Genomic DNA, 288,358 nt, shown 5'->3' on the forward strand with positions numbered 1-288,358 from the left:
AGGAAGATCCCCTGGAAAAGGGAATGGCAACCCACTCCAGTACTCTTGTCTGGAAAATTCCATGGATGGAAGGAGCCTGGTAGGCTACAGTCCATGGTGTCGCAAAAAATCGGACACGGCTGAGCAACTTTACATTTACCTATATTTATCTATGTTATTTGATTTCTTTATTTCTATAACTCTAAATACTTGTTAATATTTAATATATAATTTTGTTTGTATGTGCTTCCAGGCTTCCTTTTTATAATGGGATGAAACCTCAGTTTTATATAATTATCTGGCATCATCTTTTTAAATTAGTAAATTAAATTATGAATAAATTAAATATGCTGAGTATTTTTTAAAATAATAAATTTATTTATTTTAATTGGAGGTTAATTACTTTACAATATTGTATTGGTTTTGTCATACATCAACATGAATCCCCCACAGGTATACACATGTTCCCCATCCTGAACCCCCCTCCCACCTCCCTCCCCATACCATCCCTCTGGATCGTATGCTGAGTATTTTAAGCATGATATTCAACTTTAAATTTTAGATTTCTCATTTGTAAAATGTGAATAACAGTACTCTATGTTTGAGGATATATTATGGTTAAAAGTAGTAATGAGTGCAGAATACTTGCCGCATCTTCTGTTAACTATCCTAGGAGATAAGCATCCAAAACCAAATTTTCTCTGTAGAAACTAGAGACATCTTGAATTTTATCACATTTTCATAGGCATGATCATGTAAAGGCACTAATAATTTGCCTTATCTTAAAATATCTGTACGTACTTAAATAACAACAAATGAAATAAATAAGATTTTTAAAAACTAAAGTAAAAAGCAAAGGAGTCATTTAAATATAAGATACTTTGAGATCTTGAAGGCCTATATTAGCCTTTTTCTGAATTGCCCCAGTTAATGTCACAATAGCCCCTGGAATAATAGGTTACTTGTCCCACAGTATTTACTAAAGGAAAGAATTATTCAGGCCTGCTGATTTACCCACAGAAATATTCCGCAGAAAAAAGATGAGTTCTGTACCAATTTTAAGCTGTCAACATCTGAAAGAGTGTGCCCAAAGGAAAGCACAAAAGCTTAACACCTGAAAATTCTCAAAGTTTTCCTGTTTTTAATTAAAGTAATAGCAATGGTGATGTGTAAATTTTCCTCACAATGATTTTTTAACTTCAGTTTTAAGTAAAAGAATACCAAGTAGACAAGAGTCAGGATATGTTCTTTAAAGGGGTATCTAAATAGGTCAATCATTTAAATTATGAAAAGAGGAACTAACGTGTTCATAGTAACTCTGGCCTTGAGGATTAGATTGAAGAACAGACAGATCACATGTTGTCATGGAGATTAGAGTGTTACAGGAAATACTGGCATTAAACCAAATGGCAAAAAATATAAAGATGAATATAGATTTAAAAGCATTATAGGCTAGGGAGAGACAATAGCAACATTTAGATTCCACCAGGAAAAAAAAAAAAAAAAAAGGCAATCCTGCAGAATTTAAATTGTAATGAGATCAGCTTTCTTTGAAGGAGTGAAATTTTAGCCAAGTGAAAGCTACCATTCAGTCATGACAGACTCTTTGTGACTCCATTGACTGTAGCCCGCCAGGCTCCTCTGTCCATGGGATTTTCCAGACAAGAATAATGGAGTGGGTAGCCATTCCCTTCCCCAGGGGATCTTACTAACCCAGGGCTCGAACTCTGGTCTCCTGCATTGCAGCCATCTGAGCCACCAGGGAAGCCCTTGAAATTTGGGTAAAGACATACAGATTTGGTTGGAGATAGCCAGGAAATGTGAGGGAGCTTTGAGAATGAACTTATGTTCAAAAGAAACAAGATACACATGCTCCTGACAGAAGATCTTATCAGACGTATTTGACTGAGAAACTGATCTGAAGTGGGCAGTAGACAAGGACCAGGCTTGTTAACGTGCTAATGGTCTTTCTTTAGAAATCTATCAATTCATTAGGTTAGAGGTGAATTTGCTTCTACTAGGGTAGAGAAGGCAGTGGCACCCCACACCAGTACTCTTGCCTGGAAAATCCCATGGACGGAGGAGCCTGGTAGGCTGCAGTCCATGGGGTCGCTGAGGGTCAGACAAGACTGGGCGACTTCACTTTCACTTTTCACTTTCATGCACTGGAGAAGGAAATGGCAACCCACTCCAGTGTTCTTGCCTGGAGAATCCCAGGGACTGGGGAGCCTGGTGGGCTGCTGTCTATGGGGTTGCACAGAGTCGGACACGACTGAAGTGACTTAGCAGGGTAGTCATCCAAGGGATAGAATTGTATAGACTGGAGATTTAGAGTTGGCAATGGCAGAATGTGAAGGATAAGAAAAATGAATCAAAAAGCATTTAAATGTATTTACTTGGAAATATGTATAGTGGAGACTCTTGTGGGTATCTATGAGACCACCTCTTCTCTATAAACACAATCCAAGACTCTAATTTGGATCAAGAACCAATATCATTGCAGCTTTTCCAACAGACTTTAATAGTAATAATAATAATATATAATTGTTTGCATGTTATATTGGACTATAGGTCCTGCTTCTTAGCCATTGTCTCCCTTATCCTTTAAAATAGTACTTTGGAAGAATTATCATTATGTCCACAAGTTTATGGTGGAGAGTGGATCTTAGAGAGGTCACTAAACTTGTTAATGTGGCTGAATCTTCACCCTAAACCATGCTTGTCTGATTCAAAAGCCACTATGACACTAGCTTTCAATGCTAAATCAACATATATGTCACCTAAAGTGCTAGATAAAATACATATTCTGAGATCTCAAACTCAGTTTTCTGATTCTATAGGTCTGAGTTTGGGTCTAGGATTTTTTTGCTTTTAATATACACACCAATGGAGAAGGAAATGGCAACCCACTCCAGTACTCTTGCCTAGAGAATTCTGTGAACATAGGAGCTTGGTGGGCTGCTGTCCATGGGGTCACACAGAGTCGGACACGACTGAAGCAACTTAGCAGCAGTATACACACCAAAAGGAATCTGATGAAGACCATATTTTCATAACAGATATTCGGGGAACAAGTGGGCATATAAGGTAAAACATTGCAAGCCTACATTTCTGTAGCACTCTAAATTCGAATTGGAAAGCTGCCTGCATTTTACCTTGTTTTAGGAAACTACTCCAGCCTGTAAAACTTGTCTTCCAATGCTGTAATCTGTAGAAGTATATTAGTGTCCAGGCATCTGGGAAGTACAGAGGTAAAAGTTTCAATGTTCAGTTTACTCTCATTGATTTTCTTAGAGGATATTTTGTCTCCTGAGAGAGCAAGTTTAAAAGCAATGGGAAGAAGGAAAAATGGATTCATCACTGTGTTAGAAAGAATACCTTTCAAATAATCAATAGTTACATGGAGTAGACACAGAATATAAATTCTGTCTTGTATTACTGTTAGCACATTCTTTTGCTCTTTGATGTACCTTCATTCTCACATCCAGAGGTTGTCTGTGCTGTAAACTGGGATAGAATCTAGAGGTATTGTAGTGTACATTCATGTCAACAGCTTCTCAATTAGATGAAGCTTTCTATTTATTTGACACATTGGTAATATAAATTGTTGCAAGTAATAATAAATGATGTATAAAGTGTTTTTGCTCTGAACAAATGCAATCAGTAATATTCCAGAATATTGCTTTCTCAGATGACAAGCCAATTCTTATTTTGTGCTTGAATTCAATAACTCAATCATCATTTTAAACCACTAATACATTCTAGAAGTACAGGGCAAGAAGACAGGATAAGAAGAGAGGACAAGAAGACAGGATTTAGAAAGAAGACAGCTTTCGAAAACATTAATGTTTAAACAAAATTTTTCAATATCTGAGCTTGTTCAAACTCATGCATGTGATTTTTTTCTACTTTGTATCATCATATGATAGCAAAGGAATACTACTACTACTACAAATAATACAATTAAAAATAATAATGGTAATATTCATGCATATATTCCTACAGCCATCGGTTATCTTCCTGAGAATGGAAACAGTACACAATGATGAACAAAAAGGAATACTGAATTAGTATAAATTTTAAAACACTCAATTTCAAAGAAATAATTGTGAAATTAAATAAGATTCAACTGGGCCATTGTTACCAGAAAGTAAGACCTGTCTTCTTTGAAAGACTACAAAGACACTGATAACTGTAGATAACTGTTATCAGGATATAGAGGATGACCATAGAAACACAGTCACCAAAGGGGTTAAGATAAGTGTGTGTTTATCCATTCACTTATTTTAGAGTTGAGGCCTATGGTGATGATTGGGAGGCCTAACCTATCTCTGCTCTCTGAGTCATTCACCCATGTACATATTTTCTGCTTGTTAGGTTTGCTAAGCAAAATATTAACCCCAATTTAGTCCTCACTGAGAAATAATTGTGACATGAATACAAGCATTTTGAAATGAGCATTTGACTTAGAAAATTTGAAAAAAAAATGGGGAAATTAATTTTACTAACATAAAAGCATTATAAAAGACTTCCCTGGTGACTCAGAAGGTAAAGAATCTGCCTGCAATACAGGAGATCCAAGTTCAATATTTGGATTGGGAAGATCCCCTTGAGAAGGGAATGGCTACCCACTCTGGTATTCTTGCCTGGAGACTTCCATGCACATAGGAGTCTGATGGGCTACACTCCATAGGGTCACAAAGAGTCGGACACTACTGAGTGACTTTCACTTCTTTTTTTTTCCAAAAGCATTATAAAAGCACTAAGAACATGACAACAACTTTATGGTAATTTTACTACAGAAAAAAAAAAAGTAACTCACTCTAGAGTAAATTCTAATGCCTTTTAGAATGTCCCTGATATTATTCCTCTCTTAGGACTTCATCAAAATTATTAATAATGAAAATTAAGCAAACTCTATAACATTATATGAATGTGTAATAATTTTATTTATTTATATTCAGAAATCGTTTGGAGCCTACTACCATTTTGATGTATAATTATCAGGGCAGCCCAATCATATACAACAGTCGAAATGGGCAAAGACATTGCAACCTATAGGTCAATGAGTGCAGTGCAGTTCAGTCATTCAGTCATGTCTGACTTTTGCAACCCTATCGACTACAGCACACCAGGCTTCCCTGTCCATCACCAACTCCTGGAGCTTGCTCAAACTCAGGTCCCTCGAGTCAGTGATGCCATTCAACCGTCTCATACTCTGTCATACTCTGTTGTCCCCTTCTCCTCCAGCCTTCAATTTTCCCAGCATTAGCATCTTTTCTGAGTAGTATGGGAGCTTCAGCTTCAGCATCAGTTCTTCTATTAAACAGTCAGGACTGATTTCCTTTAGGGTTGACTTATTTGACCTCCTTGCAGTCCAAGGGAATCCCAAGAGTCTTCTCCAACACCACAGTTCAAAAACATCAATTTTTCAGTTCTCAGCTTTCTTTCTTTATAGTGCAACTCTCACATCCATCCATGACCACTGGAGAAAACCATAGCTTTGACTAGATGGAGCTTTGTTGGCAAAGTAATGTCTCTGCTTTTTAATATGCTGTCTAGGTTGGTCATAGCTTTTCTTCCAAGGGGCAAGCATCTTTTAATTTCATGGCTGCAAGTCACCATCTGCAGTGATTTTGGAGCCCAAAAATAGAAAGTCTCTCAATGTTTCCATTGTTTCCCCATCTATTTTCCATGAAGTGAAGGACTGGATGCCATGATCTTAGTTTTTTGAATGTTGAGGTTTTTTTTTTTTTGCTGGAGAAGACTCTCTATTATATTAGTATTATTTTAGCTAATTTATTTTTATGAAGAATATTTGCTTTACAGAATTTTGTTGTTTCTGTCAAACCTCAGTATGAATCAGGCATAGGTATACATATATCCCCTCCCTTTTGAACCTCCCCATCTGACCCCTCTAGTTTGATACAGAGCCCCTGTTTGAGTTTCCTGAGCCATACCACAAATTCCCATTGGCTTTCTATTCTACATATGGTAATGTAAGTTTCCCTGTTACTCTTTCCATACATCTCACCTTCTCCTCCCCTCTCCCCATGCCCATAAGTCTATTCTTTATGTCTGTTTCTCTATTGCTACTACTGTTACTGCTACTGCTAAGTTGCTTCAGTCATGTCTGACTCTGTGTGACCCAGTGGATGGCAGCCCACCAGGCTCCCCCGTCCCTGGGATTCTCCAGGTAAGAACACTGGAGTGGGTTGCCATTTCCTTCTCCAATGCATGAAAGTGAAAAGTGAAAGTGAAGTCGCTCAGTCGTGTCCGACTCTTTGCGACCCCATGGATTGCAGCCTACAAGGCTCCTCTGTCCATGTGATTTTCCAGGCAAGAGTACTGGAGTGGGGTGTCATTGCCTTCTCCGTAAATAGAACCTATTGCTACCCTGTAAATAAATTCTTCAGTATCATTGTTATAGATTCCACATACATGCTTTAAAATATGATATTTATCTTTCTCTTTCTGACTTACTTCACTCTGCATAATAGGTTCTAGGTTCATCCACCTCATCAGAACTGACTCAAATGCATTCCTTTTTATGGATGAATAATATTCCATTGTGTATATGTACCACTACCTCTTTATCCATTCATCTATTGAAAACATCTAGGTTGCTTCCATATTCTAACTATTATAAATAGTGCTTCAATGAACAGTCGGATACATGTGTGTCTTTCAATTTTGGTTTCCTCAGGGTATATGCCTAGGAGAGGGATTGCTGGATCATATGGTAGTATTATTCCTACTTTTTAAGGAATCTTTATACTGTCTTCCATAGTGACTGGGTTAATTTACATTCCCACCAACAGTGCAAGAGTGTTCCCTTTTCTCCACACCCTCACCAAATTTTATTGTTTGTAGACTTTTTGATGATGGCCATTCTGAATGGTGTGGGGTGATATCTCATTGGTGTTTTGATTTGCATTTCTCTAATAATGAGCAATGTTGATGATTTTCTCATGTGTTTGTTAGCCATCTGTATCTCTTCTTTGGAGAAATGTTTGTTTAGGTCTTATTCCCAGTTTTTTACAGAGTTGTTTGTTTTTCTGGTATTAAGTTGTATGAGCTGTTTGTATATTTTGGAAACTCATCCTTTGTCAGTTGTTTCATCTGCTATTATTTTCTGCCATTCTGAGGGTTGTCTTTTCAAATTACTTATAGTTCTTTGTTGTGCAAAAGCTCTTAAGTTTAATCAGGTCCCACTTGTTTACTTTTTTTATTTCCATTATTCTAGGAGGTGGGTCATAGAGGATCTTGCTTTGATTTATGTCATCGAGTGTTCTGCCTATGTTTTCCTCTAAGAGTTTTATAGTTTCTGGTCTTACATTTAGGTCTTTAACCAATTTTGAGTTTATCTTTGCATATGGTGTTAGGAAGTGTTCTATTTTACATGTAGCTGTACAGTTTTCCTAAAACCATTTATTGAAGAAGCTGTCTTTGCCCCATTGTATATTTTTGCCTCTTTTGTCAAAACTAAGGTACCCATAGATGTATGGGTTTTTTGCTGGGCTTTCTATCTTATTCCATTGGTTAATATTTCTGTTTTTGTGCCAGTACCATACTGTCTTGATGATTGCAACTTTGTAGTATAATCTGAAGTCAGGAAGGTTGATTCCTCCAGCTCCATTCTTATTTCTCAAAACCACTTTCTCTATTTGGGGTCTTTTGTGTTTCCATATGAATTGTGAAATTTTTTATTCTCATTCTGTGAAAAATGACACTGGTGATTTGATAAGGATCACATTGAATCTGTTGATTCACTTTGTAGAATATTCACTTTCACAATATTGATTCTTCCTACCCGAATGTCTCTCCATCTGTTTATGTCATCTTTGATTTCTTTCATTAGCATCTTATAATTTTCTGTGTACAGTATTTTTGTCTCTTTAGGTAAGTTTATTCATATATATTTGATTATTTTTGTTGCGATGGTGAATGAGATTGATTCCTTAATTTCTCTTTCTGATGTTTCATTGTTAGTATATAGAAAGACAAGTGATTTCTGTGTATTGATTTAGTACCCTGCAACATTGCTAAATTCACAGATTAGTTCTAGTCATTTTCTAATACTATCTTTATGGTTTTCTATGTAAAATGTTGAGTTTTAAGCCAAAATTTTCACTCTCTTCTTTCACTTTTATCAAAAGGGTTTTTATTTCTTCATTGCTGTCTGCCCTAAGAGTGGTGTCATTTGCATTATCTGTGGTTATTGATATTTCTCCCAGCAATCTTGATTTCAGCTTGTGCTTCATTGAGCCCAGTATTTTGCATAATGTACTCTGCATATAAGTTAAATAAGCAGGATGACAATATACAGCCTTTTCTTACTCCTTTACAGATTTGGAAGCAGCCTGTTATTCAAATGTCCAGTTGTAACTATTTCATCTTGATCTGTATACAGATTTCTCAGGAGGCAGGTAAGGTGGTCTGGTATTCCCATTTGAAGGATTTTCCACAGTTTTTTTGTGATACACAGTTAAAGGCTTTGGGGTAGTCAATAAAGCAGAAGTAGATGTTTTTCTGGAATTATCTTGCTTCTTCGATGATCCAATGGATGATGGCAATTTAATCTTTGGTTCCTCTGCCTTTTCTAAATCCAGCTTGACTATCTGGAATTTCACAGTTTGTATAATGTGGAAGCCTGGCTTGGAGAATTTTTAGCATTACGTTGCTAGCGTGTCAGTGAGTGACACATGAGTGAAAATGTGTGGTAGCTGACCATTCTTTAGCATGGCCTTTCTTTGAGATTGGAATGAAAAATGACTTTTTCCTGTCCTGTGGCCACTCATGAGTTTTCAAAATTCATTCAAAATGCTATCATATTGAGTGCAGCACTTTAACAGAATAACCTTTTAAGATTTAACATAGCTCAGCTGGAATTCCATCACCTCCACTAGCTTTGTTCATAGTTATGCTTCCTAAGGCCCACTTGACTTTGCATTCCAGGATGTTGGGCTCTAAGTGAGGTATCACACCATTGTGGCTATCTGGGTCATAAAGATCTTTCTTGTATAGTTCTTCTGTGTATTCCTGCCACCTCTTCTTAATATCTTCTTCTGTTACTTCTATAGTGTCTCTGTCCTTTATTGTGCCCACCTTTGCATAAATGTTCCCTCGCAATCTTTATTTTTCTTGATGAGATCTTTAGTCTTTCTCATTCTATTGTTTTGCTCTATTTCTTTGCATTGATCACTGAAGAAGGCTTTCTTGTCGCTCTTTGCTATTCTTTGGAACTCTACATTCAAATGGATATATCCTTCCTTTTCTCCTTTGCCTTTTGTGTCTCTTCTTTTCTCAGCTATGTGTAAGACCTCCTCAGACAAACATTTTTTCCTTTTTGTATTTCTTTTTCTTGTGGATGGTCTTGCTCACTGCCTTCTATACAATGTCATGAACCTTCATCCGTAGTTCTTCAGGCCATCTGTCTCTCAGAGGTAATGTCTTGAATCTATTTGTTACTTCCACTGTATAATCATAAGGGACTTGATTTAGGTCATACAAGAATGGTCTAGTGATTTCCCCTACTTTCTTCAATTTAAGTCTGATTTTTGCAATAAAGAGCTTATGGTCTGATCTACAGTCATATTCTGGTCTTATTTTTGCTGACTGTATAGAGCTTCTCCATCTTTGGCTGCAAATAATAGATCAATCTGATTTCAGTATTAACCTTCAGGTGATGTCCATGTGTAGATTCTTATCTTGAGTTGTTGGAAGAGGGTGTTTGCTATGATATGACCAGTGCATTCTTGTGGCAAAACTCTGTTAGCCTTTGTCTTGCTTCATTTTGTACTCCAAGGCCAAATTTGCCTGTTACTCCTTGTATCTCTTGACTTCCTACTTTTGCACTCCAGTCCCTTATGATGAATATGGCATGTTTTGGGGGTGTTTAGTTCTAGAAGGTCTTGTAGGTCTTCATAGAACCATTCAGCCTCAGCTTCTTCAGCATACTGGTTAGAGCATAGATCTGGATTACTATGACATCGAATCATTTGCCTTGGAAAGAAACAGTTATCATTCTGTAGTTTTTGAAATTCCCCCCAAACACAGTATTTTGAGCACTTTTATTGACTATGAGGGCTACTCCATTCCTTCTGAGGATTCTTGCCCACAGTAGTAGATACAGTTGTCATCTGAATTAAATTCACCTATTCCAGTCCATTTTAGTTCATAGATCTATATTTGACAGGAAAAATTTTCAAGAAAACTTCCCTTTGTATGAAACTAGAGGAAGTATTTCTTGAGAGGGATGAAAAGAATACCTGTGCCTACCGTCAATTTTGCTATCTAAAAGTCCCATAATGCTGATAAAAGTTCTTGCCTACAAGACAAACACTAGGAATATTGTTATCAGAAGACCAAGATAAACAGGCCAACCTACACATTCAGAAACAGTGCTATAGAACAATTGTGTCTGTCTCAGTTCTGCATGACTATCTTGGAAGTTGTCAACAGCCTTTGAAAGACTCACTGCAAACACTCCTGGGATATGAAGCACACATTTGTGGACAGTGCCCTTCAACAGAGAATGACACTTGATGTAACCCAAAAACTGATCTTCCCAGGTGGCACTAGTAGTTGAAAACTCACCTGCCAATGCAGGAGATACAGGAGACATAAGAGATGCTGGTTTGATCCCTGGGTTGTGAAGATCCTCTAGAGGAAGGCATGACAACCCACTCCAGTATTCCTGCCTGGAGAATCCCATGGACAGAGTAACCTGGAGAGCTATCATCACAATAAGTTGGACATGACTGAAGTTACTTAGCTTGCTTGCACAACCCACAAATCTAAATGCAAACATATCTTGAACTTTTGTACAACTCCGCAGAATTTTAAGATGGGTATGCACTACTTATTGTTGTGGCTCACTTTTCTATGGTTAGGAAAAGTACAAAAAAATCTCCTAATCAGTATGAGTTTAAGATGGCTAAGCTTGTTAAAATATATATATATATATATATATATTATTATGAGAGAAAAGGTCACTGGTTTTCTAAACACAGAAACTTAGCCCCACCATAAAAATGAATTTATTTTATTAAGTGAATGATGAGCCAAGAATGTTACAGTGTCTTGAAAATCACAACAGCAAGCCATGAATTTATAAATCTTGGAAGAGCTATCATTCAAGAGGCCCAGGATTATTATACAGTTTGGTAAAGTGCAAATGAGTAATAGCAGGCCATGAGCTTATAAATCTTAGAAGAACTTTCATTCAAGAGGCCCAGGATTATTATACAGTTTGGTATTTACAAGTCTGGCAACGAAGCAGGGAGTCTAAGATGGCAGAGTAGAAGGGTGTGTGCTCATCTTCTCCTGTAAGAACTCCAAAACTGCAACTCACTGCTGAACAACTATCCATAGGAGAAAGTTGGATCCCACTAGAAAAGATACCAAGGGTAGGAGGGGCAAAATCACGTTTAGAATTAAACTCCATACCCACCAGAGATGCTCAGAGGGCTCAAACAAAACCTTGTGCACACCAGGACCCAGAGACCTCACAGAGACTGAGTCAAACCTGACTTTGAGCGTTTGAATCTCTCCTGCAGAGGCATGGATCAGCAGTAGTCTGCCACTGGCACAGGCGCTCTGGCTTCAGCAGACTTGGGAGAAACAGTATGGGTCATAAGTCTTCTTAGAGGAGGTCACCATTAGACCCACCATACAGCTACTGAGCAGATGACCCATAAACTGGAGAACAATCATACCCAAGAAGTTCTTGCACTGTTTAGAAAGTTCTAGGACCCACAACAGATTTCCCAACCTGGGGATCTGGCAAAAATAATAAGAACATTGAGGGACTTTGACTTTGAAGGCTAGAGGATTTGATTACAGAACTTCCACAGGACTGGGAAACAGACTTTTGGAAGCCACACACAAAATGTTGTATGGACTAAAGACTTTTCCTTTTAAATCAGTTAGCACTGATTGAACATTCTTCATGTAACAGGTACTTAACAAACTGATTCCCAAACAGTTTAGCATTTCATTCTTAAAATAACCATGGGTTTTTTTATTTTATTTTTTCCATTAGTATCCCTATTTTAATTATTAGGAAGTTAAGATTTAAAGAATAGAGTTGATAGAGTTGTAGAAGTTAGAGATAGTAGGTAACTTCCCTAGGGTCTCATCATCTGGGAAGTCAGGAGACTTCACACAACAGCCTGATTTCAGAGTTTGTAGCCTTAACAATTACCCTATGATATCTCTCATGGAGACTATTTTCCTTGATTCATGGACCTGACATTCCAGGTTCCTATGCAATATTGCTCTTTACAGCATCAGACCTTGCTTCTATCACCACTCACATCCACAGCTGGGTATTCTTTTTGCTTTGGCTCCAACCCTTCATTCTTTCTGGAGTTATTTCCCCACAGACCTCCAGTAGCATATTGGGCACCTACTGACCTGGGGAGTTTCACTTTCAGTATCCTATCATTTTGCCTTTTCATACTGTTCATGGGGTTCTCAAGGCAAGAATACCGAAGTGGTTTGCCATTCCCTTCTCCAGTGGACCACATTCTGTCAGATCTCTCCACCATGACCCCCTCATCTTGGGTTGCCCCACGGGCATGGCTTAGTTTCATTGAGTTAGACAAAGCTGTGATCCTAGTGTGATTAGATTGACTAGTTTTCTGTGAGTATGGTTTCAGTGTGTTTGCCCTCTGATGCCCTCTTGCAACACCTACTGTCTTACTTGGATTTCTCTTACCTTGGGCGTGGGGTATCTCTTCATGGGTGCTCCAGCAAAGTGCAGCCATTGCTCCTTACCTTGGACGAGGGGTATCTCCTCACCACTGCCCTTCCTGACCTTCAACGTGGGATAGCTCCTCTAGGCCCTCCTGCGCCCGTGCAGCCATGGCTCCTTGGACATGGGGTTGGTCCTCCCAGCCACCGCCCCTGGCCTCAGGCGTGGGTTGCTCCTCCCGGATGCTACCCCTGGCCTAGGACTTAGGGGCATGGGGTAGTTCCTTCCGGTCGCAGCCCCTGACCTCGGACGCAGGGTATCTCCTCTCGGCCGCCCCCCCGAACCTCAGACGTGGGGTAGCTTCTCTCAGCCATTCCTGCGCCCTCGCAGTCTGGTACTCTTGGCTGCTGCCCCTGACCTCAGACGTGGGGTAACTCCTCTTGGCTGCCGCCCTTCAGGCATAGGGTCCTCCTGGCTTCTGACCCTGACCTCGGATGTGGGGTGGCTCCTCTCAGTCGTGCTTAGAGCGCTGGTCGCAGCCACCTGCGCTTTTAGAACTAACACCCAAAAAAGATGTCCTTTTCATTATAGGGGACTGGAATGCAAAAGTAAGAAGTCAAGAAACACCTAGAGTAACAGGTAAATTTGGCCTTGGAATATGGGATGAAGCAGGGCAAAGACTAATAGAGTTTTGCCAAGAAAATGCACTGGTCATAACAAACACCCTCTTCCAACAACACAAGAGAAGACTCTATATATGGACATCATCAGATGGTCAACATTGAAATCAGATTGATTATAGTCTTTGCAGCCAAAAATGGAGAAGCTCTATACAGTGAGCAAAAACAAGACCAGGAGCTGACTGTGGCTCAGACCATGAACTCCTTATTGCCAAATTCAGACTTAAATTGAAGAAAGTAGGGAAAACCACTAGACCATTCAAGTATGACCTAAATCAAATCCCTTATGATTAGACAGTGGAAGTGAGAAATAGATTTAAGGGCCTAGATCTGATAGATAGAGTGCCTGATGAACTATGGAATGAGGTTCGTGACACTGTACAGGAGACAGGGATCAAGACCATCCCCATGGAAAAGAAATGCAAGAAAGCAAAATGACTGTCTGGGGAGCCTTACAAATAGCTGTGAAAAGAAGAGAAGTGAAAAGCAAAGGAGAAAAGGAAAGATATAGACATCTGAATGCAGAGTTCCAAAGAATAGCAAGAAGAGATAAGAAAGTCTTCCTCAACGATCAATGCAAAGAAATAGAGGAAAACAACAGAATGGGAAAGAATAGGGATCTCTTCAAGAAAATCAGAGATACCAAAGGAACATTTCATGCAAAGATGGGCTCGATAAAGGACAGAAATTGTATGGATCTAACAGAAGCAGAAGCTATTAAGAAGAGATGGCAAGAATACACAGAAGAACTGTACAAAAAAGATCTTCATGACCCAGATAATCATGATGGTGTAATCACTGACCTAGAGCCAGACATCCTGGAATGTGAAGTCAAGTGGGTCTTAGAAAGCATCACTATGAACAAAGCTAGTGGAGGTGATAGAATTCCACTTGAGCTATTCCAAATCCTGAAAGATGATGCTGTGAAAGTGCTGCACTCAATATGCCAGCAAATTTGGAAAACTCAGCAGTGGCCACAGGACTGGAAAAGGTCAGTTTTCGTTCCAATCCCAAAGAAAGGCAATGCCAAAGAATGCTCAAACTACCACACAATTGCACTCATCTCACACAGTAGTAAAGTAATGCTCAAAATTCTCCAAGCCAGGCTTCAGCAGTATGCGAACTGTGAACTTCTTGATGTTAAAGCTGGTTTTAGAAAAGGCAAAGGAGCCAAAGATCAAATTGCCAACATCCGCTGGATCATGGAAAAAGCAGGAGAGTTCCAGAAAAATATCTATTTCTGCTTTACTGACTATGCCAAAGCTTTTGACTGTGTGGATCACATTAAACTGTGGAAAATTCTGAAAGAGATGGGAATACCAGACCACCTGATCTGCCTCTTGAGAAATTTGTATGCAGATCAGGAAGCAACAGTTAGAACTGAACATGGAACAACAGACTAGTTCCAAATAGGAAAAGGAGTATGTCAAGACTGTATATTGTCACCCTGTTTATTTAACTTATATGCAGAGCACATCATGAGAAACGCTGGACTGGAAGAAACACAGGCGGAATCAAGATTGCCAGGAGAAATATCCATAAATTCAGATATGCAGATGACACCACCCTTATGGCAGAAAGTGAAGAGGAACTAAAAAGCCTCTTAATGAAAGTGAAAGAGGAGAGTGAAAAAGTTGGCTTAAAGCTCAACATTCAGAAAACGAAGATCATGGCATCTGGTCCCATCACTTCATGGGAAATAGATGGGCAGACAGTGGAAACAGTGTCAGACTTTATTTTTCTGGGCTCCAAAATCACTGCAGATGGTGACTGCAGCCATGAAATTAAAAGACGCTTACTCCTTGGAAGGAAAGTTATGACCAACCTAGATAGCATATTCAAAAGCAGAGACATTACTTTGCCAACAAAGGTCCGTCTAGTCAAGGCTATGGTTTTTCCAGTGGTCATGTATGGATGTGAGAGTTGGACTGTGAAGAAGGCTGAGCACCGAAGAATTGATGCTTTTGAACTGTGGTGTTGGAGAAGAGTCTTGAGAGTCCCTTGGACTGCAAGGAGATCCAACCCGTCCATTCTGAAAGAGATCAGCCCTGGGATTTCTTTGGAAGGAATGATGCTAAAGCTGAAACTCCAGTACTTTGGTCACCTCATGCAAAGAGTTGACTCATTGGAAAAGACTCTGATGCTGGGAGGGATTGGGGGCAGGCGGAGAAGGGGACGACAGAGGATGAGATGGCTGGATGGCATCACTGACTCGATGGACGTGAGTCTGAGTGAAGTCCGGAATTTGGTGATGGACAGGGAGGCCTTGCATGCTGCGATTCATGGGGTCACAAAGAGTCGGACACTACTGAGCAATTGATCTGATCTGATCTGATGGAGACTATATAAAATCAAGACCAAAATAAAACTAGCAAATTAAGATGAAAGAATGGTAAATGTTGTTCCTACCACGGAAATGTCTAGCAACACCAGTGGATAAAATATAACTTTGAAGAAAAATACCTATATCTATTTTAATATGTATGCACTATTTCAGGAACACTTTAAATGAAAATTGTCTGACACATTTGAAAGGCAAATTCTGAGAAAGAAAATGAAATGATAACTTATTCTTAAAAATCTATTAAGCAAAGATTTTTTGTATATTGATAAGGTGTTCTTATTGTGTAAGAAAATACATTATTCAAATTTGCAAATATGAGCATTGAATATGACAGATTCTAGGACTTTCCAAGGGACAGAATGAACAGCTGATAACACTGAATAAAATACAACCTCTCGTGTCTTCTCTATTTCTGTAGGACTTTTGCTTCTAAAATATTGCTCTCTTTCTAAACTCAATAGAGATTTCATCCTTTACTGAGAAAAATAAAATCTTGAGGATTATAAATGGACCTTGATTTTTTTTTTTTAAACAATGGCACTTTTATTTCACTGTTGGTCTTAAAACATGCATGATTCATAATCCTGTGAAACAAGCCTCAACGGGCATTTTAGTAGTCAAGAATCACTCCCTTTGTATTTACTGTAATTGATTAAAATATTCACTTTTGTAATTGAAGGGGGTGCCTTATTCTATATTTTAAAATTCTTCTTTCTGGGCTTTTCTGGTGGCCCCAATGGTTAAGAATCCACCTACCAATTCAGGGTACATGGGTTTGAACCCTGCTCCAGGAAGATACCACATGCTGCTTGGCAACTGAGCTTCTGCACCACAACTTCTGAGCCCAGGTTCTAGAGTCCACAAGGCACAACTACTGAGCCCACGCACAGCAACTATGAGAGCCTGAATGCTTAGAGCCCCGTTCTCGGCAACAAGAGAAGCCACTGCAATGAGAAGCCTGAGCACCACCACAAAGAGTAGCCACCAGCTCGCTGCAACTATAGAAAGCTCACATGCAGCAGCAAAGACCCAGAACAGCCATAAATAAATACAGCTTTTTAAAAAGTTATTCTTCCTCCAATAAAAATAAATACCTTTCATGAATAGCAAAATATAAGCCCACAGTAACGTTTCATTTAAAAGCAAACATACTATAAGGCCTGTGTTATAAACTGATTCACTTACAGAACAGTGAAGCTGATCCACAGAAGGGCTTTGCTGTCCTAATTAGGAGAAACTGATGAAATATTTCAGGGCTTCCCAGGTGGCTAACTGGAAGAAGCCACCTGCCAATGTATGAGGTACAAGAGACACTGGTTTGATTCCTGGGTGGGGAAGATCCCCTGGAGGAGTAAATGGTCATTCACTCCAGTATTCTTGCCTATAGAATTCCATGGACAGAGGAGTCTGATGGGCCCCAGTCTAGGATGTCACGAGAAGTCAGACATAACTAAGCTTGCACAAACACATGATGAAATATTTCAGGTTTCCTTACAGCCTAGCCTTTCTCAGGGCCTAGAATGTTCTTTATGTAATCTGTTTGCATCTTTCATGTGTTTGTTCAGGTCTTTTAATATAATTTCATAGAATAAGTTTACATTTTAAAAATTGCATTTGAATTTAAATTTTTAGCTTCCCCCAAAACTCTTAAGAATATATATTCTTCATTTGAGTAGTCCCAATACAACTCAATACTACTTTCACTAGAGGCCCTAAGCTTAAGAATGCCCTTTACCAGTCTACCAGTGTAAAAAATGCAGTCTGACTTGTGTTCATTGGAAATGTCCCATTGTAGAATCTGAGCACAAGCTGCTATGTACCTAACACGTTTATGGATCCACTTTACAATTCCTTTGCTACAGATTTACTTCTAGATTACCTACTCTAATACATTCCAAACACTTTTCTAAGAGCATGGAGGATTCAGTAGGGTTAAAAGCAGAGAAACATTCCTGTCTTCACAGCTTTATTTAGTATAAGATCTTATTAAGTTATTTTGTACATGGAATGCTACCAAATAATCTGTATTTTGAAAGTCATTTCTGTTAAAGTTATAAAACAATACTATTTATTGCTCTTTTCAGAAAGTGAGATTCAACCATTTAAACATATACTTATGATGTGAAAGGACTTCCCTGGTGGCAAAAGAATGAAAATGTAAGTTATTTATTTATTTTTTTTTAATCTGTATCTTCCTCAGATATTTTTACATCTTCTGTAGATCATTTGACTGGTGCTGTTTGGAAATAGGAAATTAAAATACTTGTTTTTTCCAAATTTCCTTTACTTTATCCTTGTAAAGTTAAAGCATGTAAAAATCATATAACCTTAGGCAATCTTTAGGATAAATAAAGAAATGCAGAAACGAAAAAATTAAAATCAGGAAATAAAGAATTCCATAGCAATCAGCATTTGACAACTTTTTGTGTATAGAAGTGTGGGCAAAATAAAATAGCTACAACAGATGTTTAAAAAGTCATGAATTCATTAAATGAGGATTTATCCAAATTTGTGTTTTAAATTTCTACAGATTATTACCAGACATTGTCATAATGAATTCAACCTGAAACACACCATCACCCTCACGTTGATCGAAAATTAACAGAAATAGACAAACATTAGTGAGGCAAATCATGTTATCAGGCTGGTGGTTTACAGACAGTATCATGATGATGGCATACAGGCCACTTCTGTCAGAAGGCAAACTGCACAATAATTAGATTCTGTGTCTCACAGGAGAATATAGAAAGTGTCCACAGGACAGTCATTTTTTTCATCTACTCTTCTGTCAGAGAATAAAAAGTGACTTTTATAAAAGGAAGCTATATTAGAGATATAAAAAATTATCTTTAAGTTTTGATTTTTAAAGTAAGTATTCACAACTAATCATCTAATAATTACATGGTCTATACTAACTAAACGCAAAACATTTATTTGGTGTACAGACCCAGAACTTGAAAACATGAATTCTAAGGAGAATGAAACCACAAAGACTAATCTGTTAGTGCATTATCCATCTAAATCTGTATGACAATGACTTGAGTTAGCTAAATAAGTTGATTCACATGTATATTGTTCCTATAATTGTTGCAATATTGTCTTTTTGGAAAAAAAATAAGAATATTGTACTTGATTGCAGAAAGTAAACATACCCCTACATTAATAGAGACCACTTTTATTATGTAAAAATGAAATCATTTACATATTCTGAAAGTGCATGAAAACGTAAAGATTGGGAATTTAATTTTGGTCTCTGACTCCGAATTGAATGGGCACTCAGAATCTTCAATCTTCTCATTTGAATTCAATTTACATAATTATACTTCTTTCTAATTACAGTCTATGGGATATGGCCTAGTTATAACTCTTCTCATAATAACAAGTTTCCTGAATTAACCTTTACCATCTATGTCTTTTAAACCTGTTTTAGATGACACAGGAGAATCACTTTAAAACTTTTGATTCAAAATCATGGGAGAATGGCATTGAAACACGTGTAATATCATATATGAAATGAGTCGCCAGTCCAGGTTCAAAGCACGATACTGGATGCTTGGGGCTGGTGCACTGGGACAACCCAGATGGATGGTATGGGGAGGGAGGAGGGAGGAGGGTTCAGGATGGGGAACATGTGTATACCTGTGGCAGAATCATGTTGATACATGGCAAAACCAATACAATATTGTAAAGTTAAAAAATAAAATAAAATAAAAAATAACAACAACAAAAAAACCCAAAATCATGTCTTTTTCACATTAGAAATGAAAACCTGAAGGAATATCACAAATGTATATAAAAATCTTTCAGCTATAATATACAGAGTGTATACATTTACTTATGCAAACATCTATAGTGAATGTTCTTGTCCTATTTATTTTATTATTTTGAATATATGGCATGCTGTTCTTGGGAACCTTGACATCAGCATAAATATTAACTAAACTACCTAACCTTACATGTTTCTTTTATCAGCACAATCCTGTTTCTTATTACAGAGTGGTGTGGAGGCTTAGTTCAATTTTACAGAGAGGTGACTTTTTCTATCAATCTACTTGTGCTTTTTTTTTTCAAGTGATTATTTTGCTATAATTTTACTATGAAAGCTGAGGTTAAGTAGATTATATAACTTTCCTTAAATATAAAGCATTTTATAAAGAAGTGTGTCCAATAGAAAAAATAGAAATAATTTACTAGATTTTGTATAAAATTAACATTCAAATAGATCAAATTAGTATATAATTTAAAATGGTTAAACTTGTGTTCTAAACAAAAAAGATATATGTGTGTGTGTGTTACTTTATATAACCCAGTTAATAGAATATACTCACATACTAGTTAAGGGTAATAATTATACAATAATGCAAATCATAACATTAGCTATTTATTGGGATAAAATTTCATGATAAGTAATTGATATGTGATAATTCTAATTCTCATAATAAGCATGCAAGTTAGGTATTTTTTTCTCCACTTTGCAGTTAAGAAAATTATAAGCTAAAGATTTTAACTCACTAACTGAATTTTAAGTGATGGATGAATAGCATAATACAATCTTATATTTTGTGGATGGATAAATTGCAAACACCAGAGTAAATATATGTTCATTTGTTTCTTTACTTGTCTATTTGGTTTGCTCCATGTACTATTTTAAGCATCTTATAATATGAATCTATGACAACAGTATCTAGGCTTAATCAGATAAGATATTGTATATCTATGTAGTAGATGATATAAATGCTTTTCATTCATAATCACATGTAATTGTGAGTTTATAAAATATCTTGCTCTGATTATTAATGCATAATGTGTTAGCTTTGATCCATATTTTTCAGCAAATTCTTGACTATTGTCAGGTTAGTTGCTTAATTTAACTTTCAAAGTTTATATGGACTCTATTGTAAGGCAAAAACTTTAATGTCAAATTTTTTATCATATTATTATACAGGTTAAAATTATATTTTTTAAAGCAGCCTATCAGAGTACACACAAGTCATGTGCACATGTAGAATTGATAACTCAGTGAAAGATAAGCCTCAGCAGAATATTTCATAAGAATATTTTTTAATCATTGGATTTTTTCTATGTTATCATTTATTACATTCTTTAATAAAATGTTACACTTAAAGCATGGGCTTCTCTGATGCTCAGATGGTAAAGAACCTACCTGCAATGCAGGAGACCTAGGTCTGATCCTCGGTTGGGAAAATCCACTGAAGAAGGGAATGCAACCCACTCCAGTATTCCTGCCTGGAAAATTCCATGGACAGAGTAGCCAGGTGTTCTATAGTCCATGGGGTCACAATGAATTGGACATGACTGAGTGACTAACACTTCCACTTTCAAGGTAGGTTACTTAGATTTTCTAGATCAGTCTAGAGGCAATATTGTTTATTTAATCCATTCATTTAGTATTTTGTTTTTTTGGAAATAAGAGTATTCATGTAAGTCAATTATAAAAAAAGAACATGTAGATGCCCTTTCAAGTAGCATTATTAATACAGTATTCCTCATTTGTATATTATTGCATTGTCATATAACTTTGTAATTGTAGTATAGGTTAAGCAAATCAAAAGATAAAAAGGATATCTTAGTGATTTTTAATTATGATTTGGTGTGAATATGTTTGAGAAAAATAAAATTGCTATTTTATTAAATAATGATAAAAGAGATCTTTCTTGGTGTAATATCCTGTGTTTATAATGAATCAGAGATAGTCAAGATGACAATTCACAGAATGAAAACAGTCTCTCTTAATATCATTGGGTTCCTTTCCCAGATATCCATAGAATATCAATATATATTGGTGAAATAATTAATTTCCTATTAGTTTCAGTTTCATAAATTATAACATCATTATTTTAGTCTGTGAAAACCATAAGCCTCCATAACAATATGGTACACATATTATCAGAATCAACAAGATGTAATAGAAGGATGTGGAGCTCACCTCCCTTAAAAATACAATAAAATTATATTGACATGGGGAAAAATTGTCACTGAAAACTATCCAGAAACTGGCAGAAAGACTCCTGCACAATCAAGGCTGTAAAAATCATCCACACAAAATTGGATAGAAAGGGAAGAAAAATTATCAGATTGGAACCTGTGACTCTGGGAGGGGACTAGGTGGAAAAGGAAGATACAGGGCAGAGGAACACCCTGGAGAGTAAGTGATTTGAACCACAAATTCTGAGCCCCAGTCATAGGGTCCAGCTTGAGCCCTGTAGGCTGGATGGAGGGCCAGTTAGACTAACAGAGTGCTGTGGGAACCTGGAGCCTGGCAGTGAGTATATGCTTGCTGCTGCTGCTGCTAACTTGCTTCAGTCATGTTCGACTCTGTGCGACCCCATAGAAGGCAGCCCACCAGGCTCCCCTGTCCCTGGGATTCTCCAGGCAAGAACACTGGAGTGGGTTGCCATTTCCTTTTCCAATGCAGGAAAGTGAAAAGTGAAAGTGAAGTCACTCAGTTGTGCCCAACTCTTAGCAACCCCATGGACTGCAGCCTACCAGGCTCCTCCATCCATGGGATTTTCCAGGCAAGAGTACTGGAGTGGGTTGCCATTGTCTTCTCCGGAGTACATGCTTACTTGCTCACAAAGTGGGGAGAAGAGGTAGATTGGCAACTGCACCAGTGGCTACCCAGTTTCCCATGAACCATTCGAGACCAGAATGAGCTAAGAAAATACTCTACTCCCATTTGCTTCATGATGCTTCATGATGCCTCCACACTAGGGCCTGGGCTCAGCTATGTGACACAGATAGCCCAGACCTGAAGCAGCCTCCAAGCAGGGAGTCCCCACTGACACATAAATAGGCAGTTCATCAAACACCTTCTGGGTACTGCACTCCAGCTGGACAACCATAGCCTGTGCCCTGATTCAGGCCAAGTACCCACACCAGCTCTTCTTGATCCAGGACCTCTCCCCTGTGGGATAAGAGTGATGGTGCTAGGAGAGTGAGAGAGCATACATTCAGAGGAAAGGAGCCAACATAGACTTGACCCTTAGGATTTCTACTCCAGCAACTTGGGGTCAAATCTCACCTATAATAAGGCAGTGACAGTCACTGAGCAGAGGGCCAGCCCCGTCTGCTACTTAGCTCTGTCCCTAGCTCTTCCATCTCCAGCCCCACCTCCTACTAAGGTGATAGCTGTCTGCACACCCTGAGAAAGGAAGTAATGCATTTATGTCAAATCCAGCATTCCCACCAAAGCCATTGGGCACCAGCATACTGTAAAGGGACACTCCCACACAAGGACATCTCATTAAGAGTGCAATAAGTTACTGCCATATTTTAGAATAATAAAGTCCATTTTTGACAGACAGTTAACTACTCAAAGTGAAAGCTGAAAGATTTTCCTTTAAAATCAGAAACAAGATTAAAGATGCTCACTCTTACCACTTTCATTCTATATAATATTGGAGTCTTAGTCACAGCAATTGGAGAATAAAAAGAAATTAATGACAGTCAAAATGGAAGGGGAGAAAAAAAACTGTCACTATGAGCAGATGACATGATACTATATACTGAAAAACCTAGTTTTATAACTAATAAATGAAGTCAATGTAGTTTCAGGATACAAGATTACTATATAGAAATCTGTTATTTTCAATATGCTAATAACAAACTCTTAGAGAATGCAAGAACAGAGTCCCATTTAAACCCACAGCAAAAAGAATAAAATAACTGAAAATAAACATAATCAAGGAGGTGAAAGACCTATTCATTAAAAATGATAAAATATTGGTGAAGGAATTTGAAAATGAAACAAATAAATGGAAATACATCCCATATTATTGGATTGGAAGAATTAATTGCTGAAATTTCTATACTATTCAAAGCAACTTATAGATTTAATGTAATCCTTATCAAAATACTTATTTGATATCAAAATACATTTTTCATAGAATCAAAACAAATAATTCTAAGATTATATGAAATCACAAAAGACCTTGCTAGCCAAAGCTATCTTGAGACAAAAGAATAACGCTGGAGGTATTGTGTTACCAGACTTCAGGTAATGTAATATAGCTCAGGTAATGTAATATATTACAAAACTACAGCAATTAAAACAGCATGGCATTGGCCCCCATAACAGACACATGGATCTAAACAGAAAAGACTAGAGAGCCCACAATAAGTTCATGCACCAATGGCGATGAAACCATAGACAAAATGGAAAAACAATCTACTGAATAAGAGAAAATGCTTGCACATGATATGACTGATAAAGGGTTAATATCCAAAATGTATACAGGGCTCATGCAACTTAATAACAAAAATACAAGCAATCAAATTTTAAACATGTGTAGAAGACCTGAAGAATTTTTTTTTTCCCCAAGAAGACATGTAGAGGGCTAGCAGGCTATGCTGATCACATTAACCATCAGAGAATGCAAATAAAAACCTCAGTGAGATGTCACCTCACACCTGTCAGAATTGTAATCATCAAAATGACTGCAAACAACAAATGTTAGTGACAATATGCAGAAAAAGGGAACAGAAATGTAATTTGGTTTATCAACCATGGAAAACACTATGAAGGAAACCCAAGTGCCTATCAACAACAGATAGGGTTATGAAGATGCTATTTTTATCTATCTATCTATCATCTATCATACACACACAATGGACTATTACTCAGCCATAAAAAATAATGAAAATCTTTCATTTTTAACAATGTAGATAGACCTAGAGAGTATTAGGCTTAATGAAATAAGTCTGAGAAAGATATTCTCTGTTATCATGATATGTGATATTTAAGCAACAAAAGAAATGAAAGTATATAACAAAATGGAAACAGATTCACTGATTGTTAATAGAGAAAGAAAAGAAGGGAGAAGTGCAAAATAAGGGTAGGGGATTAAGAGAAACAAACCACTATGTATAAAATAAATATGCAGCAAGCATATATTTTGCAGTATAAGGGATTGTAGCCTTTATCTTTAATAAATTTAATGAATATAATATGTAAAATGCTGAATCACTATATTGTACATCTTCATTTTATAATACTGTAAATCAATATTATAATCAAAAAATAAAAAAAATGATATGCATGGACTTATCCATGAGGACCTAAATTGCATTTAGATCCATATGTACATTGGCTCATTTTTGAAAGAAAGAGGAAGAATCCTTATTAATAAAATATGACATTATTATGTTAAATGCAATGTGTGTGTGTGTGTGTATAAAACAATGCTATATATACATATGTGAGAGAGAGAGTCTTCTTTTGTATGTATTAATATTCATCAAATTTATATTTAAAATATTTTTAATCTGAAGTGAGCATATATTAAAGGCAACATCATTAGGTCCAGTTTAAGATAAAAATATGGAAGTATAATGCAGAAAGATTAAGAGAAATAAACCAATTCAGGACAAAGTCTGATTCAGCTTGCCCATATCTCATCAACTATTTTGAGTCTTCACATACTCAAGCACTAAAACTAACTATACATGAAGATTTACTATTTGAAAAAGAAAAACAAAACAACATATGAGTTTTAGATGGTTTCTCCAAGAATTCTTATAAACTTTGCCATTGTCTTCAAATCTCTATGATCACTTAATTGATTTTTTTTTTTTTCCTTCTCTGAATCAAATTTCATTTACTGTCAGTATCTTTCATTTCACAACTCAGATCCCCTGGAAGACTAGAGTGTAGGAAAAGCAGCAACAACTTGGGAATCCTGACAGTATGATTGGTCTGATGTGTGAGCTTGGACTTGTTACTAGACTTCCTGAGAGGAGTTCAAAGGGTATTGATAGGGCATGAAGACGGGTTTGGTGAGAAGCAGCCTCACCCAGCGAGAGGGAGCAGATGGAAGTGAAGAGGAACTAAAAAGCCTCTGGATGAAAGTGAAAGTGGAGAGTGAAAAAGTTGGCTTAAAGCTCAACATTCAGAAAACAAAGATCATGGCATCTGGTCCCATCACTTCATGGCAAATAGATGGGGAAACAGTGGAAACAGTGTCAGACTTTATTTTTCTGGTCTCCATAATCACTACAGATGGTGGCTGCAGCCATGAAATTAAAAGACGCTTACTCCTTGGAAGGCAAGTTATGACCAACCTAGATAGCATATTCAAAAGCAGAGACATTACTTTGCCAACAAAGGTTCATCTAGTCAAGGCTATGGTTTTTCCTGTGGTCATGTATGGATGCGAGAGTTGGACTGTGAAGAAAGCTGAGCACTGAAGAATTGATGCTTCTGAACTGTGGTGTTGGAGAAGAGTCTTGAGAGTCCTTTGGACTGGAAGGAGATCCAACCCATCCATTCTGAAGGAGATCAGCCCTGGGATTTCTTTGGAAGGAGTGATGCTAAAGCTGAAACTCCAGTACTTTGGCCACCTCATGCAAAGAGTTGACTCATTGGAAAAGATTCTGATGCTGGGAGGGTTTGGGGGCAAGAGGAGAAGGGGACGACAGAGGATGAGACGGCTGGATGGCATCACTGACTTGATGGACATGAGTCTGAGTGAACTCCGGGAGTTGGTGATGGACAGGGAGGCCTGGCGTGCTGCTATTCACAGGGTCTCAAAGAGTCGGACACGACTGAGCAACTGATCTGATCTAGAGTCAGGTAGGGTTTGCCTGACTTATCACATTTCCCCCCCCCAATTATTTCATCTGTAAAAGAGATGTTTTCTCCAATTCTTTCATCTGTGATTAGTATTATTAAATTCTCACAGGTTTGTTTTGAGAATTATATGTGTGGTTTCAGTGTTTCCAATCACTGCTATTACATATCTCATTCATGTTTCTTTTATATGATGCTATGTACTCATATTTACATCCTATATCTTACATTATTTGAATTATGACTTTTAATGTAATCCTAAACTGGATCCATTTGGCCTCCATCACATATTTCTAAGTAGGATATTGTTTAGTAGCTAAGATGTGTCTGAGCCTTTTGCAACCTCATGGACTATAGCAAGCCAGGCTTCTCTGCGGTGGGATTTTCCAGGCAAGAATACTGGAGTGGGCTGCCAATTCCTTCTCTAGGGGATCTTCCCAACCCAGGGATCAAACTTGTATCTCTTCCTTGACAGGTGGATTCTTTACCACTGAGCTACCAGGGAAGCCCAGATAGGAGATAACATTTGTCCAAAAGCAGAAAATACCTGGTGGTATATATTATTCCAGGTAAAAGTCAGTAGGTAGTGAGAAAATAATTAAAGCAGAGAAGTGAATAACAGTGTTGCCTAATTTTAAACAAAGATAGTCCAAAATATAGTCTTCCCAGTTGGCTTGGATGGCAAAGAATCTGCCTGCAATGAAGGCCTAGGTTCAAACCCTTGCTAAATTTGATCTATCAAAGAAATCTTCAGAGTTTTTTCAGGAAATTTCTCAATTCCTCTCTTAGTTATAGTCTAGCCTTTAGATGCAAGACACATCACCTACCTTAAAGTAGGACTCACCTCTGCAAAAATAGGCAATATATCTCCCATTACTTAAAGAACAGTCTAATTTATAGCAGAAAAGTTAACTGGACCCCACATGACCTGAGAAGGCTGTCAAGTATTAGTAAGATTGGGACCATGATTTATTAGAATCCCAGACATTAAAAAATAAAAAAAGGAAAGAAAAAAACACAGAAGAAAGTCGTTTAAAAGCCACATATTATAGATGATAGTGAAGGATAATCAGGAATATTGGATATGGACCAAAAGTTAGATCAAAACTTTACAAATAAATGACAGCCAGTAATAAAAATAGTTTGATACAGGGTAGAGGATTATGATATTCTGAATTATGGTAAGCAATTTTATTAGCATATAATTGATATTTTCTTAAAATTTTGCTAATTTAAGAATGGTATCACTAACACTTGACTGTAAACTTCTAAGTTGATTTCATCTTTAATTTCATTCTTAATTTCAACATTTTGTTACTGACATCTATATTTGACAAAGAAAAAGCTCTAATCATTAGCATGAACAGACAAGCAATAAAAATTTTAAAACTTTGGACAGTGCATGTCATATCAGTCTTTCCGTTACTAGAGTATCAGGAAGGTGCCTTTACACAATGTTTCCTGTGTTAAAATTATTTGGTAATAACCTTAGGTGTTTCAGCTGAATGTAAATACTGCTTTTGGAATCTGCATACCCCCTGGTATTAAGAGAAATTGAGATTCAAATGCATTTTCTGTTGAGATTCTAAACAAATTCACCTGTGACTTTTCTTTTGTAGTATCATCTTCAAGAAAGAGAGGAAATGCTAACATAACATTCAATTGATAATGTTTTATACTAAGTACTAGCAACAGGAAACAAATGTTAACTTGTGCTATTTTAAAGTTTTTGTATATTTTATGATCTAAATCACAAATTCTATAAGCTTGAAGTGAAAATTAGCTTACTTCAGAAGAAAGAGTAAAGAAAAAATATTGCAGATATGCAAGTCTAAAGGATCAGAAAAGATAGCCCAGTAAATGCCTTGGAGACAACAGTCTGTGGATTGGTTCTCAGTGTAAGGCATTTTCTCCAATGAGACTGAACTCGTCTCACTGTGGTCCTTAAATAATTCAGCTGAAGCTTCTAGCCATCTTCTTGACAGAATTTATAACGTGTCTGCAACTTATGTAAGAAAAATCTTAGGCTTTTTTTCTTCTGAGATAAGATTTCAGTTGAATTATACTGTTTAAAATGCCTTATAAACATTACAAAGTAATTAAGAGTAATGTCTTTGTCATTTTTCCTTTTTTTTTTTCCTTTTTTTGGTTTCTCCTTTTCTGCTTACTCCTACTTTCCTTGCTCTGTTTCTCTCTCTCCTGTGCTCCCCCCACTCTTTTCCTTTCCCTCTTTCCTTCTACTTTATTACATGGGTACACTGTTGCTCAAGACCACACAATGTAGTGTTGAATAAAATCTTTGACAAGCTTTTGGGGGGCACTTAAAATCTGGGCTTCTTCTGATATGAACCTCATCTTCTGGGAGCCATAACCTATTCAAGAATTTCTTCAGTGCCTGGGTCTTTAAAATGTCATAGGGATAAATATGGCTGATACACCAAAGAACCAATCATCATGATTTTGGCCTATCTGTCCCTTTCTGGTCTCTATCCTGCCATCTCTGTGGGCCCTACCATGAAGACACAGGTCCCCACCTTGCATTGCACTTCCTGACTGTGTGCCCACGAGAAGTAGCTGGCTCCATGTGTCCTAAAGGACAGTGTAAGATCATATTTTCCATATGAAGAACTGACCTCCCTCATAGCAATGAAAATTTAGTTACTTGATGTCTTCCCTGCAGTTATCAGAATCTAGAATTTATTTTAAGAAATGGAATTTAAACAGTTATAAATAGTCCAAAATAAATATTTCATATAGCATCCACTACATGTTATAGATATAAGGTGCATCATTTTAAAAAGAAGATCTTCAGGTCTTTGGTTTTCCACCGGGTGCAAGCACCTGTACATTTTCACCACTCCAAGTATCTCATTTCAGGGAAAAATTGGTGAAATTTTTAAGCAGTTGAACTTCTCTGGAAAACTTGTTTAAATAAAGAACTGGGAAAATTGTCTAGATGAATCAGTTAGCAATCTAATTTTAGTTGATTACTTTCATGGTAGGAGCTTTTATGCATAGTGGGGTAGCTTTTTCTCAATGCCTTTCCTGTATCTGTGTTCTTTGATAGAGCCCTCTCATATTATCCAGGGCATGACTGACTTTGTCAAATGGTACAACAGTTACTGTGACATGTGCAGAAGCCTACAATGGTATACATTTTCTAGAGTTTACCCTCTCCTTTGTTATTTGAAGCCCTTCCAGCATTAAGACTAAGTAGCTTGCTAGACCTGGAGAAGGAAATGTCAACACATTCCAATATTCTTGCCTGGAGAATTCCATGGACAGAGCCGCCTGGCAGGCTACAGCCCATGGAGTCACCAAAAGTTGGACATGACTGAATTGACTTTTCACAGCACAGCCTGCTAGATGTCCCTGGTAGCTCAGTTGGTAAAGAAACTGCCTGCAATACAGGAGACCAGGGTTCAATCCCTGGATCAGGAAGATCCCCTAGAGAAGGAAATTGCAACCTACTCCAGTGTTCTTGCCTGGAAAATCTCATGGATAGAGGAGCCTGGCTGACTACAGTTCATAAGATCACAAGGGTCGGAGACAACTTAGCACTAAATTCCTACAGCCTGCAAGACAGAAGACTACAAAGAACAGAAATCAATCTGTCTCAGCTTAGAACTTCTACAGTCTTTTTGACCTTTTATCCCTAAAGAACCATGCTCTAATGCTTTAGGGTATCCAGCATGACTGATGTAATGAATTATATCTTTCACATGCAACTAAAATAATATCAATTGCATACTACCTTTGGAATAATTTTAAAGTTGGAACACAAATAGTACTCTGTTCTAAGGTCGAGATGAGAAATTTTAGTTGACAAATATCATTCCTTAGGCAACCTGGTTCAGTTTAGTTCAGTTGCTCAGTTTAGTTATGTATGACTCTTTGTAATCCTGTGGACTGCAGCACGCCAGGCTTCTCTGTCAATCACCAACTCCCAAAGCCTACTCAAACTCATGCCCATCAAGTAGGTGATGTCATCCAACTATCTCATCTTCTGTCATCCCCTTCTCGTGCCTTCAATCTTTCCCAGAATCAGGGTCTTTTCAAATGAATCAGCCCTTTGTATCAGGTGGCCAAAGTATTGGAGTTTCAGCTTCAGCATCAGTCCTTCCAATGAATATTTGGGACTGATTTCCTTTAGGGTGGACTGGTTGGATCTCCTTGCAGTCCAAGGGGCTCTCCAGAGTCTTCTCCAAAACCACAGTTCAAAAGCATCAATTCTTCAGTACTCAGCTTTCTTTATGGTCCAACTCTCACATCCATATATGACTAACAGAAAAACCATAGCTTTGACTTTATGGACCTTTGTTGGCAAAGTAATGTCTCTGCTTTTTAATATGCAGTCTAGGTTGGTCATAGCTTTTCGTTCAAGGAACAAGCTTCTTTTAATTTCATGGCTGCAATCACCATGGGATTCTCCAGGCAAGAATACTGGAATGGGTAGCTTTTCCAGGGGATCTTCACAACCCAGGGATTGAACCCAGGTTTCCCATATTGCAAGAGGATTCTTTACCAGATGAGCCACAAGGGAAGCAGGCAACCTGGTACCTGATTGCAAATACATGAATGATCTCAGCTGAGACTATATGAAGTGCTCTACAAAACTATGGTTAGCTCACCACCCCTCAGAATCATAACTTAATTCTTTGTCATAAATTATTTTGTTTTGTTTAGAGGTGTTTCTTCTTGCAGTATTAGATAACCAATACAATCAAGAATTTTCAAAGGTTAGTTACTGATGACAATGAATCCAACAGCTTGTGCCATAGATAAAACCACACTTTCAAAATTATCTTATTTTTATCATGACTTAATATTAAATAATATTACATAGCATACATTGGGCAATTGATCTAATAGGATTTCCAAATCATATTTCCACATATGCATTTCTTTTGAACTCCTCCTCATTCAAACTTTTTCTTTGTTTCATTTCATTACCATTATATAAAATTTATTATGATTTTTTTTATTTTCGCTAAAAGGAATATTTTTATTTATTTTTATATTTTTTATTTTTTAAATTTAAATTTATTTATTTTAATTGGAGGCTAATTACAATATTGTATTGTCTTTGCCATATTTCAACAGGAATCTGCCACGGGTGTACACGTGTTCCCCATCCTGAACCCTCCTCCCACCTCCCTCCCTGTACCAAAGAGACACAGATGTATAGAACAGTCTTTTGAAAATTTTTAAATAAAATATTAGCTAAATTAAAGAAAGTTAAAATATGACAGGTATGTGCATAAATAGAAACTTGTTCATAAAAATAATATTCAAAATATAAATATTATATGGAATAGCCCTACAGATTCTAGAGTAGAGCATATATTTAAAATATGTTTCTGAAAAATAGTTATGAATAAAACTAAGTTAAATCACATTATCTTTTATAAAATTTTTAATCAAATTCAGCATTTACTTTTTTCATGCTTTATATTTTATTTTTCTTAATATACTTATAGTTGTATAACATAAAGACAATATAAATTTTGAATAAAAGCTGAATACAGTTAAGGTACCCAACATGATGTTTTGATGTCCACATGCACAATGAGTGGAATGATTATTACAGTCAAGGTAATTAACTCATCCATTTCCTGTCTCAGTTCTCCTTTGTGTGTGTGCTGTGAGAGCACCTGGAATCTACTCAGGGTAATGGCCATGGTTAACAGTACAGTATTATATATTGAAAATTTGCAATAATGATCTTGGTCTTGAGAGCAATAGTAAGAAAAATGCAGATATGTCATTTTCATTTAACTTTATGCATTAATTACAGGGTTTCTGTGAATAAATTATTTACAAAGCTGGAAGTAATTCAGTGCTCTGTCTTGAAGGTTAAGTATATAACAATACAGAATTTGTCTGGGTTTATTTGGGCGAGAAAAAAATGTATATTCCTGTAGGGTAAGAATCTGAACTAATTTGTTTAGTACCTATTTAGAATTTTCTTTATGATGTAACTATTTAAGTTATAATTAAATGTAGCCTACCGTGTTTGCCAATTTAATACATAGAAATAAATTGAAATAAGGAAAAAAAATGGCTAGAAAGACTGATAAGAAAAGCTACTGGAATTTTTAAGATGATAACTAAAATCAAACTAATTAAGAAACCAAGATTGTTCTCTGGGAGGCAAGATGATGATAGATTCAATTGAGGAAAAAATAAAAGTGGGAAAACTAGGTCAACAGTGGGTTTGCCATCTGTCTTGTTCTAAGTCATTTTGGTTAAACACTTTATTCTTTCCATTTTCCCCTTTTTAAAATTCTCTTACAGTAATCTCCTTTTGATTCTTCAACATACTGTTTTATCATTTTTTAAATAACTTGATAGGCCAAAATAACCATAAAAATAATAAAATTTGAAGAAGCAAAATTAGTTACAAGAACTAGATATATTTATTAAACTTCTGCTCTGTGTGCCAAGGAATATACTGATTAGGACAGGTGTACCAGGCCTGGTTCCTATCCTTGAGAAAAACCTAGCAAAAGTTGGTAAGCCTTGGAATTGTAATGCTACATTATATGTTGTTCACTTATTTCCCATCACCTTCGAACATTTTATTAGCTAATGCACCAAAAAAGTCAAAGAATTATTTGATGTTTTATTATATGGATTTCAAGGAAACTAATGCAAAGTTTAAAGTAATATGGAATAAAAGAATGTGGTTGGAAGTATATATTGGCCTAGAAAAAAAGAACCAGTGAATACAACAGGAATAAAACTTTATTAAAAATATATCTAGGAATTATGATGAAGGCAAAATAGAAAGGAAAGCAGAAAACTGAAATTTTAAAATTTATGCACTGTCTGGGTAGCTTTCAGACACTCCGTGGGTGATGCAGTATAGCAAATTATTATATGTCTCAATACAAGGCTTAGAAAAGTGCATAAAAAGAAGCACATGCCTGGGGCTTTCTGGAAGAAATTAATGGAAATGCTCAAGTACTTAGTGAGAGAGATATTTAAGTGACAATTGGTTCTAAGAACTGAGGACTGGAAATATATTAACATTTTCCCCTAAAAGGACATTGTGCTGAGTGAGAGAGAAAGGAATTAAGCAACTGAATTTAGAGATGAAGCAAAGAGGGAGCACCATAATGTTCTCCACTGTTCTCTGATCTCGATAAACTGATGATCAATATGCTTGAGTCTAGCCAGTATAGCCTGAAAATTATTAGCTAAAATTATATTTGTTAATTAGGTCTATTATATGTATGCATTTCATATTTCTAGATAATTTAGACAATTGTTCATGAGATGGCTAAATAGTTCATGGCACTCTTCACTAATCCACATGTGTAAGCTGATTTATCAAAGTTTACTTGCCATCATAAAGCAGGAGAGAGGGAAGGAGACACAGAGAAAAGCCATTTATTTTGACTCAAAGGACAGAGAAGAAGTGGTGGTGACACTATGCCCTTACTAGCACTGAAACTTTTGTTTCCAAAGCAGTCCTTTCTCAAGGACCATATGATCTCCCTTCATCTAGGACAGGTTGCCAGTGGATGCCATGTGAGTAATTCCTCTTAGACAAAGACATAACATAATGAACCCCCATCTTCAGTTCCTTGTAGGACAAAGTAAATGAAATGAGCCATGTCTTTCTCCCATATCTAGGGATTAGCTGTCTCCTGGATTACTTGCACCTGTACCACCTCCTTCTCATCAACAGGAAGGACCTGCACATACAGTGGAGTTCATCTCTTCCGGAGTGTTTATAAAGCTGGAGCCTAGGTAATTTTTAGCTTTGTCACCCCACTCCAGTACTCTTGCCTGGAAAATCCCATGGACGGAGGAGCCTAGTAGGCTGCAGTCCATGGGGTCGCTAGGAGTTGGACACGACTAAGCGACTTCACTTTCACTTTTCACTTTCATGCATTGCAGAAGGAAATGGCAACCCACTCCAGTGTTTGTGCCTGGAGAATCCCAGGGACGGAGGAGCCTGGTGGGCTGCCATCTATGTGGTCACACAGAGTCGGACACGACTGAAGTGACTTAGCAGCAGCAGTAGCAGCTGTATCTTACCAGGCAGTTGAGTAACACTAAGAATTTAACAATTCTGTAGCTAGGTTAGAGATAGACATTGCAAAATTATTGTTTTATTTTCTCATTTGATCATAATGAATAAGTAGCTTGACCTTAACTTGACTTGCTTTCTTTATGTTTAAAATGAGGTTTACGATAGTAGCAACTTTATAAGTTGCTATATTTAAATGGGTTAGTGCATGTAAAATGCTTATAAACTTATCTCAACAAAGTGTAAGTACTGACTATTTTTATCATTACTACTTTCCTGGAGAATCCCATGGACAGAGAAGCCTGGCAGGCTACAGTCCATGGGGTTGCAAGAGTCGGACAGGACTTGGCGACTAAATCACCACCACCACCCTTATATAGTATGCTTCTACCAGCCCTAATCACAAAGTTCCTAAAGTTGGGACCTCAACTCCGGGAACTCTAGATCTCTTTAGACTTTGTTCAGGACCTACTACTATTCTTGCAGAGATGAGGTGGACAGCCAGAGACTCCAAGAACACAGGTGTTGGGCCTTGTAACCATGATGGCTTGCAAAGTGTCGGTTTACCACAGTGACATCAATGGGTCAATTTTCTGAAACACAGTTGGATCTCAGAAAATTGGAGGAGGATGGGTCAATACAGTCTTAATCCTTTTAGTTTACAAAGAAATTTTATTAAAGTATAAAAGGAACACAACGCTGTAAATCACCTATTTCATTGTTCAGTCACAAAGAGTTGGACACAACATAGTGACTGAATGACAGCAAAAAAATTGATTTTCAGTGTTGTGCTACTTTCAGTTGTACAGCAAAGTGAATCAGTTATACATGTATCTATATCCACTCTTTTTAGATTATTTTCCCATATAGCTTATTATAAAGTATTGAGTATAGTTCGCTGTGCTATACAAGGGGTCCTTGTTGGTTATTCATCTTACATATAGTAGTGTGTATATGTCAGTCTGAATCTCCCAATTTATCCCTCTCACACATTCCCACCTGGTAACCATAAATTCATTATCTACATCTTTGACTCTATTTATATTTTATAAAAAGTTCATTTGTACTATTTTTTATATTCCTCATATGTGATATCATATATATTTGTCTTTCTTTGTCTCCTTTTACTTTTTTTATTTTCATGTTTTATTTGTTCCCATTTACTTGTTTATAATTTATCTCCTTTTAAGAAAATCTCATAATTCTTTAAACATTTAAAAAAATTTTCTATAATTTCAGTATTCTATATTGTTTTTTTATTATTATTATTTGCTTTTATATGTTATCTTATAGCTTAATATTTATTTCACTACTTGCTAAAGACCATGGTCAAGAGACAGTAGTAACAAATAAACCCATACAAGAAAAATAAGAATTTGAAAGTCTTCTGTCCTGATCTATGCTGAGAAAGACCCTTCCAGATTCTGTTTGCTCTTCCAGGACTTTTCTTCTCTGAAGTGGAACCCATGATTCTACAATATTGGTAAGTACTGTGGTGATCCTGATGCAGGATATATGCAGACTCTGCCCTCAGAAAAGCATTTGCGAGTCACTCATGGAGCCAATTGTTCATTTACTCATTTATTAATTTATTCACTCTTGGTCATATGTTTTACTGCTATAATTTCATAATTTATATATATCCTCTCTATATTTTCAAAAAATACATTTATCACTTATTGCCCACTACTTTTTCTAGTATACTGCAGCATCATTTTTGGATACTCATAAGGAAATAATGATGTACTAGATTTGGTGTCTCAGGCCGTAAAGAATCTGCCTGCAATACAAGAAACCCAGGTTCAATCCCTGAACTGGAAAATCCCCTGGAGAACTGAATGGCTACTCATTCCATTATTCTTAGCTGGAGAATTCCATGGATGGAGGAGCCTGGCAGGCTATAGTCCACAGAGTTACAAAGAGTTGGACACGACTGAGCAGCTAACACTTTCTCTTAACACAGTGTGCATCATATTTCTATAATATTCATGATGGATTCAGTATTCATTTTTCCAGTATTATGTAATATCTTTATGTATTTTTTGACTTTCCCTTTTAAATATCTCAGTAATGTTTTGAAGTTTTCTAAATATAGTTCATTCACAATTCTGTTCAAAGTTATTTCTAGGCAATTTTTGTTGAAACCATTTTTGAGATATAGCAAACATAATGCAGGTTTAGATATAAAAGTAAGATGAACAAGGTGTTACTTTACTTCCTGCTTCATATAAAAACAATTAACTTTATTGTATGTTTTTTAGGGTACTGAAAATGAGAAGTTTCATGACTATATAAGAGAATTGGAATATTAGCATAAAAAGAAACAAGCTAATTGTGATACTCAATGACTTTCATACAGTCTTTATTATTGATTTTTTTTTTTTGAAGCTTTTACATTCTCACCAATTCAGGAGAGCTTTTGAGCACTTATGGTTTCTTTATTTTTTTGTTTTTTAATTTTATTATATTTTTAAACTTTACAAAATTGTATTAGTTTTGCCAAATATAAAAATGAATCTGCCACAGGTATACATGTGTTCCCCATCCTGAACCCTCCTCCCTCCTCCCTCCCCGTACCATCCCTCTGGGTCGTCCCAGTGCACTAGCCCCAAGCATCCAGTATCGTGCATCGAACCTGGACTGGCCACTTGTTTCATACATGATATTATACATGTTTCAATGCCATTCTCCCAAATCTTCCCACCCTCTCCCTCTCCTTCTCCCACAGAGTCCATAAGACTGTTCTATACATCAGTGTCTCTTTTGCTGTCTCATACACAGGGTTATTGTTACCATCTTTCTAAATTCCATATATATGCATTAGTATACTGTATTGGTGTTTTTCTTTCTGGCTTACTTCACTCTGTATAATAGGCTCCAGTTTCCTCCACCTCATTAGAACTGATTCAAATGTATTCTTTTTAATGGCTGAGTAATACTCCATTGTGTATATGTACCACTGCTTTCTTATCCATTCATCTGCTGATGGACATCTAGGTTGCTTCCATGTCCTGGCTATTATAAACAGTGCTGCGATGAACATTGGGGTACACGTGTCTCTTTCCCTTCTGGTTTCCTCAGTGTGTATGCCCAGCAGTGGGATTGCTGGATCATAAGGCAGTTCTATTAACAGTTTTTTAAGGAATCTCCACACTGTTCTTCATAGTGGCTGTACTAGTTTGCATTCCCACCAACAGTGTAAGAGGGTTCCCTTTTCTCCACACCCTCTCCAGCATTTATTGCTTGTAGACTTATGGATCGCAGCCATTCTGACTGGTGTGAAATGGTACCTCATAGTGGTTTTGATATGGTTTCTTGAGGAACAAAACAGACTGTCTTTAACATCCTGTCTCTAAAACTCGGGTTGAAAGTTTCAATTCTATTCCATTGCAACAATGCCTCCACCATAGACACATACTTATATCCTGACAATATGAGGAATGTTGTTAAAGCATCTAGTGTAATTATCAAAAGGTTATTCAGACAATGGATAGATTTATCCTAACAAATCCTGTCTGTTGTGGAAGAGACACAAAAGAAAAGAAATAACGTATCCACCATGTGGTGAAAAAATAATATGTAAGAGTCAATGAATGATTTTGATCTTCATTTTTTCTTTTAGGAATTACACCAGCTTGCTATAAATCAACTTTCATTAGTAAATATGTACTGTTCCTAAAATGTTTTTGTAGGAAAAAAAACTAGAGGCCTTGAGAGCATGATCATTTCTGTGGTTCTAGGGGTTGTAAAACATCCATACCCAATGTAATCTTTTATTATTATTTTTTTTAAGTGGAAAAAAACAAAAAGACTCTCCTGAATTGGAGATTAATAGTCTTTACTTGCTACTTACATGAGTTTCTAAAACATACATTTATTCTTTTATCAGAAAATATTTTTTGCTTATTTTCCTAATGCCAATCATCCTGATAAATTCATTTGTGTGACAGACTGAAGGATACCAGAGGGACAAGTTCCATTAATTTATTTGATAGCGCACAGTATTAGGAACTTCTTAGTGATGTATGTATTTTTGTCTGAAATTGTTAATTAAAAATTGAAACTGGTTTTCTGAAGCTTAAGGAAAATTGGACAAAAGAAAATGAGTTTTGGGCTATCCAAGATCCAAGTGCTTTCCATCACTTATTACTTTTCCTTTTTCTGATAGGCCTATTTTTTTTTAATAAATATTATTTAATCTTTAAAATTTCAACACATCTTCTAATCAGAGCACACAGCATATTGATGTCATTCCATTTGAAGTACTTCAGCAGTTAACTTTGTACTCAATAACTTAGTATACTTATTTACTGTTTTTTTTTTTTTTATCCAATATTGTTTTCTGGTTTGTCTGAAAGTACTTAAGAAAGATTCTGGCAAAATCTGTTACACTTTCTTTGCCAGTTCTCAGAAGCTGTTTGATCTTGAATGATTTTAAAGATATAAAAACAATCATGTATCTGAGCTATTCATTTTACAATAGATGAAACTAAACTTGAGAGTAATTACTGACTGGTTTGCTTGCAATAAAACTGATTCTAAAATCTGAGTCTTCTAATTCTGATAATTTTTCCTTATTTAAGCACAATCTTTTTTTTAAAGCTCTCTAGCCTCTAAAATGTAATAATTTTCTATTATATGTGTCTTTAGTGTTGTCTGTAATTGAATATTTTGTAATTATTTTCATTGAAATATATTTGACTCACAATGTTACATTAGTTTCAGGTACTCAGAGTGTTTCATTATTTTTATAGATTACTCCAGTAAAAGTTATTATAAGATAATTATAATAATTCTCCATGTTATATATTATATCCTTGTTGATTATCTATTTTCTATATACTAGTTTTATCTCTTAACTCCATACATGCAATTTGTCCTTTTCCCTTCTTTCTCCCCTTCAATAAACACAAGTTTGTTTTCTACACCTATGAGTGTATTTCTGTTTATTCAGTTATATTACTTTTTAGATTCCACATAGAAGTATTATTATACAGCATTTGTCTTTGACTTATTTCACTAAGCATAATGTTCCCTAGGGCCATCTTTGTTGCTGCAAACAGCAGAATTTCTGATTAGATAGTTTTCTAAAAAAGACATACAGGTGGCTAACGTAAGAAGATGTTCTTATGTTAAGAAGATATTCAACATAAGATGATCAACACGTAAGATGTTCGACACCATTAACAGAGAAATGCAAATGAAAACTACGATGAGATATCACCTCACTCTTGTTAGAAAGGCCATCATCAAACAGTTACAAATAACAAATGTTGGAGAGGATGTGGAGAAAAGGAAATCCTTCTAAACTGTGAGAATGTAAATTTGCATGGCCAATATGGAAAACTACATGGTTTTGCAAGAAAAAACTAAAAACAAAACTATCATATAATCCAGCAATTCCATTAATGGATAAAATTCTGGATAAAGTGAAGACATTAATTTTAAAAGACATCTGCATCCCAAAGTTCATAGCAGTGCTGTTTACAATAAGCAAGATAGGGAGGCAACCTTAAACACCCATCAACTAATTAGTAAATATTTTATAGTTATTTAATTGTGCACCTAATTTTCAGTGACTAAAAATACAGCTCAAATATTATTGAGAAAATAAATATGTTGCAATTGATTTGTTAATCAATTGGTTATGTAGTTTTATTATTTTTAACCAAGGATTGAGTAAGTCAGGGGCTTCCCAGGTGGTGCAAGTGGTACAGCACCTGCCTGCCAGTGGAGGAGAGAAGAGATATAAGAGATGCAGGTTTGATTCCTGGGTCAGAAGTGTCCCTGGAGAAGGGCTTGGCAATTCAGTCCAGTATTCTTGCCTGGAGAATCCCATGGACAGAGGAGCCTGGTGGGCTATAGTCCACAGGGTCACAGAGTAGGATACAACTGAAGCGACTTAGTGTGGGTTAAGTCAGAATCATGAAGTCATGTAATCTTCTTACACTCTCTTCCCCATGCTATCTATTCATTCAATACGTCTCAATAAATATTGATTAGCTCCACTGCATGAGGCACTTTGGAAACAAATGGTAATAAAAAATAAATATTTATAAACACTGCTTTCACCTTAATGGAATGTACAGTCTTTCAAAATAGACTTCAGTCAAATAAACAAGTTCAGTTCCACCTGCACACACATGCATGCAAACACAGACACACTTACACACATTTTAACAGACAATATTTAACCAGGTCAAGTGCAGAAAAGAACACACATACAGTGGATCAGTGAATATATATACCTAGGAGTTGACAGCATGAAGAAAAAGAGTAAGATGACTTTTGAATAGATTCTAGTGGTCATTTCTAAGGGATGTAGAGAAGCTATTTTGGTTCTATTCACGGAAGTAGAGTGCTCTGGAAGGGAATCAGATTAGGCAGAGTTGGCTTAAATTCTATTTTCTTATTTTGCCATAAGATATAGTGCCAAATTTTCTGTAATTGTGGTTTTCGTTCTGTCTCCCTTCTGATGGATAAGGATAAAAGGCTTGCGGAAGCTTCCTGATGAGAGGGAATGGCTATGGGGGAGTCTTGGACTTGCTCTGATGGGCAGGGCCATGCTCAGTATATCTTCAATTCAACTTTCTCTTGATGGGTGGGGCTATGTCCCCTCCCTGTAGTTTGCCCTGAGGTGACCTTCTTCAAAAGGACTTATGCCAGCAATCTGGGGATCCTAGGACTGTTGTATTTAGTGCTCATGACCTCACAGCAGGCCACTGTCAACTCACAGCTCTGCCAGAGAATCCTGGACACTCACAGGCAAGTGTGGCTCAGTCTCTTGAGGGGTCACTGCTCCTCTTTCCTGGGTCTTGGTGCCCACAAGCTTTTGTTTGTGCCCTGCAAGAGTCTGTTTTCCCAGTCCTGTGGAAATTCTCTAATCAAATCCCACTGGCCTTGAAAGTCAAATTCCCTGGGGCTTCTCAGTCTTTTTGCCAGATCCCCAGGTTGGGAAATCTGTTGTGAATCTTAGAACTTTCACAACACTGTGAGAACTTCTTCAGTATAATCATTCTCCAGTTTGTGGGTCGTCTGCTCAGTGGCTTTATGGTGAGACAAATGGCGACCTCCTCCAAGACTTATGTCACACACCACGCCTTCCAAGTCTGCTGAAGTCAGAGTCCCTGTCCCTGCAGCAGGCCACTGCTGACCTGTGCCTCCACAGGAGACACTCTAACACTCAAAGGCTCGGTTTCAGTGGGCTCTCTGGGTCCTGGTGTGCACAAGGTTTTGTTTGAGCCTTCTGAGCATCTCTGTGGGGTCTGATTCTACACGTGACTTTGTCCTCCCTCCTACCATCTTGTTGGGCTTCTCCTTTGCCCTTGGATGTAGGGTATCTTTTTTTTTTTTTTTTGGTGGGATTCAACATTTTCCTGTCAATGGTGGTTTAGCTGTGAATTGGAATTTTGGAATTCTCACAGGAGAAGATGAATGTATGTCCTTCTACCATGCCATCTGGTTTGTTCCCCTTATATTTCAGTAATGAAAGCAGTGCCTGGACTCAAACACCAATTTTCATTTAATTGCTTGTAACTTTGACAACATCTTTGAACATGTTTAACCACAGCTTCCTCACCTGACCCAATGTCAAGGACTTCCCTGGTGGCTAAGTTGGTAAAATGTCTGCCTACAATGCAGAAGAGCTGGGTTCAATCTTTGGGTCAAGAAGAGCCCCTATTGCAAGTTGGGCACAGGTGGTGATGAAGGACGTGGGCCTCTGCTGTGGAAGGCCTCATTTGATTGATGTGTGGCTTAACTTTGGTCTCAGGGGCAGGCATCTGATTTGCCACACATGCTGGGGACAGTTGGGGTGCTCCTCCAGAGAGAGACTGGCAGGTGCTACCACTAGATGTCTTTGCCCTTCCCCAGCCCTGGCACCATCTTCTCTCCCTCGGACATGTAGGGTGCTCCCTGCCTCCCCAAGAGGGAGGCTGGCAGGCGCCACCACTAAGCTGCCTCTTCCCTGACCCAGTTCTGGCTTCATCTTAATCCCTCTTCTCTCTTCATTGTTGAACTCAATTAAACTATAAGCCATGCCGTGTAGGGCCACCCAAGATGGACGGGTCTCAGTGGAGAGCCCTGACAAAATGCAGTCCACTGAAGAAGGGAATGGCAAACCACTTCAGTATTCTTGGCTTGAGAACCCCATGAACTGTATGAAAAGACAAACAAATATGACACTGAAAGATGAACTCTCTAGGTCAGTAGTTGCCCTATACGCTACTGGAGAAGAGTGGAGAAATAACACCAGAAAGAATGGAGAGACAGAGCCAAAACAAAAACACCACCAGTTGTGGATGTGACTGGTGATGAAAGTAAAGTCCAATTCTGTAAAGAGCAATATTTCAAAGGAACCTGGAATGTTAGGTCCATGAATCAAGGTAAATCGGAAGTGATCAAACAGTTGATGGCGAGTGAACATCAACATTTTAGGAATCAGTGAACTAAAATGGAATGGGCAAATTTAATTCAAATGACCATTATATCTACTACTGTGGCCAAAATCCCCTTAAAAGAAATGAAGCAGCCCACATAGTCAACAAAAAAGTCTGAAATGCAGTACTTGGGTGCAATCTCAAAAACAACAGAATTATCTCTGTTTGTTTCCAAGGCAAAGCATTCAATATCACAGTAATCCAAGTCTATGCCCCAAACACTGATGTTGAAGAAGCTGAAGTTAATGGTTCAATGAAGACCTACAAAACCTTCTAGAACACCAAAAAAAAGAAAGAAAGAAAGATGTCCTTTTCATCATAGGGGACTAGAATGCAAATGTAGGAAATCAAGAGATACCTGGAGTAATAGGCAAGTTCGGCCTTGCAGGACAAAATTAAGAAGGGCAAAGGCTAACAGAGTTTTACTCTATTAATAATACTTTATCAACACTGATACTTGTTTTCAGCACCTCTGATTACTCAGCCCCTGGTAGTTTTAAATATAGGGATTTGTGTTTCTTACTTCAATAGATTATTGAAGGCATTTTTTTTAATTGAAAATTTGATCCAGGGTGTAGCTTTCCACATTATTTTACTGCAGGGTGAAATGCCTTTGAATTTTCTTAATCTGAACTCCCAGCTCCACTGTCGACTCAGTGCTTTGGAAAGTTTAGTGACTCTTCAAATCATCCAGGCAGCCATTAGTTACATTTCTGCAGAATTTTCATGTCTCCCTTAAGATTTTATGTGTCCTTAAGACTTGCTTTTAATTGTGAAGTAGTTTGCTACTGATTACTTCAATGCATTATCTGCTGGGAAGACTCACATATGACCAGCATGAATTTAATTTTAAATTTACATCACCACCCCATGTGACAGTTTTGTATGAGTCACTTCTCACTCAAGAACCACATGCTATAGCAGAATATATTAAATTGAGTTTGAAATTCTTTTGAGCCAAGTGATTAGACATATGGGTCTGGAGTTCAGAGGAGACATCTGTGCTAAAGATATAAATGGTAGTTATCCAAGTGTGGCTGATTCCTGAAGGCCTGCTTGTGAATGAGATTATTTATGGTGACAATATAAACTGAAAGACAGGGGCTAGAACTGACCTGGAAGAACTCCACCCATTTATAAACATGATCTTGAGCAGGAAATAGAAAATGGGTGGGCTGAACATCTTAGGGAAAGCAGGACAATGAATTCCAGCATCTGTGGGAAGAGGAAAGATCACAGTTCAAATATTCTCACTTCATCATCCCCTTTTATATCATGTCAAAAATACTAATTCCAAATTACATAAAATTAAAGCTACCTAAGAAAATAGCACTTATGTACTAGGGTGCTTATCAAATCTATTCATACTGACTTATTTAAAAATTTCAGTGTACATGGTTATTCCTCCTGTGTGTACATGCATTTTTATGTAAAGTTATAAGCATATCCTTGTGTGTTTTTTTTTTTTTTTCTTTTAGTCTCCCGGACAAGGTAATAAATAAATGACACAAGTGAGAGCTGTTAGAGACACTATGTGGAAGTGCTAAATTTGTACCCTTCAAAAAGAGCAGAGAAGAATTTTTACAAAAGATTATATAGACATAAAAATCCCACAGATATGCCAAAGAAAAATGACATCTATACCTTGGCTGACAATGATACATGATATATCAGTAACTGCTCAAAAGCTTGTGCAGGTATTCTAAGACATGGAATTCTGCTAGAAGCCAGGAGCCACTACTGAGGAAAACAGACCCTGGCATTAGGAGATGCAGAGATGATAAATTATGACTTGAACCAAAACTGGGTACACTGGGAAACTTTATGCTAAAATAGGAACATACAGTGAAAAGCAAAAAAAAAAAAAAAGAGAGATATTTTTAAGAGTTTCTGTTAAAATGCATTTTGAATAGTAGAAATAACTAAAAGTACAGTGAATGACAATTCTAAACTTAAAAGAAGATACTGGAATCAGATTTAGAATCAGATCTTTGAAAATCAACTGTATGATTCCCAGAGACTGCAATTTTAGTATAGTTTTACAGGTCTCAGCTTTTAGAACTGAAACCAGCATAAATCCTGTGTGATTATGAACTGAAGGGAGTTTTCCTCTCTTTTTCATGTTGCTCTCTACTCTCACCCTTAAGAGTAATGTGAAAGCCTCTTAACACCAACCTGCTCAGGGTTTTGTGTAAATAGATGGAAGAATGAAAGGCAGTGAGGATGAGCAAATGTTCTTGCTCCTGCTTCAGAAGCCCTCCCAGCCCATTTAAAAAATTGACTCCATGGTATTTACAAATTTATATTCCCATGCCTTCTCTCCATAACACCCATCATCAGTACAGTCTATGCTTGTGTCCACATTTGAATGTGTACATTTTTTAACTTTCTTTTTCTAAAATTCTTCTATAAGAAACAGTATAACTTAAGTAATTTGAATTATAGCATGGTCTATAATGCGAGACCATTATATGGTATCCTGTGGGGTCAGGTTGCTTATTAAGTAAAATAGCTTCATCAGAACGTTTCTACTTGTTTTCTATTCATAATGAAACTTCTAAATGGATTGGATTCAACAGACTGCAATGCAGAAAAAGGTTTTTATTTATTTATTTTTATTTTGTTTTATATTAGAATAAAATTGTTTTACAATGCTGTGTTAGTTTCAGGTGTACAGCTAAGTGCCTAATTCATGCATATACATGTATCTATTCTTTTTCATATTCTTTCCCATTTAGGTTATTACAGAATATTGAGTAGAGTTCCCTGTGCTCTACAGTAGGCCCTTGTTCATTATCTATTTTATATATAATAATGTTTTTTGTTAATCCCAAGCCCCCAATTTATTCCTCCCTTCCCTGCTACTTTTCCCCTTTGATAACCATGTTTGTTTTCAAAATCTGTGAATCCATTTGTGTTTTGCAAATAAGTTCATTTGTATGTTTTTCTTTACTTTTAGGTATAAAGAAGAAATTTCATTTTTATATAATTTCAACTACTCTACATCTCATTTAAATTACTGTTCCCCTCCACACTCACACAATCTCAGGCCTGACTCATACTTTGCAGATAACAATGTGGAGAGGAACATAGGAATTAAAGAAAAAATGGCAAAGTTGTATACAGCTGATGATATATTACTCTAGCTCCTGGAAACTCTTTTGGCAGAATTCTATAGACTGCCTCAAACACACCAGGTACTTCGGTTGGTGCTTTATAGGTGAATGACTTCCAACATTGCACAGTTCTAGAAATGGGCTATGGGTCATGGTGGGGCATTCTGAAAAGATTCTTAATGTTGGAGTCTCCTCACTCAGAACAGCAGTGCTCAGGGCATGTTCCTGTCAAGATGACTCTCCTTCTTAAGTGCAAGGATTATACTTATTTTCAGCTAAGCTCCTCAAACTGCACTTGCCATTTAATTGACGTCAGAGGTAGAGTAAGAGCTTCCCCCACATGCCCACATCCTAGTCCTTGAAAGTGAAAGTGTTAATAGCTCAGTAGGGTCCGACTCTTTGCGACCCCATGGACTGTAGCCCACCGGGGTCCTCTGTCCGTGGAATTCTGCAGACAAGAATACTGGAGTGGGTTTCCATGCCCTTCTCCAGAGGATCTTCTCAACTCAGAGACTGAATCCAAGTCTCCTGCATTGCAGGCAGATTCTTTACCGCTGAGCCACCAGGGAAGCCCCTATCATAGTCCTTGGAACCCGTGAGGATGTTGGGTTCCATGGAGAAGAGCAATTAAAGTTGAAGATGCAATTATGGTTGCAAATTCCTTATCAGCTGTCCTTGAGAAGGGGGAACTACTGGACTTTGTAATCCATGTGTAATTACAAAAATCCTTGTAAATGGAAGAGGGAGGCAGAAGATCAGAATCAGAGAGGGATTTGAACACAGAGTTGGCTTTGAAGATGGAAAGAGATCATAAGCCAAGGAATGCAGATGGCCTCTAGAAGCTGGAAAAGGCCACAAAATGAATTCTCCCCTAGAGCTTCTAAAAGGAAACACAGCCCTGTTGACACCCTGATATTAGCCCAGTGAAACCCATTTAGGACTTCTGATCTCTTCTGAACTTCTTTAATATAATAAATTTCTGTTAAGTCAAAACAAAACAAAAAACATGTCTCTCCAACCCAAATCCTTATCAGGCATACATACAACCCAGCTAGTCTAGGAGTGTGAATGGCTCATAGTTCCAACATCAGAGACAGATGCAGAGACTATATTCTTACCTTTAGATTTTCACTGGAGAGCCAGACACCAGTTTTTTTTTTTTTTGTTTTGTTTTTAATTTTATTTTTAAACTTTACAATATTGTGTTAGTTTTGCCAAATATCGAAATGAATCCACCACAGGTATACATGTGTTCCCCATCAAGACCAGGAGACTCAATAAGAATGGAGTAGGTCTCTTCAAGTCAGTCAACTTGAAATTATCTTGAGCAAGATGAGTGAAGAACACAGTACACAGACAACTCCCTTCAGATAATCAACTAATGATTCCTTTCTCAAATTGGTTTCCTGGTTTTCCCTATATATCACCTGGGTTGGGAATAAACTAAATTTCATTCCTGTGGCAAGACTTCTGTTTGACGTTTGGAGAATATTTGCAACTCTTCTTCCTAAATTTGGATTTTCATCCAAATTAAGACAAAAGGAAGTTTATTTAACATCCCATTATATTTCTAATGATCATTTCTTAGGCATTTGAATCAGGAAGTGCTGAGAGGTACAGTATGAGTTATTAAAAAAAGCAGAATATACAGGTAGCTGTGATTTGAGTGGCATAAAGTTTATTAGTTGGAAGAATTATTGTTTACAGGTAAAATTAAATGATTTGATTATTTACAGATCACCTGGATACTCAGAGACATACTTTTTAACTTATTAATCAGAAGAAAAATACTTTAAGAATTAAAATTTTAAAAAGGCTAGATTTTTTAAATTTCAATAGATAATTCATGTTAAATATTTGCTTAATATTTAGTATTAATATAGCTTTGTGTTATTAAAAGATGTGGCTATAAATATTGTTCAAGTGTTTGATGTTAAAAACATTGTCTTCCTTAGTGGTGATTAAGAAATATAATATTCTTTAAGTTCTATGAAACAATGGTTCTAGTTAGAATGTTCTTTGTATGCAGGAAAATAATGTGCTCTTTCAAAGAAAGAAAATGGGCATTTAACAACCAGTGAAGTTGTATAAGATACTATATTTCTGATACAAAATAACACATACAGTTTGATATTTTAGAACTGACACAACATCAGTTCATCATCCTGCAAAAGTTATTCAGGGATCCAAGTACTTCATATTTTATTCTTTGTAAAACTATATATTTGGTAGCTATTTGTGCTGGGTAATGCAAGCTCTATTTCACCTTCAAATCTGGATTATCTCATTTAGAGTAAAGAGTAGAAATTCTACTCCACAAATATGTTAATATCAGAAGTGAAATAAGAAGAAATATGGATACAAATGATCTACCACAAACTAAATAAAGATTAAGAATAATAATATAGCATAATTAGAAGGAAAGATAATTATAATTGTGGAGAACAATCCATTTAAATAATCTCTTTTAAAATATTATTATTATTTATTTTATTTTTTAACTTTACAATATTGTATTGGTTTTGCCATATATCAACATGAATCCACCACATGTATACACGTGTTCCCCATCCTGAACCCTCCTCCCTCCCCATACCATCCTTCTGGGTCATCCCAGTGCACCAGCCCCAAGCATCCAGTATCATGCATCGAACCTGGACTGGTGACTCGTTTCATATATGGTATTATACATGTTTCAATGTCATTCTTCCAAATCATCCCACCCTCTCCCTCTTCCACAGAGTCCAAAAGACTGTTCTATACATCAGTGTCTCTTTTGCTGTCTCATATACAGGGTTATTGTTACCATCTTTCTAAAATCCATATATATGCATTGCTGCTGCTGCTAAGTCACTTCAGTCATGTTCGATTCTGTGTGACCCCATAGACGGCAGCCCACCAGGCTCCCCCGTCCCTGGGATTCTCCAGGCCAGAGTACTGGAGTGGGTTGCCATTTCCTTCTCCAATGCATGAAAGTGAAAAGTGAAAGTGAAGTCGCTCAGTCGTGCCTGACTCTTAGTGACCCCATGGACCGCGGCCCACCAGGGTCCTCCGTCCATGGGATTTTCCAGGCAAGAGTACTGGAGTGGGCTGCCATTGCCTTCTCTGATATATGCGTTAGTATACTGTATTGGTGTTTTTCTTTCTGGCTTACTTCACTTTGTATAATAGGCTCCAGTTTCATCCACCTCATTAAAACTGATTCAAATGTATTCTTTGTAAGGGCTGAGTAATACTCCACTGTGTATATGTACCACAGCTTTCTTAAGGAATCTCCACACTGTTTTCCACAGTGGCTGTACTAGTTCGCATTCCCACCAACAGTGTAAAAGGGTTCCCTTTTCTCCACACCCTCTCCAGCATTTATTGCTTGTAGACTTTTGTATCACAGCCATTCTGACTGGCATGAAATGGTTTTGATTTGCATTTCTCTGATAATGAGTGATGTTGAGCATCTTAAAACTTTATCACATGCAAAGTGAAAGAACAAATGAGGTTACCTGGGCAGGTATTTGGGAAATATATGTATTCTCAAGAAGAAGCATTCTCAGTATCAACAACAATACCCAATATCAAAACAGTTCATAACTATTTTTTAATTTTATCTTATTTTTATAGCTATGGATGAACTTATTATTTTTTGATGGAACCATTCAACATGTACAAAGTAGGTAAAAATTTCCTAGAGTGTCAGACAGTTTTTAGGCAATTGCTAGACAATTGCCTTTAGGTTTAATTTCCAACTTTGGGAGAGGGAAAGGGAGGAAATACATTTAAACATATTGTTAGTGACTTGGAAATTTCTGAAGGATTAATTTTGATTGATCATTTATTTTTATATATAATTTGTATGTTCATAAGATTATGCCAGCTCTTAGAGATTAGGAGGAAAATGTCTGAGTTGATGCCCTCAGAACATTTCCAGTCTTTGTATTGTTAGTTGTATCTATTCTCACTCATGATCACTAAATCATCTTCAGTTGTAAATCCCTGGTAGTTGGTAGGCAGCAGTATTCTTATTGCTTTATCTATTGGAGGGATTTATTGCATATAATATTCTAGTCTGATATATATTTGATTGAAAATTCAACTCTGGACCTCAAACTTCATTTATATATTGCACTACTGTAGTAAATAGGGAAAAAAACAAAACAAAACATAAGCATTATCAATGATTACCAACACTTATCCCAAGAGCTCAGTGAAACAGTCCTAAGAAGCTTGCTCTCTTTACAAGCTGACCCCTGTCCTTACCTTGATATTTGAATTTTAAGGAGGAAATTGGCTCCCAAATGTGTGTCTGCATCCCAAGTTATATATAGAAGATAGAAGCATGCAAGAGAAGTAATATAGATAAGACAAGTAGATGTCTTGTCCAGTTGTTTTACAGATCAAAATTCCAGTACCAGGACAGTGGACTAAAAGCATGTCACAGAAGACATAATTTTGTTGCAGATTCATAGCAGAAGTCTCCTCCTAGGGTTGGGACAGGAAAGAGTATCTGTGAGTTTTCTCTAGAACAGTGATTTTATACCTTTTCTGGATAACATTCTGTTAAAATGAAAATGATGAACTCATTCTGATTAAAAAGAAAAAATAAAAAGTCAAGAATATAACCTCTGCAAAACTGTACAGTAGAGCTAACACAACATTGTAAAGCAACTATATGCCAACAAAAATTTTAAAAAATAAGTAAATAATAACAGGGGAGTAAGGAAGGAGGAGTGTTTCCCTGATGGCTCAGTAAGGAAAGAATCTGCCTGCAATTCAGGAGACACAGGAGGTGCAGTTTCAATCCCTGGACCAAGAAGATTCCATGGAAAAGGAAACAGCAACCTGCTCCAGTATTCTTGCCTGAAAAATCCCATGGATGGAGGAGCCTGGTATGCTACAGTCTGAAGGGTCACAAAGAGTCAGTCATGATTGAGTGACTAAGCATGCATGCAAGCAAGGAAAGAGGACTTGAGAGATGATCCCATATGCATTTACTTTATCATATTCAGGAAGCTCTGCATTTGTGTCTGGTGAAATTTCTGAATTTCTATTTTTCCCAACAAGATAATTAAAAAAGAAAAAACCTATTCTATTAAAAAGAAAGAAAGAAAAAAAATCACAAATACATATATCCAAACAAGAGAATTCTTCTCAGTAATAACCAGGAAAGAATAATTAATAAACAATATAATTGAATCTCAAAAACTTTATGCTGAGTAAAAGAAACTAGATATAAAAGAATACATACTGTTATGATTCTAATTCCATGAAAAAGGCAAACCTAACCTATAATGACAGACTGAAATGATTACAAGGAAGTGAAGGAAATTTCTGGAATGTTGAAATGTTCTTTATATAATTTGGTAGTAATTACACAATGTGAATTTTTGTTTTGTCAAACCTCATATTAATACATATGAATTAAAGCTCAATAAATTTATTATAAAAATAGTCACATATCTCAAAATGGTATATTGAGACCATACAGGGATAACACAGACCCTATGGACTCCTTCAACATATCTCCTAAGTATCTTTGAATCCAAGTCTGAGTAATAAAATATAGTAGAAATTACAGTAATAAACAATGGAACTAGATTATGAAGGGTCACAGTAAATTAATATTACTTCTGAAGGAGTGAAGAAACATAAACAATTTATACTGAATCCAAATGTACACACAAAATTGTGTGTTTATTTCATGTGTTGACTTGGGTCCAGATAAAAAATAATTCTGGAGTTCTAAAAAGTATAAACAAAATGAGCAACAGATCTTTTGCATATATTCTCTAATATTCTTATAAGTCCTGAAAAAAAAAAGATATTATTTATACATACTCACAGGCACTTACAAACACATTGTAATAAGTGAAAGTTGGGAACAAACAAGTGGATTTCGATGTGCTGGTAAGAAGTGTTGAAGTTGAGGGGAGTTAACTACATCCTCTGCTTTGCTCTGGAAACTAAGACATGAAGAATTCTATTGTTCAAGGCAGAATATAGAGAATGAGCTTGAGGAGAGTAATAGAGGTTAGAGTAGGTGCTCCAGGGCTCAGAGGGGAGTGATGGAAAAACAAACAAGCAAAGGAATGGTGTGCAGAATGACAAAGACAATCATCATAAGTTGGAATCAAAGAAGTTACATGGCTTTTTTTTTTTTTTTCTTCCAATGTGCTTAGTAGCCTAGATGGTGAGAAGACCTACAGCTGGATTGAGACAGAGATGGAAGTTTGAAGGTCAGTGTGTTAGAAGGATGAGAAGCTATCACTGCTTTGTGAGTGTAATCAAGGCTCTGGAACTTCAGATCCATACTGAACTTGAAGGAAAACAAATCAGAAGCAGAGGGCTGGTAAACTGGGGAGAGGGTGAGTGAGAGACTGGTTAAGACACAGGTATCCTGAGAAGGCAAAGACAAGTATGTAAGACCTCTGAACAGGGGGAGAAGATGCTGCAGGCAAAGTGTAGTGTAGTTGGTCTTTAAAATTTCAGAGGTACAGCTGTGTACTCTTAGATAGCTGGGCTTTATCATCTTCAGATGCAGAGAATGAGCCTTAGGGCTTTCAATGGAATCTGAAATGGAATTTGAGGAAGCGACCTACTTACTAACTCACCAGACAGAGATATAGAACTTGACAGAAAAAAAAAAAAAAAAAAAAGAAAAACTCATCTAGAAAATTTGCTTTATCAAGATTAGCTAACAACAGAATGTAAGAGATAGAAAGAGTAGGGGAGGAATGACTGCATTGAATAAAGATCAGTGATTATGCTTTGCTTTGGGGGGCATCTAATTTACTATCTTGCTGCCATTTCTATTCAAAATTCTAGCTACCTTAGTCTCTATCAAAAGGGCAAGGAAAGTGGGGCTGCTTCCAAATGGCTGATTAAGTCACTGCTGTAAGTAAAGTTAAATTTGCTGCCTAAAGCCACATACTGGTTGTGATATAGGGATTTTCTCAGTGAAAACTCTGAGCACGTTTCCCACCAGCTTGTGTTTCAAGAGTGAAGGTGTGTGAATTTATAATAACTAAAGAAACTCTGCTCATCTTAATCCTGATTCACCTGGTTAGGTTTATTTCATTAACACCAGTGTTGGCCAAAGAAAAGAAGCAGAGTACAGGTACTCCTTCACAGTCAGTTTCCTGGAGACTCAGGGATTTTATTTTTGTGTTATATAAATTACAGTCCCTAAATAAAGTGTAATTATGGATTCATATATCTAGTTCAAAGAATTTTCATTTGTGTTATTAAAAAAAATAAATCTAATGAAAGGCACTCAGTCTGGAAAATGCATTTTCATATATACCAGTCAAACTCTGCTCCAAATTGAAGGGAAAGTTCAACAGGAGGCACACAATACACAATAATACCACGTGTTTCCACAGCATTTTATCCAAAAAGTGCTTTCTAGCTCATCAGTTGATCCTAACTAAATATTGTGAGGTAAGAAGTATTCCCATTTTAAAACATGGAAAACTCAGTTTAGATTAAATTACATGTTAAAAGTCACAAGGACACTAAATTTCAGAGAATGAATTATCCATGAAAATATGCTATCTTTTGAGAAAATTTCTGAACCCAAGTTTACAAAAACCCAGTTGTGGAGAATAACAAGGAACTCATCATGGTAAAAGATTTTTGTTCCTTTAACATTTTACTATTGAGGGTCTGTAGGGTGAAGGTGCTGCTTGAAGAACTGGGATTGCAAAGTCAATGTGGCAGCTTTGGCTTCATAAAGCTCTCATTGCAGTAATATTTACATATTAAAGCAGTGTGAGTTATATAAATAAATGTTAAGGAGCAATTAGAAAAGATAGCGTGAGTTGTGAAGCAACTATTTTGAGAGTCAGGCATAACAGAGCACACACACATAAAAATATTTTGAATTTCAGTAGAGGCATGCCTATTTTTGCAGAAATAGTCATATACGGTATACAGTAAAGGTGGTTCTGAACAATCATCATAATGAACAGGGGAGACAGAACCAAGTAAACCCTAGATTTGAGGGTGATTCAACTTGGACAAACTCTGGGAGATGGTGAGAGACAGGGAAGACTGATGTGCTGCAGTCCAGGGGTTCTCGAAGAGTTGGACAGGGTTTGGTGACTGAACAATGACAGCTTCCTGGCTATTTCCTAAAGGTCAGGAGAATTTAAAGACAGAGTATGACAAGGAAAGAATCAAAGCATGAAGTCAGGTCTGTGAGGGGCAATAGAGACTAATGGAGAATCCAAAACTGTAGGACCCTACAGCATCCAGGTAGATCCAACTTTATATGAAGAAAAAAGGGTGATGGACTGGTTGATGGGAGCCATGGCAAACTGGAAAGCATGTAAGATACTCTGGAAAATGATCACTAGTCAGCCTAATTCTTTATACCTGATTATTCTCAGATATTTAATTACTCAAGAAAGTGTTGGAGATGTGATTACCTAATGATCTGGGCAGTAGAGGCTTCTTATCTCCTTTGCTGTCTTGGGAATGTATGCTTTGCCCACAGTTCCCACAGCCAAGCCATTATCAACTTTGAGAACTGGTCTGAACTGTGTTAGCCAGGAGATCTAATCATCTGTGGCTGCCTGAAATAAGCCTCTTTCTGAAATGAGGCTTATCTACCAGCAGTCTGAAATGATCAGCCTCTTTCTTCCATCCCTCTTTGTCCTCCATGTTCAGGGGCCAATTTCAGATTTCACCAAATTTTTGAACCAATAGAGTTTTTGAACCAACAGAGAGGAATGAAATTAAGGTTTTTAGGTGAAATATCTGAGTTGCTAAATTTTTCACATAATTTAAAGGTGTGTACTAAAATTGTGTGAATGCGGGAGCCAGATGTCTGTTTTATGCTTTCTGTTCTGAAGGAAAGGAAAATACTTTCATTGGAGTAGGTATTAGAAGTTTCAGTACCTCCCCTAGTGCCTCTGGCTTGCTGTATGATACAAAACAGTAACTTAAAGGCTCTTTGCTTCTGTTGTCAAATTCAAGTTTGTATGCTTGATGTACAGTAAGGCCAAACAAATAAAAATTTTGGACTTTGGAGAGGAGAAATGTTCATTGCAGGGCAAGGCAAGGAGAACAGGATGTTTGTGTTCAAAGACCCTAAACCCTTAGATGGGTTTCAGGGAAGAGTTTTTAAAAGCAAATTTGAAGGCAGGGCTCCATTGTGCACAACTTTCTTCTGATTGACTGGAGGTGAGGTAATAAAGCTGAATCTTGCTTCTGTACCCTGACACTGAATTAAATCTCATAGAGAGAAAGCTTTGGGTGAAGTGAAAAAGAACATGTTTCTTGCTTTGGCAGAGAAAGTGGGCCACTGCAGGCTAATGCTCTCAAAGTTGTGTGTCTTCAATTTTATAGTAATGGTTCATAGAGGGCATGATCAGCTTGTGGACATTTTGATTGGTTGGTAATGAGGTAAAGGGGAGTCAGTATCACCAACTTTCTTGTTGGAACTGGTTTGGAATCTCTGTTGAAACTGGAATCTGAGTTCTTATTCAGAGAGCAAAAGAATGAACTTCACGAACATGCAAACATGGAAGCAAGTGAATAAGACTTATTAAAGAAAAGGGAAATACAAAGCTCTCAGCATAGATACTGAAAGAGGGTAAACAGCTCCCTAAAGGCAGGGCTTACAGTAGTTTGTATGCTTACCAGTATTAAACTGCACATTTTTAGTTGGCTCCCATTCCTAAAATATGTCATTTGTAACCAATCAGCTTAAAAGTCAAAATGTTAAACTTAACATCTTTATGGCTTCTTTTAATCCTTGGATCAAGTCATCGTCCTTTTTTATACCCCTGTCCATTTACAATGGGTCAGCTATATGGGCTAAAGATTAATGATCACTAGTTGTTTTTCCCTCGGGCATCCTGGATCTGAATGCTGATAATTTATCAGACCAAGGACACATTCCAGGACAAAGGATATAGCTTTAGGTTAATGGATCAACATGTCTATTGGAAACAAGACCGAGGTCTCAGAGTCCTACACTGACAGCCTAGCAATTTCTAACTCACTATGTTTGTGGGTAACATACAGTTAACTTCTCCCACTTGGTAGAGGTTTCAGTACTTGTGAAAAGGCTCAAAGATACTGTTATGTGTATCCCTTGACCAGGACCTTGCCCTAAATCTGCGCAGTTGTTCTCTTGACTTTTTCTCCCTTGTTTCCATATCTCCTTCTTTTCCTAATTAGCAACTGTTTGAATGTGCTCACTCAGAGGAGGTCATTGAGGCTGACTGAAGCCTATTTCTTATAATAAAGAAACAGGAGACACAGAAAGGCTTATGTCTCCAGGAGCCCTACAGGGTCCTGTTTAGTAAGTAACAGGGTGGTGTTCCCAGAATCTCAATCTTCAGCCTTCTGGTTCCAACCAGTCTCAGGTGCACATGCTTCTGCTCAGGCTAAAGTTAACCATCCTCTACCTGGGTGGCGGAGCTTTAGTTCCTACAAAAGAACTGAAAAGTATTGCTATGCATATTATTTCAAGAGGAACAAAAACTTTGCTTAATGGCTGCTCTATTGTTTCTTGACTGTTCGTCCTTTGTTTCTGCATTCACTCCCTTCCCTGATTAGCAACTGAATCTTTCCTTTGGAAATCAGGGAAAATTTAAGAGACTGTAGCCTTTTTCCTACAGCCAGGAAACAAGGGAAACAGGTGGGCTTTGGTATCTATGAGGGCCCCAAAGGGTCTTGTTGGGTTTCACTTCCACTTACTCACCAAAACAATGGGGATGATATCTGACATCTTCTATCTGAGGTCTGCTATGGGGGCCAAGTGAGACAATATAGAATGGGATCTGAAAGTTTGAAAATTTTACTGAGAAATAATTTTATTATTGATAAAGATGATTATAAATCATGACAAAGATCTATTACTGGTCAATAATAAGGCATTTTTCCTATGTTGTCAATTCTGTTTTCAACTTGGAGACTTGTTTGTCTTACTGTCTTTAGAAGAAGCTATTATCACTTTGAAATGTGTAAAATATCACCAGAAAGCACAGTTTATCACTTGGCCAGACTCAGTAGGAAGTAGGTTAATGTGTTCCTTTAACAAATGCTATTTAGGCTGTAAAACTTTAAAAGGATGTGGGTTCCCTGAGACTGGGGGTAATCTTGTTATGACTGATACTTTACAAGTCCTCTTCATTATGACTTGTAACTAAACTGAATGTTTAGAAAATATTTTAATCATACCTCAGTGCTCTTAAATAAATGAATAGAATTAGAAGTGAGAGATGTTTTGACAATTTAAATACCACTTAAAATCTTAATTTCATGGCCTTCATGAATAATTAAAATATCTAAGAATACTTAGCTTTTCATAGCGAGAATTAGTGAAACTGAAACAGGAGGAAAGGGGACAGGGTGCAACCTTTGAAAGGATGACATCACTCCAGGACACGGCATAAGCTGGTTAAAACTAAATGGTTACAAGATGGTGGTGAAGTCAACTTCCACTAGAACTTGAGCATCCATATAGCTCATTGTAACACATCAACCCCCTCCAAGGATCACTGTCCTGTCATGGTGAAGGGGCTAGCTTAACTCAATGAAGCTATGAGCCATGCCATTCGTGGCCACCCAAGACGAATTGGTCATAGCAGAGAGTTCTGACACAACGTGATACACTGGAGGAGGGAATGGCAAACCACCCAAGCATATTTGCCATTAGAACCTAATGAACTGTATAAAAGGCCAAAAATATATGACCCCAAAAGATGAGTCCCCCAGGTCTGAAGGTATCCAGTTGGAGGATAATTACCAATAACCCCAGAATGAATGAAACAACTGGGCCAAAGAGGATATGATGTTCAGTTGTGGATGTGTCTGGTGATGAAAGTAAAATCTGATGCTACAAAGAACAGTATTGTATAGGGACTTGGAATATTAGGTCCATGAATCAAGTAAAATTGTACATGGTGAAGCAGAAAATAGTAAGAACAATGATAATATCAGACCATCTTATCTGTCTCCAGAGAAACCTGTAGGTAGGTCAAGAAGCAACAGTTACAACCTTGTATGGAACAATTGAATGGTTCAAGATCGAGAAAGGAGTACAACAGGGCTGTCTTGTTGGCACCCTGTTTGCTTAACTTATACACTGAGCACATAATGAGAAACGCTGGGCTGGATGAGTTACAAGCTGGAATCAAGATAAGCAGGAGAAACATCAGCAACCTCAGAAAGGTGGATGATACCTCTCTAATGGCAGAAATGAAAAAGAATTAGAGTCTCTTCATGAAGGTGAAGGAGGAGAGTGAAAGGACCATCTTAAGACTAAATATTAAAAATAATAATAATAATAAGATTATGGCATCTTCTCCCATTACTGCATGGCAGATAGAAGGGGAAAATGTGGAAGTAGTAACAGAGTTCCTTTTGGGGGCTCCAAAATCACTATTGATGGTGACTGCAGCCATGAAATCAGGAGACAACTGCCTCTTGGCAAGAAAGTAATGACAAACCTAGACAGTGTGTTGAAAAGCAGAGACATTACTCTGCTGACAAAGGTCTGTATTATCAATGCTATAGTCTTCCAGTGATCACAGATAGTTGTGAGAGCTGGACCATCAAGAAGAAAGAATGCCAAATAATTGATGCCTTCACTGGAGAAGACTTCTGAAAATCCCTTGGACAGTGAGGAGATCAAACCAGTCAATCTTAAGACAGATCAACATTGAATATTTGCTGGAAGGACTGATGCTGAAGCTGAAGCTCCAGTATTTTGGTCATCTGATGAGAACAGATGACATATTGGAAAACTCCATAATGCTGGGAAAGGTCAAGGGCAGAAGGAGAAGAGGTCATCAGAGGATGAGATGGCTGAACAGCATCACTGATGCAATGAACATGAACTTGGGCAAACTCTGGGAGATGGTGACAGATAGGGAGGCCTGGTGTGCTGCAGTCCATGGGGTCAGAGAGACTGGGGCACAACTTTGTAGCTGAACAACCCAATAACTGCAACACATCAACAAGTGAAGTTACACAACCATGGGTGCCATAACAGTTCAAGGCTGACTATTAAAATCGGGGTGGTGTCCCAATTCCTGGAAATTTCCACTCTTTCCTCCAAAAGAGTTGGAATAATCCTCCCATTCATTAGCCTATGAAATTTGTTTTTGTTTCATTACCTAGTTATTTCTGACTCTTTGCAAGCCCATGGACTGCAGCACACCAGACCTCCCTGTCCCTCACTACCTCTCAGAGTTTGCCCAGTTCATGTCATTTGAGTCAGAGATGCCATCCAACCATCTCATCCTTTGTCGTGGCCTTCTTCTTCTCCTGCCTTCAATCTTTCCCAGAATCAGGGTATTTTCCAATTAGTCAGCTGTTTGCATCAAGTGGCCAAAGTATTGGAGTTTCAGCTTCAGCATCAGTTTTTCCAAAGAGTATTCAGGGTTGATTTTCTTTAAGATTGACTGGTTTGATCTCCTTGAAGTTCAAGGGACTCTCAAGAGTCTTCTCCAGCACCACAATTGGAAAGCATCAACTTTTCAGCACTCTGCCTTCTTTATGGTTCTGCACTCACATCCATACATGACTAGTGGAAAGACCACATCCTTGACTATATGGGCTTTTGTTTGGCAAAGTGATGTCTTTGTTTTTTAACACACTGTCTAGGTTTGTCACAATTTTCCTGCCAAGAAACAATTGTCTTCTAATTTCATGGCTGTAGTCACCATCTGCAGTGATTTTAGAGCCAAGAAGTGAAAATCTGTTACTGCTTCCACATTTTCCCCTTCTATATGTCATGAAGTAATGGGACCAGATGCGATCATTTTAGTTTTTTATTATTGAGATTTAAGCTGGCTTTTTTACTCCTCTCCTTCCCCTTCATCAAGAAACTCTTTAGTTCCCTTTGCTTTCTGCCATTAGAGTGTTATCATCTGCATATCTGAGGTTGTTGATATTTCTCCAGGAAATCTTGATTCCAGCTTGTAACTCATCCTGCCTGGCATTTTGTATAATGTACTCTGTATATAAGTTAAACAGACAGAGTGACAGTAAACAGCCTTGTAGTACTCCTTTCTCAATCTGGAACCAGTCAGTTGTTCCATACAGAGTTCTAACTGTTGCTTCTTGACCCACATACAGGTTTATCAAAAGAGAGGTAAGATGATCTGGTATTCCGAATCTTAAAGAATTTTCCACAGTTTGTTATGATCCAGATAGTCTAAGGCTTTAATGTAATCAATGAAATGTAGATTTTTTCTATACTTTCTTACCTTTCTCTGTGATCCACTGAATGTTGGTAATTTGATCTCTGGTTCCTCTGCCTTTTCTGCCCGACTTGAACACCTGGAAGTTCTTGGTTCATGCAATACTGAAGCCTAGATTGGAGGATTTTGAGTGAAACCTTAGTAGCATGGGAAATGAGCTCAGTTGTCCAGTGGTTTGTACATTCTTTAGTACTGTCCTTGTTGGGAATTGGGATGAGGATTGAACTTTTCCAGGCCTGTGGCCCCTGCTGGGTTTTCCAAATTTGCCGGTGTATTGAGGGCAGCACTTTACAGCATTTTTTTTTTTTTTTTTTAAGATTTTAAATAGCTTTGCTGGAATTCCATCACCTCCACTATCTTTTTTGGCAGCAGTGCTTCCTAAGGCCCACTTGACTTCAGACTCCAGAATGTCTGCCTCTGAGTGAGAGCCTACACCATCGTGGTTATCCAGGACATTAAGACCTTTGTGTACAGTTCTTCTGTGTATGAAATTACCCAGCCCATAATAGCTAACCACGCCACAATTTGAGACTGCACTGGCCTTCCATGACGGCCCACACCCTTGTTTGTGAAGCTTACTTCTCCTAAGGGCACTCTTCTGAGATGGCCCACACTTTTATCTGTAGGATGTGTTTCTCTCTAAATATATCCACTTCTTACCTATCACTTTGTCTCTCAATGAATTCGTCTGCAATGAGACATGAAGTACCTGAGTTAATTAGGCCTTGAAATCAGGTGTGTGACCTCAGTTGGAAGACTGTTTTGGCGAAGTTTGAGTCCCAGCCACATTGGATTAGCAGAGAAGGCAATGGCAACCCACTCCAGTACTCTTGCCTGGATAATCCCATGGATGGAGGAGCCTGGTAGGCTGCAGTCCATGGGGTCGCTAAGCATCGGACACGACTGAGAGACTTCACTTTCAATTTTCACTTTCATGCATTGGAGAAGGAAATGGCAACCCACTCCAGTGTTCTTGCCTGGAGAATCCCAGGAATGGGGAAGCCTGGCGGGCTGCCATTTATGGGGTCACACAGAGTCGGACACGACTAAAGCGATTTAGCAACAGCAGAAGCAGCACATGGATTAGATTCATAAGCAGGTGAGTCCTCGCACATGGATTCAGGTCGCAATCTGAGGTGATGTTCAGAACTGAGTGGTGACTGTTCATTTCAGCCAGTCAATTCACTCGCTCAGTTGTGTCTGACTCTTTGCAACCCCATGGACTGCAGCACACCAGGCCTCCCTGTCCATCACCATTTCCCAGAGTTTACTCAAACTCATGTCCATTGAGTTGGTGATGCCATCCAGCCATCTCATCCTCTGTTGTCCCCTTCTCCTCCCACCTTCAGTCTTTCCTACCCTCAGGGCTTTTTCCAATGGTAAGTTCTTCACATCAGGTGGCCAAAGTTTTGGAGTTTCAGCTTCAATATCAGTCCTTCCAATGAGTATTCAGGACTGATTTCATTTAGGATGGACTGGTTTGATTGCCTTGCAGTCCAAGGGACTCTCAAGAGTCTTCTCCAACACCACAATTCAAAAACATCAATTCTTTGGCATTCAGCTTTCTTTATAGTCCAAATCTCACATCCACAATGACTACTGGAAAACCATAGCCTTGACTAGATGGACCTTTGTTGGCAAAGAAATGTCTATGCTTTTTAATATGCTATCTAGGTCGGTCATACATTTTCTTCCAAGGAGTAAGTCTTTTAATTTCATGGCTGCAGTCACCATCTGCAGTGATTTTGGAGCCCCCCAAAATAAAGTCTGTAACTGTTTCCACTGTTTCTCCAACTATTTGCCATGAAGTGATGGGACTGGATGTTGTGATCTTAGTTTTCTGAATGTTGAGCTTTAAGCCAACATTTTCACACTCCTCTTTCACTTTCATCAAGAGGCTCTTCAGTTCATCTTCACTTTCTGCTATAAGTTTGGTGTCAGCTGCATATCTGAGGTTATTGATATTTCTCCTGGCAATCTTGATTCCAGCTTGTGCTTCATCCAGGCCAGTGTTTTTCATGATGTACTCTGCATATAAGTTAAATAAGCAGGGTGACAATATACAGCCTTGGCATACTCCTTTCCCTATTTGGAGTCAGTCTGTTGTATCATGTCCAGTTCTAATTGTTGATTCCTGACCTGCATATACATTTGTCAAGAGGCAAGTCAGGTAGTCTGGTATTCCCATCTCAAGAATGTTCCACAATTTGTGGTGATCCACACAGTAAAAGGCATTGTTATAGTCACTAAAGCAGAAATAGATGTTTTTCTGGAACTCCTTTGCTTCTTTGATGATCCAACAGATGTCAGCAATTTGATCTGTAGTTCCTTGGTCTTTTCTAAAACCAGCTTGCACATCTGTAAATTCACAATTAACGTATTGCTGAAGCCTGGCTTGGAGAATTTTGAGCATTACTTTACTAGCATGTGAGATGAGTGCAATTGTGCAGTAGTTAGAGCATTCTTTGGCATTATCTTTGGCATTGGAATGAAAACTGACCTTTTCCAGACCTGTGGCCACTACTGAGTTTCCCAAATTTGCTGGCATATTGAGTGCATATGCCATATGACTGTTCATTTAGGTAGACTGTATGCCTTCTAATTTGCCATGGGCACATTATTAACCAGCCCCTTCCTCTTCCTCAATGGAATTTAACTGGTCATGTATGGATGTGAGAGTTGGACTGTGAAGAAAGCTGAGTGCTGAAGAATTGATGCTTTTGAACTGTGGTGTTGGAGAAGACTCTTGAGAGTCCCTTGGACTGCAAGGAGATCCAACCAGTCCATTCTGAAGGAGATCAGCCCTGACATTCCTTTGGAAGGAATGATGCTAAAGCTGAAACTCCAGTACTTTGGCCACCTCATGCGAAGGGTTGACTCATTGGAAAAGACTCTGATGCTGGGAGGGATTAGGGGCAGGAGGAGAAGGGGACAACAGAGGATGAGATGGCTGGATGGCATCACCGACTTGATGGACGTGACTTTGAGTGAACTCCAGAAGTTGGTGATGGACAGAGAGGCCTGGTGTGCTGTGATTCATGGGGTTGCAGAGTTGGACATGGCTGAGCGACTGAACTGAACGGAAATGAACTGAAGCAATTTAAATGCAGAGGTGAGATGAAATTGGGATCAATGAATATGAATGCTGCCAAAATTACTAGATTGTACTTGTTTCCATTCAGGAGCTGGGAAGTTCAATCTCTAGCTACAAAAATATATTAAACCTGGGCTTGATTTGGGCAGTGACCAGTATCAAAAAGTAAACTTTTATAATCAAAGCCTTGTACCTCTATAGAAGTCTGCATTTGATTTTCAAGGAGGTTCATTTCCAAGGAAAGGGTCCACTTATATCTGAGGGTTGAAACAGGAGACTCTAAAAGCCATATCCATAAGTCACTTAAACATGAATAGAATTATACCCTGTGTATTCTTTTGTATCTTGCTTCTTTTGCTTAGTGCTTTCTATTTTAAGATCCATCCACGTTGTTTAGTGTTTCAGGAGAGAATTTTTTCCCCCATGGCCCTAGCTCTATATTTCTCTCTTGATTGTTCAAAGATTTCATCAATAATGTGAACTATGGCTTTATTAATTTTTTCTATTGTTTGTATTCTATTGTATTAAGTTCTTCTCTTATTTTTATTATTTTCTTTCTTCTATTTATTTTGGGTTGGATTAGAAAAGATATCCAGAGCTGGACAGTAGTGAAAGTGGTAGAAATATATTTTATTCAGGAACTAACTATTATAATAGGGGGAAAATGCCTGAGTGCAGAATTGGTTCATTCTTTGCATCAGACAGTGTGGGCAGATGGAGATGTACAGTCAAGGAGCAGGGAAGGGCCAGTGATAGAGCAGTACTAAGATGTAACATCTGGAATAAGCATGGATTCTGTCTGAATCAACTCATCAGTATTCTTGTTGAAGGCAGCCCAATGTGATCAGACCTCACCAGGGGACTTGTGGAAGATGAGGAATTTGACATAAGCTCAGATATTGAGGATGGAGGATTTCCCGTTAAATGGCTTAGCAAGCTTTTGCTAAACTGGACAACACAGGTCCAAAAAGGATGAATAGGAAAGCCCAAGGTGGAAGTCTAGTTGAGAAGTGGCCTTAAGGGAGCCAGACTAAAATTCATTCAAGAACATTGTCTGTTTCAGTTAAATTCACTATTATATTGGTTTCTTAAGATGTCAAGTCATTAATTTTACAATTTTTTCTTTTCTGATAAACCATCTGAAGTTATAAATTTCTGTCTAAGACTATTTTGGCAGCATTCCACACATTTCAATATGCTGTGCTTTCATTATCATTCAGTTGAAATATTTTCTGATCTTCCTTGAGCTATCTTCTTTCTTCATGGGTTGTTTAGAAGATTGCTTAATCCTCAAATGTTGGGGGAGTTTCTAAGCTATTTTAAAGATTAATTTTCAGTTTAATATTATTGGGATCAAATAAAACTCTTTGTGTGTTTTTAAAATTATGGAGTGCATTGAAGGTTATTTATGACATAGTATACAGTTTGTCATGGTGAACGTTCCTATGTCCTGGGAATGAGTGTGTATTTTGTAGTGATTAGCTATAGGTAAGTCACTTCAGTAGTGTCCGACTCTGTGCGACCCCATAGATGGCAGCCCACCAGGCTCTCCCATCCCTCAGATTCTCCAGGCAAGAACATTGGAGTGGGTTGCCATTTCCTTCTCCAATACATGAAAGTGAAAAGTGAAAGTGAAGTCGCTCAGTCATGTCCGACTCTTAGCAACCCCATGGACTGCAGACTACCAGGCTCCTCCATCCATGGGATTCTCCAGGCAAGAGTACTGGAGTGGGGTGCCATTGTCTTCTCCGAGTGATTAGCTATAGAGTTCCATAAAAATTATGTCAAGTAGGTTGATACTATTATTTATGTTGTGGCCTCAGTAATATTTGACTGATGTTTGAATCACAGAGACAGGAGTGTTACATTTTTCAAAAATAATTGTGGATTTGGTTATTTCTTCTGTTTGTTATATCAATATTTGCTTTCTGTACTTTTGGACCACTGTTATGAAATGCACACACATTAGTCCACATAGAATCAATCAACACTTTTGTCTTTAAGAAATGCTCCTCTTTACCCTGGTAATCCTTTTTTTTTTTTTTTTTTCTTTTTTTAAGCCTACTGTGACACTAACATGGCCATACCAGTGCTCTTACGTTTAGGCTCTGCCTGGTGTACTGTTTGCTCTACTGTTTACTTTACCTTGCCTATGTCTGTGTAGTTAAAATCTATCTCTTATAAAATCCATGAAATTTGATCTTGATGTTGTATTTACCTGACAGCCTTTGCCTTTAATTAAAATAGTCAGTTTTAATGTAACATAAGGATTGACATGCTGTGTCTTTTCATTTCTTGTCTTGTTATAGATTAATTTTTAGTATTCCATTTTTATTTTCTATGGGATTACATGTTGGAGATATTGTGTTTGTGTGTGTGTGAGATGTGGGTGTGTTTGTGTGTACGTGTCTTCTACTCAAATGTATCTTCAGCCTACATTATCATTTTACTCCTTCCCAATTTCAAGCAACTGCTCTCTGTTCTTCTACAGAAAAATTGTAGCTGGATTAAATATCACTCATTTTTGGGAAAATAGTGCATTTTGATAGAACATTGTTTTAGTACACTTTTTAATCTCTTTATAAACAATTGTTTAATTAAGCTAAATTATTCCCTAATTTTGTGGATACGTGTGTCACAGCTGCCTGCAGGTCTATTAATTTTTCTATGTTGTGGCTTTGAGAAAGATTTAGGCTTTTGGAAGGTAAAACATTTTTCATTTCTTAAAAATCTTTTACTACATATTTTCTTTGTGTCTCATTATAAATGAAAGCATGGGTGGTTTAAAATATATTCTTGCTGCACCTTTGAATTGTGCCATTTTTCAAATTCTAAGAGGATTCCAAGATTTTTTTCTTGGTGTAGAACTAAGAATGAATTATAATCTCGAGCAAATAAAACCCTTCCCTAGATGACAGTTATAATTAAAGTTTAAAAAATATTGCATAGGCCATCCTTTCTATTTGTACCTATTTTAATATATTTATCACTTCTGAGTCAGAAGTCCACAACTCCATAAGTCTCTAGCTTCTCAGATTTCCCTTTCCACTCACTACTTCATAACGACATTTCTTTGGTGGATTATGGGCCTAATGGGCCTTTCTTTTTTCTCTCTCTCTTTCTTAGCAAATGCATTTTGGAGGTTAATGGGACAGAAGGGACCCATAAATAAATATGCTCAACCTGAGAAGATGAGTCATGTTTGGTCTAACCCAACTGGGGAAATCCTGTTTCTTTATTCCAGTGTATGACAGACTATGACCCAGATCTGACCAATTCAATGTAAAAGGAAGTCTTATGGGGGGAGGCAGAGATGGAGAAGTCTTTTCTCTCTAAACGAAAAACAGGCACAAAAAAGAAAATGCTCCTTTTGCATTCATCATCTTTCTTGCTGCTTGGGAAACTTCTATAAGGATTTGACGCTTCACATTGAAAGTGCCACAGGACAAGCCCCAAACATTAAAGAAAGAGGGGAGATGTTTGACCTTTGATGATATGTGTGTGTTTAGTCTCTCAGTCATGTCCGACTGTTTGCGACACTATGGACTGTAACCTAAATCCACCAGATTGCAGGTGGATTCTTTACTGCTGAGCCACGAGGGTAGTCCCTTTGATGTTATAATTAAATCAATAATCCAACTCTGGAATCAAAATTTTCAAGACTTTTTGCAATGTAAAAAATAATGTCACTTTATAGATTATAACTCTTTCTGTAAGGTTTCATGGAAAAGAAGGCATTCTAACTGAAACGGAGTTCATAAGAGAGACTAGAGTCAGCTGAATTATAAGAATTTCATAGAATACTTTCTGTCTCTATTTCCTTGGGGCCAGTGGCCTTGGTCACCCAGATGGTAAAGAACCTCCTGCAATGTGAGAGACCTGGGTTTGATCCCTGGATTGGAAAGATCACCTGGAAGAGGCCATAACAACCCACTCCAGTATTCTTGCCTGGAGAATCCCCATGAGCAGAGGAGCCTAGCAGGCTACAGTCCATGGGGTTGCAAAGAGTTGGACAGGACTGAGGGACTAAACACAACAGAGCACAGTGACCTTGACTTTCCATATCATGGAGATAGCAAGATTTCAGATTTTGGAGTAGGCTTAAGAAAAATAAAAGATACTTGCTTGGCTCAGTTTGGGGAGTTAGACTGTCCCTAAAACACATGTGCCATGTGATCCATGGAGACCAGATAGGCAGAGTACAATACTGAGTTTCTTAAATTTGGGTTCGAAAAGAAGGTTCGTTAGTTGTACGCTATTCCTCTAAAATTGATTTGTATGTATGTATGTATGTATTCTCTCATCTGTTTATCTATCATCTATCTGTCTATCATATCTATCACCTATTTTCTACTTATCTATCCATCTGTCTATTCATCCCTTGGAGAAATAACTGAGACTGAGTTAGAGTTGGTTGTGCTATTTCAGAAATAAAGTATCTCTAGGTCTACTGAATAAATATCATCCTAACTATTATGTGCTGACTCTTTGTGACTCCATGGATTGTAGCCTGTCAGGCTCCTCTGTCCATGGAGATTCTCCAGGCAAGAATACTGGAGTGGGTTGCCATGCTCCCCTCTAGGGGATCTTCCCAGCTCAGGGATCAAACCCAGGTTTCCTGCATTGAAGGTGGATTCTTTACCGAATGAGCCACCAGGGCAGCCCCCTAATTCTTAAATCCGTTTACAAATATTGGGTCAAAGTGTAACATAAATATACGTTATACAGCTTTATAACACAGATTAAAAATATTCCAGTGCATTATAGCCCTAATTGCAAATTTGTTTCAATTTTATTTTATTTTTTTAAAGTTCATTTGTATCATTATTTTTAGGTTTTACATATGAATGACATCATATGCTTTTTGTCTTTCTCTGACTTACTTCACTCAGTATGGCACTCTCTCAGTCCATCCATGTTGTTGCAAATGGCATTATTTTGTTCTTTTTTATGGCTGAGTAATACTCTTTATATATCCTCTTTATCCATTCCTCTGTTGATGGACATTTAAGTCATTCCCATGTTTGCGCTATTGTAAATTGTGCTGCTATGAACATTTGGGTGCGTGCATTTTTTTAAAGTTATATTTTTTCCAAATATATACCTAGAAGTGGGATTTCTGGGACATATGGTAGTTATATTTTTAGTGTTTTTAAGGATTTTTCATACTGTTCTCCACAGTGGCAATACCAATTTGCATTCCCACCAACAGTGTAGGAGGGTTCCATTTTTTCCACACCCTCTCCAGCATTTATTACTTGTACACTTTTTGATGATGGCTATTTTAATGTGTGTGAAGTGGTATCTTATTGTAGTTTTGATTTGCATTTCTCTAATAATGAGCACTGATGAGCATCTTTTCATGTGCTTTTTGGCCATCTGTAGATCTCCTTTGGAAAAATGTTTGCTAAGATCTTCTATTTTTTGATTGGTTTGATTTTCATATATTGAGCCATGTGGGCTGTTTGTATGTTCGGGAGATTAATTCCTTGATAGTTGCTTCATTTGCAAACATTTCCTTCCATCCTGAGGGTTGTCTTTTTGTTTTGTTATTGTTTCCTGTGCTGTGCAAAAGCTTTTAAGTTTAATTAGATCTCAGTTGTATATTTTTCTTTTTATTTTCACTACTCTAGGAGGTAGATTCAAAAAGATATTGCTGAAATTTATGTCAAAGAGTGTTCTGCCTTAGTTTTTCTCTATAAGCTTTATGGTATCCAGTATTACATCTACGTCTTTAACCCATGATGAATTTATTTTTGTACATGCTATTAGAGAATATTCTAATATCTTTCTTTTGCACATGGCTGGCCAGTTTTCCCAGCACCATTTATTGAAGAGAATCTTTCTCCACTGTATCTTCCTAACTCTTTAGTCATAGATCATGTCACTATATATGCATAAGTTTACTTTTGTGCTTTCTATTCTGTTCCATTGATCCATATTTCTGTTTTTGTGCCACTACCATACTGTTTTTACTACCGTAGCTTTATAGTACAGTATGAAGTCAGGGAGCCTGTTTCCTTGATCTTCTTTCTTTCTTTCTTTCTTTTTAAGGACTGCTTTGGCTATTTGGGGCCTTTTGTATTTCTATACAAAAAAAAATGTTCTAATTCTGTGGAAAACATCATTTGGTAATTTTAATAGATTTTATTGAATGTGTAAATTGGCTCAGGTAGTATAATCATTTTGAAAATTTTGATTTTTTGATTTATTTTTTAAAACTTTTTAAAAATTATTATTATTATTATTTTTGCTTTACAATATTGTATTGGAAAATTCAAGAATATGATATATCCTTCTATGTGTTTCTTTCATGTTCAATTTCTTTCAACAATTTCTTATAGTTAAAAAAAAAATAGGTCTTAGGTCTCCTTAAGTAGAGTTATTTCTAGATATTTTATTCTTCTCGAAGCAATGGTAAAGGTGATTGTTTCCTTAATTTCTCTTTCTAGCCTTTCTTGTTAGTGAATAGAGATGCAAGAGATTTCTGTCTATTAATTTTGTATTTTGCAATTTTAACAAATTCACTGATCATGACTACTAGTTTTCTGGTAGCATCTTTAGAGTTTTCAATCTATAGTATCATGTCATCTGCAAACACTGATGGTGTTAATTCCTCTTTTCCAATTTGGATTACTTTTATTTATTCTTCTGTAATTGCTTTGGCCACAAAATTGGCAAGAGTGGACGTCCCTGTCTTGTTCCTGACCTTAGAGGAAATGTTTTCCACTTTTCACCATTGAATATGATATTAATGATAGGCTTGTTATATATGGCCTGTTTTTGAAGGTTGATTCCCTCTATGCCCACTTTCTGCAGAATTTTTATCATTAGCTCAGTTCAGTTCAGTTCAGTCTCTAAGTCGTGTCTGACTCTTTGAGACAGGCCAAGCCTCCCTGTTCATCACCAACTCCCGGAGTTCACTCAAACTCATGTCCATCAATTCGGTGATGCCATCCAGCCGTCTCATCCTCTGTCGTCCCCTTCTCCTCTTGCCCCCAATCCCTTCCAGCATCAGAGACTTTTCCAATGAATCAACTCTTCGCATGAGGTGGCCAAAGTACTGGAGTTTCAGCTTTAGCATCATTCCTTCCAAAGGAATGTCAGGGCTGATCTCCTTCAGAATGGACTGGTTGGATCTCCTTGCAGTCCCAGGAACTCTCAAGAGTGCTCTCCAACACCACAGTTTAAAAGCATCAATTCTTCGGTGCTCAGCTTTCTTCACAGTCCAACTCTCACATCCATTCATGACCACTAGAAAAACCATAGCCTTGACTAAACAGACCTTTGTTGGCAAAGTAATGTCTCTGCTTTTCAATATGCTATCTAGGTTGGTCATAACTTTCCTTCCAAGTAGTAAGTGTCTTTTAATTTCATGGCTAAAATCAACATCTGCAGTGATTTGGGAGCCCCCCAAAATAAATTTTGACACTGCTTTCACTGTTACCCAATCTAATTCCCATGAAGTCATGGGACCAGATGCCATGATCTTCGTTTTCTGAATGTTGAGCTTTAAGCCAACTTTTTCACTCTCCTCTTTCATCAAGAGGCTATTTAGGTCCCCTTCACTTTCTTCAATAAGGATGGTGTCATCTGCATATCTGAGGTTATTGATATTTATCCTGGCAATCTTGATTCCAGCTTGTGCTTCTTCCAGCCCAGCGTTTCTCATGATGTACACTGCCTATAAGTTAAATAAGCAGGGTGACAATATACAATCTTGACATACTCCTTTCCCTATTTGGAATGAGTCTGTTGTTCCATGACTAGTTCTAACTGTTGCTTCCTTACCTACATATAGGTTTCTCAAGAGGCAGGTCAGGTGGTCTCATATTCCCATCTCTTTCAGAATCTTCCACAGTTTATTGTGATTCGCACAGTCAAAGGCTTTGGCATAATCAGTAAAGCAGCAATAGATGTTTTTCTGGAACTCTCTTGCTTTTTCCATGATCCAGCGGATGTTGGCAATTTGATCTCTGGTTCCTCTGCCTTTTCTAAAACCAGCTTGGACATCTGGAAGTTCACAGTTCACATATTGCTGAAGCCTGGCTTGGAGAATTTTGAGCATTACTTTACTAGCTTGTGAGATGAGTGCAATTGTGTGGTAGTTTGAGCATTCTTTGGCATTGCCTTTCTTTGGGATTGGAATGAAAGCTGACCTTTTCCAGTCCTGTAGGCACTGCTGAGTTTTCCAAATTTGCTGGCATATTGAGTGCAGCACTTTCACAGCATCATCTTTCAGCATTTGGAATAGCTCAACTGGAATTCCATCACCTCCACTAGCTTTGTTCATAGTGATGCTTTCTAAGGCCCACTTGACTTCACATTCCAGGATGTCTGGCTCTAGGTAAGTGATCACACCATCGTGCTTATCTGGGTCATGAAGCTCTTTTTTGTACAGTTCTTCTGTGTATTCTTTCCACCTCTTCTTAATATCTTCTGCTTCTGTTAGGTCCATACCATTTCTGTCCTTTATCGAGCCCATTTTTGCATGAAATATTCCCTTGGTATTTCTAATTTTCTTGAAGAGATTTCTAGTCTTTCCCATTCTATTGTTTTCCTCTATTTCTTTGCATTGATCGCTAAGGAAGCCTTTCTTATCTCTCCTTGCTATTCTTTGGAACTCTGCATTCAGATGTTTATATCTTTCCTTTTCTCCTTTGCTTTTTGCTTCTCTTTTTTTCACAGCTATTTGTAAGGCCTCCTCAGACAGCCATTTTGCTTCTTTGCATTTCTTTTCCTTGGGGATGGTCTTGATCCCTGTCTCCTGTACATGCCACGAACCTCTGTCCATAGTTCATCAGGCACTCTGTCTATCAGAACTAGTCCGTTAAATCTATTTCTCACTTCCACTGTATAATCATAAGCGGTTTGATTTAGGTCATACCTGAATGGTCTAGTGGTTTTCCCCACTTTCTTCAATTTAAGTCTGAATTTGTGCATAAGGAGTTCATGATCTGAGTCACAGCCAGCTCCCGGATCTTAATGGGTGTCAGATTTTGTCAAAAGCTTTTTCTCCATCTATTGAGACGATCATATGGTTTCTGTTCTTCAATTTGTTGATATGGTGTATCTCACTGATTGACTTGCAGATCGAAAAATCCTTGCACCCCTGGGATAAATCACCCTTGATCATCATATATGATCTTTACAATGTATTATTACATTCAGTTTACTAGTATTTTGTTGAGGATTTTCGTGTCAGTGGTACTGGTCTTTACCTTTTTTTTGGGTGGTATCTTTAGATTTGTTGTCAGAGTTGTAGGGGCTATATAGAAGAGATTTGGGTATATTCCTTCCTCTGAAATTTTTTGGAACAGTTTCAGAAAGACAGAAAACATCTCTTAATATTTAATAGAATTCTGCTATGAAGCCATCTGATCCTATACATTTTTCAGAACTTTTAAAATCAGTTTTAATTTCAGTACTTATGATTGGCTTGTTCATATTTTGTACTTTTTCCTGGTTCAGTCTTGGAAGATTATACCTTTCTAAGACTTTGAATTTTAAAGTTATCGTGATTATACCAAGGAAGATCTCCTTCACTTTTTACAGAGGAGCTCTCCACTCCTGTCTTCCTTTTTAAAACTATCTGAAAGTTTTAAGATCATTATAGAGTAAGCTTTATAGGGATATTAAAGATTGACAGGGCTATTAAATTTTGACTTCCTGAACAAAGATAGAGAGCATTTGGACAGGATAATAATGAAGGTGGTCTTTCCAAGAGTTCTTTGTCTACTACAGAATCTGCTAAATTCAGAAAAGACATGGTCAGAGAAAGGCAAAGTGAAAATACCAGAGAGACAAACCTTGTTACTACTACATGAAATTTTAGATTTTGATACAAAACATGAAAGCACATTGAGTGTGACAACATTTATTCTTAAGGATATTTCTAATAAAGACAAAACTTTGGTGACATATTTCCATGCAATGTTACTAAAGTGTTTTAACATGACACTATTCCAGAAAAGCTGATGATTACCTAATAGTGTAAACTGTTCATTGATAATTAATCCAAATTATTTAATGCCATCATGAATACCACACCATACTGTATCATTGTTTAAAATCTAAATTAAAGGGGACTGTATCAGGCAATACATGAATTTCGTTTCCTTTTATCCAAAGTGATTTCTTCCTATTCATTGGACGGGCTGATGCTGAAGCTCAAATATTTTGGTCACCTAATGAAAATAACTGACTCACTAAGACTGATTAAAGGCAGGAGGAGAAGGGGACGACAGAGGATGAGATGGTTGGATGGCATCACCAACTCAGTGGACATGAGTTTGAGCACGCTCTGGGAGTTGCTGATGGACAGCGAGGCCTGGCGTGCTGCAGTCCATAGGGTCACAAAGAGTCGGACATGACTGAGTGACTGAACTAAAGTGATTTCCGACTTTTCTTTAGAGTATGGTTTTACTTTTCTTTCTTTCTTTCTTTCTTTTCTTTCTTTTTTTTTTTTTTTTAAGTAAATTGCCCCTCTTTTCTGTATCTGTTCAGAAAAGTGCAAGTACAATTAATGCTTGTGAATGCCTCAGGGCACTGATCATGTTCTATTTTTTGACTAGATTTATGTCCTAGTTAAGAAATATATTGTTTTCCTTGAACTAGTAGCCTTTGGGGTCTTAGGTTAATTGGAGCTTTCTGTCATGTCCTAAACTCCCATGGTTAGAACTGTCTGTAAAACTGTACCCTGGAATCACAAGAAGAGGTCAGTATTTTCTTGCATCTGCAACTATAGAAAAGGCATATGAGAGACAGCAGTCTTCCTTGATTCTCTTTTCTCTTTACCAGGTGATATTTGGACACTAATCTCATCCAGTCAGCTCTACATGAACAAAAGTTCTGATTTTAGGCCTTTATGAAATATTTATAGTAATATATTACATAGGTTTAAGAGAAAATATTGTTTCTCTTATGCTTAAATGAAAATTCAAATAGGTTTTAAAACATTCTAGAACAACTTTCTTTATAGAATAATAGCTTTCAATTTGAAATAATTTGGTTATAAAAGATATACTTACTAAGACAAAGGGAGAAATAGAGATATAGTTATTGTTCCAATCATTTAAAAACTAGCATTCTGTGATTAAGCAAATAAGTTAATGCCCTCTATTTCCAGTACATGCTAAAATATGAGCTTTAATATCTAGAAGGATGATTTTATTTTTGCTTTTTTATGCCAATGCAAGTACCAGGATTTTTTTAATATAAATTTATTTATTTTAATTGGAGGCTAATTATTTTAAAACATTGTATTGGTTTTGCCATACATCAACATGATTTTGCCACGGGTGTACACATGTTCCCCATCCTGAACCCCCTCCCACCTCCCTCCCCATCCCATCCCTCTGGATCATCCCAGTGCACTAGCCCCAAGCATCCGGTATCAAGCATTGAACCTGGACTGGCGATTCGTTTCACATATGATATTACACATGTTTCAGTGACATTCTCCCAAATCATCCCACCCTCGCCCTCTCCCACAGAGTCCAAAAGACTGTTCTATACATCTGTGTCTCTTTTGCTGTCTCGCATACAGGGTTATTGTTACCACCTTTCTAAATTCTATATATATGTGTTAGTATAGTGTATTGGTGTTTTTCTTTCTGGCTTACTTCACTCTGTATAATAGGCTCCAGTTTCATCCACCTCATTCGAACTGATTCAAATGTATTCTTTTTAATGGCTGAGTAATACTCCATTGTGTATATGTACCACAGCTTTCTTATCCATTTGTCTGCTGATGGACATCTAGGTTGCTTCCATGTCCTGGCTATTATAAACAGTGCTGCAATGAACATTTAGGTGCACGTGACTCTTTCAATTCTGGTTTCCTTGGTATGAATGCCCAGCAGTGGAATTGCTGGGTCATATGGCAGTGCTATTTCCAGGTTTTAAAGGAATCTCCACAATGTTCTCCATAGTGGCTGTACTAGTTTGCATTCCCACCAACAGTGTAAGAGGGTTCCCTTTTCTTTGCACCGAGAGGGTGCATTTATTGCTTGTAGACTTTTGGATAGCAGCCTTTCTGACTGGTGTGAAATGGTACCTCATTGTGGTTTTGATTTGCATTTCTCTGATAATGAGTGATGTTTAGCATCTTTTCATGTGTTTGTTGGCCATCTGTATGTCTTCTTTGGAGAAATGTCTGTTAAGTTATTTGGCCCAATTTTTGATTGGGTCATTTATTTTTCTGGAATTGAGCTGCAGGAATTGCTTGTATATTTTTGAGATTAATTTTTTTGTCAGTTGCTTCATTTGCTATCATTTTCTCCCATTCTGAAGGCTTCTTTTCATCTTGCTTATAGTTTCCTTTGTTGTGCAAAAGCTTTTAAGTTTAATTAGGTTCCATTTGTTTATTTTTGCTTTTATTTCAAATATTCTGGGAGGTGGGTCATAGAGGATTCTACTGTGATTATGTCGGAGAGTGTTTTGCCTATGTTCTCCTCTAGGAGTTTTATAGTTTCTGGTCTTATGTTTAGATCTTTAACCCATTTTGAGTTTATTTTTGTGTATGGTGTTAGAAAGTGTTCTAGTTTCATTCTTTTACAAGTGGTTGACCAGTTTTCCCAGCACCACTTGTTAAAGAGATTGTCTTTAATCCATTGTATATTCTTGCCTCCTTTGTCAAAGATAAGTTGTCCATAGGTGCGTGGATTTATCTCTGGGCTTTCTATTTTGTTCCATTGATCTATATTTCTGTCTTTGTGGCGGTACCATACTGTCTTGATGACTGCGGCTTTGTAGGAGAGCATGAAGTCAGACAGGTTGATTCCTTCAGTTCATTTCTTCTTTCTCAAGATTACTTTGGCTATTCGAGGTTTTTTGTATTTCCATACAATTTTTGAAATTATTTGTTCTAGTTCTGTGAAACATACTGTTTGATAACTTGATAGGGATTGCATTGAATCTATGGATTGCTTTGTGTAGTATACTCATTTTCACTATATTGATTTTTCCAATCCATGAACACGGTATATTTTTCCATGTATTAGTTTCCTGTTTGATTTCTTTCACCAGTGTTTTATAGATTTCTGTATATAGGTCTTTCGTTTCTTTAGGTAGATATATTCCTAAGTATTTTATTTTTATTTTTGTTTGCATGGTGAATGGAATTGTTTCCCTAATTTCTCTATTTTCTCATTATTAGTGTATAGGAATGCAAGGGATTTCTGGGTGTTGATTTTATATCCTGCAAGTTTACTATATTCACTGATTAGATCTAGTAATGTTCTGGCGGAGTCTTTAGGGTTTTCTACATAGAGTATCATGTCATTTGCAAATAGTGAGAGCTTTACTTCTTCTTTTCCAATTTTGATTCTTTTATTTCTTTTTCTGCTCTGATTGCTGTGGCCAAAACTTCCAAAACTATGTTGAAAAGTAGTGGTGAAAGTGGGCACTCTTGTCTGGTTCCTGACTTTAGGGGAAATGCTTTAAATTTTTCACCATTGAGGATAATGTTTGCTGTGGGCTTGTCATATATAGCTTTTATTATGTTGAGGTAAATTCCTTCTATTTCTGCTTTCTTGAGAGTTGTTTTTTTTTTTTTTTTTTTTTTTTTTTTTTAATCATAAATGAATGTTGAATTTTGCCAAAGGCTTTCTCTGCATCTATTGAAATCATAAGGCTTTTATTTTTCAATTTGCTAATGTGGTGTATTACATTGATTGATTTGTGGATATTGAAGAATCCTTGCATCACTGGGATAAAGCCCACTTGGTCATGATGTATGATCTTTTTAATGGGTTGTTGGATTCTGATTGCTAGAATTTTGTTAAGGATTTTTGTATCTATGTTCATCAGTGATATTGACTGTAGCTTTCTTTTTTTGTGGCATCTTTGTCAGGCTTTGGCATTAGGGTGATGGTGGCCTCATAGAATGAGTTTGGAAGTTTACCTTCCTCTGCAATTTTATGAAAGAGTTTGAGTACGATAGGTGTTAGCTCTTCTCTAAATTTTTTTTAGAATTCAGCTGTGAAGCCATTTGGACCTGGACTTTTGTTTGCTAGAAGATTTCTGATTACCGTTTCAATTTCCGTGCTTGTGATGAGTCTGTTAAGATTTTCTATTTCTTCCTGGTTAAGTTTTGGAAAGTTGTACTTTTCTAAGAATTTGTCCATTGCTTCCACGTTGTCCATTTTATTGGTATATAATTGCTGATAGTAGTCTCTTATGATCCTTTGTATTTCTGTGTTGTCTGTTGTGATCTTTCCATTTTCATTTCTAATTTTATTGATTTGATTTTTCTCCCTTTGTTTCTTGATGAGTCTGGTTAATGGTTTGTCAATTTTATTTATCCTTTCAAAGAACCAGCTTTTGGCTTTGTTGATTTTTGCTACGGTCTCTTTTGTTTATTTTGCATTTATTTCTGCCCTAATTTTTAAGATTTCTTTCCTTCTACTAACCCTGGGGTTCTTCATTTCTTCCTTTTCTAGTTGCTTTAGGTGTAGAGTTAGGTTATGTATTTTACTTTTTTCTTGTTTCTTGAGGTATGCCTGTATTGCTATGAACCTTCCCCTTAGCACTGCTTTTACATTGTCCCACCAGTTTTGAGTTGTTGTGTTTTCATTTTCATTCATTTCTATGCATATTTTGTTTCTTTTTTGATTTCTTCTGTGATTTGTTGGTTATTCAGCAACGTGTTGTTAAGCCTCCATATATTGGAATTTTTAATAGTTTTTCTCCTGTAATTGAGCTCTAATCTTACTGCATTGTGGTCAGAAAAGATGCTTGGAATTATTTCAATTTTTTTTGAATTTATCAAGGCTAGATTTGTGGCCCATGATGTGATCTATCCTGGAGAAAGTTCCGTGGGTGCTTGAGAAAAAGGTGAAATTCATTGTTTTGTGGTAAAATGTCCTATAGATATCAATTAGGAATAACTGGTTTATTGTATCATTTAAAGTTTGTGTTTCCTTGTTAATTTTCTGTTTAGTTGATCTATCCATAGGTGTGAGTGGGGTATTAAAGTCTCCCCCTATTATTGTGTTATTGTTAATTTCCCCTTTCATACTTGTTAGCATTTGTCTTACATATTCTGGTTCTCCTATGTTGGGTGCATATATATTTATAATTGCTATATCTTCTTCTTGGAGTGATCCTTTGATCATTATGTAGTGTCCTTCTTTGTCTCTTTTCACAGCCTTTGTTTTAAAGTCTATTTTATCAGATATGAGTATTGCTATTCCTGCTTTCTTTTGGTCTCTATTTTGTGGAATATCTTTTTCCAGACCTTCACTTTCAGTCTATGTGTCCCTTGTTTTGAGGTGGGTCTCTTGTAGACAACATACATAGGGGTCTTGTTTTTGTATCCATTCAGCCAGTTTTTGTCTTTTGGTTTGGGCATTCAACCCATTTACGTTTAAGGTAATTATTCATAAGTATGATCCCATTGCCATTTACTTTATTGTTTTGATTCGAGTTTATACACCCTTTTTGTGTTTCCTGTCTAGAGGAGATCCTTTAGCATTTGATGGAGAGCTGGTTTGGTGGTCTGAATTCTCTCAGTTTTTGCTTGTCTGTAAAGTTTTTGGTTTCTCCTTCATATTTGAATGAGATCCTTGCAGGGTACAGTAATCTGGGCTGTAGGTTATTTTCTTTCATCACTTTAAGTATGTCCTGCCATTCCCTCCTGGCCTGAAGAGTTTCTATTGAAAGATCAGCTGTTATCCTTATGGGAATCCCCTTGTGTGTTACTTGTGTTTTTTCCCTTGCTGCTTTTAATATTTGTTCTTTGTGTTTGATCTTTGTTAACTTGATTAATATGTGTCTTGGGGGTGTTTTGCTTTGGGTTTATTCTGCTTGGGACTCTCTGGGTTTCTTGGACTGGGGTGATTATTTCCTTCCTCATTTTAGGGAAGTTTTCAACTATTATCTCTGCAAGTATTTTCTCATGGTCTTTTTATTTTTTGTCTTCTTCTTCTGGGACTTTTATGATTCCAATGTTGAGGCGTTTAACATTGTCCCAAAGGTCTCTGAGATTGTCCTGATTTCTTTTAATTCATTTTTCTTTTCCCCTCTCTAATTCATTTATTTCTGCCATTCTATCTTCTACCTCACTAATCTTATCTTCTGCCTCCATTATTCTACTATTTATTCCCTCCAGAGTGTTTCTGATCTCATTTATTGCATTATTCATTATATATTTACTCTTTTTTATTTCTTCTAGGTCCTTGTTAAACATTTCTTGCATCTTCTCAATCCTTGTATCTAGGCTATTTATCTGTGATTCCATTTTGTTTTCAAGATTTTGGATCATTTTCACTATCACTATTTGGAATCTTTATCAGGTAGATTCCCTATCTCTTCCGTTTTTGTTTGGTTTGATGAGCATTTATCCTATTCCTTTACCTGCTGGGTATCCCTCTGTCTCTTCATTTTGTTTATATTGCTGTGTTTGGGGTGGCCTTTCTGTATTCTGGCAGTTTGTGGTGTTCTCTTTATTGTGGAGTTTCCACGCTGTGGGTGGAGCTGTACAGGTGGCTTGTCAAAGTTCCTTGGTTAGGGACGCTTGTGTCGGTGTTCTGGTGTGTGGAGCTGGATTTCTTCTCTCTGGAATGCAATGAAGTATCCAGTAATGAGTTATGAGATTTCAGTGGGTTTGGAGTGACTTTGGGCAGCCTGTATTTTGAAGCTCAGGGCTGTGTTCCTGTGTTGCTGGAGAATTTGTGTGGTATGTCTTGCTCTGAAACTTGTTGGCCCTTGGATGGTGCTTGGTTTCAGTGTAGATATGGAGGCATTTGATGAGCTCCTGTCAATTAATGTTCCCTGGAGTCAAGAGTTCTCTGGTGTTTTCAGGATTTGGACTTAAGCCTCCTGCTTCTGAGTTTCAGTCTTATTTTTACAGTAGTCTCAAGGCTTCTCCATCTATACACCACAGTTGATAAAACATCTAGGTTAAAGACGAAAAGTTTCTCCACAGTGAGGGACACGCAGAGAGGTTCACAGAGTTACATGGAGAAGAGAAGAGGAAATAGAGAGATAAAGGTTACTGGAATGAGATGAGGTGGAATCAAAAGAGGGAGAGCAAGCTAGACAGTAATCACTTACTTATGTGTGCTCCACAGTCTGGACCACTCAGAGATGTTCATGGAATTATACAGAGAAGAGAAGAGGGAGGAAGGAGACAGAGGTGGCCTGGAGGATAAAGTGGGGAATCAAAAGAAGAGAGACAGATCCAGCCAGTAATTGGTTCCTTAAGTGTTCTCCACCGTCCAGAACACAAAGATATTCATAGAGTTGGGTAGAGAAGAGAAGGGGGAGGGAGGAGATAGAGGCGACCTGGTGGAGAAAAAGGAGAGTCCAAAGAGGGAGAGAGCAGTCAAGCCAGTAATCTCCCTCCCAAGTAAAAATGGGTACTGAAGATTGGGTTCTTAAAGGTACAAAATTGATAACAAATCCCAAGAAGCAAAGATTAAAAATCTAGAGTAGAGATTGGGTTTTCAAAAACACAATATTAAGAAAAAATAAATAAAGTCACAACAATTAAAAAAAATATATATATATATATATATATATATTTGAAGTTTGTTTTAAAAAATAGGATGTCTCTCTCTCTCTCTCTCTTTTTTTTTTTTTTTTTGTAAAGTAATGCTGCTGCTGCTGCTGCTGCTAAGTTGCTTCAGTCATGTCCGACTCTGTGCAACCCCATAGATGGCAGCCCACAAGGCTCCCCCATCCCTGGGATTCTCCAGGCAAGAACACTGGAGTGGGTTGCCATTTCCTTCTCCAATGCATGCAAGTGAAAGTGAAAGTGAAGTCGCTCAGTCATGTCCGACCCTCAGCAACCCCATGGACTGCAGCCTGCCAGGCTCCTCTGTCCATGGGATTTTCCAGGCAAGAGTACTGGAGTGGGGTGCCATTGCCTTCTCTTTTGCAAAGTAATGCTGCTGCTTCTAAGTCGCTTCAGTCGTGTCCGACTCAGTGCGACCCCAGAGATGGCAGCCTACAAGACTCCACCGTCCCTGGGATTCTCCAGGCAAGAACAGTGGAGTGGGTTGCCATTTCCTTCTCCAATGCATGAAAGTGAAAAGTGAAAGTGAAGTCGCTCAGTCGTGTCTGACTCTTCGCTACCCCATGGACTGCAGCCTACCAGGCTCCTCTGTCCATGGGATTTCCCAGGCAAGAGTACTGGAGTGGGGTGCCATTGTCTTCTCTGGCGGTGTCTTAGGTTAGGGCTTTTCCCGTGGTAGCTATCCCACAGTCTGGTTTGCTAGCCCAAGTTAGTTCCTTCAGATTGCCCTTGGGGCATTCAGGCCGGGTCCTTACTCTAAGCAATGCAGCTTGCACCTCCCTACTGAGCCCCCGCTTGATAGTGGAGGATGCAGGCGTCTGCTCTGCTTCTCCGCTGGGTCAGTTACTGTTGGGCACGTAATCTGTGGGTTTTAATTATTATTTGTTTTTTGTTTTTTTTTTTCTCCCAGTTATGTTGCCCTCTGTGGTTCCAAGGCTCTCCACAGACTCAGCAGTGAGAGTGTTTCCTGGTGTTTGGAAATTTCTCTCCTTTTTAAGATTCCCTTCCTGGGACAGAGCTCTGTCCCTACTTCTTTTGTCTCTCTTTTTGTCTTTTATATTTTTTCCTATCTCCCTTCGAAGACAATGGGCTGCTTTTCTGGGTGCCTGACGTCCTCTGCTGGCATTCAGAAGTTGTTTTGTAGAATTTATTCAGCCTTCAAATATTCTTTTGATGAATTTGTGGAGGAGAAAGTGATCTCCCCGTCCTATTCCTCTGCCATCTTAGGATTGCCTCCACAAGTACCAATATTAACAAATAATACATTTTTAAAGAAGTAGCTAAATCAGTTTCCTTTTACATGGTGGAAGAATTGTAAATGGAGATAGAATTTAAATATAATCTCCTTCTAACTTCATTTGACTGTGAGAAGAATTAAATTCTCAGTGAGTAATGCTTATCATCTGGTATCTTTGAGCTTTCCACTATCCTGCTTAGAGGCAAGGGGAAGAAAAAGTGGAACCAGTAATGGGAACTGGCATACAATGGCATTTGGAGTATAAGTGAAGCACTATAATAAAACAGCTTGATTTTAATTAAAAATAAAATAACTCAATATGATATCTCATATTTCCACATAAATAAGAATTCCATGTGTCTAGCATACTTTTCAACTACATTTTGGTGACTAGTCTTGCTTTATAAGATGTAATACACTATACAGATAGAAGATTATTCACGGTAATCCAAACCTATGCCCCGACCAGTAATGCTGAAGAAGTTGAGGTTGAATGGTTCTATGAAGACCTACAAAACCTTCCAGAGCTAACACTCAAAAAAGATGTCCTTTTCATTATAGGGGACTGGAATGCAAATGTAGGAAGTAAAAAAACACCTGGAGTAGTAGGCAAATGTGACCTTGGAGTACAGAATGAAGCAGGGCAAAGGCTAACAGAGTTTTGCCAATAGAACGCACAGGTCATAGCAAACAGCCTCTTCCAACAACACAAGAGAAAACTCTATATATGGACCTCACTGGATGGTCAACACCAAAATCAGATTGATTATATCCTTTGCAGACAAAGATGGAGACACTCTATACAGTCAGCAAAAACAAGACTAGGAGCTGACTGTGGCTCAGATCATGAACTTCTTATTGCCAAATTCAGACTTAAATTAAAGAAAGCAGGGAAAGCCACTAGGCCATTCAGGTATGACCTAAATGAAATCCCTTATTTCTACATAGTGAAAGTGAGAAATAGTTTTAAGGGACTAGATTTGATAGACAGAGTGCCTGATGAACTAGTTCATCATTCATGATATTGTATAGGAGACAGGGAGCCAGACCATTCCCAAGAAAAAGAAATGCAGAAAAGCAAAATAGCTGTCTGAGGAGGCCTTACAAATAGCTCTGAAAAGAAGAGAAGTGAAAAGCAAAGGAGAAAAGGAAAGATATACCTATTTGAATGCAGAGAACCAGATAAAAGCAAGGAGAGATAAGAAAGCCTTCCCCAGAGAGCAGTGCAAAGAAGTAGAGGAAAACAATAGAATGGGAAAGACAAGAGATCTCTTCAAGAAAATTAGAGATACCAAGGGAAAATTTCATGCAAAAATGGTCTCAATAAAGGTCATAAGTGGGATGGACCTAACAGAAGCAGAAGACATTAAGAAGACGTGGCAAGTATACATAGAAGAACTGTACAAAAAAGATCTTCATGACCCAGATAATCACGATGGTATGATCACTCACACTCCTGTGGAATATGATCATACTACATCCTGGAATGTGAAGTCAAGTGCTCCTTAGGAAGCATCATTACGAACAAAGTTATTGGAGGTGATGTAATTCCAGGTGAGCTATTTCAAATCCTGAAAGATGATGCTGTGAAAGTGATGCACTCAATATGCCAGCAAATTTGGAAAAGTCAGCAGTGGCCACAGGACTGGAAAAGATCAGTTTTTATTTAGTCCCCCAAAAAGGCAATGCCAAAGAATGCTCAAACTCCTGCACAGTTGCACTCATCTCACACGCTAGTAAAGTAATGCTCAAAATTCTCCAAGCTAGGCTTCAGTAATACATGAACTGTGAACTTCTAGATGTTCAAGCTGGCTTTAGAAAAGGCAGAGGAACCATAGATCAAATTGCCAACATCTGCTGAATCATCAAAAAAGCAAGAGAGTTCTAAATAAACATCTCTTTCTGCTTTATTGACTATGCCAAAGCTTTTGACTGTGTGGATCACAATAAACTGTGGAAAAATTCTGAAAGTGGTGGGAATAGCAGACCACGTGACCTGCCTCTTGAGAAACCTGTATGCAGGTCATGAAGCAACAGTTAGAAGTGGACATGGAACAACAGATTGGTTCCAAATAGGAAAAAGAGTACATCAAGGCTATATATTGTCACCCTGCTTATTTAACTTACATGTAGAGTACATCATGAGAAATGTTGGGCTGGATGAAGCACAAGCTGAAATCAAGATTGCCAGGAGAAATATCAATAACCTCAGTTATACAGATGACACCACCCTTATGGCATAAAGTGAAGAAGCACTAAAGAGCCTCTTGATGAAAGTGAAAGAGGAGAGTGAAAAAGTTGGCTTAAAGCTCAACATTCAGAAAACTAAGATCTTGGCATACAGTTCCATCACTTCATGGGAAATAGATGGGCAGACAGTGGAAACAGTGGCTGACTTTATTTTTCCGGGCTCCAAAATCACTGAGGATGGTGATTGCAGCCATGAAATTAAAAGATGCTTACTCCTTGGAAAGAATGTTATGAGCAACCTAGACAGCATATTCAAAAGCAGAGACATTACTTTGCCAACAAAGGTCCGTCTAGTCAAGGCTATGGTTTTGATATACAGTCGTGTATGGATGTGAGAGTTGAAGTACAAAGAAAGCCGAGTGCTGAAGAATTGATGCTTTTGAACTACGGTGTTGGAGAAAAGTCCCTTGGACTGCAAGGGATCCAACCAGTCCATCCTACAGGAGATAAGTGCTGGGTGTTCATTGGAAGGACTGATGTTGAAGATGAAGCTCCAATACTTTAGCCACCTGATGCAGAAAGCTGACTTATTTGAAAAGACCCTGATGCTGGGAAAGATTGACGGCAGGAGGAGAAGGGGACGACAGAGGGTGAAATGGTTTGATAGCATCACCGACACAGTGGACATGGGTTTGGTTGGACTCTGGGAGTTGGTGATGGACAGGGAGGCCTGGCGTACTGCAGGTTGATGGGGTTGCAGAGTCGGACACGACTGAGTGACTGAACTGACCTTAACTGAATTGATACACATACTGCCACCATCACCCTACCCTCTGTCCACTGGTCACAAGTCAAATCAACTCTGTGCCAATGAGTGGCATCAGCAGCTTCTGACTCTGTGCACCACATGTTGGGCCAAAAGGTATCCATCAGATGGGAAGATAGATGGTGGGACAGAGGACTAAACTTGAGGTACATTGAACCCTAAAATACAAAAGCTTATGTTCGTGAATAGACAGCCTCACATATAACCCCAAGGAGAGTCAGGCTTTGCAAGCCTTTTTGCAAACCTAGTCTCATGGATACCCATTAATTTTTATTTAACCAGTCATTGTCTTTGCCTTTTAATCTCATAATAGAACTACTCTTTCAAAATGAGAATTTATTTATTCATTAATGGAGGCTTGACATTCTGTCATTACAAACATCATGCCTTGACAAATTTGTGAATAAATAGATCAAGACCTGGCCAATCAGGTCACTTTATGTTCCTGGTTGAACTAATTTACCTAGAGATGTCTCATCAATCAAACCAAGCCATCAGTGTTTTCCATTATAACCTTAGTGTTTTGCTTCTCAGTAAAATGATGTCTTTATACTGAGGCTGAGAAACAGAATGCAAGGTTGGATTTGGCTGGGACCATTTTTCCAGTGACAGGAAGAGCATGTTCCATTTACAAAAATCTAGTGTTGAAATCATCTGGGCTCCTCGGCACTACAGGTAATGTCTGTTCTAAAGAATGTCAGTGATTTTTGTGAAGTATGACTAATATCATTGATTTTTTAGCCAAGTGTAAAAGTATATTCTCTGAGCTCAGTTTAGTTCATGTTCACTATATTATTAAGCATATCATTTAACCAAACCTCAAACCACACTAAGAGGAGTTTTAATCAATCTCTTCAAAAGTATGGGAACAAGGAGCTCTAGTAGAATCCAGTGCAGGTTTCTGACAATCCCACATCTACATAGATATTTGAAAGCTTAATATCTGGATTAAACATTAATTCACATCACAGCTTTTATGCGACACTGAATAATACATTGCTCTAATCTTTCGCTTCTTCATTGTATTTTGTGGATAATAATATATTGACTATAATAGGAAGTATTAAGTGAAATGACATATGTAAAGTACTTAGCATCTTGTCTAAGCTATAGGAAGCACTCAATAAACATTACATTTCATAATCTCCTATTCTTTCTCATTATTCCTTTTCTAAGCCTCACAGTTATCATCAGGAATAATGTTACATCGAAAAGCATAATACAAAGAATAACATGTCTACCACATGCATGCAATTGAGCAATGATGTCCTTATTCCCCTTTGTAACACTCTATTTTCTATGACACACTGATGCTTTCAGTTTGGGAGACATGCATATGGGAATACAGCAAAGAAAGAAGGGACAGTGGGAATGATGTCACTCATTCATCACAGCTCTAGAGAAAACACTCTCATGGGCAGTGATGCACATAACAGTGGACACAACCAACTCAGCTGACTGCATACTCTGATCTAAAAAGTTGAGGGCTTTCTAAACTGTTGAATTTAAAAGTGCTAGAGTTTATTTAAAGAAGTACTCTGTGTGTGTGTGTGTGTGTTGGATGGGAAAATAATCCAGGCATGCTTCTTCCTGTTTCTAATGTATATGGAAGTCAAGTATTATGAGAATGAACACTGATTATGAAGAGTTGAAAGGAAAAAAAAAAAATTCCGAGCCATTGAATCAGTAGCACAAATCCCAAGGTAAAGCGTGAAGAAATTTAGAACCTGAGGACAGGAAAGTGTGAAGTATGCTGCCATCTTCATCTTATATTGTCTCTTTTACTATTTTACTGTTTTGATTATTTCACCTTTTCATTTTCTTTCCTTCTAAGTGTCTCATGATCTTCTTTCTTTTTAGCATGTATCTCCTCAACATTTTTTATTCTTTTTCTTTTAATTCACTATTATTTCTGTCCTCCAATTTAAATTTTTGGAGAAAATTCAGAAAACTGAGTGAATTTCACAATCTAAAAGAAAAATACAGCCATGAAATTAAAAGACACTTACTCCTTAGAAGGAAAGTTATGACCAACCTAGACAGCATATTAAAAAGCAGACATACTACTTTGCCAACAAAGGTCTATCTAGTCAAGGCTATGGTTTTTCCAGTGGTCATGTATGGATGTGAGTGTTGGACTGTGAAGAAAGCTGAGCACCGAAGAATTGATGCTTTTGAACTGTGATGCTGGAGAAGACTCTTGTGAGTCCCTTGGACTGCAAGGAGATCCAACCAGTTCATCCTAAAGGAGACCAGTCCTGGGTCTTCATTGGAAGGACTGATGCTGAGGCTGAAACTCCAATACTTTGGCCACTTCATGTGAAGAGTTGACTCATTGATAAAGATCCTGATGCTGGTAGGGATTGGGGACAGGAGCAGAAGGGGATGACAGAGGATGAGATGGCTGGATGGCATCACCGACTTGGTGAAAATGAGTTTGTGTGAACTCCAGGAGTTGGTGACGGACAGGGAGGCCTGGCATGCTGCAGTTCATGGGGATGCAAAGAGTCGGACATGACTGAGCGACTGAACTGAACTCAATAGTATTACCAGATGATCAAATAGACGTCACCAGAGGGTCAATACCAAAATCAAATAGATTATATTATTTGCAGCCATAGATGGAGAAACTCTACACAGTCAGCAAAAACAAACTGGGAGCTGACTGTGGCTCAGATCATGAACTCCTTATTGCCAAATTCAGACTTAAATTGAAGAAAGTAGGGAAATCTACTAGACCATTCAGGTATGACCTAAGTAAAATTCCGTATGATTATACAGTGGAAGTGGCAAATGGATTCAAGGGATTAGATCTGATACAATTCCTGAAGAATTATGAACAGAGATTCATGACGTTGTACAGGAGGAGGTGTTGGAGACCATCCCCAAGAAGAAGAAACACAAAAAAAGGTAAAATGGCTGTCTGAGGAGGTCTTACAAATAGCTGAGCAAAGAAGAGAAGTGAAAGACAAAGGAATAAAGGCAAGATATACCCATTAAAATGCAGAGTTCGAAAGAATAGCAAGAAGAGATAAGAAAACCTTCCTCAATGATCAGTGCAAAGTAATAGAGGAAAACAATAGAATGGGAAAGACTAAAGATCTGTTCAAGAAAAACAGAGATATCAAGGGAACATTTAATGCAAAGATGGGCACAATAATTGACAGAAATATTATGGACCTAAAAGAAGAAGAAGAGGTGGCAAGATTATGCAGAAGAATTATTAAAAAAAAAAAAACAAAAAACAAAAAACAAATCTTCTTCACCCAGATAACCACAGTGGTGTGATCACTCACCTAGAGCCAGACATCCTGGAATGCAAAATCAGGTGGACCCTAAGAAGCATCATTATGAACAAAGCTAGTGGAGTTGATGGAATTCCAGTTGAACTATTTCAAATCCTAAAAGATGATGCTGTGAAAGTACTGCACTCAATACACCAGCAAATTTGGAAAGCTCAGCAATGGCCATAAGAATGGAAAAGGACAGTTTTCATTCCAATCCCCCAAAAATGCAATGCCAAAGAATGTTCAAACTACAGCACAATTGCACTCATCTCACATGCTAGCAAAGTAATGCTCAAAATTCTCCAAGCCAGGTTTCAACAGTACATGAATCATGAACTTCCAGATGTTCAACCTGGATTTAGAAAAGGCAGAGGAAGCAGAGATCAAATTGCCAACATCCACTGGATCATAGAAAAAGCAAGAGAATTCAAGAAAAATATGTACTTCAGCTTTACTGATTATGCCAAAACCTTTGACTGTGTAGATCACAATAAGCTGTGGAAAATTCTTCAAGAGATGGGAATACCAGACCATCTTACCTGCCTTCTGAGAAATCTGTATGAGGTCAAGAAGAAACAGAACCACACATGGAACAGGCTGGTTCCAAATTGGGAAAGGAGTACCTCAAAGCTGTATCTTGTGACCCTGCTTATTTAACTTCTGTGCAGATTGCACGCATGCATGCTTAGTCACTTCACTTGTGTTCGACTCTGTGAGACCCTATGGACAGCAAAAAATCAGGTTCCTCTGTCCACAGGATTCTCTAGGCAAGAATACTGGAGTGGGTTGCCATTTCTGTCTCCATCTATGCAAATTAGATCATGCAAAATGCTGGACTGGATGAAGCACAAACAAGAATTAAGAATGCCAGGAGATATATCAACAACCTCAGATGTGCAGATGACACCATCCTTATAACAGAAAGTGAAGAAGAACTACAGAGCCTCTTGATGAAAGTGAGAGACTAGAGTGAAAAAGCTGGCTTAAAACTCAACATTCAAAAAACGAAGATCACGATGGAATGACTGAAGTGAACTGAACTGAGCTGATGTAACAGTTATAATTTGCATATCTTGTCTGTTGCACAGCATCATGAACTATCAGTGTTGTCTTTTCTACTAGAAGTAGTTATTCAGTTCAGTTCAGTTCAGTCGTTCAGAAATATCCGACTCTTTGCGACTCCATGAATGCAGCACGCCAGGCCTCCCTGTCCATCAACAACTCCTGGACTTCACTCAAACTCATGTCCATCGAGTCGGTGATGCCATCCAGCCATCTCATCCTCTGTTGTCCACTTCTCCTCCTGCCCCCAATCCTTCCCAGCATCACGGTCTTTTCCAATGAGTCAACTCTTCACATGAGATGGCCAAAGTTTTGGAGTTTCAGCTTTAGCATCAGTCATTCCAATGAACACCCAGGACTGATCTCCTTTAGAATGGACCGGTTGGATCTCCTTGCAGTCCAAAGGACTCTCAAGAGTCTTCTCCAACACCACAGTTCAAAAGTATCGTGCTCAGCTTTCTTCACAGTCCAACTCTCAAATCCATACATGACCACTGGAAAAACCATAGCCTTGACTAGATGGACCTTTGTTGGCAAAATAATGTCTCTTCTTTTCAATATGCTATCTATGTTGGTCATAGCTTTCCTTCCAAGGAGTAAATGTCTTTTGCTTTCATGGCTGCAGTCATCATCTGCAATGATTTTGGAGCCCCAAAAAATAAAGTCTGACACTGTTTCCACTGTTTCCCCATCTATTTGCATGAAGTGATGGGACCAGATACCATGATCTTTGTTTTCTGAATGTTAAGCTTTAAGCCAACATTTTCACTCTCCTCTTTCACTTTCTTCAAAGGCTGTTTAGTTCCTCTTCACTTTCTGCCATAAGGGTGGTGTCACCTGCATATCTGAGGTTATTGTTATTTCTCCCAGCAATCTTGATTCCAGCTTGTGCTTCTTCCAGCCCAGCGTTTCTCATGATGTACTCTGCATAGAAGTTAAATAAGCAGGGTTACAATATACAGCCTTGAAGTATGCCTTTTCCTATTGGGAACCAGTCTGTTATTCCATGACCAGTTCTAACTGTTTCTTCCTGACCTGCATATAGGTTTCTCAAGAGGCAGGTCAGGTGGTCTGATATTCCCATGTCTTTCAGAATTTTCCAGTTTACTGTAGTCCACACAGGCAAAGGCGTTGGCATAGTCAATAAAGCAGAAATAGATGTTTTCCTGGAACTCTCTTGCTTTTTCCATGATCCAGCAGATGTTGGCAATTTGATTTATGGTTCCTCTGCCTTTTCTAAAACCAACTTGAACATCTGGAAGTTCATGGTTCACGTATTGCTGAAGCCTGGCTTGGAGAATGTTGAGCATTACTTTACTAGCGTATGAGATGAGTGCAATTATGCAGAAGTTTGAGCATTCTTTGGCATTGCCTTTCTTTGGGATTGTAATGAAAACGGATATTTTTCAGTCCTGTGGCCACTGCTGAGTTTTCCAAATTTGCTGGCCTATTGAGTGCAGCACTTTCACAGCATCATCTTTCAGGATTTGAAGTAGCTCAACTGGAATTCCATAACCTCCACTAGCTTTGTTTATAGTCATGCTTTCTAAGGCCCACTGATTTTACATTACAGGATGTCTGGCTCTAGGTGAGTGATCACATCATCATGCTTATCTGGCTGGGTCTTGAAGCTCTTTTTTGTACTTTTCTTCTGTGTATTCTTTCCACCTCTTCTTAATATCTTCTGCTTCTGTTAGGTCCATTCCATTTCTGTCCTTTATCGAGCCCATCTTTGCATGAAATGCTCCCTTGGTATCTCTAATTTTCTTGAATAGATCTCTAGTCTTTCCCATTCTATTGTTTTCCTCTATTTCTTTGCACTGATCGCTGAAGAAGCCTTTCTTATCTCTCCTTGCTATTCTTTGGAACTCTGCATTCAGATGCTTATATCTTTCTGTCTTTGCTTTTTGCTTGTCTTCTTTTCACCACTCCTTGTAAGGCCTCCTCAGACAGCCATTTTGCTTTTTTGCAATTCTTTTTCTTGGGGATGGTCTTGATCCCTGTCTTCTGTACATTGTCATGAACCTCCGCCCATAGTTCATCAGGCACTCTATCTCTCAGATCTAGTCCCTTAAATCTATTTCTTACTTACACTGTATAATCATAAGGGATTTGATTTAGGTCATACCTGAATTGTCTATTGGTTTTCATGACTTTCTTCAATTTAAGTCTGAATTTGGCAATAAGGAGTTCATGATCTGATCCACAGTCAACTCCCGGTCTTGTTTTTGATGACTGTATAGAGCTTCTCCATCTTTGACTGCAAAGAATATATTCAATCTGATTTCAGTGTTGACCATCTGGTGATTCACATGTGTAGAGCCTTCTCTTGTGTTGTTGGAAGATGGTGTTTGCTATGATCAATGATTTCTCTTGGCAAATCTCTATTAACCTTTGCCTTGCTTCATTCAGTACTCCTAAGCCAAATTTGCCTGTTACTCCAGGTGTTTCTTGACTTCCTACGTTTGCATTCCTGTCCTCCATAATGAAAAGGACATCTTTTTTGGGGTGTTATTTCTATACGGTCTTGTAGGTCTTCATAGAACTCTTCAAGTTTAGCTTCTTCAGTGTTACTTGTTGGGGCATGGGCTTGGATTACCATGATATTGAATGGTTTGCCTTGGGAATGAACAGAGTTCATTCTTTTGTTCTTGAGATTGCATCCAAGTACTGCATTTTGGACTCTTGTTGATCATAATGGCTGCTCCATTTCTTCTAAGGGATTTCTGCCCACAGTAGTAGATATTATGGTCATCTCAGTTAAATTCACCCATTTCAGTCCATTTTAGTTCACTGATTGCTAGAATGTTGATGTTCACTCTTGTCATCTCCTGTTTGACCACTTCCAATTTGCCTTGATTCATGGACCTAACATTCCCAGTTCATATGCAATAGTGCTCTTTACAGCATTGGACCTTGCTTCTATCACCAGTCATATCCACAACTGGGTATTGTTTTTGCTTTGGCCCCATCCCTTCATTCTTTCTGGAGTTATTTTTCCACTGATCTCCAGTAGCATATTGGGCACTTACCAACCTGGGGAGTTCCTCTTTCAGTATCCTATCATTTTGCCTTTTCATACTGTTCATGGAGCTCTCAAGGCAAGAATACTGAATTGGTTTGCCATTCCCTTCTCCAGTGGACCACCTTCTATCAGACCTCTCCACCATGACCTGCCCATCTTGGGTGGCCCCACATGGCATGGCTTAGTTTCATTGAGTTAGACAAGGCTATGGCCCATGTGATCAGATTGGCTAGTTTTCTGTGATTATGGTTTCAGTGTGTCTGCCCTCTGATGCCCTCTCACAATACCTACCATCTTACTTGGGTTTCTCTTACCTTAGATGTGGGGTATCTCCTCACAGCTGCTCCAGTAAAGCACAGCTGCTGCTCCTTACCTTGGATGAGACATATCTCCTCAGGGTCGCACCTCCTGACCTTGAACATGGAGTAGCTCCTCTCGGTCCTCCTGTTCCCACACAGCCACCTCTCCTAGGACATGGGGTAGCTCATCTTGGCCGCCGCTCCTGACCTTGGACGTGGAGTAGCTCCTCTCCACCGCTCTTGTGCCACTGCAGCCTGGCACTCTTTGTCACCTCCCTTCACCTTGGGCTAGGGGTAGCTCCTCTCAGCCACACTTCTGAATGGTTCCTAGCAGCCAGCATGCTTAGTACCTTTAAATCTAACCAGAGAATCACTTTCAGAATCCCTAGAACCGTGATTCTGTTTTTCTAGAGAAAAAATATACTAATTTTTCTTAACACTCTTGATACCAAAGTCTCTAGATAAGATTCTCCAGAGGAACAGATAAATAGTATAAAAATATACAGAAAGAAAGAAAAAAGAAAGAGAAAAGAGAGATAAAGGAAGGAAGAAAGGAAGAAAGAGAGAAAAAAGAAAGCTTATCTTTGAAAATTATAGATATTACGGGTGTAAACACCACATGAATCAGAAAGTCGCATATAGGTTTGAGTTCCCCCAAAGCTTAAAGATAGCCTATTGTGGACCAGAAGCTTTACTGATAATATAAAGAGTCAATTAATAAATGTTTTGTATATTACATGTGCTATATACAGTATTCTTATAATAAAGTAAAATAGAAAGAAGAAAATGTTAATGAAATCGTAAGAAAGAGAAAATACACTTATGGTACCATACTATATTTATCAATACTGTAAATTTATTTTTTCTGTTTATAAGATGAATTGTTTATCAATACATGCATCAAAAGGAGAAGAGGGCATCACAGGATTAAATGGCTGGATGGCATCACTGATGCAATGGACATGAACTAGGGCAAATTTCTGGAGATGGTGAGGGACAGAGAGGCCTGGAATGCTACAGTTCATGGGGTCCCTAAGAGTTGGACATGACAGAGCAACTGAACAACAACAAGAACCACCTACATTAGTATTGTCTCATTTTGTATAAAACACTGTAGATATTACACATGGTACTAACACTAAACACAAAAATTGAACAGATGTGAAAAATAAATATTTATTTATAATATATTGATTCATATATTAATAACAAAAATTAAAAATATGATCATTTTGTGGTATTCTGTGATAATCAATATTATTTCCTTATGGTAGCCTAGGCTATAGAGCAATGAATAGAATGTTATAAAAATATATATGGCATACAGTATATGGTCATACTTATATAATTAAAGAAACTATTACAACTTACCAGTAATATCAGACTGCTACTCAATTTCTCCAATTGCAAAGGAAAAAAGCATATCATACAGTAAAGTAATTATTTGAAAACAAAGTTAGAAAACACAAAACTAGCACATTACTAATTTTATATTAAATGTCACTCAATTTATGCCTATGTAATAATAGATTATCCATTTTGTTACAAGTCTCGTGCATGGTGTTCTTCATGGTGAATACTTAGGCCATGATGATAGCAGAAAAAATGTCTAGACAGTTCTTTCCATACAGTTATTAGGTTTTAATACAGAGACACTCACACACCTACAACCCATAAGTTTATCAAATGTACAATATGATGGCTATCTGTTATTCATTAAGTGAAAGTAGATCAGCATCAAGTTCTTCATCTGAGGAAGAGAGGTTGATCCTATCATTTCAGGGCTGACAGAGGTGGAGGAGGTAGAAGGTGGGGCACACTCAGTGTAACTTTGTGTGTATGGAATGCACCATAATTTCTGCTGACAGTTTTTGCTTTTTAATTTCTCTAAAGTCATTTCTATTATATGGTACTAATCCTTCTTTCACTATTTACTTTGGTTCCAGTGCCCATATCATAAAAGAGTACATGTGTGTAAGGGTCAAAAGCAGTCTTGAAGAACCAGAATCTTTCTGCCAGATTGCTGATGTCAGTTTGCTTTCTGGCACTGCTTCTCCTATGTCTGCTTCTTCACTGTCTGCCAGTCGTTTGGAGGCACTTACCTCTGTCAGGTCATCTTATGTTAATTCCTCTGGTGTGGTATTTATTAGTTCTTGGATTCTCCAAGGTCAGTGTCCAATAACTCATCACCCTCTATTCATTTGGAGGCAGATCTTATACAGGGTCAATTGTGTGTGTATATATACATATAAAGAGAGAGATTTTAAGGAATTTGCCCACACTATGACCTAAAAATTAATGATCCAGTGATTTAGTATATTGGAAAATACATTTAACTTTTTTTTTTTTTTGTCATGTCCGTAGTCTTTCATTTCACTTGATTGGCTCTATAGCAAATACTGTGAAGTCATGCACATCTGGACAGCTTTCTCTTGCAGGAGTTTATTTGGGGTCAGGGTATGAAGACTTTCATAGTTTTTCTATAACGATGGCATCTTCAATGGTGTAATTCTCCCAGGATTTCATGATACTCTCTCTATCAGGATTCTTGTCCATTGTATTGACAATCCCTCTACAGAGTATCATGTACAGTGAGTCTTAAAGGTCTCTATGACCCCCTGATGCAGAGGCTGAACTAAACATTGTGTATGGAGGCAGGTAAACCACTTCAGGGCTTCCCTCATAGCTCAATCGGTAAATCATCTTCCTGCAAGGCAGGAGAACCAGGTTTGATCCTTTGGTCGGGAAGATCCCCTGGAGAAGGAAATGGCAAGCCACTCAAGTATTCTTGCCTGGAGAATCCCATGAACAGAGGAGCCTGGGGGGCTACAGTCCATGGGGTTGCAAGAGTCAAACATGGCTTAGCAACTAAACCACCACCACCATACCACTTCAAAGCCTTCAGAATGAAACTCATGGAGTTCTGAGTGGCCAGGTGGATTGTTGCTGTTTTTTCTTCATGAAGTTGTGACAGACTCTTTGAGACCCCATGGATTGTAGCCCTCCAGACTCAAGGAGAATCTTTTTTTATGGATTAAGATATTGATCTTAATCAATGCTAAAGAAACTTTATAAGGCAGTCTCTTACTAGCAAGATACTTTCCAACTTCAAGAACTAAGAATCAATGAAACTAATCCAGGAAAAATTTCTCCTTGTCCAGGCTCTCTTTTACAACCAAAAGACACTAGGTAGCTGGTGTTTATCTTTTTCCCTCAGGGCTCAGGGATTAGAGCAACTTTATAGAGAAGTAAACCCTCCTGCATTTGCACAAAACAATAGAACTATCCCTTCCTTTTTTTTTTTTTTTTTTTTTTTAATCCTACTGATCTCTCTTCCTTACTAATAAGTGTTAGGGCTTCCCCACTGGTGGCTCAGTAACTTAAAAACAACAACAAACAACAAATTAACTTGCCAATGCACATGATGTGAATTTGATCCATGTGTGGGAAAGATCCCCTGGAGAAGAAAATGGCAACTCACCCTAGTACTCTTGACTAGGCAATCCCATGGACAGAAGAGCCTGGTGGTCTGCAATCCAAGGAGTTGCAAAAGTTGGACATGACTTAGTGACTAAAAAAACAACAGCAGCGTGACACTTTTTCCCAGAATAAGGCACTTTCATCTGTATTATAAAACTTGTCCAGGCAGATATACTTGCTCCTCAATAATTTTCTCATGTTGTCTTGGAGGTCATCTGCTCTCCATTGGTCAACAGAAGATACTTCTCCTATTCTCTGGACAACTGTTTGTTTGTTTTAAATCAAACCTCTTCCTAAAATTACCAAACCATCCTTTGCTGGCATTAAATTCCCTAGCATTAAATCCTTCATCTCTCTTTGGCTTTAAGCTGTTATAATGAACTAACTTTTTCTTGAATAATATTAGACTCTAGGAATGTTTTTTTCTTATAACAATTCCTTACCCACATAAAAGCTGCATTTTCAAGATGAGATTAAAAAAAAAAAAAAAAGTGTTTCCCAAAAAAGGGCAAATTTTCTTAGCTGCTAATATAGCTGCTGTGAGGGCCTCATGGATTGCCTTTTCTTTTTTCACATGAGTCCTCATGCTAGACTCATTTATCTTGAAAGGTGGGTAACTACAGCTGCAGAACTCAACCTCTGGTAGAGATCAAGCAATTCAACTTTTTCTTGTAATCTTTACTTTCCTTCTTGAGAGTACTTCCAGAGTCACAATGGCACTTCATGTGGGTTCCATGGTGCTATTCAAGGTTTGTAGTATTATATTAAATATGATGAAAAATATGGGAGAACGGTGGGAGATCACTTTATTACTGTGATACAAAATTTACTGCAGAGATAGACTGCTTACATGAAGGGAATTATCAATACAGGGCATTTTAGTGTATATTTGCAATACTTGAGCTCACCACGATAGCAACAGGAGATAGCCATGCAATTATTATAGTAGTTTAATATGTACTACAGCTAATTTTATGCACTAATGATTTAATATTGCATATTTATACTTGTTTATATTTCTCTCAACTGTGAATGGCACCATGAACAGTCTATATTTGTGTGTGTGAGTTGTGATAAATTTACTTTTTTGTTATAGCCCTGTGTGCATTTTATGGCCTTAAAATAATAAAATATACTAGTATGTGCATATATATTATGCATTCCTGATACATCTAAATTTTTCTTAAATGTTTTCAAAACTTAAAATCTTCACATTTCATCATTTTTTCAAATTGTTGCAAATATCTAAAAGCTTTTAAATATATTTGTTGAAAACAACCTACTTATAATGGGCCCATGCAGGTTAAACCTTTGTTGTACAAGGGTCAGTTGTATATGGGTATACACACACACACACACACACACACCCACACCAAGAGATTTTAAGGAATTGGCCCATACTATGACCTAAAAATGGATGATCTAATGATTTTGTGTATTGGAAAACACATCAATAAAAAACTGCATTGCAGTTGATAAAATGTTCCTTGAAAAGTATTAATAACTCCTACTAAAACACTTACATTATCTATGAACACTTGGTTCCATGTTTTACAATTAAAGTAAAATCACCTCAGTTCAGTTCAGTCAATAAGTTGTGTCCAAATCTTTGTGACCACATTGACTGCAACATGCCAGGCTTCCCTGTCCATCATCACCTCCCAAAGCTTACTCAAACTCATGTATATTGAGTTGGTGATGCAATCCAAACATCTCATCCTCTGTCCTCCTGTTCTCTTTCCACCTTCAATCTTTCCCAGCATCAGGGGCTTTTCATATGAGTCAGTTCTTCACATCAGGTAGCCAAAGTTTTGGAGTTTCAGCTTCCGCATCAGTCTTTTCAATGAATATTCACGAGTGATTTCCTTTAGGATTGACTGGTTTGATATCCTTGCAGTCCAAGGGACTCTCAAGCATCTTCTCCAACACCACAGTTCAAAAACATAAATTATTCAGCACTCAGCTTTCTTTATAGTCCAACTCTCACATCCATACATGACTATTGGAAACACCATAGTTTAACTAGATAGACCTTTGTTGGCCAGGTAATATCTTTGCTTTTTAATATGCTATCTAGATTTGCCATAGCTGTTCTTTCAAGGAGCAAGCGTCTTTTAATTTCATGGCTGCAGTAGTCACCGTCTATTTTTTTGGAGCCCAAAAACATAGTCTGTCAGTTTGTATTGTTTCCCTGTCTACTTGCCATGAAGTGATGGGACCGGATGCCATAATCTTAGTTTTCTGAATGTTGAGTTTTAAGCCAAATTTTTCACTCTTCTCTTTCACTTTCATCAAGAGGCTCTTTAGTTTTTCACTTTCTGCCATAAAGGTGGTATCATCTGCATGTCTGAGGTTATTGATATTTCTCCTGGCAATCTTCTTTCCAGTTTGTGCTTCATCCAGCCTGGCATTTCACATGATGTATTCTGCATAGAAGTTAAATAAGTAGGGTGACAGTATACAGCCTTGACGTACTCCTTTCCCAATTTGGAACCAGTCTGTTGTTCCATGTCCAGTTCTAACTGTTGCTTCTTGATCTGCATACACATTTCTCAGGGCGCAGGTAAGATGGTCTGGTATTCCCATCTCTTGAAGAGTTTTCCACAAATTGTTGTGATCCACAGAGTCAAAGGCTTTGACATAGTCAATAAAGCAGAAGTAGATGTTTTTTTTCTGGAACTCTTGCTTTATCTATGATCCAGTGGATGATGACAATTTGATCTCTGGTTACTCTGCCTTTCCAAAATTCAGCTGGAACATCTGGAAATTCATGGTTCATGTACTGTCGAAGCCTGGCTTGCAGAATTTTAAGCTTTAGTTTGCTAGAGTGTGAAATGAGTGCAATTGTGTGGTAGTTTGAGCATTATTTGGAAAAGGAAATGGCAACCCACTCCAGTACTATTGCCTGGAAAATCCCATGGACGGAGGAGCCTGATAGACTACAGTCCACGGGGTCTCAAAGTGTCGGACACGACTGAGCGACTTCACTATTATCACTGCCTTTCTTTGGGATTGGAATGAAAACTGACCTTTTTCAGTCCTGCTGAATTTTCCAAATTTGCTGGCATATTAAGTTAAGCACTTTAACAGCCTCATCTTTTAGGATTTTAAAGAAGTCAACTGGAAATCTATCACCTCCACTATCTCACCTAGCCAATAAAAATTGAAAATAAATGGAAAACTCTAGGTTTTTAACTTGGACTCCTCAGAGGTCCTCCAGTTGTTTCATGGATATTTGCTCCTTACTTGGAGCCTTAAAACAAAAAGACGATGATATGAAGTAGGGAGTTCCTATTTCTATTTAGGAACATGATTTCTTTAGATGTTACAAATTACTTTACATAAATTTTATTTGTTGTACTTCTGGTTTTGTCATACCTATATTTGACTTAGTCTATCATGTCTATTTACCAATAGCAACATGTTAGTTAGTTTAAAGCTTCCTAGAGACAAAATTGTTTCTCTATCCATCTGAGTTCTCTGAGATATGAGCAGGGCAATAAATTTGAAATCCTACTATATATATCATAATATCCTGGGTAAATGCAAATAATAGATGTATCTAAAGTGAACTTTTATTTTTTATATTCTAATGAATAAGTAAATAGCCTTATGTGATATCAGAATGATATTCATATGAATATTTAGGGCAGGGTTGATACAACTGTACTTGTGTAACAACTCACCATCATTATATGCACTGGTTCATTCTACAACCATACTTCTTATACATCATTTATATACACAATTTATTTTAGCAATAACTCAAATCAAATATCAAATATTTTAAAATGACATTTAGAGTCAGTTATTTCTATAATTGAAATATATATATATATATATATATATATATATATAGGGAATTTACTAGTGTCCAATTGTTATTACAACCCCCAGAGGCAATATATACACCTAAGTTTGCTTGATCACATCTTCTATGGTTTTACTTTATGTGGGCTTCACCAGTGGCTTGGTGGTAAATAATCCACCTGTCAAGCAGGAGACCCAGGTTTGATGCCTTTGTTGGGAAATTCCCTTGGAGAAGGAAATGACAACCCACTCCAATATTCTTGCCTGGAAAACTGCATGGATGGAGGAGCCTGGTGGGATTTGGTCCATGAGGTTGAAAAAATTTGGACATGACTTAGCCACTAAAGAGCAATTAGCCACTATTACAACAATGCAGGAAATCAGATTCTTTTACTTAGGGCTAATTGTTCTGTGGTGATATTAGAATATTCCAAGCATATAAAATACCCACAATAAATACATTTTCTTTCAAAGTACATAAAGGTAAACAGTCTTCCCAAGTGTTCACCTTCTAATTGACAGAGTTGGCATTTAAGGATACTGATAACATCAATATGATTTGGAGAGTTTCGGTCAGCATAAAAAACCTGACATAATATATTATGTAGCCTGATCCCTGAGAGCACAACAAATTCCTTAACAAAAATAGTATTAGATAATATATCAGTTTTATGTTTTCTTTTGACAAACTTGGGAGGTGGGAATTTACATCACTATTAACACTTCATGTTATAGCACAACAAATTCCTTAGCACAATTAATTATAGATAATGCTGATACATCAACCTTAAATTTTATTTTGGCTAACTTGGGAGGTGAGGATTTGCATCACTGTTAATACTTCAGGTTGTGTCTGATTCAATACTAATAGTTATAATGCAACAAACTATTTTGAAGCTCAAGACAAAACAATGTGTCATGGACTTGTGGAGAGTTTGGGACCTCTTATTCAAGCCTGGGAAATATTGACCATCTTCCAGAATACTGTTCAGTCCCTTCTTAATATACTTCTAGGAATGCTTATTGGTCTCATGGTTGTTCAGTATCTGTGAATCAGAATTTTAAAAATTTCTGCAGTGCACATCCTGATAGTTACAAAAGAAATGAAAAGACAAAAATAGAATGGAGCAATTCCAATGGGTGCTGAAAAAAGATTGAATTCTAGCAAATAAAACTCATGTTAAAGGAGAGTCACAACTGTGATGAAGGCATAGTGAAGTGAAAAGTGAAAGTTGCTCAGTCGTTTCCGACTGTTTGTGACCCCATAGACTACACAGGCCGTGGTATTCTCTAGGCCAGAATACTGGAGTGGGTAGCCTTTCTCTTCTCCAGGGGATCTTTGCAACCCAGGGACTGAACCCAGATTTCCCACATTACAGGTGGATTCTTTATCAGGTGTGCCACAATGGAAGCCCTGGAAAATCCTTAATAATATCTCTTATGTTGTTTGTTGAGTGGAAAAAAAGGAACCAATGATAATAAAATAATAAAAGCAATACATTTCATACTCCTAAAGAAGACATAGATTATTCTGTGGCTATGGTAATAACTCTCATCAGGCTTCTTTTAAAGTCAAAGAATCAATCAAGAAAATTTTGTTTCATGAAAAAATATTCTGTTAGTCAAACAACCAGTATCAACTCTTCATTTCTGAGTTTCAGCCAATCAGGAACATACCCATTCCAGTGCACATATTTCTGACTGTTAATAAATCCACATTGGTGTTACACAAGTGAGCACAGTTACATATGTCAAACCATTTACATCTTTGAAAGTCTGCCAGCCATATACTCTTAAAAATTCCCATTATCAGTAGTCTACTTTTAGTGTAGACACTGTACCTAATCATCATGTCTCTCCTTAATTTTTTTTTTATTTTGCTATTTTCTTTAATTTTTTATTCAGAAGTTGAGGATGATTTCTCCAATTCCTGCAATGAGGTAAAAAAAAAAAAAAAAAGGTGTGTTTGTGTGTGTGTGTGTACTCAAATATGCAAATTGAATCTCCAATATAGGGAGAAATAACAAGTTATTCTTTTATTAGTAAAGTAAAGGTGTATAAGAAGAGAAGGAAATGGCAACCCACTCCAGTGTTCTTGCCTGGAGAATCCCAGGGACAGAGGAGCCTGGTAGGCTGCTGTCTGTGGGGTTGCACAGAGTCAGACACGACTGAAGCAACTTAGAAGCAGTAGCAGCAAAGGTGTATAACTATATTATTTTTGTTTTATTAGAACCCAATATACTATACTCCAATACACAAATATGTCATTGACTTTCAGTGTAAAGAATAATTTAGAAATCAATAAAGTTATATGCTTTCAATATTAAATAAATTTGAGTGAGTCATGCTGTAATACAATTTATAGATTGGTATTAAAGAACTGGGCAGACTTGAAGGAAAGGATATACTGACAGCATTTATAAAATTATTATTATGAGAAGTATGTAATTTTCAAATTACTTCTTAGTTTGCTTTCAGTAAAGTCTATTTGATAGTATTAAAGTAATCATAAGCAATATAAAAGAAATCTGAAGACTTTATTTGCATATTCCATTTGCCATCACTACACCAGATAGCAGTCAAAAGAACCGCAGTAGTGTAATATTCAAATGTACTTTTGAATCTTAGTTTTCACATCAATAAAAATGAAAATACAAGATATTTGGAGATTAAATGGAAATACACATCAGTCTACATATAGTACTTAAAAATTGCTGCTGCTGTCATTTTTTTTATAGTCTGAAGATACAGATTTACAGGTTTCATATTCTCATTTTAGTTTATGTGTTTTTTGTTTTGTTTTGTTTTTACCAATTCTTCAGGTAGAACTTTCATTCAAATATGAGGTTTATTCTTTCAATTTATTGCAGGTCTGATAAAGAAGGAACATGTTTGTTATAGCCATTTTATTGAAAAAGATCTGTTTTTTGGAGTGTGAGGGCAGAGGATGCAGTCAGGAGGTCAGGAGCTGCCTTACTCTTTTTGACCTACCCTCACACGGTAGCATAGAAAATTCCTGAACACACATTATCCTATGGTCAAAGCAAATCTATAACTGTACATGGAATAATTCTTTCCAAAAGGTATCATAAAACTGGATGAACAAAGTCTCCACAAAAATCGGGTATAAATACAGTATTAGCACAAATAGAAGAAACAGAGATATGGTTATGCCAAGAATAAAACCATGCCTCAGCTGTGGTTATCCACAATCAGGAAGGACCATAAAGGTATGCTTATTTTCCCTGAGGGGTGAGCTCCATCTAGACACTCACCCCTTGCATCCTGCTCAAGAAGAGACAAGTCTCTAAAACACCAACTTTGAAAACCAATAGCGAATATGTTCAGGAAAACTGTAGCACTACAGAGAACAGAAAACTTGCTATAAAGGGCTTGACTACAGACTCTCTCGATCTTAAAACAATTGAAAAACAAAAGTTTAAAACACATAAACCATAGGTAAGTGAGTGAAGTCACTCAGTCGTGTCCGACTCTTTGAGACCCGTGGACTGTAGCCCACCAGGCTCCTCTGTCCATGGGATTCTCCGGGAAAGAATACTGGAGTGGGTTGCCATTTCCTTCTTCAGGGGATCTTCCCAACCCAGGGATCAAACCCGGGTCTCCTTCATTGCAGGCAGACACTTTATCCTCTGAGCCACCAGGGAGGGTTAAACCATAGGTAAGGAAGCCCCAATGACTAATTTTGAATCATCTGCTAGAGAGGCAGAAACCAACTGGGTTACTCCTCAGGGACTGAGACACTGGTGGGAGCCATTTTTGTGATGTCAGCCTACCTCTCTAATATCAGCACTGGTGGGTGCTATTTTGGAAATTGCCCCTGAACCTGTTAGCTCCAGTGGATGTACCCCACTAAGTGCCCTGCTCATCCCAGAGCTTTGGGCAGGTCTTACAGATAGTCAAGCAATAAACTTATCCAACAGTGAAGTTGTACCAAGGGGTCAGCCTCATTCACCAGTGCACAAAAGTAGAAATCTCAGCCTTGTCACAATAAAAGAGTATAGAAGCCCATGTAGAGGACATCCCTTGAGCTCCTGGCTCTGATGGCCAAGTGGGATTGTGTTTCTGAGCTCCCAAGGAAATCTCCCACAGAAGGACACTTCTCTAAGATCTATTGCATAGAAACAAGGAATTAACCAAAATTAGGTGACAGAGAAACATATTCGAATTGAAAGAATAGCAGAAAATTTCAGAAAAAGAGCTAAACATATTAAAGATAAGTAATTACAAATAAACAGAAAATAGTTTAAATTGGTGACCATAAAGTCATTTACCTAATTCAAGAGAATAATGAATGAACACAATGAAAATTAATAAAAGTGCTAATCACACAGCCATATCTGACTCTTTGGGACCCAATGGACTATAGCCCTCTAGGCTCCTCTGTCCACAGAATTCTCCAAGCAACAATACTGGAGTGGTTAGCCATACCCATCTCCAGGGATCTTCCCAACCGATTGATTGAATCCTAGCCTCCCTCATTATGGGCAGATTCTCTACCATCTGAGCCATGAGAGAAACTCTTTCACTTTCACTTTCAGAGTGATCCAACACCAGAAAGATTATGTAGAAGAATGAATCATTGAATTGGAAGATAAGCTAATGAAACACATCCCAACAGAGCAGCAAAATAAAAATAAAATTTAAAAGTAAAGATACCTCATGGGATATTTGAGACATATCAAGCAGAATAACCTTAGAAGAATTTTGAGGAGGAAAAGAGACAGAGAAATGGCCACAAAAGTTATTTCAAGAAACAATGCCTGAAAACTTACCTGACCTGGGAAAAGAAATACATGTCCAGATCCAGGATGTGCAGAGAGTTTCAAATAAACTATCCCCAAAAGACACATAACAATACTTGTTATCATTAAGATAAAAGAAGCTAAGAATAAAGAGAGAATCCTGAATGCAACAAGAGAAAAACAGCTTGCTATGTATAAGGGGAATTTCATAAGACTATCAACAGATTTCCTAGCAAAAAATTTAGAGGACAGAAGGAAATAGCATGACATATTCAGAATGTACTTTTAAAAATTTATTTATTTTTTATTGAAGGATAATTGCTTTACAGAATTTTGCTGTTTTCATGTCAAACCTCAACATGAATCAGCCATAGGTATACATATATCCTCTCGCTTGTGAACCTTCCCACAATCTCCCTCCCCACCCCACTCATCTAGGTTGATACAGAGCCCCTGTTTGAGTTTCCTTAGACATAGAGCAAATTGCATTGGCTATCCACTTTACATATGGTAATGTAATTTATATGCAGGGTGCATCATGAGAAACACTAGGCTGGAAGAAGCACAAGCTTTAATCAAGATTGCCAGGAGAAATATCAATAACCTCAGATATGCAGATGACACCACCCTTATGACAGAAAGTGAAGAGAAACTAAAAAGCCTCTTAATGAAAGTGAAAGAGGAGAGTGAAAATGTTGGCTTAAAGCTCAATATTCAGAAAACTAAGATCATGGCATTTGGTTCCATCACTTCATGGGAAATAGATGGGGAAACAGTGGAAACAGTGTCAGACTTTATTTTGGGGGGCTCCAAAATCACTGCAGATGGTGACTGCAGCCATGAAATTAAAAGACACTTACTCCTTGGAAGGAAAGTTATGACCAACCTAGATAGCATATTCAAAAGCAGAGACATTACTTTGCCAACAAAGGTCCGTCTAGTCAAGGCTATGGTTTTTTCCAATAGTCATGTATGGATGTGAGAGTTGGACTGTGAAGAAAGCTGAGTACTGAAGAATTGATGCTTTTGAACTGGTGTTGGGGAGGACTCTTGAGAGTCCCTTGGACTGCAAGGAGATCCAACCAGTCCATTCTAAAAGAGATCAGTCCTGGGTGTTCTTTGGAAGGACTGACGCTAAAGCTGAAACTCCAGTACTTTGGCCACTTCATGGAAGAGTTGACTCATTGGAAAAGATTTTGATACTGGGAGGGTTTGGAGGCAGGAGGAGAGGGGGACTACGGAAGATGAGATGGCTGGATGGCATCACCAACTTGATGGACATGAGTTTGGGTGAACTCTGGGAGTTGGTGATGGATAGCAAGGCCTGGCATGCTGTGATTCATGGGGTTGCAAAGAGTCGGACACGACTGAGTAACTAAACTGAACTGAATGTAACTTTCTATGTTACTCTTTCCATACATCTCACCCTGTTAAAAACACAAACTTCAAACCAATAATTCTCTACCTAAAAAGGTTGTCGTTCATTATCGAAGGAGAAATTAAGGTTCCCAGGTAAGCAAAAACTAAAGGAGGTCACCATCACTAATCTGCTCCTACAAAAATGTTAATGATCTTGTTTAAACTAGAAATAGATAAACACTAATTAATATAAGAAAGCATGAAAATAAAAATCTCAATGAAAAATGTAAATTTATAGTAAAGACTGTACATCAATCACATATAAAACAGGTGTTAAGATTAAAAAAATAGAGTAAAATTAATTAAAATCACAAATTAGTTAAGGAATTCACAAAATAAAAAGATGCAAAATGTGTCATCAAAAGGATAAGATATTGTGAGGCAGAGTCAAAATTTAGAGTTTGGAATATGTTCAGATTTAAGTGGCTATCAACTTAAAATAGACTGCTATTTACATATGATGTAATATGTGAAACAGGGTAAATACAAGGCAAAAACCCATAGTAAATGCACAATAGGAAGTGATAAACAGAATAAGAAAGGAACATATAGGAACCACAAAAAGAGCAATTAAAACTTAACAAAATGGCCATACTCTCATTCCTATTTATAATCACTTTAAATGTCAATGAGCTATATTTGCCAATCAACAGGCATAGAGTGGCCAAAAAGTGGCTGTCTACAAAAGCCTCAGAAGTAAGAACACACAGAGAATGAATGTGAAGATATGGAAGAAGATATTCCAAGCAAATGGAAATAAAAATAAAGCTAGAGATGTCAGACAAAACAGACTTTAAAGCATTAAAGGATTCAATCCAGAAAGATGATATAATATTTATATATGTATATGCACCCACCATAGGAATCAACATATATAAAGCAAACATCAATGGACTTAAAGGGAGAAAGTGACAGCAGTACAATAATAATGGAGAACTTTAGCTCCTCACTTACTTCAGTTGATGGATCATTCAGATTAATGTAAATCAATAGACAAAGCGAAGTCAATAAAATGTATTGGACTTAAACATGTACACTTTAAAATATATTGACTTAATAGATGAATTCAGAGCATTCCACCTCAAACCAGTAGAATACTTAGTCTTTTCAAGTGCACATGGAATACTATCCGGGTAAATTGCAAATTAGGTCACAAAACAAGTGTTAATAATTTCAAGAAAAATGAAACAATATCAACCTTCTTCTGTGTTAACAATGATTTGCAACTAGAAATCAGTCACACGTAAAATAAAGCTGGTAAGAAACATAAAAATGTGAAGATAAAAGAACATCTACTGAATAAATGATGAGTCATTGACTAAATCAAAGAAAAAGTAAAAAATACTCAGAAGGAAATATGAAAAAAAATATAATGTACCAAAATCTGTGAGCTGATGCAAAATTGACTCTGAGATGGCATTTCATAGCAGTACAGTCCTACCACAATAAATAATAAAAATTCCCAATAAACAATCTAACACTTTACCTGAAGGAACCAGATGGAGAAAAATACATGAAGTCCAATATTTGTAGAAGGAATGGAAAAATAATAATAATAAATAAAGCCACTCAGCATAAATAAGTGAGAGACCAAACAAACAAACAAAAAAAAACTAACAAAACTAAGAATTGATTCTTTTAAAGGATAGATAAAACTGCCAAGCTAGACTAATGAGAAAAAAAGAGAGGTTTCAAGAGAATAAAATTAGGAATGAAAGAAACATTACATCCAATACCATGGAAATGCAAAGAATAATAGAAGACTACTATGAAGAGTTTTAATCTGAAAATTGAACAACCTAGAAGTAATAAATACATTTCTAGAAACATACAGTTTTCCAAGACTGATGTATAAATTAATACAAAAATCTGCTTAGTCCAATTACTAATAAACATAGTGAAACACTAATCAAAAATCTCTTAAAAAGAAAGAAAGAAAACCCAAGACCAGAGAGCTACCCTGGTGAATTCTACAACACTTTCAAGGAAGGCTTAGTATTTACCTTTCTCATAGTCTTTCAAGGAAATTGAGTAGAGAAAAATCTTCCCAAAACATTTTACAAAGCCAGTATTGCCAAATACCAAAACCAGAAAATACATATAGACACAAAAGAAACAAAGGCCACTATTTTTGATGTACATAGATGCAAAAACCCTCAACAAAATATAAGCAAACCAAATCCAACAAAAATATTCATACACCACAATCAAGTGGGATTTATATAGGATACAATAATCAATATAAGCACATCAATCATGATAAATCACATAAAATAAAGAATAAACATTATTTAATCATTCCAATAGATGCAGAAAAACTATTTGATAAAATTAAACACCTAATTATAAAAATATCTCCAAACAAAGTGATAGCATGTCTCAATATAATAAAGGTCATATAAGACAAACACACAGGTGTATCATATTTAATGCTGAAAAGGTAAAAGCTTTTTATATAAGACTAGGAAAAATACAAGGGTTCCCACTGAAACCACTTTTATTCAACGTAGTACTTAAAGTCCTATGAGGATTCACAGGTGGTGGCATAGAAGGATGCATGCTCATATTTTGTGAGAACTCCAAAATTGCAACTCACTGTTAAAAATCATTGACAGGAGAATGTTCCATCCCACCAAAAAAAGATTCCCCATGTCCACTGGCAAAGGAGAAGCCCCAGCAAGACTGTAAAAGGGGCAAAAATGCATTTAAATCAAACCCCATACCTGCCAGAGATGCTCAGAGGGCTAAAACAAAAACTTGTGCACACCAGGACTCATGATACCCCACAAGAGACCGAGCCAAAGCAGCCTTTGTGTTTTTGAGTGTCTCTTGCAGAGACACAGGTGAGCTGTGAGTGGTCTGTCATGGGGACAGGAGCTCTGCTGCAGCAGACCTGGAGGCATGGTGTATGGCATAAGTCCTCTTGGAGGAGATCACCATTAGTCTCACCATAGAGCCACTAAGCAGACAACCCACAAACTGGAGAACAGTTATGTCAAAGAAGTTCTCACACTGTTGTGAAAGTTCTAGGGCACACAACAGATTCCCTTGTTGCAGGGGATCCTGTAAAAGGACTGAGAAGCCATGGGGAATTTGACTTTGAAGGCCAGAAGGCATTTGATTACAGAACTTCCACAAGATTGGGAAAACAGACTCTTGTAGGGCACAAACCAAACCTTGTGCACACCATGACCCAGGAGAAATGAGCAGTGATCCCTCAAGAGACTGAGGCAGACTTTCCTGTCAATGTTCAGGAGTCTCCAGAGGAGGAGTGGATTTACAGGGGCACTGAGAGGATCAGGGGCACATAATACAACAATCCTGGGAACCACAGTGTGTGTTGGCATAAGTCCTTTTGAAGGAGGTTGTCCCTATCATAGTTAGCCTGGGCCAAAACTACAAGGAGGGAAAATATCCCTGCCCATCAACAGAATTGGAATAAAGATTTATTGAGCAAGGTGCCACCCATCAGAGCAAGACCCAGACACTCCAGTAAGGAAGCATTCAAAAGCCTCTTATCTTTATCCATCAGAGGGCAGAGGGAATGAAAATCAAATCACAGAAAACAAACCAAATTGATCACATGGACCACAGCCTTCTCTAGCTCAATGAAACTATGTGTCATGCTGAGTGTGGCCACCCAAGACAGAGGGATCACCGTGAACAGTTCTGACAAACGTGGTCCACTGGAGAAGGGAATGGCAAAACATTTCAGTATTCTGGCCTTAAGAACCCCAAGGACAGTATGAAAAGGAAAAAATATGACACTAAATGATGAACTCCCCAGGTAAGTAGGTGTCCAGTATGCTATTGGAGAAGAGTGGACAAAAAGTTCCAGAGAGAATGAAGAGGCTGAGCCCAAATGAAAAAAATGCCCAGTTTTGGATGCAACTGATGATGGAAGTCCAGTGCTGTAAAGAACAAAATTGCATAGGAACTTAGAGTGTTAGGTCCTTGAATCAAAGTAAATTGGAAGTGGTCAAGCAGGAGACAGCAAGAGTGAACTTGGACATTTTAGGAATCAGTGGACTAGAGTGGATGAGAATGGGCGAAATTAATTCAGATGATCATTACATCTACTACTGTGGACAAGATTCCCTTAGAAGAAATAAGTACACCCCATAGTCAGCAAAAGAGACTGAAATGCAGTTCAGTTCAGTCACTCAGTCGTTTCAGACTCTGTGACCCCATGGACTGCAGCACGCCAGGCCTCCCTGTCCATCACCAACTCCTGTAGTTTACTCAAACTCATGCCCATCAAATCGGTGATGCCATGCAACCATCTCATCCTATGCCCTCCCCTTCTCTTCCCGCCTTCATTCATTCCCAGTATCAGGGTCTTTTCAAATGAGTCAGCTCTTCGATCAGGTGGCCAAAGTTTGGAGTTTCAGCTTCAACATCAGCCCTTCCAATTAATTAATTCCAGTCCAAATTAATTCAGGACTGATTTCCTTTCAGATGGATTGGTTGGATCTTCTTGCAGTCCAAGGAACTCTCAAGAGTCTTCTCCTACACCACAGTTCAAAAGCATCAATTCTTTGGCACTCAGCTTTCTTCACAGTCCAAATCTCACATCCATACATGACTACTGGAAAAATCATAGCCTTGACTAGACAGACCTCTGTTGGCAAAGTAATTTCTCTGCTTTTTAATATGCTCTCTAGATTGGTCATAACTTTTCTTTCAAGGAGCAAACATCTTTTAATTTCATGGCTATAGTCACCACCATCTGCAGTGACTCAGCACTTGGGTGCAATCTCAAAAATGAAAGATTGATCTCTCTCTGTTTGCAAAGCAAACTATTCAAAATCACAGTAATTCAAGTCTATGTCTCAACCACTAATGGTGAAGAAGCTGAAATTGAATGGTTCAGTGAAGACCTAGAAAAACTTGCAGAATGAACACCAAAATAGATGTTCCTTTGATCATAGGGGACTGGAATGCAAAAGTAGGAAGTCAAGATAAACCTGAAGTAACAGGCAAATGTGACTTTGGAATACAAAATGAGGCAGGACAGAGTTTTGCCAAGAGAACAGATTGGTCATAGCAAACAGCCTTTTCCAATAACACAAGAGACTACTCTACTCTACACTTGGACATCTTCAGATAATCAATATCAAAATCAGGTTGAGTATATACTTTCCAGCTAAGAAGCTCTATACAGTTCACAAAAACAAGACCAGAAGCTGTCTGTGGCTCAGATCATAAACTCCTTATTGCAAAGTTCAGTGTAAGTGGAAAAAGTAGGGAAAGTCATTAGCCCATTCAGGTGTGAACTAAATCAAATTCCTTATGATTTTACAGTGGAAATGACAGATTCAAGGACTCAGATCTGATAGACTGCCAGAAGAAATACGGACAGACATTTGTAACATTTTACAGTAGGCTTGATCAAAACCACCCCCCCCAAAAAAAAAAAAAAAAAAAGAAAAGAAAGGCAAAATGGTATTCTGAGGGGCCGTAGAAACAGCTGAGAAAAGAAGAGAAGTGAAAGTAAAAGGAGAAAAAGAAAGATTGACCCATCTGAACGCAGAGTTCTGAAGAATAGCAAGGAGAGATAAGAAAGCCTTCCTAAATGAATAATGCAAAGAAACAGAGGAAAGCAATAGAATGGGAAATATTAAAGATCTCCTCAAGAAAATTACAGATACCAAGGGAACATTTCATGCAAAGATGGGCACAATAAAGAACAGAAATTTTATGGACCTAACAGAAGCAGAAGATATTAACAAGTGGTGGCAAGAGTACACAGGACTATACAAAAAAGATATTAATGACCCAGATAACCACAATGGTGTGATCACTTGCCTAGAGCCTGGCATCCTGGAACACGAAATCAACTAGGCCTTAAGCAGCAAAACTTATGATCAAAGAGAGTGGAAGTGATGGATATCCAACTGAGCTATTTCAAATCCTAAAAGATGATGATGTTAATGTGCTGTATGCAATATGCCAGCAAATTTGGAAAACTCAGCAGTGGCAGCAGGACTCACAAATGTCAGTTTTCATTCCAATCCCAAAGAATGTTCAAGCTACCACACAATTGCAAGCATCTCACATGCTGCCAAAGTAATGCTCAAAATTCTCCAAGCTAGGCTTCAACAGTACATGAACCGAGAAATTCCAGATGTTCAAGCTGGATTTAGGAAAGGCAGAGGAACCCCATATCAAGTTTTCAACATCCAGTGGATCATAGAAAAAAACAAGAGAATTCCAGGAAAAAAAATCTACTTTCCCTTCACTGAGAGAAATAAAGTGAAAATGGAAATCGCTCAGTTGTGTCTGACTTTTTGCGATTTCTATGGACTACGCAGTCCATGGAATTCTCCAGGCCAGAATACTGGAGTGGGTAGCCTATACCTTCTCCAGTGGATCTTCCCAATGAGCAATCAAACTGGCGTCTCCTGCGTTGCAGCCAGATTATTTACCAACTGAGCTATCAGAGAAGCCCTTTCCTGTGATTGACTATTCTAAATTCTTTGACTGTGTGGATCACATCAAACTCTGGAAAATTCTTGAATAATTAAGAATACCAGATCACCTTACCTGCCACCTGGGAAACCTATAGGCAGGTCAAGAAGTAGCAGAATTGGATATGGAGAAATGGATTGGTTCCAAATTGCAAAAAGAGTATATCAAGCTTGTATCTTGTCACCATCCTCATTTAAATTATATGAAGAGTTCCGTTCAGTTCAGTCGCTCAGTCGTGTCTGACTCTTTGCGACCCCATGAATTGCAGCACGCCAGGCCTCCCTGTCCATCACCAACCCCCGGAGTTCACTCAGACTCACGTCCATCGAGTCAGTGATGCCATCCAGCCATCTCATCCTCTGTCATCCCCTTCTCCTCCTGCCCCCAATCCCTCCCAGCATTACGGTATTTTCCAATGAGTCAGCTCTTTGCATGAGGTAGCCAAAGTATTGGAGTTTCAGCCTCAGCATCATTCCCTCCAATGAACACCCAAGACTAGTCTCCTTTAGGATGGATTGCCTGGATCTCCTTGAAGTCCAAGGGATTCCCAAGACACCACTTCTGAAACACCACAGTTCAAAAGCATCACTTCTACAGAGCTCAGCTTTCTTCACAGTCCAACTCTCACATCCATACATGATCACTGGAAAAACCATAGCCTTTGCTAGATGGACCTTTGTTGGAAAAGTAATGTCTCTGCTTTTCAATATGCTATCTAGGTTGGTCATAACTTTCCTTCCAAGGAGTAAGCGTCTTTTAATTTCATAGCTGCAGTCACCATCTGCAGTGATTTTGGAGCCCCTCAAAATAAAGTCTGACACTGTTTCCACTGTTTCCCCATCTATCTGCCATGAAGTGATGGGACCAGATGCCATGATCTTCGTTTTCTGAATGTTGAGCTTTAAGCCAACTTTTTCATTCTCCACTTTCACTTTCATTAAGAGGCTTTTTAGTTCCTGTTCATTTTCTGCTACAAGGGTAGTGCTATCTGCATATCTGAGGTGATTGATATTTCTCCCGGCAATCTTGCTTCCAGCTTCTGCTTCTTCCAGCCCAGCGTTTCTCATGATGTACTCTGCATAGAAGTTAAATAAGCAGGCTGACAATATACAGCCTTGACGTACTCCTTTTCCCATTTGGAAGCAGTCTGTTGTTCCATGTTCAGTTCTAACTGTTGCTTCCCTACTTGCATATAGGTTTCTCAAGAGGCAGGTCAGGTGGTCTGGTATTTCCATCCTTTTCAGAATCTTCCACAGTTTATTGTGAGCCACACAGTCAAAGGCTTTGGCATATTCAATAAAGCAGAAATAGATGCTTTTATGGAATTCTCTTGCTTTTTCGATGATCCAGTGGATGTTGGCAATTTGATCTCTGGTTCCTCGGTCTTTTCTAAAACCAGCTTGAACATCTGAAAGCTCACAGTTCACGTATTGCTGAAGCCTGACTTGGAGAATTTTGGGCATTATTTTACTAGCATGTGAGATGAGTGCAGTTGTGAAGGAGTTTGAGCATTCTTTGGCATTGCTTTTCTTGGGGATTGGAATGAAAACTTACCTTTTCTGGTCCTGTGGCCACTGCTGAGTTTTCCAAATTTGCTGGCCTATTGAGTGCAGCACCTTCACAACATCATCTTTCAGGATTTGAAATAGCTCAAGTGGTATTCCATCACCTCCACTAGCTTTGTTCTTAGTGATGCTTTCTAGGACCCACTTGACTTCACATTCCAGGATGTCTGGCTCTAGGTGAGTGATCACACCATCATGCTTATCTGGGTCATGAAGCTCTTTTTTGTACAGTTCTTCTGTGTATTCTTTCCACCTCTTCTTAATATCTTCTGCTTCTGTTAGATCCATACCATTTCTGTCCTTTATCGAGCCCATCTTTGCACGAAATATTCCCTTGGTATCTCTAATTTTCTTGAAGAGATCTCTAGTCTTTCCCATTCTGTTGTTTTCCTCTATTTTTTGTATTGATTACTGAGGAAGCCTTTCTTATCTCTCCTTGCTATTCTTTGGAACTCTGCATTCAGATGGTTATATCTTTCCTTTTCTCCTTTGTTTTTTGTTTCTCTTCTTTTTACAGCTATTTGTAAGGCCTCCTGAGACAACCATTTTGCTTTTTTGCATGTCTTTTCCATGGGGATGGTCTTGATTCCTGTCTCCTGTACAGTGTCATGAATCTCCATCCATAGTTCATCAGGCACTCTGTCTATCTGATCTAGTCCCTTAAATCTATTTCTCACTTCCACTGTATAATCATAAGGGATTTGATTTAGGTCATACCTGAATGGTCTAATGGTTTCCCCCACTTTCTTCAATTTAAGTCTGAATTTGGCAGTAAGGAGTTCATGATCTGAGCCACAGTCAGCTCCTGGTCTTGTTTTTGCTGACTGTATAGAGCTTCTCCATCTTTGGCTGCAAAGAGTATAATCAATCTGATTTCGGTGTTGATCATCTGGTGATGTCTATGTGTAGATTTTTCTCTTGTATTTTTTGGAAGACAGTGTTTGCTATGACCGGTGTACTCTCTTGGCAAAACTATATTGGCCTTTATCCTGCTTCATTCCATATTCCAAGGCCAAATTTGCCGGTTACTCTAGTGTTTCCTGACTTCCTACTTTTTCATTCCAGTCCCCTATAATGAAAAGGGTATATTTTTTGGGTGTTAGTTCTAAAAGGTCTTGTTGGGCTTCATAGAACCGTTCAACTTCAGCTGCTTCAGTATTACTGATTGGGGCATAGGCTTGAATTACCGTGATATTGAATGGTTTGCCTTGGAAATGAACAGAGATCATTCTGTCATTTTTGAGATTGCATCCAAACACTGCATTTTGGACTCTTTTGTTGACCATGATGGCTACTCCATTTCTTCTAAGGGATTCCTGCCCACAGTAGTAGATATAATGGTCATCTCAGTTAAATTCACCCATTCCAGTCCATTTTAGTTTGCTTATTCCTAGACTGCCAACTTTCATTCTTGCCATCTCCTGTTTGACCACTTCCAATTTGCCTTGATTCATGGACCTGACATTCCAGGTTCCTATGCAATATTGCTCTTTACAGTATCGGACCTTGTTTCTATCACCAGTCACATCCACAACTGGGTATTGTTTTGCTTTGGCTCCATCCCGTCATTATTTCTGGAGTTATTTCTCCACTGATCTCCAGTAGCATATTGGGCACCTACTGACCCAGGGAGTTCCCCTTTCAGTATCCTATCATTTTGCCTTTTCATACTGTTCATGGGGTTCTCAAGGAAAGAATACTGAAATGGTTTGCCATTCCCTTCTCCAGTGGACCACATTCTGTCAGACCTCTCCACCATCACCCTCCTGTCTTGGGGGGCCCCAGGGGCATGGCTTAGTTTCACTGAGTTAGACAAGGCTGTTGTCTGTGTGATCAGATTGACTAATTTTCTGTGATTATGGTTTCAGTGTGACTGCCTTCTGATGCTCTCTCACAACACCTACCGTTTTACTTTGACTTCTCTTACCTTGGACGTGGGGTATATCTTCACAGCTGCTCCAGCAAAGCGCAGTTGCTGCTCCTTACCTTGGATGAGGGTATCTCCTCACAGCCGCCTCTCTTGACCTTGAACATGGAGTAGCTCCTCTCTGCCTTCCTGCACCCGTGCACTCCTTGAACGTGGGGTTGTTCCTCTTGCCTGCCTCGTCTGACCTCTGAAATGTGTAGCTCCTCTCGGCCGCCCGCCCCCCACCCCGACATGGGGTAGCTCCTCTCAGCCACTCCTGTGCTGACCCAGCCTGGCATGCTCTGTCACTGCCCCTGACCTTGGGGGAGGTGTAGTTCCTCTCGGTCATGCTTCTGCGCCATCCATCGCAGCCGGTGTTCTTCTGCAAATTCCGGAGTGGATTGCCATTCCCTTTTCCAGGAGATCTTCCCAACCCAGGAATTGGACCCAGGTCTCCCACATTGTAGGCAGATGCTTTACAGTCTGAGCTACCAGGGAAGTCTATATGAAGAGTACATCATATGAAATGCTGGCTGGGTGAAGCACAGACTGGAATCAAGATTGTGGGGAGAAATATCAGTAAACTCAGTTATGCAGATGACCCCACCCTTATGGTAGAATCCGAAGAGGAATTAAAGAGCCTTTGATGAAAGTGAAATAGGAAAATGGAAAAGCTGGCTTAGAACTGAACACTCAAAAAACAAAGATTATGGCATCTGGTCCCATCACTTCATGGCAAAAAGATGGGTATGTAATGGAAACAGTGACAGACTTAATTTTCTTGGGCTGCAAATTTACTGTAGTTGGTGACTGCAGCCATAAAATTAAAAACAACAACAACAACACTTGCTCCTTGGAAAAAAAAAATATGACCAACCTGCTAAGTCACTTCAGTCATGTCCAACTCTTAGCGACCCCATGGACTGCCGCCTACCAGGTTCCTCCGTCCATGGGAGTTTCCAGGCAAGAGGACAGGAGTGGGTCACCAGTGCCTTCTCCAACCTAGACAGCATATTAAAAAACAGAAACTTTACTTTATCAACAAAGGTCCGTGTAGTCAAAGCTATTGTTTTTCTAGTAGTCATGTATGGGTGTGAGAGTTGCACCATAAAGAAAGCTGAGTACTGAAGAACTGATGTTTTTGAAGTGTGGTGTTGGAGAAGACTCTTGAGAGTCCCCTGGGCTGCAAGGAGATCCAACCAGTCCATCCTAAAGGAAATCAGTCCTGAATACTCATTGTAAGGACTAATGCTGAAGCTGAAGTTCCAGAACTTTGGCCAGCTAATGCAGAGAACTGACACATTGGAAAAGACACCAATGCTGGGAAAGATTGAAGGCAAGAGGAGACACAAAAGATGAGATGTTTGGATGGCATCACTGAGTTGATATATATGAGTTTCAGCAAGCTCCGGGTGTTAGTGATGGACTGGGAAGCTTGGTGTTCTGCAGTCCATGGGGTCGCAGAGAGTGAGACACACCTGAGTGAGTGAACTGAACTGAGTTAAAGTCTAGGCAAGTAAACTAAGACAAAAGGTTTCCAAATTGGAAAGAAAGAAGTAAAACAGTCACTAATTGCAAATGACTTGGTGGGATATAAAAAACCTTAATGAAACTACCAAAAAATCTGTTAAAACTAATAGCAGAATTCAATATCACAGAATACAAAATCAACACAAACAAATCCGCAATATATTTATACACTAACAGCAAACCAACAGACAGATAATTTAAGTAAACAGTCCCATATACAATTGATCAAAAAGAATAAAATATCCATGAATTAACCAAGGAGGTGAAAGACATATATATTGTATATTTAAAACAATGATAAAAGACATTGAAGAATATATCAAAAAAGGAATGATATTTCATGCCCATGAATTGGAAGAATTTTTATTGTTAAAATGTCCATACTACTGAAAGAAGTCTATGGATACAGTAAATTCCCTAACAAAATGTCAATGGCATATTCCACAGAAACAGAATTTAAAATTTGTATGAAAACAAGGAAGATCCTACAAACTCAAAGCAGAATTTAAAAAGAGTAAAGCTGGAGGTAACAAGTTCCCTGATTTCAAACCGTACTACAAATTTATAGTAATTAAAACAGCGTTCAGTTCAGTCACTCAGTTGTGTCTGACTCTGCAACACCATGGACTGCAGCACACCAGGCCTCCCTGTCCATCAGCACTTCTGGAGTTTACTCAAACTCATGTCCATTAAGTCGGTGATGCCATCCAACCATCTCATCCTCTGTCATGCCCTTCTCCTCCGATATTCAATCTTTCCCAGCATCAGGGTTTTTTCCAATGAGTCAGTTCTTTGCATCAGGAGGCCAAAGTATTGGAGCTTCAATTTCAGCATCAGCCCTTCCATAGCATATTCAAGACTGATTTCCTTTAGGATGGACTGTTTGGATCTCCTTGCAGGCCAAGGCACACTCAAGAGTCTTCTCCAACACCACAGTTCAAAAGCATCAATTCTTCGGTGCTCAGATTTCTTTATAATCCAACTCTCACATCCATACATGACTACTGGAAGAACCATAGCTTTGACTAGATGGAGCTTTGCTGGCAAAGTAATGTCTCTGCTTTTTAATATGCTGTCTAGCTTGGTCATAGTTTTTCTTCCAAAGAGTAAGCATCTTTTAATTTCATGGCTGCAGTCACCATCTGCAGTGATTTTGAACGCTCCAAAATAAAATCTGTCACTGTTTCCATTGCTTCCCCATCTATTTGCCATGAAGTGATGGGACCAGATGCCATGATCTTAGCTTACTGAATGTTGAGTTTTAGCCAACTTTTTCACTCTTTTCGTGCACATTCATCAAGAGGCTTGGTTTTTCTTCACTTTCTGCCATAAGGGTGGTGTCATCTGCATATCTTAAGTTGCTGATATTTATCCCAGCAATCTTGATTCCAGCTGGTGTTTCATCCAGACCAGCCTTTTTCATGATGTACTCTGCATATAAGTTAAATAAACAGGGTGACAATATACAGCCTTGACATACTCTGACAAACTTTCCTGATTTGGTACCAGTATATTAATCCATGCCCATTTTTCACTGTTGCTTCTTGACCTCCATACAGATTTCTCAGGAGTGTCAGGTGGTCTGGTATTCTTAACTTTTGTAGAATATTCCAATTTGTGGTGATTCATACAGTCAAAGGCGTTGGCATAGTCAATAAAGCAGAAGTAGATGTTTTTCTGGAACTGTCTTGCTTTTTTGATGATCCAAAAGATGTTTGCAATTTGTCCTCTGGTTTCTCTGTCTTTTCTAAATCTAGCTGGAACATCTGGAAGTTCATGGTTCACGTACTGTTGAAGCCTGGCTTGGAGAATTTTGAGCACTGTTATGCTAGTATGTTCAGTTCAGTTCAGCTCAGTTGCTCAGTCGTGTCCAACTCTTTGTGACCCCATGAATTACAGCACGCCAGGCCTCCCTGTCCATCACCAAACGCCAGAGTTCACTCAGACTCATGTCTATCAAGTCAATGATGCCATACAGCCATCTGATCCTATGTCGTCCCCTTCTCCTCCTGCCCCCAATCCCTCCCAGCATCAGAGTCATTTCCAATGAGTCAACTCTTCGCATGAGGTGCCCAAAGTACTGGAGTCTCAGCTTTAGCATCATTCCTTCCAAAGAAATCCCAGGGCTGATCTCTTTCAGAATGGGCTGGTTGGATCTCCTTGCACTCCAAGGCACACTCAAGAGTCTTCTCCAACACCATAGCCTTGACTAGACGAACCTTTGTTGGCAAAGTAATGTCTCTGCTTTTGAATATGCTATCTAGGTTGATCATAACTTTCCTTCCAAGGAGTAAGCGTCTTTTAATTTCATGGCTGCAGTCACCATCTGCAGTGATTTTGGAGCTCAGAAAAATAAAGTCTGACACTGTTTCCACTGTTTCCCCATCTATTTCCCATGAAGTGATGGGACCGGATGCCATGATCTTCACTTTCTGAATGTTGATTTTTAAGCCAACTTTTTCAGTTTTCATTTTCACTTTCATTAAGAGGCTTTTTAGTTCCTCTTCACTTTCTGCCATAAGGGTGGTGTCGTCTGCATATCTGAGGTTATTGATATTTCTCCTGGCAATCTTGATTCCAGCTTGTGCTTCTTCCAGTCCAGCGTTTCTCATGATGTGCTCTGCATATAAGTTAAATAAACAGGGGGACTATATACAGCCTTGACGTACTCCTTTTCCTATTTGGAACCAGTCTGTTGTTCCATGTCCAGTTCTAACTGTTGCTTCCTGACCTGTATACAAATTTCTCAAGAGGCAGATCAGGTGGTCTGGTATTCCCATATCTTCCAGAATTTTCCACAGTTTATTGTGATCCACACAGTCAAAGGCGTTGGCATAGTCAATAAAGCAGAAATAGATCTTTTTCTGGAACTCTCTTGCTTTTTTGATGACCCAGTGGATGTTGGCAATTTGATCTCTGTTTCCTCTGCCTTTTCTAAAACCAGCTTGAACATCAGGAAGTTCATGGTTCACATATGCTAGACAAGTACAATTATGCAGTGGTTTGAGCATTATTTGACTTTGCCTTTCTTTGGGATTGGAATGAAAACTGACCTTTTCCAGTCTTGTGGCCACTGCCGAGTTTTCCAAATTTGCTAGTATATTGAGTGCAGCACTTTCACAGCATCATCTTTTAGGTTTTGAAATAGCTCAACAGGTATTCAGTCACGTCCACTAGCTTTGCTCACAGTGATGCTTCTGAAGGCCCACTTGACTTCACATTCTAGGGTGTCTGGCTCTATGTGAGTGATCACATCATCGTGATTATCTGGATTGTGAAGATCTTTTTTGTATAGCCCTTCTGTGTATTCTTGCCAGCTCTTCTTAATATCTTATGCTTCTGTTCGGTCCATACAGTTTCTGTCCTTTATTGAGCCCATCTTTGCATGAAATATTCCCTTGGTATATCAGATTTTCATGAGGAGATCTTTAATATTTCCCATTATATTGATTTCCTCTATTTATTTGTATTGATCACTGAGGAAGGCCTTCTTATATCTCCTTTCTATTCTTTGTCACTCTGCATTCAAATGCAGGATGAGCAGGGCCATCCTAGTCAACAAAAGTCCAGCTGCAGGGGCAGGAGACCTGTGTGCAGTAGACCTGGATATGGCATAAGCCCTCTTGGAGGAGGTCATCATTAACCCCACCATAGAGTCACCAGAACTTACACAGGACTGGGAAAACAGTTTCTTGGAGAGCACTAACAAAGTCTTGTGTGCACCAGGACCCAGGAGAGAGGAGAAGTGACCCCAGAAGAGACTGACCCAGACTTTCCCATGAGAGAAAATAATAAGATTTACTGAGCATGGCCAGAAAACTAACCAATGTGATCACATGGACCACAGCCTTGTCTAACTTGATGAAACTATGAGCCATGCTGCATAGGGCCACCCAAGATGGATGGGTCATGGTGGAGAGTTCTGACACAACATCTTCCCTTGGAGAAGGGAGGGGCAAAAGAGTATCCTTGCCTTGAGAACCCCATGAACAGTATGAAAAGGTCAAAAGATAGGACACTGAGAGGTGAACTCCCTAGGTTGGTAGGTACCCAATATGCTACTGGAGATCATTGGAGAAATATGTCCAGAAAGAATGAAGAGATGAAGCCAAAGCAAAAACAACACCCGGTTGTGGATGTACCTGGTGATGGGAGTAAATTCTGATGCTGTAAAGAGCAATATTTCAAAGGAACCTAGAATGTTAGGTCCATGAATCAAGGCAAATTGGAGTGGTCAAACAGGACCTGGCAAGACTGAACATCAACATTTTAGGAATCAGTGAACTAAAACAGTATAGTACTTGCCAAAAAAAAAAAAAAAAAGACACCTAAATCAGTTGAACCAAATACAGAGCATGGACATACATAGATAATTAATCTATGACAATGGAGTAAAGAACATAGAATGCATAACTAACAGCCTTTTCCATAAATGTTGTTGAGAAATCTAGACAGCTATATACATAATAATGAAAATTGAAAACTATCCTACACCAAACACAGAATTAATTCAAAATGGATTTGAATGTGAGACTTCAGACTATAAAAATTTTAGAAGAAGCCACGTGTTGTAACTTCATTGACACTGTTAGTAGTGATATTTTTGTGAATTAGATAAAGGGCAAGGGAAACAAAAGCAAAAATCAACAAAGGGAACTAAATTAAATGAAGACTTCTGCACTGCAATGGAAATCATAATTGGAATGAAAAGGAAATTTATGAGTGGGAAAATATACTTTCAAATTGTATATCCAAATAGGAATTAATACCCAAAGTATATAAAGAAGCCATATAACTTCTTGTGAATAGTAGGTGGTCTTTCACTATGATGATCTCTCACAGTCTCTCACTGTGATTTTAATTCGCATTCACCTATGCCAGCAAATTTGGAAAACTCAGCAGTGCCTACAGGACTGGAAAAGGTCAGCTTTCATTCCAATCCCAAAGAAAGGCAATGCCAAAGAATGCTCAAACTACTGCACAATTGCACTCATCTCACACGTTAGTAAAGTAATGCTCAAAATTCTCCAAGCAAGGCTTCAGCAATATGCGAACCATGAACTTCCTGATGTTCAAGCTGGTTTTAGAAAAGGCAGAGGAAACAGAGATCAAATTGCCAACATCCACTGGGTCATCAAAAAAGCAAGAGAGTTCCAGAAAAAGATCTATTTCTGCTTTATTGACTATGCCAACGCCTTTGACTGTGTGGATCACAATAAACTGTGGAAAATTCTGGAAGATATGGGAATACCAGACCACCTGATCTGCCTCTTGAGAAATTTGTATGCAGGTCAGGAAGCAACAGTTAGAACTGGACATGGAACAACAGACTGGTTCCAAATAGGAAAAGGAGTACGTCAAGGCTGTATATAGTCCCCCTGTTTATTTAACTTATATGCAGAGCACATCATGAGAAATGCTGGGCTGGAAGAAGCAGAAGCCGGAATCAAGATTGCCGGGAGAAATATCAATAATCTCAGATATGCAGATGACACCACCCTTATGGCAGAAGTGAAGAGGAACTAAAAAGCCTCTTGATGAAAGTGAAAGTGGAGAGTGAAAAAGTTGGCTTAAAGCTCAACATTCAGAAAATGAAGATCATGGCATCTGGTCCCATCACTTCATGGGAAATAGATGGGGAAACAGTGGAAACAGTGTCAGACTTTATTTTTCTGAGCTCCAAAATCACTGCAGATGGTGACTGCAGCCATGAAATTAAAAGACGCTTACTCCTTGGAAGGAAAGTTATGATCAACCTAGATAGCATATTCAAAAGTAGAGACATTACTTTGCCAACAAAGGTTCGTCTAGTCAAGGCTATGGTTTTTCCAGTGGTCATGTATGGATGTGAGAGTTGGACTGTGAGGAAAGCTGAGCTCTGAAGAATTGATGCTTTTGAACTGTGGTGTTGGAGAAGACTCTTGAGAGTTCCTTGGATTGCAAAGAGATACAACCAGTCTATTCTGAAGGAGATCAGCCCTGGGATTTCTTTGGAAGGAATGATGCTAAAGCTGAGACTCCAGTACTTTGGGCACCTCATGCGAAGAGTTGACTCATTGGAAAGACTCTGATGCTGGGAGGGATTGGGGGCAGGAGGAGAAGGGGACGACAGAGGATGAGATAGCTGGATGGCATCACTGACTCGATGGACGTGAGTCTCAGTGAACTCCGGGAGTTGGTTATGGACATGGAGGCCTGGCATGCTGCGATTCATGTGGTCGCAAAGAGTTGGACACAACTGAGCGACTGATCTGATCTGATCTGATCTGAATAATTATGTTGAACATGTTTTTATGTTCCAGTTGTTTGTATATCTTCTATTGTTTTTATGATCTTTATTTTATTACGTTCCTCTCTGATCTTTAATATAGCCTTCTATTTGCTGCTTGCTGACTGAATTTTATTTGTTTGTTTGTTTGTTTTTACTAATTATTTTAGGTGTTCAGATAGGTTGTTTAAGATTTTTCTTATTTCTTAAGGAAGGCCTGTATCACTATTACTTTCTCTCTTAGCACTGCTTTTGCTGCATCCCATAGATATTGAAAAGCAGAGTCATTACTTTGCCAACAAAGGTCTGTCTAGTCAAGGCTATGGTTTTTCCAGTGGTCATGTATGGATATGAGAGTTGGACTGTGAAGAAAGCTGAGTGCCGAAGAACTGATGCTTTTGAACTGTGGTTTTGGAGAAGACTCTTGAGAGTCCCTTGGACTGTGAGGAGATCCAACCAGTCCATTCTAAAGGAGATCAGTCCTGGGTGTTCTTTGGAAGGAATGATGCTACAGCTGAAACTCCAGTACTTTGGCCACCTCATGCGAAGAGTTGACTCATTGGAAAAGACTCTGATGCTGGGAAGGATTGGGGGGCAGGAGGAAAAGGGAATGACAGAGGATGAGATGGCTGGATGGCATCACCGACTCGATGGACATGAGTTTGAGTGAACTCCGGGAGAGGGTGATGGACAGGGAGGCCTGATGTGCTGCGTTTCATGGGGCCGCAAATGGTCGGACATGACTGAGCAACTGAACTGACTGATTCATATCCTAAGATTGTGTTTTCATCATCATTTGTCTTCAGGTATTTTCTGATTTCTTCTTTGATTTCATCATTGACCCATGTGTTTTTCAGTAGCATGTTGTTTATTCTCTTTTTCCTTGTTATTTTCCCCTGTAATTGATTTTTAATTTCAAAATATTGGGCCAGAAAAGATATATGAAATAATATCTATCCCATTAGATTTGCTGAGTATTATTTTGTGACCTAATATGTTGTCTATTCTAAAGAATGTTTCACGAGCCCTTGAATATAATGTGTGTCCTGGTGTTTTTTGGATGTACTGTCCTATTTATATCAATGAAGTGCAACTGGTCCATTGTGTCATTTTGGACTTCGATTGCTTTATTTTATTGTCCATATGATCTATTCAGCAATGTCAGTGGGGTGTTAAAAGTCTCCAACTGTTATTGTATTTCTCTCAACTTCATCTTTATGTCTGTTATTATTTGTTTTATAAATCTGTGTGTGCTAACTCACTTTAGTCATGTCCAACTCTTTGCAACACTGGACTGTATCCCACCAGAATCCTCTTTCCATGGGATTCTACAGGCAAGAATACTGAAATGGGTTGCTATTTCCTCCTCCAGAGCATTCTTCCTGACGCAAGAACCAAACCTACATCTCTTATGTCTCCTGCATTAGCAGGCAAATTCTTTGCCACTAGCACCACCTTGGAAGCCTTTATAAATTTAGGTGATCCTATAGTGGGTGCATACAAGTTAATGAGCATAATATCTCTTTTTGTATTGACCCTTTTATCATTATGTTATGCCCTTCTTTATCTTTCTTCATGATCTTTGCTTTAAAGTTTATTCTGCCTAATATAAGTATTATTACCCCCATTTTGTTTTTAAATAATCAAAAACTATGTACTTATTGCCATTTTAATCTCTGTTTTCCAGTTGTTTTGTAGTGATTTTTTGTTCGTTTCTTATTCTTTTTATTTTTACTTAGTGCAGTTTGCCAGTTTTATTTTCATAGTATGCCCAAGTTCCTCTATTTCTTTTTTTCCCTCTGTGAATCTATTGCATGTTTTTGATTTGTGATTGTGGTTATCATGGAGTTCAAGTACATTGACCTACAGTTAATCTACTTGTTTTAAAGTGATAATCATTCAAATTAAAACATATTCTAAAGGTTTACATATTTTACTCCCCTCCCCCATCTTTGTGATTTCGATGTTCCATTTTATATCTTCATCTTGATCATTTTACGGTTTGTTTTAGTTATATTCCCTTTTATAATTTTTGAATTACTTTAACATATATACTGGCTTAAGTGATCTTGTCAAGTATGGATTGAGAGTTGGCCAATAAAGAAAGCTGAGCACTGAAGAATTGATGTTTTTGAACTGTATGTTTGAGAAGACTCTTGAGAGTCCCTTGGACTTCAAGGACATCAACCCATTCAATCTGAAAGGAAATCAAGCCTGAATATTCACTGGAAAGACTTATACTGAAGCTGGAGCTCCAATACTTTGGTGACTTGATGCAAAGAGCCCACTTATGTGAAAAGATGCTGATGCTGGGAAAGATAGAAGGCAGGAGGAGAAGGGAAAAACAGGGGATGAGATGGTTGGATGACATCACTGACTCAATGGACATGAGTTTAAGCAAGGCTTGGGAGATTGTGATGGACAGGGAGGCCTGGCGTGCTGCAGTCCCTGGGGTTGCAAATAGTTGGAGATGATTGAGAGACATAACAGCAACAACCAAGTGATCTCCCATCTTTTTATAAATTTGTCATTTCTATTATGACATTCTCTTTCCTATAGGTTCTTATTTCTTTTCTATTTAGAGAAAATCCTTCAGTAATGTAGGTTCAGAATTGCTGTGCTCTTATAGTTCTTGCTTGTCTGAGAAATTCCTCATTTTTCTGGTAGACTATCCTAGATTTCAGGTTTTTCCCTTTTAGGACTTTGAATATATAAAGACACTCCTTTCTAGCTTGCAAAATTTCTGCAGAGAAATCACCTGAAGGTTTCCTTGTGATTGACCCTTTTTCTCTCTTGCTGCTTTTAGGACCCTGTGTTTTTAATTTTACCATTTCGGTTATGCTATGTCTTCTTGTGGGTCAGTTTGTATTTATCTTGTCTGTTTCCTGTACCTAGATATCAGTTGTCTTCTTTAGTTTTGGGATGTTTTCAGCCATAATTTCTTCAAATACATTTTTGATCTCCTTCTTTGTCTTTTCTCCTTCTGGAACTTCTTCTGGAATTGTGTGCACACCATATTATCCCATAGATATTGTATCTTTCTTTCTATTGTCTTCCTTTCTTTTTAATTTATACTTCTGTATGCTGTTCTGATTGATCATCCTCCAGATCACTTATTTATTTTCATGTGTCATTCAGTCTGATACTCATTGTTTACAGATTGGTTTTTATCTCAGCTTTTGAATTATGTATTTTGTTTGGTTCATCTTTATATTTTCTAGTTCCTTGTTATAGTGATCTACATTTCTACTGAGAATATTTCTTAATTTAGGTAGCATTTTTGTTGTCTCCCTTTTGGACTACTTTTGAAAAGGGTCTAGAAGATCAGCGAGGTGTTTTTCACTATGTGTTCTTTCAGGGAATTTATCTTGTTCATTTAAATGTGACTAATTTCTCTGCCTTTTTATTTTACTTAACTTTGTTTCTGAATTTAAGAGAAACAGGGGTCTTATTGGTCTTAAAGAAATGCTTTTATGTAGGAGTGTTCCTATGTAGACTGTGTGTCCAATATTTTTTGTGTGAGGGCTAATTTTGGTATGCAAGTCAACCACATCTTTCCTCAGGATGTGCTGGTTGTTATCTCCCTGATAAGGGGTTCTGGCTGCTGTTGTAGTATCGAAAGCATTTGCTGGATGTGAAATGGGGGCTCTTTTTTGCTCTATGGCTGCCTCCAACCTGTAGGCACAGGGTCTCTTCCATTATTGGAGTAGAAGCCCTAAGGTTGGGGCTTGACCAGGCTCCATTGCCCGTGAGTGTGTACTCTGCCCTAATGGAGGTGATGATCAAAGCAAGTGAGACCTGCAGTCACAGAGGAATTATGTACCACCTGAGTAGGCATCTAAATTTCCACTTAGAAGTAGCCCGGGATCTTAGTCCTTTCTCTATTGTGTTCATCCCAGATCTAGTGCAAGGCTGTGGTGTGAAATAGGCTGGGCCTGGGGGTCAGATTGATACATCAGGCACTTCTGTCTGTATATGTGTAGGTAGGCCAGATCTTTGCCAAGATTTATGTGTGGATTGAGTGGGTTTAGGGCATTCATCCATTCGTGTTGGGAAGTGAGACTAGGCAGCAGCCAGCAGTGCAAGACTCTCTCTGCCTTGACTATTAGTACATTATCATTTGAACTGCCACTTGGTCTCCTCCTGAAAAGAAATACATTTTAAACAAATGGCATTGCAAACTGGATAATCATTTGAACAAATAAAATGCCTTAATATACCAAATCATATATTGATATTAACAAGATGGATGACAGATCTCAATGTAAAAACTAAAATTTATAGCTCCTAGAATAAAACATAAGATACTACATTTGTTATGTTAGTTGAGAAAACATTTCCTAGATCAAATGCAAAATCAGTAACTAAAAAGTAAAAGAAATTGATAACCTGAAATTTATCAAAATTAAAAACTCTTCTAAAAACACCTAAAAATGTAAAATGTAGAAAGGATAGAATGCCACAGAATGAGACAAATTATTTGCAAAAACAAATACTTAACAAGGACTCATTTACTGAACATTTTTGAAACATTAATGACTCTTTTATATTAAAAAAAAGTAATTCAGTTTTAAAAAGAAATTTCAATCACTTCTTGCTTTGCTGCTGACATGTAAAGTATTGGAAGTCACCATTCCTGTTCTTACAATAAAATAATTTAAAGGAACTGAAAATAAACAATTTTTTAAGGATCTTTCAGAGAGTTAGTCACAGGGATAGCTGCCACACCCAAATCTGGAGAAACAGGTGCATGTAGAGAGGCATAGCTGAAATGATCTTCCCTATAGGAGAAACCACTGTAGCCGTAAGATGGTGGCATAAATTATGAAGGATCTTATTGGTCAATGCTAAAGCTGAAACGTAGCTTAGTGTGAGTATGAAATTCTTGGTGGCCACAGTCTTGGAGAGCTCCCTTACTTCTCTGAATTTTCACCCCAGGAACCCCTGAAGTTTATCACTGAGACGAGTCAGAAAAACCCTCACCTTCATATTAGGGAGTGGAGGTAGATGATTAATTTCATATATATCCAGAGTGTTCTCCATGACAAGGGTCTCCTAAGCAAGTGAAGTGTTTTCCAGATCCTTATCCCACAAGAAGGAAGGGAAATAATCTAACTTCATACACTCCTAGCTTTCCTGTTTCACTCAAGGGGGACGAAAATTCTGAGAAACACTCATGACGGTCACAGCTAAAAGACACAGTCAGTGAAGGATTGAGACTCAATCATATGATTATAGAATGCTTCTTACATCACCAGAGCACCAGTAGAATAACAATATAACTGAACTTTTTTTAAGTCTCAGATTCTATTTAAGAAGATATTTTCAGAGAAATTTAGACAAAAAAAGAAGGGAAAATTTAAAAAGTTGAAGCTTCTAACATCTGCAGTACAGCAAACACTGAACACAGGCTAATTCTTAGCAAGATTAAAATAAAAGTTCACTGTAAAGGCCTATAAAACTGAGTTCTTATTAGTTGACACATAACATCCAGCTTTCAAAAAATTACAAGATGTATTGGAAGGCAAGTGAGGACACAACCTGAAGAAATAAGACAATCTCAAAACTAGATTCATGAATGGAAGAGCTTTTGGAATAATAGATCAGGATTTAACAAAAGAAACTTCAAATGATATATTAAAAACTTTACTGGGAAAATCACAAACATGCATTAATAGATGGATAATGCAAGTAAAGAGAAACTCTAAGAAAGAATTGAAATAACATTTTATAAATACTTTATAGTAGACATGAATACATCCCTTATTTATTCATCAGTATATTGGGCATGACAAAGGATAACTTGATATTTTCAAGTGAGCTTGAAAATTTATCAATAGAGATTTCACAAATCGAAACACAAAAAGAAAGAGTTTAACAACATAACAGAATATACAAAAATTGTGGGATGATTTCAAAAGATGTAACACATGCATCGTTGACATATCAGAAGAGATAGGGAATATAAGACATATCTGAAATAACAATAGTCATGAAATTTTCAGAATTAATGACAGACACTAAACCTCAGATCCATGAAAATCAAAGAACACCAAGCAGGTTATATATATATAAACAGCAAAGAATGACAACAAATATTCAACAAGCAACAGTGTGTAATCATATCGTATTTGAACTATGGAATTCCAAGGATGAAGGGAATATCTTGAAATCTGCCACAGAAAACGAAAAATTATTTACTCATAGAGAAACAAGGATAAGAACTATATTCATTTTCCTTATCAGAAACCATGCAATCAAGAGAGTGGGACAAATAAATTGTTAAAAGAAAACACATACACACACACACACACACACACACACACACATATATATATATATATATATATATATATATATATATATATATAACTAGAAACACTGGAAAATCATCCACTTGCTTATTAGCTCAAATGCTGTACAATTATTAAATAGAAATATTCCTGCTCATGAAAAAATGAAGAGCTCTTACATTATGAAAAAGTAATACATATTGCATGCTTTCTTTCATAAAGTTAAAAACCGCTATATTATTAAAAAACAAGATAGCGATTATAATTGGCAGAAGGTGTAACTACTAAAAGGCAGGTGGGGGATGTTGGCAGGATTCTATTTCTGGACTTTGGTGGCTTTCATGGGTGTATTCCCTTTTTGTTATTTCCTAGAACTGTGTATTTATTAGTTGTAAATTGTTCTGTAAGCATGTCATACAACAATTTAAAAACTTAAAGTTCTGAAATAATTGAAACAACATAGCCGTCTATTCAGACAAAATGAAATATCTTCTTCTTTCACCCCCGATTGTGGCTGAGGAATTGTGATCCAGTCAAAATCATGTAAGTGAAGTATACAAGCCCATATAGCACACTAGGGCTACTTCTATGAACATCTTATAGGGTTAGTTACTGTTCATGCTGCTAAAAAAATTATCCTCAAATCTCTCAATCAGCATAAGGAGAATTATAAAAATTATAAGAAGCTCTCTATCCTAATAGCTTACAATTTTACAGCATGGTAATGCCCCATTAGATCTAATAATATAGTTTTACTTTTGCAAAATAAGAATGCTTTTTGATTTATATAAATATATGAATGTTCTGATTTTCTTTCATCCTGACTCTTTAGGCTTCCCTATTGTCTCAGATGGTAAAGAATTTGCCTGCAATGCAGGAGACCTGGGTTTGATCTCTGCGTCTGGAGAAGGGAATGGAAACCCACTACAGTATTCTTGTCTGAAAGATTCTATGGACAGAGGAGCCTGGCCAGCTACAATCCATGGAGTCTCAAAGAGTCAGAAATGACTAAGCAACTAACACACACACACGCACATATTAATATTTAAATAGTGTTACCTTAATAAGATTTTTGACCTCAATTATCCACTCAACTCTATATACTATGATCTGTCATTCAACAAAACACTTTAAATTATGGTTCAATTACCTCTATAATAGGTCTTATCATTTGCAAATTCAGAATGAACAATCCATTTAAGCCCATTTTATTGCAGAATGACTAATTTTTAACTATGAACTTTGATCCCTAGGTTTCTTCACAGCTTCAAATGATACTTAGGTTAAACATCAGGTAGATTCAGCTCAGTTCAGTTACTCAGTCGTGTCTGACTCTGCGACCCCATGGACTGTAGCATGCCAGGCTTCCCTGTCCATCACCAACTCCTGGGATTTACTCAAACTCATATTCATAAATGGTGAAGCCATCTAAAATCTCATCCTCTGTCGTCCTCTTCTCCTCCCACCTTCAATCAAGGTCTTTTCAAATGAGTCAGTTCTTTGTTGACTCAATACTTTGGCCACTCATTAGGTGGCCAAAGTATTGGAGTTTCAGCTTCAACATCAGTCCCTCCAATGAACACCCAGGACTGTTCTCCTTTAGGATGAACTGGTTGGATCTCCTTGCAGTCCAAAGGACTCTCAAGAGTGTTCTCCAACACCACAGTTCAAAAGTATCAATTCTTTGGTGCTCAGCTTTCTTTATAGTTCAACTCTCACATCCATACGTGACTACTGGAAGAAACCAAAGCTTTGATTAGACTGATGTTTGTTGGCAAAGTAATGTCTCTGCTTTTTAATATGCTGTCTAGGTTGGTCATAACTTTTCTTCCAAGGAACAAGTGTCTTTTAATTTCATCATTGCAATCACCACTGTTTATAATAGCCAGGACATGGAAGCAACCTAGATGTCCATCAGCAGATGAATGGATAAGAAAGCTGTGGTACATATACACAATGAAGTATTACTCAGCCATTAATAACAATACATTTGAAGCAGTTCAAGTGAGGTGGATGAAACTGGAGCCTATTATACAGAGTGAAGTAAGCCAGAAAGAAAAACACCAATACCGTATACTAACACATATATATTTATTTAGAAAGATGATAACAATAACCCTGTATATAAGTCAGCAAAAGAGACATTGATGTATAGAACAGTCTTTTGGACTCTGTGGGAGAGGGAGAGGGTGGGATGATTTGGGAGAATGTCATTGAAACATGTATAATATCATATATGAAACGAGTCGCCAGTCCAGGTTTGATGCACCATGCTGGATGCTTGAGGCTGGTGCACTGGGACGACCCAGAGGGATGGTACAGGGAGGGAGGAGGGAAGAGGGTTCAGGATGGGGAACACATGTATACCTGTGGTGGATTCATGTTGATATATGGCAAAAGCAATACAATATTATAAAGTTAAAAAATAAAAAAATAAAAGACTAATTTCATGGTTGCAATCACCATCTGCAGTAATTTTAGAGCCCCCGCCAAATTAAAGTCTGTTACAATTTCCACTGTTTCCCCATCTATTTCTCATTAACTGATGGGACCAGATGCCATGATCTTAGTTTTCTGAATGTTGAGCTTTAAGGCAATTTTTTCACTCTCCTCTTGCACATTCATCAAGAGGCTTTTTAGTTCTTCATTTTCTGCCATAAGGGTGGTGTCATCTGCATATTGGAGGTTATTGATATTTCTCCCAGCAATCTTGATTCCAGCTTGTGCATCTTGAAGCCCAGCATTTTTCATGATGTACTCTGAATATAAATTAAATAAGCAGGGTGATGATATACAGCCTTGACATACTCCTTTCCTGTTTTGCAACCAGTCTGTTGTTCCATGTCCAGTTCTAAGTGTTGCTTCTTGACCTGCATACAGATTTCTCAGGAAGCAGATCAGGTGGTCTACTATTCCCACCTCTTTAAGAATTTAGTAAATTCAAAAGATTGATCTCTCTGGATTTTGGTCTCTTTCCTCTTACCTTATGTTCAAGAATATTAACATATAAATTCTAGTGAATTTATCTGTAGTTGCCTGGGTGATAAGTTAGATTAAATCTATAAATTCGATCTATATATTTGTTTAAAGTGTGTCAATAACTTAATTTATGTTCCTTGATCTTTAATGCTTTTACATAGCTGGGAAAGAATACTGTCAAAGTTCTTGAATTTTAAATTCTTTAGGCTAAGATTATTTTTCTGTTTTGGAGTATTCCTAATTGTATATTAAGAGTTAGCCTATTTTTTTAATCCTAAAATAAATTATTCTGCTTGAACATGACAAGCCATTCTAAACAACCTACTGCTGACAGTGCTTAACTGAAGTCAACAAAGAGAAGATAAGGCTTCCCAGTATTTTTTGTTGAAATATTAATACCACTTTCAGCTGTAAAAATGATAAATACTTTAATAAAGATAGCTTGTTCCTCATCAAACTTTGCAGTACTCTTTATTCTATCCATGCAGGAATATTCTCAGTGGACAGATTTAATCTCACAAAAGATATGGGTTACTAAAATGTGGCTATCTTACAAATGTCTCCAAAGCTTTTACAGCCAAATATTGTAAGTTGCATTTCACATCCTTTAAAATCCCACATATATTTTCCTAATAAGCATATGTTAAAAGAAATAGATAGTTTTTATTTTTTTTAAGATACTATTTCACATGTATACCATTTAGATCTTTATTTGCACAACAATTGTGTATTTTTTTTATGTTTGCCCTTTATTTGTTTGCCTTTGATGTGTGTGTCTATGCCTTTTTTGAAAGATACATTCAAATGAACTGCATGGAGTCAAGCAGCAGCATAAATTATGAAAGATTACAAAGATGAACTGTTGAATTGAACAGGAGAGGAGACTATCGGGTGCTAATTTTGTTGTCTGAGAGGCTGGGTGGAAGGTGCTGTGTGTATTGTGATAATAAAAGGATTATATGGGGAAATGCCACTTCAGTTTCATGAGCTATTTATGTGACATGGTGCATCAAATCTGGTAGCAGAAGCACAGACCATCTGGAAAGAGTATCAGTCAGGAAACTGATTTTATTTGGAATAAAGTAATGTACATATGTGTCACAGTGATCCAACTCTGTGCCCCAAGCACTAATGCCAAATAAGCTGAAATTGGATGGTTCTATGAAGACCTACAAGAGCTTCTAGGACTAACACCAAAAAAAAAGATGTCCTATTCATCATAGGGGACTGGAATGCAAAAGTAGGAAGTCAAGAGATAACTGGAGTAAGAGGCAAGTTTGGCCTTGGAGTACAGAATGAAGCAGGGCAAAGGCTAACAGAGTTTTGCCAAGAGAATGTACTAGTCACAGCAAACACCCTCTTCCAACAACACAGGAGATGACTCTACATATGGACAACACCAGATGGTCAATACTGAAATCAGATTGATTATATTCTTTGCAGTCAAAGATGGAAAAGTTGTATACAGTCAGCAAAAACAAGAGCTCAGATCATGAACTCCTTATGGCAAATTTCAGACTTAAAAAAGTATGGAGAACCACTACACCATTCAGGTATGACCTAAATCAAATTCCTTATGATTATACAGTGGAAGTGACAAAGAGTTTCAAGAGATTAGATCTGATAGACAGAGTGCCTGAAGAACTGTGGACAAAGGTTCATGACATTGTACAGGAGGTGTTGATCAAAATCATCCCCAAGGGGAAAAAAATGAAAAAAGGCAAATTGTTGTCTGAGGAGGCCTTACAAATAGCTGAGAGAAGAAGAGAAGTGAAAGGAAAAGGAGAAAAGGAAAGATGTATCCATCTGAATGCAGAGTTCAAAAGAATATCAAGGAGAAATAAGAAAGGCTTCCTCAGCGATCAGTGCAAAGAAATAGAGAAAAACAATAGAATGGGAAAGACTAGAGTTCTCTTCAAGAAAATCAGAGATACCAAGGGAACATTTCCTTCAAATACAGGCATAATAAAGAAGATAGAGAGTATAGACCTAATGGAAGCAGAAGATATTAAGAAGAGGTGGCAAGAATACACAAAAGAACTATACCAAAAAAGATCTTAATGACCCAGATAACCACAATGGGGTGATAACTCACTTAGATCCAGACATCATGGAGTGTGAAGTCAAGAGGGCCTTAGGGAGCATCACTATGAATAATGATAGTGAAGTTGATGGGATTCCAGCAGAGCTATTTCAAATCCTAAAAGATGATGCTGTTAAGTACTGCACTCAATATTCCAGCAAATTTGGAACACTCAGAAGTGACCACAGGACTTGAAATGGTCAGCTTTTATTCTAATCCCAAAGAAAGACAGTGTCAAAGAATGTTCAAATTGCCACATGTTTAAACTCATTTCACATGCTAGCAAAGTAATGCCCAAAACCCTACAAGCTAGGCTTCAACAGTACTGAACAGAGAACCAGATGATCAGATCAGTTGCTCAGTCGTGTCCGACTCTTTGCGACCCCATGAATCGTAGCACGCCAGGCCTCCCTGTCCATCACCAACTCCCGGAGTTCACTGAGACTCACGTCCATTGAGTCAGTGATGCCATACAGCCATCTCATCCTCTGTTGTTCCCTTCCCCTCCTGTCCCCAATCCATCCCAGCATCAGACTCTTTTCCAATGAGTCAACTCTTCGCAGGAGGTGGCCAAAGTACTGGAATTTCAGTTTTAGCATCATTCCTTCCAAAGAAATCCCAGTGCTGATCTCTTTCAGAATGGACTGGTTGGATCTCCTTGCAGTCCAAGGGACTCTCAAGAGTCTTCTCCAACACCACAGTTCAAAAGCATCAATTCTTCGGTGCTCAGCCTTCTTCACAGTCCAACTCACACATCCATACATGACCACAGGAAAAACCATAGCCTCGACTAGACAAAACTTTGTTAGCAAAGTAATGTCTCTGCTTTTGAATATGCTATCTAGGTTGGTCATAACTTTCCTTCCGAGGAGTAAGTGTCTTTTAATTTCATGGCTGCAGTCACCATCTGTAGTGATTTTGGAGCCCAGAAAAATAAAGTCTGACACTGTTTCCACTGTTTCCCCATCTATTTCCCATGAAGTGGTGGGACCGGATGCCATGATCTTTGTTTTCTGAATGGTGAGCTTTAAGCCAACTTTTTCACTCTCCACTTTTACTTTCATCAATAGTCTTTTGAGTTCCTCTTCACTTTCTACTATAAGGGTAGTGTCATCTGCATATCTGAGGTTATTGATATTTCTCCCGGCAATCTTGATTCCAGTTTAGAGATCAGATTGACAACGTCTGTTGGATCAAGCACAGAAAAAGCAAGAGAATTCCAGAATAATGTCTACTTCCACTTTATTGACTATGTGAAAGAGTTTAGCTGTGTGGATAACAACAAACTGTGGAAAATTCTTCAAGGTATGGGAATACCATATCACCTTATCTGTCTCCTAAAAAACTTGTATGCAGGTCAAGAAGTAACAATTAGAATTGGACTTGGAACAATGGACTGGTTCAAAATTGGGAAAGGAGTACTTCAAGATTGTATATTGTCATCCTGTGTATTTCTAACTTATATGCATTCAGTACATCATGAAATATTCTATGCTGGATGAAGCACAAGCTGGAATCAAGATTGCTGGCAGAAATATCAGTACACCTCAGATATGTACATGGCACCACCCTTATGGCAGAAAGCAAAGAGGAACTACAGAACCTCTTGATGAAGGTGAAAAAGAAGAGTGAAAAAGCTGGCTTAAAACTCAGCATTCAAAAAACTAAGATCAAGTCCTCTGGTCCCATCACTTCATGGCAAATAGATGGGGAAACAATGGAAACAGTGACAGACTTTATTTTCTAGGGCTCCGAAATCACTGCAGATGGTAACATAGCCACATAATTAAAAGACACTTGCTCCTTGGATGAAACAGTATAAGAAATCTACAGAAAGTATTAAACAACAGAGACATTACTTTGCCAACAAACATCTGTGTAGTCAAAGCTATGGTTTTTTCAGTAGCCATGTATGGTTGTGAGATTTGGAACATAAAGAAGGCTGAGTGCCAAAGTATTGGTTCTTTTGAACTGTGGGGTCGGTGAAGACTCTTGAGAACCCCTTACACTGGCAAGGAGACCAAACAAGTCAATCCTAAATGAAATCAACCCTGAATATTCATTGGAAAGACTGATGCTGAAGCTAAAGCTCCAATACTTTGGCCACCTGATGTGAACAGCTGATGCATTAGAAAAGACCCTAAAGCTGGGAAATATTGAAGGCAGGAGAAGGGTACGACAGAAGACAAGATGTTGTTTGGCATCACCAACTCAATGGGCATGAGTTTGAGCAAGCTCCAAGAGATGGTGAAGGACATGTTGCAGTCTTTGGGTTCACAAAGAGACAGGATTGAGCAACTGAACAACAACATACATGAATTTTAATTGTAATTAAAGTTCAAGTAAAGATTCACTAAAGATGCTTCACTGATAGCTTAGGTGGCAAAAAATCTGCCTGTAATGCAGGAGACCCCAGTTTGATGCCTGGGTCGGGAACATCCCCTGGAGAAGAGAACAGCTACCCATTCCAGTATTCTGGCCTGGAGAATTCCATGGACTGTATAATCCATGGGGTCATAAAGAGTCAGACATGACTGAGGGACCTTCACTTTCACTTTCAAAGATCCACAGTGGAAACATATACAAATACAATGTTTTCATCTTTGGATCTTTATCTGAATAGATCTACTTATCACAATTGCTTCGAGTTGGCTCAGTGGTAAAGAATCCACCTGCCAAGAGACACGCAGGTTTGATCCTTGGGTCTGGAAGAGCCCCTGGAGAAGGAAATAGCAATACATTCTAATATTCTTGCCTGCAAAATCCCATAGACAGAGGAGCCTGGCAGGCTATAGTCCATGGGGTTGTAAGAGAGTCAGATATCACTATGCGACTAAGCAACAACGTTTCACTATTGACAATAAAAATAACACCAATGAGTTATATGTATATAAAACAAAATTGCCCTTGGAAATCAGTAACCAATTAATGGAAGAAAAATTACTCAATGAATGTTATTAAAGCAATTTTGAAATAAAAAATTTAGAATTTTAGTTCATTTCTAGCCAAAATAAATAGCAGATGTTCTTAAAACTTAGAAAAACAAACCGTATAAAGTCTGCATCATTTTATAGTAAGTACATGTACACAGTATTTTCACTGCCCTAAAAAATACTATATACTCTGCCTGTTTATCTCCTCCCCCAATCCCTTGGAAATCACTGATCTTTTTACTGCCTTCATAATTTTGCTTTTTCCAGAATGTCATGTAGTTCAAGACTGGCTTTTCATCACTCGTGCTTGTGCTCACTTGTTCAGTAGTGTCCAACTCTTTGCCCTTCTCTGGACTGTAGTCCATGGTCACCTCTGTCAATTGAATTTTTCAGGCAGGAATACTGAAATGACTTGCTATTTCCTACTCCAGGGGATCTTCCTGACCCAGGGATTGAACCCTAGTCTCTTGATCTCCTGCATTGGTAGGTGGATTCTTTACCATTGGGCCACTTGGCGAAGCCTCCATAAAATAGTCATTTATTTATTTGGCTGCATCAGATCTTTGTTACAGCATGCAGGCTTCTCTCTCGTTGAGGCATGAGGACTGAGTTGCCCCTTGGCATGTAGGCTCTTAATTCCTCAACCAGGGATTGAATCCATGACTCCTGCATTGCAGAGCAGATTCTTAACTCACTTAGTCATACATACTTAAGTCTCCTCCATGTCATGATTTGATAGCTCTTAAAAAAAAAAAGCTTGCATGATATTCCTTTTCTGGATGTAGCAGAGTCTATTCCCCCATTAAGGAACATCTTAGTTGCTTCTAAGTTTTGGCAATTATGAGCAAACCTGTTATAAACACTGTGCAGATTTTTGTTTGAATGTAAGCTTTTAACTCTTTGGGTAATTACCGAAAAGTGCCATGGTTGGATTTTATGTTAAGAGCATCTTTATAAAGAAAACAATTAAAAAACAAAACAAAACAAAACAAAACTATCTTCTAGAATGGCTTTGACATTCGCTTTGATTCCTTGCTCTTGTTTTTAGTGTCTTGGCAGCCTTGCTATACTTTGTGTTTGTGTTTTCCAAAGAAAATTCCTGTATGAGTCTGCTAACAATCTCCCTTTTCTTAAGACAATTGAAAAAATTTATGCCTCTTTAAAATATTATTGACTGCTTATGAAATGTGTTAGAATATACATTTTTTGGTTTTGTTTTTCCTTTTTGTAGAATGATTAAATAAACAGCATTTACATTCACTGTGTTTTGCAGAACTTTTATTGCATAATTTTCTAAACTGTAAAGTGATGTTGGCTTAAAGTTACATAAATAAGTTTTGTGATCCTAGCCATTGGTAAACTGTTACCTTTTAAAGCATCAGTGTTTTATCCATTTTCAATCTTTGACACCACAAAAGGAAATTATATAATTTATCTGATGCTAAGCATTGGTAAGCACTATCAGAGCCTTACTAAAAAGAAGAGAGTGAAATTGATCACTATTAACTATTGTTTCTTGAAATCTTCCTCCTGTAAACCATATTTTGTTATTCCTTTTGGCCTAGTTTAAAAATAAAAGACTGTGTAAACTAATGTGATCCAGAAAGGTTGTATGACTGGCACAAAATCCTAAAGCTAGTTAGCGATATAATGTAGAGACCTTGTTTCCTGTTGTATTTTCATGTGTTTATTGAAAATAGGACTTATAAGTTTTCACTGTGTCTTCTATTCAAATGGAGAAGGCAATGGCAACCCACTCCAGTACTCTTGCTTGGAAAATCCCATGGATGGAGGAGCCTGGTAGGCTGCAGTCCATGGGGTCGCTAAGAGTCCGACACAACTGAGTGACTTCACTTTCACTTTTCACTTTCATGCATTGGAGAAGGAAATGGAAACCCACTCCAGTGTTCTTGCCTGGAGAATCCCAGGGACAGGAGAGCCTTGTGGGCTGCCGTCTATGGGGTCGCACAGAGTCGGACATGACTGAAGTGACTTGTGACTTAGCAGCAGCAGCAGCAGCAGGTTTATGTTAACAAAATCTTTTAATTTTACACTAGTTCTTCACTGAATATAAATCTCTTGTACCAATATAATAGAATAGAAGTCATTAACTTTAAAATAGATTAAAGTCATTTTAGTCATTCTGAACTGGAAATCATTCACACTTGTCATACGATTGAGATAAAACTGATGATTTCTTATCAGGAAAATGCTCTTTGAGTAGTAGTACTTAAGATTCAAATTATTTCAATCATGTTATTTAATATATTGGTATTAATTCATTAATACATGAAACATTAAATTGATATAATCACCTAAATCTTCACAGAGTATTCATCAACATAGGTAGTTGTAATTTAAAATGTATCTGCTTTGGAGAAAAAAGTTGCTGTATTTCATACAAAGAAGAATTTGTCATATTGGTGTGTGACATGATTTCAGTAAGCCTATTTCCATCCTGTTCTTAGTTCTGTAACTTTGGAAGATTTATTGTTTCAGTGATGATTAGGTAGAAATGGTAATATTTCCACAGAAAATGTAAGAGAATATATTAGCTTGTGTAGGTAAGAGTTTGACAGAAAATTAGAACTGCATAAGAGAATGCCACAGAGAAAGCGATGGCACCCCACTCCACTACTCTTGCCTGGAAAATCCCATGGACAGAGGAGCATGGTAGGCTGCAGTCAATGGGGTCGCGAAGAGTCAGACTTGACTGAGCAACTTCACTTTCACTTTTCACTTTCATGCATTGGAGAAGGAAATGGCAACCCAATCCAGTGTTCTTGCCTGGAGAATCCCAGGGATGGTGGAGCCTGATGGGCTGCCATCTAAGGGTCGCACAGAGTTGGACATGACTGAAGCAACTTAGCAGCAGCAGCAGCAGCAGCAAGGCAAGAAAAGTAAAGCAGTATGCTTATTCGGTGATACAATCCTCTAGAATATGTATAACTTGGGGGGTTATCTGTGCTCTGTTTTTTATACCTCATGTAAATGCTTCACAGCACATTAATTTTAGATGTATAAAAACAGCATGTTGTACTATAATGCTTCTAAGTGTGGTCAGAACAGCAGCGTGACTCTCCCATGTAAAATTATTTTTGATGATGGAATGTAAATATGTTATGAATATTGAAGTCTGTGTTGATACAATGTATGGACAATGTGTTAAAAAGCAATGAAATCACTCTGCTGACAAAGGTCCATATAGTCAGGCTATGGTCTTTCCAGCAGTGATGTGCAGGTGTGAGAACTGGGCCATAAAGAAGGCAGAGAACCAAAGAACTGACGCTTCTGAACTGTGGTGCTTGAGAAGACTCGAGAGTCCCTTGGACTTCAAGGAGATACAACCAGTCAGTCTTTTTTTTTTTCTTAATACAAATTTATTTATTTTAATTGTAGGCTAATTATTTTACAATATTGATGGGGGAACACGTGTACAACCAGTCAGTCTTAAAGGGAATCAACCCTGTATACTCATTGTAAAGACTGATTCTGAAGCTGAAGTTCCAATATTTTGGCTACCTGATGCGAAGAGCCTACTCACTGGAAAAGACCCTGATGCTGGGAAAAGTTGAATGCAGAAAGAGAAGAGGATGACAGAGGATGAGCTGGTTGGATGGCTTCACCAATTAAATGGACATGAACTTGGGCAAACTCTGGGAGATGGTTAGGGACAGGGAGGCCTTGTATGCTGGAGTCCGCGGGGTCATTAAGAGTCAGACAAAACTTGGCAACTGAACAACAAATATATAGCATAACACGGAAATAAAAAGATCTTTCCTTCAATGGAAGTATTAATTAGCTGTAATATAAATTCCTTCTCTTTGGTAAAGCATGCAATAAAATGATATTATTTCAGTTCAGTTCAGTCGCTCAATCGTGTCCAACCCTTTGTGACCCCATGAATCGCAGAACACCAGGCCTCCCTGTCCATCACCAACTTCCAGAGTTCACCCAAACTCATGTGCATCGAGTCAGTGATGCCATCCAGCTATCTCATCCTCTGTTGTCCCCTTCTCCTCCTGCCCCCATCCCTCCCAGCATCAGGGTATTTTCCAATGAGTCATCTCTTCGCATGAGGTGGCCAAAGTATTGGAGTTTCAGCCTCAGTATCATTCCTTCCAATGAACACCCAGGACTGGTCTCCTTTAGGATGGACTGGTTGGATCTCCTTGCAGTCCAAGGGACTCTCAAGAGTCTTCTCCAACATCACAGTTCAAAAGCATCAATTTTCTTAGCACTCAGCTTTCTTCACAGTCCAATTCTCACATCCATACATGACCACTGGAAAAACCATAGCCTTAACTAGACGGACCTTTGTAGGCAAAGTAATATCTCTGCTTTTGAATATGCTATCTAGGTTGGTCATAACTTTCCTTCCAAGGAGTGTCTTTTAATTTCATGGCTGCAATCACCATCTGCAGTGATTTTGGAGCACCCCAAAATAAAGTCTGACACTGTTTCCACTGTTTCCTGATCTATTTCCTATGAAGTGATGGGGCCAGATGCCATGATATGTTTTCTGAATGTTGAGCTTTAAGCCCATTTTTTCACTCTCCTCTTTCACTTTCATCAAAAGACTTTTTAGTTCCTCTTCAGTTTCTGCCATAAGGGTGGTGTCATCTGCATATCTGAGGCTATTGATATTTCTCCCAGCAATCTTGATTCCAGCTTGTGCTTCTTTCAGCCCAGCATTTCTCATGATGTACTCTGCAAATAAGTTAAATAGCAGGGTGACAATATACAGCCTTGATATACTTCTCTTCATATTAAAGATATATTAAATGCATAAAAAATATAATATGCCATAGATAATCTGCCTTATATCTCTGAACAGGAAATATGAGTTCTAATGAAAATTAAAAGAAACCGCCATCTATTCTTAAAATTAATAAGTCAACATGATATTTGGTTTCCCAAATTCTCATCAGATTTTATGTCTCCATTTTGCTACTGAGAAAGAATAAAGCACAGAAGGCTCAAATTTTAGAGTCCTTCAAAAAAAAAAAAAGTTTAATAATGATGGAGAAATTGCCATACTATAAACATACAATTTGTAGCTTAATATACCTATGTTTCTTGCATAGAGATGAACTTTGTAGTTAGATTTTGGTTGTTTAGCTTTGGTTCAGCTGGAAAGAATCTACCCACATTGCAGGAGACCCAGGAGATGTGGCTTTGATCCCTGGGTCAAGATCCCCTGGAGGCGGGTATGGCAACTCACTCCAATATTCTTGCCTGGAGAATTCCATGGACTGTGAATCCTGGCAGGGTAAAGTCCATGAGGTCACAAAGAATCAGATACAACTGAAGCGACTGAACACATATATACATAGTTTTGTGCTAATCTATAAAATGCTAATTTTCTTCTTGCTCTATTCAAAAGACAGGATATAGGAAGTAGGGTGTGTGTGTGTGTATCTGTGTATGTGTGTGTGTGTATATAAATAAATAAAAGTACATACGTATATAATTTTGCTGACATGATAATTATAAACACTCCATGACAATCTTTATTTTTTAAAATTTTATTTTATTTTTAAACTTTACATAATTGTATTAGTTTTGCCAAATATCAAAATGAACCTGTGGCAGATTCATGACAATCTTTAAATCAACAACATTCAGAAAATGCAAACAAAATTCTTTTTATTTATTTATTTTATTTAATTTTACTTTTTAACTTTACAATATTGTATTGGTTTTGCCATATATCAACATGAATCCTTCTGTGAACAAAAATTTATTTGTATGTGCAATGGGTAATTTTATTCAGGGTGTGTTTCTCAGAATAGTTTTGGATAAGATTGACATTTGAATAAGTAGACTAAGTAAAGTAGATTGCTCTCCCTAGAGATATGGTGGCCCCCAAAACAAAATATCATGTTGACTTATTAATTTTAACACTACATGAGGCTTCCTTTTAATTTTCATTAGAACTCATATGTCTTATTCAGAGATATAAGGCAGATTATCATGGCTTATTATAATGACATGTATGATAAATTGGAAGTCTGACTAGAATGAAAAGACCAGCACTCCTATGAATAAGGGAGTTCCTTCTTCCCGATTATTTGAGCTAGGACATCAGCTTCTTCCTGTTCTTTTTTGATCAGAATTGAATCATTTGTCCTTTTTAGTTGTCAAGCCTGCTGGCTTTCAGCCTGGAACTATACCATTATCTCTCCTGATCTCCAGTCTGTCAACTTCTGATTTTGGGAATTCTCAACCTCCATAATCTTAGAAGTCAATTCCTTATAATAAATCTCTACAGATAGATAGATAAGAATTGTTGCTTCTGTTTATACAACTAATGCACTATGCAATGGCAATATATAAACAGATTCCCTTTTGCCAAAATGAAGTATTAGAGAATGTTTGCTGCTGCTGCTGCTAAGTCACTTCAGTCGTTTCCAACTCTGTGCGACCCCATAGATGACAGCCCACCAGGTTCCCCTGTCCCTGGGATTCTCCCGGCAAGAACACTGGAGTGGGTTTCCATTTCCTTCTCCAATGCATGAAAGTGAAAAGTGAAAGTGAAATTGCTCAGTCGTGTCCATCTCTTAGCGACCCCATTGACTGCAGCCTACCAGGCTCCTCCGTCCATGGGATTTTCCAGGCAAGAGTACTAGAGTGTGGTGTCATTGTCTTCTGGGAGAGAATGTTTACCTCTATTAAAATCTTTAAAGAGAAAAAGTGACCGACAGGCCTCATCCATCATATATATTAGTTATGGCCCATATTGACTCTCTCTCTCTCAAAAGATTTTCAAACTGAAATATGGTGAGAAAGTAGGAAAGTTACTTGTGAGAAAAATAGTAAAGGCAGTATAGGGAATAATCCTTCACCTGACCCTAGATTTATTTGGCTATGTAAATTTGTCTAAAAACAGTAGTCAAAGAGTTAGAGTGAAACCATGAGAAGCTGAGAGCACCAGGCCAAAAGAGAAGGTTTCAAGTATTAGGGCAACCAAGTGTGTGCTGAGTCTATGGTCCCCTGCTGTTTCACATACATCCATTCATACAAGACATTGACTACACATGTATTGTGTGTGACACAGGCACTCCTGTCAGTCTCGTGGATAAACTTTCAAAAGGAAAAAATAAAAATTTCTTGTCTTATTCAGCTTATGTTTCAGGAAGGAACTGCTAAGTCGCTTTAGTCGTGTCCGTCTCTGTACGACCCCATAGACGGCAGCCCACCAGGCTCCCTGGTCCCTGGGATTCTCCAGGCAAGAACACTGGAGTGGGTTGCCATTTCCTTCTCCAAGGAAGGAGCACTGTAAGAACATTTTAAAGAATACTTCCATGAAGAACACCTCAAAATGAAAGGTAGCAATCAAAACTGTGACTTACATACTGTGATATGGAATGTGGTGAGCGAAAGAGCAGCTAGTCCAGATATTATTAGGCAGGAGGATGATCCACTTGTATCCAGGAAAAAGAAGGCATGTGATTAAGTACAGTGAAAGTGAAGTCTTAGTTTGGGTTCCTGAATGCAATTTTTGGCATGCTTTTTTGAAGAAGTACAAGTTAAAAATAACCTGTCAAGGGGAGGGTGAAGTAGGACAGGGAAGGGAAAAACCTGAACAAGGTTGTGCACTCTGGAGCATGAAGAGGAGGTGCACGTTCACATTTCCTCGAAGCAGTGGGCTGGTCAATTATGTCTAGTTTCAATTAGTCACTGGTTGGGGGACCCATCCATCAGAAGGGCCTCACTTTCCTGCCCGGGTGGCTCCTGTCACCTGATGGCAGTTGTAGGAAGGAAGGTAGACATGTAAATCCATAGCAGTAAACATTTACATAAGCTGGGGAAAACGGATCTGGGTGGGACATGGAGCTTTGATTTTGGTAGGGTAGATTCAGGAGGAAATTGGAAAGGCCAACAACATGTACAGATTTAATTCAGAGTAAATAATTTAGGTCTTATTATAAGAGCAATAGAAACCCTTGGAAAAGTGTTAAGGGAGAGAAAATGATCTGGTTTACATTTTTAAAAGTTCACAGTGAATCATAAGTGGAAAATGGGATCAGTAAGAATATGCATAGATATAAATTATGAAGTAATTGCAGGATTCTTGCCAAGTGATAGTGTTGGCTTGAGTGATTGATATTAGTGGAAATGGGGAAAATATGCATAAGTTTCCAGTGATGAGGAACAGAGAAATGAGTCAATAAGTGGATATGTGAAATCAAGGGATTAAAAAAAAATAATGTGAATTATTAGAAGATACTTACTTATGGTAATATTCAATTGAGATGAAATAAATGTTTCTGAAGAAAGAAGGTATTATTTTAGAAGTCATGTCCTTGAAAAGACAAGAAACAAAGAAATGCAAAATAAAAGTAGAGGTGATCAGGGTTCTGTGTGGGCAAGTGAGGTAATACACTTCTGAGTATGATCTCAAGCTCCAAAAAATCTTGTCTTTTTTTTTTTTTTTCCATTCACACCTTAAATGTCATTTAAAATCAGTTAATGAATAAATGAGTGGATGAATGTCACACATTTACATATATTTTTAAAAAATTTAAATGTAATTTATTTGAAATTTATTTTCAATCATTTTATTTTGCTTGAAAGAAATCCCAATTGCAAGTTTTAACCACAAAAGAGAACATAACTGTTTATTTAGCGCACTGTTAGAAACCAAGAATTAGAACTGTAGATACCAAAAGGACAGCATTGCTTTTAAGAGCTCTCAGTGTAGAGGATGAGAGCCCAACATGCTTTTGATTGCAATGGGTAAGTACCATATGCACTGAAAATACAGAACTCATTTGAAAGTTCTGTAATTTAATCTAAGTGTTAATGGTAAAGTTCAAGAAAGAGCATGAATATACTGGGTAATGACACAGTATATTCTTAGAACTATAATTAGTTTGGTTTTGCTGGAACATATAGTGAACAATGAGGTAACAAAAGGTGTATTTAAAGAGGTAGGCAGGAACCAGGTCACAGTGGACTCCATAAGCCATGTTTGGAGATATGACTTTACAGTGACCCAGGAGAATTTCTAGGTGTAGAAAGCCATGGAAAAATCCTAGGAAGTGCCAATAAGGATGGATTAAAGTGTGAAAATGTGGAAAAAATATCTTTTCCTAAGATCTCTATAGTTTGTTTATCCTACCAAAGACATTATCTTTCAAGGAGTGATAAATGGCTCTATTATTCCATGGAGAACACAGAAGAGTAGATAAAGCCAATTCAGAGCTGCAGGTATTTAACAGTGAGCCAAGAGAGAAGATACTGAACAATACACAAAGATGTTTCTTTGCTAGTTCTTTTTATTACTTGAACTGCCTTCAGAACTATATTTCTCACTGTAAGGCATTCCTTACAATGATACAAAATCACTCTCCTCAATAAGTTAATGAGTCAGAAAGAAACAGAAACTTAACAAGATTCTTTATACCTTTGATGTTTGAGAGAAAATTATACAACAGATGCTTTGCATTAAAGGGTATCATACAGGTGTGATCTAATATAACCTTTAGAATTTTATTATGAAAAAAACCAGCAATTTATTTACCAACCAAGCACATATAGGCAGCAATCCAACACCTGTCAAGGAGGCTAAAGGAAAGGAACAGAAATTCTATCCTCTAAAGAATACTAACCCAACTCATTCTAAATATATTTATTTATATAAGGTAGCTTACATTCTCCATGTGAAAGAGGATTGACATTCATAACCCTAAGAGGAAAAAAATATTCATCTAAATTGTGTGTCCAGCATCATTGCTGGGCAAAGGAAAGTTAGATTAGAATTCAAAAGTCGCACATGGTGGGAGAAGTGGTTTTGCAGTCCTCGGTGGTCTATAAAAATCAAACACAACAATAGATCACACAGAATCAAAGTTACCTGAGAAGTCTCAACACAAGAACAAGTCATTACATATCCTACTGAAAATCCCATTGGTGCGATGACTAGGTTTAAGCCTAAATTGAAAATTTAGAAATAATTGACGTTGAGGGAGATGGGTGATCAGCTGTGCTCAACTTTTATATCAAACTCTTGCTGAGGTGAGTATATTTTACATAGGAAGAGTGAAATGGAATTGTTCTCTAAAAGGGAAAGGATATACTTTCTGTTATCATATTAGACAAGAATTACATAATTTGTATTTCAAATAAGACTACAAAATTTGGAATGCCAACATAGTAGGCCTTTGGAATTTCATATCTTACAAGAAGTTTTTCCACAATAAATGGAGAGACTTCCCTAGCAGTCCAGTGGTTAAGACTTCACCTTCCAATGCAGGTGGTGTGGGTTTGATAGCTGGTTAGGGAAATAAGACCTCACATGTCTTGCGGCCAAAAAACCAAAATATAAAACAGAAGAAATATTGTAACAAATAAAGACTTAAAAAAATGATCCATATTAGGAAAAACATCTTAGAAGTAATAAATGGAAATTAAATAGGAAAATTTTAATACCCTATTTATGTATATACATACTAAACACACTTTAGCTTTCCTCTATCTGAAATACATTTATAGCATACATGTAGGGGTCTCTAGGAGTCAGACACGACTGAGGGACTTCACTTTCACTTTTCACTTTCATGCACTGGAGAAGGAAATGACAACTCACTCCCGTATTATTGCCTGGAGAATCCCAGGAATGGGGGATCCTGGTGGGCTGCCATCTATGGGGTCATGCAGAGTTGGACACGACTGAAGTGACTTAGCAGCAGCAGCAGCAGAAGCTGAATTTACATAAATTGTGTGCATTCTAAGATAATCATCTTGTTATTCATGCATCTGCATTCCTAGCTTAGCCAAAATAATTTCTAATCCATCTATATATTATCTATTCTTTTTAAAATATAAGCTTTTTTAGGCAAAAATGATGCGTCATTATTTTTTTTTTTTTTCCTTTTGAAAGCCTTCAGTTTTTACATTTTGGCAACAATGAAAATGTTGGCAAAGAGGTCACAGTGTGATATTTCACTTATCTTAGGATAAGGAAATCAAATAGTCTGTAACATTGTGCCCATGGGCTTAATATTTGACAGGTCAAAAGAACAATCTAAGATTAAGTTTACAGAGATAAGATGACAGAACAGAGTTTGACTGAACATATTATACACCCAAAGTAAAAACATGAACTATGCCAACACCAAAAGGGGTTAGGCATTTTTAGGAAAATACAAAATTGAGACTATGTAAGGCAAGTATTTTCAATATGCTGTCTACGTTAGTCATAACTTTCCTTCCAAGGAGTAAGCGTCTTTTAATTTCATGGCTGCAGTCACCATCTGCAATAATTTTGGAGCCCCCCAAAATAAAGTCTGACGCTGTTTCCACTGTTTCCCCATCTATTTCCCATGAAGTGATGGGACAGATGCCATGATCTCCATTTTCTGAATGTTGAGCTTTAAAGCCAACTTTTTCACTCTCCACTTTCACTTTCATCAAGAGGCTTTTTAGTTCCTCTTCACTTTCTACCATAAGGGTGGTGTCATCTGCATATCTGAGGTTATTGATATTTTTCCCAGCGATCTTGATTCTAGCTTCTGCTTCTTCCAGCCCAGCATTTCTCATGATGTACTCTGCATTACTTTGCCAACAAGGTCCGTCTAGTCAAGGCTATGGTTTTTTCAGTGGTCATGTATGGATGTGAGAGTTGGACTATGAAGAAAGCTGAGTGCTAAAAAAATTGATGCTTTTGAGCTGTGGTATTGGAGAAGACTCTTGAGAGTTCCTTGGACTGCAAAGAGATCCAACCAGTCCAGTCTGAAGGTGATCAGCCCTGGGATTTCTTTGGAAGGAATGATGCTAAAGCTGAAAGTCCAGTACTTTGGCCACCTCATGTGAAGAGTTGACTCATTGGAAAAGACTCTGATGCTGGGAGGGATTGGGGGCAGGAGGAGAAGGGGACAACAGAGCATGAGATGGCTGGATGCCATCACTGACTCGATGGGCATGAGTCTGAGTGAACTCTGGGAGTTGGTGATGGACAGGGAGGCCTGGCGTGCTGCGATTCATGGGGTCGCGAAGAGTCGGAAACGACTGAGCAACTGAACTGAACTGAAGGCAAGTATCTGAGATGTCCACTAATATTTATTTAAATTAGATTAAATTTAAGTTACTTAAACTAATTAAGTGTGTTTTGGAACCATTGGCAGGACATTTGCCATTGTTAGGAATGACTACAGAAAATCACACAACCTAGAGTGATTGTGTTTTGAATCACAAAACTAGCGTCTATCATATTTCCTGTCATATAATTAATCAAATGAATTCAATAAATTTTATGTTCTGATTTGATGCTTATCTGATGAATGTATCAATTAGGGATGGATTAAAGTGTGTATTCCAACATGTTTTGTTCTAATTACACCCTAATTCTATTTCTTTTTGAAGACTGAATAGACTTGGGTTTTTGGGTTTTATTCACCAGACCCACGGTTTTGAGTCCTATGATCTTAAAAGTTGCTATAGAGAAACAGCAAGTGCAAACTCAATTATTCACAGCATATTTGCTAATATTGTAATATTTTAATAGAATATTTTGCAAAATTTTGAAGAATATTCTGTACGAGAAAAATAATGTTGAAAAATTATCATTTAACCGAAACACCTTTAGGATTTCTCAGTTTTTAATGCATTTGTAGATGTTTTTAATCTACAAGAGGAGGATGCAATACGTAGGGTGGAAAATGATAGCTTTTAAAATGTATGATAAAAATGAGAAAGCAGACAAATATGTAATTTAAATAAAAAATAAGCACTCCTGTAAATAGAAATTGATAAATCAAGTCAGTATCATTAAATCTGAAAAATGACCCAGAATCTGCCTACTGTTTCCTCTACTCAGAATTTACTCTTATATTTAAATTGAACTTTGTGAATAGAAAAAAGTCATTTTTTTGCCTTTTCTAATAAAATACATTACTTACAAATAATTTACATTTTTGGCAAAACACTATATATAATTTATATGAAAAATTAAGTTTTATATATACATATATCAAAAATTAGTAAGGAAGTCCAAGAAGGGATTAATACAACAGATACTTATATAATGAAAAATTTGCCAGCATAAAATAATGTGATAGACATTTATTTGAGATGCATTTTACATTTTAAAAAACACTCATGGAAAATGTTATTGAATTGTCAAAATATATTCAAATATTTTCATTTAATTGGGGGAATTTATATTAGTAATTTAATATAAATTATAATATATTACATTAATAGACTATATTATCATATACAATAATTATATTTGTATTAATTTAGATTAATACAAATTTCTAGACTATAGTAATGAGTAATGAACTCTTCATATGCAGGGATTACCTACCAAACCTAAAACAAATATCATATAGCTAGAAATAAATGTGGTATCTTAAAGACTACAAATACACTTTACTATATATAAAATAGATAATCAAGAAAGACATACTGTATATTACAGGGAGCAATATTCAATGTTTTCTAATAACCTATAAGAGAAAAGAATCTGAATATATATTTGTGTGTATATGTATATATATATACACACACACACACATATATATATATGTGTATATACACATACATATATATATTTGAATCACCATGCTGTACACCTGAAACTAATGTGGTATTGTAAATAGACTATATTTCAGTAATATATATACATAAATGCCAATTAGACTCTCATATCTGTTCTGTTATAAAAATAGATAAGTAAATAAATTACTACTGTTATATTGGTGGAAAGTGTATAAAACAGTATTTTTTTTTTAAGTAAAAGGAACTATTAATACTTTGATAAATAATTTAGAAATACAAAAATTATGATTAATTGAACAGATATAATGACATTGTAAACAATTTTATTACACTGTAGGTGTCTAGTACGCATTAATTCTCTTACAGTATCATCTTCCTGGGGCTTCCCAGGTGGCACAATGGTAAACAATCTGCCTGCCAATCCTGGAGATGTAGGAGACACAGACTAATCCCTAGGTCAGGAAGATCCTCTGGAGTAGGAAATGGCAACCTACTCCAGTATTCATGCTAAGAAAATTCCATGGACTGAGTAGCCTGGTGGACCACAGTCCTTGGGGTTATAAAGAGTCGGACATGACTGAGCACACAAGCATCGTCTTCCTACATAGGATGCAGCATAACATTCAAATAAATTGGCATAAGTTTTATACAGTAAATACAGCAGGTCAAGGTAAATATTTCTCCAAAACTGATGTGAAATTACACATTTGAAAGTATTCCACAGCCATTTTTCTGCACTGAACCAAAGCACTTTCCACTGAGTGTTTAGAATAAGTAATGAGAAAGGTTTATTTAAAACTGCTATTTCAGGAGTTGTCATAGTCACATAACTGGCAGCAAAGTAATTTAAAATAATTATAATTCCTTGTTCTCTTGTCTTAAAACCTAAAAGAAAATTGCCATTTTCAATAGTGAGATGACCATCACCACCAAAGCCTACAAAATAACACTTCAGGAATTCTGGTGCTGCCTCTCACCACAGTTAGATGATTATTGATAACTGCATTTGGTATGTCAGAAACTGTGCCACCACTAGTTTTCAAAAAATACATTATCCTCAATGACATGAAAGGCTTTGAAGACCTGCACAAATAAACAATACATGTCATGTTGTGGATAATGTGTAGTAGAACAGCATTTCAGAGGAAGTGATGGCTGAAGTCCCCCAGTTGGGTGTGAATGAAGTCTGCATCCACATTTCTTGGTGTGATTTGTTTGTCCCAGGAGCCACTCTGCCCACCCATATCCCTAAACACTGACAGCCAGGAGTAACAAGAGTCTGGGGCCCAGGATTCATGTGCCCAAATGCAAATATTTGTTAAAAAAACACCAGCAAATAAGTCAATGATGGGAGTGTACACATATCTACCTGCAATATGGACACATTGGACGCAACTTTAAATGAGACAATGTTGACCTGTGTTAACAACTATTGTTCAATTCCCACCATTAAACCAAAAAATATTCTCTTCGGCCCTGTATATAAATGTTATGTTAATATATTTGCTATTATTTTATCTGTGATTTGTTTCTTCTATTTACGAGAATCATATTATGTGTGTCTGTGATGAGTTCCAAATGATAGAATGATATTTTGTGCAACAGACTTCCTTGGACACAACAATTGTATTTCATGCAGCTTCAGGATATTTAATGACTTTATTCTACAATAGTTTATCAGTTTCTAGGAGAGATATCCTTTAATATTCTTTCTTCTAAAGCTAGTATTTTGCTGATTTATCCTTTTCAATTTTTAAACTCTAGCTTGTAATCTGCCATCATCTTTGCTGGTGTAACTTTCTATTTTTAGAAACCAAATAAGCTTGGTTCAATAGTAACTCATTGATAGCTCCCTTCAAGTTGTGCACGTTGTTAACTGTTGGGGGCACAAATATAATAAAGGATGTAATTTGCAGAGAAATATCAAGTAAAGTCCCAATAATGCAAAAGATTAGGCTTCTTCATGAGAAAGGGTAGCTTCTCCCTGAAGTCAGACATAAGGAAATACACCAGGAAATAGAAGGACAGAATAAAAGGGAATTCATGCTTGAGGTTCTTGCCTTTTTCTATTAAGTCATGGAAACATCAGGCACCAAAAATTAAAGGGTAGGGAATTTGGTGGAAATTTCAATAGAGTGAAAAATTCATATTTCAATAAAATAAATCATTTTTGTGTCAACATATAATTTTATTTTTTAAATCAAAATTCTCTCACAAATATCTTATGTAGATCAATATACATTGTAAATATAAACAGATTTTTTTAAACCCACCTATTTCAACTTCTTTGAAAACTTTCCTCCCAACTTCTATTGATTTAATTTGCCCAATTCCTGTGTAGCAATATAATGAAAATGAGAAAATTATTTCTGCTCCTTAATCATCTCCTATTATCTTATTTTAATTTGTTTATTTTTGATTGAATGAAAATTGATTTACAGAATTTTGTTGTTTTCTGAAAAACCTCAGCATGGATCAGTCATAGGGATACACGTATCCCTTCCCTCTTAAAGCTCCCTCCCATCTCCCTCCCCATCCCACCCCTCTAGATTGATACAGAGCCCGTGTTTGAGTTTCCTGAGCCATAGAGCAAATTCCCATTGGCTATATATTTTACATATGGTAATGTAAGCTTCCATGTTACTCTTTCTATACATCTCACCCTCTCCTCCCCTCTCTCCATGTTCATAACTCTGTTCTCTCTGTTTGTTTCTCCACTGCTGCACTCTAAATAAATTCTTCAGTATCTTCTTTCTAGATTCCATATATATGTGTTAGTATATGATATTTATTTTTCTCTTTCTGGCTTACTTCACTCTGCATAATAGGCTCTAGGTTCATCCACCTCATTAGAACTGACTCAAATGCATACATTTTTATGGCTTAGTAATATTCCATTATGTATATGTACCACCACTTGCTTATCCATTCATCTGTCAATTGACATCTAGGTTGTTTCCATGTTTTAGCTATTATAAATAGTGCTGCAATGAATAATGGGATAAATGTGTCTTTTTCAATTTTGGTTTCCTCAGCATATATGCCTAGGAGTGGGATTGCTGGGTCATACGGTGGGTTTATTCCTAGTTTTTTTAAAGGAATCTCCATATCATCTCCCATAGTGACTGTACCAATTTACATTTCCACCAACAGTGCAAAAGTGTTCCCTTTTCGCCACACTCTCACCAGAATTTATTGCTTGTAAACGTTTTGCTGAGGGCCATTCTGACTGGTGTGAGGTGATATCTCATTGTAGTTTTGATTTGCATTTTTCTAATAATGAGCAATGTTGAAAATCTTTTCATGTGTTTGTTAGCCATCTATATGTCTTCTTTGGAGAAATGTCTGTTTAGGTCTCCACCCCCCCTCCTTTTTTTTTTTTTTTTTTTTGATGTTTCTTTTTTTATTTTTTTTTATTTTTAAACTTTACAATATTGTATTGGTTTTGCCATATATCAAATGAATCCACCACAGGTATACATGTGTTCCCCATCTTGAACCCTCCTCCCTCCTCCCTCCCCATACCATCCTTCCGGGTCGTCCCAGTGCACCAGCCCCAAGCATCCAGTATTATGCATCGAACCTGGACTGGCGGCTCGTTTCATATATGATATTATACATGTTTCAATGTCATTCTCCCAAATCATCCCACCCTCTCCCTCTCCCACAGAGTCCAAAAGACTGTTCTATACATCTGTGTCTCTTTTGCTGCCTTGTATACAGGGTTATTGTTACCATCTTTCTAAATTCCATATATATGCGTTACTATACTGTATTGGTGTTTTTCAAAAATTTAGAGAAGAGCTAACACCTATCCTACTCAAACTCTTCCAGAAAATTGCAGAGAAAGGTAAACTTCCAAACTCTTTCTATGAGGCCACCATCACCCTAATACCAAAACCTGACAAAGATGCCACAAAAAAAGAAAACTACAGGCCAATATCACTGATGAACATAGATGCAAAAATCCTTAACAAAATTTTTGCAATCATAATCTGACAACACAGTTCCCCCCCTTTTTGATTGGGTTGCTTGTTTTTCTGCTATTGAGTTGTAAGAGATGCTTGTATCTTTTGGAAATTAATCCTTTGTCAGTTGTTTCATTTGCTATTCTTTTCTCCTATTCTGAGAGTTGTCTTTTCACCTTCCTTATAGTTTCCTTCACTATGCAAAAGCTTTTAAGTTTAACCAGGTCCTACTTGTTTACATTTGTTTTTATTTCCATTACTCTAGGAGGTGGGTCATAGAGGATCTTGCTTTGCTTTATGTCATTGAGTGTTCTGCCTATATTTTCCTCTACAAGTTTTACAGTTTCTGGCCATAGCGCAGGTGCCTGCGACGGGCGCACCATGGCGCAGGAGGCTGCGACAGGCGCGCCATAGCTCGGCCAAGAGGAGCCACCCCACGTCCGAGGTCAGGGGCAGAAGCCAGGAGGACCCCATGTCCTAAGGGCGGCGGCCAAGAGGAATTACCCCAAGTCCGAGGTCAGGGGCAGCAGCCGAGAGTACCAGACTGCGACGGCGCAGGAACAGCTGGGAGGAGCTACCCCACGTCCGAGGTCGGGGGTGCTGCCGGGAGGAGATACCCAGCTTCCGAGGTCAGGGGCGGCGACCGGGAGGAGCTACCCCATGCCCCTAAGCCCGAGACCAGGGGCAGAGGATGGGAGGAGCTACCCCATGCCCCTAAGCCTGAGGCCAGGGGCGATGGCCGGGAGGAGCAACCCACGCCCGAGGCCAGGGGCAGCGATGAGAAGAGTTACCCGGAGCCATGGCTGCGAGGGCACAGGAGGGCCTAGAGGAGCTATCCCACATTGAAGGTCAGGAAGGGCGCCGGTGAGGAGATACCCCTCATCAAAGGTAAGGAGCAATGGCTGCGCTTTGCTGGAGCAGCCGTGAAGAGATACCCTACGCCCAAGGTAAGAGAAACCCAAGTAAGACGATAGGTGTTGCAAGAGGGCATCAGAGGGCAAACACACTGAAACCATACTCACAGAAAACTAGTCAATGTAATCACACTAGGACCACAGTCTTGTCTAACTCAATGAAACTAAGCCATGCCTGTGGGGCAACCCAAGACGGGTGGGTCATGGTGGACAGATCTGACAGAATGTGATCCACAGGAGAAGGGAATGACAAACCACTTCAGTATTCTTGCCTTGAGAACCCCATGAACAGTATGAAAAGGCAAAATGATAGGATACTGAAAGGGGAACTCCCCAGGTCAGTAGGTACCCAATATGCTACTGGAGATCAGTGGAGAAATAACTCCAGAAAGAATGAAGGGATGGAGCCAAAGCAAAAACAATACCCAGCTGTGGATGTGACTGGTGATAGAAGCAAGGTCCGATGCTGTAAAGAGCAATATTGCATAGGAACCTGGAATGTCAGGTCCATGAATCAAGGCAAATTGGAAGTGGTCAAACAAGAGATGGCAAGAGTGAAGGTCAACATTCTAGAAATCAGTGAATTGAAATGGACTGGAATGGGTGAATTTAACTGAGATGATCATTATATCTACTACTGCCGCCAGGAATCCCTCAGAAGAAATGGAGTGGCCATCATGGTCAACAAAAGAGTCCAAAATGCAGTACTTGGATGCAATCTCTAAAAGGACAGAATGATCTCTGTTCATTTCCAAGGCAAACCATTCAATATCACAGTAATCCAAGTCTATGCCCCAATCAGTAATGCTGAAGAAGCTGAAGTTGAACGGTTCTATGAAGACCTACAAAACCTTTTAGAACTAACACCCCAAAAATATGTCCTTTTCATTATAGGGGACTGAATGCAAAAGTAGGAAGTCAAGAAACACCTGGAGTAACAGGCAAATTTGGCCTTGGAATACAGAATGAGGCAGGGCAAAGACTAATAGAGTTTTGCCAAGAAAATGCACTGGTCATAACAAACACCCTCTTCCAACAACACAAGAGAAGACTCTATACATGGACATTACCAGATGGTCAACACTGAAATCAGATTGATTATAGTATTTGCAGCCAAAGATGGAGAATGTTGCTCAGACCATGAACTCCTTACTGCCAAATTCAGACTTAAATTGAAGAAAGTAGGGAAAACCACTATACCATTCAGGTATGACCTAAATCAAATCCCTTATGATTATACAGTGGAAGTGAGAAATAGATTTAAGGGCCTAGATCTGATAGATAGAGTGCCTGATGAGCTATGGAATGAGGTTCATGACATTGTACAGGAGACAGGGATCAAGACCATTCCCATAGAAAAGAAATGCAAAAAAGCAAAATGACTGTCTGGGGAGGTCTTACAAATAGCTGTGAAAAGAAGATAAGTGAAAAGCAAAGGAGAAAATGAAAGATATAAACATCTGAATGCAGAGTTCCAAAGAATAGAAAGAAGAGATAAGAAAGCCTTCCTCAGCGATCAATGCAAAGGAATAGAGGAAAACAACAGAATGGGAAAGACTAGTGATCTCTTCTGGAGAAGGCAATGGCACTCCACTCCAGTACTCTTGCTTGGAAAATTCCATGGATGGAGGAGCCTGGTAGGCTGCAGTCCATGGGGTCGCTAAGAGTCGGACACGACTGAGCGACTTCATTTTTGCTTTTCACTTTCATGCTTTGGAGAAGAAAATGGCAACCTACTCCAGTGTTCTTGCCTGGAGAATCCCAGGGATGGGGGAGCCTAGTGGACTGCTGTCTATGGGGTCGCACAGAGTCAGACACAACTGAATCGACTTAACAGCAGCAGCAGCAGGGATCTCTTCAAGAAAATCAGAGATACCAAAGGAACATTTCATGCAAAGATGAGCTCGATAAAGGACAGAAATGGTATGGACCTAATAGAAGCACAAGATATTAAGAAGAGATGGCAAGAATACACAGAAGAACTGTGCAAAAAAGATCTTCATGACCAAGATAATCACAATGGTGTGATCACTGACCTAGAGCCAGACATCCTGGAATGTGAAGTCAAGGGGGCTTTAGAAAGCATCACTACGAACAAAGCTAGTGGAGGTGATGGAATTTCAGTTGAGCTATTCCAAATCCTGAAAGATGATGCTGTGAAAGTGCTGCACTCAATATGCCAGCAAATTTGGAAAACTCAGCAGTGGCCACAGGACTGGAAAAGGTCAGTTTTTATTCCAATCCAAAAGAAAGGCAATGACAAATAATGCTCAAACTACTGCACAGATCAGATCAGATCAGTCACTCAGTCGTGTCCGACTCTTCGCGACCCCATGAATCGCAGTATGCCAGGCCTCCCTGTCCATCACTAACTCCCGGAGTTCACTGAGACTCATGTCCATCGAGTCAGCGATGCCATCCAGCCATTTCATCCTCTGTCGTCCCCTTCTTCTCCTGCCCCCAATCCCTCCCAGCATCAGAGTCTTTTCCAATGAGTCAACTCTTCGCATGAGGTGGCCAAAGTACTGGAGTTTCAGCTTTAGCATCAGTCCTTCTAAAGAAATCCAAGGGCTGATCTTCAGAATGGACTGGTTGGAACTCCTTGCAGTCCAAGGGACTCTCAAGAGTCTTCTCCAACACCACAGTTCAAAAGCATCAATTCTTTGGTGCTCAGCCTTCTTCACAGTCCAACTCTCACATCATACATGACCACTGGAAAAACCATAGCCTTGACTAGACGAACTTTTGTTGGCAAAGTATGTCTCTGCTTTTGAATATGATATCTAGGTTGATCATAACTTTCCTTCCAAGGAGTAAGCGTCTTTTAATTTCATGGCTATAGTAACTATCTGTCGTGATTTTGGAGCCCAGAAAAATAAAGTCTGAGACTCCTTCCACTGTTTCCCCATCTATTTCCCATGAAGTGGTGGGACCAGATGCCATGATCTTCGTTTTCTTAATGGTGAGCTTTAAGGCAACATTTTCACTCTCCATTTTCACTTTCATCAAGAGGCTTTTTATTTCCTCTTCACTTTCTTCCATAAGGGTGGTGTCATCTGCATATCTCAGGTTATTGATATTTTTCCGGGCAATCTTGATTCCAGTTAATGTTTGTTCCAGTCCAGCGTTTCTCATGATGTACTCTGCATGTAAGTTAAATAAACAGGGTGACAATATACAGTCTTGATGAACTCCTTTTCCTATTTGGAACCAGTCTGCTGTTCCATGTTCAGTTCTAGCTGTTGCTTCCTGATCTGCATACAAAATTCTCAAGAGGCAGATCAGGTGGTCTGGTATTCCCATCACTTTCAAAATTTTCCACAGTTTATTGTGATCCACACAGTCAAAGGATTTGGCATAGTCAATAAAGCAGAAATCGATGTTTTTCTGGAACTCTTTTGCTTTTTCTATGACCCAGCGGATGTTGGCAATTTGATCTCTGGTTCCTCTGCCTTTTCTAAAACCAGCTTGAACATCAGGAAGTTCACGGTTCACACATTGCTGAAGCCTGGCCTGGAGAATTTTGAGCATTACTTTACTAGCATGTGAGATGAGTGCAATTGTGCAGTAGTTTGAGCATTCTTGACATTGACTTTCTTTGGGATTGGAATGAAAACTGACCTTTTCCAGTCCTGTGGCCACTGCTGACTTTTCCAAATTTGCTGGCATATTGAGTGCAGCACTTTCACAGTATCATCTTTCAGGATTTGGAATAGCTCAACTGAAATTCCATCACCTCCACTAGCTTTGTTCTTAGTGTTGCTTTCTAAGGCCCACTTGACTTCACATTTCAGGATGTCTGGCGCTAGGTCAGTGATCACACCATTGTGATTATCTGGGTCGTGAAGATCTTTTTTGTACAGTTCTTCTGTGTATTCTTGCCATCTCTTCTTAATATCTGCTTCTGTTAGGTCCATACCATTTCTGTCCTTTATTGAGCCCATCTTTGCATGAAATGTTCCTTTGGTATCTCTGATTTTCTTGAAGAGATCCCTAGTCTTTCCCATTCTGTTGTTTTCCTCTATTTCTTTGCATTGATCACTGAAGAAGGCTTTCGTATCTCTTCTTGCTATTCTTTGGAACTCTGCATTCAGATGTTTGTATCTTTCCTTTTCTCCTTTGCTTTTCACTTCTCTTCTTTTCACAGCTATTTGTAAGACCTCCCCAGACAGCCATTTTGCTTTTTTGCATTTCTTTTCTATGGGAATGGTCTTGATCCCTGTCTCCTCTACTATGTCATGAACCTCATTCCATAGTTCATCAGGCACTCTATCAGATCTAGGCCCTTAAATCTATTTCTCACTTCCACTGTATAATCGTAAGGGATTTGATTTAGGTCATACCTGAGTTGCACTCATCTCATACGCTAGTAAAGTAATGCTCAAAATTCTCCAAACCAGGCTTCAGCAATATGTGAACTGTGAACTTCCTGATGTTCAAGCTCGTTTTAGAAAAGGCAGAGGAACCAGAGATCAAATTGCCAACATCCTCTAGATCATAGAAAAAGCAAGAGAGTTCCAGAAAAACATTGATTTCTGCTTTATTGACTATGCCAAAACCTTTGACTGTGTGGATCACAATAAACTGTGGAAAAATCTGGAAGAGATGGGAATACCAGACCACCTGATCTGCCTCTTGAGAAATTTGTATGCAGGTCAGGAAGCAACAGTTAGAACTGGACATGTAACAACAGACTGGTTCCAAATAGGAAAAGTTGTTCGTCAAGGCTGTATATTGTCACCCTGTTTATTTAACTTATATGCAGAGTACATCATGAGAAACTCTGGACTGGAAGAAACACAAGCTGGAATCAAGATTTCTGGGAGAAATATCAATAACCTGAGATATGCAGATGACACCACCCTTATGGCAGAAAGTGAAGAGGAACTCAAAAGCCTCTTGATGAAAGTAAAAGTGGTGAGTGAAAAAGTTGGCTTAAAGCTCAACATTCAGAAAACGAAGATCATGGCATCCGGTCCCACTACTTCATGGGAAATAGATGGGGAAACAGTGGAAACAGTGTCGGACTTTATTTTTCTGGGCTCCAAAATCACTGCAGATGGTGACTGCAGCCATGAAATTAAAAGACGCTTACTGCTTGGAAGGAAAGTTATGACCAACCTAGATAGCATATTCAAAAGCAGAGACATTACTTTGCCAACAAAGATTCGTCTAGTCAAGGCTATGGTTTTTCCAGTAGTCATGTATGTATGTGAGAGTTGGACTGTGAAGAAGGCTCAGCGCTGAAGTATTGATGCTTTTGAACTGTGATGTTGGAGAAGACTCTTGAGAATCCCTTGGACTGCAAGGAGATCCAACCAGTCCATTCTGAAGGAGATCAGCCCTGGGATTTCTTTGGAAGGAATGATTCTAAAGCTGAAACCCCAGTACTTTGCCCACCTCATGCGAAGAGTTGACTCATTGGAAAAGACTCTGATGCTGGGAGGGATTGGGGGCAGGAGGAAAAGGGGTCGAGAGAGGACGAGATGGCTGGATGGCATCACTAACTCGATGGACGTGAGTTTGAGTGAAATCCGGGAGAGAGTGATGGACAGGGAGGCCTGGCGTGCTGTGCTTCATGGGGTCACAAAGAGTTGTACATGACTGAGCAACTGAACTGAACTGAACTGAATATTTTAAAAATATTTTGAAGCTGATAACACCTTCATGATATTGATGAGGAAACAATGGCTTATAAAAATCATAAAGGTCATGAGCTACAGAGAACGGGAAGCTAGGACATCATTATTATCATCCCAGGCACATTTTCTTAGTCCACCCCATGTTTAGTATGAATTGGTAAAGTTTTTGTGGTAGGTACCAATACATTTGGGTTTTAGCCTTGTCTCTCCCTCAATATCTTATTACTGAAAAGAAAAAAAAAAAAAAAAAAACACAAAAAACCAAACAAACAAACAACAAAAAAAAAACCCTATCTTCTCTGTACTGCAGTTTTGTCATATCTATTTTTCCCTTCACCCCACATGTCTCTGTTTCTAATTCAAGCTTAGATAGTAGGCACTGATAATGTCTCAAACAATTAGCTCTCTCCTACATCACTGGTACTTAAATTTCATTTCCCTAATCCAAGTTGAATAATCAGGTGGCAGTTTTAGACAGAGTCAATGAGGGAATTATTTTGATACTAGATTTTGTTTCGGTGTTACTCATCACATTCCCTTCTGCAATAAAAACAGCTCTGCTTGTGGAAAATAGCACATCAAGGAGAAACAGTGTATGCTGATTCATATTTTATAGGATTTGAAAACTGTGGGGTTCTCTTCTAATGCTCCAAAGATGTAACAACTCATGACATGGTTAGCAGTGAGCAGACGTGGCTGTCACTGCTATGATAATTTATTAGCCTCCCTTTTTGGATAAGAAGGATGGTGAGCTAATACAGGAGCAGGAGGAAATCTGCAAGTCATCGCCCTGCACCTGGGGCTCAGCCTGTCACAAGTCTCCATGGAGTTTTTACAGTGATAAATCTATACTGATTAATTAATTAGGCTGCCCATTGCTCCTCTCCTCCAGGAGCAAAAAGGTAAAATAAAATACTTTGAAACTCACCGTTCCCCAGACAGAAAACTAACATCCATCCATTTGTGCTTCGATTTGTCTCTCCACTTTCATTCAGTCATCATTATTGGGTGCCTTCTATGCCACAGGCAGAATGCCAGTTGTTAGGAATACACAGGTAAATAATGTTTGACCTCTGAATGACTTGTAGTGAGAAGAAAAACGAAGAAACACATAGTTGTTGTCGCTCATTGAGGAAAGGGTTAATTGAGTATGAAGTGACATGTGGTTTGTTCTTGTGGAAGCACAGAGGAAAAATCAACTATAGTTTTGTCTCATTTAAGGACATGACTGATAATGCCATGCATAAAATGGGACAATGAGGATTGTAAATATAAGTTGCCACTTATTGATTTAGTACTTGTCACAGGAGCATGTCCTTCTCTGGATGCCACTGGGGCAGAACAACAGTGTGCTGGGAGGCTGTATACCTCACATCTTCCAGGTAAGTCTTTGAGGTGTAGGGCAGCTGACCAGCAGCATCAGAGTGTTTAGGAACCTTTCTTTCCCTCACTCATTCATTCATTTATTCATTTATTTGCTTGCAAACCTCCAGAATAAACTGACCATATCACAAATGCTAAAAAAAATCCACAGTCATAATATATCATAAGTGTAATTTTAAAGTTTCATTTATTCCCAATGAAGGCCATAAGAAGCAGGATTGAGGAAGGAAAAAAAGAGAGACTTGACATCTGTATGAGAGAGTAGAAAACACTCATCCTTTCACTCCCATTCCAAATTGAAGAGATGCTTCTTCCAGACTGTATTAGTCTGCTGAGGAACAAGCTGGCTAAACTGTTCCATCTCTGATCAACACACCCACTTTGTACATTAAGCCGGTGCCTCAGTGAAGCCATTGCCTCTGCTAGAAGAATTCAGCCCAGCTTGTGGCTAGTTCACCCTGCAGAGAGCCCATTTCTTTTGCTCAGATTGAACTCGGCTGTACTATTGCAAATCACAACATCTAAGTGATTCTCTCAGCTAACCGTTGTTCCCAGGCTCTGCCTCAACAGAGCTTTCACTTAGTCTTTTATCTGAAAATCTTGTAGACTACAAAAAAAAGATGTTTTCAGTATACTTTAATGGTGTCATATCCCTCATCCTTCTGAGCTCTGTTCGGGAAAACATCCTCAACTGTCGAAGGGTTTTGGTTGTGAGAACACACAGCAAAACGGTTCAGCAATACCTTTTAAATGGAAGTGAGGGTGGGGGCTTCCCAGTGAGTTCATCATTCCTAGTGACATTTGGATAATCTTATGTAATACAGTGTGTCCTAGCAAAGCCCTACTGAGCGATCAAAAGGCCAACTTCGCTGTTTTGCTGAGGGTCATTGTGGTGGGTTCATGGATGCAAGCTTGACGTGCCTACAGTGGCCTCATTCAAATCAGAGCTCAGTGTCACTTGTGAGACAGTTGAACACCAGCTATGCTTCGTCTCAGGCACATGCTTCCAGGGCTGCAGTGTCAACATCTAAAAACTCCCAGGTGACTCTTTCAAAATCTGCACCTGAGTTGTACTTTCTGGATGAGCACATGTTCATCTTCATGGAAGGACTCAGACTCCTTTGGGTTTCAGCTATGCTTGTTTGGTGGGAGAACCATGAATGAGAGGAGAAATGAAGATAACTCTCAGCACCCTTAATCTGAACAGATGCCAAAATCCCTTCAAATAGGGCAGAGCTAAAAGGCGCTGGTTTCTGACCTGAGAAGGGGCCACATCACCAACTCTGTTCTCACATTTGTTGTGAGCATCTTTTATGTTTGAGGATCTGTTGGTGCTACTGCTATGTCGCTTACTTCACATGTGAGAGTGAGTAGCAGGTAAATGGTTGGTGTGTCACCAGCTCTGCCTTTCAAACTGCAGTTTTGTTTTGTTTTTGTAGATACTTACATTTTTAAGGATTATTGCTACTATCTGCCAGCACACCTGTACACTTTTTATCCTGTCTGAATTTTTAATCTCTTTCTTTAATAAGTACAGGCTTTCCAGAAAAGCTAGATATAAGGGACATCATATGTTCTCACTGGATCCTATTATATAATCAGAGGCGTATTTGTAACAAATACAATGAAATGGCATCTTTTAGAAAGAGGCAATTAAGACCATGCCTGTAACTCTTGACCTGGGCATTACAATCTGCAGGCAGCATTATATGAATTGGAGTTTAAAATATAGATATTTTGTCTTTTTTTTTTCCATTTTTATTATTTTTGTTAGAACTTTCTTAACTCTGAAATTTTATTTTGAAATTGGCTTTCTGCAACAGGGATTTCTATAGCCTGTGAAGTATAAGCTTTTTTTAATTTTTTTTTAAACTTTAATATGGCTTATTTTAAACACAAAATTAAATTTTCTTCTCACAATTTTTGGAGTGCACAATTCTGTTATATTTGAGTTGATATATCTTTTACCATATCCAGAGTTGATTGAACTCAAGATTTCTTGTTTTTCATATTTCACCATATTTAAAATAAATTTTGATGACATAGCTGTGTCTATAATGAGTCCTTATGGATTATATTTACCAGTTATTTCTCATGAGTTTCTAATGTGATAAGATAAATAGTATACAAGCCCACATTAAGATGTATCCACATGTACATGTTTTTTGTTTGTTTGCTTTTTTTGTTTTTTACTTAGGATGAAAACTTCCAAGTTGCTTGAGAGATAGCATGTTTTGAAAAGTTGAGAAAGCAATACCATCCATTAATGACCCATGATATCAAGAACACTATTTTAATGAGTATCTCAACTTCATTTTCTGAAATCCCAAAGCTATACCTCTTTTCACACTTACCTTGAAACTACTCAAAACAGCCATGTGCAAGGAAAGGCTCAGCCATGGGACTTTATCAGTAATTGACTAAATATACAGATTTGTGCAGAAAATTCTAGGAAAGTAGATATCTCACAGTTTTAGAAATAAAGGACGGACTCTCTGAAGTAAAATAATGAATAAGTGTGTTAGGAAATCAAAGTTTCTCTGAGTGGTAAAATAGTCCTAACCAAAGAACATGATCATTCCAATATAGACAGTTTGTGGGTATGGAGCATAGCAGCATGCAGGCAAGAGTCAGAGAAGATGGCATAACCAGACTGATGGAATTGGATGGTTTAGAAAAGTCCAGCTTAGAGATTATTTTGAATCACTGAATTTATTAATGAACAGTGATTGTATCAGCATAAAGAATGCATCCACTTGGATGTTAACATATGCTCCATATTCCATTATATACTTGAAAAAGCATTACTACATAATACATTTTAAAAGCCTCTTTGATCATTCAAAAGTGCTAATTACAACTTTTTTTCATAAATGTTTAAACTGAATTGTCCAAAGAACAGAAAATATAAATCATTACAATTTTAAAACATAACTATTTAAACAAGACTTTGTTTGGTTCTGTAATTTACTTTACAAAAGCATCTGGTTACTATAATATAAAAATTAATTTAAGAAATTTACATAAAAGGCCATCTGTATTACTCTTATTATAAATATAAGTTATGGTTTCAAATATATGTCGGCCAAAATATATGACTGGTTCTACTGACGTGTTCTGATAATTGATACTTGAACATAAGAACACTTTCCAGCATATGAAAATGTAATTGTTGTAGCATACATGGCAATATTAGAATTCAAATTTTATATGACAGAACAATTGAGCATAATTAGTTGTTAACTTATACCTAAGTTTTATTTAACCCTTTTGATAAATGAAAATTAAAACAATAGAGTTTTAACTCCCTAAACTCAGCCTTGAGAATAAAATGTTTTATAAATATCCCACACAGTCAAATATTAAAAGGAAAACTGATATTCAGCTTTTAGAAGTGGAAAATTTATCAAGCAAAAAAGAATCTTTTTATCCAACCAAAGTATATGAACTATTCCAGAGTAAGGACACACCAAGCTCCTTGATTTGCAATGATAAACATGCCAAATGTTGCCATTTGTCTTGAGTAATTTATATTAAAGTTAATGGGAACCAAGCATCTGAAAACTAACATTTGTCATTTTATACAAATGTCTGGGAAATTTTCATTATACTTAATCTTCATGCTGTTCAGTTATAGGATTTTTTTTTTTCTTTCTTTCCAATTTACTAGTCAGATAAATGAGAGAGGATTACCTCTACTGGAAATTTAACTGAGAATGATTTGGCTCTCTGATATTACTGAATAACACTCTGCGAGAAGTTAATGCTCTTCTGAAACCCACAGTGGTGAGAAATTACACCTATAAATTCATTATAAAAAATCATAGAAAAGGAATGAGTCTGATTATGAAACTATGTGTATATTTGCAATGTAATTCAAATTGAGGGGTAAAAAAAGAAGCACATCCATTTAAGAATAGTTTCTGCTCTATCACTATTCACTTACATGGTGCTTGCATGAGTGGTCAGTCACTTCAGTCATGTCCAACTCTTTGCTACCCCACAAACTGTAGTTCACGAGGATTCTCTGTCCATGGGGTTCTGAGGTAAGAATACTGGAGTGGGTTGCTATTTCCTTCTCCAGAGGATCTTCCTGACCCAGGAATCAAACCTGGGTCTCTTGAATTGCAGGTGAATTCTTTACCGAGCCACCTAGAAAGCCCCCATATACATGGTTTATGAACCTTAATTTTGAAAATAAGAAACCTGAAATACACTATTTCAATATGAATTGCCCCAGTATGATTATCATTACAGGGCTTTAATCTACATTAGCTTTTACCAAAAGGAGCAATTTAATTTTAGTGTTGAGACCATTCTACCAGTTCATCACCACTGAAGCTATCACAGCTTGAGAAGGAAATCCAAAAAGGTAGACAAGCCATTACTCTTTATTTTTTTTTTTTTTCCTAAAGTAAGTTAAATATCACCCTAACATACTCCATGAAAGGTTAGGATTAATTTCTATAGCACAATTATATAATGATTTTTCTCAACAACAACTACGAAGCTGTATGTCTAGGTTCTAGTTCAGGTGTTTTGTGTTAGGGAATCAGGGAATGTATCCCAGGGGTTTATATGTTTAAAAACACTGTTAGATTATGGAGGATTAGGTTGCCCTCAATAAGTCTACTTCTTTTCTTCGAGAGTTGCTGCTGCAGTTTAGCTGCAGCTAATGCAGCTTCCATTTCCTGCATGATCATAAGCCAAATGTTGGTCAAGGAACTACAGCCACCTGAGATCTTGGTGAAACAGACATCCAAGAGTCAGCAGAATTCTGACAGCCTTCAAAGTTGCTTGCTAATCTTCAGAGGTCTTATGGTCTCTGAGGCTTTCGTTACCCAGGTCCTTGGCTCTCAGTGGTCATCCTGGTGTCCTTAACTTTCCCTCACCTTCCACTCCATCAGGCCAATTCAACCTCATCCAGTATGACACACACAGAATGTGCATGAATTCAGCTCCGTATGCAGAGAGGACTGAGAACCCTGGGACTTTCTTACATTTGATGCATGTCTACATCCACTGGTATCTGTCTCCTTTCTCTTGTCTCTCCTGTAACTGCTACCCAAACCCCTGACATTCTTCTGTAGATTTGGTACATTTTAATACATATTCTGAAAAGAAAGGAGATAGTAAATTGTATCTTCTGAAACAACTTCCTTTCAAAATGTAGTTTCATGAAATATAATTCTTCCTGAGGACACTTGGTGCTAGATATTAAGATGATTTCATTTTCTTGTGGCTGTTAGCAAGTTAAACCACCATTACTAGACTTTTTGCCTAGAGTATGCTCATATTGCTAACAGAAATATCAAGGATTCCTTAAAATTACAACAGAAACCTAACAGTTAAATCTTAATTCTTTCAGTGTATATTATTACTACCATGAATACAAACAATTTTAGTCTTTCTAGCTAGAAAGCCATTGTTTTCAAATGACTCCAGCCTCCACTAATTCACTGAACAAGGGTTTCAGAATACCTCATACATACCTGATGTTGTTTTAGCCCTTGGAGATTTGGCAACAAAAATAAAGAGACACAAATGTGGGAGTGAAAAATGAAAAGCAATATAACAAACTATATGCTATGTTCATTGTAAAACATGGGAGAAAAATACACCTAGAAATACACAGGTGGAATAAAATTAGAGTAGGTTTGTAATTTTAAATAAGGTGGTCTTGAAATGTCTCAATCAACATTAGATGAGGATAGAGGAAAAATTTCCTCCTCCTACCACAGGTCTACTCAAGCAACACAAGCCTGCTACTGGAGGATGAGAAGATTGTGCAGACTCCCCTCACCCCATGATTCAGCAAGCAGGAATCACTGAAAGCTAAGGATATAGGTCTAAGAAAGGCTAAGAAAAATCCTCTGATGCCTCAAAACCATCCTAATTAAAATGCAGCAGTTTTCCACTACTAGAAGAAATTGAAGACTGTAGTGTCCTAAAGGTAAAAAGATCAGCAATAAATAAATAAATAAAACCAGCTCAACTACTTACTGACACAAACCTGAATGATAAAAGAAACCTAGTTTTTTCCAGACATAAATTTCTTGATTTCAGTGTCTACTGTTCATCCTACAATGCTACTTTTAATTTTTAAAAGCCCATGCAAAAGACTACCTTAAATCAGACTCCGAGATATTTAGATTTGGAGCTAACAAAGAGAAAATGTAAAACACTACAAGGAATATACTCAATTATTTGTAATAACTATAAGTGGAAAGGACATTTAAAAATTATTGTTTAAAATATTATATATTTAGAAATTTAATGCTAAATGTAAAAAATATGCCTGAAGAGTTGGAGGATTTTACTAGAAATGATGAAACTATAAAGAAGCACATGAAAATTCTAGAAGCAAAAATAAAATATGAAGTAATTAAAATTTGCTCAGTAAGTCCAACAGTAAAGGAATTAACAAAATGGTAAGCTAGGAGATAGGTCAATAGAAATTGCTGGAAACTGAAACATACATGGTAGAAGAGCGAAAGTGCAACAAACAAATTATTGAAATAGTGATACCTGGCCAGAGCACACCAAAATCCTATAACCTAACAGCAGGGAAAATTTGAAACAGTGTACAAAAGAGAAAGAGAATGGTAGACCTAATATTAGGACAGAAAATGGTGGAACTTTTGCAAAAATAATAAAAGATACCAAACTACAGATTCAAAAAACTGAAGGTTCATCTTGCCTGTGTTGTTAACACAGGCAAGATGAATATTCCCTTAAATTATAACATGACATGTTACAAACTGCTAAAAATCAAAGTTAAAAAAAAAAAAAAAACTTTAAAGGCAAGAGAAAAATAAAGAGAAGAGACATTCTACACACACAAAAATAAAGACAAGAATCATAACAGATTTCTCTTTAGAAAGTATGTGACAAGATAATAGTGCAATATATTTAAAGTATCAAAAGCAGGGGAAAAGTGTCAATCCAGAAAAATGTATATTTTAAACACAATGACCAAATGAATGCAGTTTCAAACAATAAATTTAAGAGAATATATATCCAGGATTCTTGTGTCACACAAATTGTAAACCAGCTTCTTCAGAGAGAAGTGCTGTGATAAAGAAAATAATTTGTATCTACACAAAGACACGGGGAACACTGGGAATAAAAGAAAAACAGACTTTATCTTCTTTTTTTTTTTTTTAATTCACTCAATTATAATTAGCTCTCTAAAACAAAAATGGTTGAAATAAACCATATGGGGTTTATAAAATGTGAAAGTATAAGAAAGGGCAAAAACAACCCAAGTGTAGGGAGGAAAGAATTGAAAATATGATTCTAATGAAACAATGGCATTTGCAACTACATGGATTGACCTAGAGATTTTCTTAAAAGTGCTGTGAGTCAGTAAGAGAAAAACATAATATATGATATAACTAAAATGTAGAATCTAAAATATGAAACAAATGAGTGTGTTAGGTGTTCAGTTATATCTGATTATTTGTAGCCCTCCAGGGATTACAGAGAGTTGCTGCTGCTGCTGCTAAGTTGCTTCAGTCGTGTCCGACTCTGTGTGACCCCATAGACAGCAGCCCACCAGGCTGCCCCGTCCCTGGGTTTCTCCAGGCAAGAATACTGGAGTGGGTTGCCATTTCCTTTTCCAATTCATGAAAGTGAAAAGTGAAAGTGAAGTCCCTCAGTCGTGCCCGACTCTTAGCGACCTCATGGACTGCAGCCTACCAGGCTCCTCCCTCCATGGGATTTTCCAGGCAAGTGTACTGGAATGGGGTGCTGACAGACAGTTACAGCCCTCCAAACCATAGCCCTCTGGCTCTTCTGTCCATGGAATTCTGCAGGTAAAAATCCTGGAGTGGGTTGCCATTTCCTTCTTCAGGGAATCTTCTCAAACCAGGGATTGAACCAGGGTCTCCTACACTGCAGGCAGGTTCTTTATCAACTGAGCCACCAGGTAAGCCTGAAATGAACTTATCTACAAAAGAGAAGGGCAAAATGGTTTTCTGAGGAGGCCTTACAAATAGCTGAGAAAAGAAGAGAACCTAAAGGCAAAGAAGAGAAGGAAAGATATATCCATCTGAATTCAGAGTTCCAAGGAATAGCAAGGAGAGCTAAGAAAGCCTTCCTCAGAGATCAGTGCAAAGAAATAGAGGGAAACAATAGAATGGGAAAGACTAGAGATCTCTTCACGAAAATTAGAGATATCAAGGGAACATTTCATGCAAAGATGGGCACAATAAATGACAGAAATGTTATGAACCTAACAGAAGCAGAAGATATTAACAAGAGGTGGCAAGAATATACAAAAGAGCTATACAAAAACGATCTTCACAAATGAGATAACCATGATGGTGTGATTACTCACCTAGAGCCAGACATCCTGGAAAGCTAAGTCAAGTGAGCTTTAGAAAACATCACTTCAAACAAAGCTAGTGGAAGTGATGAATTCTGGCTGAGTCATTTCAAGTTAAAAGATGATGCTGTTAAATTTCTGCACTGAATATGCCAGCAAATTTGGAAATTCAGCAGTGGCCACAGGACTGGAAAAGGTCAGTTTTCATCCCAATCCCAAAGAAAGGCAATGCCAAAGAATGCTCAAACCACCACACAATTGCACTCAAATCACAGGCTAGCAAAGTAATGCTCAAAATTCTCCAAGTCAGGCTTCATCAGTATGTGAACCAAGAATTTCAAGATGTTCAAGCTGGATTTAAAAAAGGCAGAGGAACCAGAGATCAAATTGGCAACATCTGTTGAATCATAGAAATAGCAAGAGAGTTCCAGATAAACATCTACTTTTGCTTTATTGACTATGCCAAAGCTTTTGACTGTGCAGATCACAACAAACTGTGATAAATTCTTCAAGAGATGGGAATATCAAACCACTTTTCCCGCCTCCTGAGAAATATGTCTGCGGATCAAGAAGCAACAGTTGGAACCAGACATGGAACAACAGACTGATTCCAAATTGGGAAAGGAGTATGTCAAAGCTGTATATTGTCACTCTGCTTGTTTAACTTCTATGCAGAATACATCATGTGAAATGCCAGGCTGGATGAAGCACAAACTGGAATTAAGCTTGCTGGGAGAAATATCAGTAAACTCACATATGTAGATGACACCACCCTTATATCAGAAAATGAAGAGAAACTGAAGAGCCTCTTCATGAAAGTGAAAGAGGTGAGTAAAAAAAACAGGCTTAAAACTCAACATTCAAAAAATGAAGATTATGGCTTTCTGTCCCCTCACTTCATGGCAAATGGATTGTGAAACAATGGAAACCATGACAGACTTTATTTCCTTGGACTCCAAAATCACTGCAGATGGTGACTACAACCATGAAATTAAAAGACACTTGCTCCTTGGCAGAAAAACTATGACAAACCTAAATAGAATTAAGAAGAGACATTACTTTGCTTACAAAGTCCATCTAATAAAAGCTACAATTTTTCCAGTAGTTAAGTATGGATGTGAGAGGTGGATCATAAAGAAAGTTGAGAGTTGAAGAACTAATGCTTTAGAACTGTGGCATTGTAAAAGACTCTTGAGAGTCCCTTGGACTGTAAAGAGATTAAACCAGTCCATCCTAAAGGAAATCAGTCCTGAATATTCTATTGGAAGGACTGATGCTGGAGTGAAACTCCAACACTCTGGCCATCTGATGCAAAGAACTGATTCATTGAAAAATACCCTGATGATGGGAAAGATTGAAGGCAGAAGGAGACAGGGACAACAGAGGACGAGATTAGTTGGATGGCCTCACCAACTCAATGCACATGAAGTTTAGCAGGCTTCTGAAGTTATTCATAGACAGGAAAGCCTGGTATGCTGCAGTCCATGGGATCACAAAGAGTCAGACACAACTGAGTGACTGAACTGAACTGAACCTAACAAAACAGAAACAGACTCACAGTCATAGAAAACAGACTTGTGGTTGACAAGAGGTCGTGGGGATGGATTGGAAGTTTGGCATTAGCAGATGCCAATTATTTTATATCAAATGGATAAATAATAAGCTCCTTCTGGATAGCACAGAGAACTATACTCAGTATCTTGTGATAAATCATAATTGAAAAGAATATGAAAATGAATTCATATGTATGTGTGTGTGTGTTGGTGCGTGTTTTGTTGCTCAGTCGTGTCCAACTCTTTGAAACCCCATGGACTGTTGCCCACCCAGCTCCTCTGTCCATGGAATTCTCTAGGCAAGAATACTGGAGTGGGTTGCCTTTTCCTTCTCCAGTGGATCTTTCCAAGCCAGGGATTGAACACGGGTCTCCTGCATTCCTGGCAGATTCTTTACTGTCTGAGCCACCAGGGAAACTCCCATATGTATATATTTATATGAATCATTTTGCTATATGCTAGAAATTTAAACAAATTATAAATCAAATATATTTCAATAAAATAAAGTAAAACATATGATTCCAGAATAAAATGTGCTTGATTATATTTTTCCTCTACTTTTTTGGAACTACGGGTAAATTTGTAGGGAAAAAAAAAATGACTTCTATTTTAAATAAAGGGCTGTATTGAAGTAACTTACCCTTAAACTCTTATGAAACGGTAACACAGAGTTGTTTCTTTTCAGATGAAAATAGGAAAGTTCTTCAGGACTGCTTACTTTTCATGCAGTGACTCAGTGACGTATAGGTTTCTTTTCGTCTCATTGTGTGGCCAGAAAAGCAATTTACTTTTCCTTCTCTTATGGGGTCGCACAGAGTTGGACACGACTGAAGCGACTTAGCAGCAGCAGCAAAAATAAGTAAAGCGGTATGTAACATTAAGGACAAAAATTTAGATATTTTTATCCTCTGCCTTTAGAAGACACTGTGTTTTTTATACTTATCCATCATAAACTAGGTCTGTCTCTTATGCTTTTTGTTCTTAGAACATAATTACCCTTCAATTACTTTTCTCCTATCCTACATATCACAGATGATTGTGGTTACATGTGTGTAAGTGGATATTTATTATATTCCAAGGCCATACCCACAAGAATGAGATGTGGTCAACCTGTTCTTTTTATATCTTTATTTATTTATTGTTAATCAAAAGCTCAGCAGGATTTACTGATGTTTACATAATGGAACATTTCTAAGAATTTTAACAGCTGGGTTCACTACATTGGAGACTGCTTAATATATACTAACCATTAAGTTATTATGGAAAGTTAGTTTAGTTTTAAACTTTGCAGGTGCTTTTGAGGAAATATATTAAATTTCAACTTTTTTAAAAAGTAAAAGACTTCTTTTTTGTCATGTAGTATTCAGAAAGAATGGAGGAAAATGTAAAAGAAAAGTTGCATTGCCAAAGTTAGAAGATCATGGCATCTGGTCCCATCACTTCATGGGAAATAAAAGGGGAAACAGTGGAAGCAGTGCCAGACTTTATTTTGGGGGGCTCCAAATTCACTGCAGATGGTGACTATAGCCAAGAAATTAAAAGACGCTTACTCCTTTGAAGGAAAGTTATGACCAACCTAGATAGCATATTCAAAAGCAGAGATATTACTTTGGCAACAAAGGTCCACCTAGTCAAGGCTATGGTTTTTTCCAGTAGTCATGTATGGATGTGAGAGTTGGACTGTGAAGAAAGCTGAGCACCGAAGAATTGATGCCTTTGAACTGTGGTGTTGGAGAAGACTCTTGAGAGTCCTTTGGACTGCAAGGAGATCCAACCAGTCCATTCTAAAGGAGATCAGCCCTGGGATTTCTTTGGAAGGAATGATGCTAAAGCTGAAACTCCAGTACTTTGGCAACCTCATGGGAAGAGTTGACTCATTGGAAAAGACTCTGATACTGGGAGGGATTGGAGGCAGGAGGAAAAGGGGACAACAGAGGATGAGATGGTTGGATGGCATCACCGACTCAATGGACATGGGTTTGGGTGAACTCCAGGAGTTGGTGATAGACAGGGAGGCCTGGCATGCTGCAATTCATGGGGTCGCAAAGAGTAGGACATGACTGAGTGACTTAACTGAACTGAGCATAGAATGTTTCAAAAGATGACTGAGATAAGAATTAATAAAAATGTGGTGACTTTAAGTATCATGGTATAGATTTAGTTTATATTTCTCTCATTAATTGCTTTTAACCAATTCAAATATTCCTAAAGATTTGCAATTCTTTTTATTACAGTAGAAAGAAATCCCCAGACTTTTAGATGATCTTGGAAAATATTGACTGTTTTTTTCATTTAAAGATCCCTTCTCATGAGGTTGTCATTTGCCACCATGTGGATATCTGGCAGAACAAGTAATTTTCATGAATTTATAATAACAGGGTAAAAGTCAGAAATCATTTCAATGGCAAAAATGGGTGTTTCACACTTAGAAATTCACCCTTTATCAAGTATACTATAATTTACAGTAATTTAGCAATCAGTATTACCTTTTGTTGACATAGATTTCTTCACTAATTGTGCAGTCATACTTTTTAAGTGTCAGAACCTAGCTCCACATTTTTCAGGCAAGCACTATGATATTCTTTCCTATTCCATGAATGAATCTGAAGGGGGAAAAATAATTTATATCAGGCTTCTCGAAAAATATAATAATAACAATTACTATAGGATATTTACTGATGGTCACATGAGTAAAGCAGTATAAGAACTGCCATTGCTTTAACTCTCATTATTTAAAGATTATTAACCATTCATATGCTCATGGATAAAGTAAGCGTCATATGGCGAAAGATCACTGTCTACAATATGACGTTTTCCTTGTATCAGTTAGAGTAAAATTTGGTTTATGAAATGAAATGAAATTATGAGAACAGTCATATGCCTAGTACTTGAATTTTTAATATTACTTAAAATATTCCTATATTTTATTCCCTTCAATTTCCATGATTGGGGGAACATCTCATGATTCCATTTTTACCAAGACAAAGGTTCAAACAGGTACCATGATCCAAGGGTGCTGGATAAGTAAATTAGAATTTCCACATTAAACCAGAGACATTTCCACATTTAGAGTCAGAGCAACTTTTCCTTGATTATATCCCATATCCCCAATTTATGTTAGATAAATATATGACAGGTAAAATATGCATCTAGTTAAATTTGGAATTCATATTAACAAGTCATTTTTTAGTATAAGTATGTTTTGAAGACTGCATGGAGTGTGTGTGTGTGTGTTTTCCTTTTCTGGAATTAAAATTTAATTGAGCATTCTGTTTTTTTCCCTTTGCTTGGTTAATTTGGGCTACACCTGGTAACCTAACTAGGTGGAAATTAATAAAAGATTGAATGTTAGTAAGCTAAGAAAAGGGCAACATATTTTAAAGGTTAACTGTGGATGCAAAATGACAACATTTCTAAGAGTGGTATAGACAATACTATATATATCTTATATACCCAAAGCACTCTAAACCTGATTAAGAACCAATAAAATTAATAACAAAGTAGATGAAGCCACCTCCATCAAACAATGAGCTTTAAAATCAGTGGTCCATTTTTACTTTATTGATTTCCACTTTTGTTCAAGTAACATTAGTTCATTAGTGTTTTTTGTTGTTTTGCTCTTCAGCAACTCAGCACGAGGCATGTTAAGGTCATGTTGTAACTCTGCGGTGCTCTGGACATTGGAGACTCGAAGCTGGGCACAAAGGTAGGTGGCTTAAGTGTCAGCAGTGGAGGGCAAGGGCAAGGTGAAGATTTAGATTACATTTATGGTTACAAGTTTAAGAGACCAGACCTTGAAACTAGATGTAATGAGTTTATATCATGATTTTGCCACTTATAACTGTGTTCCCTTAGATAAGTTATTAGTTTCCTTTTTAGGATTAGTTATTTGTCAATTTTGATTAATATTATAATAATCTTCACAAAATTTTTGTAAAGAAGAGTGACTTAAAGTATGTAGTGCTTGTAATGGTAAGCATTATATATGCATTTGCTGTTGTTTTTTTAATTACTATAATTACCTATTTAGTATTTTAAGTGGCATTTTCTGTGGAGACAAAGCTGGCATTTAGTAAAATGATTTTATTATAAAACTAATATAACCGTAGCACTAGCCATAAGGTGTACTCATGAAGATATCTACTCTTTTTTTTTAATTTTATTTTATTTTTAAACTTTACAAAATTGTATTAGTTTTGCCAAATATCAAAATGAATCTGCCACAGGTATACATGTGTTCCCCATCCTGAACCCTCCTCCCTCCTCCCTCCCCATACCATCCCTCTGGGTCGTCCCAGTGCACTAGCCCCAAGCATCCAGTATCGTGCATTGAACCTGGACTGGCAACTCATTTCATACATGATATTTTACATGTTTCAATGCCATTCTCCCAAATCTTCCCACCCTCTCCCTCTCCCACAGAGTCCATAAGACTGTTCTATACATCAGTGTCTCTTTTGCTGTCTCGTACACAGGGTTATTGTTACCATCTTTCTAAATTCCATATCTACTCTTAATCAATGAAAATACATAGAAGGATTGTGTATGTATTAATTTTTAGAATTCAGTAATTTTTGTAATTTTCTATTAAAGAAGACTTCCAAATAACTGCTTCAAAATAGAGACAGAGAGGAATGATATAACTAATATATGAACTGAATCAAATAACCCCATACTAAAATACTGTTGCTTTTTCCTACTCTGAGCATTTCACACAAAGGCTTCTACATGAGACCTACTAGCTACTTTTGTCTGATATATCACCCTCTGATTCAGCCTATTCCTTCTTAAAGTATGTTTTGATCTTGCAGAAGAAGAGAATTAATACATTGTGCAGGTGATGTAAATATCGCTGCTGTGACACAACACAAAGAGTCCTCACTGGCCTAATTCGGATATGCATGGACTTTAGTTACTATGGCTTAAGTTCAGTGAAAGTTCTCTCACAACTAAGTTCACATTTTACTAATTATTGTATACTAATTATGAGGAGTTGCATAAAGCACAAACTTTCCTGCTTCAGTCCACTAAACACTAGGTCAATAACAGATGCATTCATGATCAGTGGCCATTTCTTGCTAAATATATCAGTGACTGGCCACTGATTATTAGTTTTTCAGTTCACAGATAGACAGCAAATATTGTGGTTGTGTTCCTTTTTTTGTTGCCCATTGACAAAGTCACATAATATTTTACAAAAATAGATTATTGAAAGGTGGATTTGACCAAGAAAGATGAAAGTACAGCAGAGAAACAAAAAGCAATAACACTTGAAGTGAAATTCATATTAAACATAAATAAAGTTTTTATGAGAAAGAGAAAGAGCTGAGAGTGGAAATGTTGACACTGTCTCCATTTGTAGACACTCTGGATATGCAAGGAATAAACTTGAAGAAGGTGAATTTACAGACATAAGAAAGCAGTCATGATGAAAAAGATGAAAATGTCCAGAAAAAGTGACACTGGCCAAAATATCACATAAAAGGACAACTTGGAGTAATTTCACAACATTGAAAGCTCAAAAGATAAATTGTTAGAAACTAATCTAAACAAGAAAAAACATGCATGACAACTTCCCAAGTCATAAAAACAATTCTTTCTCCATATGGTATAATACAAGAAGAAGGCAAGCACAATGGCATTGGCTTCACTTTCATTAAATTACAGTAAACTAAATAAAGAGGATTTTCACTATTTTTTCAATCATCTACATACTTTTAATTAACAGTAAGCATTGTAAATATACTGACAAAACTTTTTTAAAGGTAATGGAACAATAATACATTTTTACATTATTAAGAGTTTTGCAAGATCTTAGCATGTCTGATCATATTTACAGTCTTACACTATACCTCGTATATGAATCCTGTACCCCTCCTGCTACGCTAAATTATGATGAAAACCATAACTTAAATTTAAATTTGCCATGTAAAATTATGTCTTCTGGGGAAGACATCTCAACATCTATCAAGCTTTTAATCTAGAACTCTAACAAAAATAATCCCAGCAATGCTTATAAAAGCATTGCTATATTTTACAAGATATTACAAGTGATAATCCAGATATATTTAAGAAGTATATGGAAAAACTGAAGAATAATCAAATATTAACAGACTGGGTAAAAAGTGGTTTATGAACCAAAGCAACTACCACACATTTCTTTTTCACAGAAGAAACATATATATGTGTGTTTAATACAAGGCAGATGAAGTTTTTGTTGATCATATTATGTCCTTAGGTTTTATTTTGTTTAAATAAAAATTTTTGACATATCCTTTTTATTAATAGTTTTTATTTGGTACTTAATTTGCTTGTCTTTAGACTTCTTGAGAACTTCCCTGGTAGCTCAGAAGGTAAAGAATCTGCCTGCAATGCAGAGATTTGGGTTCAACCCCTGGGTCAGGAAGATACCTTGGAAAAGGGAATGGTAACCCACTCCAGTATTCTTGCCTGGAGAATTCCATGGACAGAGGAGCCTGGTGAGTTACAGTCCACGGAGTCACAAAGAGTCTGACATGACTAAGCAACTAAAACATGCAGATTACTTGATGCAGGCTTCCCAGATGGCGCTAGTGGTAAAGAACCTGCCTGCCAATGCAGGTTAGGTGTAAGAGATGTGTGTTCAGTCCCTGGGTCAGAAGATCCCCTGGAATAGGGCACAGCAACCCACTACAGTATTCTTTCCTAGAGAATCCCATGGACAGAGGAGGCTGGTAAGCTGCAGTTCATAAAGTTGCACGGAGTCAAACATGACTGAAACAACTTAGCGCACACTCAGGCACAGACCACTTCATAACATATTGGTTTATCACATCTGTTATATATATAAAACATATAAGAAAGAAAAGATATGGGACTTAATAGATGGTGGCCCGAAGGAAATGGCAACCCACTCCAGTGTTCTTGCCTGGAGAATCCCACGGATGGGGAGCCTGGTGGGCTGCCATCTATGGGGTCGCACAGAGTCAGACACAACTGAAGCGACTTAGCAGCAGCAGTGGTTAAGAAGCCTCCTTATTGTGCAGAGGAGCTGAGTTCACTATCTGGTCAGGGAACTAATATCCCACATGCTGTAGAGGAACTAAGCCCTTGTGCTGCAACTACTGAACCTGTGAACCACAACCAGAGAGTCCATGTACCATAAGAAAAGATCCCACATGATGCAGTGGAGATCTCGAATGTTGCTGTGAAGACCTGATGCAGCCAAATAATTTTTTTTTTCTTTCAAAAAGAGGGAAGAGATGCAATTTAAGAATAAACATAACAAAACTATAAAACAAACAATTTCGTTAAAAAAAGTTCTTTAAACTTCTTCATCTTCAGAGTCTGACTCTTGATTCTCTTTTTGGCACACAGTAGTTGAAATTCATGTTTTATGTAAAATATGTTTTTTTTGATCCATTAAAAGCATTGGTGGTGCAATATTTCTTGGACAAAAAAAAAAAAGAATCTCTAAAAGAACTAAAACCCAACCTTGGAACTCTGTAGATCTAGCCCACCCCCGATTCCTGCTGGGGAAATATTGGGAAGCACATTTAATTGACTGCCACCTCCACCTCCCATACCATTTGACTCCTCAGAATTAAAATATTACTGTCCTCCTTTGGTTTTTCTTCCAAATTATCCCTACTTTTGTTTTTACTTTTTTGATAATAATCATGTTCTTATCTTGTATCCTATTACATTAAAAAAGTTTATATTATTCTTTTTTGAGCGCTTGGATAATTCATTTGAAAAATGCTACTATGAACTCAGACTTTGGATCACTTAGCCAATTTGATCTTTTGTGACAATGAAATATTCTTTGAACATTTATTTGAACATGTTTTTCAATCTCAGCTTTTAAAGAAAAGGTATAATTGCTATTATTATGAACATTTCACTAATATTTCTTTGGTTTTATTATTTTTGAAGTGAAAAAAATATGCCTAACAAACTACTAATTTTTAAAGCTTAGAGATTTAAAATTATTAAGTTCTACACAAAATAAAATACTATTGAAAAACATATTTAATTGCAAATTGTGTGACATTTGGGGCATAGATTTCTTTAAAGCAAGTATATAATCTGATAAAAAATCCAGGCCTTCCATGGTAACTTCTTACTTATTATTTAGGTAGAAAACTCATGCACAGAATTATGGTTTAAACTCATGTTTGTCAGGTAGAATTTCACAATAGCCCCTGCTTAGCACCAGTGGGTACAGTGGTGCTAAGTAGGGGGCTATTGTGAAATTCCTCTATTTCCAGTATTCTCTGAACCCCAGTAGTCAAACCCAATGAAACTGGCACCAGTCCCTCTGTAAAGTGACTTGGAAGGCTCTAATCTTATGAACCCTCTAGCAATCTTTCCGAAATTGGGAAAACAATGCAAATAATGCTCAAGAGGAAAAAAAAATTATTGCAATTTCTTTAGAAATAATGCAATTGTTTTGGAGCAGAGAAAATTATTATTCTGATAATTTTCAGACTGCTGAATACAAAGGGATTTGTTTGTGCTTAAAAGTACTTTATCCACAGAAGAAAATTATAAAAAGAGTTATAGCAGCACTCATGACAGAAAAAGAAAGAAACAGGTGTATCAATGTGGAAAAAAAATATTGAAAAATGGAAAAAAAAATGTAAGGCAGCATAGTCACAAAAGAGGAAATGAAAAGGAAGTGAAAATAATTTCACTAATGTATTTTATTTTATGTAGTATATGTCCAGTTCAGTTCAGTCACTCAGTCGCATCTGACTCTTTGTGACCCCATGGACTGCAGCACGCAGGCCTCCCTGTCCATCACAAACTCCCAGAGTTTACTCAAAGTCATACCCATTGAGTTGATGATGCCATCCAACCATCTCATTCTCTGTCACCCTCTTCTCTTCCAAACTTGAGTCTTTTCCAACATCAGGGTCTTTTCAAATGAGTCAGTTCTTCACATCAGATGGCCAAAGTATTGGCTTTTCAGCTTCAAATCAGCCCTTCAAATGAATATTCTGGACTGATTTCCTTTATGATGGATTGGTTGGATCTCCTTGCAGTCCAAGACATTCTCAAGAGTCTTCTCCAGCATCACAGTTCAACAGCATCAGTTCTTCAGAGCTCAGCTTTCTGTATAGCCCAACTTTCACATCCATACATGACTACTGGAAAAACCATAGCTTTGTCTAGACTGAACTTTGTTGGCAAAGTAATATCTATGCATTTTAATATGCTCTCGAGGTTGGCCATAACTTTTAATTCAAGGAGAAAGCTTTTAATTTCATGTCTGTGGTCAGCATCTGCAGTGATTTTGGAGCCCCCCAAAATAAAGTCTGCCACTATTTTCACTGTTTCACAATCTATTTGCCCTGAAGTGTTGGAACCAGATGTCATGATCTTAAGTTTTCTGAATGTTGAGCTTTAAGCCAACTTTTTTATTCTCCTCTTCTACTTTCATCAAGAGGTCCTTTAGTTCTTCACATTCTGCCATAAGGGTGATGTCATCTGCATATCAGAGGTCATTGATATTTTCCCCAACAATCTTGATTAAGCTTGTGCTTCATCCATTTGAGCATTTGTAATGATATACTCTGCATATAAGTTAAATAAGCAGGGTGACAATATACAGCTTTAATGTACTCATTTCCCAATTTGAAACCAGTCTGTTGTTCCATGTCCAGTTCTAACTGTTGCTTCCAGAACAGCATACAGATTTCTCAAGAGGCAGGTCAGGTAGCCTGGTATACCCACATCTTGAAGAATTTTCCATAGTTTGTTATGATTCACATAGTCAAAGACATTGGCATATTCAGTAAAGCAGTAGGTGTTTTTCTGGAACTTTCTTGCTATTTTGATGATCAAACAGACGTTGGCAATTTGATCTCTGATTCCTCTGCCTTTTCTAAATCCATCTGGAAGTTCACAGTTCACGTACTGTTGAAGCCTGGCTTGGACAATATTGAGCATTACTTTGCTAGCATGTAAGGTGAGTGCCATTGTACAGTAGTTTGAGCATTCTTTGGCATGGCCTTTCTTTGGGATTGGAATGTACACTTATCTTTTCCAGTCCTGTGGCCACTGTGGAGTTTTCCAAATTTGCTGGCATATTGATTGCAGCACTTTCACAGCATCATCTTTTAGGATTTGAAATAGCTCAACTGGATTCCATCACCTCCTCTAGCTTTGTTTGTAATGATTTTTCCTAAGGCCCACTTGACTTCACATTCCAAGATGTCTGGCTCTAAGTGAGTGGACTCACCATCGTGATTATTTGGGTCATGAAGATTTTTTTGTATAGTTCTTCTGTGTATTCTTGCCAAATCTTCTTAATATCTTCTGCTTCTGTTAAGTCCATACCATTTCTGTCCTTTACCATGTCCATCTCTGCATGAAATGTTCCCTTGATATCTCTAATTTTCTCTATGAGATCTCTAGCCTTTATCATTCTATTGTTTTCCTCTATTGCTTTACATTGATCGGTGAAGAAGGCTTTCTATCTCTCCTTGCTATTCTTTGGAACTCTGCATTCAAATGGGTATATCTTTCTTTTTCTCCTTTGCCTTTGGATTGTCTTCTTTTACAGCTTTTTTAAGGCCTCCTCAGACAACCATTTTTCCTTTTTCATTTCTTTTTCTTGGGGATGGTCTTGATTGCTGACTCCTGTACAATGTCAGGAACCTCTGTCCATAATTCTTCAGGCACTCTGTCTATCAGATCTAATCCCTTGAACTTATTTTTCACTTCTACTGTATAATCATAAAGGATTTGATTTAGGTCATACCTGAATGGTATACTGGTTTTCCCTACTTTCTTCAATATCAGTCTTAATTTGGCAACAAGAATTCATGATCTGGGCCACAGTCAGCTCCTGGTCTTGTTTTTGCTAACTGTGTAGAGCTTCTCCATCTTTGGCTACAAAGAATATAATCAATCTGATTTCAGGATTGACCATCTGGTGATGTCCATGTGTATGGTCTTCTCTTGTGTTGTTGGAAGAGGGTGTTTGCTATGACCAGTGTGTTCTCATGGCAAAACTCTATTAGTCTTTGCCCTGCTTCATTGTGTACTTCAGGGTCAAATTTGCCTATTATTCTAGGTATTTCTTACTTTTAAATTCCAGTCCCCTATAATGAAAAGGACATCTTTTTGAGTGTTAGTTCTAGAAGGTCTTGTAGGTCTTCATAGAGCCGTTCATCCTCAGCTTCTTCAACATTACCGGTCAGTACATAGACTTGAATTTATCTGATATTGAATGGTTTGCCTTGGAAATGAACAGAGATCATTATGTCATTTTTGAGATTGCATCCAAGTACTGCATTTCCAACTCTTTAATTGACTATGAAGGTTATTGCATTTCCTCTAAGGGAGTCTTTCCCACAGTAGTGCATATAATGGTCCTCTGAGTTAAATTCACCCACTCCAGTCCATTTTAGTTTGCTGATTCCTAAAATGTTGATGTTCACTCTTGCCATCTACTCTGACCACTTTCAATTTGCCTTGATTCAAGGACCTAAAATTCTAGGTTCCTATGCAATATTGTTGTTTATAGCATCAGACTTTACTTCTATCATCAGTTACATCCAAAACAGGGTGTTGCTTTTGCTTTGGCTCCATCTCTCCATTCTTTCTGGAGTTATGTCTCCACTGATCTCCAGTTAACATATTGTGCTTCTACCAACCTGGGGAGTTAATTGTTCATTTCCTGTCTTTTTGCCTTTTCATACTGTTCCTGAGGTTTCAAGGCAAGAATACTGAAGTTGTTTGCCATTCCCTTCTCCAGTGGACCACATTTTGTCAGAACTTTCCAACATGACCTGTCTGTCTTGGTGGCCCTACATGGCATGGCTCATAGTTTCGTTGAGTTAGATAAGGATGTGGTCCATTTGATCAGATTGGTTAGTTTTCTGTGATCATGATTTTCTGTCTGTCTGCCCTCTGATGGAGAAGGATAAGAGGCTCATGGAAGCATCCCAATGGGAGAGACTGACTGAGGGGGAAACTGGGTCTTGCTCTGATGGGGAGGGCCATGTTCAGTAAATCTTTAATCCAATTTTGTGCTGATGGGTGGGGTTGTGTTCCCTCTCTGTTTTCTGACCTGACGTCAAACTATGTTGGAGGTAATGAAGATAATAGCAGCCTCCTTCAATACTATAATTTCTATACATAATCAACATTTTAAAAATATTAATCATTATATATATTATTTTAAGTCTTTGAAATCTGGTGTGTGAAATATTAATATGTTGCAATTCAGCTAATTGCTCAAGACTGCATGTGGCTAGGGGTTGCTGTATTCAAAAGCACAAACTTAAGGCTTTGTTCTCCTCTCAGTATAAATAAATATATATGGAGATAATTTCCTCTTTATATGGAAAAAAGCCATACTATTTTCTTATTTCCTTAATTCATTCATACATGTCCCTAATTGATAGGATGAATAATACTTCTTTCAGTATCTGACCGTGCATCTATCTTCACACTGCACCTCAAAGAAATTTCTTTCCTTCTACATTTGGAACAATGGTAAAGCAATCCTATGTGTGAAACATTTCTGACCATTCATTTTGAGAAGTTTCTTTGATAAAAAAAATAATTTGTTTCCAAGAAATTTACACTAATTAAAATACAAATTATCACATTTAAATTCCATCTTTTTTATTTAAAGGAAATGATATATTTGAAATGCTTCTGCCTGAGGCACAAACAAACATGTGTTTGAATCTCAGCAAGGAAAACTATGTGTCCATGAGTGTGTCACTAAGTGTTTGTATCCTAGGTCTCAATCACCTATTTCATAAAATTTGATATGACTCGTAGAAAGTCATATCAGTTCAGTTCAGTCACTCAGTCATGTCCGACTCTTTGCGACCCCATGAATTGCAGCACGCCAGGCCTTCCTGTCCATCACCAACTCCCGGAGTTCACCCAAACTCCAGCTCATCGAGTCGGTGATGCCATCGGCCATTTTGTCCTCTGCCGTCCCCTTCTCCTCCTGCCCCTAATCCCTCCCAGCATCAGAGTCTTTTCCAATGAGTTAACTCTTTGCATGAAGTGGCCAAAGTATTGGAGTTTCAGCTTTAGCATCAGTCCTTCCAAAGAACACCCAAGACTGATCTCCTTTAGAATGGACTGGTTGGATCTCCTTACAGTCCAAGGGACTCGAAAGAGTTTTTTCCAACACCACAGTTCAAAAGCATCAATTCTTCGGCGCTCAGCTTTTTTCACAGTCCAACTCTCACATCCATACATGACCACTGGAAAAACCATAGCCTTGACTAGATGGACGTTTGTTGGCAAAGTAATGTCTCTGCTTTTGAATATGCTATCTAGGTTGGTCATAACTTTCCTTCCAAGGAGTGAGCATCTTTTAATTTCATGGCTGCAGTCACCATCTGCAGTGATTTTGGAGCCCAGAAAAATAAAGTCTGACACTGTTTCCACTGTTTCCCCTGTTTCCCCTGTTTCCCCATCTATTTCCCATGAAGTGATGGGACTGGATGCCATGATCTTAGTTTTCTGAATGTTGAGCTTTAAGCCTCTTTCACTTTCATCAAGAGGCTTTTTAGTTCCTCTTCACCTTCTGCCTTAGTAATTGGTTAAGTTGACCTTTGAATCTGTAAAAATAAGTTATACAAATGAATAGTTTAAGAATAAACCAACCAGTCATATAAATAAGCATTTCATTAGGTATCACCTGTCAGGATATGGTTTAGTAGCAAATGAGAACATAATGCTTTGTTTTCACAAGACAACAATGACAAGATTAACAGGAATATTCAGAAAGATATCATAGGAAAGGTCATATGTTTACCTTGGAGAACAGCCGTGAAGATAGTGTGTTGTCCAAATCATGAAAGGATTTGAATAAATGCATTCAGTTGGCAAATCACATGATTTCTTTAGGGGAAAAAAAAAATAACTAAACTTTTAGGCAGTGGTATTAACTCTTCTTTATGGAAAGAAAATGAAGCCATATTGTGGATTCAAATAACAGATTACCTATTTTAAATTAGTGGCAAAACCACAAATCATGCAAGAGTTCCTTAGGGAATAGATTCTAGAAGGGATGTCTACTTAGTTTTAAAATACTTGCTTTTGTGTGTGTCTTAATTTCCCACATTGGACATGATTATTGCTTAGCATATGAGAGAATGTTGATTTTCTATCCCTGCTAGAATCAGAATTGAAAAATCATCTCTAGAATCACTGAAACCAAAGGAGTGTATAGTAGTGGGTATAATTCTACCAATGATATTGTAAGATAATGTTATCTCATTAAGTATACCAGGAAAACAAGGCATGGATGGGTTTGCAAATTCTCACAAATTCACACACTTAATGTTTGATGAAGCTAGAAAGGGAACCTGATGGCAGAACAAGTGTCTGCTGTATTATCTTGCCAGATGTGTCTGTATATTTTGGGCACATATAACAATTAGCTTTTCTTAATAAAACTCATCTATTTCTATTCTTAATAACTGTAACACATCAACTAAAAAGAAAAGAGCATGATTCAATGAATTATCCCATCTTACTCACTATTCCTCCAGGACAGGAATTTTTCCAAAAGGAACCCCCTATCCATATACCCACTTCAAGTAAAATGTTCATGTTTTAATTATTTACTTGATACTAGCTTATTACCTTTAAAAAACATTTATGTTAAAATAGAGGCTTTCAATTATCTAATCTTCAATTATTTCTTCCAGCAGTTATATTCTTATATTCATATTTCTAAAGCAGCATGATAGTCTATCTGAATTTTAAATAAAATGATAACAAGATGGTAAAATTGCACATATTGTGTAAAAGACAATTGCATACTGGTTCCTTTTATCAGGCCTCTTTGTGCAGACAGGTTGCCAAAAGATGCGTGGGATATGAGTAAAAGTGAAAGATACAGTATTCTCAGCAAATTATTGCAATTTTCTTTCCAGGTTCCAAAGGGAAAGATAAAGAAAGCTTTGGTTATTTATTTTGGCTAAATTGTTCACTGCATTTGCTGTTTTATAAGATGAAATAAAATGGTCTTCATTATAAATGCACATTTTCAGTTCAGTTCAGTCGCTCAGTCATGTCCGACTCTTTGGGACCCCATGAATCGCAGCACGCCAGGCCTCCCTGTCCATCACCAACTCCTAGAGATCATCGGAGTGCATCAAGTCGGTGATGCCATCCAGCCATATCATCCTCTGTCGTCCCCTCCTCCTCCTGCCCCCAATCCCTCCCAGCATCAGGGTCTTTCAAATGAGTCAACTCTTCACATGAGGTGGCCAAAGTATTGGAGTTTCAGCCTCAACATCAGTCCTTCCAATGAACATCCAGGAATGGTCTCCTTTAGGATGGACTGGTTAGATCTCCTTGCAGTCCAAGGGACTCTCAAGAGTCTTCTCCAACACCACAGTTCAAAAGCATCAATTCTTTGGCGCTCAGCTTTTTTCACAGTGTAACTCTCACACCCATACATTATCATTGTAAAAACCATAGCATTGACTAGATGGACCTTTGTTGGCAAGTAATGTCTCTGTTTTTGAACATGCTGTCTAGGTTAGTCATAGCTTTCCTTCCAAGGAGTAAGCGTCTTTTAATTTCATGGCTGTAATCACCATCTGTAATGATTTTGGAGACCAACAAAATAAAGTCTGACACTGTTTCCACTATTTCCCCATCTATTTCCCATGAAATGATGGGGCCAGATGCCATGATCTTAGTTTTCTGAATGTTGAACTTTAAGCCATCTTTTTCACTCTCCTTTTTCACTCTTCATCTTTTTCACTTTCATCAAGAGGCTTTTTAGTTCCTCTTCACTTTTTGCCATAAGGGTGTGTCATCTGCATATTTGAGGTTATTGATATTTTTTCCAGCAATCTTGATTCCAGCTTGTGTTTCATCCAGCCCAGTGTTTCTCATGATGTACTCTGCATTATAAGTTAAATAAGCAGGGTGACAATACACAGCCTTGATGTACTCCTTTTCCTATTTGGAACAAGTCTGTTGTTCCATGTCCAGTTCTAACTGTTGCTTCCTGACTTTCATATAAGTTTCTCAAAAGGTATTTAGGTGGTCTGGTATACCCATCTCTTGAATAATTTGCCACAGTTTATTGTGATCCACACAATCAAAGACTTTGCATAGTCAATAAAGCAGAAATATATGGTTTTCTGGAACTCTCTTGGTTTTTCTATGTTCCAGAGGATGTTGACAATTTGATCTTTGGTTCCTCTACCTTTCCTAACACCAGCTTGAACATATGGAAGTTCATGGTTAACATATTGCTGAGGCCTGGCTTGGATAATTTTGAGCATTGCTTTACTAGCATGTGAGATGAATGCAATTGTGTGGTAGTCTGAGACTTCTTTGGCATTGCCTCTCTTTGGGATTGGAATGAAAACTGACATTTTCCAGTCCTGTGGCCACTGTGGAGTTTTCCAAATTTACTGGCATATTGAGTGCAGCACTTTCACAGCATCATCTTTCAGGATTTGAAATAGCGAAACTGGAATTCTAACACCTCCACTAGCTTTGTTCGTAGTGATGCTTTCTAAGGCCCACTTGACTTCACATTCCAGGATGTCTGGCTCTAGGTGGGTGATCACAGCATCGTGATTATCTGGGTCACGAAGATCTTTTTTGTACAGTTCTGCTGTGTATTCTTTCCACCTCTTCTTAATATCTTCTGCTTCTGTTAGGTCCATACTGACTCTGTCCTTTATAGAGCCCATCTTTGCATGAAATGCTCCCTTGGTATCTCTAATTTTCTTGAAGAGATTTCTAGCCTTTATCATTCCATTGTTTTCCTCTATTTCTTTGCACTGATCGCTGAGGAAGGCTTTCTTATCTCTCCTTGCTATTCTTTGGAGCTCTGCATTCAAATGGGAATATCTTTCCTTTTCTCCTTTGCTTTTGGCTTGTTTTCTTTTCACAGCTATTTGTAAGGCCTCCTCAAACAGCCATTTTGCTTTTTTGCATTTCTTTTCCATGGGGATGGTCTTGATCCCTGTCTCCTGTACAATGTCACGAACCTCCATCCATAGTTCATCATGTACTATGTCTATCAGATCTAGTCCCTTAAATCTATTTCTCACTTCCATTGTATAATCATAAACGACTAGATTTAGGTCATACCTGAATGGTCTAGTGGTTTTCCCTGCTTTCTTCAATTTAAGTCTGATTTGACAATAAGGAGCTCATGATCTGAGCCACAGTCAGCTCCCATTCTTGTTTTTGCTGACTGTATAGAGCTTCTCCATCTTTGGCTGCAAATAATATAATCAATCTGATATTTGTGTTGACCATCTGGTGATGTCCATGTGTAGAGTCGTCTCTTGTGTTGCTGGAAGAGGGTGTTTGCTATGACCAATGCGTTATCTTGGCAAAACTCTATTAGCCTCTGCCCTGCTTCATTCCATATTCCAAGGCCAAATTAGCCTGTTACTCCAGGTGTTTCTTGACTTCCTACTTTTGCATTCCAGTCCCCTATAATGAAAAGGACATTTTTTGGGGGTGTTAGTTCTAAAATATCTTGTAGGTCTTCATAGAACTGTTCAACTTCAACTTCTTCAGCATTACTCCTTGGGGCATAGGCTTGGATCACCATGATATTGAATAGTTTGCTTCGGAAATGAACCGAGATCATATGTCGTTTTTGAGATGTATCCAAGTACTGCATTTTGGAGTCTTTTGTTGACCATGATGGCTACTCCATTTCTTCTAAGGGATTCCTGCCCACAGTCATAGATATAATGGTCATCTGAGTTAATTTCACCCATTCCAGTCCATTTTAGTTCATTGATTCCTAGAATGTCAATGTTCACTCTTACTATCTCCTGTTTGACCACTTCCAATTTGCCTTGATTCATGGACCTAACATTCCAGGTTCCTATGCAATATTGCTTTTCACAGCATTGGACCTTGCTTCTATCACCAGTCACATCCACAACTAGGTATTGTTTTGCTTTGGCTCCATCCCTTCATTCTTTCTGGAGTTATTTCTCCATTGATCTCCTGTAACATATTGGGCACCTACTGACCTGGGGAGTTCCTCTTTCAGTATCCTATCATTTTACCTTTTCATACTGTTCATGGGGTTCTCAAGGCAAGAATACTGAAATCTTTGCCATTCCCTTCTCCAGTGGACCACATTCTGTCAGACCTCTCCACCATGACCTGTCCATCTTGTATGGCTCCACACAGCATGGCTTGTCTGTTTGTGCAGACAGGTTGCCAAAAGATGAGTGGGATATGAGTAAAAAGTGAAAGATACAGTATTCTCAGCAAATGATTGCAATTTTCTTTCCAGGTTCTGAACGGAAAGAGAAAGGAAGCTTTGGTTATTTATTTTGGCTAAATTGTTCACTGCATTTGCTGTTTTGTAAGATAAAATAAAATGGTCTTTATCATAAATTCACATTTTAGATACAGTCATATAGTCATGTGTATGTGCAAAAATTGACTGAGTCTACAGATCAGTACCATATTCCACATAATGGAAAATGTTTGTCATTCTTTTCCTCCCAGCTTTGCTTTCCTCCTTTGTTACCTATTTTAATTAATTGCAGCATCCTTGACCTAGACTTTCAACTTAGAAAATATAGAATTTTCATATCATTATATTCCTGTAGCCTTCAGACTGTATCTTACATGGTTTCATGACTGTAGATTTTCATATTTTAAAGTTGTTTTTCTTTTTTGCTATTTTCTCAGTTACAATTGTTTTTATTTTCCTCAATCCAACATAACTGTGTTCTCTGTCCTCTGCAAGGAATCAATCAGAAGATTCTTTCTCCTACATCTTCCTTCCCAATCTGTAAGGCAATAACCTCTTCCTTCTTTGCATTTTACAGATCTATATCTGTTTCTTTAAAGACATGTAATATTTTCTAGTCTGTTTTATGTAGTAAGTGAGTATGTTTCTCTTCTTCCTTTCTATAGTTTCAGATGCTTCAGAAAGGAGAACATGCAGCTTAAAAACTCAATAACTGTTCAGGGACTCATTGGCTATTTGTGTGTGTTCTTTCAAAGTAGAAACAGGTGGAGTAAATTTGACAGATTTGGAGACTGCATTGACTTCTTTTAAAAATTGTTTCTTTGAAATAAAACTTGCTATAACATCTTTAGCTTCTGTACCACACATGATAATAAGTATTCAGTGAGATTAAAATAAAGGCATATTTCTCAGTATGCTTCTGTTATATTTAATATTGCATGCATGTGTACTCATCATGTCTGACTCTTTGTGACTCCAGGAACTATAGTCTGCCAGGCTTCTCTGTCCATGGAATTATCCAGGCGAGAATACTGGAGTTGCCATTTTTTTACTCCAGGGGATCTTCTGCACCCAGAGATTGAACCCACGTTTCCTGTGTCTTTTGCATTGGCATGCAGATTCGTTACCACTGAGCCAGCTGGGAAACCCATATTTAATATTATGTACCAAGAAAATCAGTAATTTTTAAGACTGTATTTTAAGTGATACTTGTGGAGTCTAACCAAAGTCATATTTTGTAGTATGTCTTTAATCTTTCATTTTTTCCCCCTAAAGTTAAGAACTCCAATTAGAGAATAATCAAGGAGTGGCTTAGTTGTTCTTATGCTCAAATTTTTTTTCAAGAGAAGAAAATTTGACAGCCTAAAATGCCAATGACCTATAAAATGGAAAATACTTGACAATTTAGAGAAGTAAAATACAAAGCTGTAAAGTAAAATATAATTCATAAAAGAGAAGCATTAAATGAAGAATGTGAAAAAACATTAGCTTTTAAATACAAGTATAAGTTGAAGAAAATCTTCTATTCTGTTAAAAAAAGAAACCTGAGATATAAATTTCACAGTATCTAACATAAATTTGAGCCTTCAACTGCTAAAAATGCAAAAATTAGAAGAATGCAATCAGATCACATCAGATCAGTCACTCAGTCTTGTTCGACTCTTTGTGATCCTATGAATCGCAGCACGCCAGGCCTCCCTGTCCCTCACCAACTCCCGGAGTTCACTCAGACTCACGTCCATCGAGTCAGTGATGCCATCCAGCTACCTCATCCTCTGTCATCCCCTTCTCCTCCTGCCCCCAATCCCTCCCAGCATCAGAGTCTTTTCCAATGAGTCAACTCTTCGCATGAAGTGGCCAAAGTACTGGAGTTTCAGCTTTAGCATCATTCCTTCCAAAGAAATCCCAGGGCTGATCTCCTTCAGAATGGACTGGTTGGATCTCCTTGCAGTCCAAGGGACTCTCAAGAGTCTTCTCCAACACCACAGTTCAAAAGCATCAATTCTTCGGTGCTCAGCCTTCTTCACAGTCCAACTCTCACATCCATACAAGAATGCAATAGTTTCACTGTTTTTCCTTCCTTGAGTGTAGCCTCAGCTTCCCATCAGGTGTGCTGATCTGGATAAGGCTCTAGGAGAGGATGCTTATCCTTGTTAGGCTTTTGTACTGTCACTTGGGAACAGTAACGCAGCCCAAAGGCTGTGACTTCACAGTCCAGGTAGGTGGTATTTGCTGATATTCTTGAATTCTTTAAGGTGGCAATAAAATATGATAGAGTAGTTTTCTTTTTTGTTTTACAAATATAACTATTGAAAATGTTACATGCATAGCACAACAAAGTGAGTGGGGTATAATCCCTAAGAGGATTTAAAAAATAATATTTTTTTTAAATTATTTGGTGATATCATCAATAACACTATCATATAAGTGACATATGATAAAATAGTAAAGCTTCAATATTATTAAAAATGATTCAATATTATTAAAAATGATAATTGTGAGATGAGAGATATGTTAATTACAAAGATGAGAATTTTTTTTAGGTGTTATATATATATATATATATATATATATATATATATCAAAACATTAAGACCAGAAACTATAAAACTCCTAGAGGAGAATATAGGCAAAACACTCTCTGACATACATCACAGCAGGATCCTCTATGACCCACCTCCCAGAATATTGGAAATAAAAACAAAAATAAACAAATGGGACCTAATTAACCTTAAAAGCTTCTGCACATCAAAGGAAACTATTAGCAAGGTGAAAAGGCAGCCTTCAGAATGGGAGAAGAATAATAGCAAATGAAGCAACTGACAAACAACTAATCTCAAAAATAAACAAGCAACTCTTACAGCTCAACTCCAGAAAAATAAATGACCCAATCAAAAAAATGGGCCAAAGAACTAAATAGACATTTCTCCAAAGAAGACATACAGATGGCTAACAAACACATGAAAAGATGCTCAACATCACTCATTATCAGAGAAATGCAAATCAAAACCACTATGAGGTACCATTTCACACCAGTCAGAATGGCTGCGATCCAAAAGTCTACAAGCAATAAATGCTGGAGTGGGTGTGGAGAAAAGGGAACCCTCTTACACTGTTGGTGGGAATGCAAACTAGTACAGCCACTATGGAGAACAGCGTGGAGATTCCTTAAAAAACTGGAAATAAACCTGCCTTATGATCCCACAATCCCACTGCTGGGCATACACACTGAGGAAACCAGAAGGGAAAGAGACACGTGTACACCAATGTTCATCGCAGCACTGTTTATAATAGCCAGGACATGGAAGCAACCTAGATGTCCATCAGCAGATGAATGGATAAGAAAGCAGTGGTACATATACACAATGGAGTATTATTCAGCCATTAAAAAGAATACATTTGAATCAGTTCTAATGAGGTGGATGAAACTGGAGCCTATTATACAGAGTGAAGTAAGCCAGAAAGAAAAACACCAAAACAGTATACTAACACATATATATATGGAATTTAGAAAGATGGTAACAATAACCCTGTGTACGAGACAGCAAAAGAGACACTGATGTATAGAACAGTCTTATGGACTCCGTGGGAGAGGGAGAGGGTGGGAAGATTTGGGAGAATGGCATTGAAACATGTATAATGTCATGTATGAAACGAGTCGCCAGTCCAGATTCGATGCATGATACTGGATGCTTGGGGCTGGTGCACTGGGACGACCCAGAGGGAGGATATGGGGAGGGAGGAGGGAGGAGGGTTCAGGATGGGGAGCACATGTATACCTGTGGCGGATTCATTTTGATATTTGGCAAAACTAATACAATTTTGTAAAGTTTAAAAATAAAATAAAATTTAAAAAAAAAACATTATCGTGTACATTTCAAATTCCTTACAATTTTATTTTGTAGTGATAATAAGGAGAAGTATCATCTCCTAAAGCCTTCTCCAGAACAGCACACCTGCTGGGAAGCTGAGGCTATACTCAAGGAAGAAAAATAGTAGAGCCATAGCATTCTTCTTCTTTTTTTTTTTTTTTTTTTTTTTTTTTTTTTTTTGCAATTGGAAGCTCAAATTTGTGTTAGGCCTTGATGAGGGCTTCCTTGGTAGCACAGCTGGTAAAGAATCCGCCTGAAATGTGGGATACCTGGGTTGGATCCCTGGGTTCGGAAGATCTGCTGGAGAAGGGAAAGGCTACCCACTCCAGTATTCTGGCCTGGAGAATTCCATGGACTAGTCCATGGGGTCACAAAGAGTCAGACACAACTGAGCAACTTAACTTTCACTTTCACTTTCATACCTTGATGAAGCTGAATTTTTTGTTTTGTTTTGTTTTTGTTTTTAATTTTAGTTACTGAATACACACAATTCTTTAAGTCATTTGAGTGTTTTCATATGAAGCATAGCAATAAGATGGGTTTGGCCAAAAAGTTCATTTGAGTTTTTCCATAAGATGTTACCGAAAAACCTGAATTAAATTTTTGGCCATCTCAACACATGATCTGGCATTTGGAAAAATAAAAAAATAGTGTTACAAAACACACACTCATCCTTGCAGAGTGAAAAGTATTGGGAAAAAAGGCTAAGTTCTTATAATTTGAAATATTTTTCTGCCATAGTAGAGTGCCTAATTTCTCCCAATAGGGCAAACATACTATCAGTTCAGGATGTAGTATCTCCACTTTTGCGACTAAAAACGTGGTCTGAGGACCAAGACCATTGACATCACTGGGGAACCTGTGAGAAATTCTGATTCAGGGATCACTTTCCAGACCGTGTGAATGAGTTTCTGCCTGTTTGGAGGATTCCACTGGTTCATATGTTTATTAAAATTTGAAGAATTCTGGACAAGCAAAAGTGGATAAAAAGGACAAAAAAAAAAAAAATCACAAAAATTGTTGATGACCAATTGAAAGGAGTTAAAGTACCCTGGGTCCTGTGGCAAACACACAAAAAAATGAAGTAGGAGTGGAAATTTGCTGAACACAAATAATCAGTTCAGTTCAGTTCAGTCGCTCAGTCGTCTCCTACTCTTTGCGACCCCATGAATCACAGCACGCCAGGCCTCCCTGTCTATCACCAACTCCCGGAGTTCACTCAGACTCATGTCCATCGAGTCAGTGATACCATCCAGCCATCTCATCCTCTGTCGTCCCCTTCTCCTCCTGCCCCCTATCGCTCCCAGCATCAGAGTCTTTACCAATGAGTCAACTCTTTGCATGAGGTGGCCAAAGTACTGGAGTTTCAGCTTTAGCATCAATCCTTCCAAAGAAATCCCAGGGCTGATCACCTTCCGAATGGACTGGCTGGATCTCCTTGCAGTCCAAGGGACTCTCAAGAGTCTTCTCCAACACCACAGTTCAAAGGCATCAATTCTTCGGCGCTCAGCTTTCTTCACAGTCCAACTCTCACATCCATACATGACCACTGGAAAAACCATAGCCTTGACTAGATGGACCTTTGTTGGCAAAGTAATATCTCTGGTTTTCAATATGCTATCTAGGTTGGTCATAATTTTCTATCCAAGGAGCAAGCGTCTTTTAATTTTATGGCTGCAATCACCATCTGCAGTGATTTTGGAGCCCCCCAAAAATAAAGTCTGACACTGTTTCCACTGTTTCCCAATCTATTTTCCATGAAGTGATGGGACCAGGTTCCATGATCTTACTTTTCTGAATGTTGAGTTTTAAGACAACTTCTTCAATCTCCTCTTTCACCTTCATCAAGAGGCTTTTTAGTTCCTCTTCACTTTCTGCCATAAGGGTGGTGTCATCTGCATATCTCAGGTTATTGATATTTCTCCCAGAAATCTTGATTCCAGCTTGTGCTTCTTCCAGCCCAGCATTTCTCATGATGTACTCTGCATATAAGTTAAATAAGCAGGGTGATAATATACAGCCTTTACGTACTCCTTTTCCTATTTGGAACCAGTCTGTTGTTCCATGTCTGGTTCTAACTGTTGCTTCCTGACCTAAACATAGGTTTCTCAAGAGGCAGGTCAGGTGGTCTGGTATTCCCATCTCTTCCAGAATTTTCCACAGTTTATTGTGATCCACACAGTCAAAGGCTTTGGCATAGTCAATAAAGCAGAAATAGATCTTTTTCTGAAACTCTCTTGCTTTTTCCATGATCCAGCGGATGTTGGCAATTTGATCTCTGGTTCCTCTGCCTTTTCTAAAACCAGCTTGAACATCTGGAAGTTCACGGTTCACATGTTGCTGAAGTCTGGCTTGGAGAATTTTGAGCATTACTTTACTAGCATGTGAGATGAGTGCAATTGTGCAGTAGTTTGAGCATTCTTTGGCATTGCCTTTCTTTGGGATTGGAATGAATGCTGACCTTTTCCAGTCCTGTGGCCACTGCTGAGTTTTCCAAATTTGCTGGCATAATGAGTGTAGCACTTTCACAGCATCATCTTTCAGGATTTGAAAGAGCTCAACTGGAATGCCATCACCTCCACTAACTTTGTTTGTAGTGATGCTTTCTATGGCCCACTTGGCTTCACATTCCAGGATGTCTGGCTCTAGGTCAGTGATCACACCATCATGATAATCTGGGTCGTGAAGATCTTTTTTGTACAGTTCTTCTGTGTATTCTTGCCACCTCTTCTTAATATCTTCTGTTTCTGTTAGGTCCATACCATTTCTGTCCTTTATTGAGCCCATCTTTGCATGAAATGTTCCCTTGGTATCTCTAATTTTCTTGAAAAGATCTCTAGTCTTTCCCATTCTGTTGTTTTCCTCTGTTTCTTTGCATTGATCGCTGAGGAAGGCTTTCTTATCTCTTCTTGCTATTCTTTGGAACTCTGCATTCAGATGCTTATATCTTTCCTTTTGTCCTTTGCTTTTTGCTTCTCTTCTTTACACAGCTGCTTGTAAGGCCTCCCCAGACAGCCATTTTGCTTTTTTGCATTTCTTTTCCATGGGGATGGTGTTGATTCCTGTCTCCTGTACAATGTCATGAACCTCCGTCCATAGTTCATCAGGCAGTCTTGGAGACATCCTAAAGTGTATCAATAAAGCACACCAGAGGAATTAGCTATTGTTCCTTGCTATTAAATATTTTCCAAAGGCAGGGATTAACCAGCTACTGCATTTTAACGTTTCCAACATTTTAGTCAAGAAGATAAACTGGTGGGCATTCTTATCATCTGAGAGACACCTCATTGGACCCCAAATTATACATTAAATATTTCCTTTGCTCAGTGATCAGCAAAAAAAAAAAAAAGAAGTAATAACTGGGTTTTGGGCTCAATTTAAAGGAGAAAACTTGGCATCTCATTTATTAATTTTATTTCAGAAAATATAAAAACAGTTAGAATTTTTCTGTAATAATGACTCACTATTTGGATAAGAGTAGAGGAGCCTGGTGGGCTGCCGTCTATGGGGTCGCACAGAGTCGGACACAACTGAAGCGACTTAGCAGCAGCAGCATAGAGCAATAAAAAACGTTGTCATCCTATTTGAACATTATATCCTAAAGAAACTGCCACAGTGTTCCTTGGCATAGTGTTTAATGCAAATCTGGCATTAGCTGAGTTAACATTGAATGAAAGAATGAATAAATTAAACAAAGGAAAACAGCAAACAAAATAGCAAATTAGGGAAGTTTAATTCAAAAAAGTTTTTGTAGGGACAATTATTAAATTCTGCAAGGAATTAGATAGAATCCATTGTTAGATTTTTTGAAAAGCCAAAACTGAAAACGGTGGTTCTGGGAAAAATCTGGGGATGACAAAAGAAAGCCAAAGCCTCAGACATATCATTTCTAGTGTGCATGTCCTGGCATCCCTTTCACCAAACTCACACGCATTTGAAATATGTGCTACCAATCAAGGCCTGATTTACCTATACTTGCACTAGAAGGAACCATCTTGTAGTTGTAGTCAGAAAACTTGGAATCAATATCCAGCTCTCAATGGACTACCAGACGTAAGCAAACGATTGGGAACACTTCACTTTCTTTTATAAACGACAACATATTTCTAGTTTAAAAATATTTTATCTAGAAAATCATAGAACATATTTCCTTAATGATGGAATATAGAGAATGCTTTCATTAAGAAATTTTGTCAGAAATTTTAATAAACATCTAATATAAACAAGCTTACTGGGACTTCCCCCGTGGTCTAATGGTTAAGACTTCACCTTTCAATGTAGAAGGTGTGAGTTTGATCCCTGATTGGGAGCCAAGATCCCACATGCCTCAAAGTCAAAAATCAAACATAAAACAGAAACAATATTATAACAAATTCAACAAAAGACTTTAAAAATTGTCCACATCGCAAAAAATGTAAAAAAGAAAGCAAGGTGTATATGTATGTGTGTATGTGTATATATATACATAATCTCCTTTATTTTGGAGAAGGAAATGGCAACCCATGCCAGTATTCTTGCATGGAGAATCCCAGGGACGGGGGAGCCTGGTGGGCTGCCGTCTATGGGGTCACACAGAGTCGGACATGACTGAAGCGACTTAGCAACATCCTTTATTTAGAACATACATCAAATTGCACTTTTATTATACATGGAAAACATAGACACTATTTGTATTCTTTGGTATTAAAGTGATACTTAAATTTTATCATGCCTATCATGCGCCAAGGATATCCATAATAATAATAACGTATCAGATTCCTTAACTGTGTTGTTCTAATGCTTTACCCCAGAACCTTTAACATTGACCTATATGTTTAGCACCAAAGCCTCAACAGACACTTGAACAACATGTATGTGCATGCATGTGCACACACACACATATGTAGGCAAAAAGGTATATTTATTTATCCTTAGTTTGGTATGGTAAATCTTGATGCTCTGATTTTATTATCTTCATAATTATAGCATTTGATTCCTCCTTCCTAAACCGTCAATCTGCAATTTAATGCTTTTCTTCCTTGTTCTGTACCTTAGGTACTAAGTTTCTCCTTCCATGTACTTGGCTTTAAGTCCTTTTGGGTCTCCTTCTGTAATTTTTTTTTTTTTTTTTTAACTAAGTCATACATACCTCCACTAGATCTTCTTGATACAAAGGAGAAATAACAAAAACAGTAAAAAAGTATCAAAAATGTTTATATTTGTGTGTGTGTGTGTGTGTATATATATATATATATATATATATGCTTACGTAAATATATGTACCATGCACACACACATATGTTTTATAGTATGAGTTTTTGTATAGTACACATAGCAACACAATGCTATATATGTTGTTATTTCCATTTTATACAGTGTGTAGTGAAAAATCTGTGTCTTAAAAGGCTGAGCTAAATTCTCCTTTACCAACTGGTAAAGGAAGTTTCCAGCCACTTTTAAAATATAGCTCTGTTCAGTTCTAAGACTTGTGCCATCAACATCATGTACACTAATTCTCAATTTCCCTGCCCTCCTCTGTTTGAATTGTTTTTACTATGAGATTTGTAATAGCAAAGATGTTTCACCTTTCACACCATCTGTAGTCAATTGGCAGAAACTAACTAGAATTTGTGACCTCAATTATTTTAATTTTTTTTATATTTTTAAATCAACTTTTGAAAAAATTATAGATTCACATATAGTTGTAAAAAAAATACAGAGAAACCTAATGTACTCTTTACCTATTTTATTCCAATGGTAATATCTTGTACAACCGAAGAGTAAAGTTTCCAGGTTTTTTCCTTTAACTTTTCCTTATTTTTTCTTATGCAACAGATGCAAATAAACAAGAAATTATAATTAGAATCAAAACTATTTCTGTTAAAATTAAATTTGCAGAAAGCATACATTAAATATTATTAAGAGCTATTCTTCTCATCAATATGGAGTGCATAGTACTTTGATTTTAAGTTATTTATTTCATTAATATTTAGATTTCATGGAAACTTTAAAAATAGTTTTCAATTAAACATTAAGGTAAAATTGAAAAAGATGGGCATGTATTACATATATTTTGCAGACAATGAAAAGGATAAGGTGATGTGGAACTTTTCCAAGAAGATTTAATCTATAGGTAATTCTTAAAATATATTTGCCTTTAATGGTAGATTCATGTTAGATGATTTAATCATCTCCAAGATAAATTACAGGATAAGAATATTACTCCTAAGAGATGTTTGATTCATTTTAAATTGAAGGAGAGGAAGTTAATGAAATTGTTATCTTTTGCTAGTTTACTAGCAGATTCCAGGCAAAATTATTCACTTTATAATGTTCAAAATAATAACTATCAATATAACTCACACAAAATATTTTACAAATGCTTGATATAACTTCAGACACATTGCATAAAAGATATTTTAAATATGCTCTATATGGCTAACAGTTAGATTTCCATCATTTTAAACACTCTGGAAGACAGTGAATCACACGGAAGCACATAAGCCATCTGAAAAATGCAGAAGGAACTGCAGAACTCCTGAAATTAAGGCAGGTCTCTTGAGTCTATTTGGCCTTTAAATCTTTAAAAGTAAGACTATGTATTTTTCTAGTTTAATGCAGATCAGAAGTAGCAGTGAGATTAGAAGCAGCAAACTAGATGTGGGAGTGTTGGTTAAAGGCATTTGACAGTAGTGAGGTGTTACAGCTGACAGTCTGACATTGAGGAATGCAGACTCTCCCAGGCATATGCAGAAAAGTGTTGTGTGTTTAGTACAGAACAAGAATGGAGATACATAATGATGGTGATGAGTCATCAGGAACAAACTGCATTATGTACTGTGTCCTCTGCTGAGGAAGGAAGTGAAGTATACTCTGCCTTTTGGAAGAATTTCTACTGAAAAAAAAAAAAATTAAAATCTTTGGCACCTGATGGGACATACTTTGTTCACTTACATAAAATATGGCTTCATCATAAAAATTCCACCCAACCTTCTTGCTTTTCATAAGATTTTATTTGAAAACAAATTGTTGGGATTACAAAAATACAAAGGACCTGATGTACTATATGAATTCAAGTTCCATGACTTACAGTGACTGACTTTGGGCAACAGTGTCTCTTTGAGGTTATGTTCATGTCTGTAAACTCTAACTTTACTTACATCTTTACGTTTTGGTAATGATCAAGTGTTAAGTGACAGTGAAGTCAGAGTGACTGATACTGTGATGCAGTTGTTACATCAAAACCAGTTCTCTTGCTTTGGTAATTAAGAAACTTAGAGATACTGGAGTAATTTTTTTTTTTTTTTTTTTTGATTTAAGACTGAGGTTTCAGAAGCTTACTGACTTTAAGGAGTCTTTTGCAACACTTGTTTGACTAGCATGAATGTAAAGCATGGATTGGGTTTCAGGTCAGATATCTATCATCTCAAACCTTCTGGAAGATGGTAGAATATGTTAAAGAGCACAAAGCATCTAAGTAACTTAGAATCACAGAACCCTGCAATTAAGAGAATTTCATTCTGAGCTCCATTTGCACTGCAAATCTTAAAATGCAATTTGTCTATTTTTCTACTTTATTGCAGATTAGAAGCAACAAATCTGACGTGGGAGGAGTTAGGGGAGGTGACAGTTAAATGTATTCTGAACATTAAGAAGTTATATCTGATAGCTTGACATTGAGCAGTACAGAAACTCCCCCAAACTCATTCTTTATCATTTGGTGAAGATGAATAAGGATTAGGACATGAAATAATTTCCAAGGAGATCTCTGTTCTTCTTGATTTTTGGCATGACTTCATAGGGATGTCTCCCAGTGTTTGACCTTGAGGCACTTTTATGGGGATAGGGCAGTGGGTGAGAAGTGGCTCTTCTCTCTCTCTACTTCATGCAGAAGTGAGCTGACAACAAGTAGAAACAGAAATTATGTTTGCAGATCATGCAAGAAAATAACTCTGTGACTAACCCACAAAGGTGGGTCATGCAAGCTTTGGGTAAACAAGATGGAAGACTGGCAACATGTCTAAAATTACTCTGGAAGAATATACGCATTTAAACAAAGGTTTCGTAAGTAGAGAGGAAAAGGCACTTCAATAAGTGCTTTTCGTGGCACCTGGGAACTTGTTATTATTCTTACCATTTATTTTGCTTTTCCCATTTTAGGAAGGATATATGACATACATACATACATATATATATGTATATGTGTGTGTGTGTGTGTGTGTATACACACACACACATACAATTTACTAAAAAGGATGGCAAATTCAGTCTGAGAATATCAGTGTATTGGGGGCTTCTCAGGTGATGCTAGTGGTAAAGAATCTATCTGCCAAAGCAGGAGATGCAAGAGATGTGGGTTTGATCCTTGGGTCTGGAAGATCCCCTAGAGTAGGAAATGGCAACTCACTTCAGAATTCTTGCCTGGAAAATTTGATGGACAGAGAAGCCAGGGATGCAAGGATTCTTCAATATCCGCAAATCAATTAATGTAATACACCACATTAACAAATTGAAAAGTGAAAACCATATGATTATCTCAATAGATGCAGAGAAAGCCTTTGACAAAATTCAACATCCATTTATAATCAAAACTCTCCAGAAAGCAGGAATAGAAGGAACATACCTCAACATAATCAAAGCTATATATGACAAACCCACAGCAAACATTATCCTCAATGGTGAAAAATTGAAAGCATTTCCTCTAAAGTCACGAACAAGACAAGGGTGCCCACTTTCACCATTACTATTCAACATAGTTTTGGAAGTTTTGGCCACAGCAATCAGAACAAAAAAGAAATAAAAGGAATCCAAATTGGAAAAGAAGAAGTAAAGCTCTCACTGTTTGCAGATGACATGGTCCTCTACATAGAAAACCCTAAAGACTCCACCAGAAAATTACTAGAACTAATCAATGACTACAGTAAAGTTGCAGGATATAAAATCAACACCCAGAAATCCCTTGCATTCCTATACACTAATAATGAGAAAACAGAAAGAGAAATTAAGGAAACAATTCCATTCACCATTGCAACGGAAAGAATAAAATACTTAGGAATATATCTACCTAAAGAAACTAAAGACCTATATATAGAAAACTATAAAACACTGGTGAAAGAAATCAAAGAGGACACTAACAGATGGAGAAATACACCATGTTCATGGATTGGAAGAATCAATATAGTGAAAATGAGTATACTACCCAAAGCAATCTATAGATTCAATGCAATCCCTATCAAGTTACCAACAGCATTCTTCACAGAGCTAGAACAAATAATTTCACAATTTGTATGGAAATACAAAAACCTCGAATAGCCAAAGCGATCTTGAGAAAGAAGAATGGAACTGGAGGAATCAACCTACCTGACTTCAGGCTCTACTACAAAGCCACAGTTATCAAGACAGTATGGTACTGGCACAAAGGCAGAAATATAGATCAATGGAACAAAATAGAAAGCCCAGAGATAAATCCACGCACATATGGACACCTTATCTTTGACAAAGGAGGCAAGAATTTACAATGGATTAAAGACAATCTCTTTAACAAGTGGTGCTGGGAACTCTGGTCAACCACTTGTAAAAGAATGAAACTAGAACACTTTCTAACACCATACACAAAAATAAACTCAAAATGGATTAAAGATCTCAACATAAGACCAGAAACTATAAAACTCCTAGAGGAGAACATAGGCAAAACACTCTCTTACATACATCACAGGAGGATCCTCTATGACCCACCTCCCAGAATATTGGAAATAAAAGCAAAAATAAACAAATGGGACCTAATTAACCTTAAAAGCTTCTGCACATCAAAGGAAACTATTAGCAAGGTGAAAAGGCAGCCTTCAGAATGGGAGAAGATAATAGCAAATGAAGCAACTGACAAACGACTAATCTCAAGAATATACAAGCAACACCTACAGCTCAACTCCAGAAAAATAAATGACCCAATCAAAAAATGGGCCAAAGAACTAAATAGACATTTCTCCAAAGAAGACATCCAGATGGCTAACAAACACATGTAAAGATGCTCAACATCACTCATTATCAGAGAAATGCAAATCAAAACCACTATGAGGTACCATTTCACACCAGTCAGAGTGGCTGCGATGCAAAAGTCTACAAGTAATAAATGCTGGAGAGGGTGTGGAGAAAAGGGAACCCTCTTACACTGTTGGTGGGAATGAAAACTAGTACAGCCACTATGGAGAACAGTATGGAGATTCCTTAAAAAACTGGAAATAGAACTTCCATATGACCCAGCAATCCCACTGCTGGGCATACACACTGAGGAAACCAGAAGGGAAAGAGACACGTGTACCCCAATGTTCATCGCAGCACTGTTTATAATAGCCAGGACATGGAAGCAACCTAGATGTCCATCAGCAGATGAATGGATAAGAAAGCTATGGTACATATATACAATGGAGTATTATTCAGCCATTAAAAAGAATACATTTGAATCAGTTCTAATGAGGTGGATGAAACTGGAGCCTATTATACAGAGTGAAGTAAGCCAGAAAGAAAAACACCAATACAGTATACTAACGCATATATATGGAATTTAGAAAGATGGTAACAATAACCCTGTGTACGAGACAGCAAAAGAGACACTGATGTATAGAACAGTCTTATGGACTCTGTGAGAGAGGGAGAGGGTGGGAAGATTTGGGAGGATGGCATTGAAACATGTAAAATATCATGTATGAAACGAGTTGCCAGTCCAGATTCGATGCACAATACTGGATGCTTGGGGCTGGTGCACTGGGACGACCCAGAGGGATGGAATGGGGAGGGAGGAGGGAGGGGGTTTCGGGATGGGGAACACATGTATACCTGTGGCGGATTCATTTTGATATTTGGCAAAACTAATACAGTTATGTAAAGTTTAAAAATAAAATTTAAAAAATAAAAAAAATAAATTAAAAAAAAAAAAAAAAAAGAGAAGCCTGGAACACTACAGTTCATGGGCTGCAGAGAGTTGGACCCGACTGAGTGAGTACACATAAGCATAAGCACAGTATAAGTGTACTGTGATGTCAAAAAGTGGGTGTTCCCTCCACATTCCCATTTAACCAGTATCTGCTCTGTTCTACAGAACAGTGATGGAGATGCTTTGTAATCTGATGGCCCTACTGGGAGCTGTTAGCCTCATGTAGTTACTAAGCATTTCAGATGTGGTTAGTGTGATCTAGAAACCAGTTTTTAAATTTTATTTCATTTTCTTGGATTTAAATTTATGTTACCAAGTGTACCTTGTGTTTATGGCATTGGGCAATACAACCACTGAGTGATTTTTTTTTTTTTTAATATCAAAAATGTTGAAGTTAATGAAAAGGTTTTAACCCAAAATGTTTATTTATTTAAATTTACTTTACAATATTGTATTGGTTTTGCCATACATTGACATGAATCCACCATGGGTGTACATGTGTTCCCCATCCTGAACCCCCTCCCATCTCCCTCCAATCCCATCCCTCTGGGTCATCCCAGTGCATCAGACCCGAGCACCCTATATCATTCATCAAACCTGGACTGGTGATTAGTCTCACATATGATAATTTATATGTTTCAATATCTTTCTCCCAAATCATCCCACCATTGCCCTCTCCCACTGAGTCCAAAAGACTGTTCTATGTACATCTGTGTCTCTTTTTCTGTCTTGCATACAGGGTTATCGTTACCATCTTTCTAAATTCCACATATATGCATTAGTATACTGTATTGGTGTTTTTCTTTCTGGCTTACTTCACTCTGTATAATAGGCTCCAGTTTCATCCACCTCATAAGAACTGATTCAAATGTATTCTTCTTAATGTCTGAGTAATATTCCATTGTGTATATGTACCACAGCTTTCTTATCCATTCATCTGCTGCTGGACATTGAGGTTTCTTCCATGTCCTGGCTATTATAAACAGTGCTGTGATGAACACTGGGTACAGGTATCTCTTTAAATTCTGGTTTCCTCGGTGTGTATGGCCAGCAGTGGGATTGCTGGGTCATATGGCATTTCTACTTCCAGTTTTTTAAGGAATCTCCACACTGTTCCCCATAGTAGCTGTACTAGTTTGCATTCCCACCAACAGTGTAAGAGGATTCCCTTTTCTCCACACTCTCTCCAGCATTTATTGCTTGTAGACTTTTGGATAGCAGCCATTATGACTGGTGTGAAATGGCAGCTCATTGTGGTTTTGATTTGCATTTCTCTGATAATGAGTGATGTTGAGCATCTTTTCATGTGTTTGGTAACCATCTGTATGTCTTCTTTGGAGAAATGTCTGGATAAATTTTACAATTTGTTAAAATTGTAAATGTTTAGTTCTTTGGCCCATTTTTTTTTTTAATTGAGTCGTTTATTTTTCTGTAATTGAGCTGCAGAGTTGCTTGTATATTTTTGAGATTAATTCTTTGTCTGTTGCTTTGTTTGTTATTATTTTCTCCAATTCTGTAGGCTGTCTTTTTACCTTGATTATAGTTTCCTTTGTAGTGCAGAATCTTTTAATTTTAATTAGGTCCCATTTGTTTACTTTTGCTTTTATTTCCAATATTCTGGGAGATGGGTCATAGAGGATCCTGCTGTAGTATATGTCGGAGAGTGTTTTGCTTATGTTTTCCTTTGGATTTTTATAGTTTCTGGTCTTATATTTAGATCTTTAATCCATTTTGAGTTTATTTTTGTGTATGGTGTAAAAAAGTGTTCTAGTTTCATTCTTTTACAAGTGGTTGACCAGTTTTCTCAGCACCACTTGTTAAAGAGATTGTGTTTTCTCCATTGTATATTCTTGCCTCCTTTGTCAAAGATAAGGTATCCATAGGTGTGCGGATTTATCTCTGGGCTTGCTATTTTATTCCAATGAATTATATTTCTGTCTTTGTGCCAGTACCATACTGTCTTGATGACTGTGGCTTTGTAGTAGAGCCTGAAGTCAGGCAGGTTGATTCTTCTAGTTCCATTCTTCTTTCTCAAGATTGCTTTGGCTATTCATGCTGTTTTGTATTTCCATAAAAATTGTGAAATCATTTGTTCTAGCTCTGTGAAACATACCCTTGGTAGCTTGATAGGGATTGCATTGAATCTATAGATTGCTTTGGGTAGTATACTCATTTTCACTATATTGATTCTTCCAGTCCATGAACATGGTATATTTCTCCATCTATTAGTATCCTTTTTGATTTCTTTCACTAGTGTTTTATAGTTTTCTATATATAGGTCTTTAGTTTCTTTAGGTAGATATATTCCTAAGTATTTTATTCTTTTCATTGCAATGGTGAATGTAATTGTTTCTTTAATTTCTCTGTTTTCTCACTGTTAGTGTATAGGAATGTGAGGGATTTCAGTGTGTTGACTTTATATCCTGCAACTTTACTATATTCATTGATTAGTAATTTTCTGGTGGAGTCTTTAGGGTTTTCTATGTAGAGTATTGTGTCATCTGCAAACAGTGAGAGTTTTACTTCATCTTTTCCAATCTGGATTCCTTTTATTTCTTTTTCTGCTCTGATTGCTGTGGCCAAAACTTCCAAAACTATGTTGAATAGTAGTGGTGAGAGTGGTCACCCTTGTCTTATTCCTGACTTTAAGGGAAATGCTTTCAATTTTTCACCATTGAGGATAATGTTTGCTGTGGGTTTGTCATATATAGCTTTGATTATGTTGAGGTATGTTCCTTCTATTCCTGATTTCATGGAAGGTTTTTATCATAAATGAATGTTGAATTTTGTTAAAGGTTTTCTCTGCATCTATTGAGACAATCATATGGTTTTTATTTTTTAATTTGTTAATGTGGTATATTACATTGATTGATTTGTGGATATTGAAGAATCCTTGCATCCCTGGGATAAAGCCCACTTGGTCATGATATATGATCTTTTTAATATGTTGTTGGATTCTGTTTGCTAGAATTTTGTTAAGGATTTTTGCACCCATGTTCATCAGTGATATTGACCTGTAGTTTTCTTTTTTTGTGGCATCTTTGTCAGGCTTTGGTATTAGGGTGATAGTGGCCTCATAGGATGAGTTTGGAAGTTTACCTTCCTCTGCAATTTTCTGGAAGAGTTAGAATAGGATAGATGTTAATTCTTCTCTAAATTTGTGGTAGAATTCAGCTGTGAAGCCATCTGGACATGGACTTTTGTTTGCTGGAAAATTTCTGATTACCATTTCAGTTTTCATGCTTGTGATAGGTCTGTTAAGATTTTATATTTCTTCCTGGTTCAGTTTTGGAAAGTTGTACTTTTGTAAGAATTTGTCCATTTCTTCCAAGTTGTCCATTTTTTTTTTTTTTTTTTTTGGCATATAATTGCTGATTGTAGTCTCTTATGTTCCTTTGTATTTCTGTGTTGTTTGCTGTGATCTCTCCATTTTCATTTCTAATTTTGTTGATTTGTCTTTTCTCACTTTTTTATTGATGAGTTTGGTTAAAGTTTTGTCAATTTTATTTATCTTCTCAAAGAACCAGCTTTTGGTTTTGTTGATGTTTGCTACGGTCTCTTTTGTTTCTTTTGCATTTATTTTTGCTCTAATTTTTTTTTTCTTTCCTTCTATTAACCCTGGGGCTCTTCATTATTTCCTTTTCTAGTTGCTTTAGGTGTAGAGTTAGTTTATTTATTTGACTTCTTTCTTGTTTCTTGAGGTAAGCCTGTATTGCTATGAACCTTCCCCTTAGCACTGCTTTTACAGTGTCCCATAGGTTTTGGGTTTTTGTGTTTTCATTTTCATTCATTTCTGTGCATATTTTTAATTTCTTTTTTGATTTTTTTCTGTGATTTGTTGGATATTCAGCAGAGTGTTGTTCAGCCTCCATATTTTGGAATTTTTAATAGTTTTTCTCCTGTAATTGAGATCTAATTTTACTGCATTGTGGTCAGAAAAGATGCTTGGAATGGTTTCAATTTTTTTGAATTTACCAAGGCTAGATTTATGGCCCAGGATGTGATCTATCCTGGAGAAGGTCCATGTGCACTTGAGAAGAAGATGAAATTCATTGTTTTGGGGCGAAATGTCCTGTAGATATCAATTAGGTCTAATCGGTCTATTGTATCATTTAAAGTTTGTGTTTCCTTGTTAATTTTCTGTTTAGTTCATCTATTCATAGGTGTGAGTAGGGTATTAAAGTCTCCCACTATTATTGTGTTATTGTTAATTTCCTCTTTCATATTTGTTAGCAGTTGTCTTACATATTGCAATGGTCCTATGTTGGGTGCATTTATATATTCATAATTGTTATATCTTCTTCTTGTATTGATCCTTGATCATTATGTAGTGTCCATCTTTTTCTCTTTTCACAGCCTTTGTTTTAAAGTCTATTTTATTTGATATGAGTGTTGCTACTCCTGCTTTCTTTTGGTCTCTATTTGCATAGAGTACCTTTTTCCAGCCCTTCACTTTCAGTCTGTATGTGTCTATTGTTTCAAGGTGAGTGTCTTGTAGACAACATATATAGGGGTCTTGTTTTTATATCCATTCAGCCAGTCTTTGTCTTTTGGTTGGGACATTCAACCCATTTACATTTAAGGTAATTATTGACAAGTATGATCCCATTGCCATTTACTTTATTTTGGGGGGTTCGAGTTTATACCCCTTTTCTGTGTTTCCTGTCTAGAGAAGATCCTTCAGCATTTGTTGCAGAGTTGTTTTGGTAGTGTTGAATTCTCTCAGCTTTTGCTTGTGTGTAAAGCTTTTGATTTCTCCTTCATATTTGAATGAAATCCTTGCTGGGTACAGTAATCAGGATTGTAGGCTATTTTCTTTCAGCACTTTAAGTTTGTCCTGCCATTCCCTTCTGGCCTTCAGAGTGTCTATTTAAATATCAGCTGTTATCCTTATGGAAATCCCCTTGTGTGTTATTTGTTGTTTTTCCCTTGTTGCTTTTAATATTTGTTCTTTGTGTTTGATCTTTGTTAATTTGATTAATATGTGTCTTGGGGTAACTGTGAACTTTCAGATATTCAAGCTGGTTTTAGAAAAGCCAGAGGAACCAGAAATCAAATTGTCAACATCCACTGGATCATCAAAAAAGCAAGAGAGTTCCAGAAAAACATCGATTTCTGCTTTATTGACTATGCCAAAGCCTTTGACTGTGTGGATCACAATAAACTGTGGAAAATTCTGACTGAGATGGGAATAACAGACCACCTGACCTGCCTCTTGAGAAACCTATATGCAGGTCAGGACGCAACAGCTAGAACTGGGCTTGGAACAACAGACTGGTTCCAAATAGGAAAAGGATTGCATCAAGGCTGTATATTGTCACCCTGCTTATTTAACTTCTATGCAGAGTACATCATAAGAAATGCTGGGCTAGAAGAAGCACAAGCTGAAATCAAGATTGCCAGGAGAATTATCAGTAACCTCAGATATGCAGATGACACCACCCTTATGGAAGAAATTGAAGAGGAACTAAAAAGCCTCTTGATGAAAGTGAAAGAGGAGAGTTAAAAAGTTGGCTTAAAGCTCAACATTCAGAAAACGAAGATTATGGCATCTGGTCCCATCACTTCATGTGAAATAGATGGGGAAACTATCAGAATTTATTTTCTTGGGCTCCAAAATCACTGCAGATGGTGATTGCAGCCATGAAATTAAAAGACATTTCTCCTTGGATGGAAAATGATGACCAACCTAGATAGTATATTGAAAAGCAGAGACATTACTTTGCCAAAAAAGGTCCATCTAGTCAAGGCTATGGTTTTTCCAGTGGTCATGTATGGATGTGAAAGTTGGACTGTGAAGAAAGCTGAGCACCAAAGAATTGATGCTTTTGAACTGTGGTGTTGGAGAAGATTCTTGAGAGTCCCTTGGACTGCAAGGAGATCCAATCAGTCATTCTAAAGGAGATCAGTTCTGGCTGTTCTTTGGAAGGACTGATACTAAAGCTGAAACTCCAATACTTTGGCCACCTCATGCTAAGAGTTGACTCATTGGAAAAGACTCTGATGCTGGAAGGGATTGGGGGCAGGAGGAGAAGGGGACAACAGAGGATGAGATGGCTGGATGGCATCACCAACTCGATGGACATGAGTTTGGGTGAACTCTGGGAGAGGGTGATGGACAGGGAGGCCTGGCGTGCTGCGATTCATAGGATCACAAGGAGTCAGACACAACTGAACGACTGAACTGAACTGAACTGAAATAATTTTTTTAATTAAAAAAAAATGATAATAGTAAAACTATCTCTAAGACTTTCTCTGGAGCTGTTGCAGACAGTGTGGGGTCAGTTCACTTTCAGATAGTTCCTTGGTCCGGCTTGTATTTCTCAAAGTCTATAGATCCTATGTAATCGGTGCTAACTACAGGGTTTTAATCTATTGCACCTGTCACTTCCAAAGCAGTTCCCTCTGTTTATTTTAGCTTCTTCTGTGTGATGGTCTCTTCAGTGTCTAATTTCCTCCCTGACACAAGGAAGTGGTGGTGGTCACTCTTTTAGACTCGTTCAGTCGTGCTGTGGGGAGGGAGGAACACTGCAAACAAATATCACTGATGTGTGCTCACAGTGATTCAGCCACACTGGGTTTGCCCCCACTCACCTGTATGTGTGCTTTCCCAGTCTACACTGCTCAGGCTCTAGGTTGCTCTGCCAGGAACTCTCTGATGCGGCCCTGAGTTTCATGCACTCCCCAGGTCTAAGCCACTCAGGTTCAGGGTCTTGGGTACTCCAAAAAGATGCAGACTTGGTTGGGCCTGTGTTTTGTGCCCTTCCCATGTCCGAGCAGCTTAGGTGACTAGGTGCTTGGCGAACTGCGACTTATCGCCTCCCCCACTCCAGCTGCTCAGTTTTCTTGGTGTACACCTGGTGTACCTTCTCAAGTGTGCTGTGTGTCTCTTCTGGGAGCTGATATCTGGCTGTGACCTTCCTGGTGGATTTCGATGGTCCAGAATCCCAAGAAGTCTTGGTTAGGAATGAAGTCTGCTTGCAGTTTGGTATAGGATGCCTCTCTGGAGCCACAATTGCCCATGTTCAGCTCTGGCTGCCCTTGCCTGCATGTCTCTGGTGGGGGATGGGCTGGTCTACTGCTGGCTAGCTCTGCTCAATTCTTTGTTCTGTGAGTGGGCCTGGCAGTGTCTTAGGTTAGGGCTTTTTGCAGGATAGCTATCCCACAGTGTGTGTTGCTATCTCAAGCTAGTTCCCTCAGATTGCCTTTGGGGCATTCAGGCCCAGTCTTTACCCTTAGCAATGTAGCCCATGCCTCCCTGTCCAGCCCCCACTTGCTAGTGGGAGATGCAAGCGTCTGGGCTGCTGCTCCACTGGGAGTTGCTGTTGGGCACATAATCTGTGGGTTTTAATTATTTATTTATTTTTCCTTCTGGTTATTTTGCCCTCTGAGATTCCAAGGCTCGCCACAGACCCACTGGATAGAATTTCCTGGTGTTTGGAAATTTCTCTCTTTTTAAAGACTCCCTTCCCAGGATGGATTCCTCTCCCTACCTCTTTTATTTCTCTTTTTGTCTTTTATATTCTGCCCTACCTCCTCTAGAAGACAATGGACTGCTTTTTTGGTGCCTGATGTCCTCTGCTAGCATTCAGAAGTTGTTTTGTGGAATTTTCTCAGCGTTCAAATGTTCTTTTAATGAATTTGTGGGGTAGAAAGTGGTTTCCCCATCCTACTCCTCTGCCATCTTAGGACCACCTCTCCTATCAATCCAAAATGCTTAAGAAAATATTTTTTTGTGTGTGTAGACTTAAAGCTAAGAACTAAGAAAATCTGAAAGACTCTTCATTGAAGCTAAATGTAAGAAAAATGGCATAAAATGTTGCAAAGTTGTTCTTTCATCCTTATGCTTATTGTGAAACTGAGTAGTGTTAACAAGCAACAGAGGAGTTACTGAAGCATCAGTTAACACTTACTAAGGAAGGAGATGTATTAGGCGGTTTAGAATGAAACTTTTTTTATTTCTTCAAGATGATACAATGCAGAAAACTTTAGTGAATATTCTCAGGGAATATTTATGTAATAGTAATCTCTATTATACAGGCAGTATACCTGATACTGTAACAAGATAGTTAATAAGTCCTCTTATTGACAAAGTTAGGGGATTGTATCCCTATTAGTACTGGTAGAATAGAATAGAGAAGACAAATTGATGCCTGTTTATTTTAAAATAATGACTTTTCAATACAAGAAACTATAAGAAAATATTAGATATAATACACTATTTATAATTTTTCTTATAAAGCTGCATTTATATATTTATTAAATTCAGTTCAGTTCAGTCACTCAGTCGTGCCTGACCCTTTGTGATCCCATGGACTGCAGCACACCAGGCTTCCCTGTCCATCATAAAATTCCGAGCTTGCTCAAACTCATGTTCATCGAGTCAGTGATGCCATCCAACTATCTCATCCTCTGTTATCCGCTTCTGCTCCTGCCTTCAATATTTCCTAGCATCAGAGTAATTTCCAGGGAATCAGTTCTCTGTATCAGGTGGTCAAAGTATTGTAGCTTCAAATTCACCATTAGTCTTTCCAGTGAATATTCAGGACTGATTTCCTTTAGGATTGACTCGTTGGATCGCCTTGAAGTCCAGGGGAATCTCAAGAGTCTTTTCCAACACCACTGGTTCAAAAGCATCAATGCTTCAGTGCTCAGCTTTCTTTATGGTGCAACTCTTATATCCATACATGACTACTGGAAAAACCATAGCTTTGACTAGATGGACCTTTGCTGGCAAAGTAATGTCTCTCCTTTTTTTTTTTTTTGTTTTGTTTTAATTTTTTTATTGAAGGATAATAGCTTTCAAGTATTTTTTTGTCTCTGCTTTTTAATATGCTGTCTAAGTTGGTCATGGCTTTTCTTCAAAAGAGCAAGTGTGTTTTAATTTTATGGCTGGAGTCACCATATTCAGTAATTTTGGAGTCCCAAAAAATAAAGTCTGTCACTGTTTACATTGTTTCCCCTTCTATTTTCCATGAAGTGATGGGACCGAGTGCCATGATGTTCATTTTTGAATGTTGAGATTTAAGCCAACTTTTTCACACTCCTCTTTTACTTTCATCAAGAGGCTCTTTTGTTCCTCTTTGTTTTCTGCCATAAGGGTGGTGTCATCTGCATATCTGAGGTTATTGATATTTCTCCCCACAATCTTGATTGCAGCTTGTGCTTCTTCCAGCCCAGTGTTTCTCATGATGTACTCTGCATAGAAGTTAAATAAGCAGGGTGACAATATACATACTTGACATATTCCTTTTCCTATTTGGAACCAGTCTGTTGTTCCATGTCGAGTTCTAACTGTTGCTTCCTGAATTGCATATAGGTTTCTCAAGAGGCGGATCAGGTGGCCTGGTATTCCCATCTCTTCCAGAATTTGCCACAGTTTATTGTGATCCACACAGTCAAAGGCTTTGGCATAGTCAATAAATCAGAAATATATGTTTTTCTGGAACTCTCTTGCTTTTTCCATGATCCAGCAGATGTTGACAATTTGATCTATCGTTCCTCTGCCTTTTCTAAAACCAGCTTGGACATCTCGAAGTTCACGGTTCACGAACTGATGAAGCCTGGCTTGCAGAATTTTGAGCATTACTTTACTAGCATGTGAGATGGGTGCAATTGTACAGTAGTTTGAACATTCTTTGGCATTGCCTTTCATTGGGATTGGAATGAAAACTGACCTTTTCCAGTCCTGTGGCCATGCTGAGTTTTCCAAATTTGCTGGCATATTGAGTGCAGCACTTTCACAGCACCGTCTTTCAGGATTTGAAAGAGCTCAACTGGAATTCCATCATCTCCACTAGCTTTGTTCATAGTGATGCTTCCTAAGGCCCACATGACTTCACATTCCAGGATGTCTGGCTCTAGGTGAGTGATCACACCATCGTGATTATCTGGGTTGTGGAGATCTTTTTTGTACAGTTATTTTGTGTATTCTTGCCACCTCTTCTTAATATCCTCTGCTTCTGTTAGGTCCATACCATTTCTGTCCTTTATAGAGCCTATCCTTGCATGAAATGTTCCCTTGGTATCTCTAACTTTCTTGAAGAGATCTCTAGTCTTTACCATTCTGTTGTTTCCCTCTATTTTTTTTTTTTTTTTTTTTTTTGCATTGATTGCTGAGGAAGGCTTTCTTATCTCGCCTTGCTATTCTTTGGAACTCTGCATTCAGATACTTATATCTTTCCTTTTCTCCATTGCTCTTTACTCCTCTTCTCCTCACAACTATTTGTAGGCCTCCTCAGACAGCCATTTTGCTTTTTTGCATTTCTTTTCCATGGGGATGGTCTTGATCCCTGTCTCCTTTACAATGCTCTGAACCTCCATCCATAGTTCATCAGTCATTCTATCTATCAGATCTAGTCCCTTAAATCTATTTCTCAGTTCCACTGTATAATCATAAGGGATTTGATTTAGGTCATACCTGAATGGTCTAGTGGTTTTCCCTACTTTATTCAATTTAAGTCTGAATTCGGCAATAAGGTGTTTATGATCTGAGCCACAGTCAGCTCCCAGTCTTATTTTTGCTGACTGTATAGAGCTTCTCCATCTTTGGCTGCAAAGAATAGAATCAATCCGATTTCAGTGAAGACCATCTGGTGATGTCCATGTGTAGAGTCTTCTCTTGTGTTGTTGGAAGAGGGTGTTTGTTATGACCAGTGCATTCTCTTGGCAAAATTCTATTAGCCTTTGCCCTGCTTTATTCTGTATTCCAAGGCCAAATTAGCCTGTTATTCCAGGTGTTTCTTGACTTCCTACTTTTGTATTCCAGTTTCCTAAAATGAAAAGGGCATATTTTTTGGGTGTTAGTTCTAAAAGGTCCTATAGGTCTTCGTAGAACTGTTCAACTTCAACTTCTTCAGCATTACTTGTTGTGGCATAGACTTGGATTACTGTGATATTGAATGGTTTGCCTTGGAAATGAACAGAGATCATTCTGTCGTTTTTGCGATTGCATCCAAGTATGGCATTTCAAATTCTTTTGTTGACCATGTTGGCTACTCCATTTCTTCTAAGGGATTCCTGCCTGAAGTAGTAGATATAATGGCCATCTGAGTTAAATTCACCCATTCCAGTCCATTTTAGTTTGCTGATTCCTAGAATGTCGACGTCCACTCTTGCCATCTCCTGTTTGACCACTTCCAATTTGCCTTGATTCATGAACCTAACATTCCAGGTTGTTATGCAATATTGCTCATTACAATTTCGGACCTTGCTTCTATCACCAGTCACATCCACAACTGGGTATTGTTTTTGCTTCGGCTCCATCCCTTCATTCTTTCTGGAGTTATTTCTCCACTGATCTCCAGTAGCATACTGGGCACCTACTGACCTGGGGAATTCCTCTTTCAGTATCCTATCATTTTACCTTTTCATATCAATAGAAAGGTCTTACCAGACCCACTCCCACAAGATAACAAGATTAGTCAGAATGTCCTTTTTAATTAGCAGAAACATGTTCTCAAGCAAGATGCATTGTTATTATATAATCATTAGTACACAGCTTAAGGAAAAACATCTTGCTTGAGCAAGATGAGACTTTTTGTTGTGTACCCATTACATCCAGGCATAAAGAAAGTTAGTCTTAAAGTCTGTTGTGAGATACAGCAAGAAAATTGATGTAACTGGTAGAATCAGCAAGATAAGAAATATGAGTTTTCTCACTTTGTTCTCCTTCTTTGGTATTGTCTTGGTTATTCTTGGTCTTTTGCATTTCTACCTAATCTTTAGAATAACTTTGTTAATATGCACAATAGCTCATTGGGATTTTGATTGAGATTGCATAGATCAGGTTGGAAAGAATTAATATCTTAACAATGAGTCTTCCTATCTATAAACATAAAATATATCTACATCTGTTTGTACCTTCATCAAATTTTTGTTCATTGGTGTTTTATAGTTTTCTTAGTTCCATTCTTGTGCATATTTGTTAGATTTATATACAAGCAATTTTCTCATTTTTGTTGCCAAAATAAATTGTACTGTGTTACAATTTTTAATTCTAATTGTTCATGCCTAGCATTTTGGGAAGAAATTAATTTTTAATACTAAACTTGTATCCTATTACCCTAGTGAAAGTGAAAGTGAAGTCGCTCAATCGTGTCTGGTGTCTGATTCTTTGCGACCCCATGGACTGTAGCCCACCAGGCTCCTCAGTCCATGAAATTTTCCAGGCAAGGGTACTGGAGTGGGTTGCCATTTCCTTCTCCAGGGGATCCAGGGATCAAACCTGGGTCTACCGCACTGCAGGCAGGCACTTTACCGTCTGAGCCACCAGGGAAGCCCGTTTACCCTAGAGTAGTGGTTTTTTCACTATGGAAATTTGTATTTCAATCTTTAGGATTTTCTACGCAGACAATAATATCATCTGTAAAGAATGAGAGTTTTAATTTTTCTTATTTTGTCTCTATACCTTTATTTTCTTTATATACTAGATGGGCCTTTCAGTATAATGTTGAACAGTGTTGCTAACAGGGATATCTTTGCCTTTTCCTAGTTCTTAGAGGAAATATGTCTAACTTCCTGTTATAAATGATGTTATGTGGATTTCTCTATCAATTTGAAGAAATTCCCCTCTATTTTCTGTTTTCTTTACTTTAGATTTTATCAGAAGTTGTTTATGCAACAAGTGACAGAATCATATGAATTACTTTCTGTAGTCTGTTGATATGATTTAGACTGATTGATTTCAATTGTTAAAACTGCCTTGCATATCTGAAATAAATCGTCCTTGATCATATTGTGTAATTCTTTGTGTACATACTGGAATTGATTTAATAATATTCTGCTAAGAGTATGACCTCTCTATACAAGAGAGACTACAGTTTTCTTACCTGGTAATATCTTTTTATGGTTTTCCTTTTATAGCTATTATGGCCACATTGAATAAAATAGAATATGGATCATTTTTCTGTTTTCCAAGAGATTGCGAAGAACTGGTGTACTTTTCTCCTTAAATGTTTGGCAAAATTCATCAATGAAACCATTAGTTACAGGTTATTTCTTTTTTGGAAAGGTTCGTGATGGTTGATTCTGTGTCTTTATTGCCTATGGCTTATTCAGATTAGTTATTTTTCATTGTGTGACTTGTGGTAGTATGTGTCTTTCAAGCAACTGCTCTATTTTTATAAAAGCTATTAAATTTTAGAGTTGTTTATAAAATTTATTTTATTTTCAATTCTTATGTGATCTGTGATGCTCATCTTCTTTCACTTTTAATACTGGCAATTGGCATCTTCTTTCTTTTTTTCTTCATTTTTTGGGCTCCAAAATCACTGCAGATGGTAATTGCAGCCATGAAATTAAAAGATGCTTACTCCTTGGAAGGAAGGTGGTGACCAACCTAGATAGCATATTCAAAAGCAGAAACATTAGTCAACAAAGGTCTGTCTAGTCAAGGCTCTGGTTTTTCCAGTAGTCATGTATGGATGTGAGAGTTGGACTGTGAAGGAAGCTGAGCACCGAAGAATTGATGCTTTTGAACTGAGGTGTTGGAGAAGACTTTTGAGAGTCCCTTGGACTGCAATATCCAACCAGTCTATTCTAAAGGAGATTATGGCAAAGCAAGGAACACTTTTCATCATTTATGAATGACATATTTAAATATAAATTAAGCTCAATAAATGCAAACTTTAGAAAAATAAATAAATAAAGGAGATCAGCCCTGGGTGTTCTTTGGAAGGACTGATGCTAAAGCTGAAACTCCAGTACTTTGGCCACCTCATGTGAAGAGTTGACTCATTGGAAAAGACTCTGATGCTGGGAGGGATTGAAGGCAGGAGGAAAAGGAGACGTCAGAGGATGAGATGGCTGGATGGCATCACCAACTCGATGGACGTGAGTTTGAGTGAACTCCTGGAGTTGGTGATGGGCAGGGAAGCCTGGTGTGCTGCAATTCATGGAGTCGCAAAGAGTCGGACACGACCGAGTGACTGAACTGAACAACTTTTTTTCTTGGTTAGTTTAGCTAGAGATTTACCAACTTATTTATCTGTTCAATGAACCAGCTTTTGATTATGCTGCTTTTCCCTATCAAATGGCTACCTACCTCAGTATTCTTGCCTGGAGAATTCCATCAACAGAGGAGCCTGGTCGGCTACAGTCCATGGGGTAGCAAAGAGTCAGACATGACTGAGAAACTCACACTAATACATTTTTCTTATTTTTAATTCTATTGATTTCTGCTCTATTTTTATTATTTTTTCCTTCTGCTTGCTTTAGGCTTTACTTGTTTTCCTTCCTTGGTTTCCCAAAATGAAATTTTAGATTATTAATTTTAGATGTTTATTTAGCTAATGCGTACCTTTAATAGAATAAATTTCCATTTAAGCACTATTTTGCTGCATCTTATATATTTTTATGTTCACAATATACTTGAGTTTCTTTATTGTACCTGGTAGTACTCTTATTTAAGTCACCAACCTCCACAGGATATTTGAAAGCCTTATCTTCATGCCACCCTCTTGTCTCCTTCAAACTATTTGGCAGATAGTTTAAAAATGCATTAGCATTCAAATCACTTTATTCACCTGCTTAAAGATAAGTTATTTAATGACTTCCTGATTTTTATCTTGAGATAAAATCAAATCTGCTTTTCAGAGCTCTTGAGGCAATTAATGAGCAGATTTCTGGGTATTTGTGACAACTCACCTTTAAGCATATACAAGCTCCCTTTTGTTTTTCTAGTGTGCCAGGATCATATTTGCTTGGGATTCTTCTTACATGACATACTGTCTACTTGAAATACTTTGACAGGAAATTTTCTTACAAACTAATAAAAACTCATATAAAAATTCTTTGAAACATGTAGTTTAGGTGTTATGAGAGCATTGTGTGCTCTCTCTATATTATGTAATATTAATTTGGGGATTTAAGTATGTTTCTGATGAGAATATGAGTCCCATGAGAGCAAAGATTTCTATTAATCATTATTGTAAAACTAATGCCCAGAGCAGAAGCAGAAAATTTTAACCATAATTTAGTATCTTTACAGAATACCTTCCCATTGTATTCCAAAAGACTCTATGCAAGTTCAATTAACATTAGTAATTTCAGCAGGTCATTTAAGCCAGCTTCAGAACTTGTTGGGCTTCCAAGGTGGCACGAGTGGTAAAAGAACCTGCCTGCCAATGCAGGAGATGCAAGAGATGTGGGTTCTATCCCTGGATTGGGAACATCACCTGGAGGAGGGCATGGCAACACATTTCTAGTATCTTTGCCTGGAGAATCCATGGACAGAGGAGCCTGGTGGGCTACAGCCCATAGGGTACACAGAGTTGGACAGCACTGAAACTACCTAGCAAGCACACACTCAGAACTTGTTGGCTTAGTGACCTGGACACTTTTTTCTTTTTTTTCAAACATGAGACATTATTAAAATAAAAGCAAACTTCAGGCCAATTCGCTGATGTCCATTTGAACTGAGTCAGAACTAAACTCTTGCTGGACCTCTCCTGCTACTATTTAATACTTATGATGCTAATACTGCTGCTGCTGCTAAGTCACCTCAGTTGTGTCCGACTCTGTGCGACCCCATAGATGGCAGCCCACCAGGCTCCCCTGTCCCTGTGGCGGATTCACTTTGATATTTGGCAAAACTAATACAATTATGTAAAGTTTAAAAATAAAATTAAATTAAAAAAAATAAAACATAGGCACAGTGATGCCTCTCTTTTGAAAACAAACAAACAAACAAACAAACAAACAAAAAAAGAGTTTAGAACAGTGCTTGATTTTTGTAAGAGATCTGTTATTAGCAGCAGTTGTCATAGTGATGGAGTTAGTGGTATTACTAGTTTTGTATCCCTGTCAGCACTTCATGTGAACTTGTACGTTATACATGATCAATAAACATTTATAGACTAAAAGAGTAAATAAATAAATAGAAAGCAAGAAATTTAAAAGTGAAAAAAAAAAAAAAAGAATACCTCAGTCATGTCTGACTCTTAGCCAACCCATGGACTAAGATCCTTCTTTAAATAATTGATATATACTTTTAAAAAAATATTTCAAAGGATGCACAGCGTGACAAGGTATTTTCTGTGTTCTTCTGTCACTTAATATAATAGTGTGTTTAAGTGGATCTCTAGATGATTTATGAAAATTTTCTGGCTTCAAATGTTTAGACTGAAAAGTCTCTGTCTCCATAAACCTAAGAGGACTAAGCAATACAACTTATTAACATATTCCTTCATTATGGATTTTGATTTTCAATACTGATTTTATTTATTTATTTATTTAATTCTTCAAATACTGTAAATTTCACAAATCTAAACATAAAATCAAAATTGCCATCCATCTGATTGTATTAAATTGATGCATGTTGGGTATTTTTCTTATTTCTATTTCCTCCTAAAATCTTGGTACAATTACTCTCAGAAATTTTCTTAAGAGAATCTTTGATTTTTTCTACCTGGTATTATCCAACATTTTATTTCTTCATTCTCTATTTAACAAACCTGTCTCAGACACTATTCCAGAAAATGCCAGTGAATTAAGAGATGTGACCTTTCCTCTAGATATATCTTATATTCAAGAGTAGAAGAAATACTTAAAGTAAGTGATTAAAATGAAATATCTAATTAAATGTAATATGGCACAATAACTTCTCCAATCAAAAAGAATGAGAGAGATAAGAAAAGAAAACTGAGTGTTATAGAAATTTTAACCTCTTCTTCTTGAGTTCCAGCAAATAATTAGAAATGTAGTAAAAACTGTCCAAATTAGATTGAAACATTTCTGAAAGTTTAATTTATGAAAGAGGTAAAAATTTTTAACTTCATTTCCTTATTTTAAATAAATTCTAGATCTAATAGAATATTATTCCAACTCTTTACATTTTATATAATCAAAATATTACATTAAGATAGCTCTACTTTTGGTTGTCACCTAATAATAGGTTGAAGAAAAATAGCTTTTTAATCATACAGTTAGAACATTTTTACACCAAACTTGATTGATCCACCATAATAGCAATAGAAAAAAAAAAAAAAAAAAAACAAACACATAGCTTAGCTGTTTATTCATAACTTTAATAACTACAAATAAGTTTATTAGTTCAGTTCCCTGCTGGGCAGATGTTACATCTGTACAGTCCATTTGATTTAAATATCAGTGGCCGCTTTCCAAAGTACTTAATTCTAAATCTTTTAACTCTCATTTCACATGTTTCCAAATTCCTTTACTTCTTTCTGATAGACTTTTTATTGGATCTGAGAAGGATTACATGTGTTGTAATGTTAAAGTTATTCTTGAATATCACAATTACACTGTGCTTCATAATATATTTGATTGTCCTTAATTAAGAAATAAAACATTATTGGTCCTTTGTTGCAAATAATGACAAAAGTTACAACTAGGCAGTGTGGAGAAGAATATTAATAATTTTGCTAATGTTGTTGCTGTGTTTTTAAATAAAATGAAAGGATCTTTAAGTTATTTATTTTGTTCTGCATGAAATTAACTTCTTACTGAAATAGTCTGTGGGATTACCTTTCTTTCTTTTCTTTTCTTTTTTTTTTTTTTTAATGGCAATAGTTCTGTATGCACTGAAGCAAGAGTAAAACAGTAATCTGGTGAATAGAATTTATACTTTAAATGCACTGGAATTGCTTCAGACTGGGAAACTCCTTAAATCTGAAAAGTCTCAATTTCCCTGTTTCTTAGCACCAAAAATGAGACTGTGCTGGACCCCCTCAGGCATCTGGACAGTGTTCTCTAGAGCTTATAAGCATTTATTTACATACATACTGGGTTTAACTATTGACCCTAGCTTTTCTTTGAGGCAGAAAATTAAAACAGCAGATATGTACAATATTTTCAGCATTTTTTGTATAATCCACAAATAATCCTATTACCAGAGCAGTCTATTGTCTCCTCTCTTAAAAGTTCTCTGTTCACTGTTGAAAATCAAAAATAATTTCCACTCCTCTGAGTGACTGGCAAATCAGCCAGTTGTTATTTTCTTATAAAATCTGCTGGAAGGAATCTGTGAAATAAGTACTTTTACAGAAGAATGTGAATGGCTTAATTCAAATGGAATGGTATATGAAAATCCAATCTTCCACATAAAATAAGAATTTAAAACTAGATACTGACTTTGTCATGTTTATGCCTAAAAGCCTAAAACCTATCCAGATTTTAAAAACAATGTGTGGTTTAAGGGATAAATGGATAAAGATGTACACATGTACATATATGTCATACACAGATACACATAGATACATATACAATTGAATATTATTCAGATAAAAGGAAAGCAGGATATCTGACCATTTTTCACAACTTAAATGAACCTTGAGGACATTGTGCTTAGTAAGATACATCAGAGAAAGACAAAAACTGTATGATATCACTCATATGTGGAATCTGAAAAAATCATACTTATGAAATTAGGGGCTGTGAGGTAGGGAAATGCAGGAGATATTGTTAAAGGCTACAAATTTGTAACAGGTAGACATAAAATTAATGGCGATCAATGCAAGGCATAAAGATTATAGTTAGCAATATTGCAATATAAACTTCAAAACTGCTAAGAAAGTAGATCTTGAAATTCCTGTGATTAAGTTTCCTCACTTCCACTGCAGAGGTCACGGGTTTGTTCCCTACTCAGAGAACTACAATCCCTCATGCCATGCAGAATGTGGCAAATAAAACAAACAAAAAAAAAAAAAAATACAAGCAAAGAAACAAAAAAACTAGATCCTAATTGTCCCCACTGCAAAAGCGAAATGATAATTATGTGAAGTGATGAGAAGTATTAAGTGAGCTATGGTGGTTATCATATTGCAATATATAAATGTACCAAGTTAACATGTTATACACCTTAAACTTGCATGATGTTATATGTCAATTACCTCAATTAAAAAAAAAAAAAAAAGAAAGAGCAAACAACAAAAGCCTCTCTTATGATTTTTGTATTCTGAATTGCTTTAGTCTTCTCAGCAGGACAGGAATGATTTTAAATGTTGCATATCTTTTATTTTGTCTCCCCTAAATTTCCTCATATCCTATGTATAAACCATTAAAATCAGTTGAGCTACTAAAATTAGTGATGAGCTTTAATAGCAAATTCAAATTTACTGGTGGTATGTTGCACCCAGTTCATCAGTGGTTTGACATTCACTGTGGTCAGATTGCTCTGGTTTGAAGTCTAATTCAGTCAGTTAAACAGCTGTGAGATTTGGGGCAAATCACTTATATTTGCTAAGCTTCAGTTCTCTCATCTTTGAAATGAGGGTAATAATGCTTAATACAAAGGATTTCTGATGATTAAATGCAACAATGCATGAAAAGTATTCTGTATGGCATAAGACTAAGACATAAGTATTTAACAGTTATGAGCAATCATTGTCATTAATTATTATACAATATACAGTTAGCACTGACTAAAAGAAAAATGTTTTAAAATACTTAGCAGAGTTCCTTGAATATGTTGGCTCCTAACAAATATTAGCTAAAAACATATAGAGTTATTGTTATAATTTTTCCTTCACTTGTAAGCCATTATTTCTCTATTTTGGGAAAATAAAAGCACTTTAAATTTCTTGCTTTCTTTTTCATATAGAAATCTCCTCCATTCTAAGTGTAACTTAGTCTATAGGCAACTTTATGTCCTTCCTGTATCTGGATTTATTAGCCAGAATTATTTCAATGTACTGTGGTTTATCCATATAAATCAATCACTGAACATTAGCCATGCAATTCATTTTTAGAGTTGACTATACTAAATATAATTATATGTTGTCATTTGAAAGAATTTTTATATCTTTTTAATTTTTTACATTTTAAGATAGATGTCCCTATGTCCATTCCTTTTGCTAGAGCTCTAATTTTTATACTTGTATTATATCTCTGTAATTCAAATGAACACATAATTGAGTCAATGGAAACAGGAATGCAAAACTAGCATCAATGGGATACTTATTACTGCTAAGTCAGTATACTGGATCAATAGCCTACATTATTTCAATGAACTTCAGACTACCACCTAGCACTTTTATTGCATGTTACATATGAGAAAAATGAAGTTCAGATCAGATTAGTTACTCACCCATGGTCACAAGCTGGCATCATACTGCTTCAGATGACATATTTTTGCTTTCTCAAAGTTGCAACATATTAATCACTCAAAAAAAAAAAAAACTAAGACTTTAATAAATTTTATATTAATTGTATGGAAATTATTTTTTGTGTGGGGTTAAACTTTTGAAAAGTAATTGAGCATGGTATGTGGTAGATTTACAATCAGTTGCAGAATCAGGTTAGGAATTTTTTTAAAGGTTCAGTTTATAATAAATATTTTAGGCTTTGCATGCCATATATTTCTGTTGCCTGTTCATCAATTGTTTCACTTTGCTTTTACTTTTGTCTTTATAATGGTACAAATCTGTGAAAATAATTCTTAGTTCATAAACTATACAAAATGATCTGCTAGCAAGATTTACCAAGTGGGTCATTGCTGATTCCTAGTCTAAAACAAAAATAACTTTTAACCCTTCATTATCAAGCCCTGAATATCCATTGGAAGGAATAATGCTGAAGCTGAAGTTTTGAAACTTTATTCACCTGATACAAAGAACAAACTCATTGGAAAAGACACTGATGCTGGGAAAGATTGAAGGCAAGAGGAGAAGGGGATGACAGGGGATGAGATGGTTGGATGGCATCACTGACTCAATGGACATGAGTTTGAGTAAACTCTGGAGGTTGGTGATGGACAGGGAAGCCTGGTGTCCATGGGGTCACAAAGAGTTGGACATGACTGAGTGACTGAACAACAATAATGACCATGCAAGTACTTGAATGAACAGGCAACTACATGAGGTAGTATGGAACAGAAGTATGATATAACACTGAGTAAAATATATAATATTTTAGTATCGAATTAAAAAGTATGCACATTTTTATGTAAAGTTAATATCTAAAATTATTTATAATATTGTTCTACATAAGGGACATAGTTCTTCCGAACTTGTGTATTTGGAAAAAGTCATATGTAGTTGGCAACTGAAACCCTGTTGTTAAAAAAAAGATATTGTTTTGATTTTTTTAAATTTAAATTTATTTTGTTTTAATTAGAGGCTAATTACGTTACAATATTGTATTGGTTTTTAAATATATTGAGATTGAAATGCCTGTGGGATACCCAAAGAACAACACCCAAGTGACAGCCTCATGGTCATGTCCTATGCACACTATAGAAATTTTTGAAGGAAGACAGATCTGAGGGTTAAATCAGGACATGGTGCCTATTAAGATAATATCAAATAGTTGGTAAAAATATCCCTCTGAGAAGAGAAGGGTGCATAGCATTGAAGTATATAAAATAATGGTATCATACAAAATATCTTATGTAATTAATACATATATACACATGTACACATATATACATACACAAAACTTGAGTTTGTTTTTTTTTTTTTTCAAATACTCTTTATGTGAGGTATGTGTTTTTTAAAGATGGTTTCTATCTTGATGAATTTTATAGAAAACAAACATGAAACAGTAATAAATTATATGTAGAGTATTTAATCAGAAAACAATTTTATAAGCTTCTTGAAAAGTAGCATTCATTCTTGACTAAAGGCCTAGAGATGCATGTATGGAGACATTCAGAAATTTACCAAATTAAAATAGTTGCATACATCAAAATAGTGCATGGTTTTGACCAGACAGTTCATCAAGTTGAAGTTATGTTTACATAACTTTCATTTTCAGCTTGGGTAAAAAACGAAATAACAGTTCAAGATTCTTCGAAAATCATAAGTGAATTTCAAAAATAAATGTCAACATAAGCTTGTGCCATAGAAAATTCTACAAAAAAAAGATGCCTGAATGAAATAATTGCATTGCAAATATTGTGCAAAAATGAGCTTTTGTTCTTCATTCCAACTGTTGAAATTAGCATACAGGAGCCAACATTGAAAGACCAAATGCTAATGGAAAATCCAATTAATTATAAAAGAAGAGCCAATAGTTTGTGTATAAACTTTTGTGTGTTTATAGTTTATTGAAATTTTAATCTATAATTTCCCCCTCATAACTGAGATATAATTATAAAAAATAATTATTTACATATTTGACCTTACATGGATTTTCACATAAATAATATAAATTTTTAATAAAGTAACCAATAGAAAGTATATTGACACATTTAATTACCACTTATTTACTCAATTATAATCATGGGAGCTGATTATTATTAAAAGAAATATGTAAATATTTCTAGTATTCTCTGTGATCTTATGACATAAATTTTTAAGCTTATTATATTTATTCTGGTTCTTAATTTATTTATTTGCATATTTTTTCAAAAATATAACAACATTACATAGGAGTATTTACTATGTTTCTTCAATATATATTTATCTCAAAGTAAGTATTTTTAATGACTATAAAGTCAATTAATCAGTAGTTGTCTTTTAAAAATATTGTGGCTGGTGGTATTTCATAGCACGGAGAGTTCATAATTGATGGAACTGTTTCCTAAAATAGACATTTCCCCAGGTTTGTTTAAATAATGCAGACACTGATAAAATAAATATTATTAAATATATCTTATGTTTTGATGCATTTGCTTATATAAGAGAATACCAAAATTGAAATTTTTCAATCATAGATAATAACTCTTAAAATATATTTAATATTGTAAATAATAGTCCCAAAATATTATAGTAAATGCCAAGTTCCCCAAAAAATATGAATGTGACTGTATATATAAGTTCTCACAAGATTAGATATTAACTCACTTTAAGATATTTGAATAGTTAATTATGGGAAAATTTATTACATGAGAATATAAAAATATGTGCCAAAAAGATTAATTCATATTTGGCTGAAAATGTAATTGAAAATACATGCAGCTTTGAGTAATAATCAAACTTTACTGAGGTATTTTTACTGTAAAGACTTTATCAAAACTTACATTGGATAAATTTTAAACAGATTCACCGCACCGGCGGCATAATCACAGTAGCCAAATGGGGTTGCTGTCCTCATTTAGTAACTCAGTGGTGTTCGACTCTGCCACACCATGGCCTGAAGCACTCCAAGCTTCCCTGCAACCAGAGTTTGACAAACTCATGTCCGTTGAGTCGATGATGCCACTCAACCATCTCAGCCTCTGTTACCCCTTTCTCCTCCTGCCCTCAATCTTTCCTAGTGTCAGTGTCCTTCCCAATGTGTTGGCTCTTCATAGCAGATGGCCAAATTATTAGAGCTTTAGGTTCAGCATCAGTACTTTCAGTGAATATTCACGGTTGATTTCCTTTAGGATTGACAAGTTTGATCTCCTTGCAGTCCAAGGGACTCTCAAGAGTCTTCCCCAGCACCACAGTTCAAAAGCATCAATTCTTCATTGCTTGGCCTTCTTTATGGTCCAACTCTCAGATATTCATACATGAGTACTGGAAAAACCATAGCTTTTACTGTGCTGGCCTTTGTCATCAAAGTGATGTCTCTGCTTTTTAATATGCTGTCTAGGTTTATCACAGCTTTTCTTCCAAGGAGCAAGTGTCTTTTAATTTCATGATTTCAGTCACCATCCACAGTGATGTTGGAGACCAAGAAAATAAAGTCTGTCACTGTTTCCATTATTTCCCCATCTACTTGCCATGAATTGATGAGACTGGATGCCATGATCTTAGTTTTTTTAATGTTAAATTTTAAGCCAGCTTTTTCATTCTTCTCTTTCACCTTCATTGAGAGGCTCTTTAGTTCCTCTTCACTTTCTGCCATTAGGGTGGTGTCATCAGCATATTTGAGGTTCTTGATATTCCAACTTGTGATTCATCTTGCCCAGCATTTCACTTTATGTACTCTGCATATAAGTTAAATAAACAGGGTGACAATATACAGCCTTGAAGTACTCCTTTCCCAACTTGGAACCAGTCTGTTGTTCCATGTCTAGTTCTAGCTGTTGCTTCTTGATCTACATACAGGTTTCTCAAGAGGCAGGTAAGAAGGTTTGGTATTTCCATCTCTTTCAGAATTTTCCATAGTTTGTTGTGATCCACACAGTGAAAGTTTTTAGAAAAGTCAAGGAAGCAGAAGTAGATGGTTTTTGGATTTTTTTTTTTCTTTTTCTATTATCCAACAGTTGTCAGCAATTTGATCTCTGGTTCCATTTTCCATTGCCTTTTCTAAATCTAGCTTGTACACATGGAAGTTCTCAGCTCACATATTGTTGAATCCTAGCTTGAGTGATTTTGAGCATTAACTTGCTAGCATGTGAAGTGCAGTAGTTTGGACGCTCTTTGGCATTGCCCTTCTTTGGGATTGGAATGAAAACTGACCTTTCCCAGTCCTGTGGCCACTGCTCAGTTTTCCAATTTTGCTGGCATATTGACTGTAGCACTCTAACAGCATCATCTTTTACAATTTGAACTGTCTCAGGTGGAATTCCATCATCTCCACTAGCTTTGTTTGTCCTAATGTTTCCTAAGTCCCGCTTGGTTTTTTTTAGTGCCAGGATGTCTGGCTCTAGGTAAGTGACCACACTATCATGTCTGTCCAGGTCATTGAAACCCTTTTTGTATAGTCCTTCTGTATATTCTTGTCACCTCTTCTTTAATACCTTCTGCTTCTGTTAGGTCTGTACCATGTTTGTCCTTTATTGTGCCCATTTTTGCATGAAATGTTCCCTTGGTATCACTAATTTTTTGAAGAGATCTCTAGTCTTTCCCACTCTACTCTTTTCCTCTATTTCTTTTCATTGTTCACTTAAGACTTTCTTATCTCTCCTTGCTATACTTTGTATCTCTGCATTCAGATTGTATATCCTTTCTTTTTCCTTTTGCCTTTTTCTTCTTTTGCTTTCTCAACTATTTGTAAGATCTCCTCAGACAACCATTTTGCCTTTTTGCATTTCTTTTTCTTGGGGATGGTTTTGATCACCACCTCCTACACAATGTTATGAACTTCCATTTGTAGCTCTTCAGGCACTCTATCAGATTACCCAGATGGGGAAAAAGTTCTATTTTAATTTTATCTATGTGCATTTCATATTTCATCAAGAATTGAGATCACTATCAAATATTCTCCTGTGACTTAATTGCAATGGGTTATTGTAATCCAATATGCAAAGCAATTCTTCCACTGAAAATTATGGTTACTACAATAGGCTTATATATATATTTGTATTGAATTATTCAGAGAAAATTGAATTATTCATCAAATTTGTATATTAACCTACTAACAATGACTGAGTCTTAAAAAATTAATCCTATCAATATCCAAACTGTATAGATATTTTTATAGTAACAAAAATCATTTGTAGGTTTTCCTTTATTATATCATGTTATAAAAGATAAAATATGGTTGAAATAAAATAATTTTGAAACAAAATATTTTTCAAAATATAAATGAGACAATATTTACACTTTTGTTTTTTACCATTGTTCATTGTTTCTAACACTTGCCCTTTTTCCTGCAGTTTTAGTCAAAATATTTTCCATGGAGATCTTTTTGTACAAGGATATTTACTTTTGTTCAAGTATATATCATAGAATTTAGTCTGTACTATAATTTATCTACTGATTTTGGTTTGGTCTTCTTCCACATAGAAAAAATTGATTTATATATTCTTTTATGGCTTTTATATTGCTGGCCTTCCTTTATTGGGCCATCACTAAAACAGTCATATAAATTCTTAAATTTTCAGTTTCATTTGTAAAACAATAAAAGATTAAACAAACAAAAAAATTAGGAAGAATCTGTCTAATTGATTACAATCACAACTGTAAAAACAGTTGGAAATAATAGCTAATTGATTTATTCATAATTGATGAAGTTCTGGGGAGAAATCCAAAGATATGTATATTTATGTACATAAAATGTGTTTAGGAATACATGACTTTATAATGGTAATTTATTTCATTATGCTGGCATTATTTTAAATATTGCTTATATTTCAAAAATCAATTGAAAATTCTCAGAAATATATTCATTTTAAATTTATGAATCCTTTTTTTTCTATCAATTCCAAGAAACCATTTATGAATTATGATTATGATTATAATTTTAGTAAATTTCAATATTAGTAAAAAGTGATTTACTATGGGGGCAACTTTGGACCAAAGAGCAAGGCGGAGTGTGAGATTCTGATGCTGGCAGGCCTGCCAGCTGCTGGCAAAACCACATGGGCCATCAAATGTGCATCCTGCAGCCCCTTCAAGAAGCACAACCTCCTGGATACCAGCACATCGTGGATGAGACATGGGTAATGGGCTTAGGCCTCAGTGGAACCACATGGGCTGCTGGGCCATCCTGATGCCCCCGGCCACCACCCAGTGCCCAACTGTCTCATCCAGATCACTGCCCGCAAGAAGCACAACTATAGCCTAAATCAGATGAATGTTTATGAGTCACTCTAGAGATGAAAAATGAGACCTTGTGAAGGCCTGCAGTGCAAGGCTCTTGGAATTTGTCCCACTGAGCAGGATCTGAAAGATCGAACAATAAAGCAGACCGACAAAGAAGGGAAGGATGTCCCTGATCATGTGGTCTTAGAAATGAATGCCAGCTTCTCCTTGCTCGATGCTGGGGACCTCCTGGACAAGGTGCTGTTCACTGAGCTGCAGTGAGAGGCCACGGACAAGCTGGTGAGGCAGCCCAGCAAGGAAGGCTACGGGAAGGGACACCTGATGAAGGGAGTGCTAACCACTGAGTCGGGGTACCTCCCGGGGTCGTGGGGGTGGTGGCAGTTCCCAGCGCTGTGACAACCTAGGTCCCCAGGGGGCAACTGAGGAGGCTTCCAGAACTGAGGAGGAGGCAGCAATAGAGGAGGCAACTACCCAGGAGATTTCAACCATAGTGGAGGTGGTGGCTACAACCAGAGCAATTGGGGTAACAACCTGGCAACAATTCCAACAATGGAGGCAGCTACAACCAGGTTCCCCAGCAACAGCCTCCCCCACAGCAGCCTCCACCACCACCCACCTACAGCCCTGCTCCAAATCCCCCAGGGGCCAGCTGCAACATCCACCCATCTTGGTGGCCAAAACCAGCAACCCTCCAGTCAGCAGCTACAGCCCTCCACACCCAACTATCTCCCTACAACCAGGGAGGGTCCAGGCAGAGCTACACAGCCCCCACCACCTCACCTCCGCCAACACCTGCCTAGACCTATGCAAGCTACAGGGCTGTAATCCACCCCATTGCACCCCCCATTGCCCCCCGAGGCACAGACCTACCCTTAGCCTGACTGCAACCAAGATCAATGGTAGGCCAAGCAATGGAACCAGGACTATCAGAACCAGGACTGGTAGCCACCATGCCAGGGGAACTATGACTACGGAGCTACTCCAGGAATATACCGGGGGCAGAGGCACAAGCGGAGAAGGCAATGGCACCCCACTCCAGTACTTTTGCCTAGAAAATCCCATGGGCAGAGGAGACAGGTAGGCTGCAGTCCATGGGGTCGCTAGAGTCCGACACAACTGAGTGACTTCACTTTCACTTTTCACTTTCATGCGTTGGAGAAGGAAATGACAGCCCACTCCAGTGTTCTTGCCTGGAGAATCCCAGGGACGGGAAGCCTGGTGGGCTGCCGTCTATGGGGTCACACAGAGTCGGCCATGACTGAAGCGACTTAGCAGCAGCAGTAGCAGCAGAGGCACAAGGCCGCCGGCACATCCTGGAGAACACAGAGAACGCAGGCGGGTGAGAGGCACACACCAGCCGGCACGTCCTGGAGAACACATGAGGTCACAGGCACACAGCAACCGGGCATCCTGGAGTATACATGTGAGGTCACAGACATACACCAACCAGGCATCCTGGAGACTACACGGGGGGCACAGGCACACAGTAGCCGGGTGTCCTGGAGAACACACTGGAAGCATAGACACATAGCAGCTGGGCGTCCTGGAGAATACAGAGAACACACAGCAGCCAGCACTTCCTGCAGAACACATGGGGTCACAGGCACACACCAGCCGGCCCGTCCTGGAGAATACACGGGAAGTCACAGGCACACAGCAGCCGGGCGTCCTGGAGAACACACGGGGGCCACGGGCACACGGGGGCCACAGGCACACAGTGGCCGAGTGTCCTGGAGAACACACAGGGGGCACAGGCACAGAGCAACCGGCACGTCCTGAAGAAAACACGGGGTCATAAGCACATACCAGCTGGCGTGTCCTGGAGAGCACACGGGTCACAGGCACACACCAGCCGGCGCATCCTGGAGCATACACGGGAGGTCACAGGCACACAGCAGCCGGGCTCCTGGAGAACACAGAAAACACACAGCATCCGGCCTGTCCTGGAGAACACACGGGGGGCACAGGCACACAGCAGCCAGTGCGTTTTGGAGAACACAGAGAACACACACCAGCCGGAGTGTTCGGGAGGCCCCTGCCGGCTTCCTCCATCAGTGCTCACCCCGACCCTCCTCGTTCACTCCCACTGGGTCCGGAGGTGCTGGATGCAGGGTCCCCCAGGGCTGCCTCCGCTCTGAAGGGCTCTTCTGAGGCAGCAGTGACATTTTATTTTCTGTTTTTCCGGGTCCCCTCCTCCCCTCCTCCTCCCCCCTTTCTCTTTCTGGACTAAAAACCCGTGCCCCGTCCTTGTTCTTACAGTGAGGCTACAGCACTAAGGGGTGGGGGTGGGGGTGGGGGCTTCCTGTCTTCTCCTCCCATCCCTGCAAGGGCACTTCCACTTCCCAGACTCTCATGCAGTTGGTTGTAAATTCTTCCAGGAGCTGTTTTACTGTCTACTTTTCAGGATTACAAAAAAAATAATAATAAATAAATAAATAAATAACTTAAAAAAAAAACACATGCAAGTTTTAAATGCAAAATGTAGAGGAAAGAAGCAGTGACAGGTTTTTTTGTGTGTGTAATTATGCTTTTTTTCAATTTTTAGAATTTGTCCACTTTTATGTGGGTCAGCTGTTGATATTTCATCAGGATAACCATTTCTTTGCTAAGTTCAGGTGACAAAGAAAGAGCCACACCCTCAAAACACACACGAAAACCACAGTATCATCTTTAACCTAACTTTCTATACAATGTCTCACATTCTCTTTACACACAAGCTTCTGTGTTGAGTTGAATTATATTTGCTTTTATATTTGGAGAGAGTGTGACTATTGAATTTGACACCTTTAAAAACAAAGGAGAGACATTACTTTGCCAACAAAGGTCCATCTAGTCAAAGCTATGGTGAAATTAAAAGATGCTTGCTCTTTTGAAAAAAAATATGATCAACCTAGACAGCATATTAAAAAACAGAGACATTACTTTGCCAACAAAGGTCCAACTAGTCAAAGCTATGTTTTTATTTTTTTTCCAGTAGTCATGTATGGATGTGAGAGTTGGATTATAAAGAAAGCTGAGCACCAAAGAATTGATGCTTTTGAACTGTGGTGTTGAAGACTCTTGAGAATCTCTTGGACTGCAAGGAGATCCAACCAGTCCATCCTAAAGAAATCAGTCCTGAATATTCATTGGAAGGACTGATGCTTAAGCTGAAACCCTGATACTTTGGCTACCTGATGCGAAGAACTGACTCACTGGAAAAGACCCTGATCCTGGAAAAGAGTGAAGGAGGGAGGAGAAGGGGACAATAGAAGATGAGATGGTTGGATGGCATCACCGACATGAAGGACATGAGTTTGATCAGGCTCTGGGAGTTGGTGATGGACAGGGAAGTCTGGTGTGCTACTGTCCATGGGGTAGCAGAGTCAGACACAACTGAGCGACTGAACTGACTGATATACTGATATATACATATATACACACATATATGTATATGTATATATACACCATCTCCCAGAATGATGCTTGTTACTATATGTGACCATATGTATATGTGTATATATTCCATATGTGTATATATGTACATATATATATATATATAATACATGTATACACACATGCATGCATTATGGGCTTATTTGTATTCCCCTTACTAAATTCTCACACTGAAGTAATAACTCTCAGTATAAGACTGTAACTCTACCTGAAGGTAGAGTTAAGTTAGTAATATGGTAGTTAAGTCAGTAATATGGTAGTTAAGTCAGTAATATGGTAGTTAAGTTAGAATGAATTTATTAGTGCATGCATACTAATTTTCTTCAGTCATGTCCACCTCTTTGAAACTCTGTGGGCTGTAACTCGCCAGACTTCTCAGTCCGTGAGACCCTCTAGGCAAGAATACTGGAGTGGCTTTCCATGCCTTCCTCCAGGGGATTCAGGTGTTAAACTTGCATTTCTTACATGTCTTATGTCTCAAGCATTGGCAGGGTTTTTTTTGTTTGTTTGTTTGTTTACCACAGGCACCACCTGGGAAGGCTCAGAGTTTGTTAGAGTGGGTCTCAATCCAATATGAATGATCCTCTTATAAGACAAGAAGATTAGGATCCAGAAACCCTTATACAGGAAGGACCTGGAGGGAAACAAAGACAATATATAAACCAAGAGATGAGACATCAGGAGGAAGCATCCTTGATAATAACTTTATCTCTGATTTTGAGTCTCCAGTATCATGAGAAAATAATTTGTTCAAACCACCCAGTCAGTGGTATATTTTTGCAGAAGCCCTAGCAAAATAGTACTATATATATTTTTATATATAGCATGTATATATTTTTAATTAAGCATTATTTTTGATCCATTCAACCTCTACAATGCCTTATATATATATTTATGTTTTTTAATTCAGAATTAACTTTTTAAGAAAAGTTAATTAAGAGGAAGGCATGGAGATTTCCCATATACTCTCCACCCTCAACATTCATGTGTGCGTGCATACTCCGTGGCTTGCCATGTCTGATTCTTTGTAATCATATGGACTTTAACCTGCCAGGTTCCTCTGTCCATAGGACAAAAGACAAAATACTGCAGTGGGTCACAAAGCCCTCCTCCAGGGGATCTTCCCAATACAGCGGTCAAACCTGCATATCCTGCACTGCAGGCAGTTTCTTTACTGCTGAGACATGAGGGAAGCTCCTCAACATGCATAGTTTCCCTAATTATCAACATTTCCCTCAGAATGGTACATTTGTTACCATTGATAAACTAGGTTGGCACATCACAGTCACCCAATGTTCAGAATTTACATTAATGTTCATTGCTAGTTTTTTACATTCTGTAGGTTTGGACAAATGTGTAAGAAGATATATATTACTATGTATCATTCAGAGCATTTTCATCATTTAAAAAATCTTCTGTGTTCTGCCTATTTATCATTGTCTTCAACCCCAACTCCTGGCAACCACTGGTCTTTTCACTGACTCCATAGTTTACCTTTTATAGAATGTTTTATATTTTTCTGTTTGACTTCTTTCACTTAGTAAATGGATTTAAATTTTCACACCCTGATAGCTCATTTGCTTTTAGCTCTGAATGCTATTTCACCATCTGGATGTAAGAAAATTTGTTTACCCATTCATCTGCTTTTGCTGTGTGCTTAGTCACTCAGTCGTGTCCAACTCTTTGTGACCCCATGGACTGTAGCCCATCAGGCTCCTCTGTCCATGGGGTTTCTTCAGGAAATAATACTGGAGTGGTTTGCCATGCCTTCCTCCAGGGCATCTTCCCAACCCGGGGATAGAACCCAGGCCTCCCACATTGCAGGTGGATTCTTTGCCATCTGAGCCAGGGAACCCCTATTATAAATATCCATGTGCAGGTTTGTGTGTAAACACAAGTCTCCAACTCCTTTGAGTAAATAAGAAAAAGCATGATAGCTGGATTATATGTTAGCAGTACGTTCAGTTTTGTAAGAAATCATCAAACTATCTCCCACAGTGGCCATACCATTTTGTATTCCCACCAGCAATGAATTAGATTTTCTACTGTTGAGAGTTTCTGAAAGACAGTTGATCCTCGCTAGCATTTGGTGTTGTTAATGTTCTAGATATTGGCCATTCTGATGTGTGTAGTGATGTCTTTTTATTGTTTTAATTTGCATTTCATGATGACACATGACACAGTACATTTTTATTACCTTATTTGCCATCTGTATTTATTGCTCTGGTAAAGTATCTGTTAAGGTCTTTGGCCTATTTTTTTTTTTTTTTAATGGATTGCCTTTCTTTTTATTGTTTAGCTTTAAGAGTTCTTTTTATATTTTAGAAAACAGACTTTTAAGAGACTTACCTTTTGCAAATATTTTCTCCCATTCTATGGCTTATATTCTTAATTTTCTTGACATTGTTTTTCACAGAGCAGAAATTTTTATTTTAATGAAGTACAGCTTATTAGTGTTTTCTTTCATGGATCATTCCTTTCATGTTACATGAGAAAATGTCACCACAAAACGAAGGGTCGTCTGGGTTTTCTCCTATGTTATATTCCAGAAGTTTTATAGTTTTGTGTTTTACTCTTAAGTCTATGATCTGGTTTCAGCAAATATTTCAGAAGGGTATATATATATTTATATATTTAATTTTACATTTGGATATCTAGTTGTTACAGCACCACCTGTTGAAAGGCTCCATTTATTGTGTTTACCTCTTCGTCAAAACTCAGTTGACTATATTTATGTAGATCTTTCTCTGTAATGATTTGTCTATTCTTTCATCAGTACCACAGTGTCTCAATTACTGTAACTTTATAGTAATCTTGAGGTTGGGTAGCATCAGTCCTACAACTTTGTTTTTCTCCTTCAAAACTGTGGTGGGTATTATGTCTTTCTCTGTAAATATTAGAATCAGTTTGCTGATACCACTATAATATATTTTTTAATGAGATATGCAGGCAAACCTCATTTTATTGTGTGTCACTTTACTGTATACCACATATTCTGTGCTACTTACAAACTGAAGGTTTGTGACAACCATGAATCAAGCAGCTAGTAGGCACCCTTTTGCAGCAGCATTTGCTCACTTCATGTCTCTGCAACACTATTTGTTAATTCTTAAAATATTTAATATTTTTCATTATTCTTATATTTATTATAGTGGTCTGTGATTAATGAACTTGACCTTATTATTGTAATTACTTGGGATGTGATGGTGCCAAGACCTATGCCCATATAAGATGATGGAAATTAATAGGTAAGTACTGTGTGTGTCCTGACTGATATACCAACTGACCATGCCCCCTCTGCCTCACTCTCCTTGGGCCCCTTTATTCCCTGAAACACAATAGTACTAACATTAGGCCAATTCATAACCCTACAATAGCCTGTAACTGTCAAGTGAAAAAAGAGTTACACATATCTCATTTTAAATCAAAAGATAGAAATGATTGAGCTTAGAAAAGAAGGCATGTCCAAAGCAGAGAACAGCCAAAAGTTAGGCCTTTTTCACCAAACAGTCGGCCAAATTATGAGTGCCAAGGAACCGTTCTTAAAGAAAATTAAAAGTGCTACTCCAGGGAACATATAAATGATAAAAGTAAAGAAACATTATTACAAATAGAAATTTTTAGTGTTCTGTTGCATGTATGTGTGCTCAGTCATGCCCTATTCCTTGCAATTGCACTGACTGTATCCCTCCTCCCTGGCCTCTTTGTCCATGAGATTTTTCTAGCAGGAATACTTGAGTGGATTTTCATTTACTCCTCAAGAAGATTTTCCCAACCCAGTGATTGAACTCACATCTCCTTTGCAGGCCAGTTCTTTACTGTTAAGTCACCAGGGAAACCCTCGGTTGTCTAGATAGAAGATCAAATCAAACACTACATTCCCTTAAGTGAATCCAGAGCAGAGTCCTAATGCTTTCTAATTCTTTGAAGTCTGAGAGAGGTGAGGAAGCTGCAAAAGAAAGGCTTGAAGCCAGCAGAGTTTTGTTTATTATGTATAAGGAAAGAAGTCTTCTATATAACATAAAAGTACAAATTGAAGCAGTAAAGGCCAACAGAGAAGCTTCAGCAAGTTATCTAGAAGATCTAGCCAAGATAATTAATGAAGATGGCTACAATGAACAACAGATTTTCACATAGAAGAAACAGCCTTCTATTAGAAAATGATGCCATCTAGAGCTTTCATAATTAGCAAGGAGAAGTCAATGCCTGGCTGCAAAGCTTCAAAAAATAAGCTGACTCTATTGTTAGGGACTAACGCAGCTGAGAACTTTAAGTTGAAGCCAATTATTTTTCACCAGTCCCAAACACCTACGGTCCTTAAAGATTATGCTAATTCTATTCTGACTGTGCTCTATACATGGAAAAACAAAGTCTAGATGACAGCACAGCACATGTATTTACAATACAGTTTACTGAGTATTTTTAGCCTGTTCTTGAATACCTCTCGGGGGGGGGGGGGGAAACAAAACAAAGAAAAGATTCCTTCTAAAATATTTCTAGATAATACACCTGCTCACCTAAGAATTCTGATAGAGATGTACAATGAAATTAATGTTAGTTTCATGCCTTCTAACACAACAACCATTCTGCAGATCAAGGAGTATGTTTGATTCCAAGTCTTATGATTTAATAAATATATTTTTGTAAGGTTATAACTACTGTAAATATGATTCCTCCCATGGATGTGGGCAAGGTCAATTTGAAAACTTCTGGAAAGGATTCACCATTCTAAATCTATTAAAAACATTCATAATTCGTGGGTTGAGGACACATTATCAACATCTGCAGAAATTTGGAAAAACTTGATTTCAACTCTCATGGATGACTTTAAGGGATTCATGTTTCAGTGAAGAAGTAACTTCAGGTATGATGCAAATAACAGGAGAATTAGAATTAAGAATGGAACATGAAGATACAACTGCACTGTTGCAATCTCATGTAAAGCTTAAGCAAATGAGGAATTGTTTTTTATGAATGAGCATAAAAAGTGGTTTCTTGAGATGGAATCTACACTGATAAAGATGATTTGAAGGCTGTTGAAAAGACAACAAAGGATTTAGAATACAACATAAAACATAGCTGAAAAAATTGAGAGGATTAACTTAAATTTTGAAGGAAGTTCTGATGTGAGCAAAATGCTATCAAACAGAATTGCATGCTACATGGAAATCACTCATGAAAAGAATAGTCAATTAGTATGGAAAATTTACTACTGTCTTTAAGAAATAGGGAGAACAAGACGGTGGTGCATAGAGAACAAGATGGCAAGGGAGTAGGTGGACATGGAGAACATCTCTCTCCAAGGATACATCAGGAATACACCTTCAGACATAGACGTGCATGCAGAACACCAGCTGAGAGTGGACAGGAGTACCTTCCCAGTAGAAAAGAATGTATACAACCACCCCAGACTTGGCCAGCATCGGAAGCTGAACAATAGAGAGGCTGGGCCATCAAATGCCTGATGCACTGAACTACAGAGTAGGACACCACCCAGGGTGCCCCTGTATGTGCCTGACGTGCCTAACAACAGAAAAGGACCCCAGGCAAGAGAGCCCTTTAAGTGCCTGAATGGGTGGAGCTACAGAGAAAGACTGGCCAAGGAGGCCTTCTGATTGCCAGCTACAAGATAATTGAAAAAAGACTGATAGAGCCATAACTCCTGCAGAGGAGGAAGTCAGTGTCCCTGGACAATTGGCACCATGAGGGTCCCTGCAAGCCAAGCAGCTGCACTACCTTCACACTCAACTCTCACTGGGGTAGAGCTGCCACAGGGAAAAAACATCTTGCATCTCTGTGTGAAGGGTCACTTCGGTGGTTTCTGACTCTTTGTGACCCTGTGGACTGTGTCCTGCCAGGCTTCTCGGTCAGAGGCGGTCTCCAGGCAAGGATACTGCAGTGTATTGGCCTATACTGCTTGCCATACCCTTCTAGAGCACAGTATTTCCTGCTGCCTTAGCAGCCAACCCCCCTGAGTCCTTGGTGCTGCCAGAACCCCTGAAACTCAAGCAGCTACACCACCTCTACACCTGCCAGAGGCAGACCCAAGCCCTTACTGGAGCAGACCCAAGCCCTCCAGGGCAGCCTCAGGAGGAAGCCCCAGTGGACGACAGACATACACAGGTGGGAATGAAACCGCAATTGAAACCCAGGGCCAGTGTGGCAAAGGGAGAAGATGCAAAACCTTCCCACTTTCTGTACAAGCTTCAGACTAAACCCACACAATCAACTAAGCAGGTTCTGTGTATATGGAATATATAAAAGGCCATTGAGAGCTCCCACAAAAGAAAACACACTTGCTCTGATAGCTGTGGACATTGAAGGCACAAACACTGAGGAGTAGGACCAGATTAGAATCTGAGCTGCCCCCACAACAGGTCCAGATATCAGCACAGTGTTGGAGGGGATGTAAGGTGGACTGTGACTTCCAGCAAGGGAAAGGACTCTGACAGCAGTGACTCAAAAAAAAAAAAAAAAAAAAAAAAGGCATTTATTAGTGTTATTTTTTAACTTGTTCTATAAATTCTTTTGGATTTTTTTCTTTCTTTTTTTCTCCTTCCTGTGATGTAGTTGTTGTTTTCATTGGCACTAAGAAATCCAATTAAGCTTTTGAGCTTTTTTTTTTTTTTTCTCAGTCATATTTTTTATTGTTGTCATAAATGTCTGCCTCTATATAGGTCTTTTGCAGTTCTGTGGCGTTTTCCTGTTGTTTTTTTTTTTTTTTTTGTAAAATCTATTATTATTTTTCTACAGTTATTCCTTTGTTTGCTTTTCCTACTGTTCTTTTCCCCTTGCAGTTACTCTTTAATGTATATAAATCTTCTTTATCTACTTTTATTTGACTTTGCATATCTATACTTTCTCTCCTTTCCTCTCAACATATTTGTTAGTTTTATTTTCCCTGCTTTAATCCCCAAATGACACCTTGCTTTAGTTTTGTTTTCCAGTTTGTGCTTTAATTAGTTTTGTTCAGGAAAACATAATTTTTGGTTTCCTTTGTTCACTGGATCAGTCTACTGTACTTTATTTTTGTTGGACGGTTTTAATTTAGCTTTTGGGTGTATATGTGTATGTGTATATTCCCTCACACTTTCTATTGTCATAAACCTCTGTGTCTATGTGGGCTTTTGCAGTTCTGTGGAGTTTTCCTTTTTTTTTTATTTTTCCCTTTTTTCTTCTTCCATTTTTTTTTTCTTCTCTCTTTTATAGAATTTTAAGTTCGATTTTTTAAACCTATTATATTTTTATACATTTATTCCTTTGTTTGCCTTTCCTACTGTACTTTCCCCCTAACAGTTAATCTTTAATTTATATAAATCTTCATCAACCTCTGTTTAACTTTGCATATCTATTCTTTCTTTTGTTCCTTTTCTCTCAAAATATTTGTTAATTTTATTTTCATTGCTCTATTCCTTACTTGGCACCTTGCTTTAGTTTTGTTTTCCAGTTTGTGCTTAAGTTAGTTTTGTTTTTAACTGGTAAATATAATTTCTGATTTCCTTTGTTTGCCAGATCAGTATACTGTACTTTATTTTTGTTACATTGTTTTCACTTTGCTCTGGGTGTATACACATATGTGCATATTTCATTATTTTATTTATTATCGGCCTGATTTTGTAAATACCATTTGTCTGGTTTCATCTTTGTTTTCTCATTTTTGGATATTTGCTTTAACCTCACTTAATGCCATAACAAACCACTTGTAGAATCTTAGTTCCTGACCAGAGATCAAGCCCTGAGCCTTTGGAGTGGGATCACTGACTCCAAGACCCTACACTACCAGAGCTAGCCCTAGGGAGTATCAGAGAGTGAGAACTCACACAAAGGAAACCACCTGAATACAAGACCTGGCATCACCCAACCACTAGTAGCACCCTGTGCAGGATGCCTCATCTAAACAACAAGCAAAAATACAGCCACCCTACTCAGCCTTGCCCATCAGAGGAAAAACAAATAAACAAAAATTCATCATAAATATCATCTTATAGGAAGTTCACACAAACCACTGGATCAACCTTAAGAGGGCAGAAAACAAAGGAAGAAAGAATTCAACCTTCTTCAAGGAAAGAATTCAACTTTCCTTGAAGCCTTTGAAAAGGAGACCTCGAATACAATAACTTAAAAAAATAATAATGAAAAGGAAGAGAAACACTTCACAAATGAAGGAACAAACTACAAACACAGAAGTCCAAATAAATGAAGAGGAAATAGGAAAACTATCTGAAAAAGAATTCAGAATAATGATAGTAAAGATGATCAAAAACCTTGAAAACAAAATGCAGACAATGCAAGAATCAATTAAAAAAGACCTAGAAAAATTAAAGAATAAACATACAGAGAAAAACAACACAATTACTGAAATTAAAAATACTCTGCTGCTGCTGCTGCTGCTAAGTCGCTTCAGTCGTGTCCGACTCTGTGCGACCCCATAGATGGCAGCCCACCAGGATCCCCCATCCCTGGGATTCTCCAGGCAAGAATACTGGAGTGGGTTGCCATTTCCTTTTCCGATGCATGAAAGTGAAAAGTGAAAGTGAAGTTGCTCAGTTGTGTCTGACTCTTAGCGACCCCATGGACTGCAGCCCACCAGGCTCCTCCATCCATGGGGTTTTCCAGTCAAGAGTACTGGAGTGGGTGGCCACTGCCTTCTCCACTAGATACTTCTAAAATACTCTAGAAGGAATCAATAGCTGAATATCTGAAGCAGAAGAATGAATCAGTGTGCTGGAAGATAAAATGATGGAAATAACTGCTGAAGAGCAGAATAAAGTACAAAGAGTAAAAGAGCTTAAAACAGTCTCAGAGACCTCTGGGACAATATCAAATTCACCAGAATTCAAATTATAAGGGTCCCAGAAGAAGAGAAAAAGAAAAAGAAAGGATATGAGAAATTTTTTGAAGAAATTATAGCTGAAAATTTCCCAAACATCTAAAAGGAAATAGTCAATCAAGTCCAAGAAAGGAAAAGAGTACCATACAGGATAAACCACAGAGAAACATGCCAGGACACATACTAATCAAACTAACAAAGACTAAACACAAAGAAAAAATATTAAAAGCAGCAAGAGAGAAGCAACAAGTAACACACAAGGGAAACCCCATACACTTAACAGCTGATATTTCAGCAGAAACTTTGCATGCCAGAAGGGAATGGCAAGATATATTTAAAGTACTGAAAGGGAAAAATCTACAACTTACTGTAGCCAGCAAGGATCTCATTCAAAATTGATGGAGTAATAAAAAGACTTTCAGACAAGCAAAAGTTAAGAGAATTCAGTACCACTAAACCAGTTTACAACAAATGTTAAAGGGACTTATACAGACAAAAAATACAACAGAAGAAAAATTATCTATAAAATCAACCCCAAACAATTAAGAAAATGACAATAGGGACATATTTATCAATAACTGCTTTAAAAGTAAATGGATTAAATGCTGCAACCAAAAGATACAGATAAGCTGAATGGATACAAAAACAAGACCCATGTATATGCTGTATACAAGAAACCCACTTCAGACCTCAAGAACACATAGACTGAAAATGAGAGGGTGGAAACATACATTCCATGCAAATGGGAAGCAAAAGAAAGCTAGAGTAGCAATCCTCATATCAGACAAAATAGACTTTAAGAAGAAAGATTACAAGAGATAAGGGAAGACACTACATAATGATCAAGGGATCAATCCAAGAGGAAGAGACAATTATAATTATCTAGGTACCCAACATAGGAGCACCTCAAGACATAAGACAAACACTAACAAATATAAAAGGATAAACTGACATAATACAATAATAGTAGGAGACTTTAATACCCCCACACACACCAACAGACAGATCATCAAAACAGAAAATTAATAAGGAAACATTATTTTAATAATGTTTATTAATAAGGAAACAAAATTAATAATGATACATTAGATGAGATGGATCTCATTGATGTCTTCATAGCATTCCATCCAAATGCATAATGTACCTTCTTCTCAAGTGCACATGGAACATTTTCCAGGATAGACCACATGTTGGGTCACAAATAAAATCTAAGTAAATTTAAGAAAATTGAAATCATATCAAGAATCATCTCCTACCTCAATGATATGAGACTAGATATCAATTACAAGAAAAAAGTGTAAGAAAAACAAACACACAAAGATTAAACAACACATCTGTAAATAATCAGGTGACTGAAGAAATCAAAAGGGAAATCAAAAAAATTCTAGAAACAAATGACAATGAAAATACAACAATCAAAACCTATGGGATTCAGCAAAAGTAGCTCTAAGAGGGAAGTTTATAGCAATACAATCCTACCTCAAGAAACACATCAAATAGACAACCCAACTGTACACATAAAACAATTGGAAAAAGGAGAAAAACAACAACAAAAATCACCACATTCGTAGAAGGAAATAAATCATAAAGATTTGAGTAGAAATAAATGAAAAAGAAATGAAAGAAGAAATAGTAAAGGTTAGTAATACTAAAAGCTGATTCTTTGAGAAGATAAACAAAATTGACAAACCTTTAGACAGACTCATCAAGAAAAAAGAGAGAAGAATCAAATGAACAAAATTAGAAATGTATACCTGTGGCGGATTCATTTTGATATTTGGCAAAACTAATACAGTTATGTAAAGTTTAAAAATAAAATAAAATTAAAAAAAAAATCATGTAAATAGACATTTATTAAGGAAAACAGAAATCTGTGCTTGAATAAGTTTGAAAACAAAAAGTTTGTTTAACTAAGAAACAAATTAAAACAACTTTTCCTAACTGAAAAAAAAAAAAAATTAGAAATGAAAGAGAGATTACACCAGACAATGCTGAAATAAAAAGGATTATAAGAGACTATTATGAACAACTATATGGCAACAAAATAGATAACCTGGAAGAAATGGAGACATTCTTAGAAAAGTTTAATCTTCCTAGACCAAACCAGGAAGAAATAGAAACTATGAACAACACAATTACAAGCACTGAAATTGAAGCTGTGCTCAAAAATCTCCAAAAAAAACAAAAGCCCAGGACCAGATGACTTCACAGGAGAATTCTATAAGACATTTATAGAAGAGCTAATGCATATCCTTCTAAAACTCTTTCAAAGAATTGAAGAGGAAGCAACACTTTCAAATTCATTCTATGATGCCACCATTACCCTGATTCCAAAACCAGACAAAGAAAACACACAAAAAAGAAAACCACAAGCCAATAACACTGATGAACATAAATTCAAAAATCTTCAACTAAATTTTAGCAAACAGGATTCAGCAACACATCAAAAAGCTCTTATACCATAATCAAGTTGGGTTTATTCTAGGGGTACAAGCATTCTTTAATATACAGAAATCAATCAATGTGATACACCATATTGATTAATTGAAAGATAAAAACCATATGATCATCTCAATAGAAGCAGAAAAAGCCTTTGTCAAAATCCACACCCATTTATGATTCAGTTCAGTTCAGTTTAGTCTCTAAGTTGTGTTCAACTCTTTGCAACGCCATGAATTGCACAACGCTAGGCCTCCCTGTCCATCACCAACTACCAGAGTTCACCCAAACTCATGTCCATCAAGTCAGTGATGCCATCCAGCCATCTCATCCTCTGTTGTCCCCATCTCCTTCTGCCCCCAATCCCTCCCAGCATCAGAGTCTTTTCCAATGAGTCAACTCTTCACATGAGATGGCCAAAGTACTGGAGTTTCAGCTTTAGCATCGGCCCTTCCAAAGAATAGCCAGGACTGATCTCCTTTAGAATGGACTGGTTGGATCTCCTTGCAGTGCAAGGGACTCTCAAGAGTCTTTTCCAACACCACAGTTCAAAAGCATCAATTCTTTGGCACTCAGCTTTCTTCACAGTCCAACTTTCACATCCATACATGACCACTGGAAAAACTATAGCCTTGATTCAAAAAAGCGGGCATAGAAGGAACCTACCTCAACATAGTAAAGGCCATATATGATAAGCCACAGTAAACATTATTCTCATTGGTGAAAAACTGAAAGATTCCCACTGAGGGGAATTCAGGAACAACACAAAGGTATCCACTTTCATCACTATTTTTCAACATAGTTCTATAAGTCCTAGCTATAGCAATCAGAGAAGACAAAGATAAATAAATAAAATGAATCCAGATCAGAAAAGATGAAGTAAAGCTCTCATTGTTTTCAGATGACAAGATACTGTACATAGAAAACCAAAAAGATAGCATCAGAAATTACTAGAGCTAATCAGTGAATTTAGCAAAATTGCAAGATACAAAATCAATACACAGAAATCACTTTCTAAAATAAAAATTAAAAATACAATTACAATAAATATTACAATAAAAATTAAAAATCAGAAAGAGAAATTAAGGAATCAGTCCCATTCACCATTGCAACAAAAATAACTAAATATCTAGGAATAAACTTACCAAAGAAGATAAAAGAACTGTACACAGGAAATTATAAGACACTAATGAAAGAAATCAAAGATGACATAAACAGATGGAGAGATATTACAATTTCCTGGGTAGGAAGAAATAATACTGTGAAAATGATTATACTACCTAATGCAATCTACAGATTTAATGCAATCCCTATCAAATTACCATTTTTCACAGAATTAGAACAAAAAATTTCCAAATTCATATAGAAACACAAAAGACCCTGAATAGCCAAAGCAGTCTTGAGAAAGAAGAGTGGAGCTGGAGGAGTAAACCTTCCTGACTTCAGGTTATACTACAAAGTTACAGTCAGCGAGACAGTATGGTGCTGGCACAAAAATAGAAATATAGACAAATTGAATTAGATAGAAAGCCCAGAAAGAAACCCATGCGCCTATGGGTACCTTATTTTTGAAAAAGGAACCAAGAATATACAATGGAGCAAAGACAGCCTCTTTAATAAATGGCACTGGGAAAACTGGACAGCTGCATGTAAAATAATAAATTTAGCACACTTCCTAACACCATACACAAAGATAAAGTCAAAATGGATTAAAGACCTAAATGTAAGACCAGAAAGTATAAAATTCTTAGAGGAAAACAGGCAGAACACTCGATGACATAAATCAAAGCAGATCCTCTATGACTCACTTCCTAGAGTAATGGAAATGAAAACAAAAGTAAACAAGTAGGACCTGATTAAACTTAAACGCTTTTGCACAGCAAAGGAAACTATAAGCAAGGTGAAAAAACAACCCTCAGAATGGGAGAAAAGAATTGAAAATTAAATGCATGACAAAGGATTAATTTCCAAAATATACAAGCAGCTCATACAACTCAACACCAGAAAAACAAACAACCCAACCAAACAATAGGAAAAAGACCTAAACAGACATTTATCCAAAAAAGATATACATATGCCTAACAAATACATGCAAAGATGCTCACATTGCTCAATATTAGAGAAATGAACACAAATTTTGATGGTGAATACTTTTATCTCCAGGATGTGGAGAAAAGGGAATGCTTTTGCACTGTTGGTGGGAATGTAAATTAATACCACCACTATGGAAGATGATATGGAGATTCCCTAAAAAACTAGGAATATGGTGGTTTGACCACCATATGACACAACAATCCCACTCCTAAGCATAAACACTGAGGAAATCAAAATTGAAAAAGACACATGTATCCCACTGTTCATCACTGCACTATTTAATTGCAGGACTATTTACAATAGCTAGAAATGGAAGCAACCTAGATGTCCATCAACAGAAAAATGGATAAAGAAGTTGTGATACATAAAAACAATGGAATATTACTCAGCCATAAAAAGGAACATATTTGAGTCAATTCTAATGAGGTGGATGAACCTAGGACCTATTATACAGGGTGAAGTAAGACAGAAAGAGAAAGATAAATACCATACTCTAATGCATACCTATGGAATCTAGAATGGTGGTACTGAAAAATTTATCTACAGGGCAACAGTGGAGAAACAGACAGAGAATAGATTTATGGACATGGGGAAAGGGGAGGAGAGGGTGAGATGTATGGGAAAAGTAACATGGAAACTTACATTATCATATGTAAAATAGATAGACAACAGGGATTTGCTGTATGGCTCAGAAAACTCAAACAGGGTCTTTGTATCAACGTAGAGGGGTTGGATGGGGACAGAGATGGAAGGGAGTTTCAAAAGGGAGGGGATATATGTATACCTATGGCTCATTCATATTGAGGATTGACAAGAAACATTAAAATTCAGTAGAACAATTATCCTTGAATAAAAAAATTAAAAAAAAAAAAAAGAAATAAACATGACTATCTCATCAACACCTGGATAAGACTCTCCACCAGCTAAAAGATTATGATAAGCTGAAATTCAGTTAGGGTTTTTTAGCAATAAAATATTTTAAATTAGATTGTTTGCATTTTTTAGACTTAATGCTATTACATATGTAATAGACTACAGTAAATTATAAGCATAAGCTTTATGTGCACTGAAAAACAGAAAAAAAAAAAAAATTGTGTGACCTGGTTTGTTGCAGCATTTGCTTTATTGTAGTGAACTGGAACTGAACCTGTGATAGTTCTGAGACATTTTTTATTTAACATTTTTGAAGACAATAATTTACATTAGAATAAAGATCAGGGTTATATACAAATTATGAACCATATAAAATTTTAGTGAAGCTATATGCAATCTTCATTTTTATAAGAATTTGCCGATTTTCAACAAAGAGATGTAAAGAGCAGAATTTTGTACTCAGTTTGAGAAGGTGAGAGTGTGATGATTTGAGAGAACAGAATTGAAACATGAATGCTACCATACATAAAATTGAAGACCAATGCAAGTTCAATATATGAAGCATGGTACCCAAAGCCAATGCTCTGGGACAACCCAAAGAGATAGGATAAGGAGTAAGGTGAGTGAGGGGTTCAGGATGGGTGGCACAAGTATATCTGTGGCTGATTCATGCTGATGTATGTAGAAAAACATCACAATATTCTAAAGTATTTATCCTCCAATTAAAATAAATCAATTAATTTGAAAAATCACCTATTTTTATGCTATGACTTGTTTATCTGAACAATTTACTCAAAGGCATGCTGAAAATCATACCCAGTACATAGGCCATGTATCTAACCTGCAATTAACTGAATTCCAACTTGCGAAGACCAAGTGGTAGAAATAAATATAATGGTATCTCTCTGTTCATTTCAAAGACAAACCATTAAATAGCACAGTAACCTAAGTCTATGCCCCTACCAGTAATGCTAAAGAAACTGAATTTGAAAGGTTCTATGAGGACTTACAAGAACTTCTAGAACTAACACCTAAAATATATATATCCTTTTCATTATAGGGGACTTCAAGGCAAAAGAAGAAAGTCAAGAGATACTGGGAGTAATAGGCAAATTTGACCTTGGAGTACAAAACAAAGCAGGTCAAAGACTAAAAGAGTTTTTCCAAGAGAATGCACTGGTCATAGCAAACATCCTCTTCCAACACCACAAGGGAAGACACTACACATTGACTTCACCAGATAGTCAATCCCGAAATTAGATTGACTATATTCTTTACAGCCAAGATGGAGAAGCTCTATATAGTCAGTAAAACAAAGACCTGGAGCTGACTGGGGCTAAGATCATGATCTCCTTACTACCAAACTCTGGCTTAAATCGAAGAAAGTATGGAAAACCACTAGACCATTCAGGTGTGACCTAAATCAAATCCCTTACAGTCATACAGTGGAAGTGACAAACAGATTCAAGGGATTATATCTGATAGAGTGCTTGAAGAACTATGGATGGAGGTTCGTAACATTGTACAGGAGGCAGTGATCAACACCATTCCCAAGAAAAAGAAATGTAAAAAGGCAAAATCGTGTCTGAGGAGGCCTTAAAAATAGCTGAGAAAAGAAGAGAAGCCAAAGACAAAGGAGAAAAGGAAAGATACATCCATTTGATGCAGAATTCCAAAGAATAGCAAGGAGAGATAAGAAAGTCTTCCTCAGTGATCAATGCAAAGAAATAGAGGAAAACAATAGAATGGGAAAGACTAGAGATCTCTTCAAGAAAATTAGAGATACCAAGGGAACATTTCACACAAAAGATGGGCACAATAAAGGACAGAAATTGTATGGAACTAAGAGAAGCAGAAGTTATTAAGAAGAGGTAGCAAGAATACATTGAAGAACTATACAAAAAATATCTTCATGACCCAGATAACCATGATGGTGTGACCACTCACCTAGAACAAGACATCCTGGAGTGTGAAATCAAGTGGGCCTTAGAAAGCATTACTAAGAACAAAGTTAATGTAGGTGATGAATTCCAGTTGAGCTATTTCAAATCTTAAAAAGATGATGCTGTGAAAGTGTTTCACTCAATATGTCAGCAAATTTGGAAAGCTCATCAGTGCCCACAAGACTAGAAAAGGTCAGTTTTCATTCCAATCCCAAAGAAAGGCAAAGCCAAAGAATGCTCACACTACCACACATGAGCACTCTACTCACACACCAGCAAAATAATGCCCAAATTCTCCAAGACAAGTTTCAACAGTAAGTGAACTGTGAATTTCCAGATATTCAAGCAGGTTTTAGAAAAGGCAAAGGAACCAGAGATCAAATTGCTAACATCAGTTGGATCACTGAAAAAGTGAGAGAGTTCCTGAAAAAATATCTACTTCTGTTTTATTATCTACGCTAAAGGCTTTGACTCTGTGGATCACAATAAACTGTGGAAAATTCTGAAAGAGATGGGAATACCAGACTATCGGACCTGCCTCCAGAGGAATCTATATGCAGGTCAAGAAACAACAGTTAGAACTGGGCATGGAACAACAGACCTATTCCAAATAGGGAAAGGAGTATGTCAAGGCTGTATACTGTCACCCTGCTTATTTAACTCATATACAGAGTACATCATGAGAAATGTTGGGCTGGATGAAGCACAAGCTGAAATCAAGATTGCCAGGAGAAATATCAGTAACCTCAGATATGCAGATGATACCACCCTTATGGGAAAAAGTGAAGAAGAACTAAAGAGCCTCTTGATGAAAGTGAAAGAGGAGAGTGAAAAACTTTGCTTCAAACTCAACTTTCAGAAAACTAAGATCATGGTATCTGGTCCCATCACTTTATGACAAATAGATGGGGAAACAATGGAAACATTGACAGAAGGTATCTTCTTGGGCTTCAAAATCACTGAAAATGGTGACTGCAGCCAGGAAATTAAAAGACACTTGCTCCTTGGAAGAAAAGTTATGACCAACCTCGACAGAATATTAAAAAGCAGAGACATTGCTTTTCCAGCAAATGTCTGTCTTGTCAAAGTTATGCTTTTTCCAGTAGTTATGTATGAGTGGGAGAGTTGGACTGTAAAGTAAACTGTGCAGTGAAGAACTGACGCTTTTGAACCTCAGTGTTGGAAAAAACTCTGAGAGTCCCTTTTACAGCAAAGAGATCCAACCAATCCTTTCTAAAGGAAATCAGTCCTGAATATTCATTGGAAGGCCTGATGCTGAACCTGAAACTCCAATACTTTAGCCACTTGATTCATACAAATTGACTCTAAGAAAATACCCTGAGGTTGGGAAAGATTGAAGGCAGAGGAGAAGGGAACGACAGAGGATGGGATGGTTGGATGGCAGCACTGACTCTACGTACACGGGTGTGAGTAAGCTCCAGGAGTTGTTGATGGACAGGAAGCCTGGTGTGCTGCAGTTGTGGGGTCACAAAGAGTCAGACGGGACTGAACGACTGAACTGACTGAAGATACACTAAATAAATTCAATGTCTTTATCTCACAAATTTTTAAGATCAAAAAAGCAAAAAGGTGTCTCTGTTCTTTAGGAGATTTCTCCTACCATCCACCACTTTTTCTCTTTTTCATTTAAAACGACAACAACCCTTTTTTCTCTCTCAAAAAGGACTTTACATGCTGAACTGATACTCTTCAATTATCTCTTAAGTAGCCATTCTTTTTATCTTTTTACTGGAGTGTAATTGAAATATAATATCTTATTTGCTTCAGGCATATAGCATAATGATTCAATGTCTACATATATTCCCAAATGAACACCATAGTAAGTCTAGTTATCATCCATCACCATAAAAAATTATGACAATATTATTGATTTTATCCCTGTGGTGTACATTTTACCCCAAGACTTGTTCACTTTATTGATGGTAAATTATATCTCTCAATTACCCCATGAATTTTGTCCACTGACCCGATCCACTTCCCTGTCAAACACCAGTCTGTTTGCTATCTATTGTCTGGTGTTGTTTTATTTTATTTTTTTGTTTCATATTTTAGATTTCACACATAAATGAAATAACCAAATATTTGTCTTTCTCCTTCAGACTTATTTTACTTAGCAAAATGACCTCAAAGTCCACTCATGTTGTCACAAATGGCAAAGTTTCATTCTTTTTTTAATGGCTGAGGAGTATCCCATTGTATACACATACGCAACTTCTTTATCCACTCCTGTAATGATAGGCATATCAGATCAGATCAGTCGCTCAGTCGTGTCCGACCCTTCATGACCCCATGAATCGCAGCACGCCAGGCCTTCCCGTCCAACACCAACTCCCAGAGTTCATTCAGACTCACGTCCATCGAGTCAGTGATGCCATCCAGCCATCTCATCCTCTGTCGTCCCTTTCTCCTCCTGCCCCCAATCCCTCCCAGCATCAGAGTCTTTTCCAATGAGTCAACTCTTTGCATGAGGTGGCCAAAGTACTGGAGTTTCAGCTTTAGCATCATTCCTTCCAAAGAAATCCCAGGGCTGATCTCCTTTAGAATGGACTGGTTGGATCTCTTTGCAGTCCAAGGGACTCTCAAGAGTCTTCTCCAACACCACAGTTCAAAAGCATCAATTCTTTGGCACTCAGTCTTCTTTACAGTCCAACTCTCACATCTGTACATGACCACAGGAAAAACCATGGCCTTGACTAGAGGAACCTTTGTTGGCAAAGTAATGTCTCTGCTTTTGAATATGCTATCTAGGTTGGTCATAACTTTCCTTCCAAGGAGTAAGTGTCTTTTAATTTCATGGCTGCAGTCACCATCTGCAGTGAACTTGGAGCCCAGAAAAATAAAGTCTGACACTGTTTCCACTGTTTCCTCATCTATTTCCCATGAAGTGATGGGACTGGATGCCATGATCTTCGTTTTCTGAATGTTGAGCTTTAAGCCTACTTTTTCACTCTCTAGTTTCACTTTCATCAAGAGGCTTTTGAGTTCCTCTTCACTTTCTGCCATAAGGGTGGTGTCATCTGCATATCTGAGGTTATTGATATTTCTCCCGGCAATCTTGATTCCAGCTTGTGTTTCTTCCAGTCCAGCGTTTCTCATGATGTACTCTGCATATAAGTTAAATAAGCAGGGTGACAATATACAGCCTTGACGAACTCCTTTTCCTATTTGGACCCAGTCTGTTGTTCCATTTCCAGTTCTAACTGTTGCTTCCTGACCTGCATACAAATTTCTCAAGAGGCACATCAGGTGGTCTGGTATTCCCATCTCTTTCAGAATTTTTTACAGTTTATTGTGATCCACACAGTCAAAGGCTTTGGCATAGTCAATAATTGATATATATGTATATATGTATGTATATATATATATATATATATATATATATATATCACACTCCATTTCTTTTCCATATATATCAATTCAGTTCAGTCACTCAGTAATGTCCGACTCTTTGCAACCCCATGGGCTGCAGCACACCAGGCCTCCCTGTCCATGACCAACTCCTGGAGTTTACCCAAACTCATGTTCATTGAGTTAGTGATGGTTGCTTTATTTCTGGGCTATTGAAAACCTTGAAGAAATGAACACAGAGGGGCATATATTTTAATAAGTGTTTTCCTTGGATAAAAACAAAGTGATGCTGGATTATATGGTTCTATTTTTAATTTTGGGGAAAACATCCACACTATTTTCCATATAACTGCACCAATTTACAATTCCTTCAATAGTGAAGGAAGGTTACCTTTTCTCTGTAGCCTTACCAGCTTTTGTATTTAACTTTTTAATAGTAGCCATTCTGATATGTGTAAGGTGATATCTCAGAGATTTTGATTTGTAACTACCTAATGATTAGTGATGAGCATTTTTTCAGTGCTCATGGTGATATGCCTATTTGTCATCTTTATATCTTCTTAGGTGGAATGTCTATTCATGTCATCTGCCTACTTTCTAATTGGATTTTTAAAAATATTGAACTGTATGGTATAAATTTTGTGCTATTATACTGTTACTGGATATATGCTTTGCAAATGTTTTCTCTCATTCAGTGGGCTGAATCAAAACAGATGATAGTTTCCTTCAGTGTGAAGGAATTTTTAGTGTGATGTAATCATGCTGTTTATTTTTGCTTTTATTTTCCTTGCTTGTGGAGTCAAATCCATATATTAAAAAAATACCACTAAGAATGATGTCAAGGATATTACTATTTGTGTTTTATTACAGGATTTGTATAGTTTAAAGTGTACAGCAATTTGCTTTTCTCATGTCTTTGATTTTATAAAGTAAATATAAAAATAAAACAATGTACAAAATTAACATTTTATATATATATATATATATATATATATATATATATATCAGATTATATTCACTATAGGTTGCTACAAGATATTGAATATTGTCCTCTGTGTTATACAGTAAATTCTTATTACTTATCTATTTTATGTATAGTGGTTTTTATCTCTTATTTCCATACACTTAATCTTTTCTTCCTTTCCTCCCTCTCCCATTTGGTAACCATAAAATTTATTGTCTATTTATTGTCTATGTCTGTGAGTATGTTATGTAAATAGATTCATTTCCACTTTATTCTTTAATCCTTTACAGTAGATTAATTGTCCATGTATGTCTGGGCTCTCTATTCTGTCTCATTGATTGGTGTATCTGTTTTTGTGCCAGTATTATGCCATTTTGATCACTATAGCTTTGCAGTGTAGGTTTAAACCAAAGAGTGTGAAAGCTTCGACTTTATTCTTCTCTCTCAAGATTGTTTTGGCTATTCAAGGTCTTTGTGCTTCCATAGAAATTGTGGACTATTTGTTCTGATTCCATGCAAATTTCCAAGGGTATATTGAGATTAATTGCCTTGAATCTGTATAGTTTTAGTTATTATTGACATTTTAACAATACAAATTATGCCAATCCATGAGCACATTATCACTTTTTAGTTATTTGTGTAGTCTTCAATTTGTTTTTATTGTTGGCTTATAGTTTTCAGATAACAGATTTTTCAGTTTCTTCATTTTAAATTTGTTCCTAGATTTTTTTTTCCTTTTTATTTCCAATTCAATTATGAATGAGATTCTTTTTTAAATTATTTTCTGATAGTTCATTATTCTATAAAAACACAAAAGATTTCTTTGTATTAATTTTGCATCCTGAAACATATTAAATTTGTATTCTGAAACATTTATTTATTAGTTCTTGCAGTCTTTCTGATGGAAATTTTAGTATCATTTCAACTGCAAATGGTGATTATCTTTTCTTTTTTTTCCTTTCCAGTTGGGATGAATTTTATTTATTTTTCTTGTTTGATTGCTAAGGGTAGCACTTCCAATACTAGGCTGAATAACTATGGAGACAGTAAACAATCTTGCCTTTTTCTTTATCTTAGAGGAAATGATGTTTTCAGATTTTCACCCTTGGGTATGATATTAGCTATAGGTTTATCTGTACTCTGTATCAAAATGGTGGAGCAGAAGGATGTGTGCTCATCTTTTCCTGTGAGAACTCCAAAATTACAACTTGCTGCTGAACACCAATCAACAGGAGAATATTGGATTTAACCAAAATAGGATACTCCATGTCCATGGGTAAAGGAGATGCCCCAGAAAGATGATAGGAGGAGCAAAATCACATTTAGAATCATATCCCATACCCACCAGAGATGATTGGAGGGCTCAAACAAAACCGTATGCACACCAGGACCCAGAGACCCCACTGAGACTGAGCCAGGCCTGCCTTTGAGTGTTTAAGTGTCTCCTGTGGAGGTACAGGTCATCAGTGGTCTGCTGCAAGGATAACAGCAGATATCAAGGATAGCTACCTGGGTCATACAGCATGTGGCATAAGCCTTCTTTGTGGAGGTCACTATTAACCCATCTGTAGAGCCACCGAGCAGACGACCCACAAACTGCAGAGCAATTATACCAAAGAAATTCTCACATTATTAAAAAAGTTCTAGGACCCAAAACCTGAGGATCTGGTAAAGGGACTGAGAACCCCCAGGGAATTTGACTTTGGAGGCCAGTGGGATTTGATTATAGAACTTACACAGGACTGGGGAAACAGAATCTTGGAAGGCACAAACAAAACCTTGTGCACACCAGGACCCAGGAGAAAAGAGCAGTGGCCCCACAAGAGACTGAGCCAGACTTGCCTGGGAGTGTCCAGGAGTCTCCAGTGGAGGTGTGGATCAGAAGTGGCCTGCTGCAGGATCAAAGGCACTGAGTTTGGCAGTGTGCGCATGGGACCTTTTGAAGGAGGTCACCACTATCTTCATTACTTCCACCATAGTTTGGCCTCAAGTCAAATAACAGGGAGGGAACACAGTCTCACCCATCAACAGAAAATTGGTTTAAAGATTTACTGAGCATCCCCTCCCCCCGCCACCCACAATTAGAACAACACCCAGCTTCCCCCACAGTCAGTCTCTCCCATCAGGAAGCTTCCATAAGCCTCTTACCCTTATCCTTCAGAGGGCAGACAGAATGAAAATCACAATCAGAGAAAACTAATCAAATTCATCACATAGATCGCAGCCTTGTCTAACTCAATGAAACTAATCCATGCTTCAAAGGGTCACCCAAGACATGTGGGTCATGGTGGAGAGTTCTGATAAAATATGGTCCACTGGAGAAGGAAATGGCAAACCACTTTGAGAATCACATGAACAGTATGCAAAGGCAAAAAGATATGACATTGAAAGATGAATTCCCCAGGTCGGTAGGTGTCCAATATGCTACTAGAGATCAGTGGAGAAATAACATGAGAAAGAATGAAGAGACAGAGCCAAAGTGAAAACAATGACCAGTTGTGTTTGTGACTGGTGATGGAAGTAAAGTCCTATGCTGTAAAGAACAACAATAAAGCACAGGGACATGGAATGTTAGGTCCATGAATCAGGTAAATTGGAAGAGGTCAAACAGCAGATGGCAAGAGTGAATACTGACATTTTAGGAATCAGTGAACTAAAATGAACTGAAATGGGTGAATTTAATTTAGATGACCATTATATCTACTACTGTGAGGAAGAATCCCTTAGAAGAAATGGAGTAGCCATCATACTCAACAGAAGAGTCTGAAATGTAGTACTTGGATGCAGTCTCAAAAATGACAGAATGATCTCTGTTTGTTTCCAAGGCAAACAATTCACTATCACAGTAATCTAAGTCTATGCCTCAACCAGTAATGTTGAAGAAGCTGGAATTGAATGGTTCTATGAAGACCTACAAGACCTTCTAGAACCAGCACCCAAAAAAGATGTCCTTTTCATTATAGGGGACTGGAATGCAAAAGTAAGAAGTCAAGAGATACCTAGAGTAACAAGCAAATTTGGCCTTAAATTACAAAATGAAGCAGCACAAAGGTTAACAGAGTTTTTACAAGAGAAAACATTGGTCATAGCAAATACCCTCTTCCAGCAACCCAAGAGATGACTCTACACATGATCACCAGATTCTTTGCAGTCAAAGATGGGGAAGTTCTATGCAGTCAACAAACACAAAACTGGGAGCTGACTGTGGCCTAGATCATGAACTCCTTAACTGCAAAATTCAGACTTAAATTGAAGAAAGTAGGGAAAACCACCATAGCATTCAGTTATGACCTAAATTAAATCCCTTATGATCTTACGATAATACATTGGAACTGACAAATAGATTCAAGGGATCAGATCTGTTAGACAGAGAGCCTGAAGAACTATGGACAGAGATTCATGACACTGAATTTTCACTTCATATTAGGCAGTTTAGAGTTACTCATAGAAGCAATATAACCCTGTGGAAAAAGTAGAGGAACCAGAGATCAAATTGCCAACATCCATTGGATCATAAAAAAAAGCAAGAGAATTCCAGGAAAAAAAAAAAAAAACATCTACTTTGGTTTTATTGACCACGCCAAAGCTTTTGACTGTGGATCACAACAGACTATGGAAAATTCTTCAAGAGACAGGAATACCATTCCACCTTACCTGCCTTTTGAGAAATCTATATGCAGGTCAAGAAGCAATAGTTAGAACCAGACATGGAACAACAGACTGATTCCAAATTGGAAAAGGAGTATGTCAAGGCTATATATTGTCACCTTGCTTCTTTAACTTATATGAAATGTACATCAGGTGAAATGCTGTAATCAAGATTGCTGGGAGAAATATCAATAATATCACATTGCAGATGACAGCACCATTTTGGCAGAAACTGAGGAAGAACTAAAGAGTCTCTTGTGAAAGTGAAAGCGGAGAGTGAAAAGTTGGGTTAAAGCTCAGCATTCAGACAACTAAGATCATGGCATCCGATCTCATCACTTCATGGCAAATAGATGGGGAAACAGTAGAAAAAGTGGCTGAATTTTTTTTTCTGGGCTCTAAAATCACTGCAGATGGTGATTGCAGCCATGAAATTAAAAGACACTTACTCCTTGAAAGGAAAGTTATGACCAACCTAGACAGCATATTAAAAAACAGAGACATTACTTTGTCAACAAAGGTCCGTCTAGTCAAGGCTCTGTTTTTTTCCAGTGGTCATGTATGGATGTGAGAGTTGGACTATAAAGAAAGCTGAGTGCTGAAGAATTGATGCTTTAAACTGTGGTGCTGGTGAAGACTCTTGAGAGTCCCTTGGACTGCAAGGAGATCCAACCAGTCCATCCTAAAGGAGATCAATCCTGGGTGTTCACTGAAAGGACTGATACTGAAGTTGAAACTCCAATACTTTGGCTACCTGATGTGAAGAGCTGACTCATTTGAAAAGATCCTGACACTGGGAAAGATTGAGGGAAGGAGGAGAAGGGGACATCAGAGAATGAGATGATTGGATGGCATCACTGACTAAATGAACACGAGTTTGGGTAAACTCCGGGATTTGGCAACGGACAGGGAGGCCTGGTGTGTTGCTATTCATGGGGTCGCAAAGAGTCAGACACTATTGAGAGACTAAACTGATCTGAACTGAATTGCTTATAGTCTCCTATGATTACTTGTATTTTTGTGGTTTCAGTTTTAACCTTATCCTCCTGCATATTTAATTTTCTTTATTGTGGCCACTATATATATATATATATATTTTTTTTTTTTCTTGATGTGCCTGGTTAAAGGCTTCTTAATTTACTCTATTCCATCAAAGAGCCAGTTTTTAGTTTCATTAATCTTTTCTATCAACTTTTTAGTATTTATTTTATTTATACCTCCTCTGACATTTATTATCTCCTTCCTTATAGCTTTGTGCTTTTTAAAAAATTCGTCTTTTCTATTTTTTATAGATGTAAGTTTAGGTTTTTTATTTGAGATTTTTCTTCTTTCCTGAGAATGGCTTGTATCTCTATGAAATTCCCTCTGGAAGTGCTCTTGCTTCATCTCATAGATTACGTAGTGTGCTTCCATCTTCATTGATTAAAAGTACTTTTGATTTATTTATTGACCCATTGTTTTTTAGTAGCTTGTAGTTTAGTTTCTGTGTGTGTCTATTTTTTTTTTCATTATTTCTTATAACTGATTTCTACTTTTGTACCATTGAAGTCAGAGAATATTGATATAATTTCAATTTTCTTAAGTTAACAGGACTTGTTTTATTGCTCAATATATGATATCTCCTGGAGAATGCTCCATGTCCACTTCAGAAAAAAATGTATATTCTGGTACTTTTGAATAAAAGATTCTGCAATCCATCTGATTTAGTGTATTATTTAAGGGTGATGTTCTCTGATTTTCCATTTGGATAGTCTTTTTATTAATATAATGGGGGTGTAAGAGTCCCTACTATTATTGTATTACTGCAAAGTTTTTTTTTTTTTTTTTTAATTTTATGAAAGTTAGCATTCACTTTATGTTTAAGGTGCTTCTCTACTGGGTGCACAAATATCCACCAATGTTATACCTTCTTGTTGGAATGACCTCTGGTTATTATGTAATGCCTTTCTTTTTTTCTTTTTTGTTACAATTTTTGCTTTAAAGTCTACTTTGTTTAATATAAGTATCACTACCCAACATTTTGGGGGGAGTGGGCATAGAATAAAATTTTTCCTCTCTTTTACTCTCAGCCTGTGTATGATCTGAAATCAGTCTCTTCTAGACAGCATGTGTAACTTCCCTGATAGCTCAGTTGTTAAAAAAAATCTGCCTGCAATGCAGGAGACCCTGGTTTGATTCCTGGGTTGGGAAGATCCTATGGAGAAGGGATAGGCTACCCTCTCCACTGTTTTGGCCTGAAGAATTGCATAGACTGTATAGTCCATGGGGTTGCAAAGAGTTAGACACGACTGAGCGACTTTCACTTCACTTCACTTCAGGCAGCATATACACGGGTCTTTTTTCATAGTCCTCAAGTCACCCTGTCTTTTGATTGGAGATTTTTGTCTATTTACATTTAGAGTAATTATTGATGGTTATGGACTTATCACCATTTGCTAATTACTTTCTGATTGCTTTGGTAGCTTTTCCATGTTTTTTTTTTTTGTTTGTTTTTCCCTGATTTTTCCTTCCTCTCTAACTTATTCACTTCTCTTATTATCTGATGGCCTACTTCAGTTGTATATTTCTGTTCCTTTATCCTTTTTCTGGTGTATCTATTATAGGCTTTTGGTTACCAATTTACATCAGTCTAATTTAAGTTAATAATCACTTACATTTGACATTTTATAAAAGCATTACATTTTTTCTTTCTTGCCCTGATCTGAACCTAGCACTTCCCTTTGTGGGCTGTGTATAACTAACTCTAGTGGGATGACTAGCTCTGCTAATATTGCAGGTTTGTAGAGGTACTCAATCTCTGTCTGCTAAACCACCACTGTTATCAGGTTAAAGTAATATTCCACCAATGCTGCCCACCAGCACCAGCAAAGTAGCGGAAACCTGTAAAAATTAGCAGGGTCACAGTCCTGGAGAGAGTCCCAGCAGACTTCTGCCCCTCTGGCAGATGCTTTAATATTAGCCACAGAATCTCCTTCATACACACTGTAGGCTCTTTACAAATTGCTCCTTTTTGTACTGAGTCCTGGGCCAAGTGGGTCTTCAATAGTCCTGTAGGGGCAAAATCTTTTTTCCTTACATGCCAGTGTTTTCCCTGAACACAAACATCATTGATTTTCAAAGCTAGACAATTTGGATATTGTTTGTATGGTACAAGACCTGATGGCTGCAGAACCTAGTGTGGGGTACAAACCCATTGCTTCTCAGGGAGAAACTCCAATTATTTTCATGTTATATATTTAATTTTGAGATTCTTTCTTCTTATGGGCTGCCACATCAGTGATGAGATTTTTGCCAAGAGTATGTCTCTATTCTACTATTTGGATGTGATTCTTTTATCCTTTTTTATAGAGGAGATGTTTAGCTAGTTCTCAGGGTTCTTTTAGAGTGATTTGTCCTATATGTAGCTCTCTATTTGCTGTGTCTGAGGGAGGAGGTGACCATAGGATCTTCCTACACCCCAGTTTGAATCCTCTTCTCAGGTGGTCATTCTTCTTTACATTGTCTCCATTCTGCTAAGACAATGACTTTTCATTCCTCAAACTAGTGATTTAGAGAAAAGGAAAATATGATGTTGACAATATAAAAACTCTAATAAGAATCCCTGGCTACAAGAGTTGGCTTTTTTATTACAACTCTCTCACAGATTCATTTCCTTTAACAAAAAAATAAAATGAGCTGATTGAATCAGTTCCTATGATATACTTTTTGAAGAAGCAATAGATAATCACAGCTTGGGAAAATGTGGCTTACACTTTGAAAACTGTAATAGCAATTCAGGAAAGATGTATAGAGCTAATTCCATAGATAACAACTACATGCTTGTATAGTTGCTTACATTTTCTTGACAGAATGTAAGGCAGAGACTTTGTCTTTTTCATCTTGTCTTCTAAACTGAGTCTAGTGCCATGGTTTGCACTTTGTAATTGCCCAATAAATATTTGCAGAATTAAATTGAAAATTTTATCACTTTAAATAGCTCTTTGACACATTCTGGCCAGGAGTAAGTTTAATAAACTGAACATTACTTTCAACATAAATGTTGGAAATGACATTTCAAACAGAGTTCAACATATTCAGATACTCTTTTTAGAATTTTAACTTTTTATAAGTAATTCATTTAATGACTTTTAACATCCGTTTTCTAAATGCTATTGAATCAAGCATACCCTGGTTTGGCATTAGACTCTTTCACAGAATAATTGAGCAGTTGCTAGAATGCTATCAAACCAGATAAAATGAACACATTCTTAAAAAACAAACAGACATACTCCCAACACTTAGAAAGTTAATGGATATTATTATTTTAATTTTAAATATTCAGAATTCAAACTGCTATTCAAGAGATACATAAAGCAAATGGGATGATTTGCTTATTCAGATAGAATATAGCCAATGGCAATAACATCACAGTGTGTGATTCTGTACATTTAGGTTTATTTTATTCTTATTTATAAATTTTTTTTTTTAGAATTTGATTTTGTGTATATCAATTTTATGCCAAATCAAATTCTAAAAAAAAAAAAAATTAATATTAAAATATTCAAATAAAGATTTAAAATAACATTTATCAACCTAAATACACAAACAAAGACAGTATTTGAATATATCTATCCTTAATTTTTGTACTATGTTTGCAATAAGGAAAGAAGCTATTTTACCTTATTTATCTGCTCTGGTGAATTAAGTAATGAGATCTAGGAAATCACATTAGTTTTTATGTATTTCAGCAGTGATTCTCAAATAATAGGAGGACTTATCTGAGATGCACTCATCAAAATAATTTGAGGATTTTTTTTCTTCAGATTATGTATTGAATATTCTGATCTATCTTCTCCCTTAGGTAGAAAATGAAACAGAGGTTCATCTTTGCAAAGTAAAACTGTTCTCTAGAAATCCTTCAGGACCTAACATGGCATTTCTCTGGGACTTTTTGCTCTTTCACATCTGTCTTTTAAAAAAGCAAGTTTCTCTTAAACAGTTCTTTCTGGGCCCAATTACAGCCCATCTCTGATTCTTCATTATGAATGAGTTAGCCCATACACAGCTCACTATTGGTGGCAAGTCTCACTGTGTCTCTTTTTTTAGATAATCGGTAGACAAAATCTGATGATTACCATATTATGTGTCACTGATTATTTGACTATCTAAAGGGCATTTAGCAGGTGCATAAATCTAATAATCTATGTCCGGAGCATTCCTTTAGTATATTAGGACTGCCTCTTAAAGTTTCTTTGGGCAGAGTATATGCCAAAAACTGCATCTCTTACAATTTCGTTTTGTTTGATCAGAAAGCATGTACTGAATGCCTATTACATATAACACTCTGCTGAGAGATGGGTAAACAAGGGGTAAAATATAAAAATCTCTAATGTGAGATTATAGTAAGTTTGGGAAGACCAATTGAATGTACTCATAAAGTCATAGATAACAGCACAAAATATTAAATTTAAATTGCATATATATGTGTGTTTGTGTATATTTGGCTGGCCAAAAAGTTTGCTTGGATTTTTTCTATAATATCTTACAGAAAAATCCAAGCAAACTTTTGGCCAAATGAACATATGTATACACACATAATTAGATAACTAAGTGCTTTAAGAATTCAGAAATGAAAAAGATCGCCACTGTTTGTGGTCAGGGAAGACCTATTTGAAGGGATCTCATTCAAGCTGAAACCTTATAAATTAGAAGTGGTTGGCTTTGAGTCAATGTGATTGATGAAACCCAGCTTCTGATCAGAGTCTTAAGGCCTGTATGTGTACGTCTCATGTAACAAAAATCCCCATGAATTATTCATATAAACTGTAATTTACTTTTTACATTTTTTTTTCTTTTCTATCAATATCACTGACTCCTTATTAAGGAATCAATTCTGTGTTTTATTATTAGAGCCCACAGCAACATTGAATGCAATAAATATTCTTCTCACTTGCTTGATTTACCACTGAGAAATGGACTTAAAATATATAAAGTTTAAAAATGCATTCATATTTTTGGGCTTTATTTACATAGCTAAGTCATATAAAAAAGTAACTTAAAAGTCCAGTCACTTGTAATGAATCTAACATCTCATATGAAAAAGCTTGGTAGTTTTCTATGTCAAAGTGTTTGAACTAAACAGTGTGATATTTCTTGTCCCCTTGAGCAACATTTACTATATAAACCATTAACAGAAGACATTTCTTCAAATACTAAGTGTGAAGCATTTTCCTTTAAATATAAAGTAGATTTATTTTGTTATATTCAATGATAAGTCACTTTTGAAACATGAGAGGCAAGAATGTGCATATTTTCCAGCTTAAGAAAAGCTTTTTATGTTATCAGTTGTATAACTTAGTTTTGATTAATAAAGCCATCTTCTTTTGTTTCTACATCCCACAATTTTAAAAGAACATAAAGTATATATAAAAGTTTTTGTTATTTCCTCAATGTTGCCAGTTTAATGATATCATTGTTTAAGTTGGAAACTTACTTTTTTCCTTAGAATAAATATTGAAATGTGAAATGCTGATGTCACTACATTGCAACAACAACAAAAAAAAAGCACAGAAGATCTGGGAAGCAGTCCAAAGTACTTCAAAGTGACTTTTTGCCAAACTAAAGCTTTTTACCTGAAGCCATCATTTTCTACAGAAGGAAAAAAAAGTCATTTATCTTGGAAGATAATTCAGATACATTATGAATTGATTAAACCCTTATGCATACAGTTGAATACACAGCCACTGCACTTTTATCACCACCAGAAAGATCATTCTGCCACTCCCTGCATGGGTAGATCATTGTGATTCAGGGCCAGCCCTAAGATATTTGCAAATTCTTATGGAGCATGACCCCCTGTCTCCTTGTGTCTGAAAGCACACTACAAAAAGGAGGCAAAAAGTTAAAGGACGAGGATTTAAAATCAGATGGGCTGGGTTTCTAGTAAGTGTGTGGGAACTAACTGGCAAAGGTTAAGAAATGAAATTATAGGGTGAAAGTTAATTATCCTTAAGTGCAGTACATACTGAAGTCCAGTTGACTAGACTCATAGACAGTTACTATCTAATTTGATTATTTAAAAAAATGCTTCAAAAGTAGCACAAATTTTAAACTGCAAGATATAAATCATAGAAAAATTAGGTTAAGTCTGCCTTTGAATGTACGTGAATACAATAAGGTCAGTTGCATTCATAATATATTGAGTAACTTGGTAGTTTTAGAGACTGTTCAGTTCTTTATTGCCACTCATATACATTTTCCTTTGGTAGGGATATTTTTCTTCATTTCATAAATCGAACATTTATTTTGTCAATTCCCTTAGCAAACTTTCCCATTCTAAGATACTGCTCTCCTTCAGGAGTTCCAGAAGCTGTCAATACCTGAAATGTTTTGGGAGTTTTCTCTGATACCATCTCCCCACCAGCAAGCTCTTCTAAATCTTAACCTTCTCCAGTGAAATTGAAGTGCTCAACGACTTTTGACTTCCATGTAAGATCAGGAATGGTTTTCAACATTGCCACCGAAGTTTATAATTGTGTACTGGTAACTAAAATCCAATAAACATCAAATCATGTCTTGAAGATTTACAAAGCTAAATAAGCACTTATGAAAATAGTGTGAAAAATGTATTTCTTAACCTTGTCACTAAAATGAAGTTCCCCTGGATAAATATTGTTTTAGCAAATATCGTGTCTCAGGACATTACTAAACAAAGACTAATTGTATTGATACAGGACAGATCTCCCCAGAGTGTGTGGTCAACACCACTGAACAATTCCAGCTTGCAGGGCAGGGATTAACTTGAACAAAACATCAGCTATAAAGGGTTGGCACTAAGATCCTGTGGTCAATGACAATCAGTACGTCTGACATAGGCAGACTGTAGAAAGAGACTGAATTAAGGTTAATGTGATAAAAATATAAAATCGGAGTATAGAAGCAAGGCAGAGGAGCAAAGTCAGAGCTAGAATAGTGAGAATTAGCCTAAGTGCTATCTGATAAACAGGTAAAGAAGAGCTCTTCAGAATGAAGGTCATGACTTGTAGAACAAACTACAGTGCCTGATAAGTGGCCCTGGGGTGTCGTTGGCAGCCTCAAACAAACACACAGAATATCCAGTCAAAATGCGAAAAACTGGAAGGACAGCCATAAGTGCACACACTCTGTTAAGAAATTTCATATATCAAGGTCTTGAGAGACCACATTGATAAAGAAAAATAGGTAAGGGGGAACGTTTTCCAGAGATAAGTAAGATTTTTTTTTTAAGGGAGCACCAGGGGTGTACTAAATGAAGGATAATTTACTATAAAGAAAGACAAAATTGGACATTAAGGAATCATCACATTAACTCATCATGGAACTGACTTTCAATTTGATGACAACATGATTCTCAAAAAAAAAAAAAAAATGGAGTTAAAAAAATAAGACAAAATAATGCAACTGTGTTCAGCAGCAAATACACTGTATTTCATGATTTCTAGAGAAAATTTCTGTTGACAATACAGACTTTCCAGAGTTCCATCTACACATGAAGTGGCTCATTGGCAAGCCTGGTCCTCTTTATCCACATCTCACTGAGTCATGGCCCACTCATGGCATAGGCTATGGAGGAAAAAAGTCTTCTGCAGCTACTTAAACCCATTGGGATATATTTTATTTGTATTATGAAGAAACAACCAAGAAATACCAGACCTTTTAAGAAACTGAAAAATGTAAAGGAAGATCCAGATTTGATATCTGTAATGTAAGGAGAAATTAATTTTATGTAAATTAATAACATGATAAGATAAATCACCCAGAAATGAGCTGACAGAATAAGATAAACATGAGAAAAGAACATAAGTCTTGCAACAAAATGATGTCTTGAATACAAGCTCTAGAAGAGCTCTCAGTTTGTAGAGTCTTAGAAAACATACACAGTAAATACAATACTATTCTAACCAATAATAGAATATTGGAGTTTGGAATATTAAAACTAAAATAGTCTTTCATTCTTTCTGTCTCCCACCCTCTAGCATGATTTATGTATGGATGTGCACATAGGCAAAGGCATAGGCATATATTTATATCATATATATATATATATATGTTATATACAGAGTTATTTTCTGTGGGTACATAGTGTCTATAGCTTAATACAGTCAATCTTTCCAATCTGATGGGCATTCAGGTTGTTTCTAGTTCTTTTTGTTATGTTTATGCCTTTGTAGATTAATCTGTTATTGAATGTCCTTACAAAAATATTGGTTTTTCTGGTGTCTGCATTGCTGTTAGATAAATTTGTAAACGTTTAAACTAGGAATAAAATGACACTGCTGCTGCTGCTGCATCACGTCAGTCGTGTATGACTCTTTGTGACCCTATAGACGGCAGCCCAACAGGCTCCTCTATCCCTGGGATTCTCCAGGCAAGAATACTGGAGTGGGTTGCCATTTCCTTCTCCAATGCATGAAAGTGAAAAGTGAAAGTGAAGTTGCTCAGTCGTGTCCGACTCTTAGCGACCCCATGGACTGTAGCCTACCAGGCTCCTCTGTCCATGGGGTTCTCCAGGCAAGAGTACTGGAGTGGGGTGCCATTGCCTTCTCCATAAAATGACACAGAAGCATTTAAAATATAATTTGAATCAATCTTGCCAGATTATTCTTTTAAAATCTATTATTTTTCCTATCATAATCAGAGCTTGAAATAATTAAGATTTTTGTCTGTTTCCAATTATTGGCCACTTGAAAGACAGGGAAATGTTCTCCTATTGTACTTTACACATTGAAAGTCAGTTATTTCTCTTTCACAAATAATATGTGTGGGAATATGTAAATTCACGTGTTTATTGACCATTTATGTGTATTCCTTCTTTTGGCTACCTTATCCATAAACTTTGCTCATTTTTTTTCCTTTATATTCTTGTCTTCATTATGTTATCTTTTTAATAGTGACATTTCATCATAGTGATATTAAAGTTTTTATAATCCAAAAATCTACAAACAATAAATGCTGGAGAGGGTGTGGAGAAAAGGGAACCCTCTTACCCTGTTGGTGGGAATGCAAACTAATACAGCCACTATGGAGAACAGTGTGGAGATTCCTTAAAAAACTGGAAATAGAATTGCCATATGACCCAGCAATCCCACTGCTGGGCATACACATCGAGGAAACCAGAATTGAAAGAGACACGTGTACCCCAATGTTCATCGCAGCACTGTTTAAAACAGCCAGGACATGTAAGCAACCTAGATGTCCACTGGCAGATGAATGGATAAGAAAGCAGTGGTACATATACACAATGGAGTATTACTCAGCCATTAAAAAGAATACATTTGAATGAGTTCTAATGAGGTGGATGAAACTGGAGCCTATTAAACAGAGTGAAGTAAGTCAGAAAGAAAAACACAAATACAGCATATTGACGCATATATATGGAATTTGGAAAGATGGTAACAATGACCCAATATGCGAGACAGTGAAAGAGACAGAGATGTAAAGAACAGTCTTTTGGACTCAGTGGAAGAAGGCAAGGGTGGGATGATTTGAGAGAATAGCATTGAAAATGTATATTATCATATGTGAAATAGATCGCCAGTACAGGTTCCATGCATGAGACAGGGTGCTCAGGGCTGGTGCACTGGGATGATCCAGAGGGATGAGATGGGGAGGGAGGTGGGAGGCGGGGGTCAGGATGGGGAACACATGTACACCCATGGCTGATTCATGTCAATGTATGGCAAAACCACTAGAGTATTGTAAAGTAATTAGCTTCCAATTAAAATAAATAAATTAAAAAAACAATTTTAGAAGATTGGCAAATAGGTATGCCTTTTAAACACTTTATCTTTTTAAAAAATTATTAGCTCTTTTTCCTTGAAGTAGGTATGGGATCACATCCATAAAAAATGTTAAAATACATTGAGCATTTTTTTCTACCCATAATGTCTAATAAATACAGAGGCAACCCGATTTGGTGAATTGGTCATATATTTATGATAAACCTAACATAATATACACACATTTGTCTTTCATTCAACAAACTCCCCCAAACCTCAGATTGTTTATGCCAACTTGACATTTCAAAGGGAAAGAAATAAAATGCTTCATCAAAAATTCAAATTGTTTCAGCAATAAATCCTTTTAAAAAGGAAAAGTAAATTGTTCACCATATTCAGTGTGCATTATTGTTATCTCAGTCTTTACTTCTCCTAGTAAAGTTAGAAGAAAAAAATTCTATTAATAGCACATTTCTTCATGTGAAAGTGTTAAAATATTAAACTGAATATTTTCAGCTTTTAAGTAATCTCATCATTCTGTTGTTTCTATTTTAAAGTGAACAAGTAAAACATTGTAAATTATAGCATAACATTCAAGAATAGATTCTTGCTAACTTCTGTGAAATAAAAAGCTAGCCAAGGGAAAATTGAATGCTTAAGAGGTTTAAAATAAATACATTTTTACACATATTCAAGAGCATTGGTTTTTTGTGTGTAGTCCATAGATCAAAACCACTAGAATCACCTGAAAAGTTTTTAGAAATACAACTTCTTGGGAAGCACATCAGATGAACTAAATAAAAAACTAAATGTAAGGTCCATCAATTTGTAATTAAAGAAATTCTTCAGAAGATTCTTACATAGTTTAACTTCTGACAGCTGTTGTTTTTATCCCTCTTTGATGCTTTCAGTTGGCCTTGCTAGCACTCAGGACGTTTGTGTATGTGTATTTTATTGCATGTATTATATGCATGCTTCATATATTACATATAATACACACACATATATATAATGTATAATATGATAAGTAACTAATTTATATGACCACTTATAGTTGTATCATAATATCTAATATAAAATGAGTGAAGAGTTAAGAAAGCAACTGGAAGAGAAACTTATTATACATATGGGCAGCTATTATACTAGTGTGGGAGAAACTTTAGAAGTGTGAATGAAAAAGAGATAACGGATTTTTGAGATGTTTAAAAATTATATATATTTCTTAAAAGATTTATTTTCTAAACTTTAAGACTAGTTAATGGAAAATAGGATAACAAAACCCTAGTTAGGCTTATTAAAAATTATATATAAATTATATGTGTCACTTTCAATTACTTTTAATGTTTTTTAGAATGGCAGTCAGACTCTGATTCTCCCTACTTGTCATACCTTGTCCTAGCTATCTAAATGTGGCCTTTTTTCCCTTATAAAACTTTAATATATCACTTAAAATTTTGTAAAAATTGATAACTTGTTAACATTTTAACTTAGGTGAATTTTTCACAAATATATACATATGAAAGTAGTTGCCTTAGAGTTGGAATTTTTATAGGAGGTAATGCAGGCGAATAAGAATGTAATACTTGGAATTCCCCTTTTTACTTAATCTCCCTGATCTTCTCCACAGAAAAAAATACAATGAATATGTAACTGTTCTGTGTGCTTAGTCACTCAGTAGTGTCTGACTCTTTGCCAACCCATGGACTGTAGCCCACCAGGCACCTCTGCCCAAGGGGATTCTCCAGGCAAGAATACTGGAGTGGGTTGCCGTTCTCTCCTCCAGGGATCTTCCCAACCCAGGGATCAAACCAAGGTGTCCAGCACTGCAGGCAGATTCTTTACCATCTGAGTTCCCAGGGAAGCCAGTACATATAACTACATGATAAAAAAATTAAAGCATGTGAATTTGTTTAATAGATTCACTTTCTAACATGTATGGAATGTAAACATTCTGAACTAATGTCATGTCAGAAAATAAATACATGTCTAAGGTAACTAAATGTCATTACAGATCCATATTTTGTGTTGAGTGAGAGGGTATACTAGGGAGGTATAACCGAACAATTAAATATATCCTGATCTCAGATGTTATAGCAATACTTTTTCATGGAAATTTTTCAAAATGGCTTAACCACTTATTAAAAACCACTATTGAATCTACGTGTTAGTACATCTATTTCAGAGAAATGAAAAAGTCCTATGAAGCTGTAAATCAATATTTAATAAAGAAATATTCATGACTAATTTTCAATAAGAATATAACAAAATTTCCACATAGTAGATTTATATTATATGTCATATAAACTTTTTGAAAACATTATTATTTGGAGGGCATGGAATTATTTTAATGTTTTTGTTATATTTTAGTATCTTTAAATCAAATCTGTCTGGAATACTGTATGTTGCCATGAGAATGATATCTGGGATATGTTGGACACAATTGTTACGTTTAAAAATGAACAAGATTGATATGTTATATTGCCCACTGATCCTCTCCACTTGAATATATAAAAGGTGTTTCAAAATTTACATTATCAAGACAGAAACATTTATTTCTGTCCTCATATGAGCTCACATGTAATTGTATCATAACTTGGTAAATGGAACCAGCTATTTAATCGGTTGCTCAATTCACAACCTCGGGAATCATGACTGTGTTGGAGCTTTTACCATATCACTCTTGTAACAAGAACAACAGTGGTTTTATTCCTAGTTTTTTAAGGAATCTCCATACCGTCTTCCATAGTGGCTGTATCAGTTTACGTTCCAGTTTACCAGTTTACATCCATCAGTTTACCAGCAATGCCAGAGTGTTCCCTTTTCTCCACACCCTCTCCAGCATTTATTGTTTGTAGACTTTTTGATGATGGCCATTCTGACCGGTATGAGGCATATCTCACTGTAGTTTTGATTTGCATTTCTCTAATAATGAGTGATGCTGAGCATCTTTTAATGTGCCTGTTAGCCATCTGTAAGTCTTCTTTGGAGAAATGTCTCTTCAGGTCCCTTTCCCACTTTTTAATTGGGTTGTTTGCTTTTCTGGTATTGAGTTGTATATGCTGCTTGTATATTTTGGAAATTATTTGTCAGTTGTTTCCTTTACCAGCATTTTCTCCCATTCTGACAGTTGTCTTTTCACCTTATTTGTAGTTTCCTTTGCTGTGCAAAAGCTTTTAAGTTTAATTAGGTCCCACTTATTTATTTTTGTTTTTATTTCCATTACTCTAGGAGGTGGGCTATAGAAGATCTTGCTTTGATTTATGTCATTGAGTGTTCTGCCTATGTTTTCCTCTAAGAGTTTTGTAGTTTCTGGTCTTACATTTAGGTATTTAATCCATTTTGAATTTATCTTTGTGTATGGCATTAGGTAGTGTTCTAATTTCATTCTTTTGCACATAGCTGTCCAGTTTTCTCAGCACCACTTATTGAAGAGGCTATCTTTGCCCCATGATATATTTGTGCCTCTTTTGTCAAAAATAAGGTATCCACAGGTGCATGGGTTTATCTCTGGGTTCTCTATTTTGTTCCATTGGTCTATATTTCTGTTTTGTGCCAGTTCCATACTGTCTTGATGACTATAGCTTTGTAGTATAGTCTGAAGTCAGGAAGGTTGATTCCTCCAACTCCATTCTTCTTTCTCAAGGCTGCTTTGGCTATTTGGAGTCTTGTGCTTCCATATGAATTGTGAAAATTTTTGTTCTAGTTCTGTGAAAAATGTCATTGATAATTTGATAGGGATCACATTGAATCTGTAGATTGCATTTGGTAGTATAGTCATAGAAAATACAGATAAATTTTAAAAAATTTAATCCATCATCTCAGTCATGGCACCAAAAAAAGGAAAGAAAATAATTTAATCCATCATATTCCTGTTGACCGTAGGTCACCATTATATTTTTTTGTAAAATCTTCAGGGTTTCTATGCATATATGTAATTATATAAAATGGGCTCATGTTATAACTATTAATTTGTATTATGCTAAAAACTAGGAATAAAACCACCATATGACCCAGCAATCCCACTCCTAGGCATATACCCTTAGGAAACCAAAATTGAAAAAGACACATGTACCCCAGTGTTCGCTGCAGCACTATTTACAACAGCTAGAACATGGAAGCAACCTAAATGTCCATTGACAGATGAATGGGAAAAGAAGTTGTGGTACATATTCACAATGGAATATTCAGTTCAGTTCAGTTCAGTTCAGTTGCTCAGTCGTGTCCAACTCTTTGTGACCCCATGAATTGCAGCACGCCAGGCCTCCCTGTCCATTACCAACTCCCAGAGTTCACTCAGACTCACATCCATCGAGTCAGTGATGCCATCCAGCCATCTCATCCTCTGTCGTCCCCTTCTCCTCCTGCCCCCAATCCCTCCCAGCATCAGAGTTTTTTCCAATGAGTCAGCTCTTCGCATGAGGTGGCCAAAGTACTGGAGTTTCAGCTTTAGCACCTACTCAGCCATAAAAAGAACACATTTCAATCAGTTCTAATGAGGTGGCTGAACCTACAACCTAATATACAGAGTGATGTAAGTCAGAAAGAGAAATATAAATATCATATACTGACACATATATATGGAATCTAAAAAGATGGCACTGATTAATTTATTTTCAGGGCAGCAATGGAGAAACAGACATAGAATACAGACCTATGGACATGGGGGGAAGTAGGAGGGAGAAGGGAAGATGTATGGAGAAAATATATGGAAATTTACAATATCATGCGTAAAATAGATAGCCAATGGGAATTTGCTGTATGACTCAGGGACCTCAAACAGAGGCTCTGTGCCAGGCTGAAGGGTGGGATTGGGAGGGAGATGGGAGGGAGGTTTGGGAGGGAGGGTTTATGGGTGTACTTATGGCTGATTCTTGTTGATGTATTGAATAGAAAACCTCAAAATTCTGTAAAGCAATTATCCTTCAATTAAAAAAAAAAATTGAAAACTTAAAAAAAAAAAGAAAAGAACAACAGTGAAAGTTAGAGAACAAAAAATTGTCTTTTACAGTAAACAGGTAGGACAGGAAAGGGCAATGACTTTATGTGCCAATTGACATGCTTAATTTTCTGGGATATATTTAATATACTGGAAAAATATCTCCACAGTTCACTGAGGCTATATACACTTGTTGTAACAGTCTTTTCTAAGTCCTGAGTTCTCTCCTGTGAAGCCAGTCAGAGGGAATGGCAACTCACTCCAGCAGTCCATGGGGTTGCAAAGAGTCGGAAATGACTGAGCAACCAATGCTTTCACTGAGAAAGAGGGTAGCCAGAACAAATTTTAATTATGTTGTAAGTATGACCAAACAATTTTTTATGTTTTATTATTTTTAATTGGGAGGATAATTGTATTACAATGTTGTATTGGTTTCTGCCATATAGCAATGTGAATTCCGCTCCCCCCGGCCCCCGTTTGTATATATAGCATACCTCTATCAAGCTTTTTCATATATTAGAAGAAAATGTTATCTAGAACCTAACATCATACATAATGCAGTTCAAAAGATGTAAAGTAAGTAGAATTTTTTCCATTTTCATAGACTTTCTGCTCAGTTATTTTCACTGTTGTTGCTGTGTTGAGGGCATCATGTATCCCCAGTTACTCAGCAAAGTGAACAAAACAAGTTTACTCATTTGTTTCCTCAGATTTCTAAATGTGCTCTGTCATTTGAACACATCTCCTTTGCAGCCTCACTGATGCAGATGGGCTCAGACTGCCATATTGTCTTGCCTGACCACCATAACATGTTTTTTAATAGACCTCTCTGTGTGCACAGTTTTTGTTTTTACAGCCATCTTTTCCATCAAAATCAGTAATTAACTTTTAAAGCACAGTGTAAATTGCTGATTCTTTTCTGGTGGAGAAAAATGTCTTTATTATACTATATTACCTACAATTTATGTAAAAATATTTCACTTGAACTTTCCAATCTACCATCCAAACTCATTTCCTATGTTACATTCACAGGCAACCCACACACCATTTAGTTTTCCATTTTCTATTAAAATTCATGACTATGTAGAAATCCAAGATTATTTTCCTCAGACTAAGATGCTCTTCACCCTGTATTATTTCTCAAAATTGTACAAACCTTTACTATCCATGTTAGAAGTTCTGTTTCTTTTGGGGATTAAACATTATTTCATCCAAATTGACTTAAATATTACAAATTAATTTAATCACATTACATGTTCAGACACTATATTGACTTTACCTTTACCAAGACATTCATTTCACACCAGCTGAAGTATATATATATATATATATATATATATATATATATATATTTTTTTTTTTTTTTTTTTTTTTTCATTTGAAACATCCAGAACCCCTGTCAGGACACAGTGAGCAGCGTAGCAGCCAATTATAACTCATTTAAAGACATTAGCTGTTTTTACATTTTCATCCAGTCCTACTAAGCATGGTTTTACACTCTATGTTACAGTATCATTCAATGCTTGATTATCAAAACTCTGAGAATTCTAAAAAATATTCTTAATCAGAAAAGCTAGAAAATGATAGCCATTCTTTTTACATAGGATTCTATTTTTTTTTTTAATTTTACAATATTGCATTGGTTTTGCCGTATATCAAAATGAATCTGCCACAGGTATACATGTGTTCCCCATCCTGAACCCTCCTTCCTCCTCCCTCCCTATCCCATCCCTCTGGGTCGTCCCAGTGCACCAGCCCCAATCATCCAGTATCGTGCATTGAACCTGGCCTGGCGACTCGTTTCATATATGATATTATACATTCTTACTTCAATCGGAGAAGGCAATGGCACCCCGCTCCAATACTCTTGCCTGGAAAATCCCATGGACGGAGGAGCCCGGATGCCTGCAGTCCATGGGGTCACTGAGGGTCGGACACGACTGAGCAACTTCACCATAAGTGAAGAGGAACTAAAAAGCCTCTTGATGAAAGTGAAAAAGGAGAGTGAAAATGTTGGCTTAAAGCTCAACATTCAGGAAACGAAGATCATGGCATCTGGTCCCATCATTTCATGGGAAATAGATGGGGAAACAGTGGAAACAGTGTCAGACTTTATTTTGGGGGCTCCAAAATCACTGTAGATGGTGACTGCAGCCATGAAATTAAAAGACACTTACTCCTTGGAACGAAAGTTATGACCAACCTAGATAGCATATTCAAAAGCAGAGATATTACTTTGCCAACAAAGGTCCATCTAGTCAAGGCTATGATTTTTCCAGTGGTCATGTATGGTTGTGAGAGTTGGACTGTGAAGAAAGCTGAGCACCGAAGAATTGATGCTTTTGAGCTGTGGTGTTGGAGAGGGCTCTTGAGAGTTCCTTGGACTGCAAGGAGAGCCAACCTGTACATTTGAAGGAGATTAGCCCTGGGATTTCTTTGGAAGAAATGATGCTGAAGCTGAAACTCCAGTACTTTGGCCACCTCATGCAAAGAGCTGACTAATTCAAAAAGACTCTGACTATGGGAGGGATTGGGGGCAGGAGGAGAAGGCAAAGACAGAGGATGAGATGGCTGGATGGCATGCCTGACTCGATGGATGTGAGTCTGTGTAAACTCTGGGAGTTGATGATGGACAGGGAAGCCTGGCATGGTGCGATTCATGGGGTTGCAAAGAGTCAGATACGACTCAACAACTGAACTTAATTAATCTTGTTAATGTAAGATGTATTTTGTGGGAGTGGATATGGTTAAAGTATACATGATCTTGATAAGACTAGCAAGTGGTGGATTCTCTGTCCCGTTTCTGATGTCTATATCCGATGCTTTCTCTGTCCTTTTTACTGTAATGAAACTTCTGCCAAACAAAAGCTCTGAGTGATCAAGTCTGGTTCCTTGTTTCAAAGTTAAATCTTCTTATTCAGAGATCAAGATTCAGACATTACTCACCATAAGCTATCAAGAGGAGCCTGATGTTAATTTTCAAAAAGAAGGAAAAAAGAAGATATAAACATAAAGTTTACACCTTTCACAATAATTAACTTAAAATGAAACAGACTTATTTGTATAAATCACAAAACATAGTCTACAAAAAATTGAAAGAATGTCTAGTTGATCTTTTATTCAGTGATGAGTTTTTAGATACAATACCATAACTGTAATCCATGAAAGAATATAAGTTGAAGTGATGTGACCAGATGTCCCAATCTCAGTTTTCTGAATGTTGAGTTTTAAGCCAGGTTTTTCACTTTCCAGGAGAAGGCAATGGCAACCCACTCCAGTACTCTTGCCTGGAAAATCCCATGGACGGAGGAGCCTGGTAGGCTTCAGTCCATGGGGTTGCGAAGAGTCAGACATAACTGAGCAACTTCACTTTTACTTTTCACTTTCATGCACTGGAGAATGAAATGGCAACCCACTTCAGTGTTCTTGCCTGGAGAATCCCAGGGACGGCACAGCCTGGTGGGCTGCCATCTATGGGATCGCACAGAGTCGGACATAACTGAAGTGACTTAGCAGTTTCACTTTCCTCTTTCACCTTTTTCAAGAGACTCTTTGGTTTCTCTTCACTGTCTGCCATAAGGGTGGTGTCATCTGTATATCTGATGTATTTATATTTCTCCTGAAAATCTCAATGTCAACTTGTACTTCATCCAGCCAGAATTTCACATGTTGTACTCTGCATATAAGTTAAATAAGCAGGGTGACAATATACTGGACATACTCCTTTTCCAATTTTGAAACTGTCCATTGCCCTATGTCTGGTTCTAGCTCTTGCTTCTTCTTCTTCTTCTTTTTTTTTTTAAATCGTTTTTATTGAAGGATGATTGCTTTACATAATTTTGCTCTTCAGCATGAATCAGCCATAGGTATACATATATCTCCTCCCTTTTGAGCCTTCCTCCCACCATTCTCTCTCTAGCTGTTTCTTCCTAACCTGCATTCAGATTTATCAGGAGGCATGCAAGGCAGTCTGGAATTCCCATCTCTTTAAGAATTTTCCACAATTTGTTCTGAACCACATAGCCAAAGGTTTTAACATAGTCAACGAAGCAGAAGTAGTTTTTTTTTTTTTTTTTTTTTCTGGAATTATCTTGCTTTTTCTATGATTCAGTGGGTGTTGGCAATTTTCTCTCTAGTTCCTCTGCCTTTTCTAAATGAAGCTTGAGCATCTGCAAGTTCTCAGTTCACATACTATTGAAGCCTAGCTTGGAGAATTTTGAGCATCACTTTGTTAGTATGTATGATTATTGAAATTATGTGGTAGTTTGCACTTTCTTTGGTGTTGCCTTTCTTTGGGATTGGAATGAAAACTGACATTTTACAGTCCTCTGGCCACTGCTGAGTTTTCCAAATTTGCTGGGATATTGAGTGCAGCACTTTCACAGCATCATCTTTCAGGATTTGAAATAGCTGAACTGGAATTCCATCACCTCCACTAGCTTCATTCATAGTGATGCTTCCTAAGCCCTCCTTGACTTTGCATCCCAGAAGGTCTGACTCCAAGAGGGTGATCACACCCATCATGGTTATCTGGGTCATGAAGATCTTTTTTTGTATAGTTCTTCTGTGCATTTTTGCCACCTTTTGTTAATATCTTCTGCTTCTTTTAGGCCAATATCATTTATGTCCTTTGTGGTGCCCATCTTTGCATTAAAGGGCTTCCCTTGTGGCTCAGCTGTTAAAGAATCCACTTGCTATGTGGGAAACCTGGATTCTATCCTTGGGTTGGGAAGATCCCCTGGAGAAGGGAAAGGCTACCCTCTCCAGTATTCTGGTCTGGAGAATTCCAATGACTATACAGTCCATGGGGTTACAAAGAGTTGGACACAATTTAAAGACTTTCACTTTCACTTGCCTGAAATATTCCCTTGGTATCTCTAATTTCCTTGAAGAGATCTCTAGTCTTTCCCATTCTATTGTTTTCCTCTTTCCCAATCTATTGTTTTGCACTGATTTCACTGAGGAAGGCTTTCTTGTCTCTCCTTGCTATTTTTTGGAACTTTGCATTCTAATGGGTATATCTTTCCTTTCTTCCATTACCTTTCACTTCTCTTCCTTTCTCAGCTACTTCCTTTTGGGGGATATTTTTGACCACTGCCTGCTGTACAGGGCTATGAACCTCTGCCCGTAGCTCTTTAGGCACTCTGTCTATCAGAGCCAATCTCTTGAAACTATTTGTCATTTGCATTGTATAAACATAATGCATTTGATTTAGGTCATACCTGAACCGCTTGTGGCAGAAAATGAAGAACCCATTCAGGTATGACCTAAATCAAATGGTCTTTTGGGGGCTTTTCCTTTGCCTTGGACATGGGGTATCTTTTTTTGGTGGTATCCAACATTCTCCTGGTGGTGTTTATTCAGCAGCTAGTTGTAATTCTGTTGTTCTTGCAGGAGAAGATGAGTGCATGTCCTTCTACTCCACCATCTTAGGAGTCATGTGCAATAATCAATAAAGAATTCTTAAAATTCAGCAATATAATAATGAAGCCAAATTTTAAAAATGATTAAAGATAACTGACAAAGTATATACACAGATGACAAATAAGCATCCAATAAGATTTTGTATATAATTTGTCATTAGTAAAAACAATAATGAAGTACTATAACACATGTATTGGTTCCGTTCAGTTCAGTTCAGTCACTCAGTTACATCCAACTCTTTGTGACCCCATGGGCTGCAGAATGCCAGGCCTCCCTGCCCATTGCCAACTCCCATAGTTTACTCAAACTCATGGTCATTGAGTCACTGATGCCATCCAATCATCTCATCCTCTGTCATCCCCTTCTCCTCCTGCCTTCTATCTTTCCCAGCATCAGTGTCTTTTCCAATAAATCAGTTCTTCGTATGAAGTAGCCAAAGTATTGGAATTTCAGCTTTAGCATCAGTTATTCCAAAGAATACTCAGGACTAATTTCCTTTAGGATAGACTGGTTGGATCTCCTTGCAATCCAAAAGACTCTCAGTAGTCTTCTCCAACACCTCAGTTCAAAATCATCAATTCTTCAGCACTCAGCTTCCTTTATAGTCCAACTCTCACATCCATAATGGCTCCTGGAAAAACAATAGCCTTGACTAGATGGACCCTTGTTTGGAAAGCAGTGTCTCTGCTTTTTAATATGCTCTCTAGGTTAGTCATAAATTTTCTTTCAAGGAGTAAGTGTCTTAATTTCATATCTGCAAGCACCATCTGCAGTGATTTTGGAGCCCCCAAAATAAAATATCTCACTGTTTCCACTGTTTTCCCATCTATTTGCCATGAAGTGATGGGACTGAATGCCGTGATCTTAGTTTTCTAAATGTTGAGCTTTAGGCCAACTTTTTCACTTTGCTCTTTCACCTTCATCAATAGGCTCTTTAGTTCTTCTTCACTTTCGGCCGTAAGGGTGATGTCATCTGCATATCTGAGGTTATTGATAGTTCTCCTGGGAATCTTAATTACAGCTTGTGCTTCATCCAGCCCAGTGTTTCTCATGAGGTACTCTGCATGCAAGTTAAATAATAAGGTGACAATATACAGACTTGACATACTCCTTTCCTTATTTGGAACTAGCCTGTTGTTCCATGTCCAATTCTACATGTTGCTTTCTGATCTGCATACAGATTCCTCAAAAGGCAGATCAAGTGGTTTGTATTCCCATCTTTTTCAAAATTTTCCACAGTTTGTGGTGATTCACAGAGTCAACTTCATGGGAAATAGATGGGGAAACAGTGGAAACAGTGTCAGACTTTATTTTTCTGGGCTCCAAAATCACTGCAGATGGTGATTGCAGCCATGAAATTAGAAGACGCTTACTCCTTGGAAGAAAAGTTATGACCAACCTAGATAGCATGTTCAAAAGCAGAGACATTACTTTGCCAACAAAGTTCCGTCTAGTCAAGGCTATGGTTTTTCCAGTGGTCATGTATGGAAGTGAGAGTTGGACTGTGAAGAAAGCTGAGTGCCGAAGAATTGATGCTTTTGAACTGTGGTGTTGGAGAAGACTCTTGAGAGTCCCTTGAACTGCAAGGAGATCCAACCAGTCCATTCTGAAGGAGATCAGCCCAGGATTTCTTTGGAAGGAATGATGCTGAAGCTGAAACTCCAGTACTTTGGCCACCTCATGCAAAGTGTTGACTCATTGGAAAAGACTGACGCTGGGAGGGATTGGGGGCAGGAGGAGAAGGAGACGACAGAGGATGAGATGGCTGGATGGCATCACTGATTCAATGGACGTGAGTTTAGGTGAACTCCGGGAGTTAGTGATGGGCAGGGAGGTCTGGCATGCTGTGATTCATGGAGTCGAAAAAAGCCGGACACGACTGACTGACTGAACTGAACGGAACAGAGCCAAAGACTTTAATATAGTCAATGATGCAGAAATAGACACCTATTAGAATGTCTAAAATACAAAGAAATGATCATTCCAAGTGTTGGCACAGTTTTAGAAAATGTCATTCATATATAGAGGGAATGAAAAAATGGTAGAACTTTTTAGAAAGTAAAGATTAAACTTTGTATAAAGGTACATATAGCTTTATCGTTTGACTCAGTAATCATACTCTAATTTGTCCTCAGTTGACTTGAAAAAGACATTACACAAAACCCTGCATGTGAATGTTTATTGAAGCTTTATTCATAATCAAAAAAATCTGGAGGTAACCAAGGCATCCTTCAACAGATAATTTGATGAACAAATTGGGGTAAATCCATAAAAGAAACTATATTCAGCAATTTTCCTAACTGAGAGCTCAAACCAAAGAAAAAAATCGGTGTATAAATCTCACAGGAATACTGCTGATGGAAGACAGTGCTGATGGAAGAAGATGCATATAATAATTCTGATTATATGTTATTTTTGAGAAAGAAAACTATAGAGATAACAAAAACATAAAGATAATATAAAGATTAATGATTCTTGAAGATTCAGGGAATGGGGAGCAGGTCTAGCATCATGCACTTGTCAAAACCCATAAAACCTGCATGCATGAAGAGCAAACCATAATATATGCAAATTACTATAAAATCATTTAGGAGGTTGGAGGATGCCAAGCTAGAATGCAGACTATGACAAAAAAGTCTAATTATAGTTATGCTCATGTTTGTTCACATATGAAGAACAGTTGCTAACCGAGTAATTTTCAAACTGCATGGAGCCATCTTACTCAGGGCTTGGGTTAAAGTTTTCAATATCACTATTTGTGAATAATGGCATTGACTAATTAAGTAAATGGAAAGGAGGTATTTGGGGCTTGATTTCTCACTGTTAGAGTCTGAATTTACAGATAAACAAAGATAAAATCTGGAATGATCTATGATAATGGACTGGAGTTGGAGTGGCCAGCATGAACTCATGGTTACCATAAAACAGATACATATATATATGTTTATTTATATTCAAAAGAATATAGATATACTTATTTATCTGCTTTATGAGAGGGACCTGCAATACATGATACCCCAGTTGAAACAAGTATGGCCACTCCCCAAATCTTGGTTTCTGATGCCATTCCCTACTAAAGGAACTAAGGGTCTTCAGAAAAAGTCTTATTTTAGCTCTGTAGCAGAAAATAGATGCAGCCTTAACCCTGGAGTATCTTGTAATTACAGAAAGTAAGGAAGACAAAGTAAAGAATGGAGGAGGGATGGAGACAGACAAAGAGAAAGAGAGAGAGAAAGCCCATATTGATGCAAGTATATAAAAAATAAAAAAGAACAAAGACAGGAGCCAACTGAAAGATTTCCCAATGGTCAAACTGAAACAATTTGAGCTACACAATTTAAAGAAAAGGGAAGATTGGATTATATCCCAAATTACAAAATTAATATTCATTAATATATACTATTTTAAATGAATAAATAAATAAGGCAGGGAGGATAGAGTAGCAAATTAATTCCAAATCATTTTTCTAGGCACTCTGCCCTCAAGTTAAGGGAAGGTAACTCCCCACTCCTTAAGTGTGTGTTGCACTTTTACATTTCTTTTCAAAAATTACACTAGGGAAAGGTGTCAAAGTGAAACTTGAAAGTGGAGAAACCTGACAAATACTTCTCAGGTAGGTCAAGGTCAACATGAAGCACATTGACAGTATGTACCCTTGATATGATGTGATGAAAATAGCACTTTACATCTATAGTATTTCTTCCAATGACCTATAGGTTTAGTCTAATCATAAGAAAATCATCATACAAATACCCAGTTGAAGAGCATTCTATAACTTACCTAATCAGTACTTCTCAAAATTCTGAAAGCCACCATAAATAAATAAAACATCTGAGAAACTAGGAGAGCCCAGAAATTGACTAACCATAAAGTGGAATATTGGATGGAATCTCGGAATTTGAAAAGACATTGGATTAAAGCTGAAAATTAAATTAATTTTTGATTTTTTTTATAATAAAGTGTTAATTTTCATTTATGGATTTATTATGACTAGCATACCATACAGATATAAGATGTTTATAATAGAAGAAATTATGTTTAGACTGCATGAGAACTCAACATACTCCTTTCTAAATTTTTCAATAGAATTAAAAAATGAAGTCTAAGAATAAAGAGAGAAATAATTCCCTGTGTATATGGAGAATCTGAATTGCAAGGTCCATGACCAGTTGTGCTGCTTGCATCAGCCAGACTATGAACCTCTAAAACTTATATATGAATTCTTAATTTTTGAAAAGTAAGATTATGACAATTAAGTTTACCTCTGATTAAAAAAATATGTTTTATATTTATTCTGGGATGAAAATTTAAGATATCCTTAAAAATTTAATTGAAATATTCAAAAGACTTTAAACATACATCTGAGAGAAATGAACTATTGAAATAGAAGACAGGCATCAGGCTGTTTGCTGAAAACTTGTGCATTATGGTATAAAACTGGAATTAATGTAGCTGTTTATCAAAAACCTTTATGAAAGATACATATCATGCTTATTAAGAAATATCAAGTAATTAAAACAAAAGTGAATTAGTATGTTTGAATAAAATAATTAAGAAATATTGAAACAGATAAAAGATAAAGTGAAAAATCTAAAGGACTATTTTAAAAAAGAACAAAGAATAGAAAATCATTTTCTGCTTATTTTTTAATTTTTTTATTACATTATAGGAAATTTACAATGTTGTGTGAGTTCAGGTGTATGAATAATCAATTGTACACATACATATACATATATTCACTCTTTTTTAGCTTCTTTGACCATATATGTCATTATGGATTATTGAGTAAAATTCCCTGTGTGGTACAGTAGGTTATTATTATCTATTTTATATATAGTAGTGTGTATATGTCAATCCTAATCTCCCAATTTATCTTTCCTCCAGAATTTTGTCACAGTTATCATGCATTTCTTTTCTGTATAAGTTCAATGCAGTTCAGTCAATTGTGTCTGACTCTTTGCGACCCCATGGACTGTAGCATGCCAGGCCTCCCTGTCCATCAAACTCCTGGAGTTTATTCAAACTCATGTCTATCGAATTGATGATGCCATCCAACCATCTCATCCTCTGTCGTCCCCTTCTCCTACCACCTTCAGTCTTTCCCAGCATCAGGGTCTTTTCAAATGAGTCAGCTCTTCGCATCAGGTGGCCAAAGTACTGGAGTTTCAGCTTCAGCATCAGTCATTCCAGTGAACACCCAGGACTGATCTCCTTTAGGATGGACTTGTTGGATCTCCTTGCAGTCCAAGGGACTCTCAAGAGTCTTCTCCAATACCACAGTTCAAAAGCATCAATTCTTCAGCTCTCAGCTTTCTTTATAGTCCAACTCTCACATCCATACATGACTACTGGAAAAACCATACCCTTGACTAGATGGACCTTTTCTTGCAATGTCTCTGATTTATAATATGCTGTCTAGGTTGGTCACAGCTTTTTTTCCAAGGAGCAAGTGTCTTCTAATTTCATGGCTGCAGTCACCATCTGCAGTGATTTTGGAGTCCAAGAAAATATAGTCTGTCACTGTTTCCCCATTTATTTCCCATAAAGTGATGGGACCAGATGCCATGATCTTAGTTTTCTGAATGTTGAGTTTTAAGCCAACTTCTTCAGTCTCCTCTTTCACTTTCATCAATAGGCTCTTTAGTTCTTCTTCATTTTCTGCCATAAGGGTGGTGTCATCTGCATATCTGAGGTTATTGATAGTTCTCCTGGGAATCTTAATTACAGCTTGTGCTTCATCCAGCTCTGTATTTCACATGATGTACTCTACATATAAGTTAAATAAGAAGGTTGATAATATACAGCCTTGACATACTCCTTTCCCAAGATGGAACTCATCTGTTATTCCATGTCTGGTTCTAACTGTTTGCTTCTTTTTTTTTTTAATTTTATTTTATTTTTAAACTTTACATAACTGTATTAGTTACTGTTTGCTTCTTGACCTGCAGAAATATTTCTCAGGAGGCAGGCAAGGTGGTTTGATATTCCCATTCCTTAAAGAATTTTCCAGTTTGTTGTGATCTACACATTCAAAGGCCTTGGTGAGAAATAGATGTCTTTCTGGAATTCTCTTGCTTTTTCTATTATCCAATTTCTGTTTGGTAAATAACTTTATATGTACAGTTATTTTTTGGTTTCCACATACAGGTAATGTCTTTAGATATTTGTCTATCTCTGTCTGACTTACTTCACTCAGTATGATGATCTATAGGTCCATCCATGATGCTGCAAATGGCATCATTTCATTCTCTTTATGGCTGAGTAGTATTCCATTGTGTAGATGTACCACATCTTACATATCGACTCCTCTGTCAATGAATATTGACAAGTTGTTTCCGTGTCTTGGCTATTGTAAATAGTGCTGCAGTTAACATAGAGGCACATGTATCTTTTTGAATTACAGATTTCTCAGGGTATATGCCCAGAATGGAATTGCTGGGTCATATACTAACTCTACTTTTAGTTTCTTAATGAACTTCCATACTGTTCTCCATAGTGGCTGTACCAATTTATATTCCATCAACAGTGTAAGAGGATTGCCTTTTCTCCACACTCTTGTCAGCATTTATTGTGTGTACACATTTTGATAATGGCCAATCGGACTGGTAAGAGCTGATACTTCGTTGTAGTTGTGATTTCCATTTCTCATCATAAAACAAGAGATTTCCAGAAAAACATCTTCTTCTGCATTATTGACTATACCAAAGCCATTGACTGTGTGGATCACAACAAACTGTGGGAAATTTTTCAATTGGGAATACCAGACCACCTGACTTGCCTCCTGAGAAGTCTGTATGCAGGTCAAGAAGCAACAGTTAGAACTGGACATGGAACAACAGACTGGTTCCAAATCAGGAAAGGAGACCATCAAGGCTGTATATTGTCACCTTGCTTA

The 288,358-nt window shown here is 37.3% G+C and overlaps 1 pseudogene; it reads left to right on the plus strand.

Moving 5' to 3' along the window:
- Positions 1 to 52,133: 52,133 nt before the first annotated feature.
- On the plus strand, positions 52,134 to 233,717 carry LOC102395361 (annotated as a pseudogene).
- The last annotated feature ends 54,641 nt before the right edge of the window (positions 233,718 to 288,358 follow it).

The sequence above is a fragment of the Bubalus bubalis genome, chromosome 10, assembly GCF_019923935.1.
Source record: "Bubalus bubalis isolate 160015118507 breed Murrah chromosome 10, NDDB_SH_1, whole genome shotgun sequence".
In the NCBI taxonomy this organism is placed as follows: domain Eukaryota; kingdom Metazoa; phylum Chordata; class Mammalia; order Artiodactyla; family Bovidae; genus Bubalus; species Bubalus bubalis.